The sequence below is a fragment of the Hermetia illucens genome, chromosome 3 (genome assembly GCF_905115235.1).
Source record: "Hermetia illucens chromosome 3, iHerIll2.2.curated.20191125, whole genome shotgun sequence".
In the NCBI taxonomy this organism is placed as follows: Eukaryota; Metazoa; Arthropoda; class Insecta; order Diptera; family Stratiomyidae; genus Hermetia; species Hermetia illucens.
Genome location: NC_051851.1, coordinates 19,687,872 through 19,926,563, shown reverse-complemented (window position 1 = coordinate 19,926,563; position 238,692 = coordinate 19,687,872). Strand labels below are relative to the sequence as shown.

General features: G+C 43.2%; 5 protein-coding genes across 6 annotated transcripts; 2 read left to right on the top strand and 3 right to left on the bottom strand.

Moving 5' to 3' along the window:
• Nucleotides 1-3,707: 3,707 nt before the first annotated feature.
• LOC119652577 (protein lin-52 homolog) lies at nt 3,708-4,573 on the bottom strand. Of its 2 annotated transcripts, none has more exons than XM_038056792.1 (4): nt 4,438-4,573; nt 4,296-4,382; nt 4,020-4,118; nt 3,708-3,947 (listed from the first exon to the last, which is right to left on the bottom strand). In XM_038056792.1, exons 1-4 carry the CDS (start codon nt 4,445-4,447, stop codon nt 3,805-3,807), a joined length of 339 nt encoding a protein of 112 aa, XP_037912720.1. In that variant the 5' UTR covers nt 4,448-4,573; the 3' UTR covers nt 3,708-3,804. The 2 variants fall into 2 exon arrangements, with proteins under 2 accessions (XP_037912720.1, XP_037912719.1); XM_038056791.1 differs by having other exon boundaries at nt 4,020-4,124; nt 4,438-4,572.
• A 182-nt stretch (nt 4,574-4,755) lies between these two features.
• LOC119652576 (N-acylneuraminate-9-phosphatase) lies at nt 4,756-38,034 on the top strand. Its single transcript, XM_038056790.1, has 3 exons — nt 4,756-5,082; nt 28,637-29,119; nt 36,310-38,034. The coding sequence occupies exons 1-3, from the start codon at nt 4,948-4,950 to the stop codon at nt 36,664-36,666; spliced, it is 975 nt and encodes a 324-aa protein (XP_037912718.1). The 5' UTR covers nt 4,756-4,947; the 3' UTR covers nt 36,667-38,034.
• Nucleotides 18,240-21,281, top strand: LOC119652575 (neurochondrin homolog). Its single transcript, XM_038056789.1, has one exon. It carries the CDS (start codon nt 18,886-18,888, stop codon nt 21,061-21,063), a length of 2,178 nt encoding a protein of 725 aa, XP_037912717.1. The 5' UTR covers nt 18,240-18,885; the 3' UTR covers nt 21,064-21,281.
• Nucleotides 38,035-43,307: 5,273 nt separating the features above from the next.
• Nucleotides 43,308-213,629, bottom strand: LOC119651087 (unc-112-related protein). The gene is made up of 7 exons (XM_038054437.1): nt 213,089-213,629; nt 65,304-65,452; nt 56,273-56,641; nt 55,836-56,210; nt 45,670-45,866; nt 44,908-45,601; nt 43,308-44,838 (listed from the first exon to the last, which is right to left on the bottom strand). The coding sequence occupies exons 1-7, from the start codon at nt 213,213-213,215 to the stop codon at nt 44,638-44,640; spliced, it is 2,112 nt and encodes a 703-aa protein (XP_037910365.1). The 5' UTR covers nt 213,216-213,629; the 3' UTR covers nt 43,308-44,637.
• An 8,373-nt stretch (nt 213,630-222,002) lies between these two features.
• Nucleotides 222,003-222,807, bottom strand: LOC119651614. Its single transcript, XM_038055268.1, has 2 exons — nt 222,504-222,807; nt 222,003-222,446 (listed from the first exon to the last, which is right to left on the bottom strand). Exons 1-2 carry the CDS (start codon nt 222,712-222,714, stop codon nt 222,085-222,087), a joined length of 573 nt encoding a protein of 190 aa, XP_037911196.1. The 5' UTR covers nt 222,715-222,807; the 3' UTR covers nt 222,003-222,084.
• Between the last annotated feature and the right edge of the window lie 15,885 nt (nt 222,808-238,692).

Sequence of the window (238,692 nt, the reverse complement as noted above, 5' to 3'; positions counted from 1 at the left end):
GACCGATTATGAAATACATGGAATATAGCAGTTCAGTTAAAGAGATGTAAGGTTTCAACGGCTCCACTCCAACTTGTACTATTTGCTCCCTTGTGAGAGAAGTGTTGATTATATTATATATTTGTCAAAAAAAAAAAAAAAAACGAGGAACCGAACTAGGAACATGATCAGCAAATTGGTCTACGCAATCCTCGGGGCGCCCAGGGTGGTAAGCGATTTATTAACCATAGTAATTGCTTTGAAATAATGATACCCAAATGTCTTCATCATAAGTCGTTCGTTGATAACAGGTTGGCCGAATGGAAAATTTGGAAAAATATGAACCGTACCTGATGGGCTGAAGTATTAAATCCATATGATTTTTAGTTAACCCTTACCTTCAAAGGACAAGTTTATAAATTTAACAGACGTCGGACCATTGATTTGTGGGAGAGAGCATTCTGAGTAAAGCTACTTTTGTTAGTTTGAAGAAAATGGATAAAAAGGAATTTTGTGTTAACAAAGCATTGCTTTTTGTCAGAAAAATACTATTTTAAGCCAAAGCTTGGCTTGATAAACATTATCCGGACTTTGCACTGGGAAAATTGACCGTTGAGAACTAGCTTGCTAAGTTTAAATGAGGTAAAATGACGCATTGGACTAGAGGCTATTACCGACGAAAACATTAAAAAAGCCCACAAAATAATTTTGGATGTTCGCAAAGTTAGTTAATCGAGATAGCTGAGACTCTAAAGATGTCAAACGAACGTGTTGGACATATAGTGAATGAATGTTTGGGTGTGCGAAAGTTCTATTCAAAGTGATTCTGAGCAATGTTTGAAACTCTTCCGCCATAAGAAAACTCGAATTTATGCGTCAAAATGTGCCAATGGATAAAACATGGCTTCATTATTTCACATCAGAATCAAAACTATCGTCATGTGCGTGGACTGCACGTGGAGATCCGACTCCAAGCACGTAAAGACGCAACAGTAGACTGGCAAGACTATGGCATCAGTATTTTGGGATGCACATGGTATCATATTCATCGACTGTCTTGAGAAGGAAAAAACCATCAACAGCGACTATTACATAGCGTTATTGAAGGGTGAAATCGCGGAAAAACGGTCCCATTTGAAGAAAAAGAAACTGTTTTTTAATTAAGACAATGCACCGTATCACAAATCAATGAAGACGATGACAAAGTTACATGAACTGAGCTTCGAATTGCTTCCACATCCACAATATTCTCCAAATCTGGACTCTGCAACTTTTTCCTGTTTTTATATCTCAACAGAATGCTCACGAGCCGACCCCGCTTGTGAACGGGACAAAGGCTGAAGGAAAAGAAGAAGAACAGAATGCTCACTGGAAAGAAATTTAGCATCGATGAAGAGGTAATCGCCGAAACTGAGGCCTATTTTGAGGCTAAATTTGGTGTCGAAAAATTGTATGACCGCTATAATCATTGTATTGCCCTCAAGGGTCACCATATTAAATAAGAAAATCAAATTTTATCAAGAAAAAAAATGTTCTATGTTAGCCTACGAATTTTTGAGATCACCTGGTAAAGCCAAGAAAATGGTGTCGGTTATCCGATCAGATCATTACAAAGATCTTTACTATAAACTGGACCTTCGAGAGAAATTGAAGGAATCGGGCAAATCAACAGGACCTGACGATATAGCAACTGAGCTCTGGAAAACGAGGAGTTGAACCTTAACAGTCTTGGTCAGTGTAATCTACAATCGCGTCAATGGGGACGATAGAACACTATCTGATGCACCCTCCTTCCCAAGAATTCAAGTCATTGTTCATAATCGGCCAGCCATATTTGCTGGAGACTTGTTGGTTCGTCGTCCGGATGTGCAAGATGGTACACGAAGCGAAACACTTCCTTCCAGAAAGCGACTAAATTTTTTGACCTAGCTCCCTTTTCCGAGATCTCGCAGCAGACAGAGGAGGGTGACACGAAAAAGGGGAACTCACTAAACTTGCATGTACGATGCGACTGCAGGCTCTCAAGAACTGCGTTACCCTTCTGGATCACAAAGATTGCAAATGCGGCTAGGATGTCGATCTCGGAGATCCGAAAAAAAAGCACCAGGAACTAGGTTATTTTTCCCGAACAAATGTTGAATGTTCGATGTAAACTGGCTGATGCACGCTAAATGTCGAAGTTAGCCAAGGGATGCTTTGTCGGGCTTCTGCCTTAAGGCAAAAGTTAGAGAGATTATGATACGTAAACACGGTGAATGGACTGCATTCAAAGAAGAAACAGGAGTACTTGATGCTTAGGTATGTTGATAGTAGTTTACAATCGTAGCGCTATGACTCCGTTGAACGGAATCCAACTGTTTTGAGAAGAAACCTATTGGCTACTAGGATGTCTGCGGCATTGACAAACACGGCTAGAGGTGCATCCTGCTGAGGGAATGCCAAAAGTGCAGCGTCTACCAGCTATTGCCTGGTTGTTTCAAACACTAGAACGGCTTCTAAACAACAGACAACCTCCTAGTATTCTTTGGTTTTAGGACCAAACAAGCGTGAGCGGCTTTGGGCAGGAAACGATATTCTCGCTTCGGTTGTTATTCCATAACATGAAGATTATTGAATTCATTTTTGGCAACCATATTAGCACATCATTCAAGAGCTATAGGGTGAAAATTATGTAAAAAAACAGCCCGGGGTGAAAATTAGATGGGTGTGGAATGAGAATTATGGGGGCCATCTAATTCTTTTCTTCTTTTCCATTGAAATTTCTATTTCTGGCCACCGAGATAACTCTGACCCGGAGAATACCACATTTTCCATCGCCCTCTTGTCAGGCCTGGTGACAGCCTAATCCAATTCATAACGGAAGCATCCCCTCGCAATTTGTTTTTGTTTTTGTCACGGACCCGGTCATATGCGACATCCAACGTTGAACGCCCAAAAACTGTTCTATGCAGATGACATTTTCTTCTTCAAATCTCACTGGAGACAGTGGAATTTGTATCGTGACTTGACGTCGGATATTAGTCGATTCAGCTGTGAATGAGTACCTGAGTCAAATCAGGGTAATAATCTCGGGCGAGCGCAATGCTGACCACATTGGCTCTTACTTATGAAGTGTTCTAACACACTTCAAGGCCCTGATGCAACATGAATTGTTGTGCCAACGATTATTATTATTAAAAGAAAGTTTATGTCGACCGATCCCAATGAAGCAGGCACTATTACTGTTAGTGATAGCGATATGCAATTTAATATCTGAGAACAATGCACTTTGCCAATGAAATTTTTTTCCACATTAGTGCAACTTGGATGAAGTGGCGGACTGTACCTAGCGTCCTTGCCCATCGACATGTCTCAAACCCAAAATTCACCGCATTATTCTTCCAAAAAGCACTGTTCGTTGGTAACGTTTGCGTTATGTGTTCATTGAAATGGCTTCTCGAGGGCCATCGTGAACCATATCAATGTTAGTGCTATTAGTTCGCTAGGGCAACCAAATAAATAATCAATACAATTATTTTATATTCAAGACTTTCAGTTAGCTCAGTAAAGCATGTCCTATCACCTTGATTCCTTCTTACGAGACTCATTCATAACTAATGATGATTTTATTGCTTTATTCGGTAACAGAAGCTTTTACTTCCAATTTGACACGAACCCAACAACAATTCACAGGTCCTGCAAAGATCTAAAGCGAAGGGGAAAGGTTCGGTTACCAAACTCCGTTTGAATTAAAAATCTAAAATTTCATTCAAAATAATAAATCGTTTATCACTGATCTAAATTGAAAACCCTTAGTTACAAAAAGCTTATATATAAATACAAAAGCTATTTCCGTTTTGCATTAGCAAATATCGCCAAGTACTTTCCTCTAGTCATTTCTTTAGCTTCCATCAAACCAAACTGATAAGCTTGGTCATACAATTTACGAATTTCTGCGATCAGTCCATTTGTAGATAGTACCCCCAATTCTACAAGAAAAGGTATCATAAAATCTAATATGTTCAGCTAATTCAAATATTCAAATCGGTCTGGTTACTTACGATGCATGGAATTAAGATCTTCCTGGGATAGTCCTCGGGTCCATGCTGGTGGTGAAGAATTTATAGGCGTGTTACTCATATTCACGAAGTTCGATACACCTGGAACTGAAAGTAATGATTTTCGTTGCCAGGAAAATTTATGAATTGCGATAAGCGTTAGGTGTAACGACTAATTGAGATCAGATCTAGCGTCTATAGTCAACATGAAGCACTACGGGAATGCTACGAAATGAAACGAAAGAGGAACAGGTGGAGGAATGAGATTGATATACATACTTTTCTCAGGCCATAAATCCGGTGATGATCGATCCAATTTCTCCATTGATAGGAGAGAGTCAACAGACGATATTTCTCTTTTCGGTGCTGGAATATAAGGTGAAATTAATATAATATTTTTAGTGGAAATGAATATTATTACTTCTGTCCATTGTCGCAAATACAGGTCTCTACAATCTGTCACTTATGTTTACATTAGAAAGATAGTGGAATAAATTCGTTCAATGCAAGTGTATCAACAGTTTTAGAAACACTGTCCGTATAATTTCTATCTTCAAATATATCGATGTTTTTTTAAAAATGCCGATATTTAGGACCGTAAACTAATTTTAGATGTTTTTCTAAATCATTAAATACCCTCAATTACTTTCCTAGCCAGCAGTTCTCGAACCAATTCTTTGAAAATTTTGTATGCCACCGTCCTTCCTCTTGCATGACCTCGACCGCTGACGAGCCAGACAAACTTATTTTGGCTCATCTGTCACTTTACGCGCATTGGCACCAGCACGAGTATTCATTTGTACGCAACGAGTTGACGGGCGTGCAGTTTTCCGATTCCTACTGCCTACTTAACTTATACTTAGTGAAAACACTCATTGTTAGTTTGCAATTTCATTCCAAGAGAGAAACCCAAAAGTTGATAAAATATAAAATGTCGTCGATTGCGAAAGGTTCTAGTAAATTTGCACAGAAAGCAGGTTGCCTGAAAAACTTGGCAGCAATTTTCTTCGATTTGGATAATACTTTGATTCCGACACGGAAAGGTGATTCGAAGGCCTGCAGAAAGGTAAGAAATGTGAATTGTATAGAATCGTGCGAGGTGTAAGTGGGAAGAGAATGAATGCAAGCGCGCTAAAGGTCATCGGGCGGGATATGCAACAGCGAATGCACTGCCTGCATGATTGTGCTCATTTGCGGGTGATTTTACTGTGAGAAGTGCGCCTGAAAGTGAGTAATGTTGGGGATACTTGATAAGATAGCAATGCCGTGTACTCAAGGTGATTATTATGTTATTTCATCAACAAAAATCCTTAGATTGAGTACTTTCAATGGAACAAACATATAAAGAGGAATGACATAACAAAATAGGATTAGTTGCATCGCATTTGAAATTAAAACCTGCTCTGATAACTGCGTAAACATTCTCTAGTTTTATGCAACAGTTAAGCTTGTTTAAACCCCACAAAACATCCAACAACTGCAGAAATAGAGAAGCGATAAAATCTCATTTCCATTCTGAACTCGATCTATGAAAAGTTCATTCTTCGATTTCAAATACTTTCGAAAACATTGTTAAACAATGAATTAAACAAAGTTCAACTGTTTGCCGCGTATGTAAATATTTGAAGCACCATCGATCACGCGCCGTTTGTGAAAATCAAGCGAAAGAAATTAGACTCAATCAAAATTTCTGTAGAATGATAAACAACAGATCTCGGAGGAATAACAATTTTTTTGAATGCTTAGAGGAGCAATATTAATAAAACAAAGATCACGCGTTCGGTATTTGACGCAATGGTTAAGATAACTTGAAGAAAATATATTGACGTTCTGCATGCGTAACTTATGCATAAGAATTTGGGGGTGTGATGCGAAATTTTATTTTTTGTCAATGAAGAATGGTCTTTCATCGTATTCTAAATTAATGCAAATGTGGAGTTTATTGGATAAGGTACTATTACCGTCTAGATCGACAAAAACGCACTGTTTTAAAAGTTTATCTCTTGGTCACTGCATGAAATTTTCACCAGAAATTGTTGAAAAATTGCATGATGATCCTTTTTATTTTTTGGGGCCCTAAACCCCTTTATGGGGCAAAGAGGGTCAACCTCCCCCATGAATTTCTGAATTCCTGAATTCTTCTTCCATGTTCTGACGAAGCTGACGACGAAGCTCTAGATTCAGATAGTGGGTTCCATTGCCCGCTATAATCCGCGATGGACTCACTTCCGCTTCTGATCTACCCGTGCAATGGCCTCATGTCCGTACACCAGCTCTTCATTTGTAATTTCCCAAGGTCACAGTACCTCGAAGGCGAAGTACAGCACAAAAAGTGAATTGACGCGGAAAAACCTCAACTTGATGTTTGTGTTGAGACAGTTGTATTTCCAAATTTTGGAAAAAATAATAATAATAATAATCGTTGGCGCAACAATCCATATTGGATCAGAGCCTTGAAGTGTGTTAGAGCACTTCATTCAAGACCGTAACGGTACACTACAGTATATTGTAGGAGACAATGTGGTCAGCGTTGCGCTCGCCCGAGATTATTACCCTGAATTGACTCAGGTACTCATTCACAGCTGAGTCGACTGGTATCCGACGTCTAATCGCGATACAAATCCCACTGCCACCAGCGAGATTTGAACCGCGACCTTCCGTACGACAGCCTTGTGCTCTTTGGAAAAAATAGCGAAGGCTAATTTAGCGTTGTTGATACTTCGATCGACATCAAATTCAATGTCACCATCGATAGAGATCCAGATGTACAATCCAAACTGTTCGAAGAATTCGATGTTGGGCCCATTAAAGCCCGTAGAAAGATTGCCCTGATCTGTTTGATTGAGAAACTTGATCTTACTTGGCTTACTGAACATAACATTTTCGTTAGCATTACTCTATTGATATTTATTTTCATCCCCCACATATTTTTAAATCGGTCTACCGCAAGGAAGTTGCCTTACCTCGACTGTGGTCCAACTTTATACCACCTAATCGCAGAAACACTATCGAAACAGTTAAAGGAATAATCAACATTAAAACAATTAGCACAATACGGAACAGAATACGTAGACTACGGAAAAATTCGTTAGCAGAAAATGGTTACTCGGTAAACTTCAACAAATTCCATTCTATCCTTAATAATTTGACGCAAGACACTCCCATAAAGAGTGTTCATAATCGAATCGTGATCGGAATGGAGCATATATGAGCAGCTGGATCTGGTCTTAGCCATCCCACACAAAGGACACTGTAAGTGACCTAGTTCACCTGTAGCTAAATCTAAGATCAGTGGGATCAAACTAGACAGACCCCCGTCGTCCGAGTCACTGAAGTATATTTCCAAAATTTAAGACCAGACTGGGAGGGGGAATGCAAATTATCTGTCGAAAAAGTACCCAGAATTTTTAATTAAAAAACAAACTATCAAATTATTCCACAATATCCTCCAAAGTAGGTTCCATCGGATGCACGAAAGTCTACGTCTTGTTTTTTAAGGTTTTGTGTAAAACAAAACCTTATTAAAATTATCCACTGTCTGCCTTTCTGTCACACGTACTTTTCTCCAAAACGGTTAAACCAGATGGGAACTATGAAATCCCACGCCCACAGTGAGTGATATAAATTTAGGTAGAGTTTAAAGGGGGGCTCCCCATACATGCAAAGGGGGGATTTAACAATTTTTTTCACCGAATATAGTTGTGTAGGGTATCAAATGAAAGGTCTCGATCAGAACTTTCCGAATTGATTAATATTAGGTTTGGCGTGAATTTCAAAGTGTTTGAGTAAGGAGTCAAAATGTACGAACCTAAAGTGAGACAGGACTAATTTTCGGAAACTACCCAACCCAAAAATCCGAAAAAAATCAGGAAAGTGCATTTTGTTGAAATCTAGGCCTCAAAATATGTCCCATTCCGATATCTTCTCAAATAAACTTACTAATAGTATGTCACCAACTATTATAAATTTACTGAAAAACCCTCCTCAAATTCATCCTAGGACCATCAGCATAGAGGACAACATTTCATATTCACATGCCAAATTTTATGGAAATCTGGCCATTAAAGCCAAAGTTGTAGCAGTTCAAACTTAACAATTTCGCGCGAATTTACTGCTTCTAAAGCCATGCAAGTAAGATGCTGACGAATCTATGTCTATCTAGCCCTTTTTAAGATTGTGTGTAAAACACTTATGTGAAATTTAAGCCTCGAAAGGTGCGCCATTCCGATATCTCCTCAAATAAACTTACTAATAGTATATTACCAGCTTTTAGAAATTGACTGAAAAACCCCCTTAACTTCATCCTAGGAGTACTAAATTGCCCGGCATAGAGGACAGCCTCGTGCGTACATATGCCAAGTTTTATGGAAATCAGATTATTAGGGTCAAAGTAATAGCAGTTGAAATTTATCCATTTCGTGGGAATTTACCGCATCCTAAGCCATACATATAAGATGCTGAAGTCATAATTGACGGGAAATATTGACATTCGAATGAAATATTAATATTCCATTCATAAAGAATCTATTTCTCCCCAGCCCTTTTTTGTATCTGTTGTAGGTTAAATTCTTCGCATTTGCTAATAATATTAAACTTAGAGTGTGAAGCGTATGAGGTTGGTCAAAACGTGTCATGCCACTAGTCCAAAGCAACATCTTCGTCTCCATTACCGCAAGACGCCGTTCATTGTCTTTTATATTCGGCCAACACCCAGAACTATAGAGAGCGGTAGACGGGCGACATTGCGGTAAATTTTCGATTTGAGACGTTCACTGATACGTCGATCACAAAGAACACCAGTTGTGGAATGCCACTTCATCCAGGTTGCGTTAATGCGTGAAGCAATTTCATTACGCATTTCTCCATTTGTTGATAGCATTGACCCGGGATATTTAAATCGGTCAGTTCTGGACAGGTTACTGCCATTGACAAAGGGTAGTGAATTGTCAAGCGATCTTGCATATTAAAGCCCATTTTGAACTTTCTGTTTCAGACTTGACGTAGAGTTACTTTTTGCAATATCAACTTTGGCACCCTCCACATATTAGCATAATAATGAAAATTAACCAACAAAATATTTTTTTGTACTCCCAAAGGATAGATGAAGAGTAAGCGAAAGTTGCATCGTAAAATTGAATAAGAGCTGAGAAAAAAAATTCATAAAAATTGGCTTTTTGGCCCCCTTAAGTAGACTATTATCTTAAAGTTTTGATGCGATTTATACATTGAATATTTTGTGGAAGGTCGAGCTCGCCATCAAAATACGTCCTTTAAGAATAAGAAGAAGCGATAGGGCAACCGAACATTTCCATAGTGTTCATATGTTCTTCCTTACATTAATAATGGTTATCCTTCGTGCAAGGGTCCAACTCAATCCAAGCTTTGAAGTATGTTAGAGCACTTTATTCAAGACATTAAGTAAAAGGCAATGTGGTCAGTATTGCGCTTTTTTATATCAAGATATGGTGGCACGTCATCGATCTAAATATAATTGTAATATCCTATCCTGTAATTTCCTTCTCATATTTCTTTTGCCGCATCTAAAATTGTCGAAATGTCTCTGAATTGCTAAATCATTTTGATTATTCATCACTGGTTCCATTAAATGTGCGTTTTAGCGACAACGGTGGCAAATCTTCGGTTTTCCTTTCTTCAGTGCTGCTTTTCTTTTATTTCGTTTCTTAGTCAGCAATTTTTTCATGCTTTTGAGATGACGGAAGTGTTTCCCAACGTTTGGATTCCAAAAGATTTAATAAATTCTTTGAACCTCCGTCGACGATGTAATTGGTCACATGGAATTTCACTGAGTTTTGAAAGTTTCTATAATTCCCTGAATTTCAATGCCCCGGCTGGTTACTTGTATATCATATATCAAACTCGGCGTGATCGAATTTTTTTTTCCTAACTTCACAAGTTTAGCATACTATTGAAGAGACGAAACAATCTAAAACTTCACTTATATTTTTTTCTATGGTGGTACAGACGCGACCAGCAAACTAAAGTCATGTTTATACCAAATACCGTCCCTCAAAACCGTTAACTAATTCTCTGGCGTATTATATTCTCTAGTTATTTCCTTTTCGTCAGCTTTTTGCGCGTTTGCCATATGTTGTTTCACTAAAGCCTGTTGGTAAATTCTTTAAAGGGTCATCCAATGAGACATTTTTTTCGCTGTTTATTTTTTTGGAAATTGTGAATTATTCATCACGTAATGTCTGCAATGTCTTGAGTACACTTTACACTTTTTAAAGCCCAACATCGTCGCTCATTGCTGAAGTACGGGGCAATGCCTCCATCCATCTTCAAAAAAAAGTTCTTCAGGTGTCACCCCAATGGCTTCTGTTAATTTAAAACAAACGAATTGAACGGCATTTCAAGCTGTGATTATAAGCTACTCCTTGTAGGATTGTTAAAAAATGGAAAGATAACTTTCTGGCCTTTTGTAAATATTTTTTGCGTCAATTATGCTGTTTTTCACATTTTCTCAACGTATAAAATACGTCTCGATTAGATACAATTATGTTAGATTATGAACCGTAGGCAAGTGTTTTGAATAAGTTATTAAATTTTCAAAAGAATTCGTTGGATAGATTTTGAAATACCACGATAGCCGATTTTCAACATATAATTTTGAGGAAAACCACTACTAAAGGCTGCGTAGAGTGCGGCCACTGTGGGTTGTTTTGTATTTCCCATTGACTTCATTTCTTCCTTCCTTTATTTTTTGATGTTTTTTATTCAGAATTAGAATAGAATTATAGATTAGAATAGACCTAATAAAATAATACTATCCAAGCAAGGGAACACTTTCAAAATTCTAAATTGAGCCAGAACTATATCTCCCATATTACTGTTGGTTTTCGATTCAAAGGGTCGAATATTCATATGGGTATGATCATCAATCAAGAATTCATTAACCTCTGTGCTCACTTATCAATATACCTCCATATTGGGACCAGTTTAACCACAGTGAACAGGTTCTGAACATCTCAAGGAAAAAAAACCCTCACTCCCTGAACAAATCTTTCCTTCACATCATGTGGAATACATATGTTGCTCTCTTGTATGTTTAGGAAATGACAATGCGAGTGGTGTAGCCCTTCTTGAATTGTACTTATTACTACCTGCAATGGCAGGTAGCCAGCTGGAACTCAAACAGTTCAGTGCGCGCAATATATGAGGATTTACCTGATTTTTTTAGTGGACATGATTTAAAGGATCCGGCCGTCCTTACTGAAGTAAATGGGAAGTGAAATTGTGTATTTCTAGAAGGACGGCTTAGAGGGCGAAACGATAGTATTGTTGGATCATGGTGAAACGTATGTATGAAATGTTTCAAATTTTTGTTGCCAGCGTAATTATTTGTTTCATCATCCATTTTGATAATATTCTCATCAATCACCGTTAGAAATGTGATGCTATGGAAATGGATCGCTTCACACATCAGCACTCAATTTTGTTAGCAGTTGCAATATCAGAGATTATCGGTGATCTTATTATTCATAGTTCAAGTACCCATAAAGGAATCTTGAATTTGCTGAAATGGATGGTTAGTATGAACGGAAGAAAATACTCATTTAACATAATGAGGGCAATATGCAGTTCTAATCGCCGAGAACATTTCTTCCGCGGTAATTATAAAGTATAACAAAAGAACGAATATCAGCAAATTGATAGAAACTCGACTGACACCGAAGTAATATAAGTTAAAAGGACATTGCAATCAAATGTTACACGAAAGTTCTTGTGTGAGATAATCGGAACACTTATTCCAGCGAGTGCGAATACAGGTGAATTCGCACGTATTAGCATTTGTTTATATTGAGTCCCAATTTGTTCATAAGATGTAAAGATATAAAGAGAGTTCGCCAAGAAAAGTCGTCTGCATGTAGGAGACAGGAACACGATAATAAGTAATGAAACTAATTGATTAAAAAAAGCAAGAGTGGATCAAGGATGAAGCCTTACGGAACTCCTAAAAAGGGAAAAGAGGATCCTGAAAGGCAATCATTGAAAGACACTAGAATTACTTTGTTAAATAAATAAGATTTAAACCAGGAGAGGGGGCAGACATAGAAAAACCAAATAAATGAAGTTTGAATATGAGAAGTAGCGATGATATTAAATACTTTGGAGAAATCTATGTACATCATATGGATACCCTTTTTTACGTTGACGAACTCCGTAACTAAATTTGTGAGCTCCAGGAATTCTGGTACTGAAACCCGTCCTAGTCTTTCAAAATGCAATGTTCAAAATAAACTGAAAGACAGGAAACAAATGAGGTCGGTTGGTGACATACCTTTTTGCCTAAAGGAATAAGTACAATTTTCTTAACATATCTAGAAAAATATTCTGAAATAAACTTATTGAATGCTTATTTCAAAGTTCATCGGAACCGCAAACGACGTTAATATGAATGTTGTTAATCAGAAAGAGACTCTCCGTTTTAAGAAATAACTACGTGTCCTTTTAGTTAATTGATTAATATCTTTTTTTTTCAATTAGTTATGTTTCGTGCATAGATCTAATAATCTTTAGAATAAAGTCGATAAATAACAGCACATTATTTGTGTTATTTGGTACTTTTTTGCAAAATAAGCAAACTCAAATTGGCCGAGGACATTCTATTATTCGTTTCGTATTTTTAGTATATTTACTTTTCAAGGAATCGAAACTAGGTATTCGTTTGAGGTTAGTAATACTTGATGGTTGCTGTAAATCCCTATCTAGGGAATAGCTTCCATACAATCAATTTACGCATTTACTGAAATCCACCTTATGTTAAGTAGTTGCTAGCCCACTATAAAACATAGGACACGACATCCTTTTTTTCGTGCATTACTTTTATGTCATTTCTGATAAGATTATTCTTTAGCTTTATTATCGTTTATAATGAATAACCTGCATATGATAAATCTGTAATCCCGCGACAAACTTATCGACGTGTATCAACACCCACGATCACAAAAGATTCGAAATCAAACCACGGTCTCAATGGTGTTTGCTTTCGTGGTTTTACCTAGTCTAATAACGAATATTACGACTCTTTCGGTCATAATATATCTATTTCTCCCATAATACGACTATCGATAAAATCAATCCAATTGGGATGGGAAATTGGAAATACTTTCCTTCATCATTAATCTGCAATATTTATGAAAAGTGATGTCGCTTATCAGGTAATATGAATACTTTTTTGCTTAACAACAAACATATCGGTAGTGTATGGCCTGATTAGAAATTTCTCAATCAGTATTGAATAATTACATGATAAGCGTGTTATAATGAATTGCATTCTGAAATTCGTGAAACTAATGAGCAGATAACACAGTGCCCTTTTTTCGTTTCGTAAATGACTCAACAATTCTAATTTATTTATTGCATTTAATTTTCTGAGCTCAAACATTCAGTTCAGATTATAATAATCACGTGGAGAAACTGAACTGAAAACATTTCACTTTTTACTCTATTTTATAACTTTTAATATAATTGGATGAATATGTTGATTAGAATAACATTTTTTAAAATTGAATATTTTGGGCAACTATTTTTTATATCGGACACAATGGTCTTTATTGGACTATGCTATATTTCCAAAAACACTTTGACTACGCCGATAATATTTGCTTGTTGTTATACGGAGTCATGGGTCTTGGTTGAGTGGCTTTGGATTTGGGGAAGGAGGCAAGTAGGGTCAAATTGAAAATAATAAAGATGATAATCGATGATATGACAATCCAATTTGGATTTAGATCTGAAGTGTGTTAGAACACTCCATTCAACGTGGTTAGCACTTCGTCTGCACAGGGCTATTATCCTGCTTTGACTCAGGTACTCTTCGTACTGGTATCCGAAATCCAGTCGTAATACAAATTTCTCTGCTACCAGTGATATTTGAGTGAGGATCTTCCTAGTGCTGCTCTAATCCTTAAGCAATCCAGACATTATTTTAATAATGAAGGATAAATACTAACGAAAGCAAATTTGTCAGTCTGACGACCACTGGGCAGAATACGATGTTATCAATTAATTTGTATACCTACGCAGTGTTTTTCTTTTGACGGCGACCCCAAACGGAGGTGGTCAGTGCATTAAAAACGGTAGATCCATTTGTCATTTGGGTTTGTCCAAAAGCCTGGAAATACTTCTCTGAAGTTATTCCACACTGTTGTCTTTCTGTGCTGTAATATGTGAGCAGCACATAGACCACTGTTACTCGGAAGCAACGAAAAACTGAATCGGCGTACGTGTCAGATATCGGTCGACGTGTTGATCAGAATGTGGAAGTGGCAAGGAGTATATTAAGAGAAGGCGACAGCTTCATTGTTAGCAATGCAATGTAACCAGGATGGTCAATGAGTGGCTCGCCGTAGAGTTACGTGGTGCTGATGAACAGAGGAGGAATGCCAGCCCATATACGCATTCGTCTGAACTTATACTTAATTTTTACATCAGAATTACTCTTATTGAAAATTCTATTGATTAGGTTTTATCTCTCGTTCTTGTCGTTAATGTCGAGACAATCTTATGAAATTATGAAAACTTATAAAATAAAAGAAAGACAAAGTAAAAAGGAACATTTTCAGATTTTTTTTTCTAATTTTCCATAATTTAGTCGACGTAGGACAGGTTAGCTGAGAAAATCGATCGTCACAATAAGCTTATTATACTACATCCTAGTGTATCTGTTTAGACAGTACCCTACCTGCGCCGCGCCCAGCACAATGTATAGACATTTATTGAAAGGAAAGACTATGCAGATTCTTCTTCAAAACGGGATCTTCCAATGTATCTTCGTCTTAAGTCGCGTATGCAATTCTGGCAATCCCCTCCCGTTTCTAAGTTGATTATGGACAGTCGGACCTGCTACTCCTACCTTTTCAAGTCCTTCTTCTTGAGGCACAGTAAGAATGTAAATTTTCGCGGGTGGTCATTTGTTCAAATTACCTCCCTACTATATTCTGTCACGTGAATCTTTTGCGACTTGGCCCCTCAGAAGAGTCTTGACAGTATTCGGCATGGTGCCAATGCTTGCTCTCACCATTGTGGCATCTAAGTGTAAGCCCGCCGTGTTTCTACCGATTAAATTAATTGAAATAATTAACATTGCAAATACCTAACTTTCGGAAACAACTGATTCCCTTCATTAGTGCTGCAAGTGCTACTTCTCGAAATATCGGTATTACAAATAATTCTTGCGAACGGCAATAGCAAGTCTTAATTATTTCAAATTGTGGCATCCTTGGCCAAACTCTCAGCCTTTGCCATCGCCAATGTTTTTCAGTTCGCTGGTATCCATATCAGAATACTTTTTTACAGTCGGCTGAGTTCAAACATGCGCTTTTTAAAGGGTGAACATTTCGTTCTTTGCTCATTACATGCGCCCTGTGCGTTGGGGCTTAAGAATACATTCAAAGCCTTCCCTGCTTGTCGTAAAAGGCGACCAAAAGGGATAGAAATTTGTATGCTAGTAACCTGCTTTCTCCAACTTGAGCGATATAAGCTGGAAATTTGGGCCTAAGCGAAGTAAGATGGTGGGACTCTGCAGAGTACTCCTCTCCCTCTTGCGGCAATGTACTTTTGTACTCTGGGAGTCAAGTAGTAGTAGACGCGAATGCGGTGTCGGGTTGCTTTTGACGGGGGAGCCGGTTTCTGACAGACTTCTATGCTTTCTATGAGGAATTAAACGCGGTTCAGGGAAAGCTTCCTAAAGGTGACATTGTGATCGTCATGGGTGATCTGAATGCCAAGGTGGAATCTGACAACACCTTGTTCGGAGATGTGATGGGGAAGCACGGTCTTAGAAACTCGCCTCGTGATTGGTGGCACACTGTTTGAGCCCAGAGCCTGCTATAAGGTCAGATGCGTTTCGACTGACCGACGCCATACGAACAATCAAATTGACCACTTCGCGATCAGCAGTAAATTTAGGAATTGTCTTCTGGATGTGCGTAGCAAAAGAGGCGCTGGCATCGGCCTCGAAAGGGATCACCATCTGATGGTCGCTTACGTTCGCTTGCGTGTTGAGACCGTCACTTCTCGTGGGGTTGGGGAACTGCGACCCCCTAAGCTCAACATTGACCGTTTGTACTATCCAGCTGTCAGTTGACAGTTGAGCTGTCTTGCTGATCGAGTGCCAGATCTACTGAGTAACGCTCCTGGGGATATCGATCGTCGCCATCAAAAATGCTCTTTTGTTCAGTGTTGCACAGGTCGTCGGCTACGTTCCGAAAGAAAGAATAAGATCCTGGCTGATTGCGAAGTCGTGGAAGCTGATCGATGAAGGGAAGGGGTTGACCGGCTCTGCTGACCGCTGTGAGTGATGGAGGGCGTGATTCGCTCGAACCGCGATACCGGGCGAAATCCCGAGAAGTTCAGTGTAGTGTAGGCCGTGACAAAAGAGAATTTGCTATTGCGCTGGTCAGCGACGCGGAAGCTGACGCAGATTGCAATGATTTCAAAACTGTGTACTGCATCACGAAAGAGCGTGCATGTGGTCGCCATTCGTTCGATGATCCTGTGAAGGACGTTAATGGTCAACTTCTCATCCACGATGATGAACCACTGAAGAGGTGGGAAGAACACTTCACCAGGGTCCTTAACCGTATTACATCCGGTGAGATACCTTCTCTCGTGGATGAAATGGCTAGTCACCGTAACATGTGAATACGCACTGCTCCTCCAAGCAGAAGAGAAATCATTTCAAAAAAGGCATCTGTTTTGAGTTTGATAATTGGATGGGTATTTGCGTGCTTCTTGCCGTCGCAAAGATAATAGCAAAAATAATCCTGGAACTCATCAAAGAACGCTGATGCGCATTTCGGAAATTTCTTGAAGACTTGGTTGAAGTGATTCTACTTACTAGGTCCAGGGCAATAAATCAGGTTTCGTATTGCCGGCAATTACTTTATAATAATAATAGTAATAATCGTTGGCGCAACAATCCATGTTGGATCAGGGCCTTGAAGTGTGTTAGAGCACTGATCGTTCTTTTAATCGGTGAAATATAGTAGTATCGGAGGAAAAAGCGCTTAGTGATGTAATGTTGAAAAATTGATGATAGACCGACTGCGAATATGCGTAGGAGTCTATGATAATTATCGAAACCTGCAATAGCAGTCTTTGTCCCTCTTTTCATTTTTGAACTTTGGATGTTAAACCAAAAAGAGGAGTCCGTGGACCATAAAGAGTGGGAGCAAGTTGCTCTTCATTTGGTCCGGTCCGACATTAAATGGATGCGGACTTAGGACTCCTCAATCTCTAAAAAGAAAGTGTCTGGCTCCAGCCAAGCTTTGGTCCGAACTATGGACCTATTTTACGCTGAATATAATTCGTACCCTTCTTGTGTTTTACGAATTATAAAAGGGACCGTACAACACTTGCGAGTCGCCTCGGTCACGAGGCTACCTGGGCAGAGGTGAGGCAGCGTAGTCGGCTTCGCCCTTCTTTTCATTTTTGAACTTTGGAACCCAAAAAGAAGAGTCCGTGGACCATAAAGAGTGGGAACAAGTTGCTCTCCATTTGTTCCGGTCCGACATTAAATGGATGCCGACTTAGGACTCCTCAATCCTTAAAAAGGAACTGCAATAGCAGTATATTAAGTATTTGAATATTTTGAATATTCTTTTTGTTTAATGTGCTCCAGATAAACTGTTAAGATTGTTGCATGTGTTCCAATAAAATCATTGAAAACAGGTAGAACGGAGGGTTTGAAAAGCATGTATCAGTTTGTTATGGTTGTTAGGGAGGTATCATAGTTAGGGAAACTACTTTGGATTTGCGGCTTTGACCGGTAGCATAGATAAATCATCAGGTGTTAAGCCTTCGTGTTGGCCATTTCCACACCTGCAGTATACTAACTTTCGTATAAACAATCTCAAGTTAAATTTGTTGAGAGCGCAGTAATATTAAAATGTACAAACTTCCCCGCATTAAAATTTAAATTCAAAGCCTCTCCTAATTGGTTTAATTCCACAATATTCTTCTGAAAATATACTATTTTCTTTTTTTCGCAAAGCTTAGATTATTGTTTGGAATTTTATTATTAATTCTTCCGACCGATTTTTTTCTTTTTCAAATTTTGTTGTGAGAATGTTTCTCAGTCTTGATAGTTTTAGCACTACTGGCTTGCGGTTCGAGAATCGCTGTATATCTTATCGCAAACAAACGTTGCAGCTACGCCACTGTGTTTCACTTGACATTTCTCTGACAAGTGTCGTTGTTTAGCAGTACTGAATTGTGCTTGCGCTTTATATTATAATCTTATTAATCCATAGATTGGCACTTTTAGACGGAATTGCCGACTCATTAATAAGCCTCTATGCACCCATCAGTTAATTAAGTGTAATCATAATATTTGAACATTAAAAACAACTTGCTTCGATCCGTAACCTCAAAATGGTGAGACTGCCGAGCTAGCGCAAACGTTCTAAATATATCAACACAGTCTCTCACAGATTCGTTTTGAAGAAACAAAAATCGGAATACATAGTCGAAAAGTTTCATGGTACATCAGCCTGGAGATATATCGCGCGCGTCCCAATTCCAGATTTAGACGCGGGAAAGATGTGCGGCCGATCGTCATCGTTGCTTCCGTCGTCTCGTCCATACTCACCGAAATTCTTAAAATAAATCTTAAATTTTACGACGAACATTTAAGAATGTACGTTCTGAAGACGGAAACATTCCCTCATTCGTGATTTTCGTACCGTCGAACGCACGACGGAAAATTGGAAAGGAATCGTCAGTCCATTTTGTAACGTTCGCCGGAAGAAGTCGGAGTAGGAATTGACTTTTATTTAAACGCAAATTTATCTTTAATTGTGCCGTAGTTAGTAGTAGCAGGACTTGAATTGATTTGAAAGTCATGGCGGACGTACCAGACTCAGTTAAAAAGTGCGCGGCAATGCTCAGCGGGTCGCGTAGTGATACGGAAAAATTCGCGGCACTTTTCATGGTGACGAAGCTGGTGAAAGGGAAAGATTGCACCCCGGCCGCAAAGAAGGTGTTGTTCGAGGCCATCGGTTTCAATTTCCTAAAGAAGCTGCTACTGTCCAAGGATCTACCTGATGACTGCCCGCCGTTAGTCTACAAAAGTGTTGCCCTTTCGATCCTCACTTGCTTCTGTGAGGACGAGGCACTCGCTACTCACAAGGACATGATTGAGAACATACCAATTTTCTTGGATATCGTACAGACAGCCGACGATGACGACTATGAGGATAATCTGATCGTAGTAAGCGAGTCGTACAGTTGCTTGCAAAGCATCGCCAAGTATGAGCCTGGCCAGAAAGCCCTACTCCAAATTGGAGCGATTCCCAAGATGTCTCAGATCTACTCTCAGCAAAGCTTCCAAACGGATGAAGCGCTGCACTTGCTCGTGATGTTAACAAGTAAATTTGGAACAGCATCGTGGGACGAAGATCCAAAACCGTTTCATGCCCTCGTTCAGCGCATTGCGCTCGACATGGAGACCGACCACACGGAGCGAAAGTTCGAGCTATGCGGAATTCTTTCGTCGATTCTGTTGAGCTGTAGAAAGGAAATTATTGCAGACACACTGGTCGGCGAGATTTGGCCTGAAAGTATTTTCAAGTCGCTCAATGATATCTTGCAAAGTAAAATTGGACCAAAACAGCGGGACCCTGCGTTGAAGCTATCTGCGGCTGTGTTGGATGTCTTAGGCATTGAGTTCACTTTTATGGATGTAGATAAACCCAAGCAATTCTTCTTACTGCTCCTGCAATTGGCTGCCATTGAGGTCCGCATGCAGATGGATGAGAAGAATTTCAAAGGGACATTTGCCAAATCTGATTTGATAACATGTTGTTTCATTATCCTGGAGAAATCCATCAATTATATGACAACAGATCAGCTTGATCTTGAACAAAAGGAAAAACAATCTATCTACACAGCCCTGAAGGGAGCCTTTAACGCTGTTCTGAATGTGATCACCCGCCTGTCTAACGACAAATTGAGAGAAAACTTATCTCCCAATGATAAGGCATTTGCATGCGCTATCGTTCGCATCCTTTCAGCTTGGTTGGCCCAGGATACAACAGCTTTACGACCAGCGGTTTATAAAGTACTTCCCTACATGTTCGAGTTGGCGAACGAATCCTTCCGCGAAGCTCATCATTTCCGCTTGGAGAAACGCGAAGGAGACCCTCCAGCTGATATCCTACGACTGATGTTACCTGCACTTTGTCATTTAACAGTAGAAGACCCTGCTCGCAAGATCATTTTGGACACACATCAAGATGCCGTATTATTCGAGGCAATGCAATCGCATTTCTCCGTTGCACACTACAAGAAACCCCCAGTGCCACGTGCGGAACGTCTGAAACGCATGAATGAGCCGGATCCCGTTCCCACACCTAAACAGAAAGAAGAGATGAAGGATGCGCGGTCAGCGATCGTGAGCCTTTGCAATATCTTCATGAACATCACAGTCCTGGAACCGAGGATGGTTGAGGATAGTGCCTTGTTCGGTAACATCCTTAAATTTGTATTCGAGAATTTGCCCGAGTTGAAGGAAACTCATGAGAACTTGGTTATGCATGGTCACCTGGCAGTTCTTGGTTTGTTGCTACTCAAACAAAAATCAAAGAAAGTAAACAAGAATGATTTCACTATTTGTCGTTACATCCAAGCGACTATTCGTTTCCTTTGGGACGCTTACACCATCGATGAGTCCAACGATCCAACGGCACTAGTAGTATCCATGAATTATAAAGAATCCTGGATGGAAATTTCTGAGTTATGGTTCTTAGGCATGCAAACTATGTGCGGCGTATTACCATTAGTTCCTTGGATCTCTGATTTTGCTATCGAGAGTGGCTGGGCTGAAGGAATTGTCCAGACTTTGCGCAAAGTAAAGATTGGTACGTTGCCGGCTAACGTAAAATCCGCCTATGAGGACTTCCTTGGTCAACTGGTCGATGCTAATCCGGAAGTCATACCTGTGTTGAAAAAGGCAGACGCCCTTCGTGTATGCCGCAACCATCGGTTGATGGAATTGGGAAAGAAATTGTTCGGCGACTAAGCTTATGGCTGCAGCTCTCATTTTCGATAACAATTCTATTTCATATGTAAACACTTACGTTGACTAACAACTCGAAAGTTACTTTTCATATTTTGTAAGCTTGACTTAAAACGATTATATAATTTATGAAATTCAGTTCTTTTTGTATAAGAGTATAACGAAGATTTTTCTTTTGATTAAACAACTTGAATAAGAACAAAAATAGGAAAAGTCGATGTTTTATTTTTAGAAGCGTGATCTGGTCGAGCAAGAATATCCACGACTTTGTTTTTTGTGTTTTTAGGAGAATTTCGAGGTGCGGTTGTCGTGCATTTGCCTCCATCTCGGTATCCGGCACGATCTGAGGAGCGGAGTTTCTCTTGACGTTTTTTTGAAATTGTTGAAACATTTGGATAATACCCATGAACATTTGTCCTCTGTATCTTTTTGAAATCGAGCTTGCTTTCGAGAGAAGCCGAGGGATGGATCTGATTCGAATCTGAATAAAACGCCCAGAATAGATGTGGATTTTCACGCTTTTAGGAATTCAAATTATTAGAATGAACAAATGATTCACTTGTGGTGTGCCAATAACACCAATGCTCACTTAGTAATGTTGCAGTTGCTTTGGTAATTGCGCTGTTCTCATGTTAGCAGAGTGTATTCACCTTTTATTTATATTTAGTGTGTGGCGTTTTGGCACTGGGCTCAATTTAATGACATTCATTTTACATGGCGATTTGAGGGTCACGGATACGTGATGTCTGCTAAATGTACCATCATCAATTGGTTGGCATTCTGCATTAGTGAGAGTAGGATATTGAAGGGGAAAGTTGTTTCGAAGAGAGTTCTATATTTATATTTCACGCTAAGCGTGAAGAAGTTGATCTGGATTGTTAATTTGCTAGTATTTTTCCTGAAAATATTTTTTCAATGTAGCTATCGAATTATGTCTGAAAATTTGTAATGCTTGGAATGCATTTGGATTCGACATCTAGAGAAGGATTTTCCATCTCATAAACTTCGTAGAAAAGTACATATATGACGTTAACTGGTTGGGTGATTAGTGAATTAGTCACTTGATTCGGTAAACAATCGTATTATATTTGCATTGTTGGTACAGCTGTTGCCTTTTCATCATTTTTAAGGTATTGTTCGGTGCAAAGTGATGATTTCTTTCTCAACCGAAAAATCTGGAAAAAATCATGAAGCTGCTTCTATACGGTGCCCAGGCCTCAAAATACTCTCCATATCGATACCTGTTCAAATTAAGTTAATAATAGTATATTACCATATTTTTGCGAAAATTGAGTAGAACCCCCCTTAAGTTTATCTCTGAGTTAGTTGGTAGTTGGTAGTAGTATAAAATATAATATGAAGCATATTATCTCCAATTTCGATCAAAATCATAACATTAGTAACAAAGTTACAGTAGCTCAAAGTTGTCTTTACCGTGTAAATTTACGACCCGAAGTACTAAATCTGATATGCATATTCTTAACGGGCTACGAACAAATGGAATAGTTTTACACTCAAATATACTCACAGAAGAAGCAAACAAAACCTTTCATACCTGAAGCGCCCAGCTTCCGGTTTCCCGATTTGTTTCAATTGTCAGGGCGCTGACAGTCAAACTGAAAAATGATCGAAATTAACAGAGCCTCTAAATAGAACTTTTGTCACTTGACAGAGTGAGGGCAATAGGAGAAGGCATAGTCAGAAGTTGCGAAATAGTTATGCACAAGATGTATCATCTAAAATTTGTTGCAATTGAGCAACTCATGCTTTTTTCCAGTTATGCAATTGGAGATGGCATTATCGATGAGTTGGTTGAACATCAGCTTTTCCTTTCGGTAGCTCCGAATTGGAATCCTGTTGGTCATAGATGTTTGTCTCCCGCTGCTGGAAGCTTATCACTTGCACAGTGCGATGATAATGAATCTGAAACAGACTTAATTTAAAAAGGGGAAAGATAACAACATCGATGAAACCGTGTGGAAACCCCTGAGGTATACAATTGCTTGCCAAGTTAGAGCCTTCTCTACCATAAGTTTATTAATGCAAAGAGAAGGTCTTCAATACACTCTTTTGCATTCACACACCTACACCTTAACCGCTTCGAATGTTATAGATAAAATACAAACGGAATATGAACGGTAAAATTGTGTATTTACAAACTATGTGACCTAAGTTTTGCCTATCAGTTATTTACACCTTGACAAAGGCTTTTTCAGGAATTTTTTCGCTGTTATTTAACATTTAATGTTCATACTTGTCGATGGGCTCCTAACGATCCAACGAGATGTGGGGCTTTCCACTTGCTGGGTGCATAAAACGGTGACGATTTTGTGGTAAGAAAGAAGAAATGATCAGGGGGATAATTTCTTCTTTCTTCTCACGCGATTATCAACCATTGCGAATATGGAAAGATCAGGGACCAAAGTTAAAGACACGATCCACAAAGCGGTCTATGCAAACCTCGCGACCACCAAGCCAGGTAAGCGGTTCATCAACCGAGGCAATGGGCTTTGGAATGACGATGTTGAAATATAGATCCATGAAAAAAATGCATCTACCACAAGTTTCTCAAGGAACCTCTCGATTCCCAAAAAAAAATCTAACTTCATATGTATTTCGTACAACGGTGTCCGGATTTTGCTGACTGTATGTGTCCTATGCTCACTGGGCATATAACGTTTATAAGATGTTTGGCAGATTGTATTCCGCAACAACATTGTGATGATAAACTGTCGAAACGTAGCGAATCAATATTCAAGTGGCAAATTTCTGACTGAAAATTCTTGAAGAATTTTTTTTACAAAATAAAACATTTAATTTTTCATGGGAAAAACAAAAATGCCAAATTGCATTGCACAATTCCATAACAAGGGTTTTGCACTAATTTTCGGTTTTTCCGAATTCTATTTCTTTAAATCGAAGTGCTCGAATAAAAAATAAGTCGGGAAACCGGAAGCTGGACGCTTCAGGAATGAAAGGATTTGTGTATTTTTTTTTATAAAAACATTTGAGTGTACATTTGTGCCATTGGTTTAGCACTTAACATATGCATATATTATGTGAAAATTGACATTTAAAGTCTTGAATTTACACAGAAGCGACGACTTTGTTCTATTATAACTTTGTTAATAATAGTGCGATTTCCACCAAACTTGGTGCTCTATATTATAGCTTACATTGTTGCATTCATGATTCTAGGATGAACTTAAGGGGGGTTTTACAGTCAATTGTATCTTCCGCTTTTTGCAGAACTAACAAAATGTAATGGAATTTTATTGACTAAAGAAAAGATAAATTCCTCCCTGGCGTTTGGAATTTCTGATAACGGTTCAAGTTTTTCTAAATAAAATTCCAGGGATTTGGATACATTTTCAGGGGTTTTGTGAGAGCTAAGGATCGCCGTGTCGTTCCCGAATGTAGATATAATTAGATTATCGTCAACTGACAGATCGGACACATATATCAGATATATTAAAAGTCCTAGTACGCTTCCCTGGGGGACAACTGCTTTGATAGGATGATCTTTGGAAGTGAAGCTTTTGTATCTTAATCGGAACGACCGACCTTTTATATAGGACTTCAAGATATTCATATTTACCGATAGCATTTTTCTGATCTCGTACAATAGCCCTTTGTGCCAAATTCTGTCGAAAGCGTAGGCAATTTCGAAAAAGACGGCAGAACGATATTTCTTTTGGTTGAAAGCTTGTCTTATTGCCGAAAAGATAAGGTGAACCTGTTCTGTTGTACAATCAGATGCGTGATAGCATGGAGAAGGAGCTCTTTGACCATTCATTTTGCCTATAGTTTTGTCGTGGCCACATGCTTTTTTAGGATCGAGTTCTCTGATGATGGGAGCAGTATTTTTAACTCTGAAGCGGAAGTGCGTTTTGGAAGATGAAGGTGAGCATTGCGGAAGTTGAATTTTGTTTTTCACTGGGTTGGGTGTAAAAAACGGTTTCGAAATGAGTTGCCAGTGCAGCACTTTTTTCAGCATACTCTGCTGGCTTTATCGTGCAAAGCTTTTCGTAGGCCTTTTGTTGCCTAGATGAAAATGTATTTCTTTGTGCCGCTCAGAACATTCGTAAGCTCCGTACCTTTTGGGATGATTAGTCTGGAGCTCCAGTGAGTATGTTTCGCGTTGTAATCTCCCGCAGCTATGAATCTATTGCCCAGAGTTGAAAAAAAGTCCCGGTATTGTTTGGAGCTAATTTTGAATTTTGGAGGGCAATAGATTGATGTCGCTTGCAGGTAATTATAATAGTACAATAGCTTTCAAGGACATAATGCTTGAGACGTGATTTTATAAGAATAGCAGTACCACCATGAGTCTTACCTTCAGGGTGTTTCGTATCGTAGAATGTGAACCTTTTGATGCTGAAATTGTGTTTATCCGTTAGGTGTGTTTTAGAGATGAGCATTATATCTATTTCGTTGTTATTGAGAAAGCACTCCAATGGCAGATTTTAAGGGTGCTCATTCAGTCAATTACTAAAAATTATTGTAATATACTATTATTAACTTTATTTGGACAGATAGAGGTATGGAGGGTATTTGGGAGCCTAGGTATCAAATAGTGGCAGCTTTTTCGGTTTGGTAGTTTCTGAGAAAGGGGCCGTGAAAGAAATAATCATTTTCAATCCGCCGCAATCCCCACCTTCCCATCAAATGTAAAATTTAAGTCCGGCTTCGGACCAGTAGTGGTGGAATTTCGTTGAAAACGAATAAAATTTATTGATATGTTACAAACGGTAAACAAATACGATGATCATGACAAAGACGACTAACGGCTTCGTCTAGGGGAGAGGCAACTCACCAGACGCTACTTCATCCGTGTCCTGGGAGCAGCACAACCGAAAATGACAACAGAAACAAACTCACTTCACATTAATATTATAATTTTTAGTGAATTAACGAAAATACGAGCAGTCTATACAATTCTTAGAAGAGGGTAGAATTTAAGAGTTTAAATTGTGAAATTTAATTGTTTCGAGAAATTTCTGTTCATTTACCCCTTAACACCTTCATCTGAAGATGGGAGTACAATGGCAGGAAAATTAACATGCCATTTACTTAGATGTTAATATGATTTTTGGTTTGGATTAATTTAAGTTGTTGGCCTATGGTGATGCATTGACTTTGAAGTCCTTAGGCGGCAGACAACGACAACATGTCGCAGGAACATTCGGAATCGTCCTGGAGAGTAAGGCCGGGCGCGAATTGTTCATGGATTGCTTTATGATAGTTATATTCTTCATTATAAATTTCGTTCTTAACGATAAATTTCCCGTTATATATATTATATATTTTTTTTAATAAATGCTTTTCCAAAAAATGATAGGGAATATTGTTGCATTTTTTTTGGGTATTTGAAATCAGATTTCGAGCTTAAAACCAATCATGATTATGTATATAAGCAGGTATCCCGAGCATTTTTCTACACAGTGGCGATAAAACGACGCCCCAATTTTCGCTCTAGCTGGCCACAGACTATTTCAGCTCCTGCTTTTCTGCATCACACTGCATCTCAGCTTGCGCCCGGCCTTACAGAATGGATGGCATCCCCCTTGAGTTAGGGATGAATTTCGAATTTGGTACAACAAAGCGTAGTGCCAAAAATGCAGCTGTTTGTTGGCAGCTACATTTTGATGCGTTTGACAAAAGTGTATTGCTGATCGTTTTTCTTTCCCGGTTTCTTTCTGTAAACTTCGTTGATATCCCGATTGGTTCAAATTCTGTGAGTACATTGAATCGAGTAATAATCTTCTTAATTGCTTCGACGTCGTTGAGAATCTTAAGGTAGCAAAGGGACATTCTTACGTCGGTTTTCTTTAAGTTGAAAGAAAAACCGTTGCGCTCGAAACGCACGAATCATTACATTACATTAAGAGCCGAGATGGACAATATCACGCAGTCTTCATTTGAAAAAGGAAACTATGCTCATGGTTTTCATCGATTACAACCGCCTTATGCATCATGAACTTTTCCCAAAAGAAAGTTGTGAAAACTGAAAGGATTTATGGGCAAATAAGTCGTGAATTTTGCACCCCGCAAATTTTTGACCAAACAAACGAGTCGTTTGCAATTGCCACTAGTCATAAAAACTAACAAATACATTTTTTGCAAGGAGACTATACACAGGAGGTGAAGTTCGAAAGAAAAATATCGCCAACTTCTATGATTGATTGAGCTCCAAGCAGGAAAATTTCTATAACAAATGCAGTCATGTGCACTAACATCATACAAATGGAAACCAGTTCCGTGAAGAGGATAGAGCGCAATTATGAACTGAACTGAAAAAACTTTGCCTACAGAATGTCCCCTTTTCTTATCTGTGAAAATCTAAGGCTTGCCTAGGCAGTTTCACCTCTTGTGTATAGTCTTCCTGATTTTCGGGTATAAAATTGGCAGATTGGCAACCGGGGATAGCACAACCGTCCGAACACTTTAGCAGCCATGGAATTAGAGGCTTCTACTAGTGTACGGATGAATGTCACTCGCAGTTTCAACTAGTATAATATTTGCCACATAGTTTAATTCTAATAAATAAATAAGTTGGTAAGTTGACAGATCCATTCGCTAAGATCGCTTGTAGAAATCTAGATAGACAACATCAAGTAAGACAACATTGGTGAAGTTATCTCTGTTGATAGTTGAAACTGTGCGAATGAAACAAGATGCTCATACACAAAAAAATCGATGGAAAGTTTCAGTTAACTTAAATTGAGTATCAATGGGTATTGCCTGTCAACGCATGTGAACACATTTCAATCTAAGAAAACTTGGCGCTGTTCCCTCATAGTTGATTTCTTTTCAGTGTAATTGGGGGTACGATTGGAAGTGCTGGCAGAGAGTTGTTTCTTTAATTTGGATGAATGATCGTCCCACGGTTGTATTTCCGTTGAGGTCGCTTATTCATGACTGCGTGAAATTCCATATGTTCACTTGCTTACCACTGATCGTAAATATAAAAATCACGATGTGACACTAGTTTTTCTTCACTTGGAAATGAAATTCTGCGCTAGTTGTTTTCATTCAAAAAAACAAAAAAAAACTCTAGAGAATTCGGAGCTTTTGAAACGTTTGTTGCTACAATATTATTTCCATTGATGATTTCAGTGAGAAAAAATAACAAAAAAGAAAATATTTCTCGCATAATTTCGCTGTTGTTTACATTATACAACATATCGGTCATTATTCCAAAAGAACAGAGTGTGAAAATGTTGGAGGATTTCTGTATCTATATAAGAGATTATTTGGACCATTGCCAGCTAAATTATATTTTTAAGATATAAAACATTTTAATCTGTTTATTTCATAATGAATCTGGTACAACTGTGTGAGAAAGGATTATCGAACATCTCTCTCCTTGCTTGATTTGCTGACATAATTATCGATTGTGACCTTATGCGAATTGTTCAAAACATCCGGTGAAATGAACCGTGTAAAAGGTCTTATTCATCTATTCAGTTGAAAACACTGAACACCCCCAAGGAAATGTGGAAAATTATTGTAATTTAAGAAAACTGTTTTGATGTTCCAATTTTCTGATTGTGCTCTTTTATTCTCTTTTCAGCTGGTCGAAATTCTCGAAAAGCAACATGGAATACCACGAGAAGAGGGCGAACAAATAACAGATAAATTTCTACAATCGTTTCGTTCGTGCCCGGATAATGCACAAACAACGTTGGACTCATGGAGGTCTTATTTGTGGTGCCAAGCATTACCTGCCAATTATCAACACTTAAGCGATGTAATTTACAAAAATTGGTTACAATTACGTTATCGCTATTTAGCATTAACAACAGAATATGAAAATATGCTTAAGAAACTTAGTAAATTTTATCTTTTGGCATTGATCACAAACGGACCATCAAATGGCCAATGGGAAAAGATCAATAAATTGAATATAAGTCAATATTTCGATTGCATCTTGGTATCATCTGATTTACCATGGGAGAAACCAAATCCAAATATATTTCTAGCTGCATGTAACATATTGAATGTGAAGCCGCAACAATGTTTAATGATTGGCGATAAAATTCAAACGGACATCCAGGTATGTTGCTTCATTTATCTAAAACATTTGCAACATCGTAACGCATATGCATTTGACTATATTTAACAATGATAATAACTTCAACGAAGCATTAAAAGTGACAAAACGTATTCAAAGTGATACAGATACCATTGAAAAGCGTGATTGTTGTGTTTTTGCTGAGTTTTCATTTTTCTAGAAACGAGCAAATCTTGAACAAAATGTAAAAAAAAAATAGAGAACATTAAAATGTACAGATGCGCTCATTTTCCATTTGGCGATTTCCAGGGCGACTTGTTCACAAAATAGACGTGCGTGCTTGTTCGCTTACTCTCCACCCAGAATAGTTGGGTAAATTCACACTTTAAATTGTCATTTTTTAATCAGCAGAAAAAGTATTTAGAATACATAAAAATTAAGCTTTTATATATTTCTTATCGAATATGGTTTTGAAAGGTGTACGAATTTTGTGTATTTGAAGGCTGAGGTTGTGAATGTTGAGTGTCTTTTGTGTGTATGATCGAAAGAATGTTAAACGGACGATCTTTAATCAGAGGTGTAGGGTCGTATTTTAAATGATTCTCTCAATACATCCAGTGCTAAATAAAACCAAACGTGGTCGTTAGAGTATCACTTTGTATTTAATTTTTTTGGCATGATTTTGATAATTTTCAAGTTGATTACTTGCCAAAACTATTTGGGGGTTTGGGGAGTGCCTGAAATACGACCATAAATAATTTTTTTAATCCATAGTTTTTGAACTTGAAATGAAAAAATATATTTTTAATATATTATTTACCTATTGGATGCGATGTTTCCTAAATTGATTAAGCCAATTCAAGGAAAAATTCAGGGTTATTTTTAACTGAATACTAATAATGCGAGAAGCTTGAAATGAATGAAGACGTAGTAAGTAATTCATTGCTATATTTCCAATCTGTTGCCCTTAATTTAACCATAAAATTTCGATAATGAATATTCTCAGCAAATTATAAAGCTATTTGAGTTGAAAGAGGAGAAAAAGTTAATTTATAATTCTAATAAAGCTAATCATAGAGAAATCTATTCCGCCGAACATTTCTGTGTGAATTCATTGGCTATTTAGCCGATTATTTTTCGTTTTATCAATTCTTAAAGCAATTTAACAAGCTTAGATGAATCGATAGCCCTCTTTCGGTGGCCGATTTGGTTCTAAAATTTGAAACGGCCGTAAAGCTTACAAAAATTTATTTAATTAATCAAAATAAGTGCCAATCGATTCAAAACACTTCTCCCAGCGAGATACAAGAGCATGTATGCCAGTTTCGGTTAGCAAAAGGTCCGGCGAATATGGTGGATGAGGCAGTCTCATACTGCAATTCGTTCAGCTTTTGAACCGTTGTTCTGGATACATGAGGTCGTGCATTGTCGTGAAGGAGTATCACACCATTTCTGTTGATTAATCTCGGCCGTTTAATACTCAATTTTTGGTGCATTTGCTCGAGTTGGGCACAGTATTTCTGTGCATTTATCGTTTCTCCAGATGCCAAAAAAAATAGTGCCTAACTTCAGCTATAGACCACCAAACAGCCACCTTTACCTTCTTCGGATGGAGGCTCAGTTTCGGCATATGTTTCGGTGGCTCATCAGCACCTAGCCATTGTCTTGATCGGTGACGATTGTCGTATAATATCCACTTTTCATCACATGTCACTATTCTGTGCGAAAAGGGATCGCTTCTGTTGCGGGAGAGTAAAGAACTGCAAATTTCCATTCGAAGCGCTATGTTTTGCTCCATAAGGGCATGCGGAACCTATTTGTCGAGCTTTTTCACCTTTCCAAATTGTTGCAGGTGCAGGGAAACTGTCGAATAGTGTTCGCCCAGTTTCTCTGCAATGTCTCTCACAGACTGACGTATGTCGGATTCCTGGATATCCACGTGGCTCATTTTGAAGGTTTACGTCGCCTGATCGGAATTTTTCGAACCACCACCGTGTGGTTTGTTCGCTTACCGTATCAGCTCTAAATGCGCTGTTAATGTGCCTGGTCGCCTCCGCTGCTTTATGACTTTAGCCAGATCAGTTCCGGAGGCAGCTTCGTGCTCACCTACTACGTTGTCTACTTATGTTTTGAGTCTTGTTTCAATAATTTTTATCTGTACTTTATAAGACGTGAACAATAAGCATATCCATCTGCAGTTTTCACATCTCAGACGATCGCCTTTTTGGTAGATCGGACATAATATGCTCTTTTACCAATCGTCCGGTAATTTCTATTCCGTCCATATCTTTACTATTAATTTATGGATTTGTTTGATAAGTTCAGTCCCATTAATTTTTAAAAGTTTTGAGGAAATCTCGTCGCTTTCACGTGGTTTGCTTGTTAGTAAAAAAATATCACGTTATTTTGTTATCCCTCCGGGTGTTCCGGAATTTAAAGGTTTTTCGCCTTTGACCTTGTCCAATTTCAGCACATCCCGGAAGTATTAAACTTAATTCCTTTAATGTGGGTAGTATTACCTATAATATTCTCATTTTGACCTTTACCGAGAGTTGTTCGTTGCTTACATTCAGGATGTGATATTTTGTTGTTGCATTTTTTTCTCTTGCTCGTGTGGACATATCGTATATACTTGGCCGATAAGCTTCATTCTTGTTCCGTCTTGTTTTCGTGACCCTTATAACCTATCATGTTAACTGATTTTACCTGGATGCCTTGATATTTTACTGCATTTGCTTTCTATTGGCTCAGGCTCAGCTGATGCGGTGGTTAGAAATTATCGGAGTTATCGAAGTCAATCCAGATGGCACAGCTATCCAAAAATCCCTAAAAAAAGTAGCGAAATAGATCTTGGAAATCCGCCAACAAATGCTGTAGCTGGGCACGCCTCTGTGACACGCCAGGCTCGGGAATGTTGGGGGTAAGATTCTTTTAGACACTTCAGTCACTCACGTGTCATTAACCAAAATTCTACGCGCCCTTTACTCTATGCGTAAAATCCAAATGCTAAATAGGATATTGCGAAAAGTTAAAAACGAAACGAAAAAATACCAGCTCGAACGCGCGAGTTCCACAATCGAAAGCCAAGATCCATGACGGATTACATTCTCAATCGATGTTTCCCCTGTCTCAGATATTCAGGAGGCACGGCCTTTGGGGTTCCTTGACATACTCAGGCAATAAAAATGGAGAATGTCCAAATTTGATGTGAGATCCTTGAGTTAGCTCAGAGTGGAAAAAGAGGTCCCTAAAATCAACCACTTATTCGGACTTGTTGACATTGATAAAAATCACAGGAATGAAAATAGATATATGAACGACAAAAACATGAAAAGCGATAAATTTAAAGAAAAAGGATGATTTTTTTTTATTCCAAAGCATGCATTTAAAGTCTATTCAATTACTTTGCGTATTAGCTATTCGCAGCATCACCGAAAATGGCAATTTATGCGATATCTTAGAGTATCTTCTTCGAACGCCTTCTCACTGAACGTGTAAAATTTATATTTTACGAATAGATGCATTCTTTTTTGGACATTACGTTATACTTTCTTTGAATCACAGCTTTTGTATCAATAACGGAAGCTATCTCAAAGAATAGTGAAATACACGGTTATAATTTGGATCTATTTCAAATGGTCTTACATGGAGGTGAAAACAGAAATTGGTAAAATCAATGTCAACTCAGTCTTTTGTAAATGTTTTGATGGAATATTGTAGAATGACCACTGCTCGTACACATAAAACTGCACCTTCAAAATATTTGAGAATTTCTTTATTAGAAACCAATTATATTTAAATAGGTTTTTAGGTTTTGATAATGTAATATGGTGTACAAGCAAATGATTCGTTTCGTCACCTCGTTACAGGACAAAGCCGAAATGATTCAAATGCTGCGAAGTCACGTATATTACAGTTTCCCGTCAAAGTGCGTCTTATAAGCTGCAATGTACGCATTATGCGTTGCCGATATGTAGTTTTCATAAATTGTGTTTCGGAGTCCTGCAGCAAAAGCTGCTATTGTTATTCAGCAAAAATTGACACATTGTGTGTTTGTCGCTTCCTCAATAATTAGTATTCTGTGATATATCAACGTTTTTACATTTTTTTGCATACCCATTGAGACAATTGTGATCTTCACCTCGTCAGATTAAATCCACCTTATTCTTCTTTCCTAGTTGGTCTTGAGATTGGCTACAGTAGTATTTATAGGCTTCGTGTAACTTGCTGTAGTAATAAGTAATCAAAAATTACAAATAACTCGAAACGGGGCACGAGGAAAAAAGGAGTTTTTGACGAACTGAGAGATTTAAATACATACCTCGGATTGGTTCAACCTGGTTGAAGTAAATATCCACAACTGGGTTCTAAAAATCGACGTCTCAATTCCTAAATTTGTCGCTACGTTGTTCATACTGTTGGCATCTATGAGCTCAATGGACGCAGCCTCGCTATCATGGAGATGAAGATGTTACGTTGTATCAGTGCAAAACTCGTAACCATCGCGTTTCAAATGACGGCGTTCATGATTAATATGGCATCATACTTATCACGTCTTCGATCGTATGGTCATATCATTTGCGTTGATAATCCTCCGCTGATCAAGATTGGCCATAATATCCAAACCTGACCTCAACAGCGATGGCTTCATACGCTAGATATTGGTTCATGAACCTTTCGGCTCCACCCACATCAAGCTTACGACTGAGAAAATTGGTAATTCCGATGTAAACGAGCTGACTTCACTACCAAAAGGACATAAAATTGAAGGAAAGAAAAACGGAAGGGATAAGGTGACGTAGTGTCCACTGTTAAGTATGGAATTGCTAATAGGCCAGTGGCGTCGCTAAAATGTTCGTTTGTGAAGGCAGAATGAACAGTGAAAAGTATATTAATGTTTTGGAAGTTGCTTGTTCGCCTCCATTAACACTTTGTAAGGGAGACTGATTATATTGAAAGAATGACTTTTTTTGATTATTGTTAGCTTTTATTGGAGACCTATTTAAAAGAACATCGTGACATTGATTGGAAAAGGTGGTAATCAGATAGGGCAATGTCAGGAGAATACAACGGGTGGGTAGAGCTTCCCATTTTAGCGTGTTGTTTTCACCAGTCGTGCCCTCAATTTTAGCAACTAGTAATAACCAAAGCATAACCTTGGGGCAGTGAATATTGGACCTGGCTGCCACCGTTCTTGCAGCGTTGAAACCATTCACGACACGTTCTTTCACTAATAGCTGCCTCGCCATATGTATCCGAGTGTGGTTATGCCGGAACTAGCGTAGTGTCTCATCTGGGGTTTTACTCCATACGTAAATTTATTATGTTGCTCGACCAGGTAGAAAAGAGGATCAACGAAAATCCATAATTGCGGACAAAAAGTAATATAGGAGATTCATTCGGTTTTTACGTTGGGTTGCCCGGGGATAGTACTTGTTTGATTATTTACATAGCAAAAGTATCTGAATCTCTCGATGGGGACTTCCCATATCTTGACACCTACGTCCATGTAGTCCGCACTATTGTACGCGACGCCCTGCAGGAAGCGCAGAAATTTGCGCATTTTCGGACGAAGTCAGCTTTTCTTTGAATTCAGCCCATGACCCCTGTTGATTTTTCCTTGACCAGGTTATTTTATGTTGTCCCGATTTGCTGTTGCGTTCAATAATTTACATTCGCTAATATTTTTTCAACAATCTTATAATTGTCGAATGAGATTGTACGTGCAATATCCGAATGTCTCGCATTTCAGTTTTGGAAATTTACAAAATTCAAGTGTTTTTTCTAAATTAATGAAGGATTCGATTTACACTAGGTAGCTATTGCTAATTGCAGTGCAACAATATACCAAGGCACCCGGAATTTATTTTTTACAAGAAGACAATTTTGTTACTTTTATTTGTTATTTATTATCTTATGGAGATCGTTATACAAGGGACTCTAATAGGGATGGAGAACTTGAATAAACTTGAGTTAAGCGACAGACAGACAGGCAGTTAGGAACAATAGCATTGTTTTGTTAAATTGGCTAGTCAAGTCCACGATTTTGAACTCCATTAAACGTCGTTGGAGTATTCGGAAAGCAAAAAATCGGAACTTTTAAAACGTTCTAATCCGAAAATTGAACGTAATAGGCGCGGAGCAAACACAACATATGTGGCAAAGAATAGCCACGATAGTAAAAGTCAAGGGTGGATCAAGAAAATATAAATAAAAATAAGAAACTTTTATGGCGCTTAATACTTTTTTCCAAGGCGGAAGCGTGGGCTATAGGGGATCTATAGTGAGGCATGCGTCTGATGAGTTGCCTCTGCCCTAGACGAAACCGTCAATCAATTTTTTCGATCGTTTTTGAAAACTTGGGCGTTTAATCCAAAGAAGAGAAGTCCATGGACTACAAAAGAGGAAGTAAGTGGTGAGGTTCGTCACCAAGTGGGTGCGGAATCAGGACTCCCAGCATCCTCAACAAAAAATCTACACGTGTTTTTCGCATTGCTATTTTTTTTCTATTTAATTCTCAATGAGACTATACTTTACTTTCTTTCTCATCACATCTAATCCTGTGCAAGTAATAAGTCTACAGCAATAAAAAAAGCGGAATAGTCATAACTATTTGTCAGGATTTGAAGGCACAACGAGATCACGAGACTGACGCTCAACCAACTCCTCTATCGTACATTTATTCTCATTTTTAATGATTATCATAACTGATATGCATTCACAATTACTGGGGGAAATACATACCGCTGCTTTTGGCTCTTCAGGATGTTGTTATTATTGTCTCATGGGATCACTTGTTTTCCAAATGTTTCGCTTTTCTTAAAATTAGGACGAATGATCAGTTTGAGTGCGAAGGAAACTTAGGATAACGTTATGATTGGAATCATTGAATGGAAGCGCAAGGGAATTCGGAGAAATTTTGGTTTGCTTGAATGGTCGAATGTTTGGATGAATGTATTATGAATGGCAACTTTGCATTATCACACAAAGGTCAGATAAAATGGATGAACTGTTAGGAATGTGGAGTGGTCGACAACGATTGGAATATTTTTTTTATTTAAAATACAATATTACATTATATAATCGCATTTTATGAACAATAATTATTGAAATATTTTCCAAATTCACTTATTGTCTATGAAAGATTTTTTGGTTTTTAAATAGAATTTTTTACTCTTGGTGTTGTCACGCCACGTGACTCTCCAATCATCATATTCTCAATATAAATATAGGGTGGTAAGGAAGCAAATTTGGGTGGAACAGTATGGATACCAATCACAAATGACTACGATGCCAATAGCATAACGCCTAGACCGGATGTGATCGTTAAGAATTTGCTAGAGATCTACAACTTTCTGCCGACTACCAATGTTTCTGCACTTCGCAATAATTCCGAACGAGCTGCTCATGGAATGGATGATAGTGACGACGACGATGCAGCCCATTGCAGCTCACGTCCGCAACGAAGTCAAAGCCAGTCGACGATAACATCAGGCGCTTCTTCGTCCCGGAGGGTATCCCAACAGTATCGACGCCAAGTATCTTTTTCAGCAGTCGATTTCAATGATAGTAGCTGCGACTGCAGCTGAGACTATCTGGACAATTATAACGATGATGACAGTGTATGGTGACGTAAAATGTGTGGAGATTACATTTGAGTAAGGAATCATATTACATTTTTTGAGAGGTTTGAACAAAGTGCCATACACTTACTTACATTTTATTGAATGGCTATTTAAAGTAGACAAGAATTTAGAATTATCCTTGCATACAAAATAGAGGCTCATATTAAACAAAAAAAGAATAAAATAATCGACACAGTTCTGATGATGGTATTTTTACGTAGGATAGTTTTGTAGCTTCTATAGATCCAAATTAGCTGTTAGAGTTCATTCAGTTTTTTCTATCGGGTTCAATTCGGCACACTACAAAGTGCTCAAAACATGTTTATTTATAATCTTAACGCGAACGGTAAATCCAGCGAACTTAGTCTCGATCTCTCACTAATTAGATTAAGAACTTTTCTGGTGCTCACATGAAACTACTTTTTCAAGTAAAATTTCTAAAAACTTCATCTTTCTGGATGATTTTAAATATATTTGACTAAACAGAGTATGTAGCGCATAAACAGTACATACTATCGAAAACTACCACAGTACAAGAAAATATACATATGTCTTATGAGTGATTGCTTCCACTCAAATTAGATACTGAGCAAGCATCATTTGTTTATTTTTCTAAGAATGAAAGAAAGAAACTGAGAGAATTTAGCCATAAGAACTATATTTTTATAAAACGTTTGAATCTCTGGAATGTGACTGTAATTGAAAACAAAAAAAAATATGTAAATAAACACTTCCATTTGTTTTTACTCACACGCGATACGCGCTGGACGCATTTAATCGGAATCTCGTGAGTATTTTCGCATTCATCAAAACCAAATCTCCTGATTATTTGTATGTTTAGCACTTGAGGAACTCCGTTCAAACATCTTTGTCATTTTGAGAGAACTGCTGTCGTTTAGTTGAAACTCGAATTGGTTCAAAGGCAAATGCTTCTTTATTGGGGAGCTTGCATCTATTATCGGTCATAAAGTTCGAATTGTTGTTCTCGAGCTCTATACCATTGTCAAAAAAATTAACTGATAGAAGTAAGTTTGAGTTTTTGTTAAAATGGAATTATGAATGATTTGTTTGGTATATATTTGTGCTATGCGAGTGAGGATAGCTTTTATTTCCTTTTTTGTAATGTTTGTTACTTGAAGTTTAGCTTAGATTAGTTTAGTTTTGTTTTGGTATTATGGATCAAAAGTACTGGTTACCTAATGATAGTGAAAGATGTACCTATTTCAATTGATAATGAAATATTTTTCTAATATTGAATAAATAAAGGGAATAAGAATTGATAAAAATGAGTTCATAAGATTAGTGAAGCAAAATAAAGAATATTTTAGGATGCACCGAGTCTTTAATTTGATTGTGAAAAATCTAAATCGATTTTCGGTATAATGGTTACACTCTGCGACATCTATTTTTCCATTTTCGGATAACGCTAAGGTTCCAGGTAGCTGCTCTGAAAAGCCTGAAAGTATGGCTTTTTGCACGTTTTTTCCTACACTACCAGTAACGAATAAAACAGAAGTTGCACTTGGAAGAGGGCCAATTAAAGGTACCATTAAAGCATAGTATGGCGCAGCGGGGTTAACTACTAATGTTGTTAATTCGATTGACAGTGGGCTCATTTCTCCACACCATACAGCCCGACATCGTAGGCCCTTTGCGAGACTCGCACAGTTACAAGTTTTGCCTCACGATCAACGACAGGTTTACGCGGTGGCCTGAGGCAACACCTCTGAAGGACATTACGGCGCAATCTTGTGCCGAAGTCCTCTGTCGAGGGTGGATCCCTCGCTTTGGCGTCCCTGCAGTGATCATCACGGACCAGGGAATGCAATTTGAGTCCACCGTCTTCTCGGAGTTAGGCAAACTCCTGGGATTCAAACGCCAGCGAACTACGGCTTACCACCGCTGAAGCCGGCATTATGGCTCGCGATGATCCGTCCTGGACTCAGGTCTTGCCTCTCGTCCTACTCGGCCTACGAACAACCCGTCGAGAGGAATTTGCTGCCAGCCCCGCGGATCTGGTATACGGGGAGAACTCAAGGCTCCCAAGTGATCCGGTTTTCGACAGGAGATCGGGTCTCACAGATTCGGAATTGCTGTGCCTGCTGAGAGAGTTATCTTCGTCGCATTAAAGCAACACCTCCCACACGACACTCGTCCGCACCTGCCTGCGCGCCCAAGAAGTTGGACACGTGTACGCACGTCCTGGTCAGGACGGATGCTGTCCGGAAGCTGCTGCAGACTCCATACGAAGGCCCGTACCGTGTTCTCGAGCGGGGAAAGCATTTCTTCCAGCTCGAGATCGGGGGACAGAAAAAGGCTGTCTCCTTATCCAGGCTGAAGCCCGTTGGCGCCTCAAATCAACGTCGCGTTCGCTTCGCCGTGTGATGGGGAACGCAGTTCCGAGTTCAGTCGCTGGAACCCCTAGGTTCCATCTGGGGGCGGAGTGATATGGCGCAGCGGGGTTAACAACATTCGAAATTTATTGGGGTGGTTGCAATGCAACATTGAACGAAAATACGTGGAGAAGAAGGTGAATTATGAGCCACTGGTTCGGGAAATCAAGAAAATTTGGCGTTTCGAACGTTTGGTTGTAGTTCTCACAATATTGTCACCTATAGGTATTGTACCTAAATCCCTCACGGCTTCCCTTAATGTGCTGGGACTCTCACACAGTCTAGTTCAAACCATGCAAACATATACCATTCTGCATACGTGCTCCATGTTACGGGGAGTCCTCGACGGATTCTCCCATTGACCTACCACCGGCCACCACTACCAGCGCCCCTTTATCTTTTAAGTAGGTAGGATTAGGGCTAATTTTAGGTAAAACCCGGCATCTGCTGAAATTGCGACAACTCGGAAATAATAATAACAATAATCGTTGGCGCGATAATCCAATTAGATCAAGGCCTTGAAGCGTGTTAGAGCACTTCATTCAAGACCATAACGGTACAGTATACTGTAGGAGGCAATGTGGTCAGCATTGTGCTCGCCCGTGATAATTACCCAGATTTGACTCAGGTTTTCATTCACAGCTGAGTCGACTGGTACATAACTTCCATTCACGATGCGAATCCCTCTGCTACCGCGACATTCCGCTAGGAAGATATAAAACCTTTTTTTCTTAATTTTTTCCATACACTTCTTATTGAAAACAATGATGTTCAGGGCTAATCCGACTTTTATCAACATTTGCCAATTCTATTCAATGATGACTCCAAAACAGGTCATTTTCTTCTGTCAACAATTCCACAAAAGCTCCCATCAGGCGCGTCACTTCGTGCGAATAAGGGCACGCTCGGTGGATGCTTTATGGGCATGTACGTGCCCGCTTCAGGAGATGTGGGTGCATGGACATGTATATGCGTAGGCTGGGTAGGTTGGAAGTAATTGACTATGAGAAATCAAACCGAATATGGAGGACGAGAAAGGTAGTTTTGAAGTGTAGGGTTTCGAAAACCCAGTACGGGCAGTTTTTGGCAGTGGGCAAACGGACTCCCGGCCGTCGATATCCAGCGACCGCATTACCTTATTAGTGGAAAACTACTTTGACATCTAATGCGACATCGATCTTAGTGGAGTGGAAATGAGATCTACGCCGGATCGCAAAAGCTCGGAGCTTGGAATGTCACCTTTGAGGGCAACATTACCCCTAGGCAGTCAAGATTCGTCGCAGGACTCGGAAAGGAACTCTCAACTCACAGAGTTGATTAGGGAAAATCGGCACCAAAATATCAAAGCATTAATACGTGGCATTAAATTGTCCTATATTAGGGCCGTGGAGGAGAAAAACACCCAAGCATCATGTGGCAAAGTCACGGATGGAAGCGAATGACACCTCCTCAACATAAGGTGGGTGAGAACGCGTGCAAACAGAGTAGGGATGGAATAAGTGAATCCCTTGGTGTCCAACAAGTAGCCAAGAAGAAAAAAGCTGAGCCGGCGAAAGTTCCGGGTAGTTCTTCAATTATGGTCCCAACTTCGGTGAAAGGGGAAGAGCTTACAGCTCGTAAACCCGAAGAATGAACAAAGGCGGGTAAAAAAAAAAGCAGCAGATGGAAAGAAAAAAGATTCGTCTGGAAATAATTATTATTTCCGAGAAAGATATTTCCTACGCCGATATCCTTCGGAAAGTCAAAGCCGATTCGGAATTGACAGATCTGGGTGGCAGTGTGAGTCGTATCAGGCGTACGCAAAAGAGGGATCTGATGCTGCAGCTAAACAAATCTAGCTAGAAGACAGTGAATATTTTTCACAGTCAGGTGGAAAAGCTTGAAACCTTCGCGGAGCTGGACATCGTACTAATCAACGTTGGATGTGTGACCATCTTCCGAGGCAGAGGGCTAGGCTCAATCGTCGATCTGCCTTACCTCAGTACCCCGTTGGCAAGAGGGATGGTCTGGCGGTTGAGTGAACAGTACACCCACAATGACTATCATCAAGAAATCTCGCTGTTGAGAGCATCGTGTCTGGCGAGCGAGAAGGCTTTGGCAAAGGACCAGAGCGAAGCCAGAACATCGGCAGTCGGCGAAGGAATACCGCGATTTTCGAAGTAATTTTAAGAAGGCTATACGGTGTAGTAGAAGTAGAAGGCTGTAATGTCGAAGATTCGTGGACAAAAATCACTCCAAGTGACGTGGTCGCAACTCTTGTTCAAAATGATCACAATTCTTTTCCCACAACAGGAAGAGAGGGTGGTATACAACACGGGCGGGTGGTCTATCGGAACGGTAGTATAAGTTTCGCCAAGCGTTGTCCACGGTCGATGCCGTTGCAACGGTCGTAGACCTGGCCCGGGAGGCATCAGCCGCCGGTGGGCGGTGATGACGCTGGATGTCAGGAATGCCTTTAACTCGGCCAACTGGGGTTGGATTAAAGGCACCCTGGCTAAACTGGGTGTCTCTGGTTACTTAGCTCGGGTAATCGACAGTTACCCCTCGGAGAGACTTTTTTTGGTTCGAGACGGACGACATGCCGAAGGAATATGTTGTGATAGTAGGCCCAAGGCTTCATTGGGGAGCCCTGCTCTAGAACATAATGTATGAAGAAGTCCTCGGCTTTCGTGAGCCAAAGGAGGCGACATTGATTAGTTTTTCAGAAAACCTGGCGGTGGTAGTAGTTGCGAAACACCACCAGGACGTGGAACTGTATGCAAGTGAGCCCATTCATGTCATCAAAGCATGAAGAAGATAAGACGGAGGCGATTTTCCTGCGATTGGAAAAATAACACTGTCAAAATCCGGGCTGGTAATCACGAAGTCGTTTCAAAATCGATCATTAGATACTATTAGATAGAACTCCAGGCATCCCGGTTTTGCGCCGAGGTCCATTAATTGGATATCCCTAAAAGCTGTCTAGAAACCGAGAAAGAAAATCGGATCTGTTGCTGATTTGCCTAGAGTGAAGCCTCTTTTGTATGGGCTAATGATGTTCTGGGAGTATGGGGCTATCCGGACTAGCAAGATAGCGGAGAATATCTTATAGATGGTATTCAGCAACGTGATACCTCTATATTTCCTGCACTGCGTGATATCCCTCTTTTTATGTATGGGACAGATAATGGCCCGTTGCCAGTCGTTAGGCATTGATTTTATCCCACACTTTGAACACCAGTGGTATAGTTATCCATATTTAATTGATTCGGCTGTAATTCCACCGGCTCCTGGCGACTTTTTTAAGCCGGTGGATTGCACGGACTGTTTCTTCTATGCTTGGTGGTGGCAGCATTTCTTCGCCAGCTTCAGTTGGCGGGACCAAACTTCCCTCTTTTTTTCAGCAAGATGAGTATCGAGGTGTATAAGGGTTCATCCTGCTGACTTGTTGGTAAAACTTCCGCGTCTGGTGCGGTTGCTCTCTGTACTTTTCGAGTTCATACACTTGTTGGTTCTCCCAAGTTTCATTTTTCCGTCTGTGAAGTCGCTTCTCGGCTCGACGGAGTTCGTGATAAGACTCCGCGCGTGCTCGCGTTCTATGAGAATGCAGCATTACTCGGTATGCATCATTCTTCCGTTCCTTTGCTAATTTAAATTCATCGTCGAACCAGCCGTTCCGACTTTTCTTGCTGCTGGGGCCAAGTGTGTTTGGCTGAGGGTATGCAGTGCATATAGGATGGTATCAGGTGAGGCAAAGTGTTTCATCGCGGGGGCTTCTAGCGAATGAGGCACACTGCCTCTACCGGAGAAGGAGGGTGAATCCGGCCGAAGTGATTGCGAGCTTCCGAAAGGCCACTAGGAAGAAGCTGTACAGGAGATGACAGCAACGATGGCACAATTTCGAAGAAGGTTGCTATACCTACACACTGACGCCGTGTATTGAGAGACGGGTCGAGGGGATACAGGAAGTATTTGCACCGCTTCGGATTGGATGAGTCCACAGACTGTCCCGAATGCGCCGTTACACCCGAGGACCCAGAGCATGTTATGTTCCATTGTCCAAGATTCGCAAATGAAAGAGGGAGGTCCTCAGCGAGGTTATCGGACCCCATAATTTCGTGGAAGAAATGCTGAGGGCCGGTGCAAATTGAAGTGCGATAAATGCAACATTAACTGCGATACACGGAAAGTGCAGGAACTCAATCTCTCATGGGCCATGAAAATAAAACCAAATTATATTTTAGTATTACTAGTTTTTAATATAATTTTATTTTTCTGTTTGAACTTATTTACAAGAAACAAAAAAAAAATACAATTTTAGTACAATACATGATTTGTTTGCTATTTTCTCCTTTTATTTCGACTATTACAATTCCATTTATCTATTTCCACGAAGATTTTTAAAGAAAAATTTGTTTTACAAAATTACGATGATGTTCCCTTGCATTATCTCCATTCATTGGTGAAATTCTTCATCATCAAATAACATTCAAAAGTCAATAGAAAAATTAGTTTTGACAAAGGCACTGAAAATTTGTTATCAGCAATGTATCACTCAGGCGTAAGTGTGCATGTTAAATTGTAACGGATTTCGGTTCAAGTTGAATCCTTTCCACATTGTGGACCACACCCAGGTGGTCAGATTGTGCGTTTAATGATTGAATTTTTTAGTAAACAAATGCAGTTTTGTCCGATACTCTCGAGGAACCAAAATTTAAAATAAAAAAATGTGTAAATTGGAGGTCTAAACAGTTATCATGCAACAGTTGGTCCTAAAAAACATTAGGATTCGTTTGAAACTATTAGTCTATTCTTTCATGCAGATTTTTGTAGTATTTTTTCATCCCTTCTGTTTTTTATGTTACTTTTTAACCAGCAAACGATCTATTAAGTTTTAGAATAAGCTACGTTGCAAAACTGACATAAAAGACACTTTAAAAATACGCTTCTAACATTAAAATTAAATATACATAACACAACATTAAAATAGATTTGTTTGTATTAATTTTTAGTTCTGTTGGTTCTTGTAAGTATTCATGTTTGTGTTTAGAAAAGTTATTTCATCCTTCGTACGTGAAAAATTGTGCAACATTGTCATTGATATAGTTTAGTGTTGTTTCAAGCCCTGCTTCATTCAGTATGTTTGCAAAAGTATTGGTTAAGGCAACATTTGGCTTTGCTACTGGAAGCACCTTTCCCTGTCGTCCGACAGAAAAATCATTCCTTGAAAAGATCCCCACCCAAGTCAGACGCCTGTGACTCTATTAAGTATAAAAATATCTACTTGCTTGCCATATAATCTCCTAACATATTTTACTACAGAAATAGATCCTTTAAGTTAATTTAGAGGGAGTTTACCGAGCTATTTGGCCATTCATTGTGTTTCTTTATACATTCGAACTGAAAAGTGCTTTTAACGAATCTGTGAACTTCCCTCGACCCCTCCGACGTCTCTTGAAATAACAACAGATTTTAGCTTTACTGTAAAACTTAAATATGTACAATTGAAAAGTTAAATAAACGTAAATACATATAAAATTCGAAATCTGCTCGCTGTGGAGGATCAGACCCAGCCGCCTGTCAATTTGTGGAACAGTTCCTCGTTTAGTGTTTGGTTGGTCTCCTTGGATCGCATCGACATGAAGATGTAGCCGCCGATGAACTCGTGGACGACCTTGCAGTCGGCGGACAGGCAGGAGAACATGATGTTGCCGTCCTGGAATTGAATCATCATGCATTTGATCCCCCAGTTCACGTTCCAGGCCTGCAATTCACCGAGTCACGGGTTAAATAAAGAGATAATCCCTGCTTCATACAATTCAAAAGAACATACCTTCATGGTGTTGTACCTCCACGTCTTCAAGTGATCCCCTGAGCTCAGCTCCATTCGCATAATACGATTGTGCGCGACACCCAACAGTTCCTCCTTCTTGTGTCCATCGAATTTGATTACGAACAATGTGACTCCAAAGTCGGGTAAACTTTGCCACGCCTGAATGTATTTCATCTTCGCTTCCATCAGTGTCAAGTTTTGAACATTGGCATGTGCCTCCAACATCCGTTGTGCTCCCTTCGATCGCAGCTTTTTGAAATGGCGTGACGACAAATAGTCAGCTGGTTCAATTGATCCAGGATTAATCCTCACTGCTGGCTCTTGTGCTGGCTTTTGCATGTTCAAGAGTTGTTTAACGTTTGATACTTCCACATCGTATGAGCTGTCGGCCAAAGAACGTCCTTTCGAGGCGAGGCGGCATGCTGCTATCCATTTCGCGTATTGATTCTCGTCGTCACATTTTATCCACATTTCATTGTACGGCTCATTCGAATCAGTTTCCGGTGGTACTTCCAATTTTATGGAGAACTTTCCGCTGGCGATATTCACCTCAGGGGTAACTTCGCAGCCACGGAGATTGATAGCGATCGCGGGGGGTCGTCGAACGTCGTCGTGGGTCTTGAATAAGTACAGATGCAGATCGCGATATGTGAAGAAATATCGTTTGTAGCCTTTGAGGGTGAATCGTTTGGGCCTGTGGGAAAGGAAAGTGAGAGCAGTTTTAGAAACAAACGGCCTCCAAAGGGGAACATCTATACATACTTCAAGAAATACATGTAATCTGTAAGCTCCGGAATTTTCGTTATATCGTGGGCTTGGCTTTGTGCATTCGGTCCTTCCAAGGTTATTTGTAGTTCGCTTAGGGCTGCATCGATGTCATCATCCGTTCCATTTTCCGTCCTGGATGCGTCGATTCCTGAGTCGGGCTGTTGAACTTCACTTTGTCGATTGATTTGGAACTGGAAAGAAGGATGAGATTGAAAATGAAGTTTTGAAAATTGGGATAAGAAAATGGCGCTTTGCCTATCAAAGAGTCGAAAGTGTAGAAGAGAAATAAAAGCGGAGCACAACCAGCTGTTTTGCTGCCACAGCTACCAGCACCGTTGTAAAGGAAAAGGAGTAAAATCTGGTGGTTTCTGAATCTTAGTTTCACCTCGCGAATTTCAGGAGGGATAACAACCCACCCCCACACTCCTAGAGTTAGAAACTTCTTTAAAATTCGGAAATCGCTAAACATGTAAATGAGGGCTTTTTTCAGCGCAACTTTGGCAATACGCATTAGAGGGTAGGTCGAATCTTGCGGCACGGCCCGTTAATGACCACAGCCCCGTGCAGATCGCTGTGATTTCGTAAACATTTCCCGTGTCTGGATTTTATTGTAGGAGGCTCAATTTTTCCTCGATTTCGCAGAAGCAGTGAGTTCGCTCGTTCAACTTTATACTCTTGTAGCTTCGAGCAAACCGCCCACACTCTAATGCTCTAATGACGGCTTGACTTCCGACCAAAATAGCTATATTTCGTTTAGGATCACGCCTCATTCGCCGACAAGTCTCCTGCTACTATCTCTGCCTGAAAGACGCTGCCATGGATGGATTTATATAGGATTACCATCAAGAAGACTACATACAGAAGGAGCAAATCAAGTGTCTTGGGGCGCGGAGTTTTATTGTGTGTACGTGGGTTAGAGACGAAGTAGCTTATTGGCCTCTGACTCTTGTGGTTCATTTATTGATGTGTCGATGGCACCTAGATGGTTTTCTTGTGTGGCTTTCCCCATCTTATGTGGCAAACCATAAACAGTTGTGGTTGCAACCACGTGGCCGTACACCAATGCACTGCATCACAATGGGCAATATGCACACCTATGCCAAAAACGGGCGAACATGTGCAATGATTTTTATTCATCACACAGTTTCTAACAATGCATCGAGAGACGAATTTCCTGCGTCTAGTCTTCTTGATTACCAGATTGTTTGTCTGTCGAAATATTCAGTAAGTTTTGCCACTTCACCATGAATCGCTTCACACTTGCGGAACGTCTGGAAATTATTAAAAAATATTATCGAAATTCTTGGACCGGCTAGTTCAGATTGCATAGAATTTCGTTCATTATAAGAATATGCTCACGCAAGAATTGAAGCTGCACAAATATAAAAAACGGTGGGAGTTCGATAATTAGATACGGAAGATGTTGGCTGGAGATTCGAATGTTGACCAAAAAATCATCCCGGCCGAGGCTCATTTTTGGCTCAGTGGCTATCTCAAGAAAATTGCCGTCATTGGAACATTCACTATCCATAAGTACTCGACCAAGAACCACTGCACCCACAAAAATTGACAATTTGGTGCGGTTTGAGGTATAGCGTAATCACCGGACTGGATACCTTTCGAAATGAGGAAGGCGAGAGCGTTACACTAAATGGTTCTCGGTATAGAGCGATACTAATCGAATTTCTGTGTGGCTCCATGCATGCAACATCCCAACGCTTGAAACTATGATGAAAAAAATTGGCGATCGGGTCATCTCACACAGAATATTCCAGCCATTTGAATGATCCTTATATAATGATAGGGATGTCGCTTCAATTAAGATCCACAATCAATTCCATATCCCACTTCTTTGTCCCCAATATGGGGCATAGCGCGTCGATCACACCTATGTGCCCTTGCCGTCAGTATTTGGTAATATGCTTCAACTAGTTCCACAATTTCCCGAGAAGCTTTTCATTATTTGGCCACTATACCGTGGTATATAGTTATAGGGCACTCCACCAACTTATTGGCACTTCGGAAGATAGTGTTCGCTAGGGCCATGCAATATAAGAAGAGCCAAGAAAATGTAGAAAATGAAAGTCTTCCGAATGACAACATATCTTTTGTTTGAGACCTTCTCAAAGGTGGTAACCGGATAACTATTCAAGAAATCGGGTTAGGAGGGGCTCATACCATTAAAAAATGAAAGTCCCCGAATGAGAACTTTTCAAAGGTGGTCGCCGGGGAACTATTAAAGAAAGTGGGTTAGAAAGGGCCCATACCATTATCATAAACATTCTATATTAATCCTGTCCACTTCTTTGTGGAACATAGAGTATGCACACAGTCTCAGGTTTCAATGAGACTATGCTTCAGTTTTATTATCATTACAATTAATGCTATGCAAGCCTAAACCTACAGCAGCGGGACAGCACAAAGATAAAGACATCTAAAACGACCGGGATTCGAACCCGGGATTACGAGATCGACGGACTCATGTGCAACTTTCTTGATCAGAAAAGAAAATATTAAGTCTGCCCAGTGAAAATTAAAGCTCGTCTTTCGGCCTTGTTCTACGCCTTGTTCAGTAGAGCTCATCACAAAACCATAACCAGGGATGAGGATCAGACGAGTTACAGCTAGTAAGAGTTCTGTACGGTGCTCCCGTTCGTTCGTTCCGTTTTGTAGTCGCGTGCGTAGTTAAATATTAGTAAAGATCATGAGAAGAAGCCGTACCGTAGCTAAGTACTGATAGACATGTTGATTAGAGTTCATTTCAGATGGATCAGACCTTAAGAAACTACTAGTGGTCCGCCCTAGAACTACGTGGCACATAACAGTAGAGGGGGAGTGTAGGTTTCTCAAAAAGTCGTGGGGAGACAACGGTGGCGCATAGGTGTGTTTGACGCGCCACACTCCGTTTAGGGGATAATTGCAATCAAACAAGCAGCATCTAGTGAATGAGGCTAAAATTTGCTAATAGCAGGAAGGCTTGGTCGCCCAAACATTATTGGAACAATAAGAACTATGTTAATCTACCCCCTTCCTTCTCAAAGCCATCGATTAATTGTGCAATTTCGGGGGTTAGGTGCGTTCCATTCAGTCATGTGCCTATTTGAAAATCCCCGAGCATACATCAGATGGTTTTGATGCCTACATATGATATGATTTCGTGATTGTCTTGAAGAAGGCATACTTTGCGATGATCACTAGTCACCTTTTGGGATTGCGGACATAATCTTTATTGGCGGGTCAGTCGTGAAAGGGAAAAAATCTGAATATGAAAATGGTCCAGCTTCTCGAAGAAACAACCATATTTTAGGCGGATATGTACGCCATATTATTAGGGCACCATTCGAATCTTTTCCAACAATTCGACAGGGTTGTCGGCGAAAAATAGAAACACCACATAAAGCCTGCGTGTGCCCCTGTGTGCCAGTTGCCATCATTAAACCTGGTCTGATTGGAAAACTTCTGGTGTGGTCACTAACACATCTGAACATTGTTAGTAACAGGAAAGCTGGCAGATTAGCTCGCCGAGGGTTTCACTCTACAATGGCGGCGGATGGTTTTTGACTTCAAGCCATTCACTGTAAACTCTATTCTAAAGGACGAAATCGCAGAGGCTCATGCAGCCGAATGAAAGAATTTGAACTTATGTCAGATGGCAAAAATCTATACCTCTAGATCGATGTTTTCATTATCCTTTGAGGAGGTTATGGAAAAATTATTAGAGTTTTTAGTAGAGAACTGCTCCCTAAACTGCGGCATAGACAAACTCAGAGTGATGGTCTCCAATGTGAGGAAGAGAAGGGGTAAGGCCTGCTGTTCATAAGCAGACGCTCCATTTCCTGAGAAGAAGACAGCTTCATGGGGTCTCCCTTGATGAGAGACTTTTGCACTCTATTCCATTGGGTATGTTCTTAGATTCACAAAAGCGAGCGTCACAGGCAGGCCATTTGAGCAGATTTAAGGGGGCAGTTTAATGGGACTATTACGAGGAGTCTGAGTGCCTCCGCTTTTTTAATTTAACCTGTCTCCGCAATTGTTGTGATCCGGCATTACATGGATGCGAATTCAGGAATCCTCCCAATCCCGACATGACTGCCCGTCCTCCTGCGTTTTTTAATCAGTGCTAAATATGATACCCAGTTCTAATTGGCGTTACAATCCCTATTTTGGGCATAGCACATCAGAATCGTCGCTCCCTCCCCCCAAACTTATTCCTCCTCCAGTACTCTACGATAAGCAGTTTTACGGTGATCAACTCATCGCGCATTTCGGTCACCTCATTGTGAGAGAACAGCATGGTTTCGTGAAACATCGATCTACTGCTTCAAACCTCTTGGTCTTTACCACACTTCACCACTATGCACCTTGAGAACTCTTTTCCAAAATGCAGCAGTACATTTAAAATATTGCTAGCTTCTCTAGCTTACATATATTGTTGTATGAGTATGACCCCAGTTCGATCCGGTTTGTTTTCTGTAAGCTGCGGTTGCTATTAGACCAAAAAAATAAGAACCTTGCTTAGAAGATAGTTCTTTATTAATCTTTTCTATTATGTACAAATAAAACCTACGATTACATATAAATTTGTACAAGCGGCAGTTTCGGGTCAAAATCGAATTATGCAATGTCCTAGAATCTCCGGACGAAAGCATATTAACTACCCTCGGTAAGAATCGACTTGAAGCCAACTAGTGACCCCCCTATCTAGTGTAGGAACTAAGAGAGGCCCTTTCCCTATCCTGGACGCGCCTTTTATTTTAATTTTGTGCTTTTTAGAATTGATAAAAACCCACAATGGCCGATTCTGCAATTGAGTACGAATAGACTTCATTAGTCTTCAATCTTATGCATGAAGTGCATAAAAATGTATACATAAAAAAACGCAATTACTTGAAGCATATGGTGAGCATTGGTGGGCGTGCGAATACTCGGAGGGAAGCAGTATGGGAAATTTATTCGCTTTCTATGTTGGCTTGCTTCGGGATAGTACTTTTCTACTCCTATGTACCAAAAGTGTTTAAGGCTTTTGGCGTGGACTTTTCATAAAATAACGGCCTTAATTCAGGACAGGAGGTACACGCTATTTGTACCGAATTCAGAACTGGGTATGAACTGTGAAACAGTCAGACAAATTTTAACAGACGATGTCGGGATGAAAACGTTGTGCGCGAAGATGCTTCCAAAAAGACTGTTTGGAACAAGTGGAAAACAATCCCACGCTGCTTGATCGAGTTATTACAGGCGATGGGAAAACTGGTTTTTCTAATACGACCTGGAAACCAAACGTCAAAGCTCACAATAGTTGTCTCTGCACGCCTTCGCCCGAAAAAAAACTCGCATGAGCAAGTCGAAGGTGAAAACGATGGTTATAACCTTTTTTGATAGCGGTGGAATCGTCCACAAAGAATTTGTTCCACCGAGCCAAACCGTAAATCAAGTCTACTATCAAAAAATGTGAGGCGATGGCGGCTTTACGATTTCTTACCAGGCAGAGGCAAATCGTCAGACGCTACCTCATCTCTGCCCTGGGAGCAGCGTGACCGAAGCGGCTCCAGCATTAAGTTGATGCGGACTTGGGACCCCATCATTCTCAAAAAAAAAGTCTACTATCGCCAAGTACTCGACAGATTGCGAAAACGAATCAACAGGGTGCGCCCAGACATCGCTCGTAACTGGATCCTTCATCACGACAACGCGCCGTGCCATACCGCCCTCAGCGTGTTCCAGTATTTAGCCTCTAAAGGGATCGCCGTGTTGCAACAGCCGCCTTATTCGCTCGATATGTCACTCTGTGACTTTTTTTTTGTTTCCTAGACCAAAATCAGTGGTCAAAGAAACCCATTTTAAGTCAATTATGGACATCCAAGCGGGCGTGACGAGGGTACACGTACATCCCACTGGAAGCTTTCCAGAAATGTTACAAAGAGTGGAAACCGCGCTGGAATCGCTGTATAGCTGCCCAAGGGGACTACTTTGAAGGGGATGGCAGAGTAGTAGAATGATTTTTAAATGTCTCTTTACTTAATTGTCTGACCTCGTAAGTGAACCATTGTGTATAAGGGAGGAGATAGTTGATTCCTGGTGGTCAAAGGGTAGTATAGGTCCCGGGGCGAAACGTGGATTGGTACCCACGATGGAGCATAAAACCTGGGAAATGCCTGCTGAACCAACACCAACAGCTCTACTACCAAACCCTATCTCCACCTCCACGTGGTGACCACTGGGAGCTCTTTCTTGACGAAAAGCTGCAGACGGAGAAGGATGAAGGCGAGTCTCCCGCGCCTAAAAACGGGACAAATTGTACCAACTGGTCCTCCAGGTTGGGGGTTGGGTAGGGCTGACAACCCTACACGGAAAACAACATGTTACGAAGCCACAACAGGAGCCTCGGATAGGACGGATTTCAAAACGACGGACCCGGCAACGACAAAGGAACAACGATTTGCGCATTTTCTCATGGAACGTGCGCTCCCTGTACAGAGATGAAGCTGATAAGCAGCTAGCCGATACCCTGTCCCAATATAGGGCTGATGTAACAGCGTTGCAAGAGATGCGATGGACAGGGACCGGTTTCCTGGAGAAGAGCCACTACACCATATATTATAGCGGCCATCCAGTAAACCATGTGCTCGGAGTAGGTTTCTTAGTCAGCCAAAAAATGAAACCTGCTGTTATCGGCTTTGAAAGTATAAGCGAACGGCTATGCACTCTGCGCTTGCGAGGCAAGTTTAGAAATATAAGCCTCATAAACGTTCACGCCCCTACAGAGGAGACTGCAGAGTCGGAGAAGGATACCTTCTACGAGGCAGTAGAAAGAACCCTCGAAGCCTGTCCCAGATATGATATCAAAATCATACTTGGGGATTTTAACAGCCAAGTAGGGAAGGAGCCCGTATTCAGGCGATACGTTGGCTCCCATAGCTTACACGAAAAAACAAATGATAACGGACTGCGGACTATTCAATTAGCAGGGTCACACGAAATGGTTGTTGGAAGTACCTGGTTTGCGCGGAAAGCGGTCCACAAACATACGTGGGCCTCTCCAGACGGGACCACTTTCAACCAAATTGACCACGTGTTGATCGAACGCCGCCACCTCTCAGCCTTGATGAATGTCAGAACATATAGGGGGGCCAATATAGACTCGGATCACTATCTCGTTGGCATGGTGCTCCGAGCTCGAATAACAATACCACCTAGAATCCCCTCTGACAATCAGGTGAGAGTGAACACTGAAGCCATCCACAACACAACCCTCCGCGACACCTATAAGAGGGAAACGGATGCCGCAATAACCGCAGTCAATAGAGGACCTGGAGATGAAGCATCAACTAATGATCTTCACAACCACCTGAAGAACGTTATCATGGATACGGCCACAAATATACTTGGCCCCAGCCGCAAAAGGAGTCGGAACGGCTGGTTTGACGATGAATGTAAGCTAGCAACGGAACGGAAGAATGCCGCATACCGAGTAATGTTGCATTCTCAAAGAACGCGGGCACGCGCGGAGACTTATCACGAACTCCGTCGAGCGGAGAAGCGACTTCACAGACGGAAAAAGGAAGCCTGGGAGAACCAACAAGTCTGTGAACTAGAAAAGTACAGGGAGCAACCGCACCAGGCGCGGAAGTTTTACCAACAAGTCAGCAGGATGAAGCCTTATACACCTCGATGCTCATCCTGCCGAGACAAAGAGGGAAATCTGATTTCCGACAGAATGGGCATATTAGAGCGATGGGTTGAGTACTTTGATGAGCTACTGAACAACCAGAACATCGGCGAGTTGGAGGTCCCGCCAACTGAAGACGACGGACAAATACTGCCACCACCAAGTTTAGGAGAAACAGTCCGTGCAATTCATCGGCTAAAAAATCATAAGTCGCCAGGAGCCGATGGAATTACAGCCGAATTGGTTAAATATGGAGGCGACCAGTTACACCAAGTGGTTCATCAACTTGTGCTCAAGGTATGGGACAGCGAATCAATGCCTGACGATTGGCAGCGAGGCATAATCTGTCTCATACATAAAAAGGGAGATATCACACAGTGCAGCAATTATAGAGGTATCACGTTGCTGAGTACCATCTATAAGATATTCTCCACTATCTTGCTAGGCCGGATAGCCCCATACGCCCAGAACATCATTGGCCCATACCAAAGAGGCTTCACTCCAGGCAAATCAGCAACAGATCAGATTTTCTCTCTGCGGCAGGCGATGGAAAAACTGTTGGAATATGGACAACAGTTGCACCATCTGTTCATCGACTTTAAAGCCGCCTATGATAGCATAGCCAGGGTAAAACTGTACACGGCCATGAGAGAATTCGGTATCCCGACGAAATTAATAAGACTGACTAGGCTGACCCTGACCAATGTGCAAGGCCAGATAAAAGCAGCAGGATCACTCTCAAGACCATTCGACATCAACAACGGTCTACGACAAGGGGATGCGCTATCATGCGTCCTCTTTAACCTGGCCCTCGAGAAGGTGATCCGTGATGCTGAGGTGAATGCAAGAGGTACGATTCTCTTCAAGTCCACCCAACTACTGGCCTATGCTGACGATATCGACATCATGGGAAGAACCACCCGAGACGTCCAAACTGCCTTCATCCAGATCGAGCAGGCGGCGCGAGATCTTGGGCTGCACATCAATGAAGGCAAGACAAAATACATGGTGGCAACGTCAGCACCGAAGACGAATCAACCAACAACATCAAACCGCACTGGTCAAACACAAGCACGAACAAGAATAAGGATAGGGGAATACAACTTTGAGACCGTTGACAATTTCTCCTATCTAGGGTCGAAAATCACAACCGATAACAACTACGATGATGAAATCCGCGCACGGTTGTTGTCAGCCAACAGAGCCTACTTCAGCTTACAAAGACTGTTCCGCTCGAAACGTCTCACCATAGGGTCAAAGCTCTTACTGTACAAGACTATGATCTTGCCAGTCCTCATGTATTCCTCGGAAACTTGGGTTCTTAGCAAGAAAAATTGCGAACTCTTGGCCGCGTTCGAGAGAAGAATCCTCCGAAGAATTTTTTGGCCCCCTACATGAGGATGGACGATTCCGTAGCCTACACAATGACGAAATCTATGAGCGATACCATGACCGTCCGGTTGTGGATAAAATCCGGCTCAATAGGTTACGGTGGGCGGGTCACTTAATCCGTATGGATGAGGATGATCCCACCCGGAAAGTCTATAAGGGCAATATCTATGGTAGGAAAAGAAGACGAGGCAGACCCTGCCTAAGATGGAGCGATGGCGTGGGCCAGGACGCCAGACAGCTTTTAGGGATATCGAATTGGTGGACCTCGGCGCAAAACCGGGATGTCTGGAGTTCCTTATTAAGGCAGGCCTAGACCGGATACCGGTTGTTGCGCCGTTGATGATGATGATGATAGTTGATTCCTAAAATACCGCCCCTATACGCAATCCCTTACGGTTCTCTGAAATACGTTTCAACTCCCCCTCAGGACTTCCCGAGACGCCGGCACTCCTCCTATACTGCTCTGCGCTAAGTGCTCTTTGGGCGACCCACTCGTCGACCATCATGGGACAATGGGTTTCACTGCAGAGCGTAGCTAGCAATGGAATTGTTGCCCTGCTTAATGTATGACCTGCCCACTGCCATTTGCACCTTCCGATCATTTCCCTCACGAGTAACTCATCTGTAGCCTGACAAAGTTTAAAATTTAGTCGTGAACTATCTGGTTATCTATCTCTTTTTGGCTTTTGACTGACTAACAAATTTCGCCCAAACTTGAACAATAACGGAGATCTCAGTTTCGCATATTGTGTAACTTCGCTCGCCGTTCATATGGTCAAAATTACTCAGAGACAAACAGCCGCCCCTTACTTGTACGACAATGATTTCAGTATGCCAAGGCTTTAAAATAAGTGGGAAGTAAATAATTAAGGTTCTCTTCCTAAGTCCTAAGTTTATGGGTGACATCTTAACCAGTGGATCATAGGCCAAGAAGCGTTTCCTTGATAATAAGCTGAAAACTTTGTAATTTTCAGTTATAGTTATAACGATTACAGCTACAACAGAGAGAGATGAGATTATAAATAAACAAAATTGAAACCCCGAAAGGAGCACAGACGAAACTGTTCCACCTTGTTAAGGTTATACAAAAACATTTTACCTGTAGAGCAGCAAACATCAACGCCTCTTCCTCTGTGCAATCGATTTCCTCATTCAACAGTGCCCATTTCGCCTGCTCGTACAGTTGATTGATTCGTACTTGATCATATTTCGGATTCAAATCGAAGAACGTGTAATATTTGAATCGTAAGCAAAGCGTATCGAAATCACGGATACCCTGCTCCATAATGGAGAGCGATGAATCGAGCCAGCCGATATTCATCCGAGCCCTCTCCAAAAGTGATTTTGGTCGTACAAGTCTTGCACGCACATCTGGACTAGGATGTGGACTAGTTGCAAGATTCTCAGTGAAGTCACCAAGACTAGATGATGAATCGTTGAAGGTTGCGTAGCCATTTGAACTGTGCTTCCATGTCTGAAATGAAGGACGAAAAAGTTTAGAAGAAGTTTCAATTAGAATACGAAAATTATACTTACTCCTGTCGGCGAGCTGATAGGTGTGCTCTGTTGTGCTGGCTTGCGTGGTGTATGAACCGGGGCACAGGAGAATGTCCCGTTCTGTGGCTTATCTAAACTTCCACAACTGCCGTTGAAGGAGTTTATCGGTATGAAGGAATTTGTGTCAGGTGCTGGTTCTAGGTATGAGTGACCGTTTTGTTCTGCAATCGGGATCGCTCTTTTCGGAAACTCCGAGTAATTTTTCTTTAAATGTTCGCTTTCTAGTGGTTTGCAAAGCGATAATTCTTCTGGATGGCGAATGCCTAAATCTTTGCATAGATTCACGACGGCTCCGAATGTTTTGATGGAGAAGTCAACGCGGCAATCCAAATATCGTAAATCGGGGAGCTGAAAAAAGAAGGCGATTATTAACAACTTTCAACAAGAGAGTCTAAAAAATTAACTTGAAATGGGTTATTTTCTGTTTTTCTTGGTCTGGACAACCGAGGAACATTTGCACATTGCCCTGGCTTAAAACTAATGTGGTTTGTAACAATTTAGTTATGCAAACATCAGCGAATTGCTTGCAGACATTACATCGAATTCCGGCTACCGCGACGTAACCATTGAAAATTTCGCTGACACATTTGAAACAGCGACCATGCCGATGTTTTTGAATACACGAGGAATGCAAGCGTTATCGCATAACAACAAGAATCATAAACATTACAAGAAGCTTGAAGACATTAAACTTGCCGAACAACTCCAAACATTCCACGAACTTTAATCTGGATTTTGGTATTCAAAGCATGACTTATGGAGACCACATTATGGACGATACAGAAAAATATGTAGGCATAATGTGGAGCGAGCTTGTTTTCATGCCCAGCGGTGCCTAAATTGTCTGTTGTCCACCTTGTTTGGAGCTGAATCGCCCTAGGAGCGTCGTCTAGTTTATTTGCGCTGGTTTCTCTTTTTTTTTTGTTGATGACTGGTGCACACTTTGTACTCATATCCATACAATATGAGTCCGAACCACACAGATCTGGATTTGTGGGTAATTAGCAGAACGTACATGGTGGACAATCTAATTTAATAGTCCATTTGTTCTCCTGGCACTTAGTTTACCTGGGCGCACATATATAGTTACATGAGACGCTTACATGCATTAAAAGGCGTTTCACCTGTCTTTTACTTGTCGTAAAAGCTATTAGATTGTCGTTAGGCGTTGGGTTGAATCATTGTGTTGCCGGAGCTATGCTGTGAAGGCCTTTGTTTGGGATTTATGCGTGATCAGCTTTGGAGCTCAATTCATTTCTGCCTTATTTGTAGTTTGTCTAGAATATATCTCGATTATTCAGCGCCATCGGCTTTTCATAGACAGATTTAATATTTAAGAAGAATTAATGACTCCAAGCCTCAATTAGGAACAGCTCCTGTTGATGCGATCATTGTTAAGCAATGGTTACTTAGAGGATTTTGCATTACAGATATTGTCTGGGCTTTTTTGGATCACGTATATTTTCATGCGGAAGTATTTCGCAAGACCGCCGAGATGAGACATATGGTTGCTCTCACTTCCAATATGGCCAATCTGACAGCGGCTCTGAATGCTGTGCGTTCGAGAGAGCGGTCTAAAATGGATACAACGTGACGCCGTATAACCCGACCCAGACAAAGTAGAAACAATCGCGTGCTTTCTACTGCATAAGACGATAAAAGACCTGAGAAAGTTCTTGGCCTGGGTAAACTACTACCAAAGTTTCCAGGCCAAAGCCGTTGACCATAAAGCCCTACTTAATGGCTTCCTGTCTGGTCCTAAAATTAAGGAATCCAAGCGTCTGACACCATCAAGCAGCAGGTGATCGACGCTACACTTTTGACAGTCTCTCAACAGGATGCATTTCTAGCCTTGTTTGTCGATGCCTCACATATCGTAGTAGGCGCTGCTCTTCACCAGAAAGTGAACCAATGTTGACAGCTATTGAGTTTTTTTTTCGAAGCAGTTGAATCCCGCTCAACGAAACTACAACACTTACTATCGCGAACTATTATCCACTTCCGTTTTTCCATTGAGGACAGGCCGTTCACCTTGCTCACGGACCATAAGCCTCTCACTTTCCCTTACGGTAAAAACCCGGCAAAACGTCGACAACTTAACTCCACGGAACTTAACGTTTATTAGGCAGTTCACTTCGAACATTCATCAGGTGTCTGCTAAAGACAGCTTAGTTACGGACGCTTTGTCCCGAATCTAAAAAATCAACATCCCGGCTGCAGTGGAGTTTTTGGTAATCACTACAGCCCGCAAGGATGACGCAGATATTCAGAGCTTGTGGTCGGACTCCAAATACAAGTTCGAATTCCCTATCTTCGACTCACCTTCCTCTACCTGTTGCGAGATCTCCGAAAAGGGGCCTAGGCCATACATTCTGCCCACTTTCCGTAAGGAAGTATTTCGCTCAGTGCACGATCTAGCAAGTGTTTTTGGCCATCCGTAAACAAGGACGTCAGTTAAGTGTATCACACACATTACGAATTGAGTAGGAGTACTCCCTTGGTCGACAAAGCACTCACACACCATCATGTACTGAAGTCTTCTGTCGAAAATGGATTCCGCGCTTTGGTGTCCGAGCAAACCAGTTCGAGTTTGCTCTCTTCTCGAAGCTCGTAAAGTTCCTCGGTTTCAAACATCAGCGGGCAACTGCATACCATCCGCAGTCCAGTGGGATGCTGCAATGTTGGCATCGGACGCGGAAGGCCGCAATTATGCTGCACAACACTCTGACCTGGTTGCAGGTATGACCTTTTGCTTTGCTTGGTTTTCGTGCAGTTACTCATGAAGTTTGCTGCCAGCCCTGCTGCGAAGTTGTACGAGGAGAACCTATGACTCCCCGACGACCTGGTCCTCGCATAGAAAGGCTGTCTTGGGAAGACAGAATTATTGCGCCTGCTACAGGAGGCCGTCACAAAGCTGACATCGACTCCGCCATCTCGTCACGCGCAGTCAGTGATTAGCATCCCTAGAGAACTCGAGGTCTGCCGTCACGTTCTGGAGTGAAATAATGCCACCCGGAAATCGTTGCAGCCGTTGAAGAGTATTCGTTCGATCTCCTTAGACAGCGAAAACCTTTCTTCCAAGAAGCAAATATCACTGGAAGAAAGAGTATCCGTCGTGTCTGTTTCAACATTCGTCAGTCAGTCTTTGCACCTGATTACACTGAGCAATAAGCGCCTCCATGGACACACCGACTGATGCCAGCGGGCACGCTGGTAACCGATAAAGAACGCGAGCGACCATGAAGTCGGCGAGGAAGCGGGCCTCCGCCAAATCTGTTGTCTAGCCTCCGTGGAGTAAGTGGTTACGTAAAAGGGAAAGTTGAAATTATCACTTAACTAAATAATAAAATTGTAAACAGAATTGTTGGGTGATAGTTGAAAACCTTATAGTTGTGAGCCGATCCCGCTTGTGAACGGGACAAAGGCTGAAGAAAAAGAAGAAGTTGAAAAACTTACAGTTGATAATTTCCTTTCTCACCAGAAGGGTTCTTCTAAAGAAGGAAGGAGATTAATTCTTAAGCGCTAAGGCGACGTGCGTCGGAGTCGACCTAGTGAGGCCTAGGTATTTTCTCTGCAAAACGACCGTGAACGACTCCATCCTTTGCTCAAGGTATTTTGGCATAGTTAACGAAGAAGAAACATAATCACAGATGGATTTTATAAATCCCTGGACAGTTTATATGCTTCCCGCGAATAAAGTCCTCAGTTGGGCCCAGTCGCAAAGTTAACAACCTTCGCAGCTTTCTTGGCTTTATTCGTGATAGAGTTAATCGAAATAGTCAGACTGTATTCTCAAGAAGGCATTGGTGTTTGATTTGTATAGATTGAGAAGATTCTTCCACATTTTTTTATGAAAAAAGTGGATTGCTGACCAATTAACTTCTGGATCTCTTCCTTGGTGTCTCACGCTACCACTATGAGGAAATCACCCGTACATTGACAGATTTAAAATTTATCCGAAATGTTAACGTGTAGCGACGTTGTTGAAAGGGACAGGACTCTGCACTTAGCTCTGGGGCATTCTGACTGGGCTGAGCTTTTTCCGGTAGATTTAAAGGTTGAAAGAGCAATTTGATTCTTAATGATGTTTTTGACACCAAGGCAGAGGATAATGGTGCCTAGTTGGTATCTGAAGAGAGTGTGTTTGACTAGCTTTCGGGTGTGTAATTTTCAGGATTTCATCACTTCAGATGGACAATCCCTGCAATCTTGACATCTGGGAAGGCATCTTTGAGAATATCTTCCTCAGTTAATTATAAGGGATTCTTTTTGATTATTCCGTAGTGGAACATGCGGACTAAATGGTTTCAGATGGAGAGCTTTTTGTCTGAGGTTTCAAACAAAATTGTCCACTGCGTACCCGACCCCATTTTTTATCGAAAACCGTATTTGATAGCGAAAGTTCGAATAAAACGAGCCGTTAGCTGAAGGTTTCAAAACAACTGAAGAGTAAGAATAGCGCGGTGGATCGTCAACACCTGGAGAAAGCTAGGAGGAAGCGGTGCTAGAAAAGGTACCAAGATATAGTGCAAAGAGCGTTTGTAGCGACTTGGACCACGGAGTCTTGTTTATAACCTCCACAAATCAGCGGAATAAAGATTGGTTTCAGCCAATGATAATGCTCATCACCACGTGGGCCATCCCCTGTGACGATAAGCCTTTATACTAGTTCACCATCATCAATGGCGCAACAACCGGTATCCGGTCTAGGCCTGCCTTAATAAGGAACTCCAGACATCCCGGTTTTGTGCCGAGGTCCACCAATTCAATATCCCTAAAAGCTGTCTGGCGTCCTGACCTACGCCATCACTCCATCTCAGGCAAGGTCTACCTCTTCTTCTTTTTCTACCATAGATATTGCCCTTATAGACTTTCCAGGCTGGATCATCCTCATCCATACGGATTAAGTGACGCCCCCCGTAACCTATTGAGTCGGATTTTATCCACAACCTGACGGTCATGGTATCGCTCATAGATTTCGTCGTTATGTAGGCTATGGAATCGTTCATCCTCATGTAGGGGGCCAACAATTCTTCTCTCGAACGCGGCCAAGAGTTCGCAATTTTTCTTGCTAAGAACCCAAGTCTCCGAGAAATACATAAGGCTGCCAACAACCATGCACGGATTTCATCGTCATAGCTGTTATCGGTTGTGATTTTCGACCCTAGATAGGAGAAATTATCAACGGTCTCAAAGTTGTTGTCTCCTATCTTTATTCTTCCCGTTTGACCAGTGCAGTTTGATGTTGTTGGTTGGTTGATTTTTGGTGCTGACGTTGCCACCACATATTTTGTCTTGCCTTCATTGATGTGCAGTCCAAGATCTAGTGCCAATGGCCGCCTGCTTGATCTGGATGAAGGCAGTTTGTACGTCTCGGGTCGTTTTTCCCATGATGTTGATATCGTCAGCATAGGCCAGTAGTTGGATGGACTTGGAGAGGATCGTACCCCTTGCATTTACCTCAGCATCACGGATCGCTTTCTCCAGGGCCAGGTTAGAGAGGACGCATGATAGGGCATCCCTTGTCGTAGACCGTTGTTGATGTTGAATAGTCTTGAGAGTGATCCTGCTGCTTTTATCTGGCCTCACACATTGGTCAGAGTCAGCTCAGTCAGTCTTATCAATTTCGCCCGGATACCGAATTCTCTCATGGCCGTGTATAATTTTACCCTGGCTATGCTATCATAGGGGGCTTTAGAGTCGATGAATAGATGGTGCAATTGATGTCCATATTCCAACAGTTTTTCCATCGCTTACGGCAGAGAGAAAATCTGATCTGTTGCTGATTTGCCTGGAGTGAAGCCTCTTTGGTATGGGCCAATGATGTTCTGAGCGTATGGGGCTATCCGGCCTAGCAATATAGTGGAGGAGAATATCTTGTAGATGGTACTCAGCAACGTGATACCTCGCCCTATACACTGCTTTATGCAGAAGATGTTTTCCTAGCATCTAATAGCAAAAATGATCGCGAGCAACTTGTCCAAAAATGGAATGATCGCTTCATAGAACATGGTCTCAGATTGAATTTAAACAAAACTGATTTTTTGGCGACCGATCCCCATGAAACAGGCACAACCACTGTTAGCGGCAGTGATCTACCCGGAACTGAGCGATTTAAATACCTCGGGTAAACGCTATCAGCCAATGCAAAACTGCGTTTTGAAATTGTTTCACGCATTAACGCAACCTGGATGAAGTGGCGTTCCACAACTGGTGTTCTTTGTGATCGACGTATCAACGAGCGTCTCAAATCGAAAATTAACCGCAATGTCGTCCGCCCTATCGCTCTCTATGGTTCTGAGTGTTCGCCGACTATAAAAGACAATGAACCGCGTGTTGCGGTAATGTAGACGAAAATGTTGCGTTGGACTAGTAGCGTGACACGTTTTGATAATATCCGCGATCGATATGGAGTTGCACAGATCATGGAAAAAGTGCGAGAGAGGCGTTTTCGATGGTATGGTTACGTAATTCGCGCTAACGAGAATTCACTTGCCAAGATTAGTCTGAACATCGAAATCGATGGTAAATGACCAAAAGGCTGGATGGAGATTTAAAAGCCTCGAGATTACATGTAAATGAGGCATTTGATAGGGCCAAATCGCGAAACCGATCACGACGAGCCGACCCCGCTTGTGAACGGGACAAAGGCTGAAGAAAAAGAAGAAGAGTTAGGCGGCATGAAAAGCCATCGCATCAGCATACTCTTCATCGATTAAGCTTTTGAACTGTTCCTTAATACATTCTAAGTTTATTTTACCTTTCCGCTTAAGCCCGTTAATTCTACTCTTGACATATTTGGAGGAGTAGTCCGTATCTATATGTTACGGTGTCTAGTTCTGTTATTCACGAATGGTGGAACTGAAATTCAGTATCGTGGTGAATGCAATTCAGAATTGTGGTTAAATCCTCCTCCCACTTCATGAGCTGCTCATCATAGTAAATGAGAAGCGTCCTTCGAAATCATTGCTTTTTGTAGCAGGTCCTGCTTCCTGACCAGCGTAATAATAATTTACTTTTGTCACGGCGGATTTCACGGAAAATCGAAGTATCGGAGCTCGAATCCATCATTGCCAACATCACGCGCAGCCCATAGTAAATTATCATGTTCCACTGCCTGAACGGAATGCTTCAAATCCCGTGGGAGGATTGGTTTGTCAAATTTCATATATCTGTTTTTTTTTAACCGGCCAATAATTTCATCACGGCTGCTTTCATTATTCTTTTTCGAGCAGTAGAAAAATTCCTTTTACTAAATTTGCTACTAAAAATTGGATACTTTTAAAGCTTCTTTCCGATTTTCGAAAGGCGAATCTAATAAATGAGGTCTGATAATGATAATCAGGCATTGATTCGCTGTCCCACACCTTCAGCACAATTCGATGAACCACTTGGTGTAATTTGCCGCTTCCATATTTAAGCAATTCGGCTGTATGACTTATGATTTTTAAGCCGATGAATTGCATGGACTGTTTCTTCTATACTTGGTGGTGGCAGTGTTTGTCCGTCGTCTTCAGTTGACGGGACCTGCAATTCGCCGATGTTCTGGTTGTTCAGTAGTTCATCAAAGTACTCAACTCATCGCTTCAATATGCATTTTGTCGGAAATCAGATTTCCCTCTTTGTCTCGGCAGGATGAGCATCGAGGTGTATAAGGCTTCATCCTGCTGACTTGTTGGTAAAACTTCCGCGCCTGGTGCGGTTGCTCCCTGTACTTTTCTAGTTCACAGACTTGTTGGTTCTCCCAGGCTTCCTTTTTCCGTCCGCGGAGTCGCTTCTCCGTGCGACGGAGTTCGTGATAAGTCTCCGCGCGTGCCCGCGTCTTTGAGAATGCAACATTACTCGGTATGCAGCATTCTTCCGTTCGGTTGCTAGCTTACATTCATCCTCAAATCAGCCGTTCTGACTCCTTTTGCGCCTGGGGACAAGTATGTTTGTGGCCGTATTTATGATAACGTTCTACGGGTGGTTGTGAAGGTCATTTGTTGATACTTTATCTCTAGGATCTCTGATGACTGCAGTTATTGCGGCATTCATTTCCCTCTTATAGGTGTTGCAGAAGGCGTGTTGTGGATGGCTTTAGTGTTAACTCTCACCTGATTGTCAGAGGGATGATTTTATTCGAGCTTGGAGCACCATGCCAATGAGATAGTGATCCGAGTCTATATTGACCCCCCTATATGTTCCGACATTCATCAAGGCTGAGAGGTGGCGGCGTTCGATCAGCACGTGGTCAATTTGGTTGAAAGTGGTCTCGTCTGGAGAGACCCACGTATGTTTGTAGACCGCTTTCCGTGCAAACCAGGTACTTCCAACAACCATTTCGTGTGACACTGCTAATTGGATAATCCGCAGTCCGTTATCATTTGTATTTTGATGTAAGCTATGGGAGCCAACGTAACGGCTCCGTCCCTACTTGGCTGTTAAAATACCCAAGTATGATTTTGATATCATATCTGGGACAGGCTTCCAGGGTTCGTTCTACTGCCTCGTAGGAGGTATCCTTGAAATGACAATATTTTTTCAATCCTGCGAGTAGCCGCAGTCTTAATAGGCAAATGTAGGTAAGCGACTGTCAATGAATGATCCCTTTTGAGACCGATATCTGCCCTTTCTTGTTACATTTATCTAGTAGACAACTTCGACTCCCTGCGAGGGCTACTTTGCAGCTGACCTTATGGCAGGCTTTGTGCTGCCCACAAACGACGATAGCCAAAGAAATCCTCTCCTGGATTGCATTTAATTGCTAAGAGCCCTCTTCTCCAATGTTTAGCCTATTTTAGGTTTCTCTGACTTCAGAAATTCTTTAATTCTTAACATTCGATTTGCTATTCCACACAGAGAACAGCATTCAATGAATTAATTGCGGGTTGGCTCACTATTCTGCACCACTCAGGAAAGCCTTGTGGCTTGATTGATATGCAATTGCGTTCTTAACCCATTTTTAAGTAGCAGCTCATCGAGCTCTCTGGAATTTTAAATTATCTGATCAATTTGCGGAGATACTTACTTGTACCCGTAGGACTTTGTGCATTGGCGTAAAATGTAACAAGCAATCGGCGTGCACTCCAACTTGATCAAGCGTTGACCTGGTTCGTGTGAGCCATATATTTTTGGCAGGCCACCAGAGAGCGTGGTCAGACCAATCCTTCGGGTTCTCTGCAAGCGGAAGAAAAACAGGTAAATTAGTGCAAAATCAAGACCTGCTGCATCTTAATGAATTAGATTTTAATATGCATGACGACATGGCACCGAAAAGATGGAGTTGAATAAAATGGATAGATGGACTGACCATATATCATCGGTTATGAATATTCAATTCTGGGTGGAAAGTGGAGAGGGGTGGAGGAAGGAGAGGGGGTTGGACAATTTCCGAATTATTTATGATATATATGTACGCAGATGAGCTGGTTCGTGCCCATGTTTCCACTCGTAGATTGCTTTTGATGGCCTTCAATCAATCCGTAATTTATATTCCGCTGGCGCAAGTGCAACGTTTCAGACTTGAGTAAAATTATCAATTGAAAACTGAAAATTGCTTTTCATTTCGTATTTTGTATTATTATTTATAGTGCCGGCTGGCAGCTGCCAACAAATGAGTTCGTTCTTTCTTTTTAGTACTCGGACGCCTTTTCAGTTCGTCTTAGTTTCTTTCTTTTTTCTCTCTTTGATGTCTTGTCGAGTTGTTTGCTCCTATGACGAACAGATGAACAAGTCCAAGATAATAGGTGAGTATTTTTACTTATTGGGCTCTTCCTCGTCCATTTCTTTCTTTTAACTCGTAAGTGTGCAAACAGACGGCGCCTCAAATCTAAATACAGATGGCTGAAATGGCTAAATGACTGTAAAAACGGAAACGACCTCTGAGTCGTTTCTTTCTGATGGTTCGCCTTTGACGATGGTTTAATTTTAAATTTGCATTATATTTGTGTATTTTGATTATTTGCTTTGTCAGAGCGATTACAACTGCAAATAAGTTATTAATAGAGGCGGGATCAGCGCCTCATCAAGCCTCAGCGGGTGTAGGACATCGGACTTTGCATGAGTAATCATTGTTTTTTTTCAACGTCCTCCCAATGGATTCTCCTTGTGAATCCATCAATTGAGAAAGAATTTTTAGTTCAGGAGGTTATCTGAGATACTCTCACTGCGAAAGTGTTAGTTGAATATCTGTAATGAATCCAAGGTTATAGAAGCTTGGAATGTTCTTTAGTGGAACATGAGAGTAGAGCGTGTTCTTACTTTCGATACCCTCAGTCAGTTAACAATCTAAGATCTTAGCGATGGTTGGTCCCAGAGTTCTGAATCTTGGCCGATCTATGTAGACATACTTGCATCCAAGTTTGTCAAACATTTTGACTGCATTGATATATCGATTTGATCCAAATTCTCGAGCAGGCCCAAGTTACGAACCTTCATTGTTAAAGGGTTACTGGAGCAATGGCAAATCGCCAGATGTTTGAGGCAGTTTGAACCCTTAATTTTTATGTAAGAAGTAGTGTACGAGTCGTATGTATAGCGTTAAAAACAAATACGGACAGATAATTATAAGGAATAACAAGATTACATTTTACCGGCGGCTGAAATTAAACCGTCCCTTCTTCGTTGGGTCCGGCAATGCCGGCCAATCTTTCGTGACAATACCCTATTGTCGCCAAACCAGGAAGGGAACTTCGGGTAGATTCGTTTAGAATATACATGGTATAGCCATAACTTCTGTCAGTCAAACAAATATTTATTTCTCACCAATGAATACACCAAATCAATCGAAAAGTACACCATTAGAAAAAGGAATTAGAACTTTCAAACGAAAAAAAATTATTCAAAATGGCCGCCACCAGCCACCAGTTATACAGGCCCGAAGTGTGTGAGGCAATGCATTGAGCGATCAATGCATGCACGCACGGCATGTAGCAGTATTTCTCGAGTTGCACGTACGCTGCTAGCTTTCAAACTCTCCAAATCGAAGTAAGTTCGATCGCAGGCGGTCTCCTCTAACTTAGTCCAAAGGCTGTAAGTCCAGAGGATTCAAATCTGGGCTACCTGAGGCCCATTCATCCGCGGTTATGAAGTCAGGAACATGCACCGCTAACCACTGCTGAATTATCTTGGCTTTGTGAACGGGGTCCGAGCCTTGCTGGAAACACCACGGCGACAGGCTCGACTACATCCTCTAACATCTTTTCGTACACGCTCGCATTGGTTTTGACGCCGGCCTCGCAGAAATAAATATCAGTTACTCCGTGATATGAGACGCCCCACCATACCATGACAGAAGTCGGATGGTGATGACGTTGGACTCGCGGAGCATTTTCTTTGGCTTCATAACAATTGTGAGCATATACTCGATCATTTTGTCGGTTGAATTTTCCTGGTAAACATTTTTTCATTAGAAAATAGAATTTTGTGATATTTTTTTACCGGAAAATCGTTGCAGAAGAACAGCACACTAAGGTCGCCGTATTTCCTTCAGTTTTGGCGTTAAGATATCGCTAATGCACTGAGACCGAGATCTTGTTGTAAAATCCGACTTATACTTCGAGTTGAAACACCCATTTCCGCCGAGATTGGTTTCTGCTTGCGGAGAGGATTGCGACGAACACGCTCACGCATAGCATGCACGATATTCGGGCGACGTACGAAGCACTGGCGTCCCTCCCGCGGCCTGTTAACCACATCAGCTGTTTTGCTGTATCGAGCTAATGCCCTAAAGACGAATCGTTCGTTTACCTGCAGATTTTTTAACAAACTATGAATCTTTTTCGGCGTATTCCCACATTGGTGTAACGCAATAATTGCGATTCTTTTTTGGTAATTCCCGTTCGTGTTGTCATTCACGCGCTACTGACCTTCGGAACCTGAAAGTCTGACAGAAGTGGGATATGGTTGGGTACTCTCCGTGCGCAGCGTTACCAGTTTCCGTGGCCTAACATTTCTCGCTATACGCATCAACTGACAGAACTTCTGGCTATACTATGTACATATACTTTTCAAGGTTTGGCTAATGAGTTGTCAAGCTCTAAAAGAAGATAATGATGAAGAGATAATAGAGGGATTTTACTGTATTCTATAGAAAATATACAATTCCGTCAAAAATAAGGACTAACGGTTTCGAAAAGAGAGACAATTAATTAGAGGCTGCCTCACTTCTGCCTTGGAAGCAGCGTGACCACAAGGAGTTCCCAGGTGTCATCCACTTTCCTCTAGGTATTCATAAAAATTGCATGAGTGTGAATCACAACAAAGACAAAAATCGTTCAGTTCAGGGCTAAGCCGGGCGAGCTTATGTTTTGTTCAGAATACGAGGTCCATGACCAAAAAAAGGGACACTTGCTTCCCAAGTGGTTCGTTTCGTCATAAAGTGACGGATTCAGGACTTTCTCAATCCTAAAACAAAAATATGATTCATTACCCTGAAATTACATTAGGAGCGGCGAAGATTAAAAAGAAAAAAATCATAAAGGAAAAACAAACAGGAGGACCCAAACTCCACAAAAAATGGTTGTCAAACGACATGTCAGCAGATAATCAAACATTTAATCAAATACAGTAGGCCTTCTCCCAATTGAAAAATTCGCTGTTCTCAATATTTAGACGTCAGGTCTTACCGAGGAACCAATCGAGATTGAATACACTATCTGATAAGACCGAAATACCGCTGTCGCATCACCCCCAGAGGTCCTCATTGACAATGTTCTGGTTGGTTCAGAGAGTTGAGGAATTGTAGACACATAAAAGGAATGGAATCAAAACAATCGATCATAACACAAGAATGAAGCAATGAAGCCTTTAAAAATAAATCGAGGGATAAATCCGAGTGAAAGAAGAAAAATTCGGCGAACTTAGACGGTTGGTATTCACCAAAACGTGTAGAAAATAATAAACAAGTGGGAATGGAATGGAACTATGGAAAAAGGGTGGAAAGCATTTAATATATTTTCAACATAAACTACTCCCTTAAAGTGATCAGAGAAACAACTAGCCCAGAATCTTATTAGTGTACGTTCTAAAAAAATCTGACAAAAATGATCGAAACAAGATTGGAGCCATATAAGGAGAAAATTATGGGCGTATGCCAAGGGAAACTTAGACCGGAAGCATCCACAAAGGATCAAATATTATCAGTTAAACAGGTGCCGGAAAAGAGAGGTTTTCTCGGTTTTCCCACTATGAAATCAAGAAAGATAAAGGAAACACCAATTTCCCAAAGACAAAAAAGTGACAATAAAGACTGCATTATTTTTTGATGCGAAAACTGTACTGGAAAATAGAATGTACACTTTTGAGAGTTAAATACTTCGTCATATACTTGGACCCGTTCCAGATGTACCAGGTTGGGAGATCCGGTACAAGCATGAGCTGAACAACTATGGCCGCCCAGCTTCAGTTATCATAACTAAACTGGTTAAATTGCAATAAGCTGTCCATAGGAAGTGCATGAATGGTGCGAGAATTCTCAAGAGTGCATACTGAAAGCAAAAGTTCAAGGAAGACAGTCAAGACGGAAATCACGAAAACATTGAGAGGACTTAATTGACGTGAACGGTACATCAGTTCTGAGATTTGGCAACTGGCCGACGCGATCATTGGATCAAGACGGTTGGATGCAATGTATCCTGGAGGCCAAGGTCTCATTTAAGACAGAGCGATACTGAAGGAAAATCGAAAAGACAATGCTGAGTGAAATACAATCCTTAATTGACAATGAAGCTTGCAAAGCACCCATCAAATCTACACAACACTTTGTAAATAACACACCTTGACTGAAGTAAAAACCTGCGGAAAGACGTCTTCTTCGGCAATAGAGAACTGTGACATTAAAAGAGATCCGCTAGGGTTTTACCAATTGTTAATTCGACAACGTCCGTCTCCCCTCCTGCAGCCACTGCGGATGAAGTTAAAGAAACAGCAATGGACTGTATACCAAAAAGGCACCTGATCAAGGTGACATTATAGCCCATCCATTGAGTGCTAGTGACTTAACTAAATAGTCTGTCTCGTCAACTTTTGGAAAAAACTGCTGAAAAGCACTGAACACCAACCAAAATTTCAGAATAGTACAATTTGGGGAGAAAAAATAGTTCAGAGTTATGCACCAATTGTTCATTCTCCAAAGCATCATTCCAAATCAGACAGGACTCTTCAGAGTAGCACTTGAGAAATATGAGTGTCCTTGGTGTCTTATTTTTTGCCGAAGTCTCCCTATTTTTCGATAAGAAGATCAATTGCGAATAATTCAGCTACCTATACAAAGCTCGTCTTAGTTGTTACGGCTTGGAAGGACATGTCAAAAAGACTAGGTAGTCGAGATGGTTGAGCGCCAGCCTCTTGATTTTTTCCCTGGGTTTGAATCCCAATTGCCATGGATGTTTGTGTTTCGTCTGCTGCAGGATTATCAGCTGTACAGCTTTAAGTATGATATCAATCTAATTGAAAACAGTATATTCCACAAAGGGATGAATGGGAGAGACATAAATACTTCCACCGGATCTACGAGAAAACACGAATGACGCGAGTAATGCCGACTTCCAAAGTGTTGATTGAAGCTAACTTATTATTGAAGACCAGAGGCTGCACATAACCGCAAAGAAAATGGTCCAAAGTAGTGATTTCGCGCGATCTAGGCGACTGACTTATCAAGCCAAAACTTGAAATCAAGCGTTAACCAAAATGATTTCCCAATAAGTTCGTCGCTTCTCATTCTGTATGGCAAGTAGTGTAAAGACGTTGAAGCCCAAACTTACTGAGATGCCAGGCTTCAATTTCAGATAGCAAGCAATCATGGTTCAAAAGTGGTCATCATTGACAGATACGTTTTGTTCAATCTGATTTTTAAAGGAATATGGACCGATGATCCCACCTGCCGTATCGCCTCTTCGATGGTTTCCCCCGAAAGCGAGTGAATTGAAAACATGTTCAACGCGTTGCATGCTGGGCAGGTATGAGTTTAGACGAGAGGACCACGCTGAACAAAACTAGCCAAGAGTAAACTTCGTTGAGTGGAGTGTGTTTCCCCGTCTGGTGATATGTGGATGATTGTTCCATCATTGCCGTATTGATTTCAAATCTCATAATTAATTTTAGGACTTTCTTATGTGGCAGCAGACTGATTATGCATTTGTTGGTTGTGCCGTCGAGAGGTCCCATGTTAAATCTTTGGACACCTCCTTCCTATTATGTTGAATAAGGTTGGTGAGGGTTTTACTAGTGGACCAGAGCTTATTGATGTCAGATATGAGGTTAGAACTGCTTGGGTGCACATCCTTCGTCACGTCTATAGCTCTTGAATTTAGGTTTTGCTATTGAGCACAATCTACACTGTGATTTCACAACATGCGGTTTACCACCTTCCCGATGGAATCCATTGTGAAGCAGTTTATCACAGTTCTAAATGTTTCTACCGTTTTGCTGAAATAAAGGATAATGGGCTGCCGAATAGTCAGGAATAAGCAAATTCTATGAGGTCTGTCGGTTGATTCCGATTTCCAAGTTGATGCTCCCGTAACAATATCGAAGCTATTTAAGGGTTGCACATCATTTTCTCCAAATCTGTCTGAAAAATGATTCCCAAGGTGAGCCTTTAACCTCAACTAGTCTGTGATGCGGTCGGACCGCCAATGCTAATCGGGGCCTTTTCTGGCAGGAGGTATGTGGTGCTAACATATTATATAATAATAATCGTTGACGCAACAATCCATATTGGATCAGGGCCTTGAAGTGTGTTAGAACACTTCATTCAAGACCGTAACGGTACACTACAGTACACTGTAGGAGGAAATGTGGTCAGCATTGCGCTCTCCCGAGATTATTACCCTGATTTGACTCAGGTACTCATTCACAGCTGAGTCGACTGGTATCCGACGTCAAATCACGATGTAAATTCCACTGCCACCAATGAGATTTGAACCACGACCTTCCATATGACAGCCTAGTGCTCTAACCACTGAGCTATCCGGACATATTAGTTTTCGAAAATGGTGGAACAAGTGAGCGACCAAGTGGAATGGAGTTTTAGGGCATTTCAAGAATCAATGGTTTAAAACTTTTAGCATGAGTAAAGCCGTATGAACAGTTACCAAAATGGAGAACAGTAAGCCCGTAGAACCTAGTTTTCTTGAAGGGAGGAAAACTGTCCTTGGCTAACTCGTCGTTTTAAGTGATTATGCGCTAGTAGAATCACCTATGACAGAGGAAACCCTAATATAATGAGGGAATTCCGAACGATTGGGGTTAATCACTTGTGAGGTAGGTGAGACAGATCGGAAAATTTTTCGAAGAAAGTATCACAAAATTCTTACAAAGTGTATGATGCAATGACAAGTAGGATAAACACCTGCTAGTTTGCTCTAATGGCAAGCTCTAGGAATCAGCGTATCTTGGTATTGCTTGACAGACGGGCAGATTTGGCCTTCCCATGTTAAAGGATGTAACTAACAACAACAACACAACTGTTTGTCGAAATTAGAATGCTTTCGCGGAAATTCTCTCGTCCTAAAGGGAGCTTATCTAACCTCTTGGTTACAGGGGTAATTTCAAATCAAAAAGTGTAATTCCATGCATTCAGTTCATCTTTTTTTATTTCTCCTCTAGTATAGGTCGTCAAAGGTATCTTGAGGACACGCAACACGAGAATGTGTGGTCTAGGACGAACCGTATTTAGGATACATATCGGTCGATATGGAGGTAGCTATCCCAATCTCCTATTAGGCACTTATTGGTAGGATCAGTCTCTGCATTCCTTATGGCGCCAGATCTATTAGTTTAACCACGCGTGCTTCGAAGGTTTTGGTGAATTAAGTGCCTTACAGATAACGCCGCTTAAGCTCGGTGTTCTTTCTTCATCACTATCCTCCTCTCAGGGGTTTATGTCCGCTCCTTAACATAGTTGCTTAAAGTACTCTCGCAAACATGCCAATAGATATTCTATCGTGGTACTCATATGCCCTACGTATATATGTACGAACTAAAATCTGGATTCCGATGTGACTTAGCTCTCATGAATCCTACTTCTGAAGCTGTACTTCTTGTAGGCCATACATAATTAATGATAAGCCAGAATGCCGTCATGCCTGTTACATCCTTGAACCGTTCCAAGAAATTTGGCTAGTCCATTTCCTTTCAAATGTGAAAATATTCAAAGAGATAAAAGAAGATACCTCCTTACGACTCCTCCCCAATAATCGAATTAAAAGATGCAACAAATGTTTTAGCCTCCTTAAAAAATTTGAAGCAAAAAAAGACAAAGCAGATACCTATTGTTGGGACTAAATAATGTGAAGTGGCTGGAAGAGAGCGCAACTTTCACTCAAAGCAAATTGCTCAAACTTCAAGATCTCCTATAAAATTTGCAAAAACAAAAGGACCCCACTCCCTCCTGAAGATATCACCGTGGAAATCTAAGACTTCCTTGCATATATCGTAACATCCACCTAGCAAGAGATTCATTCACCGAATCTTTCTTTCCTACTATCTTTCTTTCTGGGTGACGCTGTACAAACTATCTTTCAGATTTAAAGTATATTTTGACTCATTTCAAATATATTTTTTTGTCTGAACAAACAAAAATATATTAAAACAATGGCAATGACAGAAATTGCGATAGAAACGATTTCATTGCAATGTTTGTTTGTATTGATTGAATGATCTTTGATCTTGTTTGTAATTCGATCGGTGGCACGGATGAGTATGAATAATGCAACAAAGTTGTGGCTTAAGTAGCAACTCGTGGTTTACTTGGAAAAATCCATTGCAAGTAATAATTTCAATAGGAATTGTGAAACTGATATGCACTGCGAGAAAGTTGAATACACTCTCGTATTGGGAGTGCAGTTAGAGATTGTCCTAAATGCATAAATAAGATTCATTTCAAATCTTTGTATCTAATTCGAAATAAGCGAGCTATGGAGTGATTATAATGTAACGATTTGAAAAGGAGCTTACGTCTTTAAGAACAATTACTCTCAACTTGCCATGGTAGGGTAGGTAGGTATCAGTGGCCGCTCCGAGGAGCCCAATTAGCGCTTTGGTGCGCCGTTTTGATGCCACAAACTCCTAAGACCGTGACTGTTGTTATAGGAACAGGGAAGCAGAGTCCAGCTGGCTCGGATCTTCAGAACCAGCCCGTAGCATTCAAGAAGGAGAGCAGCTCTCCGACCCTGCAGCTAGAAATCTCTCTGAGGTTCCCAAAGAATGGTTTACCCAGTGTCCGCAGCCTGACTTGAGCCAGAGCTGGGCAATCACAGAGAAAGTGCATGAGGGTTTCCGTTCCTTCTCCGCAGCTTCGGCAATGCGAGTTGTAGGGTATGCCGAGCCTAGCGGCATGATCCCCTATGGGCCAGTGCCCCGTGCAGACCGCCATAATCTTGAATGCATTTGCACGCGTCTGGCACAGGAGCTCTCGTGATCGGGCCAAAATCCCCTTGATTTGGCACAGCTTGTAAGCCTTCGCCATCTCAGGCCCGCGGCTGCTAGGTAGTGCGAGTAGACTCGACCCCCGACAGTCGCCAGCGGAACACCGACTGTATTCCCAGAGGGACTGCCAAGAGCAAAGCCTTGCCTGGCCAATCCGTCAGTCCGGTCATTCCCCTCTATGTTCCTATCTCCGGGAACCCAGAGGAGAGTGATCTTGAGCGTGCCGCCCAGATGGTTAAGCGCGTCTCTGCACTGCCCCACCAACCGGAAAGATGTCGTGGTTGAGTACAAGGCCTTCATAGCCGCTTGGCTGTCTGTTAGAATGGCTATGTTGCGCTTGGGGCTCGAATCACGCTTCAGCCATCGACAGACTTCCAATATCGCCAGTACTTCCGCCTGGAATACACTGGTGAAACCTGGGAGACCATACGACTTGGATACACCGTGTGTATTCGAGAAAACCCCCGCGCCGACTCCATAGGCCATCTTTGATCCGTCCGTAAAGAATACCGTGTCATAGTCTTGCAACACGCTGCCGGTCTTCCACTTTGCCCTGGTTGGAAGGTCCACAGCAAAGTTTCTCGTGAAGTTCAGCTTGCGTGTGACACAGTCCGTGGGGGATGCCCAGATTTCTCGAGGTATTTCATCTAGGATGTTGCTCAACTTGCCATATTCAACAAATTTTGCATTCAAAAGGGGCGATCCATGCAATCTTCATCTTCTCTTAGTCCTCTTAGCTCTTATCCTCCTGCACTTCTACACCTTCTTATTCGTCAAATTTATTATACAAACGTGATTATTAGTGATATAAATGTGTCAATTGCAACTGGAAAACCTTGATGATTGCGCAGGGATAAATAATATAGGGCACTTTGAGACCACCTTCTGCTCGCTCCTTTTTAGAGTATAGAGTGTCCAGATTATTTCTTTTTTATTATTTTCTTCCTATCTGATTTTCATTGAGACGCAACAGCAGGCCAAGCATAAAAATGAATACGAACTAAGATTCAACCACGCAGCAATGAGATCAAGGGGCTGATACTCAACTTACTCGACCACCGCACTGCTGCTAATTTTGACCCACGTGTCATTTATATGAAGATGATAATGAAATAGTGAGTATCCTACGCGTTGTGTCGATTGTATGACGTTTTGACAAGAAAGTCTCCTGCTCTCTGCTCACCAGAGTCATACAGAGAACATCCGGGCTCTGGTTGGAAATTGTGGGGTCAAACGGGGCTTGGGGTGGAAATTATGTGAACCCCGGAGAAACTCTAGGCGCGGCAGAAATCCTTCCATTTCCACCTCGCTCTCGTCATATCTGGGGCTTTCACACAGTATCTTTCTTCTTTCTAGTATCCCCCCCCCCTACAGTCTTGAATTTGCAAAGAAGCGATAACTTTGACCTATTATAACTTTGTTGGTAATAGTACGATTTTCATCAAATTTTTTTGGTTCTGCCTCCAATTACTGAAAATTATAGTAATATACTATTATTAACTTTATTTGAAGGGATATCGATATGGAGGGTATTTCGGTCTCGGCACCATATAGTGACAGCCCCCTGACTTTTTTCAGATTTTCCACTTGGGTAGTTTCCGAGAATAGCTCCGTTAGAGAGATGATCAATTTCGACCCCCCGCACTACCCACCTTTCCAATAAATGTCAAAACTAACACCGGTTTCAGAAAGTACTAGGCAGGACTTTTCATTTGATACCGCACATGACTACATCTGGTGAAAAAAATGTACACTCCCCTTTTGCATGTATGGGGACTCCCCCCCTTAAATTCGACGTAAAAGGAGGTAACTCACTGTATGCACAGGCGTTTTCAGTCCCCACCTTTCCACCAAACTATAACCATATCCGGGAAAAATGCGTGTGACGGACAGACAGATTAAATGGAGCAAGTTATTTGAGTACCTAATCAACTTAGGCGTGGCGAAGTACCTGGTGCATATCGTTGTCGATTTCCTAATCGTTCTGTGCTGTGAATCAGATTAAGGAATGCAATTATACCAAACGACATGCGGAGTTCTACTAGGGTCCGTCCTAGGGCCACTCTTTTGGATTATTATGTATAACGGTGTGCTGACGCTGGTCCTTCCTATTGGTGTGGCCTCCATTGGTTTCGCGGACGATATTGGTGTGACGGCTATTGTACGCTTTCTCGAAGAAGTCGAGCTTTATACAAATAAAGCCCATTTGATATTCGATAAACAAAGTGTCCACTTTCTCCTCCCCCCTTAAACTCAATAACTCAATATAATCATTTTCTTCGAGATATTGTTTTTAAAGAAGACAACATTTAAGTTCAAGCTGACGATAAAGACGGAAGCCTTGGTAAGGTTTGATTATTGGATACCTAATTTAAGGTTGAAGATCGAAATTGTGTATCTTATCCCCCTGCCTGGTCGAGATTAATTGGAAAGGAGAAATGTTTCTTGACATTGATTGAAAAAAGATGTGTGCCAATGACGCAATACACGCTGTGCGGTTACTCATGGAGAAACACCATGAGAAGCATTGCCCTCTTTACATTGCATTTCAAGATCTAGAGAAAGCGTTTGACCGTGTGCCATACGAGCTCATCTAGTATGCTCTACGACAACACGTAGTGTCATAAGAACTCTTGCGCTTGGGTCAATTGCTCTATCACGATCCGAAAAGTAAAGTTCGAAGCGTGGTGGGTGTATTAAAACCGCTTCGTGTCTCTGTTGGTGTTCATCAAGGAAGCGCCCTCTCACCACTCCTCTTTGTTCTTAGTATAGACACTGTCACACGGGACATCCAACGTTTAGCGCCCTACAGACTGCTTTATGCAGATGATGATCTCAAGCAACTTGTCCAAAAATGGAATGATCGCCTCACGCAACACGGTCTAAAATTGAATCTAAACAAAACTGAATTTTTGACAACCGATCCCCAGGCACGTTATGAAATTGCTTCACGCATTAACGCAACCTGGATGAAATGGCGTTCCACAACTGGTGTTCTTTGTGATCGACGTATCAACGAACGTCTTAAATCTACAATTTATCGCAATGTCATCCGTCCTTTCGCCCTATACGGTTCTGAGTGTTGGCTGACTATAAAAGACAATGAACCGCGTCTTGCTGTAATGGGAACAAATATGTTGCGTTGGACTAGTTGCGTGACACGTTTTGATCACATCCGAGTGAGGATATCCGCGATCGTTATGGGGTTGTACCGATCGTGGAAAAATTGCGAGAATTTGTGCTAACGAGAATTCACTTGCCAAGATTGGTCTGAACATCGAAGTCGATGGTAAACGACCAAAAGAATTGATTTTCACGGGATGACCTCAGTGGCAATGAAGCCCCGTATGACTGCATATTGGCAACCATCATTCGACAGTCACAAATCCAGCAAAAAACTAGGATGCCATTTTCGATACCTTTCAAGATATAGCTCATTGCTTAGTCAAACTAAGGAAATGTAGTTCATTCAATGAGGTTGTGCTGTGAAAAATGATTTACGCCAATTTCTCCTTCTCTATCAAACTTAATCGTGTATTTTAGATTTATATCAGCAACAAATCAAATGCTAGGACGTCTGCAATATTGTTGTAACGAACGTCTTGTGTCATAATGACATCATTAAAAAAGAAATGAAGGGAAAACTTTTTAATTAGATCCGGTCTAATTCACTCATCAACGTAACATTGACCTAATTTGCTTTTGATCGTCTTCCATGAGATACTTAATTGCAGCTATCTGGATATCTACCGCCAGACATGGATGCTCAAGGCAAATACCCGAGCTTGAATGAAGCAATAATTTTTTATTTGCTATTGATAAAAGCATTTAATTACTGGTAAGTTTACGTAGGTATCGATTCCAATTTAAACAAAAATCCCCAGCTATTTGTCTCAGATACTGCTAATTAGCCATTCTATTCTATGAAGTTCACATAAACTTTATTTTACGATTAAACGACTAAATTTAGGTGGGACTATCTTATCGGATGGATTGCGTGAATTCATATGCAAACTGAGGCACATATGCATGTCGAAAATCTTCTTATGATAAGGGCTGGAAGCGAATGAAATGTGTTTGAGGTAAGCTGGGGATGAGATGAATAGATAAGTACGCCCACTAAATATGTTTGCAATAGTAGTAAACATAATTTTTTATAGAAAATTGAATAAAAATTTATTATAGGATTTTGTGGTCTATCATTCCTTTATTTATGAAGCTTTTTTTAAGGAAGTAATTTGTAACTATGCAAGGACTAACAAAAGTTACAAAGGTAGCACTATCTCGTAAAATATGGATTGAAATATAAATATGACGATTATGTGTGCTATGAAAGCCGAAAAAGGGAAGGAGGTGTGGTCAAAGGATATTTACGGGTTGACCTTTGTCAACCATAATGGTCGTTCAGGTCCGTTTGAATCTAAGTGCAACTCTGCAGAAGTGTTCATTGACAGCTGCTTACATGGAAATTTGCCATTTAGTTCGCAATTATGGTCGAGAACTTTGGTAGTTCTGAACTTCCACGGTCATATTTAGCAAAAAATTAAAAAAGAAACGGATATTGTCAACGCTTGTATTTTCTTTAATGCCTCAACTTGCTAGAAATAGTGGGATGTAAATGACGGTCACTTTGATACAAAAAACCATCTGGTTCCCCATCTAAGTACTAACTATTCCTAAAAACGCTTAACTATGGTAGACCTGTCGGAATCGGCTAACTAGAGTAGATGGTTGATGATTTTGAGGTTGCGAAATAAATGATTTTTATTATAGCGAAGCTTTAAATGATTATATAATAATCCATAGTTAGTCATAACACTTTCATCATGTAACAATATTAAGGCTTTAATTATGTTAGAGCTTTCACTTTAAGTTTGTGGCGCAATAAGATTAACAATATTCGAAATTTATGAATTTACGACGATTTTGAGAGTAAACAATTCGAGTGCAGAATCAACTTGCAACCTGTGGAAAAAAGCAATTTTCGGCTTGTCTGAGTGTACGACAGCCATTTGTTCGTGATTGCTAATCAACTTTGTGGGTGTGTTCTGCCTATCTATCCGCCTTGGTTGGTCGAAAAGGATAAAGGCAAAAAAGGACTGCTGACGGGAGAAAGTTGATTGGCAGGCGAGGAAGACGGAGTCGTGTTTACGGCCTTACAAGCATACCTAGATGTGGGTCAACCGGAGTTTGTCGCAGCACAATTTGAAACTGGTCCGATCATTGGTGACCCTGACAATTCAAAAATTTTCATTGTGAAATTTTGTAGTTTAATAATAATTATAGAACCGCAAGAGACGGCGATGACATTTTTTAAATTCACCGTTGGAATTCCGTTCTCGTGGTCGCATTTTTATTTTTGGTCTGTGCTTCAAGAGTCCGCTCCGGAGTGCATCGGTGGTCGCAGTTTCTCTCGTTTTGCTGAAGTGGGGTTTTTCTTTCGTATGGGTATTTGGGCGTGCGGTCTACCGTCGTCAAGTTAGGAAATTAGGGTCTGTTCAAATTCGATACAGCTGCGTCCTCCACTCATCTTGCATCGTTTTAACTTAGCTATTGTCATGCCTCTGGAGAACAAAGATGCGGCAATGGATCCTCAAGTGACCGCCTTCTCTGTGCGTGTCCCCCCTTTTTGGCGAAGGAAACCGAAGCTGTGGTTCGGCTATCTGGAGGCACAATTCCAGATGTCCGGAATCACAGCGGACGCCACCAAGTTCAGCCACGCCATTGTAGGCCTGGATGAGGAGACCATCCTCCTGGAGCTAACCAAGCGCCTGTCGGTAAGTGAGTCAGCTAAGTTGGATCACTAGGTCCGCGGGGTATCTTGGCAACGACCACCCAGAACGCAGCGCCACGTCGCCTAACAATTTATGAACCTCTCAACAGACGCAGTTATCTTGTTGATACCGGTGCGGAGGTTTCGGTTCTTCCAGTACCCCGGCACCATCGGCTATTCCCACGACCTGCGTAATACCCGAAAAAGACAATTTTTGATGGCTGTCCAATGCTCATCGATATTCTGAACAACAACAAGGTAGTTTACCCATTGTCAATATTGAACTTGGGGAGTTGCAGCTCTCCAACCCTAAGGGAAGTGGCACACGCAACACGTAAGCAAACATAAGCGATCATCAGACGTGATCCATTCGAGGCAGCTGTTAGCGTTTCTCTTGTTACTCATATCCAGGAGACAACTCCTAAATTTACTGCTGATTGTAAAATGGTCAATCTGATTGCTGAAGGATATGGCAGGGTCGGTGCTCGAAAAATATACTACCAATGACGAGGCGGTGAAAGCTGCAGAAATCCACAAACCTACCACCATTATTGTTTCGGTCGGAAGATCGCGCTTTTCCATTATATATTGAGCAACGTGTTATCAGAGCCGACCCATCAGGATGACAATGTCACTTTAAGGAAGCTTCTCCGAAACTGCGTGTAATTGTTCGTAGAAAGTATTCTTCTCCACTATATCGGAACTCTCCGTTGGTGCACAGCGCTGTTCAATTGTGATGCTCCTAAACCGGGACCGGAATCTTGCAGTCAGAAGTCTGTCAAAAACCGGCTCTCAGTTCAAGAGAGCACAAAGTTAGAGAAAGGGAGCATTCCAGGGACCCTTGCTATCTTTATCAAGGAGCGTACGCTCATTTCAGAAACCAATTGATAGTCAAAGATCGTAGTGGTGAGGTAAACCCTTATCCAAGGCGGTAGATTGGTGGCAGTAAAGTTTCAAAATTTGCAGGTTGCCAGCCCAAAATTTCTATCCCTTTTAGTCACCTTTTAAACAAGCACGGAATACTTTGTGTGTATTCTTAAGCCTCAATTCACAAGACAGAGAAAATAAAAGGATGCGATGTAATGCTCTGTGTGTTCTCTAGGACACAACACCCTATCACAGGTAACTAAAAACTTTTGAACACAAATGTCACATAGTACATGGTTCAACACTGACCAACCGATGAAACAAAGGAAACAATTTAGGAATGGATAGACAATGACTGGAATTTTTAGGGAGAGAAGGTGGCGGATGGCTGTATAAATATGTCTGGGAAGGGATCGAACGTTTCTGAATTAGGGGAGCTACTTTCTGGCAGGGTGAGAAGTGCTCTTCAGTTAGGTTCTGAGAACATTTTTTGACATGAAAATTAAATGATCCTAAATTATTTAAAGCAAGGCATAGGCTACTATAGTGCAACTAAGCAAAACAATCTTTTGTCGGATCTCCATAGACAAACAAGTTTTCTCTTCTCACGATCCTTACACGAATGAAGTGCTGAAGACCACTAATTCTTTCGGATGATTCCAATAGATCTGGTATTTCGGTATTTCTGTCCATCTATAAAAATTCAATCAAAGCCATATCTTGCTCTGAACCGCAACCGTTCTATTACCAAAATAGAAACCTCATTAGAGCCCCTTCTGATCTCCAAAGACCAACTCGTCTCACAAATAAACCTCTAACAAATATGACTTTATTATTGCATTACCAGGTTAAGTGACATCGATTATGCATGCAATGCCCGTGAGAGAGTGATTGACGATAGAAAATCCATTGTTGTTGCCTGGGCCAACTTCTTGCTTCTACACAAAGTGACTCCCGGTATTCTCAAGTACCACAAATGGGCATTCCACTGTCAGTTCTCCCAATCGCAGCAGGTCAAGAAAATTAAGACTTTAGCCACTATTCATCATCTTGTAAAGTATTCATATATTATGCGTAAGTGTTAGATTCCCATTCCCCATTCAGAAGCAGAAAACCCGAGAGCCCGTTTATGGGTGTGAAAAGAAATAACATCTGATGAGCATACCAATTTTGAACCTATGCGCTTCGTGCATACCCTGCGGCATTGCAGCTGGCTGACGTGGTAGCCCTCTCGATTCAATAGAAATTTCGACTCCAGTGGAACTGATTGATATTCGTTGATTGATCAATTGATTGAATGAATTTATTTATGGTCAAGAATTTTATGCGAAGACAAATGGTTAGTCGCTTTATTCCATGGGACCATATCAATTTTGAAAGAAATACCTCTGATGTGTTGTGACATTGGATGCCACTTGAAGTAAGTGGACAATTATATCAATTATTGGAGGAAGGCGGCATATGGCATAGGTGAGCCTTACGACATCACAGCTGCTTCAAGACCCTCTTTATGGTTTCTCAATTGTTTTGAAATGTTATGCAATTAAGTCTTGAGTCGACCCCAAGAAAACTCGCTCCTGAATCAAGAGTTCCTCTAATACTGTCAACACTTACTCAGATACTTGCAGTTGGAAAAAATTAATCACATGTTTTCGTGGGTCCAAGATATGTTTCATGACAATTATCCCAACCAGCATGGCTTCCAGCTGTACCCACCTGGTTTTCTGTTGAGATATCTCATTTTCACTTCATTTACTAAATTAGCATATGTAAACTAGAAAATCTAACAATCTGCTAGTAGCGCTCCAATACGGATTCCAGCATGTACGTATATGAAATTTCTGAGCGAATACCTACGTGAAATAGTCTTTGATTTGTGGAGGTTCAAAATTTGTCGAGAACGGGTTTATCAGCCTTCGCACAGTTTGCTAAAGGTGCTTTGAAAAATTCCGACTTTAATCTTTGGCAAACCAGAATCTGTCTGGAGATACCAATTTTGTAATATTTGCGTACAATGGCGATATGGGCGCTTGTATAGTGTTCATCAGGACAAGGTTTCGGTTAATTTTGCCACACTTTTATGGCCCAGTTGGTGGGAATTGCCAGGGATGAATGGTGTAAATTATCTTATCTTTGTCCGTGTTTATTCAATCGAACAATATCTTTTTTCGCTGGCGCAGAAAGCTAATATCATATTATCTTTTCGCTGGAAGTACGAGTATTACAGCTATCCGTTGAGTGGCGTTTTTACCTGAAGCTTGTCAACATTGATATGTATATAATACTATGTAATATTGTTCTGGAACTTTTACTGCGTAAATGATTTTTTTGGGGAATGCGAGTAGTCATAAAATGTATTTACGGTGAACGATAAAATCTTATTGCCGAAAGGAAAACATCCGGCCTAGTAACTGAACCATCTGGAACTCAAAAGCCAGGGATTTTAAATGTTTTACCAACTCCATGTTGACAAGGCGAACACGAAGATGCAACCAATGGAAAATTGGTAAAACCCGAGCCCTTGTCAGATGATGATAATAGTGGAGAATCCTGAGGGATCGATTAAATGTCAACAATCTCAAATATTTGAACAGTACACCACGATAGGAGGGGGAGCTACCGAATTACCTGGCTGATGGTCCTGAGACCTTTGAAGGTCCTTTGAGAAGGGGAAATTCAGCCGTTTGGAAGAAAATCGTGGATCAAGAAATTAACTTACCAAAAGAAAATCAAACCTGGAATTAGACAGATCGTTCATCAGGTGCAAAAGCAACTCCATATAAACGGGTATTTCGACTTAAAAAAAATCCATTGGCAAAAAAGGGAAGACTGTCGTCAAAAGAGTGGTGCAGAATTTATGACAGCAAAGCCTTTACCCCCGCAATGAAGGTGAAGGATTCAATCAATTTTCCGGATTCTATTAATCGAAATGATAAAGCTGACCGTGCTCGATGTGTTATATGAAAAGCTTGAAGAAACTGATGTCATAAAGCAGCTTCAAGGATATGAAGGTATAACCAGCAATGTCTCGTATTTTAAAAAAAATATTAATGAACTAAAAAATATCCAAATGGAGAAGTAAACGCTCTGGAACATTTCTTCAATAACATTCATTCAAATCCAGCGGAGCTGATTCATGTTTCTATATTCGAGAAAGGGACTCCAAAGCTGATATACATGGTGGTAACAGCCAAAAGAGTCTTCTAAGATATAGTAAGGATATTAGAATAGAATCAGATTTCTCGGATCCCTGCAGTGTCACAGTCACACCATTGTAAATCAGTGATGAACCTGACAACGACGGCGTGTGAGGCTTCCATGCCCCGGCGGAGCCCCAGCCGCGACAAGCCTTCTATTTACTGGTGGACGATAGAAATTGTCGACCTACGGAGGGAGTGTCATAAGCTCCGCCGTTTGGCACAACGTTTGCACGCCAACGAGGAGGCACGCGCAATAAAGGCACAGTATAGATCAGTAAAAAGCCTGTGTGGAGTTGCCAAATCTCCCATCAGGCGCGTCCCTTCGTGCGGATAAGGGAATGCTCGGCGAATGTGTCATGGCCATGCACATGCACGCATCCGGAGATGTGCGTGTATGGGCATGTTTATGCGCAGGCCGGGTAGGTGGGAAGTAAACGTTCACCCGTGGATAAAAATTGGCTATAGGAAGGATACCCAGAAATAAAACCAAACATGGAGGAGCAGAAGAAGAATGAAGTTACGGTGCAGGGCTTCGGAAACCCAGTACCGGCGGTTTTTGGGAGTGAGCCGTCGATATCCAACGACCGCAGTGCCTCAGTAGTGGGAACCTTGGCTACTGTGGTTGAGGTTGATACAAATCAACCTCAACCACTGCGAGGCGGCGCAAAATCTACTCGCGCAAACCATCCGCGAGAAAAATATCGATGTGGCCATACTAAGTGAACCATACCGAAACCGCGGTGGTAGCGTTTGGGTCAAAGATCAAACGGGCCAAGCAGCGCTGTGGACTTGTGGAGAACAAGCCTTCCAGGAAATAATGGAGCACTCGGAGGAGGGCTTCATCAGAGCGAAGGTGAAGGGCATCCACATCTACAGCTGCTATGCTCCACCCAGCGCTACACTCGTCGAGTATGAGCGGATGCTTGCTGCTCTTGTTTTGGATGCAGGAGGACGTTGGCCGATCATAATAGGAGGCGATTTCAATGCGTGGGCTCTTGAATGGGGCAGCCGGATAACTAATGTCAGGGGACGTGTTCTCCTCGAAGCATTCGCGGAGCTGGACGTGATACTGGCGAATGTTGGGTCTTCGTACACTTTCCGGGGAAGGGGAAGGGGTCTATAGTGGACCTGACATACGTGAGTGCCAGTTTAGCCAGTAGAATCGCTTCGCATGTCAGTGAGGACTATACTCACAGCAACCACCAGGCAATCTGCATAGAGATCAAGGGCGGATCGAGCTCGAAAAAGAGTTTTCGCAGAATGCCGGGTGGTATGCTTGGCTGGACAGTGAAAGCTTTCGAGGGGGACACGTTTTCCGCGGTGCTCAAATCCGACATATCCCTGAGTGGTACGGCTGGAGAGAAAGTCACCCAGATCACTCGATGGGTGACGGAAGCATGCGATGCTACTATGCCCAGAAGGCGATTGCTCCCCAGTAGGCAACCCAATTGCTGGTGGAACAACGAAATCGCAAGTTTGCGAGCCGCATGTTTTCGGGCAAGGAGGCTTTGCCAGAGGCTTAGGGGAAAATCCGGTGGCGACGGTCGAGAGGAGGCACACAAGCAATTGCGTGGCCGCCTAAAGGAAGCCATTCGGAGGAGCAAAAAGAACTGCTTCAAACAGCTGTGCGACCATGTCGACATAAACACTTGGGGCGAGGCTTACAGAGTGGTAATGAAAAGGCTGCGGAAATCACCCCAGGTGACCTGTCCGCGCCTCCTGAAACACATTGTTACCACTCTGTTCCCTCACCACGAAAATAGGGGAAGGCAAATTTTTGTCCAGCTAAATGACGGCATAATACCGCCCGGAACTGTGGAGGATCTGCGAGAAATATGTGGTAGGTTCGGTGACAACAAGGCCCCAGGTTTGGATGGCATCCCCAACCGAGCTTTGAAACTGGCAGTGAAGACTAGGCCCGAACTTTTCGCCAACACCTTCGAGGCGTGCCTAAAAGAAGGAATATTCCCTGCCCAGTGGAAAAAGCAAAAGTTGGTGTTGCTTCCGAAGCCTGGCAAGCCACCTGGAAACCCAGCGTCGTATCATCCTATCTGCCTGTTGGATACAATGGGGAAGATAATGGAGAGAGAGTCATCTACAACAGACTCCTGCCCATCGTCGAAGCCAGCAATGGTTTGTCGGAACGCCAGTTTGGTTTCCGACGCGCCCACTCTACGGTGGACGCAATTGGCATGGTGGTAAACCTGGCAAAAGGTGCACTGATTTCTGGCGGCTGCTGTGACGTGGTGGCGTTGGATGTCAAAAACGCATTCAACTCGGCCAACTGGAATAGAATTAAACGGGCGTTGGCTGACATAGGTGTCCCCGGAGACTTAGCGAATTTGGTGGAAAACTACCTCTCAGAGAGGACTCTCTGGTACGGGACGGATGAGAGCCCCAAAGAGTACATTGTCACAGTCGGGGTACCACAGGGATCGGTACTTGGTCCCCTGTTGTGGAATATCATGTATAATGAAGCGGTCTTAATAACGAAACGCAGGAAAAATAACACTGTAAAAGTGGAGGTCGGTGGACATACGGTCGTATCAAAGCCGGCTATCAAATACCTGGGGGTAATAATTGACACCAAATTGAGTTTTAGGGAATACCTAGAGTATGCATGCCAAAAGGCAGCCAGTGCCACCACGGCACTTGCAAAAATGTTGCCAAATATTGGTGGGCCGAAACATTGCCGGAGGTTGGTGCTAGCCTGAGTGGTGCGCTCCATCCTGCTCTACTCGTCGCCTGTGTGGGCAGAGGCGCTTGCAAACTCTCAGAGACGGAAGCAGGTGAACTCGGTTTACCGGAGGATGGCTTTGAGGGTTTGCAGTGCTTTTAGAACCACATCAGATGAGGTAGTATTGGTGGTGGCAGACATGATCCCGGTTGACATTCTGGCCAAAGAAATGAGTGTCCTGTACAATGCAAGACATGTGGAGGGGCATGCACAGCGTAGAAATGCGGCAAGGTCAGAGTCGCTTGATCTCTGGCATCGCAGATGGGACGAGTCTACGAAAGGTCGGTGGACGCACAGGCTCATTCCCAACATTGGGGTGTGGCTTGAGCGAAAACATGGGGAGACCAACTACCACATTACCCAGTTCCTCGCGGGGCACGGTGGTTGCTACAAGCAGTATCTGCACCGCTTTGGGTTGGATGATTCTCCGAACTGTCCCAGATGCGATGGCATACCGGAGGATCCAGAGCATGTGATGTTTCACTGCCCACGATTTGCGATGGAGAGAAGGAGCTTAAACCAGGTGCTGGGCAGGAGCGGGACCCCGGAGAGCTTGGTTACTGAGATGCTGGAGTCCGAGGAGAAGTGGCTTGCGGTTGGCTCCGCAATCCAAATGCAGGAGGAGTTGCTGAAGGAACAAAGAAGGAGGAAAGCTGCAAATAGGAGAAGGTTGAGTGCCTAAGAGCAAACCTACCCCGCGAAGTAATACCTCAATGGTGGTCCCGCGGGGCTGGGGCTGGAGAGACCGGGGGTGGTTTTTAGTGGGTGTGATCAGTAAAAAGGAGACTATTAACAGTGCTGCGGCTATAAATAAAAACAAAGCTCGCGGCTGCCAGAACCTTGTCAGCGAGGTAAATGAGGACCCGTGAGGACTTGGCTATAAGCTTATCATCCGGAAAGTCGGGTTCTGTGGAGGTCCTGCATACTAAGTACCGACCAAATGGACCGCATTGTTCCCCAGATACCTTGTACAGACTGATGTCAATAGCGCGGAAACCATCGAGGATTGCCTCCTTTTCACAATGCGAGAGCTAGAAGAAGCGGTTCTATAATATCTATGAAAAACAGGAAGGCGCCAGGTCCTGATGGCATCCCGGCGGAAGTTTCCAAACTAGTGTTCCGCATACGGCCAGAATTGCTGCTTGATGTGTTCAACGCTTGCTTGAAGAAGAGACCGCTGTGTATGCTCGACACAGCCGGGAAAGTCCTCGAGAAGCTCATCAGGAGTAGACTCGCTGAAGAAATCCGCGCTGCCGGAGACTTACCCCCAAGGCAGTTCGGCTTTGGAACAGGAAGATCCACAGTAGTTGCTATTATGGAGGTCCTAGATGCGGTTCATCCAGCGGTTCACACAGCCACCGATCTCGACGGATTGTGCTCCTCATAACGCTTGAAGTCAGAAATGCCTTGAATTCCGTAAGATGGACAGATATGCTAGGCCCACTAGATAAGTCATGTCACGTGCCATGCTATCTCTTGCGGATATTGACGAATTATCTGAAAGACCGCTCTCTGCTCAATGATACGCTAGAGGGCCAAAGGAGGATGGAAATTACGTCGGGAGTAGCACAGGGATCCATCCCAGGGCCGGATCTCTGGAACACTTCCTACGATGGTCTGCTGAGACTCGATATGCCCGATGAGTCAGGCCTGGTCGGTTATGCAGACGACGTTCCGGCACTTGTTGCCGAACGCACTGTTGAACAGGCACAAAGCAGACTTGGCATATTGATGCGACAGGTAAGCAGATGGATGACTGCTCACGGTTTCAGCCTTGCGCTGGAAAAAAACCGAAGTAAAAAAGGCAGGAGAACACCCTAGCATTTTGGGAACGGACGAGAAAAACCAGTCGAGAAGCTGAAAAAACAAGAGGGAGCTGTACATGTCAATTTTAGAGTCAATGCAGAAAAAGAAAACCTTACAAAAGGGAGAGGAAAATCATATAAAACAAAACGCAAAAGATAATAAAGTTTAGGAATAAAGAATGGACTTTTGTTTAAAAATTGAGGGATCCTCAGTTGGAATCCACTTAATGTCGGACGGGACCAAATGGAGAGGAACCCGCTTTAACTTTTTTGGCGCTCCGATTCCGTTTTTGGAGTTAGCAACCAAATAAAGAGATACCAAGGCAGAGGCAACTCATCAAACGGTCCGACATCAAATGGATACGGATTTAGGATCCTTCGATCTTTAATTAGCACTAGTTTTGCGTATTATATAAACGAGTGTACACTACCTGCGAGCCACTTCATTCAGCGTCTAATGAGTTGCCTCTGACCAAGTACGAAAACGCTGTCCTCGGGTTTTAATAGAGGTTGCGCCTACTAAAACCACTCGGAGAATCACCACGAAATATTACTTCTCAGGGGCGAGTTCTTGTCTATATCATTATGTTCCTTCCTGAAGCTTCTTTTGTATCGTGGCAATTATTGATTTTGGCGTGCTCCAATCTGCTCAAAAGTCTCTCTCTTCTCAAGGAGATTATGGTGTGCAATGAGGACGTCGCACAACTTACCTCTTTCATCAACGAATCTCCGGCAATGAAACATAATTTGCTCCAGGTCCTCGAGTGTAGTGGCGCATTCAGATCAGTACTTCTTCAATTAACGTGTTTCTGAAGGAACCACGTCAGATCAATTAATTTTCCATGTTTTCGGTCTATCCATCTCTCAAGACACGCAATCAATGTATGAGCTTAGCGGCCTTTTCCACCGTTGTTACCACCTCATGTGCAGTTCAAAGTTGATGTTCACTTCGGAGGGATTAGCCCTTCTTCTTTGGCAGAAAGAGTACGCCCCATTCGCTAGATAATCCGATGGTAATTGTCATCCCGCGATGACAAATACTGTATCACCTCATGCTGTCTTATATGCATTATACACTCTCAGCGACGAACTCACTCAACACACACTCTTCCAGTTTACAGTGTTGTCAAATGCTCAATCCACTATTGGGCATCATCCTTGCTAACATTGAATTAGCGCATAATGCAAGCGTCAAGTGCCCTTTTTAGCTCAACTTGGCATATAGGCCCCCATCAACTCAGATGTTGACAGTATTGTTTTTCTTCCGACTGGTTATAAGAGCCACCTCCGTCTTTCGGTCTGCCAGGTCCAGTTTGACCATTCGTATTTGAGATTTGTTAGTGTGAATGATTTCACTTTCATAAAGTGCCATATCCTCGAAATGCTCTGCAACCACGACCAGTGCCAAGTCGTTTGCAAAAAAACAAATCAACGTTGCCTTCTCTGACACGTGAAGGCTAAGCACTCCATGCATCATATTTCACAGCAGGGGTTCCAATATGGAACCTTGGAGAACATCTGCTGTCACAATGTAGTCTTTCGGCTTGATTCTCGATTAATCGAGGTAAATAGCCAGGGATACCCAGTTCTGCCTAGGTGCTCTTAATTCAACCCCCGTCTGCAAAGGTGCCTATAATTCAACCCCTATTTGAATCAATGGGAACGAACTAACGATATTCTTAACAGCTAACATTACCACCGCGGAGTACCTTCCAAGGCCCAACTTCCATTTCTATTATGTCGGCTATAGAGTAGACTGGCCGAAGCCTTATACTGTCGCTGCGATAGACCACTAGCTAGCTGGATGAACGGAAGTAGCATGTTGTCTATCACAGCATTTAATATCTTCCTTATAGTGGCAAATAGGACGATATGCAGAGGATACGACGGTTGCGTTTTGGGGTTTCAATAGCAGAGTCAACTTCCGCTGTTTTCATTGAGCGGGAAACATTTCTTCCACGAAATATGACTTGACTGTGATTACGATCTATTTGTTCGTAATTTTTGCAGCCAACTTGATGGCTTTCTTTGGAATTGCGCACAATTCTGCAGTCTCGTTACTCCCAATACGCCCCCAGACCCCTTGTAGCTCCTGTTTGACAGTCCTACGGATTTGGAAGATGTCCTTTTGAACTCTTTGCTTCTTGTTGCAGAAAAGGAGTTAGCCAAGCAACACAGGCATGCCTCTTAGGGTGACTTTTTCCCACGTATCTTGCTAATTTAAATTCTTGTAGGCAGAATCCTATGGGTTCATATTAGTCTGAAGAGACGGATACTGGTATTCCGGCTTCGTAGACAGACTTATCTTAACATCGAGATTTCCTCGTTGCACTGCTAGCTTTGTTTCCTGTGATATACCGTCTATATACATCTTCGCGTGATATGTCACAATTCCACGATGACACAGTTGGTAAGACTTCGGTAAACCGCGTGTGTAATCTACTGACATAAGGTAACTTTAAGGTCAAGGACTACGTAGAAAGTTGTGGAATGTGCAAAACGTCCAAACCAAACGCTTTGGCCCCCATTGAGAAAAGCATTAACCTCAGAGTGTTCCAGTGTCTGTATATTTGGTGATTGGCCATTTGTGACGCAAATGGATTGATCGACCGCAGTGCTTTCTACAACCGGCTGTTTTGCTATCTCCGATATTTTCATTTCAGTGGCCACATCTATTAATTCCTTATTTGCAGAAATGATACATTTTTCCAACGCCTTTACGACTTACTGATCGGTCAAGTTTCACTGATTTTCCCTTCACATATGCTTTGGGGTATTCTCAAGTCGCCTATTCGTATTACGAGTATTGTCCTTTGCCCTTGCTTCCGGCAATCTTTTCAGGACATTGTTTCTCTTTTTTCGTTTGAGGGATCCTAAGTTCACACCCAGTCGATGTTAGACCGGATTAAATGGAGAGCGATTTACTTTGGTGTAAATATGGCGGATTTACATTCGATATAATCATTCATGCTGTTCCCAGGGCAGAGGTGAGATAGCGTCTGATGAGTTTCTTTTGCCATGCATGATACCATCTTTTCCATGTTTAAAATTTAAGTTGTACACCGTCACCCGCTGTGAAAAAATCGCAATCGAGGAAATTAGCACAACCTGCAGTTATCACCAATTATAACTTCTGACGAGAATCACGTTGTTACCAGCTAGACTGAATGAAAGCTTTGCCTCACGTGAGTGTCAATAAATTTACTTGTCTATCTTTTTTCTACTTTCCACAGCGTAAGCCTTATCTTTTCAATCGTAAAACTACACTCAAACACATACTCTAACATCTATGATTAATAGTGTAACTCTCTTAATAAACGGAAAAATAGATAATGAATTGAAAACCTTTGAAGTACTCTCTTCATGGCATTTTATGTGGCGCATTTGTCGTTATCACCAACAAATTTGTAAGTTAATAGTTCAACTTAAGTGGGTCCAATACAGCATAGCTATTTTTATTACCTATTTGCAAATAAGCGCTGATATGGAATTATGGTAGCGATAAGGGGTTGTTTCTGGGAGTCGAGATTCTGTCACTGTGAAATTATGCAACCGTTCTCTATTTAGTCATCAGGGCCAGTCATTTTTCCCTGAATAATTATCAGCGGTCTTCTTCTTCTTTTTCTTCAGCCTTTTTCCCGTTCATAAGTGGGGTTGGTTCGACGTGATCAGTTTCACCATTTGGCTCTATCGAATGCCTGATCTGGGTGCAATCTTGAGGCTTTTAAATCCCCATCCAGCGTATCAAGCCACCGTTGTTTTCGGCCTGCCTTTTGATCGTTTACCATCGACTTCGATGTTCAGACCAATCTTGGCAAGTGAATTCTCGTTAGTGCGAATTGCATGACCATACCATCGAAGACGTCTCTTTCGCAACTTTTCCACGATCGGTGCAACCCTATAACGATCGCGTGATCAAAACGTGTCACGGCACTAGTCCAACGTAACATCTTTGCCTCTATTACCGCAAGACGTCGTTCATTGTCTTTTATAGTTGGCCAACACTCAGAACCACTAGTTGTATTTTATGTTTTCCACTGGGAATTAACTCGTTAACAGTTTAATAGCTCATTTGACCATAAGATTGTCCTTTCAAATGGGAGGTTGTTTCGAGGACCACAACAAAATAATAATAATACATCCTCTGACAAATAAGAGATAACGCAAAGCCACCTTCAAAAACAACTCCATCATGTCAGGCAAATAAAACGGAGTCGACTATTAATAAATTTCATTTTGTCAGATGAATTTAAACTGTGAAAAGTTCCCTCAACATGAAACCACAAAAGACAAGTTGTCGACGCTATGAATGTACATTTTGATGTACACATTTTATCGTTATTTCTCTTCAAAACCACGGTAGATGCACTTTATCAACTTTTCACCATGTAAACATCTTGAATCTGATCTTACATCTCAGGTAGATCGCTACCGTTGCAAATATCTGTGTGAGAACTTGTTGCGAGTGTTGGATAGTAATGAAGTTTTCTAAGGGTCAATGCATGGGAAACCATTGGCAAAGTTAAGTGTGAAGCGAAGGACTAGTGACAAAGAAGTAGAGAACTCTTGCGATTAAGTGGGATTTCATGGATCATAGAGAATTAATCAAGCAAGCCGCGAGGTGATAAATTCTTACCACAAATAGCAACTCAAAGCCTTAGTTAGTGGGAAGAGTAGTGGCCCAGAATGGAACCTTGGGGTACACTACGCAAAATACTTGGAAGAGTCAAACCTTACAATCATAAGCAAGTTCAGAACCTCCTTCACATCAGAGCCTACTTCAATAAATCTGAAATATTCCAAATTAACGATACAATATCACTTGATTCGTTATACATGACTCTATCAGCGTCCTTTGACCCCACCATCATCGCTCACCAACTCATCAATAATCAGAAAACATTCACCAAACCCAATGGAAAAACAGATCCGTAGGTGTTGTTAACTATGCAAGCTCAGGAGAAAACACATCTTCGTCACATTCAGATACTCCTATTAAAAGCCAACAACCGTTCTACCGTCCATATAAAGTTCGATCAATGATCACCCACGTAACGAATTCAGCTGTTGATTTCAATATCTATAAATGGTCAATGAATTCGCAAAGTGGTTGCAGTACTAACTGTTCGTGGAAAACAACAACAGCCAATACCCAACTTTGTAGGACAACATCTAAATAATACCACATCGAGGAAAACCGCCAAATGACGTAATGGCATAAAATATTAAATTGATTCCATGACGGCGTGGCGTATCGCAATGCAATGGAACGCGGTGGTGTTCAGATATTGTGGTAACGTGGGCCCTCTCCGGCTCTGATCGAAAAGATAGATAGACTGTGGGAAGCTCCGATACTATAGCTGTTTTAGATAGTGAGGCTTGGATGCTTGAAGTATGTATTTATTTGCATACATTAGTAGCGAAGAGTATCGATGTTTCGCGTGTTAGATAGTGTTCTTGGTTCTAGCCCTAGGCCAGGTATTACCTTCTTGAAGGGAGCTGACAAGAACAGGTACCTGAAGTGATTTTTTAAATGCAAATGAAGTGAATACTCGTAATTTTCCTATGTACATCTGTAAGACTGTGAAGTTGGTACACAATGATTAGTTGAGCTCCAAAGACATCAATCAGGGGACGGCAACCTTCAAAGATTTTATGAGTGACGCAAGATAGATAGATCTTTCAAATTCTAAACGAACAATTTGACTAGATTGGAAAATAATGAGAATGATTTACCATATTTTTCACATATCAAGATCTATGAATTAATGCCGAGAAAAGGCACAGGAACTGGTTCGGGAAAAACAGTACAACTCGCTCGAAAGGGGCAGAGCGACTCGCTTCAGATGTATAGAAAATTCAGTCCCATATGCGATAATTCGTCTTTTTACGCAGCAGTTCATCAATAAGTTCATGTATCTATACCTCTATTATAAACACTTTATTTCGGAAACCAGTTGGACCCATCAATACGAGAACCTGAAAACTGATCCCCGAAATATGGTATTTGTAAACTAAATCAACGCTTTTTAATTTTGAAACTTAATATTGCTTTTAGCGAAGACGTTGGGAAGTACCGTCCCTACGTACCCGCGGAGGCAATAGACTCATAAAAAGTGGTTCTTTCCACGGAGTCTCACCAGAAATCATCTGGTACTATGGGAACTGGGATAGTCACATGCTTCAGAAGAATTGTTTGAGGATGCATTCTAGGATATCTGTGGGATATGGATATTTGCGATTGACCTCCTTGTGGGGATTGTTATTACACCCGTATCGTGGCCAGAGTTCCTTGTGAGATTATCGCCTGGAAGTGTATTTTACAACTTCACGAACATACCTCTTTATAGCTGCAGAGGTGTTAGATAGATCTCGCATCCACTGATGTGAATTGCTGAGCTTACACCCAATATGAACAAGTACCGCTATGTTAATCACGACTCTGATTGTGATCCTCAGTCCATGTCCATAGAGGACCTTGGGCTTTCATTATTTTTAGCGGAAAATAGTAAAGACGAGATTTCAAAGGAGATACTTGTCATAGTACGAGAAGTAAAAGATCTATGAAGCATGGTTGTGTGAAGCCCTAGACGTCTCATTCATTTTGAATTCTTAACAATGAATAATCTGTCAGGGGAAATTTCCAAGAAATTTGCCAAACACATTAATTATCTTGAGTTTCAACCCTTCATCGCAACTATCAAATTGAGGATTGAGGAAACCAGGCATCAGCATCCATTTGATGATAGATTGGACCAGCCGGGAAAAAACTTTCCCAGTTTTTTATCCTTGGACCTCCTTTTGGGCTAAACATATGATTTTTTTTAAAAACAAGACCCAATGAAGGTTTCATCCAAGATAGAGGATCACCAACGCTGCCTCACCTTTGTCCTAAGAGTAGCGTGACCGAAAATGATTGCAGGTGTTGATCGCACCCTTATATACATTTGCAGACATGACATGGATGCAAGCCCAAAATTAGGCCTAAACAAGTTGGTTTTCACCCTGGTTATAATTCACAACCATATCGTGTTTGCGAATAGATTAAAGGGAGCAGTAAATTCTTGTAACCACTTTCAGAAACTCTGTTTCCAGGGCAATTTCTGATTAGTTGCCTCTGCCCATGGATGTGCTCGAAGAACTTCAGTTTGGCGATGATATGGACCTTAAAAGAATGATAGATCCCCTGACTATGTCTTTAGCAATGGAATCATAGGTGACGCCGATTACTCCTTTTTACTTGTGGGAAAGTGGGATGGGATTCATTAGCAGCTATATGCAAACACATGAGAGCTCTCTCCGGACAACCGCCTCAGTGAGGTGTCGAGATGAGCTGACATATGGAATTGTGATGCATATTACGTCAGGATTCTTTTTCTTGCGAAGCACACTGAACATCGGTCGATTTCAAGAAAGAAAAGAATTTCATGACTTGAAGGCTCCTTCAAGCGGAAGAGCGGAAGAACTAGCTCGAAATAATAAACGGTTCCACGCTAGTTCTCTGATGCCGGGAAAGTACTTACTTGGTGGTCCGATGGCATACCGTTTCGGGCGTCGAACAAAAACACCGTGACAGAAGAAAGTTTACCATCACGATGATTTTCGAACCAAACACCGCATCACGTGTGACTTTCGACAGTCCGGTCAATTCATCATCCAAGATTGCAGGCAATTTGAGAGGAGGAACAAGCACTTCATCGCGGTTCTCAAACATCCGGGGAAATTTTTCCTCTTGTGAATGAAATAGCTAATGGGCTGTTCCTCCAAATGAACGTGAAATCATCTTAGCTATCAGCTCATTCAAACGGACTAAAAACGCCTGTTTTGACGGCCATGCAATTCCGGCAAAGCTGCTATTTCCACTCATCTGAAAATTCTCGGAATCTGAGATTTTTCCAAGGGAGTTGAAGAAGAGGAGGATTATTAAGATTCCCAAGAAGGGAAGGATAACGACTAAAATAATCCTGGAACGTACTAAGGAACACTTGAAGGCTTAATTCACAGAGGGCAGACTGGTTTCTGCTCTGGATTTCCCAGCGCTAACCACGTTAACACCCTTTTTGGGTTGTTACAGTCCAGTGTGCATAGTTCAAATTTCTGCGTCTTCTAATTCCCATTAGCTTCGTGAAGATTTTGATATCATTTTGAGTGCTCTACGCAGGAGGAGCATCATCCAAATGTTTCTGTTTTTGCAGATGGAGGTAGAACATTCTGACCAAAAATATGCATCAACTGAAACAAGGTTCTCAATGAGAAGACATCGATCAATATGTATATCTGGACAGCGTTGTTTCTGTCGATGAAGACATTGGACTTGATTTAGATCGATGTTGAACTTGCGTAACGCAAATGTTTTCTTTTTGCTGTTAAGCTTTCGTCAACACTTGTGTTCGTCGCCTCAAATGAGGAATAGTGTCGGTGTGCGGGTTTGTTAATGAAAAAGCGGAAGTGGATAGGTCACATGAAGAATGGGTCGTCCTAGAGGTACATGATTCAGAATAGTAGAAAAAAGGGTATATTGCCGGAAGCGATGGCGCGTAGTTTAGGGACCAACGGGACATATATATATATAACTGAAGAACGCAACGCTCCCTACCGGCTTCTGTCAACGCAGTAAACCAACTGAAAGGTAAAGATGGAAATTTTCTTCGGCTTTTTGTTTTCTGTTCACTAATTTGTGGAATATAGGACATCCACACAGTATATCCTTAGTGATTGCTTTTTTCTTACTTTTTATTTTCAATGGGATTGTGCTTCACTGTCATTATCGGTACATCTGATACTATGAAAGTGACAAAGTTTACACCGCTTACGGGTGACATACTAACTAGCCAGTTTGTGTTTCTCTTGTTGTTGACTTATTCTATTAATTACTAGTAGGCGAAGAAGGTAGCCGCAGTTGTTTTATCGAAGTTGATTTTCCCATTTCAGAACGCCTGAAATTGTGACAACTGATTAAAACTTCCAACGAAGAAGTGTTCAAAGCCCGAATGTGAGGACGAGACGTCAACGTCAATGTCGATCGTCCAAAATTGGTATTTATAGCGAAAGACGACATCTTAAGCACTGGGAATCTATCAAGTACACGTTGTTGTGAATTAGTGATCAACACCCACTTCTGCACACAGTAATCTTATGTTAACATAACATAGATCCACTTAATTAAAGTTTCATCGATACCATGCTCTCTGGCGGCATGACAGAGTCAAAGGCCCGTTTAATGTCCAGAGTTGCGTTTTCTATCTTCGAAACCAACGACTGAAGAGCAAATTCACAGACCCACACTGGGATGCGTGTTAATTTTCATTTAGTGGGTACGACCTTAGCGTCTTCTAGCGAATGTGACGCTCAACTAGCTGATTTGTCTGAAGTTCTTTGGATTTAAATAGTCATCTTCCCCAGGCTTAGATACGAAGACTACCCCAAATTTCTGCCAAGAGGTGGGTATGTAGCCCAGGGCAAGACATCCTCGAAAAATATTTCTTAGAAGTAGCCTTAAGTGCTCTACATTTTCCTTTAGCATCGCTAGTTAGGTGCCATCCATGTCAGGCGCTTTGAAGTATCCAAAGGACAATATAGCAGTTCTTGGCTTTTCTTTTATTCAAATCAGTTTACTGTCTGTCTGTCTGTTACATAATTCTATGTCGAATTTAAGGGGAGTCCCCATACATGCAAAAGGGATTTGTAAACTTTTTTTTTAATCAAATGTGTGGGGTATCAAGTGAAAGTTCACGATTAGCACTTTTCGAAGCCGGTCTTAGTTTTAGAATTTGTTGGAAAGGTGTTAAATGTGTTTATAAAAGAAATATATAAAATTGTCCATGCCTGAAGTGTCCAGTTTTCCGACTTGTTCATTGGTGACCACCAGTGATCCAATTCCCACTGCAACAATTTCGTGTTGAAAAGTTTGCAATAACCATCAAATTTCTTCTTACCAATTCTGCTACCTGTTCTCCCGAATGGTGTACTACCAAGAGAGTTTGTGCAGACTCAACGGGGAAAATCCACTCAAGTTTCTAAAAGAATTCAACTTACCCGGCTCATGCCTTTTAAGGATCCTACATGGCCTCGAGGTCTCTTTTCGCCTTCCGGCCCTTCACAGTCAATTACTAAAAATTATAGTATAATAATAATATCATATTATTAACTTTATTTGAACAGATATAGGTATGGAGGGTTTTTCGGAGCCTAGGCAGCCTCTTGATTTTTTTTACAGATTTTTCGGTTTGATAGTTTCTGAGAATGGGTCCGTTAAAGAAATGATCACTTTCGACCCCCCGCATTCTCACCTTTTCAGCAAATGTCAAAACTGTGACCCCCCTTAAATACTACGTAAAAGAATGAAACTTACTGTATGCGTGAGCGTTCACACCTTTCCATCAAACTTGGTGTCAATCGCTATAGCCATCTCAGAGAAAAATGCGTGTGACGGACAGACAGACACTATTTTATACGCAGCACCAGTCTGGGCGCCGGCGATAAAAATCGGAGAAAATCGCAGAAAGCTTCAAGCTGCATATCGATTAAGCGCTCTTCGAACATATTGCGGCTGCCGAACAACATCTTATGAGGCGGCATGCGTGATTGCGGGGATGATCTAACCGATGAGGCAAGTCGTCTGTACGAAAATCAGGAAGCGAGCCTAAACAAGTAAAGTGAGCGTACGTGGTCATTGGCTGCATGGCAAACAGCATGGGACCAGGCGAAGAATGGCCGGTAGACACACAGGTTTATCCCAGATATAAGCATGTGGACTATGCGGCACCACGGTGAGACGAGTTACGATCTGATTCAGTTCTTAACCGGACGCGGTGTATACAGAAGTTACCTATATAGGTTCGGTCTAGATAGATCGCCCGAAAGCCCCGCGTGTGAAGGTGCAGCCGAAAATACAGAAAACGTTTTTTTCGCCTGCCCAAAGCTCAAGGAGAAAGCTTAAAACAGAGCTAGATATTCGTTTAACGGTGGAAAATCTGATAAGGTACATGGTGCAATCAAATACAGTATGGGAAGCGGTCATTGCAATGGTGAAACGGATCCACCAGCAGCTAAAAGCAGTAGAAGTACAGCAGAGACATAGAAAGGAAGCTACTGCAATTAATGCCACGCAAAGCCGGTTAGCAGCTTATTTAAAGTGAACAGCCCCGCGAAACAATACCGGAACGGTGGTCTCGCGGGGAGAGTGTGGAGAAAATATGGGAGGTTTTAGTCGGTAAGAGTCCGGCATGCGTGTCCTAGATTCCAGATACGTATCCATGATGGATTTCCCCCAGCCAAGAAAAAGACAGACAGACAGCAAACCCATTTTAAAAAGGTTTTGTTTTACACAAAATCTTAAAAACCAAGTCTTAATTATTTCAAATACTCTAAAAGTGCGCAATTCCGATTGATTGTGTATCGTCAAAGTAGTCCTTGGCTGCTCAGGGAACTGTACTTTATTGCCAAAAAGTTCATTGAACTTTATCCAATCCGTTTTCCTAAGATTACGTCTTTGTATTAGAGTCTGTTTGCTTGCAATAGTCGGCCTAAATTCCAAGTAACGATGATCTGAGAGTGCGACTTCATCTAGCACCCACCAGTCTTTCACCAACTTTAGCAACTTCGAAGTGCAGATTATTAGATCAATTATGCACTCTACGTTCGCGGTCATTAGACTAGATGAACTGATAAAATCAAACAGCTGTTCTCCTCTATAATTCCATTTGCTACTGCCCAAAATAATATGTGGAATGTTTGTATCACGACCTGTTGAGAGTTCAAGGTTGCTTGATTCTGCACGCCCTAACAAATCCCTTGGTTCTTGCTTCGGCGAAGAATACAAAGAATCATAGGGTAAGTGAGCAGAGGCAACTATGTGGTTTTTTCCCTTGCCATTGACCTGGTATTGTAAGATGGCCGCGACTAGGCCATGGGAGCAGAATTGTCTCAGCATGGTTCTCTCATCGAAGAAGATCCCTGTTCCTTTATTGATTCAATATCGCAGATTTTTTTAAATCAAACCCATGCCACTTGTACCAGAAATTTATAAGAGCAGTCCTGCAACTTTGCGAGCTTTGCTGCCAGTATATAGAGAGAGGCTTTAGTATGCTGGAAAATCGGCGGTGCGATGGTTAAGGGGATAGGGCGTCAGCTTCCCAATCACGCTGCTCTGGGTTCGAACCCCAGTCATCATGGGTGCCTATGTTCGTCTTGTGTTTGTCTCGCTGCTATGAGGTTGTCTCTTACACAGCATTAAGTGTGATGATAGTGAAACTGAACTACAAACTATCTGTGTGGATGGTCTACACTCAACCAAGGAGTGAACAGGAGACATTAACTTTTACGTTTGTAAACATAAGCGTAGTCTAATGTGAAAATTGCCGCGAATTGAAGAGTCTGCTGCATCTAATTTGGGTCTTACTAGGATTACCAACGCTTCTTTGCGTAGGATTTTTCTAGATATTACCACACTGTATAGATCCGTTTCCACACATCGGTACTAGACCAGTTGCATTCACATCTTCAGCATCCTTTCTCCCGCTTATCCTGATAGAGGCGAAAGGGAAGGTCCTGACGGCCAACATTTACCCTGCAGTACCTTCTCCTCTCCTGTTTTCTGCAAGAATTAGATAACAGTGCCACCAAGAGATCGGCCGTAGTCAGGTTTCCAGTCCCTCTTATGGAAGCTGTTGTACTCTCCTTTCTGGCTGACCGTGCCGTAGATATTGTGTCCAGGTTTTCACTGAAGTGAAGAGCATGTCATCCACAGATTTCTCCGTGGTAGGGCATGAATCTGGTGAGACCTTCAATATCTGTGCTTCGGCCGCGGCTTGATTGCTCCATTTTGCCATTGGATTCGAAGTCTGTGTCTACTTTCTCGGAGAGTTAAAATCCATTGCTTCATGAGTTTTGGACACCCTTAGTGTAGTAGTGAACTACTAAGGTTACCTTGCCACAAGGTAATATCCGGGGGGAATCAGAGGAAGGCACTTCAGGGAGAGTGATGTGGCGGCGCTATTATCGACAACTGGTTCAAATGATTAATAACAACGGCGATACGGCGCTGTCGGCGTTCGGAGGAGAACCGAGATAAGCCGACCAGCGGTCAGTCGAACATGAGCAAGGAAACGTATATGTGTATCTTTTGTTAGCAAATGAAGGACCCATAATTATCACGTATATGGGAGTATTTATTTCATAAATAGTTACCCAGGACTGACCCTGTTTCTGGGATATACTCTTGGGATTTCCCTGAAGATTTGTCAATAGTGACGCCATTCACATGTCACTCCTACGAATCCATTGAATCACTCTTTGCTGTGTAAATTTAACTTCCTGTCAAATTTCATCTCATAAACCTAACAAATTGGAACGTCTAAATCTATAAATATCTTTTTCGATTTTTCATTTTTTACATCTTCACGGATTTATTTGCCATTTCCCACTCAACGCGATTTCACTTTAATCCCACCTTTGCCAAATTGAAATTTTACACGAAGAACACAAAGGCATTGCGCTATTTATGAAGGCTTTTGAACACCTTCCAAATTTTCAGAAAAGATCGCTAAATTTAAACTCATAACTCATCATGTTATGATACAACTTTCATGTTGTTGTCGTTTCGTTTTTCAAAATTATTCTTATTGTAGTCGTTGTGAATCACGTTGTGAACGTAACGTGCGTGGTGTTTTGTGTATCTTGGAGCAACGTATCTATGGCAGTTTTAGATACCAAAACCATGCAGAATTAGATCAACAAGAGGAAGTTTCTACTTTCAATTTCCCCCAATATACAATCGGAGAACATAACCAGAATATTTCCATTTATTTGTTGAATTTCACTGATTTCAATATCCGCCAGTGAATTCTTTATTTAATTGAGCTTCAAGTGCACTCGAATCAAAAGCATGATCTCATCCAACTGTTGCTAATTTAATCGCAAGCGTTAAGTAATAAATTGAGTATGGTCCGCGGAATTGCGTCTTGGCCTCTTTTGGAATGTTGGGGGATGTGTTGCTCTTCATTCGATTTCAGAACGTATCTTTTTACTGATTTCCATCTTATAAATTTTCAGCTAAATTGGCTCCAGGATGATGCCATATAGGCGGGTCTGAGAAATATTATTAGTTATCATTTCAATGATTGGGGAAGATTCTCAATGAAATAAAAAAAACTAATGTTATTTGCGGTTGAGGTCTCAGCAGAGAAGAATGTGCCCCGAGGAGCTCAGGGTGTCTCATACGTACTTCAACTTTGATAATTTCTAAATTCACTGCATAATAAAATGGAGCCCACACCAAGTCATATATTTGCACAATTTCGGGAATTTTTACGATCCAGTTGAAGTTTGTGCTGATATTGGGTATGAACAACAAGTTTTTACTCAAACAACTTGGGGGACGAAAATAGAACGGGACAAGGTCATTTTGAATGGAATGAATGGCGTGTTGACAAGCTTTAATTAAAATGGAGATATTATGGGGGAATGTTTCTCGTTTTATTGCAATAAAGCAAAGTGACATAGCCATAAGATAGTGATATAATTCTAAACGGTTCATCGTTGCCCCGGGAAAATTTCAGTAAATATCAACATCTAAGATGGGCCTACAAAGATATTACAATTACATTAGGATCTTTCTGTATATTTGCATTTTTTGTGACAAACGGACGCGACATCTTTTATTGCCTCTTAATTGGGAAAAAATAAAAGATTCCCTGATACCTTGGGTTGTGTTGGGTAGTTCCTGAAAATGGGTCCGTTAAAGACATGATTACTTTCGACCCACCGCACTCCCCACGTCTTTAACAAATGCTTTAGAAAATACTAACCGAGAACTTTCATTTGATACCCCACATGACTATATTTAATGAAAAAAAAATTAACATCCCCCTTTTGCATGTATGGGAACCCCCTCTCTTAAATTCCATGTAGAACTATGTAACTCGTTGCATCCCCGAGCGTTCACAGTTCCCACCTTTCCACTAAATTTGATGTGAATCGTTACAACCGCCTCCGATAAAAATGCGTGTGATGGACAGACAGACAGACACCTTTGAACTAAGGACGGACCTCCAAGGCAGGAGATCCGCACCCCGCAAGCTGAAATCCAAAAGAATACCAGGATGGTCTGTAAAAGCGATGGATGAGCAAACATTCATGCAGGTGCGACTAGACCTGCCTATCAAAGCAGGCACCTCCACACACAAAGCATTTCTAAAGCATGTGACGCGTCGATACCTAGCAGATGCTCATTCCCCACTAGAAGACCCAGTTATTGGTGGAATAGTGAACTTGCCAGCCTTCGATCGACTTGCCACAGAGCCCGACGAGCGTCTCAGAGGGCAACAGGTAGGATCCATCAAGGGGAATGCCTATAATGAAGCTCGCAACGACTTCAAGCTCGGCATCCAGCGAAGAGTAAGAGGAATGTTTTAAAAACAGAGCTCCGTTTGGAAGCGAACATAAATCCGTGGAGTAGCGCCTAAAAAATTGTGACAGGACGATTCAGAGGCCGATCATCTCCGCAGATCACGTGCCCTATCCTTTTATTGAAAATAATCCAGGGGTTATTTCCCCAGCAAGAGGCGGATACTGACACCTTCCAGCGTTCCCTGAATGTGACGCCGATTCGGCCAGTCAATAGGGACGAGCTGCTGGAGATCTGCAGTCGAATAGGCAGCCCCGGGTCTGGAGGGGATACCGAATATATATAATTGCCGTCAAATGGAGACCGGATATGTTCGCGGAGCTGTTCGAAACGTGCTCTAGAAGAACTGTCTTCCTATGGACCCATATGTCTTCTAGGCATTATGGTGAAAATGTTGGAGCGGGTGATTTATAATAGATTATTCCCAGTCATCGAGAGCTAAGGGGGCCTTTCAAATAGGCACTATGGGTTCCGTAAAGCCAGATCAACCATTGATGCCATCAAAATTGTTACTGGCTTGGCCGAAAATCTAATTCACGGAAGGGGTTGTACCAGCAAATATTGTATGGTGGTGACCCTGGATGTGAGGAATGTATTCAACTCAGCCAGTTGGAATATTATACGGAAGTCTCTGGTGACGATTGGTGTTCCCACCTACCTCGCCGCTATTATCGATACCTACTTGCAAGAGCAGACACTCTGGTATAATACCGATTATGGATCCAAGGGGGACATTATCTCCGTGGGTGTTCCACAGGGCTCTGTACTGGGCCCACTACCGTTGAACATCTTGTATAACAATGTAGTTAACCTTCCGGTTCTGGAGGAGTCCACGATAGTGGGTTACGCTGATGATATAGCACTGATTGTGGTCGCAAAGCATCTCGAGGATGCTGAGTTATATTCAAGCGAAACAATCAGTGTTGTTAAGGCTTGATTAGAAAGTGCTGGACTGGCACTCGCGGAGGAAAAGAAGGACGCGCCACAAGAGAAATTACGCCTGCATTAGACAGTAAACTGATTTTAATAAGGTTTTGTTTTACACAAAATCTTTAAAAAAATATACAGCTCAGGTTTACGTGCTCGAGTGCCATGACCAATGTCAGGTTTGTGCCTCCGATGTGCCGGCGCTCTGCCTCCAGCTGAAACCGCGCGGGTTTAGCGAAACAAACCGACCATGCGATACTCCAATAAGGTCATTCAATCTGACACTTTGCAGGCGCTCTTTTGAAGCGATCGCCGGCCCGTCGAAGGCTTTCAGTCTCGACAAGCAGATCCACTTGGGACCGCCTTGGACGTCGAGCTGAGTCGACTGCTGACCGCTGAAGCGAATAGATGCTTCGCAACAGTTAAAGCAGTGTTCAGTGAGAATCTGACAGAACGGCGATCGAATAAAGGCGCATTACAACGTAGGAAGCGAGAAGAACGGCACCCAGTCCACAATGAAAGTGCACGATGTCGAAGAGGGAGGGGGGATCATCCTCTAAGCTGAGGGATCCAGACCTCGAAAGGCTACATCAAATCCAGAAAGAACAACCATCAGAAAAAGCGGAAGCCACGAAAAACAAGGAACGCGACCACGACGGATCCTCGCAAGTCATTAAGGTGGCCTTCAGCGTCCGGTGCCAACGTTCCAGTATACCATTAGACTGTGGATGGTAAGCAATAGTCCTATGCCTTTTAAAGACAAGGAACTTTCTTAACTCTGCGAAAAGAGTAGACTCAAAATGCATTCCCTTGTCCGTGATGATTACGGCCTGTACACCAAAACGCGGAATCTACTCTCCACAAAGGGCCACGGCACATGATTGTTAGATGTTAGTCAGAGGTATTGCCTGAGGCCACCGATGATTGTGCGGCAATACTTGAATCCGTGCGACTCTCGCAAAGGGCTGATGATGCCGAGATGGATGGCGTGGAAGCGCTTGGTTGACCTAGGGAATACGCCTACTTCCTTTCGTACGTACTTATCGATATTGCACTTTTGGCACGCGATGCACTGTCTGATCCAAGATTTTAAGTCCTTGTTCATGGACGGCGACAAATATTTTGCCTGGGTGCACAAGATCGTGTATTGCGTGAAATACTTCGAATACTTGCGAAATTCGGCCGGAATGAATAGCCTGAGCCCCTTATCTGACGCCTCGCAGAGTAAATAAGAGTTTGAGCCGAAAGTAGGAAACTCCTTGAACTTGTGTTTGTCTTCAGGCTTTGAAGCTCGTCGTCGTCTTTCTGTGACCTCCGAGATTCAAGACAAAGCGTCTGCAACAACATTGTCTTTTTCAGACACGTGTTGGATATCAAAAGTAAACTGGCCAATATAACTTTAGTGCCGCTGTTAGCGGGAGCCTTTGGTTTTGGGCTCAGTCGAGTAGGCGTTAAGGATCGCTTGACGCTGTGCGGCCTTGGGCAAAAAATGGCGATAGAAGCTTAACATACCCAAAAACCTTTGTAGATCCTTTACCGTGCTTGGTAGATGAAAGCTCTTAATCGCCTCAACCTTGTTTGGGCAGGTTGGATACCGTCAGGGGTTATTAAGTGGCCGAGAAATTTGACCTGCTTCTGTAGAAATCTACATTTTTCAACGTTTAGGACAAGTCCGGCTTCAAGGAGATGTTGAAAAATGCACTCGAGATGGTCCAAGTGCTAATTCTTCTGCTGATGGCGACGGTGTTGATTTCCACTTGCCTTATAATGCGCGAAATTTCTTCATAATCTTGCACGCTCCTACAAAACAAACTTTACATGTATTGCCATTTATTTTCCCATAAAATTCCATAAGTAAAGTGAGAAAAAGGAGCAAGTATAAGATGACGTGATCAATCCAACTGCTTGATGTGTTGACATTTAAGTGACAGCATAGCGAGCGGACCAAAATATTGGTGCCATCGACGAATAGGAGTCATCAGCGAGAACAAGCATTTTTGGTCATAGAACTTGCTCCATTTTGGGACAATTGACGGCGAATTATTCTCAGCCCAAAACAAGAAGCTCGAACCAGCAGCTCCTCCTTCAAAGCTAGGTGGACTACTCCTCAGTCAAGGGATTTCTCATACAAAACAAGGCAAAATTCGTCATTTATATGAATCTAAGTTACACCTGCTCCTCAGATACTGATCAACAAACTCGTCCTGCATCTCTGCCAGATGCTGAGTGATGTTGAATGGTAGGATCATTGAATTGAACTTCAACTGTTTAGTCGATCGGGCTCCTAGTTAAAAATGTGAGTTGTGCTTCGATAAACACTACCCACACATATTGCCTGTATAAGACTAGGTTGGACTTTCGTAATGAGCCCTCATTTTCTAACATGAATCTTTCTAACCCGACCGACTCTAATGTCAATATCCCATGCCAGAGGTAAGTTCTAGTTTTCTACAGGTTCTTTACTACAGAATTCTTTCTACTCGGTTTGGCTTCGTAAATCGCCTCCATCTATTTGTCTAAATACGCCTTGAACCGAATAATCATGATCATCAAATGCTTTTGCGCGGACCAACCTTTCCCAATTAGCAAAACGTGGTCACGGTGCCTGGTACCAGTGGTACTTTAGTTAAGCCAACTGGCAGTTCAGTAGCCAACCATCCAACTAGCCAACTAGCCAACTCCTACACATTTAATTGCTTTAAAATCGACGTGTATCGAATAGTACCAAGGACAGCACGCTTCGTCACAACACTGAAGCACCCTCAGTTGCGGAAATCTTATCTCCCTCCATCCTCCAAGACATTTCCCGCAAACTTTCTGCAGTATCCCTATCTGGTGGACGAGATACACTACTGCGATATTTCTGTTTGTGAAGAAATCCACACTCGGTGTACAGCTCATCTCAATAACCACCTGGCGAACCTAGAATCGGACCGCAACACATACGGGGAAATCCGCAAAATCACCCTGCGGCTTGGCAAAGCTACCAGTCGTAGCATTATTCTACCCCATAATACGCCTCCTCTCGAAAAGCAAATGTCTTCTCGAAATACCTCCTCAAAGCCCGCCATGTTTCATCAAAGCTTTGAAGCCCAATTCACCGCGAGTTGGAATTCTGCTCAAGTAAAACCTGTACCTCTACAAACTAATATTTAACTTTTTAGATGGTAGAAAATCTCAAATGAAAATTCAACAATAACTCTTCTCTTCATATGGAAGTCCTGATGGAATCCCACAAGGTTCCGCAGTTCCCATTTCATTCTTCATAGCGGACAGCTTGCCCGCAATCACAGTCCCATCGAGGCCCTCTGAAATGCTGATAACCTCATCGCCTCATTGGATGAATTTTACCGATAGTTCATCAAATGGAACCTCGCCCTGTTAGTCACTCGTCTTTCGTGGAAACCAGATGAATGTGACTGCGAAAATGACTTTTGAACAATATTACTTACTACATTTGTAGGCAACCACATTTCCATCCTTCTCAGCAAATTTTGTGCTAACTGGCATAACCGATTCTGACAAAAGTGTAAACTAGGAGAAAACACCTGAGTTAGTCCAGCTAACTTGGGCGACGTGCACAGAAAACTAGGTACTCCTGAATCCTTACAGAATTTTCGGCGATTGTCCGTTGTTTCGAAGGTAGGAAGTCCAGAAAGGGAAAAGGATGGAGCACAGGGCTTACGAGAGGCGAAAAGTTGGCGATTGTCATGGCTGTGACTTGGAAACGGACGCCTGAAATTGGGGTAACAGGTGAGAATCGAATTTTCAGCAAAAAAGGATATTGATAGTCCTCTGAATGATTATCTGACCATAAAGCACTCAGTGTGGAAAACTACTTGATCGACGGCTTTAACCGATGCACAAGCCTCAATTGACTTGAACGCATGATCTATACAGTAGGAAAGCAAAATTTCAAATAACAATGGACTGACATCGCTGGTATTTCTTTCGCTGGACCTTGTTGTTTACACAGAGAACGGCGAGATGCAAAGCTTGCTAGAGATAATTGCGGAAGCCAATCTGTGCGAACAAAGGAAATTTCTTTTAAGGTCGGCATTAACCCGTGGGGATAAGCCATGGAGCGGTAATGGCTAAACTGAAAGAAAGCAGGGTCACTGAGTTGCTGTTTTCACAACAAGGAAAAAGCACTATAGCAAAAAGTTAGGCGTTAACAAACCAACTATGGAGGACAGAATAATAAAAGTGGCTTTGAAGGCATCGATAAAAGCAAGAGCGAAGTGGTTAACTTCCATTTTTAGAAGAGGGCATCTTCCCGAAACAATTGAAAAAGCAGATGCTGTTGCTGCTTCTAAATCACCTGATGAGCTGCCATCGTATCGATCCATTTGTTTATTAGAAGTTGCTGGATCGTGTTATATTCAACAGGCTACTCTCAATTCTACAGAAAGCAGAATATATGCCTATACAACAGTGCGGTTTTTGCGTTGCCCGATTAACAGAGGATATCTTAAACGTAGTGGCAAATTTGGCAGAGGCAGCCATTGCTGGTATAAGGTAGTAGTGCAAAAAGTACTGTACTATCATCACCTTCGATGTTTCGATGTAATGAATGGTTTCAGCTCTCCGCAATGACAGCACTAATAAGATCCCTGAGGCTGGATCCTCAAGGAACACTGGACCTTCACGGACGAGAAAGCGGGGAAAATTGTAGCTACGGTAACTGGCAAGATGCCCAATATTGAAGGAGCTTAATCAGCCAGCAAGCTGTTGTTTACAAGTGAAAACGATCGTTCCACAACCGCGCGAATTCCAAGAAGCAGTAATGCAGTTAGCGACGCTTTAAGCTATATCCGGCAGGAGTTTCAAAGGGTAGAGTACCTACGCAAAGGCGACAAGAGAAAACATTTATCACCACAGGAGCAGTCCGATAGGGCTTTAACCTGTCCTCTATATGACACATATGGATACCTCCGTGAAGCGTAGCTGATGAGAAAAGCTGATTTCAGTAGATTAAATATCCAAAAACAAACCAGGCCGACAGACAAATCGACGAGTATGGTTCTGGTAAGAACGTTAACGAATGTGTGAGGACCAGAATATATTTGCTGACTACTTATTGCCAGGAATGTGAACTCGATTATGCTTTTTGCGGCCTAATTAAGGAAAGGACAGGGCTAAGGGTATTCTGCCTTCAGAAACGTCTCAGATAAGGCTCCACTCGTCGTCTCTGATATGGTGCCGACTGGTAAATTGGTAGATGAGATGACGAGCATATAGAATAAAGTCGCTCGACAAAGACAAAAGGGCCAGCAGCGGTAATTCAAGGTGCAATAATACCTAAATACATAAATGTCACGCGATTGCCTGAAACGATCCGCTAGACAAAAATGCGTACAATGATAATTTTCGATATTTATTATTATTATTAAAATTGAATAATGTTTAGAGAGTCCCGATAGTTAAGTTGTTAGAGCACAAGGCTGTCGTACGGAAGGTCGCGGTTCAAATCTCACTGGTGGCAGTGGAATTTGTATCGTGATTTGATGTCGGATACCAGTCAACTCAGCTGTGAATGAGTACCTGAGTCAAATCAGGGTAATAATCTCGAGCGAGCGCTATGGTGACCACATTGCCTTCTATAGGGTACCGTTACGGTCTTGAATGAAGTGCTCTAACACACTTCAAGACCCTAATCCAATATGGATTGTTGCGCCTACGATTATTATTATTATTAATGTTTTGTGATTAACGTTTGAAAAAAGAATTAAAATGATTATTTATTAACGAGTGTATAAAATACGTTGATGTTTTTGTATAATATGAAGTTAAGATGGAATTTTGGTATTTGAAAGAAAGATAATGGTGCTACTAAAGGATGCTGAATAGCCGGAAAATAATACTGCATACCAGCAAACGTATCTTCTCAATAGTGTGGAAAAGGCGAAGCCAAATAATCTGCGCCCCGCGAAACCACGGATACTACAACTTTCTTAAAAGTGGAGAAAGAAGGTGGTGACCGTTCTGCTGTCATTGATATTGATTGATTAATCGAACGTGACGGATCATTGGGCCTATGGTATGAATATTTCGCGAGAGCATGTATTCAATTCAGAAGTTGTGGGAATGAAGGCTCATGAATCAGTGTTGTACGGGTGCAGTTGGCTTACGCTATGTGATCTTCTCCGCCTAATTGAGAACCATATCATTTACGGATTCCATACAAGGAAATTTGAATTTTTGTGGTTCATTTCTGGATTAGGTTATGCTGATGGAGATTATTTTCAAGAAGTAGAGAGGAGGGAAATTCCACAAGCTTATGAACACATAATTTTGTTTATCCTTCTCGCTTATTAAGGTTAATTAATGGGTGGATTGGATTTTTCACAAACTCACATATCGACAGATATTCGCAGTGAACATTACAGGGTAACTTCGGAGAAAGGATATAGCACTGACACGCATAGGCTGGCTGCAATTTGAGTCTTGTCGGGCCGAGATGGGGCGAGTTGGTAAATGATTCCGGGTATCCCCAGACAACGGGCACATTTTCTCAGTTTGCTGATACTCACTCGCGCAAGAAAAGGCCTTTTTCTGTAACATTCGAGTGTCCTTCGAGGCTAGGCTTACATATGCCACGAATGAGCCTGTCGATGAAAGAAGTTCTAGACGGAGAACAGCATTAGTTTACAATGAGGAATCCGCCTATGATGGATTGACTTGTTTCGTTATGATCAGCAACGCGCTCCCTAGTTTGTTTACTTCTCGCAGAGGTACCAACATCTCATATTCTTTGGTAGTGCGTCGGAAACCTTACCCACTCGACTTTGCAAGAGAACTTTAACGTCTTATTGGCATTCGTTGATATGTTATTTGCGGCTGATTAGTACTGAGAGTATCGTCACCCCAATTCGCATGGGTGAATTTTCAGGATGTTTGGCATCAGAGATCAGTGCGGGGATTGATTTTTATCGGGCATATATTTCTATCACCATCATCCACAGTCGAACTCAATAGGATCGTGAGTCTACTATTATTATCGTGACGTCCATAAAGTAACGAAACTGATGAAAGTAAACTGTTGAGCTAACATTTTTGACAGCAGAGTCAATTGCAGTCTCCAACAGAAGTACCAAACTGGACTAGAATTCGTCGTAAAGACATAACCTTGGCGTGGCTAACCAATATGCAATGCTGCGATTACTGGGAGATGAGGTATAGTTACGAGCAAGGGATTTGAGATGGAAACGTCTTCTGTTCCGGATGTTGCACCTTTAGAACTTTCACAGCACAATGCGAACAATGTTCTAATCCAAAAGTTACCTGATTAGGAAGCATTAAAGTGGTAGGAGAAAACCGTTTTGTCTTTCATTCCTACCTCCAACATTACCGTCAATATAGACCTGCCGGTTCGACTATTGAGTCGTTCCGCCCCATCTAATATAATAATAATAATAATCGTTGGCGCAACAATCCATATTGGATCAGGGCCTTGAAGTGTGTTAGAGCACTTCATTCAAGACCGTAACGGTACCCTATAGAAGGCAATGTGGTCAGCATTGCGCTCGCCCGAGATTATTACCCTGATTTGACTCAGGTACTCATTCACAGCTGAGTCGACTGGTGTCCGACGTCAAATCACGATACAAATTCCACTGCCACCAGTGAGATTTGAACCGCGACCTTCCGTACGACAGCCTAGTGCTCTAACCACTCAGCTATCCGGACACAGCTATCCCATCTAATATAGCCCTGAATAATGCAAACTTGAGACGACCACATCTTGTTTCCAGAAAGTTGACGCTTTCAGTGTCGAGGCGGTTCTTCCTAGCAATGCAGCAATATCGGACTGCAATCCTAACCAGTCGTCCCAAGATATTAATCTCAGTTTAGTTGACGGAACTACCCAATCTGCAGTAGAGAGAATGTTGAAATACCCTAGAATGATTTTGATATCAGGCAGGCCTCGAGGGTTCGTTCAGCTATTCGTAGAACTATAGTCTTCTCTATAGCAACATGAATGTTTATGAGCTTGACTTTCAAATTTGTCTCTTTAGTGCAGATTACATAGCCAGCATAGAGCAACTTTTGCTCACTAACTCGTTGAAAATCGTTTCCCCTACATCCTTGCAGAGCCCACCATTAAATTTCCAATTTAGTCCGAGGTTCCTTTCGTGGCTTTTCGTAGTTGGTCATCCTTATACAGATCTCCACCACAGAGAATAAGTTGGCACAGTTTTCCCGACTTTAAGCTCGGAAGACATGCCATCATCTTTCCAAGTCAGTAGTTTTCCGTTAAGAGCAGCATAAAGTGCGAGCATTTCCGATTCGAAATTTTTGACTTAGGGGGTTTTTTTAAGCTAGGAATATACCTTGGGAAACATATATCCAGTGTTAGGGACCAGCAAAAAATAGCTCCTTGAAAACTACCGCAAGTTTCGAGTAGATCGTGCCCGCGATTTGGCATCATATCAAGCATTTTCTAGTGAGACCACCCACTCATCAAGCGTCATATAATACCTGATCATCGCATCCCGTCAACCTTGGGTTTTCCCCATTTGTCACAGTAAATGAGCTTCTTTCCTGCATTCTTCTTGTTGCCACTTCTAAACAAAACAAAAAATAATTAACAAACATTATATCAGCATTAAGGTACTGGCATTATCATTCCAGGCACATAGTCTAATTTTCCATAGTGCCACCCAACAATGATAATACAAGTACACTTACAGGAAGCTGTTAATAGTTTGCCCGATAATCTCTTAACCTCGAACCAGAAACTCAAGAAATGCATAACATGCCAACAGTGTGTAGTGGAGTCTGTACGTGAGGTTGGGTGCAGTATGCAGTGCATTCTATGGCAGATACTGCACTCGTTTTCACTAAGCTATTCTACGATATTTATATATATTACGAGTCGTCCACATTTTTCTGTAGGACGATACTGGTGCTAGCATTTACAGATACTTGTATAGCGAATATAACAAGACTTTTATGCAGCACATTAGCTTCAAACTGATACGGATCAAAGATTTCTTTCTTTGCGCTACCTTATAATTATGGGCTAAATGGTGGAGCTAATTTGCATGGGAAGTATCTTTTGGATATGTTTGTTTAAGTTAGATTTTGCAAAAAGATACCAGAAATGCATAAATTATAGAAATATCAACGGATGTATTTATCTATTCAACTCGAAACTACAGTGAAATTTTCGACCTTGGTCTTTCAGTTTAGGCTTCCTATTTACTCCTTGGTGAAATCAATTTGCTTTGTCACAATTAGTGGAATAATTGGTTAGCTAATGTTTTATTATTTCCGTATTTCGGGAACCAGCTTTTTCCTTCTTCAGTTCCTGTGAATTAAGGTGAAGGTATCTATCTCGTTGAAGATACTTCCACTTCCCTTATAACCATCCTCAACATTGCTTCTGTCTTAGGTTTTTTAGATACAAATTGTCGTTGCTAAGGCGGTTTGACTGAATTCCATAACCGAGTTTTGAGGGAAACACCCTTTGACAGCCCGTAATAGCCGAAAGACTTCCCGACCCCTTTTCCATGGCTGTGCCGCTGAAGATTATTATGTGCGTAGTCCTAAAGGATCCCGAATACCTAGATCAGCTTTTCCAATGACTTCATTTTGTCTCGCGAGTAAACAAGTCGAAAACCGAAAATTCGGCACTTCCAAGTTTAAAAGGTTTTGTGTATTTCAAATGCAAGGGTCAGCAGGTATTGGCTCTGGATGATCTGGCACCTTGAAATGCCAAATTTTCTCTTTTCCTGCTAAAATTGTTTTATGGGGTTCAAGGATAATGTCCAACCGACGCCATCAGCTAGGGCTAGGCTGTATTCAGGTAGGCAATGGCATTCCCCAAGGATGCGTTTTAAGACCAATGCTTTTCGACAGCATCCCTTGACAATAAATGCTCTGATGACATTAAAATCTTCCGATACGCGTACGAAATGTCGGCAAATGCAGGTGAATGCTTTCGTCGCTGAAGCCCATAGGTTGGGTTACCGATTAATTTAACCAAATCCAAATGTATCTCCTTTAAAAGAAGCAGGATAATACCCCTGCTCGTTAAAATTAATGATGATACCCTTATCCATATTAAATCTATCACATTTTTAGGTAGGGAGATGATGAGGACGTGTTCGGTCAGAGGTCACTTGAATTCTATTATTCCTAAAATCCTCAAGGCTGGTAGGTTGATTAATTTTTCAACCAGTTTTCCATGGGTTTGTTCCACCTCAAAAGGCTATTAATCTTCAAAGATCGTTGCTAAAGCCAACCATAGAATATGGCGCCACTTCCACTATGAACCCTATAAAGTTCTTTGAAAACAAACTTAACTTAATACCTACTTGTATCCTGGGAAGATGCTTGAAGTTGACCAGACCCTTTTGGTTAAAGAGCCATCATTCCGTTTCAGAAGGCCTCTTCTGGCAGTCAAAGAGCTTCTTAAGTTAAAGGAATAGAATCCTAAAACCTATCAATTGGTGGTTTCAAACTCTGATGCTGACAATGGTCTGCCCTTGATCTATAAGTCTTTCCGAAGCTTGTTTGATACTGTAATTCCCAACGAGGTTGTGGGAATAATGATTCCCATAACCTCTAACAAGCTTCATGTTATCCTGTCGTATGACTTGTAAGTCGCGGGCAGTGCCTAGGTGGTCTTAAATCAGGGGGTTATCTAGCTCTTGAGTCGGTCGCTGCTTTCAGGAGGGATGAGTCTACCTGCGCTATAGTTGAACCTGAGGGGACGTATGTCTAACTTTTTTCTTTGGAAATGAGTACAGACCTGGCTGCTGAACTTTTCGCCGTTCTTCAGGCCATCAATGTGGCCTTCACAATGGGTGCGAAGAAAGTTGCTGTCATTACAGACTCTCTGCATACCTGTAAATTACTTGAATAACCTGTGTTATAACATCACCTACTGGGTAAAATATATACCCTTGCTTCTGACCCCCTTTTTAAACGAACTTGCCCATATTGAGGCTCGTAAGGCTCTAAGGTCTGGTCTTATCAGATTGGTCGAACGCTCCCCTGGGGATGTTCTTAAAGCAATTTAGGAACACTGCTATAGAGAATGGGGCAATGATTTTCTGGCAAAATCCCGGGGTAAAGGACCATTTTTCTCTAGCATTCACCCAACACCCAGCACGTACACTTACATCTTCCGAAAAAAAAAATACTGCATCCTCTTCAGACCAATCAGATATATAATAAAGTTTTTCTCAAGAGTTTTGGGACATAGATTCGGATAAATACAACACTTGCAAGGTTAGGGAAACCAACGAACACATAAGCTGAAGCTTTTTTGTTCGTGCATCAAGTTTCTGTCGGCTTTCCGGATTTGGTGTGATCCCCGTTTTGCATGTTGATACTGTATATGCGTTTAGTATGTTAGACCACTCTCATGTAATACTGAGTTTCTATATGCCATTAATTTGTACTTATTACAATTTTCTTAACATTGATAGGATTTTCATCAAACTTTTCGTGCTGAATGTTATGGTCTATATTGATGCAATTGTATTTCTAGGATGTACTAAAGGGGGGTGTTATACCTATGGACGTGTAAACGTGTGCCCATGCACTCTTCTTATACTGTGCATGCATATGTGTATACAGAACTCCGGTGCGTAGATCAAATTGACTGTGAGAAGGATACCCTCTACCCAAAACCAAAATGGAAGTCGCGACAATGAGAAAACGGTAAGCGGCGACTGCACAAGCGTGTTCCTGGTTTCTTTTGTGTCACTGTGCCAGCTAACGCTACAAGTGATTTATAGATCTTCAAACGAAGTACTACCTTGCCAAGAACACCAATAACTGGAAAGGAAGGATAAACTGGAAGGATGTTGCTGGTCCATAAAACCGTTCACAACGCCCTTCATGTTTGTCCAGGAGGAGGAGGAGGTAATGCAAGACCAGGAGATGAACCCAATCAGGAGAAGCTCGTCATCTGTGATCTGTCCCGAAGACTTCAAAAGATAATGTTCAAAGTAGCTTAGTGAATGCTCTGAAAGAAGAATAGCTAAGTTAAAAGACTAATTCGGCCAAGGCTTGTAGAAAATAGGCCCCTTATGTGAAGGAATTTCCCTTTACACAGCTTGGAGCAAAAATAATTGAGTTGTCTAAGTTTATCAAGGATAAGTCCAAAAAACCGATGACAGCCATTAGCGTCACTGACGACAAGTCGCAGGAGGAAAAGCCGAACTTTTAACCACATTATCGTCGAATACTGGACAAATAAAAGGGGTAAATGACCTACGTAGAAATGTCAGTACGTGCTCAAAACCACGAAATCTATGAATATGGAGTGCGAGGGTGTGGATTGACCTGGAGCTAGTGGAAAAATTCATATTGCTGTGAAGGAACAAGGGAGCATACTCTAGGAGACTGAGGCCAGAGGCCGACGTAAACCCCGGGACGGGGGGGCTATAGCATTGTTGTGGAACAACTCACAGATCATTTATCTCCACAGATAATTTGCTCCCTTCCCTTGGTGACAATTATCTCGAGGGTGTTTTCCCCGGCAAAAGGCGGCCACTGACGACTTCTAGAAACAACTGAAAGTGACGGCATTAGCCAGAAACGACTTGTTGGAAATTTTGAGAAGAAAAGTTTCAACAAAGCTTCAGGCTTGGACTGTATTCTGAAAAAAAACGCTTAAGCTCGCGATCAAATTTAGACCCGATATGCTCGGTGATCAGTTTGAAACGTACTTAAAGGATGGGATATTTCCTAAATCTCAGAAGCCACGGAATTTGCTACTGTTGCTTAAAGCTGGTAAACCTCCTGTAGAGTGACCACTTTATGCATTCATATGCTTTTTGGATAATATAGAGAAAATATTGGAGAAGGTAATCTATAAAACATGCTTTTGGTTGCTGGCCGTCAGCAGGAGGCCTTCGAAATAGATAATATGAGCTCCGTGAAGTCAGATCAATCATCGGCTCTTGGCTTAACGATAACGCAATTTTTGAAAGGGTAATATCAGTAAACATTCTGTGATGGTGAGCCTAGACTTGGCAGATGCAATTATTTCGGCGATTTAGAGTCTACTACAGAAGTCCCTAGTAACGATTGGTATTCCAGTTACTTCACTAATATTGTCGATAGCTATCTGCAACGATGAAGGCACTTCTGTGATACTAATGACGGACCCAAGGGATCCTTTTCTTCATGTGTATCCCATCCATACATAACTAAATACTTAATCATATAGTCCTAGAGGAGGGGACGATGACGGGTTACGTGGCTACGGTTGTAAGCCATCTTGAAAATGCTAAGTTTTATTCGTCTAAAGCAACCAGAGAAAACGAAATTATGCTTGTCGGCAGTCATCAAAAACTTGGAAGTAAGGATAAGGGCAAAGATCAATTTTGGGCAGCACGTGCACTATTTTTGGAATAACGTATCCCTCGCGAATATGGGTCTGGCAAGGATAATCCCGAACATTTCTACGAACGATTTTCAGGGCTCTAGATTGACCAGTATATGATCATATTTCATAGTCTATTCAACAAAAACTGAGAAAAACCGAAAAGACCAGAAAAGCGCTGTTACAAGTTTGATGAACAGAAAAGAGGGAGCCCAGCCAGAATAAGCTAGCTTCGATCTGTATTGCGATTCCATTGGAGGGTTGGATAGAATTGGGGATTGTTTGTTAAAAATACTATAGTGTCTGATGGGAGAGAAGTTGCTTGAAGTCATATTTCAAACTTCCACAGTTGCTTACTTTAAACATCATTTCAGGTACGTTTAGATGGAGAGATAGGGTCTGTGTGGTCAACTTTCGCTAGTTTTAGAACAGTGTCGTGAAATTTGCAAGGTTTTCTGAAATACAGAACTTGGGGAAACATTGTTGCTGGTTTCCTGATTAGTTTCCTGAGGAGAGCCGCAGCTCCGAGCACTCAGGCTATTGTCAAGCCCATTGTACAATGATTTCCTGATGCTTTACAAGTGGGAACGTAGCAAAAATTAAAGATGCCGCTGCATTAGCTTGTCAATCCCATGGCAGCGTGTGATACTGTTTACACTTTGGTAGGGTTGAACGTAGTTAATTGTTGATCTGAGTTCCGGTGGAGTGGGTGAAATAGTTGGTCACTGTAGAAGGGAAATTATCTCGACCATCAATGCATTCAAACAGGGTAATTCCTAACGCCTGATGTGTCCATAGGTGGGTCATTCACATAGGAAATGCTCCGTGGATCCCGCTTCCTCATTACAGGAGGGACATGTATCCTCTTGAATAATTCTTATTCTGAACATATGTGCAGCTAGTGAATTATAGTCGATCAGAATGCCCACAATACACCTGCAAGTCCTCCTGCTTTTCGACAGGATAAAATTTGCGGTACGTATGTTGGGTTCTGGCAGGAAAAGTTTGGTGTGTCGAGCAGCATTTAGGCTCTGCCACCTGTCATTATGGGAAACTTGTTCCCAGTTTTTGAAAACAGATTTAACCAATGCTACTGATACCCAATTACTGGCTCTGGTCCCGGCATAGGGGAGATTGACCCCTCTTTCCCTAAAGCATCCGAGATTTCATTTCCCTCTACGCCACAGTGACCAGGTACCCAGAGTAGTTCCACCGTATTGAATCTAAAGATAGAGTTCAAACGGTTTCTGCGTTCCTGAACGATTTTCGAGGTGATCAAAGAGCTGCTCAACGCCCTCAATGCAGATTGTGATGCGAATGCCCTTGAATCGCTCGTCAATCACCCTGTTTGCCGCCCTTAGGATCGCATAACCTTCGGCTTGTAAAACCGTTGCATATTGTCTCAAAAGAAAAGCCCACTTCCCGTTTGCTGAAACACATTTCGGCAAACAACAGTCATGACGCGTCGTTGTGGTTGACATTTAGGAAATATACGTGTGCTATATGAGTGCAAACCATTTGATTTGAGGATGGAAACCATAGGATAAGATAAACTAAAGATAAGAATGAAAAAGAATTCCATTCCACTTTTTTCCTAGTACGTTAAACACAACCAAACACAAACAACCTTTAACAGATTGGCTAGCAATTACATCTGTCAATTTTAAACCGAGGTGTGAGCCAATGCAGGGCTCTTTTGAGGATGGTATACCAATTTTTGATTGGGATATAAAACTTTGCCGTCATGGTTTGTAACCAACTTATGGGGTTCTTCGAGGCCTTTCCCTATTAAAAATAGCGCCCAATGTGGGCGCCAATTTTATCGTGAGTCAAAGTAACTTTTTCTGTAAGGGAAAACACTTCTGATTGCCCCGTCCATAGTAACCAACTCTTCTAGGTCTTTGAGGCCTCTGGTCATTGCAGATGGCGGCCAATCTAACCCTATCGATAGAAAATGTGACGCCCCTTTCCCTGGAGAAGAGATGTTTTATCTTTGAAGCTCAGCAGTTCAGCGCTCGATCGCTTTGTTTGGAATTAGAATAATAACGTAATAAAACGGACGAAACAAATACTATTAACCCAAACAATTTTATTAGCCTCTTTATTCCCATTTAAACTAGATCACCTTATAGCTGTTTGCATTTTCAACGTCAAAAACTACATTGGTATTTCCTGTTTTAACATTATTTTGCCAGTAATTTTCTACTTGTACCGGCCATCAATGCATCTCGACCGAACACTTGAACCGCATACCACTCGCATCTGTCTTCTTCGAAATAAATCACTATTCATTCAATAATATTCAATCATAAATCAGTCAACGCTTCAATGCACTTAAAACGATTTTTTCTGCTTCCTTTCCACACAAGCTCCGTCCTCACCTTGGGCATTCTCATAAAATCATACAAATTACCAAGTCTAAGATGAAAATAACTTTTCAGATAATCTGCACCAACAAGACGGAGATGCAAATGTTTAGGGGAGCGAAAACGATAAATATTCAACAGTCATTTGCAAATTTAAATTAATCAAAGAATTATGAAAATTGTCTTTTTCGCGATGTTAGGGAAGATCTTCTTTGGTTTAATTCAGTCCAAACGCCGTCAATCTTAATTTCGTATGTCAATTGGACTAAATTGGCGTGAAAGAGTTGAGTTTAAGGCTTGCTGTCAACATGGATGAGATTGGAGTGATTGTTACTATCCTGAGGGAGAATTATTCCTATGAAGCTGGAATTGCTTAAGTGCAACTTTGTATGTAATGATAGTGGAACTGGAGCATAGTCTGGACTATGGTCCAGTATCATTACAGACAATGATGATCGACAAAAGACTATGCTGATACCTTGTACTTCACAAAGGAGGAACAGAAGGTGCAATAAACTGCCAGTCCAGCCTAGAGCTTGATTAGATCAAGGAGTAACACTTGTTTCGCGAGGTCCATTCGGAATAGGATAAGATCGTCCCCAGTCGCTCCGAAATGAGCCCCCAGCTATTATGATGTCAATCAGTGTTAGGTATTAAAAGCAGAGGATCCCAATACTTTAAGTAATTGCCTTACAAGTAAATCTTTCCACTGAAGCTCTTCTCATGAAGAATGTCTCCATTATCCCAGCCCCAAAACAGCAAAGCAGAAACAGGTTTGGAGTCAACAATACCGAACCAGGGACTATCACGCTCCATCCAATGGAGCGACACTTATTACTTTAAATAGCGAACAATAAATAATAAAGAATAAAAACAAAAAATCAACCCGAACAGGTTGATTGTGACATCACCATCTCGAGTTTCCTTCAACCTCTGCCCAGACGAAACGTAGATACATTTAAAAGCCACAAAAGCCTACACAGTTCCCCCCAATGGGGGCTCAATTCACCGTGGAAATTCATCAATGAAACTGAATTTTATTCGCCTATTGAGCGAATTTCTTCTACTTGGCTCATGTGTGGGATGAAATCGTGTAGGTATTTTTACACACGTACCATATTTCTGACGGGTTGACTTCACATCACTGGAGGCTGTGCAGATCTAGTTAGAATTACACGCTAGGCTGACTTGAAACTATTGGGGCTAGAGTCATTAGGCAGCTTTGAAAATAGTTTTCCAATGGAGTCCGCAATGGATATTTTATAATTACAATTTGTATTTCTAATAACTAGAACGATTTCGGTTCGTTGTAAAGTCTCGGGTGCGTGGGTGGTGGCAACATGTTATTGGTATGCGATCGGATGGTGAACGGGCACGACCTCAATATAGTAGTGGATATTGTGAAAGAGGTTTTATGAAAGTACTAGACGAACTGGAGGTATCATAGAGTCGTACATTTTAACCTGTTTTCAAAATTTATGGATGGTATAGGTTCGATTGATAACTACACGAGGTAATTCGGTAGGAGTAGGCCGCATCACAGCCTCCGCTCAATCGGATAAATGGAAAGAACTTGTATTCCACACTATTTTCATCAATGCAACACTTCCGGGAGTTGCTCGGGGAAGAGGAAGCTGTTTTTTAATATGTATCAGTTCAAAATGTAATACAGAACTGCAAAGGTTAGAAAATGATCCATCAGGACATGAGCCTCATCAACAATGGCTCTCACAGTGGAGATATGCAGTAAAAATTCAGCTGCCAGATGATCTTCTGTCCAACCTTGTCAGACTTTCCGCTCCTCCTGAATTGTCTACATTTGTAAACTAAGATGGTCATTAACCTTTTTTTCGTAATTAGCGTGTCAATGCTATGCACTTTTATAGGTTAGTGGACAATTAAATGCATTTTTGCCTAATGCATCGGTGAGGATAATGTAGAGACACTTATGTATCTCCTGTTGTAGAACGCAAATACACGCTGAAATAAGTGCATTTCGGCGAGTGTAACCTGGGATTTTTGAGGTTACGCGTCGAAATTTTTGACCAATTGTTCAAGGGAAAGAACCGGAAATAAAATCATGCTAGGTATACATTTAGTTGGAAGGAACGAGATTCTGTTCTTTGCTTCTCGTAATCGGCGCTTCACCGGATAGATCGTGGCAGATCTCTCTGGAAGATAAGTTGGAGTCGTGTAGTTTTGGTGTTCTAAGCGGATCGAAATTTCTTGTGATACGCCTTCGGATAGGTTTTTAAAAATTATTTCTTTCCTAATCCTGAAGGTACGTTCCGTACATTGTGATTTTTTTTGCGTTAAAATTGCTCACCGATATCGCTTACATAGAAATTGTGGGCTGAAAATTTTTTTGGAAATTTCGTGAAGTTTCAGAGTGGGCAGTGGATCATAGGAAATTATTAGCCTTCAGAAATGATATATATATTTCAACCGTAGAGCGCAGTGTGCATAAGCTGATGCCATCGGGGACTCGTTTTGTGTTCTACCGTGCTAAACCACGCTTTCAAGTGTCATCTTGGTGGAAAACTTCAGGAACCTCAATTCGACACCCAAACGTAGGAAAACAGAATTTCTTCTCGAAATGAGTTTCACACAGATGATGCATTGGTTACGTGTCCTTTCGACTCCAATGTAAATAAGAATCTGGGAATCGCGGATCACCAGGACTGGGATGTTCCCGAAGTAAGCATTAGATAATACGGAGTATACCCATCAGTTGTGTCAGTAAATCGCGAAACGTCGTAGCGAGAAAACTGAGAAACGAAAACAGTGGCCACACTGTACACGTGTAATATAGGATCTCTTCTTACCAATCTTCTTCTTAATCAAAGAGATTCATAAAAGGCTTAAACCGCTAACTATAACTGAACGATTCCTGTATCGAACGTTACAACGGTACAGAGAAACAGATGACATCGAAGATTGACCGAGGTCTGTACGACAGCCGAATGCTGTGCAGGTTGTTCGTTCAAGAGTTTATCAGAACCCGCTTGGCAAACATAAGTATTTAGTGTGTGAAATGAACGTCTGCATGCGTACCATGAGTCGTATTTTACACGAAGATCTCCAGTTAGGGGCCTACAGACGCTGTGAAAGTCATTTGTGTGTGTGTGTGTGTGTGGTGAGAGAAGCAGCTGCTGAGGCACTCAGGCCGTGTTGGCCAATATATTTCGGATTCGTTAACGTATCGCAGGATTACCGTTAGTGGATGTGATGCTACCCGTCGCAGCTGGAAAAAATCTGCTCCGTGGATTCCGCTTCCTCATTACAAGAGGGACATGTATCATCTTGAATAATTCGTATTCTACACATAAGCTCAGCTAGTGAATTACGGCTTACAATACTCCTGCTTTTCAACAGGATAAACTTTGCGATACGCATGATCGGTGTGTGTGTGGCTCTGCCACCTGTCATTGTGGGAAGCTTGTTCCCAGTTTTTGAAGATAGACTTAGCCAATGCTACTGATACTCCAATTGCTGGTTCCGATCCCCGCATAGGGGAGATTGACCCCTCTTTCGCTAAAGCATCCGAGATTTCATTCCTCTCTACGCGACAGTGACTTGGCATCCAGAGTAGTTCCACCGCATTGAATCTAGCGATAGAATTCAAACGGGTTCTGCATTCCTGAACGATTTGCGAGGTTATCAAAGAATTACTCAACGAGAGATAGACTCCGGTTCCAGAACCCTGTTCTGTTTTTGAGCCACCGGTGTAGAAGACTTCCGTATATCCCGCCACGCGTTCTTCTGGGACTTCCCAGTTCTCTCTACGCTTCAGGGTGACTTCATATCTTCTACCAAACAGATGTATGGGGACACGAGAATCGGAAGACATTGTAAGAACTAGATTCAGTACTCCCAGCAACTCTTCCAATGCTCTCTGCTCCCCACATCCGTTGTTTTCCCATAGATCTAATCGAATAAGTCTATGAGCTGTTTTCATTGCAGTGCTTTGAATAAATATATCCAAGGGCTGCAAATTAAGTAGTGCATTCAGAGCTGCGCCGGATGTCATGGCACCAGTGATACTCAGACACAAAGTTCTTTGCAGTGTGGCTAGTTTATGGTGAAAATATTTTTGTCTCACCTTAACCCACCATACTACGGATGCATAAGCGAACATCGGCCTAATATCCACATTACCACATGAGGCCTGAGTCCGCATGTCGAGGCAAAGGTCCGTCTGCACAGCCCATAAGCTCTGAGAGCTCGTTTCATATTTACCTCTACATGTTTGTTCAAAAGAAGTTTTGATCTAGAGTCACTCCCAGATATTTCACTTCTTCGGAGAATTGAAGAATAGTACCCCTCATTTCAGGGAGCCAAAGTCCATACAGTTTTCTCCGTTTTGTGAATAATACCATTGTGGTTTTATTTGGATTAACTGAAAGGCACGTTGTATATTTCTACACACCGTTCCAAGATCCCGATCAACAGCAAGCACAGCCACGTCATCAGCATAAGCTTGAGCGTGTATTGACAAATTTTGCAGTTCGCATAGTAGTGAGCCGATCACTATACTCCACAGAAGTGGCGAAAGCACCTCCTTGGGGGCAGCCTTTCGTTGATTCTGCTGTCAGATAGCGATTGACACCCAGCTCAGCATATAACAATCTCTGCGTTAGCATAGCATGCGCTCTGGCGGCATCACAAAGTTTTTGAAAAGGTGCACAGTCAAAGGCCCCTTCAATGTCTATGAACACCCCCATCGCGTACCTATCATTCAAGGTTGCATCCCCTATCTTTGTGGCCAAAGAATGAAGAGCAGACTCACAGGACTTTCCTCGTTGGTAAGCATGTTGGTTTTCATTAAGCGGGTGCGATCTAAGTCCGCTTCTACGAATGTGATGATCCACCAGTCTCTACAAACCTTCCAGAAAGAATAAAGTCAAGCTGATCTGTCTGAAGTTCTTTGGATTAGAATAGTCATCTTTCCCAGGTTTCGGTATGAAGACTACCTTAACCTTTCAGCAGAATTCTGCGCCAGCCCACAAGGCCAAGAAAATTCAAAATTGGTTATCGGCGAACGTGCGAGATTTCATAGCGTCGGCTGACTAGCCTTCCAGAAGCCCAGACTTAAATCCATTGGATTATTCCCTCTGGAATAAGCTTGAAGAGTCCGCCTGTCGTCGTTGGCACTCCAATTTGGCAACTTTGAAGGCCAGTATAGTGAAAGCCGCGCCTGAAATACCGCCGGAAATAGTTCGTACAGCAATCGGTGAGTGGCCCAAATGTCTGAAGTTTTGTGTGAAAAGCCGTGGCGATCATTTCCAATAACCCGAAGGTATTGTGGCAAAACCTCACCTTTGTATCTACTTTAGTTTTGCTGTAATAAATCTGCAAAATACTGACAGACCTTAGAAGTTTAAAGATTTTGTCACGGAAGTTGGGTAGATAGAGTGCTTTGCTAAATGATGTTTGGCATCTTAGGCTAGATTTTTTTATGGTATAAATTGTGGGGAAGTGAACTTTTCAAAAAAGTATATGCCTACTCCGTTGACATGTAAAAACTGCCACATGATAGATGTCAAAATGTATAGGGAACCTTAACAGCCGCGGTTTATTGTATCTGAGGCAGAGGATGTGGCCCGCGTGGATATTACCTTTTTTGATCGCAGCACTCGTGTGGCGAGTTATCCAGCTCCACATCCGCGATACTACAGGATTTTTTTTTTTTAATTCAGCCTCGCGTGGGTTCTTGCGACTTCTGGCGATTTTCCCATTTCATATTCAAGTTCTGATGCGATGCCAACGCGGCTTATATAAGAGTCAAAAGACTAAACTGTTCAAAATGATCCCCTCCCAAGTTTGCGGGCAAGCGCTTGTCGATGGGATACTTCAGTGAAGCTGAACTTATATTAGTTATTACCTTTGGTCTTATATTTTCGATCTGGGAGAAGGAAATCCACGTCAGGTAATAAAAGAGTTTGAATTATTAGTTTTTCTGAATAGGGGACCTAGAGAAAGGATAATTCGAATTATTAGGAAGTTAATTTTAAGATAAATTTAGTACATCATGCCCTCGGAGGGGCCAAAACTACATTTAAAGTTTAAATATGTGTGTTTTGCAAGAGAAATCTTTCACCAAAACCGGTCACATTTACATTTACATATAGTCCCAATTCTTCCACTTGTATTTGCTAAATGAACAAATTTCTTTTCTCTTTAAAGTGACTGATGAGAAAGTTACCTGAAACAGAAGAAAATAAAGATAAATTAGTAAAAGTAACTACTCTATTTATTATTTTTATTTATGCAAGTCACTGACTATGATAAAAACAATGAAAGTAGAATATTCCACAGTTCCCCATCTAAGAACCAATTACTTCTTAGAACGCTTAACTTTCAATCATTGGGTTTAGATAACTAGAGCCTTTTTAGTAATTATTAATGCAATATAATCTTATGCCATGAGTATATGTAATTGACAACTTTGACATTCAATATTTCTCGACCCTCCTTCACAAAGGTATCGAAGGCTCCCAGAATGCTCGCTGACTCCACAGTGGACAAAAAGAATTCCGCGACATGGTAACCAAACGGACCAAGCAGCGCAAAAAAGGCAAAAATTCAGCAACAACGGCGTAAGTTGAACGGTGACGGGAAGGACAGACTTCATTATAAGAAAGTGGAGGTCAACTGTCACGACAACATCAGCGCCAAAAAAAGAGAAGAGACAAACCATGGTCATCAAGCCAAACCAAGAGAGATCCTTCGCAGACGTTTTGCAAAAAATTTACATCAATGCCAAACCAGAAGACAATGGAGTAGTTGCATACTCGAATCGGTGATATAGTTGTTGAACTTGGGTCAAAGACTGACAAGAAGGCTACGTCCACGAGACAGTCCAGAGAATTCTAAACACGAAAGCAGTGGCTTCTACCCTAGAACTCATGTGCACTGTGAAATACGGGATCTGGTTTGTTTCGCGGATACGGAAGAGGTGGAGGAAGCGATAAAAAGGGATTATCCAGATGTGAGCAGCCTCAAGGTGGGAGTTACATCTGTCAACTGCAGAGAACAAGAATTATGGGAGATATCAGTACATTTCCTTCGAAGTGAGAAACGATTCCTCTCAGTGTTCTGACGTCTGTCAGACATCTACCAGGTGGAAAATCAGGAAAATCGAAGTTCTCTGAAGAGGGGTAAATAAGGCGCAACACCCAGACGACCTATGGCTGAAATTGAATGTCTAGGAAGGACTTCGGCGGATTGCTCTTTGCGCAAGAGTCCAAGATGAGCTAACCCTTAGATCCGCAGAATACAAAAGAGCGGAAAAGAAACTCCGCCACGAAATCAGCAAGCAAAAAGCACTTTGCTGACAGGAGCTAATCAGCGGCGTTAACAGGGACCCATGAGACCTCGGGCATACATGTAAAAAAACTGGATGTTCATAAATGACCCTCTTCCATGAAAGAAGTGAAGATGAAACAAATCGTGCGGGCACTTTTTCCTGTTCACCATATCTGAGCTGACACTGTCAATAAGAAGGGAGTGCTGAAGAATGCTCACTCTTCACTGTTAAGGAACTGGAAGAGGCCAGTACCAAGATCGCAAGGTATTCCCAGCAGAGTGCTGAAACTTGTATCCAAATATAAGCCAACGCATGTTTGACATTGGGTATATTTCCCTTCCGCTGAAAGATTCCAAGGTTCGTGCTTATAAGCAAGGATAAAGGACACATCGGGAAAGTTAATTGGCAAGCTCATAAGCGAAAACTGACATGATGCGAGAGACTACTTACCAAAACAAATATGATTTTCGAGTCAGGCGATGCACAATTGATGCGATTGAGAAAGTGGTCCATGCGATTGGACGGGATTAGCTGAAGCATATAATTGCGACTATCGACAAGTGGTGCTCCTTGTGGCGCTGAACGTAAGAAAGGCGTTCAATTCTGCAATGTGGTCCACATGATTGAGACATTGGAAAATCGTTTCCATATTCCGGACAACCTATTACTATTTAAAGGACCGCGCCTTGGTTTACGAGACCACATCGGGGGCGGCTTAGAGATCTATCCTTAGTGGAGACCTTTGAAATGGCTTATATGATAGTCCGCTACAATTCGAAATGCCTGATGAATCGCATCTGTTCGGATACGCGGATGATGTTGCGGTAAAGGTTGCAACAAGCTCAGCGCACACTGGGAATGGTGATACGGTGAGTCAGCAGAAGGACAACTGAGCATGGATTCTCCCTAGCTCTGGAGAAACCCCAAGTGAAGGCTTGACTAACGCGAAAGTTTCCGTAGTCGTCTCTATTCAGATTGGTGACACAATGGTCTTGTCGAAGTCGACGTTGAAATATTTCGAGCATCATGTCAGATAGGAAGATGAGCTTCTTAGAGCAGATTCACAACACCGTAAACAAGACTGTAGGGAGAATGTTTGCGTTTAACTGACTGTTGTTCAGTGTCAGAGGTCCCTTATCCAGTAGACATCGTTTGCTGAGAGTGCGGTTCAACCTGTCGTTCGGGTTGTGCTCCTACACTGAATAGGCCTGGATTGAGGTAATGTGTCAGACGATTCCAGGTTAGTATTTGAGATGCAACAGGGGGTGTTTTAGCCTGTGGTCTATCTCAGATAGGAGTCTGGAACTTTGTCCGCCAATGCATTTCACTTCCCAACCCAAAAAACGAGTCACCGTTTATATTCTAGCAGCGCTTCTCCCAGCCCCAGCACCAAGGAGAAGTTGTCAAAAAAGGGATTCCGTTCTGCCGTTTTTCATGAACAGCCCTGGAGAAGGAATAGTACTGGGAACCACCAGCAACTAACAAGTGGCATTCACTTTGTGGATGTAAGCCGTTATTTAGTTTTCAAGAAATAGAACTGTTCTGAATAGTGTTTATAGCTTGGACGCACCATCGAATTCTATTGAAATGGGACCACACAAAATGGCTTACTCATAATAATCGAGCCCCTGAAAGTTTTGCATGTGGTTACATTGCACAATAAGATTGGAAGCTTTAGCAGATCATGTACTCATATGCCATTTTCAGAGAAGATGCTGCATTATCTAGAAATCGAATGAATCTTTTCTACGAAAAACAAAAAGATAACCTGAAAGCATTTTCACTTGAATTTTACAATTATTTAAACCTAACATTCTTCCTGTTGTTCCACATTGCAATAATTATATTTTCATGTTAAAAATAGCCACCCTTAGCCTCTCGCTGGCACTCCATAACGCGCAGTGCATCGTGTACTGAGGAAAATGCAGTGTGGAATTTGGAACTGCATAAAACTCTCATAACTTAGACGTGATACTGAACGAAGGAGCGAAAATCAGAACATATTCAAAAACATCTAGAATTGAATGTTTTCAATGCACACTCTCCCCCGAGTAGCCTATAAAATGGGAGTATCTTCAGTGGCATGTGCAGCAGGCAAAGTGAAATGAAACGGAAAGTCTAGAGAGAAAACACGTGCTGTAAAGTGCATTCATATGTTGTGAAGATTCGGAACACAGAGAATGCATCCGAGGTGAAGAATTGCCTTGAGGAGTTGGAAAGTCTTAGATCTGGGGCTGAGTTTCGATAGAACAATTGTAGTAGGGCCCATTACTTAGCCTTTTTATCTGACAGGATTTCATACCGACAGATAAATTTGAGCCCCTTATCTGCACCTTTGCCAAATCGTAAACTACCTTCCCGTGATTGTCTAATCTGGAAATTTTCAATTAATCCCATGGCATATGTGCCATCAGCAACGATACCCACATCCTCTTCCCCAACAGTCATGGTCGTTATGGTTTTGTACCCAGGTATGTGTGCATTCGTCTTTTCCGTGCGTCATTCGTAGTATGCAGTAAAATTCTAGCTTATACGCAGATGACACGTGCTTCCGCTTCATGCAACGCGTTTTATTTATTTGTCTGTTGTACATTTCCAATAGAGAGTCATCATCTTAAATTGCCGCTGAGTAATTAACGAGGCAGCAGAACGTGCCTAATGAATTTTTCTATGATCATATTGTTCGCCTTTATAACTGCGCATTCATAAAACTTCCCCCAGAGTTGGGGTTCACATTTTGGTACCAGCACTTGCAGGCAGGATATGCAGCTTAGCATGTAGTCCTTTATTTGGCTATATCTTACGTGCCCCTATTAATGTGAAAATTGACAAGTGCTTAATGGGCTTTTTATTGGTTTTCTTGCATGTTTGCTTAGTATGGATTTACAGATTAATTGCCTGATCTATGTGCATTTGGATGCAAGGATTAGAAATTGAAGGGTTGGTATAATTGCGTCAAAAGAAGGGAAAGTTGAGAGTTTGTATGAAGCAAAAGAAAAATAAGGGTGGATTACAGAACCATAAATATTCATTTTCACCGCAAAGCAAACCAAACGAAAAGCATCCTTCAGAGTTCCTTTTTAAACTGAAAATACCGATCTACGATGACTACCCAATTGAGATAGTGATGATTCCTGTTGTATATAGGTACCGAGGACGCTGGACTGTTTTGCATTTTGAATTTTGCCTTAGTTATTTGAAATTGGCCGCATCTCCCAACCAGACTACCTGGCTCGATTTCGCATCACTTTGTCAAGCCTAAAACGGTCGCTAACTCCATTAAATGGAGCAAAACCAAGAAGTTGGCCGAACTTGACTAAACCATGATCCTGATGAAATGATCTGCAACTATTCCCTTCCTCTCGTCTATAATTAGACATTGTTTACTGAATTCCCACCACCTTACCGCGAAGTGGAAGCATGCTGAGATCAAACCCGTCTTGAAGAAAACTTTCTCGAAAGTTACAGGCCTATCGCCAAATCCAAAATCTTCGAACGGACTATCAGATCAATTATTGATGAGCTTTGTAATGGTAATAACAATTCCACCAAAGACTTTCAATTCACCAACCAAAGAGATGAATCGGTTGAACTCGTCCTTCTTATGACGATATTGACTCGTCTACATGCTGAAGAAAACAACTTTGTTGTCCGTCTGCACCCCTGTAAGATACTCCTAAGCTTCCCTTCGTTGAAGTGCACGTTCAACAACCAGAACAGTTACCGATCTCATAAAACAGTCCTGATGGAATTTCACAAGGCTGCCCTGCAGGGCAATCTTCCTCCCACAATTTACGTGGGGGCATCCTGAAGATTGCTCCTAATCGCGATCCAATTAAGATCCTCAATCATACCCATGATTTCATCGTTTACTGTTCGACGAAGTACATTTAAAAATTTAAATAAAATGATCCAGGCCAATGGGCCTGAAAGCGGAGGGTTTTCGAAGGAATGACTGAGTCAGTTGAAAACTTTTGGGGCCAAACTACTTAAGTGTGTATGTGTAAATTTCTTGCGAAAAAAAACGAAAGTCCTTTTCAAGAATCAGGACAAAAAAACAATCGATATTCTGAGCAAGACTGCAAAGAATAAGGGCGAGGATTAATTCATACTAGATTACCAAGCAAAGGTCGACCATGCAAGTGAAAGAAGTACTGTTTAAGATAATACTGAAATCTAGGAACTTCCGCAAAAAAAAACAAACAATGGCCATTCAATATGACAGGCTTGTGGAAACCCTCGCCCGAAATGAGGGGACACATACAAAAAGGGCTAGCACTGGTGAACGATGATTCCATTAGTGGCAAATTGTTACCAGAAGTGTGAACCAATCTGGAGTGTCTTAAGTCATCATCGAATGCCTCCTTGATAGTACATTAGACCAGGAAGACTATCCAGGTGAATCATGGGTACCATTTTTTTGTTCGTACGCGAAAATGGAAAATCTTAGAAAAACACGCCTGCTCTAGATCCGCAACCACTAAAACCACCTACGGTCTTTTCATTCCATTGGGCAATGAAACACCATATGCTCTGGATCCTCCAATATGCCACCGCATCTAGCACGATCCGGTGAATCATCTAACCCAAGACTACGCAGATACTGCCTGCAGCAATCACCGTGTTCCGTGAGGAACTTCCTAATGTGGGAGTTGGTCTTTCCATGTTTCCACTCAAGCCATATCCTTATGTTGAGAATGAGCTTGTGCGTCCACCGACCCTTCGTAGACTGATAATATCTTTCTCCTTCTTTTGCCAGAATGTCGACAGGGATCATGCCCGCCACTACCATTACTGTCTCATCTGATGTGTTTTTACATGCACTACGATCCTTCAAAGCGATCAGCCGACAAGCCAAATATGCCTGCTTCCGTCTTTGAGAGTTTGCAAGCTCCTCTGCCCACACTGATGATGAGTAAAGAAGAATGGATTGCACCACTCCAACTAGGAGTAACCTCCGACAGTGTGCTGGTCCGCCAATATTCGATAGCATTTTTGCAAGTACCGCGGTGGTATTAGCTTTATTCTGGTGGGCATACCCTAGGTGTTTCCTAAAGTTCAGTTTGGCATCTATCATCACCTGCAGGCATTTGACAGTTGGCTGTGAGACAACGAATATCCACCGACTTCCACTTTTACAGTGTTCTTCTTTCGTCCGCCAAGGTCTCTCTAGTTTTTTCTAGTTAGAATCCAGATAACCACCTCCGGTGATACGCTTTACTCTTTAGGGCGTTCATCCATGCCGTATCAGAGATCTTCGACCAAACTAGTAAAACACCCGGGAATACCTATGCCAGTCCACGCCCCTTTAATTTGGTCCTAGTTGGTCCAGTTGAATGCGTTTTTGACATCCAATGCCAACACGACACAACGCCGACAGAAACCAGTCTTTTGCCAAATTCACCACCGCGCCGAAAACTATGGTGGCGCTCTGATAAGACATTGCTGCTTTCGAAGATGGGCAATCTGTTGTAGATGACCCTGTACATTCTCTTCCTCATTATTGGCTTGTTGGGTTTGGGAAGCGACACTAATCACTGAACAGGGAATGTTCCTTCTTTTAGGCACACCTCGATGGTGTTAGAGAGTCTTCACTACCAACTTCAAAGCTCTGTAGGGATACCATTCAAACCTACCGCATATATCCATCAGCTCCTTCTTAGTTAGTGTGAAGTGGTGAAGAAACAGCGCGGTAAGAATGTCTTTCAGGAGGCGTTGGCAAGTTACCTGAAGCAACATTCGCAACCTTTTCATTACTATCCTGTAGGCCCCACCACAAGGATTTATGTCAGCATGGGTATCATCTTTCAGCATGCGAGGACCAATTCTCCTAATCGGCTAATGAGATTCCTAGGAGACTTGAAGGCCTTCATTAACAGAAACAAGGTCGCACAAAGTCTGTGGCTTCACAACACGATTCCAGTGGACAACTGAGTGGAGCGGCAGAATGAAGGGCTGCCAAAGATTCACTTATCCTGCTTGTTGCTTATAAATGTGTAGTCTCTGGATGCATTTGAAAAAGTGTTCCGAACCATTATAATGAAAGATGACTTAGACCCAGTCGACACCAATAACGAGATGTTAGAAGACATGATACCCTATTGAACAGGCGGTATACTTACAAGCAATACACTCGAGCTGCCTTTCTGGTTATAGATGCGTATTTAATAATGTGAACACTAAAGCCATCGAGTGTCTTTTGCAATGGATAGCATCTATACTAAGAAGCCTAACAACCCAATCATATCTGGGTGGAAGCCGTTTATCCAATAATGAATCATTCCTGAACTCTGGTCTTTGATGAATCTTAACGAAACTAGGCAAGATCAGAGAAGAATGAAAGTACTAGCATATGCAACAAAATGATACTGGCGTCAGGAATATTTCTTCCGTAATCAGTGAGATTTTAAACGATTTTTTCTGTATCCCCAGAAAATAACACCTTCAAAATGATTCATCAGAGTGAAATATGAGAGATTCCATTTCCTTTTTCCAAAGAGCATCCACTGCTTGCACCATTGAACTGCTGCATGAATCTTTTTTAGAAGAGCAGCATCTGAAAGGGACCCCATTGGTAGAGTAATGTAGATCAGCAAATGAATGGCTCAAACTTACTACACAGGCATATTGAAGCGTAGGGTATGACCCTAGCAGTTAGCCAAATTACTAATAAAGTGAAGTGATTTCGAGACCAGGGTGTGGATGCCTAGAAGGAGAAAAGTTAATGAAATATTTCAGTTAATTGAGTGACAATAATGAAGGTAGATCGAACAAGTTGTTTTTGCTTGTTTAATCCTCGTGTCGTAGATATATCATAAGATAGTTGCCTACAGGGGTTACCAAAAAAAAGTTACTTCTTACAACATCATAACGAGAAGTCGCGTACAATTTAAGAATTGACAAAAACGCACCTAGGGCCACAGCTCCGGATGGAACACAAAAAAAAAATAAGTCAAAAAACCGGAAGCTTCACGCTTCAGGTCCCACATTTTTTCCTTTGATTTATTTGGAAAAAAAATATTTCCTCTAATATATAATCGCCCTAGAAATGTAGGAGGCCCCTTTGTTAGGAATTCAATTATATTTCTTATCCGTTGAAATTGATTTGTCGTGCTTTTGCTATCATAGCGGTCAACTGAATGTACAGTTTATACATTGCAAGCAAAATTATTTTTCATATGCAGCCATAACTGATGAAAAATTCAGAGAGTTTAGTTTGTGTAAATTGGGGAACAGCTTTTAGGTCTCTCTGTAAGCAATCTCCGTAGACGACAAGTTAATGACATGATCGGTTTCATGTTGCGAAGTTGAATTTAAGATACGCGACTTTTGACAATGATCTGTGATGAAATCAAGTGCCGATGATAAGACGCTCTTAACTAGCGAGTGAAAAGCCAAATAAACGGATGGCGGCAGACAGTTGAAGTCGTATTTAGAGGCTGACAGAGCTGAGCGGACAAGTTCTGTACTTTTTCAGATTGATCTAGCCATGAGAAACATTATGAAAATATCTGACAGTATAGGAAAACAACCATTTCAGACTGTGACATTATCTCACAGATTGAGTAAGTTAGCAGGATCTAACGGAAACTGTCATCACCTCTGTCAACCTTACTTACAAGTATGCATTGTCTTTTTCAGCGGATATCCGCGCCATTTCAACAGCCTAAAAGTGTTCAACGTTTCTTTTGGAGTCCAAAAAAACTGAACATAAAACTCATAGAAAAACAAAAGTTCCATTTCATAACTACCTTGAAAACATTCATTCCACGATCAGTAAATATTTAAACATGTTCTCTGTTTCACCTCAATGAAAAATATCAGAAAAATATGCGATAAAATTCCACAATACTAAATGCAAATTGATAAGAATTATCTAAATAATTAAATTTACTGTGACGTCTACATCTCTAGGTCGTCTCGTGCAAATAAACTTGTACGTGAAGTTTACAGAGAGCAAGATCGCTATGATCGTTGCCTATAATTATTCACGGGTCTATCTCTTTATGTGGTATGCCAGGTGAAAAACATACACAAACATAACGCGTAATTTATGTAATCTAGTCTCCTTTCAACTAGTCCAGTAATTAACGTTCATTCTACTGGCGCACAGTAGATAAAAAGATTCCAGAAACATTCGATAAGGAAAAATATGGATCTTTTTTTTTTGAAGCCTTAGGCAATAGCGTTAAGAAAGTCATTTTGATAAGTATTCTGTTTTGATTAAAGCGATTCAATAATAATTATTTATAGATTGTTTCAATAGTAAAAAAAAATTTGGTTTGACGTTTATCGTGACCAGTAGATTTCTGGGTAGATTGAGTTTAATTATGGAAAGCTAGCTATAACGTCATTAGAACGAAGATACTCGAATGAAATGATGGTCAAATTTCGAACAACTGGTTGCATTTTTCAATGAAAAACTGTATTCGGAACATGCTATCTACCTGCCTCTGTCGACATGCAATTCCATGCATTTTGCCTAAGCGTTTTATTCCTCTAAAAAAATATCGACATATTTGTATGTCACATTGTGAGGCCGCGAATGTGTTTAGTGATGTTTGCAAAAGGCAACATAAACCGACAATTTTAAAAAAATGGAAAGAATTTGACGCTACAGAGAAAAATGGGGAAGTTTAGAAAGCGAAAAATTGAAAACCATCCAAAGTGAAGCGGATTATCTTCAGAATTATCCAAGAAATGTAGATCTTACGGCAGAGTTGTGACTAAGGATAAGTGAATTTTCCACTTCATTATCTGGAGGATTGGAGGATTCTATTAGATTCTGTTTCGACAGTAAAATTTCGAATATTTATTCGTTCAGCTTAAATATGTGAGTCTGTTTTTTTGAGATGAACAGACAATTCAATTTTACCGATCAGGTGCTGCTTATTTTCGGGAATTGTGTCGCGAGAGTGAAAGGAGTTCATTATAGGCGGAACAAGTTCCTCAATTTCAGAGTTGATACTCTTTGAAAATTTACTGATGGTAACTGTACCGGCTGGCCGTTTTTCCATTTCTTTTTTTCCCTGAATTCTGGTGCTCACAACTATTTGCCCTCAATGTAGTTCGTTGGTAATGGGATTCGTCTAATTGTTCATGATCTTCTGTTTTGAGAAAGAAAAAGACAAGAAGTGTTTTGCGTTGGTGCCTCATAGGAGAAGGAGAATGGCTCTGAAATTTGACCAGCTGTGATTGCCTATTTTCATTCCATGTGGAGCCCATGCAATCGAGAAAAAACGAATTAAAAATGGATTACGACGATAGGAACTTTTGGGAGGTGATCCTCCTGATGTGCTGGAGGTACGGACCGGTAGATTTGCGATTGATTGCTTGATGCAGGTTAAAGGTCTCCTACCCCCTCAAGCAGTTGTGAGGAATTTCCTTGCACAAAATGTGTGATTGCGGTGATTGCTGTTCTATATTGGACAACATGGTCTAGAAGTATATGGATCTTTGCCTTTTGGTACATGCATACCAATTCTTCCGTCTCCACTCTCATTCGGTTCCAGAGTCCGATTTTGTCTTTTTATTTTTGAAAATTTTAACTGCGCTTTGAAATAATTTCGCGCGATAAACCCTTTATTGTATTTCACTTTTTAAATGACGTGAGGGGGGCTGGGGTATCGAAAAGGACCCTCAAGGACTCCGAAACTGGCAAACACAGAGGCGTGCAAGCATGTATCGACGGGAAAGTTGAGACAAGTTGCAGTTATGTATTGACGAACCAGCATGGTCAAATTCGCCACCTCTATTTAGATTTTCGAAGTAGCTTCACCATTGTGATTGACCATGGTCTATTCGGAAGGTCATTGCGGTCATTTCAAATCTAGGATCACCAAGTTTTGGACACTGTTTCATATTTCCTAAGTAAGTAATGCATACTGTACTGTAATGATCTTAGATTTAGGAAATGACCGCAATGACCTTCCGAATAGACCATGGTCAATCACAATGGTGGAGCTACTTCGAAAATCTAAATGGTCAATCACAACGGCGGAGCTACCTTAAAAAACTAAATAGAGACGGCGAAGTTGATCATGTGGGACAGTTAGTTTGCCATTTTCACAAAAGTATGCATTACTTATTTCGAAAATATGAAACAGTATCCAGAACTTGTTTTACATTGTTGTAAAAAAATCGTGATCGTAGGTCACTCTACAACTCTACGAGAATGAATGCTTTTATTACGTTCTCTACTATTACTTCGTACATGAAACTGAAGAAAATCCTTACTCGAAAAGAGATAATCTGACAGATACCTGACAACCTAACCAATTTGAAGTATGCTTCAATAAGACCCAAAATAGGCCCCCCTTTGAAGAATGCAAGCTTTCAATTCTTACTCTGTCGAACAACAAATATGAAACACCATTCGGTAATGTACCTGCAAGAAAAAGAAAACAGGATTCAATTAATAAACTTATCATTGAAAATCAACGAATAAATCATATGCAAGCGATAAAACACTAAGACCTTTATCATTTTTTTCAGATATGTACGTAGAAGAGGGAAGGGAAGGGGAAGCGCTCAACTTGGAGCAGAATTTACGAAAATAAAATATGAGAACTTTCGAAATTTAGCTTTGATAAAATCTTCTAGTTTCGAGGCCGAACCATCTAAACGTCTTAATTTCCTGAAACTGGGGTTGCTGCTGGAGAGCATGGCAGCATCACACGTCATGCATTCAAATATACGTGGAAGAATTTATGAAGGAACCAAAGTGACAGTCAATGGATCAAGGACTAAGAGTGACACTTCTGCCACCCTTGCTTTTGAGGTATGGCTCTTCAGTCTGAGTGACACTGAACACAAAAACTAAAAAGAGTGAAATGTCCTAGGAAATACTTCGGGTTTTCTCAGTGCAAGACTAAAACCATGAGAAGTCATCCATCCGCTAACTCGTCACACCAATACACCAAGTCTGTTTTACGCATGTTCAACAATGCGTTCAGCAACATCATCCACATAATCGATCAAGCGCGACTCTCTGTCATATCGAGTCTTAGCAGACTATCATAGAAAGCATTCCAGAGCTCCGGCCCTAGGATGGATACCTGTGATACCGCCGACGTGATCTCCTTCCTTCTTTGGTCCTCTAGCGTCATAGAGAGTAGGGAGTGGTCTCTAAGATAATCTCTCAATGCCCGCAAGAGATAACCCGGCACATGGAATGAATATTATGTTTCTCCGTCTTGCGGACGAAATTTCTCAACTCAAGCGTTACGAGGTTGCTTCACCTCGATAACCCACTTCTATGACCTCCATAACTACGGTGGATTTCTTTGCTCTGAACCTGAACTGCCTAGTGGACTTGTCTGACAGCAAGGTTCACTTCAACGAATCTACTCCAGCCGCACCAAGCATACAAAGCTGTCGGTATACAGACAGCAGCTCAGGGTCTCCTTTTCCTTTGCTAATCAGCGTGATCCTTGTCACTTTCCTGCGACAAAGAAAAATACCCTCTTTTAGGCAAGCGTTGAATGTGGCGAGCAGCAAGTCTGGCTATTGGTGGAACAAAACTATACTACGTGCTGCGGAGTTAACTTTTAGCTAATTTTTACTCTGCCATTGGCGCACTCTTTACCCGGGCGTGCAAATGCTGTATCAAACTGCAGAGCTTATGACATTCCTTCCAGAGGTTGACAATTCCTGCCATTCAACAGCACATGGACGGCTTGTCTGGAGGCTGGAGACCCTCTAGGGCATGGAAACTTCACGGCCGTCGATATCAGATTCATCACTGAATTTACGACAGTGTCAGCTGCAACGACATCACCCCCCAAAATGCAGTACGACTTTGCCTGTTCCAAGAGCTTGGATGAATCTACCGATGCTTCTCCTTGTGACATTTCAAGTGGGGGGTGACCGCGGAATTGGTGCAGGCCGACAAATAGCGTCAACCAATTGGAACGGCATTTATTGATGGTCACTTGTCATCTTCCAGAACTCGCTATCCGTCCACCAACGCCGACAGTGATTCCAAAGCAAAGTTTACGTCAAGGATGGTTCCTTCACCGCCTGAGCGTCAAAAGGTTAGCATGGATTCAGTGTTTAGAGCTATGAGTCCAGTTCTTGCCGCATTTCCAAGTTTGGTTCCCCTGTGGGGTCTGGGTGAGGCATGCGACGTACAAGGGCCCTAGCATTGCAGTCACACCCTACTAAAATCCAGCCCTTCGTGCTCAAAACAGCGTCCTCCAGACAGGTCCGTTCAGAGAAAATACAGGCTTGGGGTGAAAATTATGCGAAAAAACGGGAATTAGGTTTCCCCCTTATTATCTTCTTTTTTCATTGAACTTTCTTATATTTCGTGCCTCAGAGAAAACTCCAGGCCCGGGCAATTCCCATTTCCACCTCCTTAACTTCAGGCTTGCCTCCAGAGAATCAAATCTACATTGAAAGTACAGCATCGTCTCATTCGCTGTTAGATAAATGCTAAAAAGCATTATCCCTAAACACCGAGTCCAGGCAAAGGCATCCTATTGCCTTTGGGCAAGAGCCACAAATTGGGTGCCATTACGAACCCATAAGGTAAGATGCAAAAGCTCACTGATTAGCACTACATCTACATTTGCTTTTGTAGCGAACTACGCTTGAAACTCGTGAGCAAGTGCACTCCGGTGCATGTTAATTTGTAGGATCATCACCATATGTATCATGCTAGCTGCGACGTAGTCATTTCTTTTTCCACCCTGAAGACTGGACACCGTCCCGAGCCCACAGTGTTTCCAACGCTCTCATCAGACCCGCCAGGATTCCCACAGATAATACAATTTTCTTTTCCGTCGCAAAAATGGCCACTGCTCGGAACCCACAGTGTCCATCGCTCTCACCATACTCGTCAGGATTCCCACGAGAACATAATTCTCTTTTTTGTTGCAAGTCTTCGCTTGGTATTCTGCCTGACCGCATTTACGACTGTCTTCCTGCTGGATCCGCGGCAAATTGTAGATGTGTGTCCATAGCCCAAGCACTTGTAACACTTGGTGGGGAGGGGCTATCCGAATTTCTACCCTACATACTACTCATCCAATTTTGATTTTTCCGCTGTTAAGGAGTTTTTACCCCTATAATTCACAGAAGTGATGCCTATTTGGGCATTGGTTACCTCCGGACTTTCACGGCTTCCACTTTAACTTTTTTTGCGAGACAGTCAAGATCTCGGATTTCAAGAGCGCCCATAGGTTTTAGACTAGCACCCAAAGCCTTCTTTCTCAGTAACCTCTACACCGCCCCGCAAGACGCACTCTAGTCTGTTGTTTTCTGGTCTAATTCAACGAGAACTCCGCCACCCTTCGTTCTCCGCATAGATCACTTCCACTCCAGTGTCCTCGTGCTCATCTTATATCCGATCTTACCACTATACTTCTGCAAATATCTTACTTTCCGTCGGTTTAATGAGCAGTGTCTCTTTTTCACGCGATCCATTTGACGCATGTCTTCCGCTGTTGTTGTTTGCCTGTAGAAGGAAATGCGGTCCAGGGGTTCTTTCGGTTCCCTAAGCCCGTTTTTAAGGTTTTGTTTTGCAAACAATCGGTTCAATGTCTATCTGTCTGTCACACGCACTTTTCTCAGAAGTGGCTATACCGATTGACACGAAATTTGGAGAGAAGATGGAAACTGAACGCCCAGACATGCAGTGGGTGATATCCTTCTACCTTGAGATTAAGGGGGTGTCCCCATACATGCTAAAGGGATATATAAGATTTTTTTTTCACCGAATATAGTCATGTTGAATATCAAAAGAAAGGTCTCGATTAGTACTTTTTGATGCCGGTCTTAGTTTTGGCATTTGTTAGAAAGGCGAGGAGTGGAAAAAGATGATTTCTTTAACGGGCCCATTCTCAGTAACTACCCAACCGAAAAATCTGAAAAAAAATCATGAAGCTGTCTCTATATGATGTCCAGGCCTCAAAATACTTTTCATATCGATATTTGCTCAAATTAATTCTAGTACATTACCATATTTTTGGGGAAATTGAGTAAACCCCCCCTTAAGTTGGGTTTTGAAGAACATTGATGACCGCATCGGCAGCTGCCTCATTTTGCAAGCCTTCATCTTTATATGAGTGTCCCGATGCCTCGCTGAGTGCTTCAGCCCTTGCTGCCTCTTTCACTGGGCGGTGCGTTGAGTGATGCATTTTCGTGCTGCGCCCAAACGCAGTCAACTCTTCTTTCTTCCCAGATATTTTGTCGATTTTATGAATTTTATTATTTCTGTTCTCGATGGACATGTTTTCAGCGCGACAAAGCCCAGTTCCTTGAGGTCTGACTTACCATTTAGTTAATCCCGGAACTTACGGACGTGTCAGCGCAGACTCGGGGCAACACACAACTACTCGACTAGGATCCAGAAGGGATTAGCTACACGCTACAGCTGCTACTTTGGCAGGGCTAGACTCACATCCCTCCATCGCCGTCAGCGGAGAGATGTCGACGGTTCCGAGAACTTCCAGTGTCTCCCGACGTATAGCGGTCACTCGCGTTCATTCATCACTGGAGGCTTTTTTTGACTCGTATCACACTATACGATTTGATTTGATTCGGTTCGTTTTCGGTTCTGTTTAGGTCACTGCTGACAAATTAAAGTAAAACGTAGTCATGTCGCGGGAGCATTCGGTGTTATACGGTTTCAATTAGGTACCGAATATACACCGATTAAAACGAAAACACCGTTTTATACTTGTCGGCAGCGACAGTGGCAGTGAAACGAGTCTTAAGGCTTCTATCTAGAACGCATGTATACTGCCAGCTAGGGGGTCAGAAATATTTACCCGGGCACCTCGAGGATGGTATTCTCCGTTCCGTGAGTGACCAGTTAAAGATCACAGACGACCCCTAAGTGCGGTGGAGGTTGTGGAACATACTGTATTCCATTGCCCGAGGTTTGTTGCTCACCGAAGAAGATTGAACGCTGCCAGGCCGACTTGAAATGAAGACGCTGCGGGCTAGTCACGAGAAACTTAGGAAATACAGTTCGTAACAAGGAAGAGAATTCTAATGCTAAGGACTGATCCAGCTCCGCAACACAATACTTTAGATTAGCCCCGCGTGATTTTAATGAGAAAGACAAATAGTTGCATAGCAGAAGCCAGCGGTAGATTTTGAAACTTCTAGATCAAAATTGCACCATGGTTTGGCTTTACTTTCTAGTTTACGAAAATGAGGAAGATGCATATGTATATTCACTACACTACAAGAATGAGTAGCCAAGGATGCTGAAGAAACAACTTTTTTCGAAATCTCCCTATAAGAAGGGAATGCGAAATCTTTAGTAGTTGAAGTGGAACCGTTCTCCAGCTAACCTAGTCTTGTGAAACATATAATCTGTTGCTGGGGTTAGGACCATTCATCTGAATGTTCCCATGCTCAACTGTAATAAACTTAGAATATTTATGAAGCAATACATCATTCACGACGGCCAACATAACCATCTTGAACTTTCTAGTCCCGAAACTTTACACCGTCATTTTCCACGTCTAAATTAAGAACATTACGCTCGACTCCGTTAATTCTGCAGAAAGTCTAATGTTTAAACAAATCCCCATTACGATAATCATTAAGTAGCACATGTGCAAGACGAGTGTTGTACGTTCGTATGTACATTTTCGTTTTGATGACTGTTAAACTAGCATAAATATTTACATAACGTAGGAGAAGACCATGTCGGCCAAGATTGCAAGAAACTCTCCCCGGAATACCTGAAGAATGAATATGTATGAACGGTCGAGAACATCTTGTTGGACCCGAATTGAGTAGAACATCTTCCCAGCAGGTTCGGAAGCCTTAAATAGCTCGAAGGTGGAACGCTAGAAATTTCCATTTCAATGAAAAGAAAACACATTTTCATGGTGGCTAGCGTTCAGTATGTGTGGTATAAGCAAGAGTTCATATGCTTCAAGATTGGAATTTTTTGAGTAAATAGAGCCTTGATCCATAAGTAATCACATATTGAATATGTTCGCTGTCCATTAAAATGTACTAATATTGAGACATATCGCGCGACTGATCTTATGGGTATGCTCTGCTTGGGGATTTGAAGGATTCTCTGAAATGCTGCTTTGTTGTTTCTGCACGAGGAAAGGAAAACAATCAAATTGTTCAATAGTTCTTCAATAGTTTCAAAGATCAATCAGGAAGTATGGTAGTAAGGTGCACTTCACGATAGACTGACGCGGAATATAGTCCCCTATATCTCTTTGAGGGTGAGCTACCTCTCCTCTAGGGTGATGTGTGGCTTTCCAAGGGCGAAGCCTCTCGTCTACCAAGACTGTTAGTGAGTGGTGATGACCACACCCTGTACGAGGTGACTACAATTAACAAAACGCTACTGATCTAGACTGGGGAGTCGAAAAACAGCTCTCCCATGCGAACCGTGCCCATTGGATAGTTTGCAGTCTGGGTTAACTGACTGTATGCGAACGGAGCCTCACTGATACCTGGACGCCTCAGTAAGTTAAACCTTACCATGCTACGGGGGGCTATGGCACGGCGGACCTCATAAACCCCATATTCGTAGGAATCAAATGAGTATTAGCAATAAAAATAAAAAAACTAAAACCAATAAAGCGGGATCCCGTACTGCACACAAACTCGTTAATCACGTGGAAGCACATTTCCGAAATACTGATAGCCGGGTGATTATACCCAAGAAGGGAGAAGTTGGGACGTCAAGCACTAAATCCAAGATCAACATGGGTACACTGCGAGGACAACAACCAACAAACACCACTGCTCAAAAAGCAGCGACAAGCAAAAGCACGTCTGAGATAAATACACCAGACGTCAGGAAAGAGACAGGTCTCAGTGGCGCAGGTGCTAAATGATACCTGCGTTATCTGAAGGAGAGCCTGAAACCCGAAAAGGCCCTTAAAAAGACTCGTGACAGACTTACGCCATCTTTATCGGAGCCAAGAAAGCGGTGAGCAGCAGAGATTAGCCCGCATAAAGGGAATGCTCCTATAAAATTGAAACCAGAACCCAAGAGGGGAGAAAACCCGGGCAGGTCAAGGATGAAGGCAGGAATCAAGGATCCCGCTATTAGTTAAGCTAGTGCGGTCAAGGGCATTCGACTGGCCATACCGCCAAAAAAGTTTCCCGAGCAAATACTCGTGAGGAGCAGGAAGGGAGGAACTACGAAACTTGTGTTCACTGGGATACATGTCCGACCAGGTCATATACTGATGGACTGCGTGACGGAAGACACTTCAGAGTGACTTAGGACCATAGTTTCTAAATTGCCAAGCTGGGAAAGAGCAGAACTGTGAACATGTGCTGGAAATGATATACCAGGAGCACACATGGTGACAGTGTTTCTTCCGAAAGCCGCAACAATAGAGACAGAAGAGCTCGTGGACATCCTAATCGCTTAGAATGAGGATCTCCATACGCGATTATGGAGAGTCTTCAGAAGCAAGGTGGGGGGGCAAGGGTAGACTCCTCACGATCGGTGTAGATGACCGAACCCTGGAGGCAATCAAAAGTCGGAATTGCTATGTCAACTATCGATTTGGCAACATACCTGTGCATGTGCGCAAGGAAAAGTTGGGGAAAGACACCTCGCAGGAGACATCGGGTGAAAAGCATACCGAGGTCCCCGAAGAACTCTTGAAAACCATGGAAACGAAAGGACTGGATCAGCGAGGGAAGTAGACGTGCTGCCCAGTGAAGAGCAGAAGCTGCACAACCTAGACCTAGAACTTCTAGGACTTAGGGTGGACAGCGGCGCGCAGGAAAGAGTCCGTTTGTAAATAATACTATTGCAGTTTTATTTGGATTTACTGAAAGTCCACGCCTGAGACACCAACTGTCAATCAAATCAACGGCATGTTGTATATTTCTACACACCATTCCGAGATCTCGACCAACAGCCAGTACAGCCACGTCATCCGCATAAACTTTAACGTGTATTGACTGATTTCGCAGTTCGTATAGTAGTGAGATCATCAGCATACTTCACAGAAGTGGCGATAGCACACCTCCTTGAGGGCAGCCTTTCGTCGCTTCCATTGTTAAGTAGCGATCAACACCCACAATAGCACACAACAATCTCTGCGTTAGCATAGCGTAGATCCACTTTGTAAGAGTTTCGTCAACACCATGCTCTCTGGTGGCATCACCAAGGTTTTGGAAGGGCGCACAGTCAAAAACCCCTTCAATGTCCACGAACACCCCCATCGCGTACTCACCCTTCAGAGTTGCATCCTCTATCTTTGAAACCAAAGAATGAAGAGCAGTCTCACAGGGCTTTCCACGTTGGTAAACATGTTGGTTTTCATTTAGGGGGTGCGACTTTAGCGCCCTCTCGCGAATGTGGACGCTCAACCAATCTCTCGAGACATTTCAGCGAAAATTATGTTAGGCTGATTTGCCTGAAGTTCTTTGGATTAGAATAGTCATCTTTCCCAGGTTTCGGCATGAAGACTACCTTCACCTTCTACTAAGAGGAAGACACGTAGCCCAGAGCAAGACATCCTCGAAAAATATTTCTTAGAAGCTGCTGTAAGTGCTCTATACCCTCCTTTAGCATCGCTGGGTAGATGCCATCCTTACCAGGTGCTTTGAAGTGTGCAAGTGATAGCATAGCAGCTCTCGCTTTTTCATTGGTAACAACCGCTCTCGCAGTGTCCCAATTCCGCTTGCAACACCTTCGTGTTAAAGGGTTTGTAGAAACCGCCAATTCTTTTCTTCCCACTTCTGAGACCTGTTCTCCGGGCTGGTGTACTTCCAAGTGAGTCTGTATAGACTCAACTCTGGAGTTCTTTCAAGTACCATCCGGTTTTCTAAGAGAGTCCAACTTGGCCAACTCATCCTTATTAAGGACTCTGCACAACCTGGGAGTCTCCCTTTCACCTTCCAGTTCCTCACAGTACGCTCTAAAAGAGTTTCGTTTCGAACGTTTTACGAGCCTCTTACGGTGTGAGTTTCGGAAGTTTAGCCAGCCTTCATCTTTATTGCTTTTGCAAGCACGATTTGGAAGTTGTCTGGTTGATTTCCTGAGTCTCTGCAGTTCTCGGTTCCACCATGGAACCGTTTTACCACATTGGCCTCGGGAAATAGGACAAACCTCTTCAAAGCACTCTAAAAGTATGCGATTTAGAGTTTTCAATTGATCTTCTATCGCCAAGAAGTTCATTGAACTTTGTCCAATTCGTTTTCCTTAGATTCCGTAGGCTGTTCGCCTGTAATAGTTAGACTAAATTCTAAATAACGGTGATTTGAGAGTGAGACTTCATTTAGTTCTAATCAACTGTAATAACTTTGAAGTGCAGATTGTAAGGTCAATTACTTCACTTCTTCTTGGCCCGTCAAACGTAGGGACGCACCCTACGTTCGCGGTCATCAGACCAGCTGAAGTGATAAAATCAAACAGCTTACCTCCTCTAGGATTGCATTCGCTACTGCCCCAACAAATATGCTGAGCGTTCGCATCACAACCTATTAAAAGTTCAAGGCCACTTAATTCTGCATACACTACCAGATCCTTTAGTACTTGCGTCGGTGGAGGGCCAAAGAATCATGGGTAAGTAGGCAGAGGCAACTATGACGTTTCTCCTCTTACCATTATCCTGGTATTGTAAGTTGACCGCAACAAGGTCCTGGAAACAGAATCGTCTCAGCATGATTGTCTCTAACAATTTTGACATCAGAACGCAGGCCCTCGGTCTCGAGGATCTTTCATCGAAGAAGATCCTGGTCCCCTTGATTGATCCAATACCACGGATTCTGTTAAAACGAACCTATGGTCATTGAACCAGAAATATATAAGGACAGTCATGCAACTTTGCCAGCTTTGCCGCCAGTAGATAGGAAGAAGCTTTGGCATGATGCAGGTTGATTTGACTAACTCTTATGTTTGTAGCCATAAGTGCAGTGTAAAATGAAAACCGCCGCTAACTGAAAAGTCTACTGCGGCCAGTGTGGATCTCACCGGGTTTACTGGCTTGTCCTCACCTTCCACCGAAAGTTTCTTGCGTCCGATTTCTCTGGATACATATTGCCACACTTGGTGGTATAGCAGCGTCCATGTCCTCATTCCCAAGAAACTTCCCGCCTTCCGTTGTCGTCGGTTAGAAGCCCTCCCAGGTTCATAGTGTCCGGACTGTATGGATTTGTTTCCACAGACTGGAATTAGACCAGTTGCGTCCACATCACCAGCTTTTCTTTTCCCGCTTTTGCTGGTAGAGGCGGACTGACAAACAAGCCTGTGGTCCTTTCTCCTTAGCGGCTAAAGTTTTCTTCTGCAGAGCCTTCCTCTCCCGTTTTTTGCAAGAGTTAGGCAACAGTGCCCCTTTTAATCGCGTGGTGCTCGATTTTTAGCCTTATAACATAACCTTCAATACACCCGATCATTTTGACGATTAAATTTTTCCTCAATAGAAAAGACTTTTTCATTTGTAAAAAGGATTTGTGATGTTCATTTTTTGCGAAGTGTTTTATCAGTTTTTGCATCGCTCAAGATAGATTTCTTTTAATTTAGGCGTAGGTAAATGGTTTTCACAGCGTCTGTAGGTACCTAATTGGAGATCGTCACGTAAAGTATGACTCATGGTACGCGTGGAGACGTTCATTTCACTTGCCGCTAACAGAAAAGTTTGCTGCGGTCAGTGTGGATCTCACCGTGGTTACCAGCTTGTTCTCACCTTCCACCGAAAGTTCCGCTTTCTTGCGTCCGATTTCTCTAGATATTGCCACACTTGATGGTGTAGCAACGTCCATGTCCTCATTCCCAAGAAACTTCGCCATCTTTCGCAGTGCCTTCCGTTGTCGTCAGCTAGAAGCCCTCCCAGGTTCACGGAGTCCGGGCTGCATGGATCTATTTTCACATTCCGGTGTTCATCAAGGAAGCGTCCTCTCACCACTCGTCTTTGTTCTTGTTATGGACACCGCCACACGGGATATCCAATGTCCAACGTCCCACACACTGCTTTATGCAAATTATGTTTTCTTAGAATCACATAGCAAAAATGATCTCGAGCAAATTGTCCAAAAATGGAATGATCGCCTCATGCAACACGGTCTCAGATTGAGTCTAAACAAAACTTAATTTTTGGCGACCGATCCCCATGAAGGCAGAATCACTGTCAGTGGCAGTGGTCTGGCCAGAACTGAACGATTTAAATACTTCGGGTCAACGTTATCAGTCAATGGAGAACTACGTTATGAAATTGTTTCATGCATTAACGCAACCTGGATGAAATGGCATTCCACAACTGGTATTCTTTGTGATCGACGTATCAACGAACGTCTCAAATCTAAAATTTACCGCAATGTCTTCCGTCCTGTCGCTCTTTATGGTTCTGAGTGTTGGGCAACTATAAAAGACAATGAACGGCTTCTTACGGTAATGGAGACGAAGATGTTACGTTGGACTAGTGACGTGACACGTTTTGATCATATCCGAAATGAGGATATCCGCGATCATTATGGGGTTGCACTGATCGTGGAAAAGTTGCGAGAGAGGCGTCTTCGATGGTATGGTTACGCAATTCGTGCTAACGAGAATTCACTTGCCAAGATTGGTCTGAACATCGAAGTCGATGGTAAACGACCAAAAGGCAGGCTTGATACGCTGGATGGGGATTTAAAAGCCTCCAGATTGCACCCAGATCACGCATTCGATAGAGCTAAATGGCGAAACCGATCACGACGAGCCAATCCCGCTTGTGAACGGGGATAAAGTTGAAGAAGAAGAAGATACCGGCGTTAGACCAGTTGCGTCCACATTACCAGCTTCGCTTTCTTCCGTTTTTCCGGGTACAGACTGAAGAGAAGGTTCTGACAGGCAAGCCTGTAGTCCCTTCTCCTTTGCGACTGAGATTTCCTTCTGCCGGGCCTTCCTCCTCCGTATTTTCGAAGAGTTAGGCAACAGTGTTACCGACAGGCCGCCTGTAGTCAGATTTCCAGTTCCTCTTATTAACGGAGTTGCTGCACTATCCTTTTTGGCTGGCCGCGCCGTAGACACTGGGTGTAGGTTTTCCACTGAAGTGGAGAAACTGTCTTTCACAGATTTCTCCGTGGGGGAACTTGAATTAGGTGAGGCCTCCAAAATCCGTGCCTCGGCCACGACCTATTTCTCAGAGCCGTGGGTGGATTCGAAGTCTGTGACTTCTTACCACTTGGAGAGTTACAATCCTTTGTTTCCATCTTCATATGTTTTTGGGCACTGTTAGTGTAGTATTAAGCAACCACAAGCTCCCTCACCACGACAAGGTGGTGTCCGAGGGGTGAAATGATTTCTCTTCTGCATCGGGGAACAGTCCGTGTTTGCTGTTGCAAGGCGTGGTCTTAAAGCGTTACCTTTTTGGGGATGGTTTGCTCGGTACCTACAATAATGAACGCACCACTATGAGAGCATGAAATAGTATTCTTGTGTTTTTTTTTTCAGAAAATGTAATGAAATCTGGGTTTGTTCATACTTCTTGGCAAATTCTAGAAACTGAAAATTGAGTTTCACTTATAATCAGATAAATTCAATGGAAATTTCCTTACTTTTATGTATGACTAAACCGAAATTAGCTCAAGATACTAAATTACGAAAACATGAATACAAATTTCCAGAAGTTATCAGCGGATTGGATGAATCACTTACAATTAAAAAATATGTTAAAAATCATGACACACAACTCCAGCCCACCACCCTTTATGGTTTTTATGCGACCACTGAAGTGAGTAATCCATCATGAGAGGTTCTGCATTTTTGTACGATTGTCGACTGTATCCATCCATATTTTCGCGTTTACCGCATCAACCAATTCATCACGTCCCCGTCAGTTACTGAACTTTTATCTTTTCTTTGTACAATCGCATAGCATAATCACCTTCTCATTACGAACGCGTAAGTAGACGTAGAGTACGTGCTGTAAACAGCGCGATCTGTGTTTACAATTTAACGGATGTTAACTTACTTTATGTCAACATCGCAAAGATAAAAAATGCCCAGCGAAGGTAGCCCCAACACAATTGGATACGGGGATATGCCCATCTCATCGCGAGCTCCCAATGGAGCGCTGTTCGGGGGTAGACCATGCAAAAAGGGTAATAAATTTCACAATTATTTAAGTGACAACAATGCCTTTAATGAAAATCTGATTCCTCGAAAACACCTTTAGGAATTTGTCATGAGAGGGATTCCATTCCACACGCAAATCAGCGTGGCCTGCTCCACTTTGTTGGGGCTTGAGAACGGCCATCAAAACAATGCCCAATGCCACCCCAAGATATTTTTATATTCAGTAAACATGGCTTATGGTCTTTCTTGGCTTTTTCTTGCAAATTGCTAAGATAATCGCGCGTCGTATCACGTCATTTACAAATCACCGAGATTTATTTATATTCCATTGTTGACAGAGCGTATAAGATTGCGTCATATCCATAGTGTGGATGTTGAAAGCCATTCAATGTCATCCGTTCATTCTGAAAATGGAATGGATACCGGCCGTATCGCGGTATTGGGCTTATATCACAATTTAACCTTTTTCCGCGGCTTCTGCTGGTGTTGATGCACGGCGGAATGGAATTGTTAGAGTTTACCTAATTTGTTTATAGGAAATATGTTTATGATGGGAGTTATACGTTTAGATATGTATCTGCGTACGGCAGATAGCACTACGGACTTTTAGGTGTGCAGATACCGAGTGAGTATCTTTTTTCGTAGAATTCATCAGACTAGATATCGTGGGGGGAAATATTAAACCGGAAATCCTAAGATAAGCCATCGATGGAAGCTTTATCGAAATTGGATGATTGGATTGGTTTCATGATTGATGGGAGAATAATAGCTTCATTTCGAGTAAGTTTTTGTCGACTTTATGTAGGGGATCGAATTACTAATCACGATTATTTCCCAAGGTAGGACGGTAGTTAGGAGTGGCTACTTGCTGCTCACAGATTCAGTTAGACGAGTTAGGTCTGATTGACATTGCTAGATCCTACGATTATCAATCTATAGGTCTGCGCTTCTTCAAGGTCCTGGGGGTGAATTTAATGGAAATCGTTTTTATACAGGATCAGACCACCTGACCTGCCTCTGATATCCTCCAAACTGCCTTGGAGTTGACCATTGATTGGGGAGGAAATTGAACCTGTTTGACATGTGGTTTCGTATTATCTAGTAGTACTATTATATAAGGATACTGCATGAATGGAGTGAGGTAGAATTTTCAAAGTGAGTAAAGAGGGCTAGGCTGTGTTTGCACACGTCGCACGTGGAGTAAACAAGTCGGAATACCGGAAGCTCGCGCTTCTCGCCTGGAGCCTGCTCGCAGACAGACGGGGGACTGAGGAAGACATACGGAGACACGCAAACGGCAACCATAAGCTTACCAGCTGAAGCAGCGTTCAAACTGCTGGCGGCTGGGAAAGTAAAAATAGGTTGGATCGTTTGTAGACTCAGGGAGTAGGTGTCCCTTAAGCGCTGCCTTAGATGCCTGGAATTCGGCCAGATAGCGGCGAAATGCACCGGTGACTGTGACAGGTCAAAAAGTTGCAGAAAATGTGGGGGAGAAGGCCATATGTTCAAGGAGTGCAAGGCTGAGCCTGAATGCATGCTCTGTAAGGAAAAAAAGGGCGTCGACTGTCGGCACGTTGCAGCAGCAGCAGATGCCCAGTGTTTAGGAGAGCCTTGAATGCAGTGAAAAAATGAGGTTGATACAAATCAACCTCAACCACTGCGAGGCAGCGCAAGATCTCCTCTCGCAGACCATCTATGAGAAGGGAATCGAAGCTGCTATAATCGGCGAGCCTTATTGCAACAATAAGAGCGGTGCTTGGACTGCAGATGTAACCGGCAAGGCGGCAATATGGGCGTGTGGAAATCAAACCATTCAAGAAGTGATGGAGTTTGCAGAAGTTGGATTCGTCAGGGCAAAAATAGCTGGTACTATATATATAGTTGCTATGCTCCACCAAGCGCGACGATAACAGAATTCGAAGGAATGTTAGGTATGCTAGTCTCGGATGCAAGAAGTCGAAACCCCAAGATCATAGCTGGTGATTTCAACGCGTGGGCCGTGGATTGGGGCAGTCGCACTACGAACACCAGGGGCCGTATCCTGCTCAAGGCTTTCACGAAGCTAGATTTGGTGCTTGCCAACACGGGAAACGTTTCCACTTTTCGTGGGGCAGGGTCGGGCTCAAAAGTCGATCTGACATATGTGAGTACCACATTGGCGACGAGAATGACATGACTTGTCAGTGAGCATTATACTCACAGCGACCACCAGGCGATTTTCCTACAGATCGAATATGGGCCATGTGTCGATGTGTGTTCCCGTGAGGCTGGAAACCGGGGCTGGTCCGTGAAAGGGCTTGAGGAGGATGCATTCATAGTGATGTTATTGGGAGGCCAAAGTCCCGGTGGTGCGGCTACGGAAAAGGTAAAGCAAATGATGGGACGCATAACGGGAGCATGCGACGCTGCTATGCCGAGGCGACGAGTTCTCGCAAAAAGGCGTTCAAACTATTGGTGAAATGAAGAGATCACGGTTTTCGTGCTAGAAGGATCTGCCAACGATCTAGAGCAAGACCAGACTTCGACGAGAAACGGCTAGCATATGTGAACCTTCGAGGTAGGCTTAAGCAGGCTATACGGACCAGCAAGCGAGAATGCTTCAAGGAACTTTTTACAGAGGCAGACCAAAGCGCCTGGGGAACAGCGTACAGGATAGTTCTGAAGAAGATGAGAGGGCGAACACAACACAATTGAACTGCCCGCATCTTCTGCTCGATATCGTGACGGCGCTCTTCCCCCCGGAGAAAGGAGAGCGTAAACAACACAAGCAAGCATTGGACGTCTACACCATACCTGCGGTAACTGAAGAGGAACTTGCGCAAATTTGCTGTTCCCAATAAAACTCGCTGTTAAGACCAGACCCGACTGGTTTATCAGCGTGTTTGAAACATGCATGATAGAAGGAGTTTTCCCCGACCGGTGGAAGAGGCAAAAATTACTTTTGCTCCCGAAGCCGAATAAGCACCCAGGACACCCATGATCATACCGACCGATTTGTCTTATCGACACGGCAGGAAAGATGCTCGAAAGGGTCATCTACAACAGACTGCTCCTTATCATCGAATATAAGGATGGACTATCGGAGCGACAATTTGGATTTCGTCAAGCCCACTCAACGATCGACGCTGTAGACGTTGTTTTGAAGCTGGCTCGAGACGCGATGTCGTCTAAAAAATGCTGTGCCGTGGTGATGTTGGACATCAAAAAATGCGTTCAATTCAAGCTGGGAATGGATAAAAAAACTCACTGGCTGGTGTCCCTAGTTATTTGACTAAGCTCCTCAACATTTACCTTTCGGAGAGGACACTTTGGTACGACACGGATGAGGGATCCAAGCAGTACACCATCACCGCAAGAGTACCACAGGGTTCAGTGTGGGGTCCTCTCCTGTGGAACGTCATGTACAATGGGGTCCTTGTCCTTCTCTTGCCAAAGGAGGCCACGATAATCGATTTTGCAGATGATCTAGCTGTGGTTGTCGTCGCGAAACAGCCTGAAGAAGTTGAAATGTACGCTAACGAAACCATTAGCGCCATAAAAGCGTGGCTGGAGATGGTTCAGCTTGACCTTGCGGAACAAAAGACGGAGGCGGTCTTCATTACCAATCGTAGGAAGAGCAATACGGTTAATATTCGTGTTGGTGGTCACATCATCACTTCGAAACCGATTATCAAATACCTAGGGGTGATAATTAACGTTAAAATCAATTTCAAGGGACATCTGGACTATGCCTGTGAGAAAGCGGCGAATACCAGTGTATCATTAGCGCGGATGATGCCTAACATTGGAGGTCCAAGGTACAGTCGCAGATTACTTGTGGCCGGAGTGGTTCGCTCCACACTATTATACGCGGCACCAGTTTGGGAGGAAGCACTAGCGTGTGAGAGTAATCGTAGGAGGGTGAATATGACTTACCGCTTAGTGGCGCCTTCAGAACAATATCAGGCGAGGCAGCGTGTGTTATTGCGGGAATGATCCTGATATACATTCTGGCAAGTGAGACACGCTGCCTGTACGAGACAAGGAAAATGAATCCTCTTGAAAAGGATGCAGAATACCGAAAGGCGGCAAGGCGAGAGTCGCTGGAAAAGTGACAGAAACGGTGGGACGACTCGCAGCGGGGTCGCTGAACCCACACTTTGATTCCCCATATTGAGGAGTGGATCCAGCGACGACACGGTGACATTAACTACCATCTGACGCAATTCCTGTCAGGACATGGACAGGTTCAACTGTCCACGATTTCTCTCAGAAAGGAGAAAACCAACCTAAGCCCGCAGAACATCGTCGGGGAAAGGTTGAAGTCGGAGGGAAACTGGTGTGCGGTGAACTCCGCAATCAAAAGAATACAAGAGGAACTTGGAAGAGCGGAGCGCGCAAGGAAGACGCGAAGAACGGAAAGCTTGTCGCTTAAAGCGCAGTACACCCCGCGAAGTAATACTTTGAGGCGGTCCCGCGGGGAAGGAATAAGGAGAAAGTGGGGGTGGTTTTATTGGGTGAGAATTCCACACGCTACTGCAGCCTGGCGCGGCAGTGTCTGTATAAGATTTCCACCTCCATCCATAAAAAAAACAAAAGACGGAAACCGTCTTGATTCTAATAAGGTTTTGTTTCACACAAAACACCTTGGCAAGGCTTCAATGAAGAAGCTGCACGCTCTCTGCCTCTGGGGAATGTTCTCAGATTCGCTAAAGCCTGCGAAAACCTTAGGCGGGAGGCCATTGATTATGCGATTTACGGTGATAGTACAATTGGCCTAACAATGGCCTGAGTGCTTCGAGCTGCTAACTAACCAGTAATTGAAGCCGAAAATCGGGTGCGACCTCCGAATTCTTTCAGTCAAGACCGTAAACGTAAATTCGTAATGTCTAAAAAAATTAAGATTTTTGAAGGTTAAATACACTCTAAACCAGTGTGTGAGGAGAAAAGACGTTATCGCGAGGATTCTATTGGCAAGTGTAGTGAAGTGAGTGACATAAACCTTCATTTTAAAAAAAAACCGACGCCGACTCTCGCAAACAATTCCCAAGGCAAGTAAAGTATCCCGCTTGGTCCGATATATTTTTTTATTAGTTAATGATAGAGGATTGCGATTTTCCAGACCGCCTCTCACCGGATGGCGCCTCAAAACAACACCCTTATTGCAGCCCCTCAATATATTAGAAAACAACAGATCCTCTACAAGATTGATGCCAAAAAGACAAAATAAATAAACCACAGAATTAACAGAAATAGTCCTCCCCTGCCCTCCAAAAAGTCTAAATCTCAATCAACCTATTCTTTAGAGACAAATCGCTTTGAGAATGTGTGCCCCTTTAAGCTCGAAGCCTTCATTTTTCTGAATAGCACCGCCAAAGTCGTTGTGTGTCCAAATGGATCAAGTGGTTAGAGCGTTAGGCTGTCGTAGCGGAAGGTTGCGGTTCAAATCTCATCGGTAGCGGTGAGATTTGAACCGCGACCTTCCGTACGACAGCCTCGTGCTCTAACCATTCAGCTATCCCGGCAACAACGGTTTACCTGATATGCAAAGAAAAACGACGTCAAGATATCACCTTATGCCTTGATAGGTATTTGCCTCTGAGATTCCTTCTCTTGATCTAGAGGTAGTCACATATGAGTATGTGACCACTCTCTCTATCAGTGACGGCCGATTTCAGGACCAGCTGAAGAACAATACTACTGTTTCGACTAACACCATGATATGCATTCTGGATAGACTTAGGGAGATTTTTCTAATTAATTTCTGAGGTAGCTTCAGAAAGCAGGCCTTTGTAGGTCGACGGATTTACTAGGACAAACTAGGCAAAAAATCAGGATAAATCAAAGCAAACAGATCTCTTTAAGTCCTTTCTTGAGGACTGCACTTTGTGCCCCGTCTTCTCTCCTCTGTTCTTTGTCCTCTGTATTCCGTCCTCTCCTTATCCTCTGTGATCTGTGCTCCACCCTCTAACCTCTGTGATCTGTGCTCCGTCCTCCCCCCTCTGCCTTCTGTATTCTGTCATCTGTCCCCTGTAATCTGTGCTCCGTCCTCCGCCCTCTGTGCACTGTGCTCTGTCCTCTGTAATCCGTGCTTTGCACTCTGTGCTCCGCCCTCTGTCTTCTGTCCTCTATCATCGGTCCTATGTGACCCGTGCTCTGCACTCTGTGCTCCGTCCTCTGTCCTAATTCACTAATTTTTATTTGTCTGTTGACATCTACAGAGGAAAATATTCTCCTGGATACACTTCAGTGTATTGCTCCCTTTGGAATTACGCTATAAAGGCTGTGAGTATCTCTAGATGATATGTGAGTAAGACATGTTCATAAGCAAGTATCCTTTGATATTTTCCTAGCAGTACAAAGTCTCCACAGCACACAAGATTTTCAATCAAAAATGAATGATCCTGATTTCCTCGTTTTGTTTTAAATCCAAACAAAACCGAGAAATTCTTCATCTCCCCATTTTTATTTTATGATACTATCTCAATGAATTCCTGTGGCAACCCATTCATCACATCCATCTGCATCTTTGTCGCAGAATCTCGATGCCTATTCATACTCTGGATAATCTGAAATTAGAATATGACGTCACGCAGAGTCATCTTAAAAAAACAGAATATGCCAAGCATCTTCAGCCTCCGAAGATTCCCTGTCGCATCCAAACGAATTCCTGGATTGCTTCTGTGCTAAAATGGATGTATCTTTTCGGTTTGTTTGCAGTCCTGCATGTTCGTCTGAAATGCATTTGTCTGAGAGATGTCATCAACGAAAATACTTGAATGTTGTTTTGTTCGGCCGCCTATTTGCATGTTTTTTGATGTTGCACATTTTTCGCATTGTATCGCGAAACTACTAGCGTGAAACGCATCTGCACAGATGCACATAGTGCCATAGTGCCTGATTGCAGATAGTGCGAGCCCATGTGCACATAGCGGGAAAACTATAATAGATCTTAGTCGTCATAACCGCTCAAGCTATCCGATATCTTGCAAATAGAACAATGGATAGTGTTCGAGGAAAGATATATGATGTGCAGTAGCTGCAGGCCAGCCATGATTTTATCGTGCGATGATACATGCTTATATCATTGCGATATTTATGAGGGCGTCCATAGGTGTCAGGGGATGCTAATATGCATGCTCTTTGTCATGGCTATTCATACGATTAGCCACTTCCTTCTTGGTTGCAACAAGACGACAGATATCGATGTCGCGTGTCGGGACGAGCTTGCAGGAGTGCGTTTTTTGCTTTCGCTACCATTTTCTAGCGTTAGAGTGCATTAGTCATTAGATGGCGACATTCGATACTTGTGATTTTGATATGAGGATGCAATGCGTCATGCATGCATGTGGTGTGGGCGTAAATCGATATTTGTCTTTTGTGTTTTTCATAGTCTCTTTCTGTTTTTTCTATCTGTAGCCAACACAGCTGATGACCTAATAGGTTCCATAGTGTTCTGTTTGCAGAAGTTTAATGAGGCGCAAATGGTTGTCGCGAATGTCCGAGAAAGTATCTGGTCATTACCATTTGAATGATCCGAAAATCAAGTAGATATCAAGGTGCAGAGTTTGAGAATGAGCACCCATAGGGAAACAACAATATGATTTCATTCTAGTAACAAAATCCTATGTGTTCTCCCTTTAGGAAGTCACCAGATCTTCCAGGCACAGAGTTGACTGAGCTTCTGAAAAACGAGTAGCCTTAATTTCTAGCTGCATAGGGTTCTCGTCTCAATGGTTTTACGGGGGTACCTGCACCGGGGGGAAGTCACGGATTGATTTTGTGACCACAATCAGAGCCCCGCTCTGACACGCTACAATGATACCAGTCTATACCGAGTGGATGGCTCTGAATTCATACTGGTGGATGCAAGACCTACCTAAATCTCTACTGAAGTACGGCTCCCGTGTTGAAGCGTAACACCACGTCGAGGTCCGAAGGACTCTGTTCGCTGGAACGTAACCACAACCGCCATGAAGCTCCCACTAGGGGACCAACCGCAACAACCGACCTGAACGCCCATACAACAGGAATTCTCCTGAAGCATCTGAATTCGGGGGGAATTCCAGGTTCTATTGATGCCAGTATACCCCTGGTAAGGTTTCGTTCCCTATCGCCACTCCAGATGAGTCTCTGTGCAGACTTGGGTCTGATCGCCCTAATTAGGCCTTTAAAGCATTTGCCAATTGCATCATGGCCGGGAACCCAATGTGATACAGCGTCTCCTTGGCCACTTGGTTTTGGTTCGGCCGACAGGATTGCCGCCCCGTCTTCCTCAACGCCACTTCTGAGCACCGGGGGATGGGGTAGAGGAATCTGACTTAGAAAGCGAGTAAGGCCAAGGCAATCAGGATCAAAGCAAAGGGGACCGCACAACAGCATACGCTCATCGAAGCCGTTTAAGGTGTTGTCCAAACTTCACCTAATTCTACTAGTGGCAACTATCGCCGGAGGTACGGGAAAGTGTGGAGGCCAAGCAGTCCAAGATGATTACCGAGTATATCCTTGAGAGTCCGCCGAACCGAGGAAACCTTCTCCTTCTCTCAGTTAATCTGTGACCATTACGTCGCAAAATTAACGACGCCTAGGAGAGGGTAAGAGTCTAGACATTTCGTAACAAAGTTGATAAAGTTGAACAACTTGGAGGCAGTAAATCTACGCTTAACAAAGCCGTGTTGCTCTTTCACTATGTGGTGCCCAAAGTGGGCAGAAAAGCAGTCGCTGACATATCTTTCCAGGATTTTGGAACAGGAGGAGAGGAGGGAAATGGGACGGTAATTCTCGGCAAGCGAACGATGGCTACTTTTGTGAATGGGGATGATGAGAGCCGATTTCCACAAGCTGGAAAAATGATTCGCTTCAAGGCTTTTGAAGAAATAGGGGAAGGGGGATGGACTGACTAATTTTAAGCAAAATCATCAAGTTTGCCAATGAGGTATTCAATCAAGTAGAAAGGACAGGGAACATAGACTGAGAAAATGTAGCAGCAAAGTAAATCACAAGAACGTTAGGCGAATAGCCAGAGCAGTGTGTTGTTGACGAAGTTTTCGTGGACTTCTGTGGTGAACTAGACAGGGTAAGAGCGTGCTTCACTCGTCAACCGCGGGAAGTGAAATGCCGGTATCCTTGTCTTTGTGAATAGCATTAGTTCTGTTTCGGTTGGATTCATGCCAAGTCCGCATCTTGCAGTTCCCATAGACACTTTTCCCAACGCATCCTGACATCAATATCACCCAATCGTCGTCATACGACGCCATCTCTACTCCGCTCCTCTTCAATATGCGTGAATTTCATCCATTAGATGAGAAAGATGGCGCCACTATGGGACGTACCTCTACTCACAGTTCTGGCAATGTGACTACCTCCCAGGTCAGACTGGACTATAATAGCTCTTACCATGGATATTATTCAATGCGTAAAATATTCCTCCAATTCTATGGTGGTCAAGGCTCCTTTGATGGCGTTGATACTAAATGGGACTGCATATCCTCCAGGCAATGCTCTGACTCACAGTTCTTTTCGCTGGCGAGAAGTGCTAAAAACTAGTAGCTTCATGGTCTCAGTTCTTGTATGACTGATAATATTTGTGCCTGTAGCAATTGGTGAAAACCTTCCTGGTCAGTTTCCGTATGTTGGTCAAATTTTCATTCCACCACGCTGGCAATTCCACCACAGGGCGTCAAGCTATGAAGGGGTTTCCAATGGTTTTCCGGAGTCCCGACCTTTGACTCCAGTTCGATAGTTGTGACAATATTACCGGTTTACTCACCTGAGAGTTTGTTTTTGATAACTTCACTAAACTTCCTCCAGTCGATCCTAGATCTAGACAAGTATCCAACTGTGATCTGAGAAGGATTTCTGGCCAGATAATCTCCAGTTCTCTACCTTAAAGGTCCCATTCTCGGTTAGTAGGGTGATATCAAGGACTTCCTTCCAACCGTTATAATTTTCCGAGCTGGGGAAATGGAAAGTCAATGTACTACCACTATTACACACCAATAGGTTTGTTTTAATAATAAAACCAACGAGAAATTCGCCTCTTTCATTGATTTCTGAGCGGCGTATGTCTTGCATAGGCGTCACAGCCTATCAAGAGGTTGATCTTTTTTGCTGCGATGGTGGACGTCAAATGTTCTGGTGGAGCTCATTGGTCGTGAACCATGTAAGCCGAGGATACCCGTTCTCTACTCCAGGTTAACCACGGTTAGGTGGGTGGAACTCAAATCCAAACAGAGAAAAGCGTGCAGGATCTTTCTGGCGAGGGTATTTGCTCGAGGTTCGCCTCGATCAGTGTCTCTTGTGCTGTGCAATAAATTTTAATATTTGCTCTGAAGACCTTTGATGATTCGGCCTTCTCCAATCCATAAGTCTTGTATTAGTGCGACGTTGATGTTTTTCTTTAGAAGGAAGACCAGAAACACAGAACATCTAATAGGCGGTATCCACACTGAATGATATGGAATACGGCGACTGTATTGGGGAAGCTAATCTGTACACATTATGGGCCCTAAACATCTATGATGGGCCCGGATAATATTCCCAATATATTTGCTATTCCGTACCATTTAGTATGGATACTGCCTATTAGATATTTTATGAGCAGCAGATTAGCTAAAACCCACTTCGGGTGATGCAGATTTATTTGCGCTAACATCAGCATAATATGATTGCCTAGGAGGTTCGTCAGTCCCCGTCGGACCATCGAACTTAATCTCCTCTAACATCTCGTTGGCGGGGTCGACTGGATCCAGCTTGTCGTCCGATTTCGTAGATGAAACGAACATTTTCGCCTTTGCATTCTTGACTTGGAACCGCACCTTATAATTTGTCATCCCCAGAGCCTTCAGGAACAATCCGGTTATGGAAAGCAGAAAAGGATTTTCACCTGTGGTTCTCCCTCCTTGATAACCATCCAGTCGTCCATTGGGTCCGGGGTTTTGAAGTCGCAAGGATTGGACGAGATTGTCCACATCCATATACATCTTTGGCAACGAGGTGCGCGCGACCGGTTTTCTGGGAATCTGAGCCTTACGTCCTCCCAAAATTTGCTGATCTTAGCGACATGCGAAACCGAGAAAGTCACTGGAGAATTGGTCATCGCATATTATGACACCCACGGACCGCCTGGGAGGAATCGAAGTAGGGGATCCATTTCCCTGTTTCCTTTTTCCGATAACCATCTTCGACAGTCTGGCCTAAACACTGGTCCAGACGTCAGGCGCCAGTTTGCCGCAAGCTGAATTACGATCTGTTAGTGTAACACGTAATTCCTAGCCACATCGCTGAAGGGTTTTGCAGTTCGTGTCTCGACGCCAGCTTTTGTTCTTTACTTGCTTGGCGTCCCATTGCACACCGCTCCCCATCTTGAGATCGATCCCGATTGAAGGTGGTGGGCTTCGCTGTCTGCTGGTTTTCAAGGCGTTAGTTGTTTTATTCTTCGACAATCACTTGGTCGGGTAGGTAGATAGGTATCAGTGGCCGCTCCGAGGAGCCCAATTAGCGCTGTAGTGCGCCATTTTGGTGCCACAAACTCCTAAGACCGTGACTGCTGTTATGGAAGCAGAGAGACAGATTCTAGCCGGTTCGGATCTTCAAAACCAGCTCGTAGCATTCACGAAGGAAAGCAGCTCTCACACCCTGCAGCTAGAAATCAAAAAATGGTTTACCCAGTGTCCCATCGCAGTGGGCAATGGCAGAGAAAGTGGATGAGCGTTTTCCTTTCTTCTCCGTAGCTTCGGTAATGCGAATTGTACGGTATGCCGAGTCTGGCGGCATGGTCTCCTATGGGCCAGTGCCCCGTGCAAAACGCCATAATTTTGAATGTATTTGCACGCGTCTGGCATAGGAGCTCTCGTGATCGGGCTATGTTATAAGCGGGCCAAATTCTCTATGACTTGGCACAGGTCGTAAGCCTTCGCCATCTTAGGCCCGCGGCTACTAGGTAGTGCGAGTAGACTCGACCCACGACAGCCGCCAGCGGAACACCGACTGTGTTCACTGAAGGGCTGCCAAGCCTCGCCTGGTCAATTCGTCAGCCCGCGCATTCCCCTCTATGTTCCTAGGTCGGGGAACCCAGAGGAGGGTGACCTTGAGCGTGCCGCCCAGACGGTTCAGCGCGTATCTGCACTGCCCCACCAGGCTGGAAGTTGTCGTCGCTGGGTACAAGGCCTTGATGGCCGCTTGGCTGTCGGTCAGAATGGCTATGTTACTGAGTCATAACCTTGCAACACGCCCCCGGTCTTCCACTTTGCCCTGGTTGGAAAGTCCACAACAAAGTTTCTCGTGCAGTTCAGCTTGCGTGTGGTATAGTCCGTGGGGAATGCCCAGAATTTCCGAGATACTTCGTGTAGGATGTTGCTGTGGCCGTAGGATTTGTTTAGCATCCGGACTCACGTAGTCTGACGGAACTGCACGCTGCAACGTATTTGATGTGGAGGTCTAGGGGGAGGAGAAGCAGGAGTACATTGAGAGCATCTACCGGGCAGGATTGCAGAGCCTCAGTAGCATCTGCACACGCGGTTCTTGGAATCCTATTAAGCTTCATCCTGTTGTATTTTTTTCTCAAAGCTTGCCACCATACAATAGAGCCTACCTTAGGATCGGACGCACTACAATGATGTACATCCAGAGAACCATCCTCGGCCGGAGACCCCATTTCTTTGCAAAGGTTCTCTTGCAGACATAGAAGGCTATACAGGCCTTCTTAACCCTCAGTTCAATCTCCAATTTAGCTTTGGATCCAGGATTACACCCAGATACTTTACATTAGAGGAAGTAACCAATCTTTGTTCATTCAGCCGTGGTAGATTTAATTCAGGTATCCTTGTCTTGGTCGTCTTGGTGGCGAATAGCATCAGTTGCGTTTTGGCTGGGTTTATGCACCTTGCGGCCCACAGGCACACCTTTCGCAAAGCTCCTTTCATGATAATCACTTGGTATTTAATGAGGTTCTTTTCATCCCGTTGGTCGACAGTACCGGCATCCTTATTCTTCGCTCAGAATTTGTAACGTCTTCTGGTAATGAGCAGGACTCCTTGCTAGTTTCTAGTGGCTGACATTCTCATTCATTCATTCAGGTCCTGCTTTTGGGGGATCTCTGATCTGAGGAAAATGGGAAGATAGTAGACGATTACAACGAATCAATGTTAGAACTAAGGGATTCGAGGGTCTCTCAGTTGGTCCAAATGGATTGAAGCAGTTTTCAGTCATGGATACTGCCGAGCTACGAAGAAGTAGAACTCAATATATCAGTTTCTTTCTCCTTCTACATTGATCATTGCTGTGAAACTTATTCTGCATGCTTATTTACTGTCTGATTGTTCTAAACTTCCGAATTCTTAGTGCTTTACAGCCACTAAATGTGATCATGATCGCCTCATTAACTTTTATGAAAACCCTTCGCTATTGCCCAGTTCCCACCCAACCATTTTCAGTTTATATGAAGCGTATCAAAAGCAGAACAATTAAGATATACTGGATAGTGAAATGCATCTTAAATAGAGGAAACTTGCGAGCAAGATCGCTCAACACTTCAGATTAGATACAAACAAAGCAAAAGAGAAGATACGCATCGTTTAACCAGAACTACTGTGGGTTAGACGTTGTGTCTATGTGTAGAGTCCAATTTGGGAAGTTATTTAAGAAGCCCAGTTCATTTTTAATCGCTTAAATCGTATTATTTCACCAGTTGGGGCACCAGATATTTGGAATGGTGCTTGCTTCCAATGAAATCGGCAGGGTTGCGAGTTGGTCTAATGTTTTAGTTAAAAGCTAATCAGATAATCTCTGAGTAAGCCTAAGATTCTTATCTAATTTGCTGTGACTTACTGGTTTTCACTAGGCTTGGTGCTTCATTGCCTGATATGGTATTTCGAAAGATTCTTACCTGAAAAAAGAAAGAAAAGATAAACATTGAAACACATTCTGGTAAAAAAGATAAAATATTCAACAAAAGAAGGCGTGTGAGACACAAAGCCATATAATTCAAGATCACATTCGAAACCTGAATGGAAATCCCGGGGCGACAAAACTCTTTCCAATGAAAGTGGTACACCTTGAGCGCTCCAACAAAGACCCTATCAAATGGCATTTTCCCAAATGCATGCCTCAAAAATGCACATATCTCATTTCTAATGTGTGTACACAGAAATTAATATACATGGAATGGGCATTAAAAAGAAAGCGTTGATGATCTTGGATTCATTTTTTCGAAAACATCATATTGGGTGGCAGAGATGCTGGCTGACGATGGTCGGCTGGATCGTGACCATTTCTTCGTCTGTGATGCCACAAAAGTTCCGGCTTTCATTCTTGCTATAACCCACTCCCAATATAGTTGTTTTCGTTTTTCTTTTATGACAAAGTAGGCAGGCGTCCAGAGAAGTGATTTACTGATCGGTGTGCTGATCGTTGATCTTCATTTAATACGTTACAGATGACTCTGGCAAGTGTGGACTTTGTTTTCGCCAGGTCCACCACAAAGAACACAGATACCGATCGCTGGAAAACAATCAATCACTTGGCTTTCACGAAGAGTGTGAATCCAACATGTGATAAATATAATAGGATCAAATCAATAATGGGATCACCAGCGAGCGACCCTTTGATTGGCAGACGCTGCTCAGTCGTTGCTTCTGGCAGATGTTGATTCAAGCCCCGATATGAGGAACTAAACGGTTACTAGATCGATAGTATCTAATATCAGATGAAATATAATGACTCCTAGCGTATGCCTGTAGTACCTCCAGCCGTGCACAGGCAACACCAGACAACGCATCTTTTAACGCCATCATAGATCGCCAATCGATTGATCATGCAGACAAACGATATTGTGTCTTGCAAAGTATCTTTTCTTTTCCCTTCCATCTATGTAATTGCTATTTATGCCGCGGCGAACAAACTCTTGTAGTGCTTCAGCGTAACTCTAGCGCTATGTCGTCGTATCTAAGTACAGTATTAGTTTTCTATTTTACGGAATTTATCTTCAACTGGTTTCAGTTGCACAGCCTTCGATACACCTTTAAAGGAGACGCACAGACCTAAGACACGGGTCATTAAACGGCCTTGTATCTGCTAGATCTAGTCAAGACTGAATGGATGACGGAGAAAATATAAATTATCTGAGACTTTTCAAATGACATGTGTTTAATAATTACAAATATTATTGAAAGATTTTCAATTAATAGTGGACTCACGTGAAAATTGAAATATGGCTGTCATGCTATGTCCAAAAATAGAATTGACAGTCGAAACCCAACTAGGGACAAACGTCTGCATTTGAAATATTACACGCTTTTTAGAAGTCCTCGAAGCGCGGATGTGTGTGTGGGGGGGAAGCTACAGCTTCTGAGCACTCAGGCCGTGTTGACCCATAGTACTCGCCTCCCCCGTCTAACGGAATATTCCGGATTCATTAACGTATCGCAGGATTTCCGTTAGTGAATGTGATGCTACCCGTCGCAATTGGAGAACATCGGCACCAAAGATCTGATGCCTGATGCGTCCCTAGGCTGGGCATTCACATAGGAAATGCTCCGTGGATTCCGCTTCCTCATTACAGGAGGGACCGGTATCATCTTCGGTAATTCCTAATCTGAATATATGCCCAGCTAGTGAATTATGGCCTGTCAGAATGCCCACAATACACCTGCAAGTCCTCCTGCTTTTCGAAGGATAAATTTTGCGGTACGCATGTTCGGTTCTGGCAGGAAAAGTTTGGTGTGTCGAGCAGCATTTAGGCTCTGTTCCCAGTTTTTGAAAACAGACTTAGTCAATGCTACTGATAATCCAATTGCTGGCTCCCGTCCCGGCATAGGAGAGATATACCCCGCTATCGCTAAAGCGTCCGAGATTTCATTTTCCCCTACGCCACAGTGACCAGGTACACAGATTAGTTGGACCGTATTGAATCTAGATATAGAGTTCAAACGATTTCTGCATTCCTGAACGATTTTCGAGATGATCAAAGGACTGTTCAATGCCCTCAATGCAGCTGTCACTGCAGATTGCGATGCGCCTGCCGCTCGTCAATCGCCCAGTGTGCCACCCTTAGGATCGCATATACTTCAGCTTGAAAAACCGTGGCATATTGTCCCAAAGGAAAAGCCCACTTCTCGTTTTTATTCGAGAGGTAGACTCCGGCTCCAGAACCCGCTTCTGTTTTTGAGCCATCGGTGTAGAAGACTTCCGTATATCCCGCCATGCATTCCTCTGAGTCTTCCCAGTCCTCTCTACGCTTCAGGATAACTTCATATATTCTACCAAACAGATGTATGGGGACACGAGAATCGGAAGGCATTGTAAGAACTGGATTCAGTCCTCCCAGTCACTCTTCCAATTCTGTGTGCCCCCCACATCCATTGTTTTCCCATAGATCTAATCGAATTAGACTATGAGCTGCTCTCATTGCAGTGCTTTGAATAAATATATCCAGGGGCTGCAAATTGAGTAGTGCATTCAAAGCTGCGCCGGATGTCGTGCCCATGGCACCAGTGATATCCAGACACACAGTTCTTTGCAGTGCGGCTAGTTTACGGTGAAAACCTTTTTGTCTCACCTTCACCCACCACACTACGGATACATATACGAAGATCGGCCTAATGACGGCAACGTATATCCACATTACCACATGGGGCCTGAGTCCCCATGTCGAGGCAAAGGTCCGTCTGCACAGGCCATAAGCTGTAAGAGCTCGTTTCATCTTTACCTCTACATATTTGTTCCAAAGAAGTTTTTTATCTAGAGTGACTCCCAGATATTTCACTTCTTCAGAGAGTTGAAGGGTAGTACCCCTCATCTCAGGCAGGGAAAGTCCATCCAGTTTTCTCCTTTTTGTGACTAAAACCATTGTGGTATTATTTGGATTAACTGACAGACCATGTCTGAGGCACCAACTGTCTATCAAATCAACGGCACGTTGTATATTCCTACACACCGTTCCAAGATCCCGATCAACAGCAAGTACAGTCACGTCATCAGCATAAGCTTGAGCGTGTATTGGCAAATTTTGCAGTTCGCATAGTAGTGAGTCCATCAGTATACTCCACAGAAGTGGCGAAAGCACACCTCCTTGGGGGCAGCCCTTCGTTGCTTCACAGCAATTTCTGCGTTAGCATAGCATGGATCCACTTAATTAAAGCATCATCAACACCATGCGTTCTGACGGCATCACAAAGTTTTTGAAAAGGGGCACAGTCAAAAGCCCCTTCAATGTCCACGAACACCCCCATCGCGTACTCACCATTCAAAGTTGCATCCTCTATCTTTGTGACCAAAGAATGAAGAGTAGACTCACAGGACTTTCCACGTTGGTTTTCACTAAGTGGGTGTGACCTAAGTGCGTTTCCACGAATGTGACGCTCCACCAGTCTCCCTAAACCTTTCAGCAAGAATGAAGTCAAGCTGATCTGTCTGAAGTTCTTTGAATTAGAATAGTCATCTTTCCCAGGTTTCGGTATGAAGACTACCTTAACCTGTTGCCAAGAAGAAGGCACGTAGCCCAGAGCAAGATATCCTCGAAAAATGTTTCTTAGAGGTTGCTCTAAGTGTTCCATACCCTCCTTCTGCATTGCCGGATAGATGCCATCCATGACAGGTGCTTTGAAATGTTCAAAGGACAGTATGGCAGCTCTCACCTTTTTATGGGTAACAACCGCTTTCGCAGTGTTCCAGTTCCCCTTCCAGCATTTGCATGTTGAAAGGGTTACAAAAACCGTAAACTCTTCCCTGCCATTTCTCTCACCCGTTCTCCCGGGTGATGTACTTCGAGGAGGGTCTGTACTGAATCCAGTCTGGAGCTTGTGATAATACCGTCGGGTTCTCTAAGAGAATCCAACTTGGCCGACTCATCCCTTTTGAGGACTCTGCACAGCCTTGAAGTCTCCCTTTCGCCTTCCAGTTCCTCACAGTACGCTCTAAAGGAGTCTCGTTTCGAACATCTAACGAGCCTCTTATATTCACACTGTGGGTTCCTCAAATTAACCCAGTCTTCGTTCTTGTTACTTTTGCAAGCACGGTTTAGATGTCGCCTGGTTGATTTCCTGAGTTTTTGCAGTTCTCGGTTCCACCAAGGAGCCGTTTTAGCGATTTGGCCTCGGGAAATAGAACAAGCCTCTTCATAGCACTCTAGAAGTGTGCAGTTCAGAGTTTTCAATTCATCTTCCAGCGCCAAAGAAGTCCTAGTCACCTAGGGAACTGTGCTTTATTGCCAAGAAGTTCATTGAACTTTGCCCAATCCGTTTTCCTAGGGTTCCGTCTTTTGTACTGCAGACTGGTCGCCCACAATAGTCAGATTGAATTCTAGATATCGGTGATCTGACAGTGAGACCTCGTCTAGCACCCGCCAGTGTGTAATCAACTCTAACAATTTTGAGGTACAGATTGTTAGGTCGTAGGGGCGCACCCTACGTTTGCATTCATAAGACCAGCTGAAGTGATGAAATCAAATAGCTTCTCCCCTCTTGGATTGCATTCGCTACTGCCCCAACAAATATGTTGAGCGTTCGCATCGCAACCTGTTAAGAGCTCGAGACCACTTGATTCTGCATACGCCACCAGATCCCTAAGCTCTTGCGTCGGTGGAGGATACAAAGAATCATAGGGTGAATAAGCGGAGGCAACTATGATGTTTTTCCTCTCGCCATTTATCTGGTATTGTATGATGACCGTAGCCAAGTCCTGGGAACAATATTGTCTCAGCATAGTTGCCTCTAGCCGTCTTGACATCAGGACGCAAGCTCTCGGTCTTATGGTTGAAGATCCTAGCCCCCTTTAGTGGTCCAATGCCACAGATTCTGTTAAATCGAACCCACGGTTCTTGCATCAGAAAGATATAGGGGAAATCCTGCAGCTTTGTCATTCTCGCTGCCAACAGGTAGGAGGGAGTTTTGGCTGGCTTGCCAATCTTAATATTTTTCGACATAAACTTAGTCTATTGTCTTATGGAAAGCAGTTAGAAGCGCATGCACGGATGGTTTCAATTTTCTTTCCACTGAAAAACGCAGATATTTCTATTGGTTTCAAGTGGGGTTACCAAAGCCTCTTGAGAATTTTCAGCATAAGTCCAGCGTAGAGTGAGTACCAAGTAAAGCATTTTGAAAAAGCTCGAGATCTACATAATCTGGAACACTCTTGAAAGTGACTGGATCTATCCAAACAACATTCCGCAATATTTGCAGAACAGATCATGGCCCACATTGAAGCATAGAATCCTCTCATATTTACTTTCTTGGATATCTAACTCAAGAGGTTCCTCCAGCCATTCTAAGAACGATTCATCTATTTACCTTGCTCTAATCCCTCTAAAAATAATCCGACGACGGCCAATAAAAGCCAACTGAACAAATCTTCAATATTTTGATAAATCATCCAAGGTAAATTTCGAAATACTGATTTTACCGAAAGAGAAACACCATCATGATGTCATCGCTAAAATGCCAAAAATAAAACCAGCCAAGCTGCTGCGCGAAAAAGATACAACGAACATTTTTGCTGGCGTATAAAAAGGGGGGTCTGGCGTCTGCCTTGAGTGGTTACGGAAGGTCATCGAGTATATAGTAATGATGGGGAGATGTTTCTTTTATGACAACCACAAAGACATTGATGGCGAATCAAGAAGCAAAATGACAACGAAATGATATCGCCGAGGCTTTGTGCTGGACAGCAAATTCTGCAGATACAGATGCCGAGGAAGCATCTCTTCTCAAACGACTTTATGTGCAGCAATTGGTTAGGTTTCCGATCAACAAAGATCTTGGGGCTTTTGTTGTTATTTATCGTGATTGAGTTCGATATCGAAATCGATGTGGAAGCAGAGAAACGAATGAAAAGATCTGCTTGGAACGCAATGCCCATCAAATGATCGTGTGCTGGATCTTGTTCCCTTCATCTTATGTTTAAGATTTTCATCTTTAGCTTGAAGTGGTACGGGAGAAGTAGGTGGAAAAGACAATAATTGCGATTGCTGAAGATTGGATTTATTTAAAAAGAGCTTTGTGTAATATGAATGGCATTTCTGAGATTATTGAGACATCAGTCTCGTGCCCTGGGTTCAAATCCCCACCGCAAGCATGGGTGTTTGTGGTTATCTAGAAAGGATAAATTAGTACGATGGACTGAGTGTTGGAATCACGGTTTCCCTCCCAATTTAAAATAAAAGAAAACGGGAAGCCGGAACTTTGGGGTATAAAAGGGTCTATTTGTTTCAGTTGTTAGTAATAGCATTTCCACTAAACTTTCCATTATCATGCATAAAAATTACTCCTTAGATAGACTCCCCTGACGATTACCTACCTTGTCGTGGTGAGGGAGCTCAGTTAGGAAGATCTTCTAGGAAAGGAGAGGACACCTGAAGTTAATCGATAATAAATTCCCAAGCCCCAACGTGACTACCGTACCAAGGGCTGAATGCTCACAGGGTTAAAATGAGGCCGTGAACTATATACTCTGGGTACCAGGCTACTTCATTTTCAACTAGCCTTTTCTCGACAAAAAAGGGGTCCACTGAGATCAACTTACTTTCCCCGATAAAACAAAAACCATGCCAGCTAACTATGGAAAAACTAAAAGAACAAATCAACAAGTCGGGAAACCAGAAGGTGAACGCCTCAAGTATACAAGGTTTTGTGTACCTAGGTACCTAACTTGTAAAGTTTTAGGCAGGCCAGGGTGGTCAGAAGGTAGTATAGGTCCCAGGGTGAAACGTGGATTGGTACCCAGGATGGAACACAAAACCTGGGAAACGCATGTTGAACCAACACCAACAGCTCTCTTATCAAACCCTACCTCTACCTCCACGTGGTGACCGCTAAGAACTCTTTCTTATCAAAAGCTACAGAATCAGAAGGATGAAGGCGAATCTCCCGCGCCTAAAAACGGGGCAAATTGTACCAACTGGTCCTCAAGATTGAGGGTTGGGTAGGGCTGACAACCCTACATGGAAAATCAAAGTTACGAAATCACAGAAGGAGCCTCGGACAGGATTGACTATAGAACGACAAACCCGGCAACGACAACGGAATAACGATTTGCGCATTTTCTCATGGAACGTGCGCTTCCTGTACAGAGATGGAGATGGCAAGCAAATAGCCGATACCCTGTCCTAATATAGGGCTGATGTAACAGCGTTGCAAGAGATGCGTTGGACATGAACCGGTTTCCTGGAGAAGAGTCACTACAGCATATATTAAAGTGGCCATCCAGTGAACCATGTGCTCGGAGCAAGTTTCTTAGTCAGCCAAATGAAACCTGCTGTTATTGCCTTTGAAAAAATAAGTGAAAGGTTATACACAATGCGCTTGCGAGGCAAATTTAGAAATATAAGCCTCATAAACGTTCACGCCTCTACAGAGGCTGAGTCTGAGGCTGAGGCTCTACAGACTGCAGAGTCGGAGAAGGAAACCTTCTACGAGGCAGTAGAATGAACCCTCGAAGCCTGTCCCAAGTATGGTATCAAAATCATACTTGGAGATTTCAACAGTCAAGTAGGGACGGACCGCGTATTCAGACGATACGTCGGCTCCCATAGCTTACATAAGGACCAATGATAACGAGCTGCGGATTATTCAGTTAGCAGTATCGCACGAAATGGTTGTTGGAAGTACCTGTTTTGCGCGGAAAGCGGTCCATAAACATACGTGGGCCTCTCCAGACAGGACCACTTTCAACCAAATTGACCACGTGCTGATTGAATGCCGCCACCCCTAAGCCTTGATGAATGTGAGAACATATAGGGGGGCTAATATAGACTCGAATCACTATCTCGTTGGCATGGTGCTCCGGGCTCGAATTACAACACCAAAAAGAATCCACTGTGACAATCAGGTGAGAGTTAACATTGAAGCCATCCACAACACAGCCCTCCGCGACACCTATAAGAGGGAAATGTATGCCGCAATAACCGCAGTCAATAAAGATCCTGGAGACGAAGCGTCAACAAATGGTCTTCACAATCACCCGAAGAACGTTATCATAATTACGGCCGCAAACCTACTTGGCCCCAGCCGCAAAAATCCGCAACGGCTGGTTTGACGATGAATGTAAGCTAGCAACTAGCAACCGCACGAGGCGCGGAAGTTTTACCAACAAGTCAGCAGGATTTAGCCTTACGACCAATTACACCATCATCAACTTGTGCTCAAGGTGTGGGACAGCGAATCAATGCCTGGCGACTGACAAAGAGGCATCATCTGTCTCATACATAAAAAGGGAGATATCACACAATGCGGCAATTAAAGAAGATATCACGTTGCTGAGTACCATTTATAAGGTATTATCCGCTATCTTGCTAGGCCGGATAGCCCCATACGCCCACAACATAATTGGTCCATACCAAAGAGGCTTCACTTCAGGCAAATCAGTAACAGATCAGATTTTCTCTCTGCGGCAAGCGATGGAAAAACTGTTGGAATATGGACATCAGTTGCACCATCTTTTCAGCGACTTTAAAGCCGCCTATGATAGTTAGCCAGGGTAAAACTGTACACGGCCATGAGAGAATTTGGTATGCCGACGAAATTCGTAACACTGACTAGGCTGACCCTCACCAATGTGCGAGGCCAGATAAAAGCAGCAGGATCACTCTCAAGACCATTCGACATCAACAACGATCTACGACAAGGGGATGCCCTATCATGCGTCCTCTTTAATCTGGCCCTGGAGAAAGTGATCCGTGATGCTGAGGTAAATGCGAGGGGTACGATCCTCTTTAAGTCCACCCAACTACTGGCCTGTGCTGACGATATCGACATCATGGGAAGAACGACCCGAGACATACAAACTGCCTTCATTCAGATCGAGCAGGCGGCTATCGGAGCGAGATCCTGGGCTGCACATTAATGAAGGCAAGATAAAGTACATGGTGACAACGTCCACCAAAAACCAACCAACCAACAACATCAAACCGCACTGGTCAAACGGCGAGAATAAAGATAGGAGAATACAACTTTGAGATCGTTGATAATTTCTCCTATCTAAGGTCGAAAATCACAACCGATAACAGCTACGATGATGAAATCGGCGCACGGTTGTTGACAGCCAGCAGAGCCTATTTCAACTTACAAAAACTGTTCCGCCAGAAACGTCTCACCATAGGATCAAAGCGCTTACTGTACAAGACTATGATCTTGCCAGTCCTTATGTATTCCTCGGAAACTTGGGTTCTTAGCAAGAAAAATTGCGAACTCTTGGCCGCGTTCGAGAGAAGACTCCTCCTCCTCCCCTACATGATGATGGACGATTCCGTAGCCTACATAACGACGAGATCTATGAGCGATACCATAACCGTCTGGTAGTAGATAAAATCCGACTCAATAGGTTACCGTGGGCGGGTCACTTAATCTGTATGGATGAGGATGATCCAGTCCGGAAAGTCTGTAAGGGCCTTATCTATGGTAGAAAAAGAAAACGAGGCAGACCCTGCCTGAGATGGAGCGATGGCGTAGGTCAGGATGCCAGACAGTTTTTAGAGATATCGAATTGGTGGACTTCAGCGCAAAACCGGGGTGTCTGGAGTTCCTTATTAAGGCAGGCCTAGACCGGATACCGGCTGTTGCGCCGTTGATGATGATGATGATTAGAAAGAGATAAATAATATCCCAAATAAGGCCTAATCTTTGGAATTCCGGGTTCAAGCTTTATGACAATAAGCTAAACCTAAAGATAGGGTTCCATTCTTCTCCTTATCGAGACGAAGAAGAAAAGTTTCCTCGATGAGAACGTCCCAATAATACCAGGCCGATAAATGACGTTGCAGCTTTTGAGCAGATGAAAGCATTTTGAATCTTGTGGTCGATTCGGGACAGATACAAACTGAGCTGAGGCCCTCTCCCTGTTCAAAGCTTAATAAAACTAGCTATCGCTGATCCGGGAAAGGTTTTCTCATCTGATGACATGGCTAGCGGTAACTCCACCAGTGAATTGAGTAAGTTCCTCCATAAGGTGCAGCTGTATTACCGAGAAAATTTCTTTAAAATTTTTGGACACTTCAGGACAGGTCGCTTATGTTAAGTCAGATGTTATAACGAGGGGATATTTGGTCTATTAGATGCTGATTCGGGTGACCATTTGGGTAACCTCCTTCCAAATACGACTTGGTGAGCAGGTTGTTGTAGCTTATTGGTAATGGTGGCGGTCTTGTGATGACACCAGGGCATACCTAGTCGCTGTACGAACAATGATATTCCGACATGTTTGAATGCCTGTCGAATTGGTATCACTTAAGTTAGGGAGATTTGGGTATCCTTCCTCTTCTCGCAAGAATCTGTAACTAAAACTTTGAGAAGGGATTTTAGGGTGGTTAGTTGTAGAAATGGGTTGATTGACTATTTCCCTTAGATGGTTGCAGGATTCTCTTGACTATACAGCGATTCCAAGAATCTAGATTAAGTTCAAAGCCGCCGGAAATGAGGAGAATCGGGATCAGTTACGCCGGAACAAGAAAATTGATAAGAAAACACACATATTTGCCCTTCTTGTATTGAAGAGGAATTGTAAGCTCTTGTTTCTTGTAGAACGGGTCACTCTGGTGTGAAGAATAAAAGTTGACTATAAAAACCTTCAAAGTTGATCGAAGGAAGCTAGTTTTCCAGATTTTAAAATTGTTGCTTCTCGTTCCAACAGCGATATTAAACCATATTCGTCGATCTGGTGATCCAGACATCCGGGTGAGGCCTCAAAGACGGTTTTGCGGGTGGTGAGGCGAAAACCAAATTGTCGAAAATGGTTGAAAACGGTACGAATAGGTTGGCAGTATTCCTCAAGTATTGCTGATGCTATCAGGACAACAGCGCAAAATCGGGATGTCTGGAGTTCCTTATTAAGGCAGGCCTAGATCGGATACCAGTTGTTGCGCCGTTGATGATGATCAGGACATCGTTTATCTCCGCGAAGCAAAACTGGTTTCTAAATATAATAATCGTTGGGATGACAGTCGAATTGGATCAGGGCCTTGAAGTGGCACCAGTGAGATTTGAACCTCGAATTTCTGCTGCGGCAGCCTAGCGCTTTAACCACTGAGGACACTCAGAGTGCTCTAAAGGACGTTATAGATGTACCAAAGAAAAGTCTGCGCCCCATTATATAGACCCAAAGTCATAACTTGAAATTCTGAAAAGTCAAATGGAGTGATAATGGTTGCTTATGGAGCATCCTTTGAGGCAATTGGAATCTGATAATATCGCTTCGTGAGATCTGAGGTTATAGAAATGTCGCGCCTTTTAATTGGACGATAATCACCGCATGGCCATTAAGCCTAGTTTTTCTTGGGTGCAACATGAAAATGACTAGTCCGTTGACTGCAGGACCTGTCGAGATCGGTGTCTACCAAAAACCGTAGGTACACATGGGGCTTTCAAGACGGTTGTACTAATCATAGAGTCTACCCAGTTTCTCAGTTTTTAGAGGTATGTAGTGAGATGGTTTGACTTTGTAAAAAGCGTCTCAACCGAGATCCCTCTGATTCTTCTAAGGCAATGGTAATGTCTCACATAAATTTGCCAAGAGGTCCAACGTGCTAGCCATGGGTCATGACGTTGATGTTAAAGGTGACCTCAACTTCAGTGTTGCTTAGTTTGGTGGAATTAACAGCACATATTTTCCATATGGCAGGATTGAAGTAGGTCAAATATTTCTCCGCCTCTCTATCTATGGTGAAAATATTGAGAGGATGAGTAGATATGAACATGGTTGTATCTTTGAGCAGCTCCGGGAAAGTAATCACCTGCAACAACCATTCAACCAAAGCCTAGCCAACACGAGTAGGAGGAGTATGGAGATGCATTTTACGAAAGTACCCAGAAGAGACCAGTAACAATTTTCACAAGCAAAACACCAACACTTGTAAGATCCCACCCATCTCTCCTGTAAAATACGATGGATTCGATGTTATGCTTGCCCAGTTGAAAATAAAGTCATTCCAAAAATAACATGATCAAGTGTTGCTGCTGTTGTTGCCGTCGAATGGGATCTATATCGTTCCGCAGTTCCCAATTGACTTCAATACCAGGAGATCTCTATGACGACAGCGAAACCCAGGCAGATGGTCTTTTTAGCATTTTACACATTCGATTTGCTTTTTGGCTACCCATGAAGCATATTGAATGGCGGTCGACGGAACACATCGAGACATCAGTGTCGATATAGCGCGTGCGTACTTTCCTTTTTTTCACATGAATCAGTTGGGAACCCATACAGCCACACGCCTACAAAATGGATGTAGACGGAAAATCGAATACATAATGGCATGGTGGACCTTGTTTCCTTTTCAATTTCCATTTTAGAGGTGTTTTCCTCAAGTCGTGTATTTTTAAAGTGCAGGGTTCTTTTGACATTTGTTTCCGGCCCTGAGGCACATTTTGGGTGGAGATCAGAGAAATTTTCAAATGATTCAGAGAAAACATTAGCAAGCACCGAAATCAAATATTTGGAACCCGTTCAACAGGAAGCAGTTAAACGGGTGATGGAGAATCTGAGAAGTTCTCTTGTTGGGAATGTAACTTTATATGTGCAATTGATAGCACTCAGTCTGCAACCCTTCAGGGTATCAAATATCAAAGAAAAAAATTCCTGGGGATATTTGATCTTCCCGAAATAATCGTTAATTTGCTCAAGGATGAATTTCGGGAGATTCACGAGAATATCTAAAATTCCCATTACAAGGTTTGGTCCTGGTTTAAATCCACACCTCAGCAGCACAAAGGCTAACAATTAACAGAAAGTCATAAATCCTTTCTACTTCAGATTCCATACAAACTAAAGATGTCGATTTTTATCTCCGCAACCATATCCCTCTTCAAATTGCTTCCTTTTGAGATTTTCCAATTTAAACGTAAACAAAGACGATGGTCTCTGCGCAAACCGCAATGAAGTCAATTGGGTCCCTTTATTGAAAAGAGTGATTTATGACACCACGCTTTCTATAAACACTCGCTCATTTTAAAGTGTCCCCGACGACAGTGGACCCGCATTCTTCGGAAAATTAGTTGTATTGAATATGACCATTATCTTGATTGTGCTTCAACCCCACAAATAATTCAAGTCCTTGAGGAATTGCTTCGGTATTTTCATCGGCTTTAGAGGGTTTTTCTTTTGCCAGTATCCGAGGGTCGGAGTCAATCTTGCACGCATGTTGCGTGAAAAGAATTCTTTCCCTTGAGGGTAGATCTGAGGAGTTATTAGAGTGTTTGCACGTAGATCTACAATAAACAGAAGTTAAGTAGCTTCAAGAGATTTTCAACAACTCTGTAACGGATTCAATTCGCATAGTTTTGCGGAAACCCTAGGTTTCAGCGAAAAGAATTCCATCCCAAAATAAATAATTTATTTGAATTATTCTCATTGTAACGGATACGGCCTTTATTTCCTATACTAAAAACCGGGCCAAGAAAAATTCAAGGAGGGAAAATAATTACTTTACAATTAGTTCAAAAACTATCTTTTATCTGGCATAGGCTCACAAATGCGACCACATGACTTATGTTGAAAAGATAAAAATTCGATGCTTATGTGATTATGTTATCACATACTGAAAGCTTCTTCAGGGAGACAAACGTCTTAAGGTTTTTGACTCTGAATAGAAAATGACTAATGAGTTTTTGGGCACTTTTCAGGTGTCACGAGTTGTTTGTTCGTTTCTTGATAACAGCCCGAGGTAATGAGGATGCGGAAAGACAAGTTGAACAAACTACAGAAAAGTTTTCGAGGTTTTTGACCTTAAAGAATTGTTTTAAAGTTATCCACATTTTGTGTGTGGTGCATTGAATCCTCTAATTCACTGATTACTTTTAAAATGTCGAATTCGGCACAAATATATTTTCGATGGCAAAATTATTACTGAAACGCTAAAAAATTAAAGCAAAGCGCTGAAGATAGTTGCTAGGTATCAGTGGCCACTCCGAGGAGGCCAATTAGCGTTGTAGTGTGACCTTTCAATGTCACAAGCTCATAAGACCATGCCCGCTGTGAAAAGACCAAGGGTAACAGAGTCCAGCCGGCTCAGATTTTCAGAGCCAACCCATGGCATTCACGAAGAACAGCAGCTCTCCTACCCTGTAACTGGAGACCCCTTTCAGGTCATCAAAGAATGGTTTCCATAGTGTCTGCGGACGTGCTCTAGCCAGTTGTTGAGCAATGTAAACTGTAGGGTGTGGGGAGCCTGGAGGAATGCTTCCCTATAGGCCAGTCCTTCGCGCAAACTGCCGAAATCTTGTACGCATTTGCATGCGTCTGGCTCGAAAGCTCTTACGACTTGGTCTTGTTATAGGCTGGTCAAATCGTCATTGTCTCGGAGCAGATGGTGAGCCTTTGCCATCTGAAGTAAATAGCGCGAATTCCGATCAGAAGCCTTCTCACCTTTTGAGAAAAGATGAGCTTCTTCGTTCCTTGCTCAGAATCTTACTGAATCCCAAATGTTCTGACAATAGGCCAACCAGGGCCGCTTCCTGGCCGACTTGCATCTTTTCAGGAAGTCCAGAATACTTTTTTCAAACTTTGATTTCAGTTCGTCTGAACTCCGCCATGCTATTAACATAGAATGCTGGTCCCAAGCCCAGGCAAAGGAGGAGCGTTTGAGGCAACGTACTTTGTACTATCCTCAGTAAAACGAAAATAATATGCTGCGATCAGGAAAAGAGATAAATAGAGTATAGTTGGAATTATTCCACTATGTTAAATCCTACCTGATCTCTCTTGGTGACAGGTCCCGCGACAGGCCGACCAAGAAAATGCATACAATGTCGTTACAAACAAGATGATTGGATTGAGTCGGGGCATTGATATCTGGGCTCAGCAAAAAACCCGATGGTCTGGTGCCAAAACCTGCTACATTGAACGCGAATGCGGTAAAAATGGCTACAAACTTCTCTATTTTGGTAACCCACACACTCAATATGGTGTTGGCATTGCCATTTCAGAGTGTTTCCGTGATGCCATTAACGAAGTCGAACGATTTGATGATCGGCTGATGAAGCTCACCATTATATCAGTTGATCTCACTACTCACTTCTTAACCGCGTACGCACCTGATGCCGAGAAAGATGCCTTCTGGCAGCTTCTTGATGAAAAGAGTTGTCACGTGCCTGCTGACGACTATATCATCATTACCGGCGACCTTAATGGTCATATGGGTGAAATAATAATAATAATCGTTGGCGCAACAATCCACGTTGGATCAGGGCCTTGAAGTGTGTTAGAGCACTTCATTCAAGACCGTAACGGTACACTAGGGGGCTATGTGGTCAGCATTGCGCTGGGTGAAATGACAGACGGTAACAGGTGCCATGGGGAGAAGGTGTTCGAAGCGCGCAATGAAGGCGGCGAGCGTATAATTTTTGTCCGATTTTGCGGACACCCATGACTTTGTACTTATGAATACATGGTTCATCAAATGATTGGTTCATCTTCCTACATTTTATAGTGGCAACAGTAAAACGCAAATCGACTATATTCTCGTAAGACGCCGACATTTTACCACTGTCACTGATTGCAAAGCTGTTCCCTATGAGACCATCGCACCTCAACATCAGCCGTTGATTGAGCTACCGATAAAATAGCGTGAGGCACGCACTAGCCTGCCGCGGCGGTGGCGATTTCGTGAGAAGATGGAAGAAGAAAAAAACCGTGGAACCAAATGAAAGACACGACACACAAAGCAGCCTCTGCAACCCTCGGAGTCACCAAGCCGAGTAAGCGGCACATCAACTGATGACGCTCGTCAAAGTGTGAGATATTAAACGCAAATTCGACACAAAATACTATTCTATTCTCAATTTCTGATCTATTTGGTAAGCCGCCTTCCCCGGTAACTCTGCGCTTCAGAAATGTCAAATGCAATGTCGCTTCTGCGAGCCTTTCATTAATTACCCCAAAAGGATTCCAAACAAAGCACTCGATCAAGCCATCCGCGAAAACACGTCAGCTGAAAACGAGAGATCAGACTCATCTGGACCCTGCATGCGGACCGTCAGGGAAACGGCCGCTGCAGTTTCACAACACGCCGCGCTCCTTTGTAGGAGAATCGAGAATCTTGGTGAAAAGAATTTCACGGAATACAACGCGCATCTTATTTTAATTGTATCGGAAAATGGCCACATTACAGAATTACCCAAAGATGCCACGATTACCCATTCCGCTCATAGAAACACTCGGAAGACTGTAGGAGTCAGTAACGCCAGGCCGATGCCATCTCGCTGAGCGACAATTCTTACCGCTTTGCATCGCTACCACTCCTTGAGAATTCCGAAAAAGTTCCAGTCGCCAGTCCTCGGTTTCTAAATCCGTTTTCAGCAATATTTGTCAACGCACTTCTACAAAATCCAAACACAAATTTTCATTTAGACGCTTCACCAACCACACTCAAAACTTTTAAACAGGAACTTTGTCTTTCCCGCATTCAAAAATCGTATCCCCTCTGGCTACTTCGCTCCTCGAGAATATTTTAGCAAGCGAAAGTTGCCGTTCTTAATTATGAGCTCATCGGCCGTTATTTGGTAAACCGGTCTCGGTCCCGCTAAATCGGGCCTTGAACTTCGAAGTTCATGCCGGCTCCGCGTTGACAGCAACGTATACAGTTGCGTTGACGAATGCGGCCGATCATTCCCCTCAGTCACAACCAATTTGCCTGACTGCATTCAATAATGTGGGTGGATTTTTTTTTTAAAAAAAAAAAGGATATTTAAAGGAAGGACAAGATGGGAGTTGTATAGAAAAAAAGGATAAATGGGGACAACTAAAGGGGTGGAGAAAAACGTCAGGCTAAAGGAATTATTACACATGATCGAATTCATTTTTTGATCAAACTGACCTCGAAAAAAGCGAATGAAATCCCGCTCTCGTCGCTGAGCCGCGGCCACTACAAATTCATACCATCATAAACAGGACACTCTGTATAATGCAACGATATGTTTGACATAGAGTTGACATGACACGTCCATACCAACAAATGCCAACACAAGGTTACCTCTTTCAACTACATGATCAGATATTAACCCATATCGTTGGAGGGCTTGATAGAAGAAAGCAAACATTTTGTTTGAGAATTAAGGGATCCTAAGTCCGCAACCACTTTATGTCGGACGTTGCAGCTCTGGCTCAAAGTATTAACGGATTTATGCTCAATATAATTCGTAATCATGTCGTGTTCTATGAATTAAATATTGAAGCGTCTAACATCTGCGAACCGCTTCGGTCACGTTGCTCCCAGGGCAGAGGTGAGCAACCGTCTGACGAGTTGCCTTTATCCTGGTACAAAACTGTAAAGCCGTCTACGCTTTTTTATTATTTTTTGAAAGCAAACTTACTTTGGAGGCCACCAGATTGAAAAATTACACCGGACGGACTATAAGTAGTTTAATCGCCAAAAGGAAGAGGACTCTTCAACGACAAGCACTCTCTTAGGTTACTCTAGATCAATATTCAAAAAGAAGAATAACAATGAATTTCCACCAAATGTCCCTTACTCTGATGCAAAAGCTTCTGGGATCAACTAGGGACCCACTGAATATACAAGGTTTCCAGCATCCATTCCTACAAAGTCTACATCTGACAAACTAGAAAAAATATTGAAACACGCCTGAGTGAGCATTTGGAGGAATCGAAGTTGGCGGAAGAGAAAGAATCGTCAGACTTCAGATCAAGACTGGCCAAGTACACTGGCTTGACCAATCATACTATTTCCAAGCAGGATGTAAAGTTAGTCAAATACTTAAGGAATATAGGGAAAATATAAAAAATATATACCTAAGACACTTTGGTGGTTGGAATTGGTAGACCTCGGCGCAAAATCGGGATGTCTGGAGCCTAGACCGTTGTTGCGCCGTTGATGATGATAAAGACACCAATTGCATCTACCCCAGCCAACACAATCTAAAACTTATACATTTAAAATTCAGCATTCTTAAAAAAATGAGATCAAAAAATGATCTACACTTTAGCTTAAAGTTGCCTACCCTTCCCTTGCATATGGAAGAATCTTCTCCCAATTTCACTCCACCAATCCAGAGCTCCCAATGAGTTTCAGAAAACCTTACCAGAGTGGCTTCGTTTGAGGCCGGCCAGCTGCATAAAAAGTACAGGTCGTCTCCTCTTCCATCTCACATTGGCTGCACACATCTGAAACCAACACCTCAATATTTCCATATGGTAGTTTAAGCAGCAATGTTTCGTTAGAAGCCCTACTAGGGTTTTCATGTCCCACTTCTTAAGACACAACAAAAATGCCGCACTGGTGACCCCAGGTTCCTCCACTCGGCTTCGTGAATCCTAGCAAATTTTACCCTTCAGAGTAGAGTTGACAGTGCATTCCAAAAGCTCACATCAGGGATGTTTCGTTCATTCGGCCAAGTTTCAGCAGTATCTGGTGACAACTCCACACAAACTGGCTTGTTGTTGCTGTTTAGTGGTGGTAATGCCGCCCGACTGTCAAAACAAATCCGAATGGTGCCACATTCTTCTGCTGCCAATGAAATGCATATATCTCCGCCTGGAATATGGTCGTGATCGTCATATTTCCGAGGGGTCGGTGATTGATTGTTAAGTCTGTAATGTTGAAAGACTAATGGCTATTTATCGACAATTCTTCTCTTTCGGTGATTGTGACAGTGTATGTCTTTTCAAAGACGAATCTGAAAACCATATGATCGGCCGGCATCAGGGCTACCGGATGTTTGTCAACCAATTTCCAGATAGAAACATAACCGTATGATTGGCCGCCGTTTCACCTCCAAGTGAATCAGGGGTAGATTTAGGATAGCTTCAAATGCCGCAGTCGACGTAGTACTCATTGCTCCAGTAATACTTAGGCAACCGAGCCTCTGAATCTGCGTTAGCAGCTTCCTGCTGTTAGCAAAGTTCAGTCTCGGCCACCAGACGATGCATGCATACATCCAAATGGATTTTATTATGGATGTATACATACAATCCAATGTTGGTGATAGTCCCCAGGTTTTACCCCTTCCTAAGCTACCGGTGCCGACAGTCCTCTTTGCTGTCTTTTGTGTGGAAGAATTGGGATCGTCCGAGGACCGCTGCCGCTTCGGTTTCCCCTTAGCCGCACGTGCCCCGAACTATCCTTTACACTCAACCTTGGCACAGCCCGTGGGTTGTGATTTGCCCGAAGGCAGTTTGCTGTCCGTGGATAGGTGCTTACCCATGGGCAAGACTTTAGCCTCAGCATGTAGCGCCGATTGGAGCCTGGAGTCAGGAGTGCTGACAGAAGGGGCTTGGTTCGGCTCGTCCGTTAACGACTGGCCCACAATTAGATTGGTTCCCACTTGTGTAAGTGGAGAATCTGAGTCTACACTCAAGTTGTCTATCGATGAGCTTAGGGTTGCCCCTTCAGTTTTATCGGGGAAAGTAAGTCGATCTCGGCAGAGTCCCTTTTGGCCGAGACAAGGCTAATTTAAACTGGGGGTTTCCTGGTACCCAGAGTTCACCGTTTACGACTGAGTTACGCTGTATGTATCCCAAAAAATCTTCACAGACCAGATCCGCGAATATTGTGACATAATCTCGCAGCACGTTGCGGGTAATCCATTTTGCCCTGGTTGTAAAGTCAAAATTATTCGTAAAGCTCGGCTTGCATATGGCGTAGTTCGTTGGGAATTCCCAGGGTCCCCAGGGTACTTCTTTAGGGTAGGGTAACGTTTCGCTGTGCAATATCCGGGCTCACATAGCTTGACGGAATTGCACACTACGGCGTATTTTATGTGAAGGTCCAGGGCAAAACCGCAGAGTCTCAGTAGCGTTCTGGTCAACACCTCTCGCCACAGAATATAACCAGACGTTAGGATCGAACGAACCAGAGCTATGTATATCCAAAGAATCGCTCTCCTTGATTTCACTCATAACCGAGAGAAACGGACAAACAAACAATAGGGAGCACCAACGTCACCAAGTTGTCGTTCACCCTCCACTATCAACCAGAACATTGAAGAGATGGCGCACACCAAGGGACGTTCCACTGCTCACGGATCTCATCAGGTGACTGCTTTCCAGATGATTGGATACTAGGCATTGCGTAAGACGGAGAAGTTGTTTATAGATCAATTGATTTTTTCTATAGTAATCACCAATTTGACAATCTCACACGACTTGGACTGCAGCACTGGAGGGCACCAGGCAACGTTCTGAATTACACTCTTTTTTGCTGGCGGGAAAATGCGAATGGAATAGTAGTTCCAGGGTTTCGCCATGAGATTCCGATCAGAGGCCTTCTCACCTTTTGAGAGCCAATGATAAGCTTCTTCGTTCCTTGCTTGGAATCTTACTGAGTCCCGAAGACACACTGGTGTTTTCAATGTCCTGACAATAGGCCAATCAGGGCAGCTTCCTGGCAGTCTTGTACCTTTTTATCAAGTCCCGAATGTTTTTTCCAAACTTTGACTTCAGCTCGCCTGTCACGACAATGTTGCCAATTCACGTACCGAAGAGTTTGTTCTTTATTACTTGACCCAAGGCTGGTCTCCTGGGAATCTCGTCGTATGGAATGACCTTGAGTTTTATCCCTTAACAACGCACGAATTGAGAAAGTCCCTGGAGAATTGGTCTTCGCTAGATATGACATAGAACCCACGGATCACATATGACGAATCAAAGCACTGGATGCATCCCCTGGTTCGTTGGTCCACACCTCCGGTGCCAGTTTGTCGTTAGCGAAATTATCTTTTGCCAGTGCCACTTGGCTGAAGGGCCACGCTATTCGTGCCTCCTCGGCCGACTGTTGTTGTTCCACTGTTTTTAGATGTTGGCGTCCAAGGCCTTGCGCACTCTACTCTTTGTTTTACTGTTCGATTTCATTTTGAGATCAATCGCGGTTGAATGCGGTAAATTTGGTCAGGCTCGTAGTTTACACTTAAAACTGAAGTGCGAAAAGGACTCCAGGGGAACAAGTTGTAGTGCATTATCACTCCGGCATAGTTTCTGGATCGGGGAATGGAAATAGACTTCGAGCGCCGCGAAGGGCACATCGAAAATGTCAGCGTTACGCGTGTTGTATGACGTGTTACGAAGAACGATATCAGCAGAGGCGGAGCAGTCCATTTGGATGGTAGAGAATTTGAAGAGGGTGCAAGGATCGAAGAAGATTCTACTCTGTTAAAGGTAAGGAAGACGAAAGGTACGGAGGCGGGCGGGATAGTCAACACGGGGTGCTTTATCTTGAAGAAGAGCGAGTGGTTGAATTTACGCTGTATCTTTTCTAGGACAAGACAATAACAATTACAGAAGGGGAATCAAATCACGGAAAAATACCCAAGGGTATTTTCCACGAGGGAGTTAAAAAGCAAGGGACTTCGCATTTGCATTTGCTGACATTAACAGCCAACTTATTAACTGTGCACCAATGGACAAAAGTATCCAGATTTGCCTGCAGGGAAGCACAATCCATTGGGGATGAAACAGAAGAAAACAGCTTGAGATCATCGGCGTATAACAAGCAAGGACAAGTGAGGATAGAGATGAGGTCGTTAATAAAGGATAAAAGTAAAAGAGATCCTAGAATGGATTCTTGTGGCACACCAGGGGAGGATGAGTCTTTTTTCCCATGCAACCATCAAAGGAAACGGAGAGCCATGTAATAAGTGATAGAAGAATCTTGAGGGAAGCGAGTTTGGACAATAGTATCATGTGGTGAACAGAGTCGAAGGCCTTAAAAAAATCCGTGTAAATGACGTGGACTTCCTACCGAGAGTTGACACATCTGGTCACAAAGTTGGTGAAGTCCAGAAGATTGGTAGCAGTGGATCGGGGTTTTATGACACCGTGCTGCTCCTGCTATAAAGTGACCGAAGTGGGTTGCGAACCAGTCATTGACGTACCTCTCGAGGATCTTGGAGCAGGATGAGAAGAGCGAAATAGGGTGGTAATTCTCAGCAAGAGTAAGGTCACCGCCTTTGTGTATGGGAAAAATAAGGGCTTCTTTCCCAGGCTGGGAAAATGACACTCTTTGAGGATCTTATTCAAAATAATGTAGAGAGGAAGTGAAATGAACTTAGAGGTTTTAATCAGGAATAGATTGGGAAGACCATCGGGGCCGGGTCCCACATTGGCATCAAGGTTATCAATGAGGTACTCCACCGAAGAGGGCGTAAGGAGGGGAATGGCAGGAGATTCGGAGGAAGATGCACTCAGAAAGGCGGAGAGGAAGAGGAGTTATCACAGGATAACTGAATTGAAGTAGCAGTGGAGCCAGAGAATTTGATGAGCGTTACGGATGTGAGACCAGAAAGGCTTCAAGTTACCACGCACAAGTTCAACTTTAACACTGTCTAAATAATTCTTCCTAGAAGGATCGCAGAGCGCTGAAATGATCAAAGTCAACTTGCTTTAGAGGAAGATCTTTATGAATTTCAGTAGTGAACTATAATTGGTAGAAGCTCGGGGATTTGGGGGAGGAAGGAACGTAACTAAAAAGGAGGTCAGACAGAATGGCCCTCGAAATTGCGCTTTCGAAAGTTGAGCTTGGAGGTCGTGCGCATAGTATGGGAGTTGAGGCGTGGCAGTTGTACCTCGAACTCAAGAGCAGGATGATGGGCATAAGGAGCAACATAGGGAAGAGCAAGGAAAGATTAAGAAAGGAGCCATTCTCGTAAATTGCGAACTCTTGACCGCGTTCGAGAGAAGAATCCTACGAAGAATTTTTGGCCCCCTACATGAGGATGGATGATTCCGTAGCCTACATAACGACGAAATCTATGAGCGATATCATGAGCATCAAGTTGTGGATAAAATCCGGCTCAATACGTTACGGTGGGCGGGTCACTTAATCCGTATGGATGAGGATGATTCAGCCCGGAAAGTCTATAAGGGTAATATCTATGGTAGAAAAAGAAGACGAGGCAGACCCTGCCTGAGATGGAGCGATGGCGTAGGTCAGGACGCTAGACAGCTTTTAGGGATATCGAATTGGTGGACCTCGGCGCAAAACCGAGATGTCTGGAGTTCTTTATTAAGGCAGGCCTAGACCGCTTACTGGTTGTAGCGTCGTTGATGATGATGAAGACACCAATTGCATCTACCCCACCCACCACAATCTAAAACTTACACATTTAAAATTCAGTGTTCTAAAAAAAATGAGGACAAAAAATTATCTAGTTTCGTACCCTTCCCTTGCATGTGGAAGAATCCTCTTCAAATTGAGTGCCACTATTTCACTCTACCAATCTAGAGTTCCCAATTGAGTTTCAGAGTCTTGAAAGCGAACGGGTACGCATTGAAGTGTTTCATAATCCACGACAAAGCACTTAAACGTGAAAGTATCTTTTTCTGCTCTGTTTGCGCCAACAAAAAGTTCATTAGCTAAAGACACAAAGTGGATGACTACAACCTGGATATGTCGATAAACCACAACGATATGAGCTATAAAATTCGCTTTTACAGAAAACCAATAACTCGCAAGTCTACAGCTCTATCATAAACTTATAATTAATTGCAAAACGAGCGTGGGTAACAATAGATACGGTCAAGGAAGTTGCCCAGAGAACAACGGCTTGTAAACACAATTAAATCCCAAGACTATTAACGATCGACCCTTCCCCTCTCTACCAATCTTTCAAGGTATTTCCTTCCAATCTGCCATAAAAAATTGTGTAAAGCCTCACAATAAACACATCAACGTGTTTTCAAATTGATTTCAAAATCCCATCATCCCATCATCTGCCTGCAAGAAAAACATCCTCCGACAGTTGGTTGCACAGAAGCCAGGTCCAGGATAATAATAATCGCATGACTTTACAGCCAATAATAAAATAGTGTTTATGGGAATCGAATGGATATTTGTAGGCAAAATGGTGTTGGTTGCATTGAATGCGACAAATTTCAATAAAATGGCGATCTTGAGAGGTTGGAGAGTGGGTTTTATGGGGTGACAAGCATTGGGTCCTCAAGAGGAGATATAATATTGATATTACCATAAAAAATATTATTAGATTGCAGGAGTGGTGTCGAGGTAACATTCGGGGAGGGAAGAAAAGATTGCCGGAGTGGTGTCGAGGTAACATTCGGTGAGGGAAGATAAGGGGACATTTTCGAGAAATTATCATCAGGATTCTACGTTCTTTCTAGGAAGACCGGCAGAGAGGGTAACTATCTTCTTAAATGATAGCCTCAAGATCAGGAACGGCTTCCTAAAATTAACATAGTGGTCCTGAACGGTGATCTGAATGTCACTTTGCCATCAACAGCTTACTTGAAAATGTGACAGAGAGGCATGGTCTTGGTGACATTAAAGTTCTGGGTGTTTAACGTGGGTACCTGTCATGTAGACACAATTTCACGATCCTCTTCGGACAAGGATTGGTTTGAAGATCACGATCAGAGCCCCGCCATGACTAGCACAGCGGTACTGCTTTATACTGTGTGCAAACTCAAGGTGCATATCTAGCACCTCTGCCACAACTATTATAAAAGCTACGGCGCCCGAGTTGTACAGCGCAACTCTACGCTTGACTACATAAGGGCGCCAAACGCAAATAGCCGAGCCGAGAGTACATCCTCCAGGAACTGTCCTAGAACAAATGCTCTCAGAGGATCATCCCGGTGTCCATGATAGCAGATAACCTCCCGTCAAGCTTCGTGACAAGAGCCAATTCAGATGAGTCCCACTGCAGACTCGGATCTGATCGTCCTCCCCGAGTAGACGGGGAAGACACTCTCCAACGGCTGGCCCTGGTAAAAAACGATGAAGGATTTGTAGACTTCTGCAACTTTTATCAGCACTTCTTTGGTGCCATATGGAATTAACACCGAGCCTGTCGTAGGATCAGTTGGACTGCTTCAACCCACCGGCTTTCTGGATTTGAGTAAGAAAGACAATAATTTACTCGTCACTTACCTTCACGATAACTAGAAAGGTATTTGCTTGCCCGCTGGTGTCACAGGTAGCCAAAATAATCCCAAAAGGTACAGAGTAGCTAGTTTACCCTATTGATCTTCCTGTCAAAGATACTATAGTATTTTTTCTTACTGTCGAGTTATGATTTTAGCCAAATGGTTCTAGGTTCCGAGAAGTAGCAAGAAAAGTCAGCCTTAAGGGCGATATTAACAAAACCACGAGAATTAGGGTTGTTCCGCCGACACGGGGATACTGAGCTCGATGTGCAAAACCTGCAATGCGGTTATCTCAGCTTTAAGTTGAAACTCCATGATTGGTCGATTGGAAAGGGGAAGCTGAAGTGCACAGGTTGCACAATATGGAAAGGCGACAATTCTACTATTTCAGGCCAATTTGTGGGCCATCCAAGAACTATGTGGCTCAGAATAGTAAAGTGCAAACTTCTTGGAAAAGGTAGGGGGAACTGAAAACAATTGCCAGGGAGGCGCAGATGGGGTTGGCACACCAAGCCATATAGCAACAACGTACCTCTGGGAGGTAAAACTTCCCAGCGGATTGTGGTCGTTTACAAACAAACCGGAGTACGTCAAGGATACAAAAAGACCTCTTGTTTCGCACCTTGTATTGTTGTATTTGTTTTGAAAGGGACCGGAGTGATTTTGGAGATGAAAAGCAAATCTAAATTATTTTTTTTGAAAACTGAAAGGAAAAACGCACAATTATGGTAGACTTGCAAATCAAATGTACTCCCGCAGGTGGAATTAGCAATATAGAGCCGTACTGTTATGGAAGCATTCCCTCCGCACGAACTATTTTGTCTTTTTCAAACCAACCACGCGCGGAGAGGCAATTTACAGGTCTTACGGCAGATAAGGAGGTTTAGGTAGGTATTTAAGTTCCAACAGATGTATCGTAGTGTCGAGTATCGGGGACCTTGTGTGTCAGACCTTCGTACTATACTCCATCGAATGCCTATGCCTAAAAACAGCACAGAATATTACTTTCTCCTCCCTAATGCTTGGTTGCGGTAGGCCTATATGAACTCGCTAATGTAAGATCCTTGGCAGGCTTGGGGATCTTGATGGCTAGTGATGCTTTCTAATTTCGGAGGAAGATTGCAGTTGATAGTAACTCTATGACTATTCTGCCTGTATTATTGTCAATCCCAGGAGCTTCTTCGGGTTCGTTTTCTGCGAAAACAGATTACTAACCTAGCTGGAGCTGATCTAGATAAAAATGGATCATCCTCGTCATAATTTGATAGCAAAACATTCTGTAGATATACCGCAAATACATTTTTTGGTTCGGCTTCAGTTTCCGAATGTTAATGGCGGCTCATTCTGCATAGGTCATTGGTTAATTTCTCCGTGGCCCTCTTTAAAGAGAGGCCACAACTGTGAGAAGGACGGAGACTGTTCATGGATTGTTGGAAGTCGCTTCATTTTGCCACTATGAAAGCATTCCGCAGGTTCTTGCTGACCTTTGAATTTCGCTTACTCCTTATCAGCTGCTGGATTTCAACCAACAATGTTTTCTCTAAATCCTCCACTACTACGGGGTAGGTCGAAGAAAGCAATGCATTGGATTTGATTGATTGAATAGCTTAAAAGCAGGACTGACGTCGGGACAAGTTTTCAATGGAGGTAGGCGTTGATGGTATTCTTGCACGTTAGCTGACAGCACTGAACAACATGTCAGTGAGGCATTGAATAGGTGATTTCGTCACTAAATTGTTCAATTCAAATTTTTGATACACTAGACAGATTGGTTCCTGGGCAACGGATGACCAGAATGTTTGTTTTCTCCAACTTGACCTTAAATTCAGTGATATAAGCTGGACATTTTGGGCCTAAGTAAAGTGAAATGATGGAACTATGGAGGATACTCGTCTTCTTCTTGCGGCACTATTGCTTCAGGCAGCAAGTCTCTGGTGCGCTTCAAGTTGTCAATCACATCCAAAAAGAACTTTACCAGAACTAACTGACCGCGGGAATATGAAGGCGGACCGAAGAATGTAAAGAACTGACAGTCCTACTGATGGTTGTGATTGAATTAGGCGCGGCTCTCTAGAGTTCCGTTACCGTGAAAAAGTACAATAAGTGCAGTGTGGTGTCTGCCTTAATAAAAAGGATTCCACTATTACGTTAGTGAGGGAACCAGAAGTTGTGCAACAGCAAATAGCAAACCTGCCGTATCAACAAAGAGCTTACTTTTGATGCCGTAGTTTGATAATCATTTGATCTACGATGACGAGCAGCTAAAGAAGTGGAATTAGCACTTCACCACGATTCTCAATCGTATAACATTCAGTGAAATTCCGCTTCTGGTGGATGATATGGCAAGCCACCGTAACGCAAGCCGCGACGAGAAAACTTTTCCGTCTAACACTTACAGTCTCTGCAGAGTTGCTTCTTCCGCTCATTCGGCACTCGACTGCGCCATCTGGAGGGACATTTGGGTCCTTCGTGCTATCACGAAGATATTAGGTAAAACGATTCTGGAACGAATTAAGGAACATCCCAGAAGCTTGATCGATAGAGCAATTACTTCATCTACTTTTCAACGATTTCGAATGCTCGACACAAGAGAAGGATAATGGCTATTACTACTGCGCAAAATATTAGAGAAAGTTTTAATATAAAACGGAGTTCGCCAGGGCTCCATTTTATGACAGTGGATAGGTCACACACTGGGAAAGGGCGAAACCCGAAATGCAGTTGTACTACGCAATGAAATCCACTACCTCAGGTTGGCTGGCAAGTGGGTCGTCCTAGAAGTATGTGACGTAGAACAGTAGAGAAAAAGTCCAATCTTCTCGGAAAATCGTGAGTTTATTTGAATCACAATGCCAGGTACTGACAGTGATGATGCGTAGGTGTATTTGATGCTTTAAGTGCATCAGAGACACTGGTGGACGGGTGGCGAGTTCTGGAGGACTTCTTGGCAAGCGACCATCAATACATTGTGTTCGAAGTGGTGGGCACAAACTCTCGGTGTGCGCCACCACGGCGCTCTTTCTGTGCATGGAACGTAACGAAAGTGAACACCGGAAGATTTGTCAAACTCTTGGCAGGAGGTATGTATCACAATGACGGAATACAGATCAGCCAAAAGGAGACTCCGCAGCGCAATAAACAGGAGCGAAGCTCGCTGGTGGCAGAATCTGAAAGATCGACGAGGTGAATGGGGACTCGTGGGGACTTGGTTACAAACTGGTAACCCGAAAAATCGGGCCTCTGCGGAAACCCTGTTCACTTAAGGCCAAGCAGCTGGACCGCATTACGGGGACTATTCTCAGCGAACCCCGTACAGGATGATGACGAGGACTGTTCACTTTTCTCTAAACAAGAATTGGAACAGGGAATCCCCTCTATGAAAAGCAAGAAGGCGCCAGTACCCGATGGTATTCCAGCGGAGATATACAAAGTGGTATTCTAACACCGGCCAAACCTACTTGTGGCGCTTGCCTGAAAGAGAGCATTTTCCCTGATCATTGGAAAGTGGCGAGGTTTGCACTGATCAGCAAAGGGAAAGGCGAACCCGAGTTGCCGTCTTCATATCGCCCACTTTGTATGCTTGACACTGCTGGAAAAGTGCCGGAAAAGTTCATCAGAAGTAGACTCGCTGAAGTGATATGCGCTGTCGGAGGCTTATCTCCACGCAGTTCGATTTTAGAACAGGGAGATCCGCAGCTGATGCTGTCATGCAAGTCGTGGATGCTGTTCGTCGAGCGGAGGCATTAGACGCCGAACTCGTCGAGTCGTGCTCCTCGTATCGCTTGACGTCAGAAACGCTTTTAATTCCGAAAAATGGGACCATATTCTTGACACACTAGACAATATTTTCCACATGCCTAACTATCTCTTACGGATATTGAGGGACTATCGGAGGAACCGCTCGCTGCTCTATGAAACGCTAGAGGATCAGAGGAGGATAGAGATCACGTCGGTGGTAGTACGGAGATCCATCCTAGGGCCGGACCTCTGGAACGCTACCTAGGATAGTCTACTTAAACTCGACATGCCAGAAGAGTCGCGCCTGGTCGATTATGCAGATGATGTAGCGGCGCTTGTTGCTGGAGGCATTATGGAACAGGCGCAAAGCATACTCGGCATATTGATGCGACCGGTAAGCGGATGGATGGTATCAACCTTGCACTGGAAAAAAACCGAAGTAGTCATCCTGACTAAAAACAGAATTCCGACCCTGCTTCCCATATCGTTCGGCGAGTCGATAATCGAGTCGAAACGAGTGGTAAATTATTGGGTTGGGGAAAAAGAAAATGTTGTATTTGTGATCGAAATTTGACGCTTTATTTAGCATACTTAGAATTATTCGATTTAAATCAAATATGCGCCGTTTTGTTCGCAAATATGTTGCCATTTAGAAGGCAACTTCATTATCCCCCCCCCTTATTTGCAAAAAACCCAGACAGCCAGTTTTCGCAAACCTCTTTTGAGGCCAACTTAGTAGCATCAAGAGCGTCTTGCATGGAGCGGAAGAGATGGTGATCACTTGGTGCCAAGCCTGGACTATACAGTGGGTGCGATAGGACATCCCGTCCGAGCTCCCGTAGCTTCTGGGGGTCATCAAAGATGTGTGAGGCCGAGCGTTGTCCTCGTCGAACACAACACCATTCTTATTGACCAATTCTGCTGCTTCTGGTCAATCGCCTGCTTCAGACGGTCGAGTTGCTCATAGTAGAGGACCGAATTGAGGATCTGGCCATAGTTGAGCAGCTCATAGTGGATGACTCTGTCCCAATCCCACCAAACACACAGCAAAACCTTCCTGGCCCTTAATCCGGGCTTGGCGATCGTTTGGGCCGGCTCGCCGCATTTCAACCACGATCTTTTTCGCTTGAGGTTATCGTACGTGATCCACTTTTCATCACCAGTCACCATCTGCATCGAAAATGGGTCCACTTCGTTCCGTTTCAGGAGTGCATCGCAGGCGTTGATTCGGTCCAAGAAATTTTTTTCCGTCAACTCTTGTCACACCCAAACATCCAGCTTTTTTTTCGAATTCAATCTGCTTCAAATGGTTCCAAACGGTTTTATGGTCTATACCCAGTTCCTGTCAATCGAGCGAGTGCTCACATGCCGGTCTACTTGGATGATTTCGACGATTTTATCGGTTTCTACGACAATTGGCCTACCAGTACGGGGTGTATCTTCGACATCTACTGCACCAGAACGAAATCGATCGAACCAACGCTGTGCTGTGCGAATCGTTACAGTATCGAGCACAAAAACTTCACAAATTTTTTCGGCCGCCCTCGTTGCATTAGTAAAAACGTAAAATATGACGAATTTCTTGCTTGGTGGACTCCATCCTTGATGCGCTATAACTTGAGACTAAAACGTACGATCATAAAACTGTCAAAGAGACACCTGTAGCCCAGATTGTCGTCTTCAAATCGTTGTATAGTATGACCCGATGCGATAAGTACAACACAAGATATGTTTAAGTGTCGCCATCTACTGACGAAATACGAAATTTCCTTTTCCCCAACCCAATACCTAGGGCTGGCTCTTGACTCAAAGATGCAAGAGCTGCAGCTGGAGTTTCGCTGGTAAGTTGGCTGATGTCAAATATTGGGGGTCCTAGGTCTAGTAAGCGACATCTCCTTATGAATTCAACGCAGTTTGTCCTGCAGAGTTACGGGCTGACGCTCTTGGCAAGGGGGTATATCGTAAGCGTCTCGCGGAAGTACAGAGACCTGAAGCTTTGCGGGTGGGGTCTCCGTACCGTACTATCTCTGAATGGGGCGTCATGCTGATCGCGGGAGTGATCACCGTTGCCCTACTTGTTAAGGAGCGTCAAGTCATATATAAGCGCAAGGGAAATGGTTGCTCGTGAAGAACGATAACGCACTCTAGGCGAGAAACAACTCTCTTAGCAAAATGAAACTAGAGACAGATGGACTGCGCGGCTCTCAACTTAGGTACGTGGCTGAATCGGAAGCATGGCGAGACTGACTATTTCTTTACCCAGTTCTTAAGTGGGTATGGAGGTTTTCAGTCTCATCTGCACAAGATTGGAAAGGCACGATCTCTGAATTGTGTGTTTTGCATTGGAGTTGTGGACGACGTCCATCACAATTTGGGATGGGATTTGTCAGCAGCTCTATTTAAACATTGGGGATCTCTCTAGGTGACATTGCCGAAAAGATGCTGAGGAGTGTTGACAGATGGAACCATGTTGCCCTTTACTTTCGGGTCCTTCTCGTTGCAAAGAAGATAGAGCCCAGTGGAAGAGGTTTTTTGAACTGACAGTTGCCTTCCTTCACTCCCCTCCCGTTGGTGAAAGGGATTCCCTGATTTGAAGGCTCCACAAGGCAGGAGAATTCCGGGACTAGCCCGAAGTAATCTGACAAGCGGTTTCAGGCTAATTCTTTGACGATGGGGAGGTGTTTAGTCTAACATCCCGGCTCCCCCAAAAAACCGGAGAATTTTACGCCAAAAGATTCGTCGGAAGAGGCCAGAATTGTGAGCAACAGGCGAGTAGTTTTTCCATCGCGACAGCGCGCCTTGCCACACGAGGTTTTTGTCTAAAACTCGATGACAACCCTTACCCGTCTCCTGACATGGCTCTGTGTGACTTCTGGCTGTTCCCAAACTCAAGTACCCAATGAAAGGACAGCGACTTCAAACGATAAAGGAGATTAAGGACCAAACGCTGGAACAATTGACCAGGATCCGTGAAACAGAGTTTTCCGGATGCATGGAACAGTAGAAACACCGGTGACAGAAGTTTATTCGCTCCCAAAATGGGTTTTTGAAGAGGGTAAATTAGAACAATTGTAAATCTTTGTAAGAGTCATTGAGAAAGTTCTGGAAACGACACCCAGAAAAGTATGACTTAATTTAGATCGTAAGTCTCTGAGACATTCTATATTTAACCAACATTCCAAGGTTGAATTCCGATGATCCTATATAGCTTATACTTCCAACGTTACCTACAAACTCAACCCTGAGCCCAATGTCCCATCACAAATACTTCGCTAAAAATTTTCCAAATGGCACAATGCATCTGTCCAAATTCTATTCATCTTCCGGATTATGCCGTAAATTGAAATGCCACCGGCTGACCCTCTTGACCGCTACTACCAATTACACGCCCCAGAACAATGTAGCCGATAAATCCATCTGCTTTTCGACCATGACCCTGGACAATCGGTAAATAGGTTTCAAATTTCACTACACTGTAATGTCCTGTGCGCTCCTACCCGACATTCCTTACTACGGAAGGAAGGGAATGGTACGTGCCGGTGGTTATACGCCCGCAGTCACGCAATTAAGTCATCTATCAACAGTCATTTCCACATATAGGGGTGGCTGGGCTCATCATTGTTCGGATTTCGTGAAAAAAACTCCCTCTCATAGTTGATTTCAAGCCGGGCACGGAGGAAAAGGACGAACAGATGGAGACAGACAAGTTTAGACGATAAAGATCTTTCCACGGAAAATAAACTCCTTGGATTTAGATAATGTGCGGAGACCAGTTATGGCACCAATACCCTTAATTGATGTTGGATCATTAAGCGATGCTCCTAATGGGATTGCTATGGGGTCAGACAAGGTGGGTCTTGGCTTTCTTGATTAGTCTGCACGAAAGCCAAGTCTTGAGCTCCCCAGCCTTTCTAATATTAATCACGTCATCCATCAATCATCTGGAGATATCTATTCCATCTACATATGGTTCACGTATCACCACATTCCCCATGCAAATTCTCCTTGACGCAATTAGCAAATCATTAGAATTTTTAATTAATCAAACAAAAGACCAGCGTCGTCATTCTGGTATGCACGTTTCAAAATGGTATTATGATGTTAATTCAAGTGGCAGACACAAGCCCAGTATCGCTGGATGACGAGGGGAATGGGTTTAACTTTGCTGAACGAATAAAGCCTAGGGCAAGCCCATTTTTATGGCGTCCACTAATGGAGCAAGGTTAGTGTGTTGGCCGCGTGCGAAAGAATTCACATTCCCGCTCGGTTCAATCATTTCGTCGGGAAGTTTCTTCCTAATTAAAATGGACAGCGAACGCTAGATAGGTAACGTGTGATGCCAAAGTGTGATTTGATGTATTAAGTTTTTTCGTAACACGCATGCAAATTGGGTGTTTTTTTAATCTGACCTTTGGGTTGCTCTTGGTGTTTAGTTAGGGGAGCCTCAATCCCTTTGGAACTGCCTTGATTTTGGAAGTTTGAAGACACAATCATACACTTGACAGGGCCCTGAAAAAGTCCCAACAGCTCCTCTATACCAGAGCCTCACTAGCGCTTCCCCAAGAAAGTTCAATGGCATCCGTCATTGACTTCTATCTCGATTCCTCCAGTCACGCTAGAAATATTTGAAATTTTGCAACTGCAACAACGAGATACAGAGTCAGCACAAACTTCAAAACATTTCAAACGTTCACATCTCCAGCCTGTGCACTTCACGGGGCCGCTAAGACAAAACCAAGAAAGTCCAGACAAAAAACGCAGATTCCTTACTTAATCATCATCTTCTTATCAACTTGGAATGTTTCTTACATGACGTTGCACTCCAAGACACCCAGTCAATCCAGCCCCGGTTGCTTATGAATGCACTTGCTCTGATAAACGTATTCCATTCCCCACTTGTCGAGTATCGCAACGACGCACAGCCCAGCTAATACTCCATGTACTCGCCTATTATGCTATTGCGTCCCAGCTTGTTTCTGGTCTTATCATGGTCGCTGTCGAGTACATCTCGCGACAATCTGTATATCTGGCAATAAAGCACTTAATATTGTACTTGGACTGGAAAACTAACGCGAGCCATTTCATGATAAAAAGGTATTTGGGAGAAGTGGATTATTACAAAATGTCGTGGTTGGGCAATTGGTGTGGGCTTATGATGCCTGAAATTGACCCATTTTGCCCTGTCGTGTTAGAAGCGCAGAATAATGTCATCGTGTATAGGCTAGGTTGCGGGAAATCCTATCCAACAATGGACATTTCCACCAGAAGATAATTTTTGGAAAAAATTCGGGAAAACCGCGTGATTTTCTTCTGATATGGAGTAGCCCCTGAAAGAAATCCAGAGTTCAGACTCTATACACAATTCTTAGGGAATTCCAATGTTTCTACTACAGTCTCTCCCTCCCCGCGATTACCTACCTTCTCGTGGTGAGGGAACTCCGTAAGGACGATCCTCCAGGAAACGAGAGGTGACACCTGAAGCCAAGTGGTAATCAAAACTCCAAGCCAAACTGTGACTACCGTGCCGAGGGCTGAATGGTCACAGGGGATAAGATGTGGCCGTAAACGGTGAACTCTCGGTACCAGCCCACCCCCAGTTTCAACTAGTCGAGGGAAGGGGCAACCCTAAACTCATCGATAGAGAACCTGAGTCTAGATTCAAATTCTCCGCTTGCTTAAGTGGGAACCAATCTAACTGGGACCCAGTCCTTAATGGACGATCCGAGGTAGACCCCTTCTGTCTGATCCCAGGCTCCAATTGGCGAGACCTCTTAAGGCTGAAGTCTTGCCTATTGATAAGCACCTGTCCACGGTAGCAAACAACCAAGCAAGCCATTTCCGAGAAAACATCACAACTCACGGGCTGTGCCAAGATTGAGGGGAAATTATCGTTTCGGGCACCTACAACTAAGGGGAAAGCGAAGCGACAGCGGTTCTCGGACAATGTCTACTCTTCGACACAAAAGACAGCAAAGAGGGCTTGACCGGCAACGGCTAGGCCTTCGTTTGCAGCCAAGGCTATCGAAGCTGATGGATGGGTCTTGTATAACGACTCTAATCCATCGGGTTGCGATACTGAGCAATGCGAACAGCTTAGGAGAAAACTCCTCCTGCTGTAAGGACTACATCTTCGCAAGGCATTAAACTTTGCTTTGAGTCGGATGGTGTATACCGTAAAATGTTACGGCTAAACTTTTCCGACGAACCCACGAAGGAGTAGCTCAGGCAGTACTGCTGCTCCCTCAACGATGTGTGGGAGGGTGCGCGACTAACCCTGAAAAGGGTCTCTGAGCTGCCATTGTTCAAAAAGTGCTTCCTTTGGCTCCCAGAAGAAGAGCGTAATTGTGCTAAGGTTCTGGAACAACTTGGTGTCCATAATAATCTTAACAATTCCACCTGGATGCTACTAGGCAGCGAAACAGGAGAGAGAGCCGATAGGTCGGGAACTTTCCTTACTATCGGCGTTCCCTAACCCGATGTTAAGAAGGTTCGGGAAAAACTGGGCTGCCGGCTCTACTAAGGGCTAGGGACCGTCACGTTACAAGTGTCGGCTCGTAAAACCATTGAAGGGGACGTGCAGTCCTTAGCATCTTCATCTGAAGCATAGATGAGATGCCATATTTCCCAAATAAATTTGCAGCATTGTAAAGCGGTGACTGCATTTATCAGTCGTGGGATCAATAGCTGCAAGACATTTATATACCTCATACGAGAACCATAGGTTGTTGGTGGAGTAGTCAGGGGCCTAAACTTCCAACATGCTGACCTGTTGTATGCCAATGGAAGTGATCGATCCCGTTCCTGCATGGTAGCCTCAAAAGACTTCCAGGCTAATTTGGTTAACGACCTATATGATGGCGACACCAAATCCGCTAAACTTACCATAAAAAGTCAACAAGGAGATACTATGGTGCTTTGCGGCCAAAGGGTAGTATAGGTCCCAGGGCGAAACGTGGATTGGTACCCACGAAGGAGCATAAAACCTGGGAAACGCCTGCTCAACTAACACCAACAGCTCTACTATCAAACCCTATCTCCACATCCACGTGGTGATCGCTGCGAGTTCTTTCTTTATGAAAAACTGCAGACGGAGAAGGATGAAGGAGAGTTTCCCGCGCCTAAAAACGGGACAAAATGTACCAGCTGATCCTCCAGGTTGGGGGTTGGATAGGGCTGACAACCCTACACGGAAAACTGATGTTACGAAGCTACGAAAGGAGCCTCGGACAGGATGGATCTTACAACGAAGAACCTGGCAACGGATTAACGATTTGCGCATTTTCTCATGGAACGTGCGCTCCTTGTACAGACCCAATGCTGCTGAGCAGCTAGCCGATACCTTGTCCCAATATAAGGCTGATGTAACAGCGTTGCAAGAGATGCGATGGACAGGGACCGGTTTCTTGGATAAGAGCCGCTACACTATATATTATAGCGGCCATCCAGTAAACCATGTGCTCGGAGTAGGTTTCTTAGTCAGCCAAAAAATGAAAGCTGCTGTTATCGGCTTTGAAAATATAAGCGAAAGACTATGCACTCTGTGTTTGCGAGGCAAGTTTAGAAATATAAGCCTCATAAACGTTCACGCCCCTACAGAGGAGATTGCAGAGTCGGAGAAGGATACCTTCTACGAGGCAGTTGAGCGGACCCTCGAAGCCTGTCCCAAGTATGATATCAAAATCATACTTAGAGATTTCAACAGTCAAGTAGGGAAGGAGCCCGTATTCAGGCGATACGTCGGCTCCCATAGCTTACATAGGGATACCAATGATAACAGATTGCGAATTATCCAGTTAGCAGGAAATGGTTGTTAGAAGTACCTGGTTTGCGCGGAAAGCGGTTCACAAACATACGTAGGCCTCTCCAGACGGGACCACTTTCAACTAAATTGACCACGTGCTGATTGAACGCCGCCACCTCTCAGCCTTGATGAATGTCAGAATATATAGGGTAGACCAATATAGACTCGGACCACTATCTCGTTGGCATGGTGCTCCGAGCTCGAATTACGACACCACCTACAATCCCCTCTGACAATCAGGTGATAGTGAATACTGAAGCCATCCACAACACAGCCCTCCGCGACACCTATTACACGGAAATGGATGCCTGGAGTCAACAGAGATCCTGGAGATGAAGCATCAACAAATGACCTTCACAACCACCTGGAGAACGTTATCATTGATACGGCCACAAGCATACGTGGCCCCAGCCGCAAGAAAAGTCGGAACGGCTGGTTTGACAGTGAATGTAAGCTAGCAACGGAATGGAAGAATGCCGCATACCGAGTAATGTTGCATTCTCAACGAACGTGGGCACGCGCAGAGACTTATCATGAACTCTGACGAACGAAGAAGCGACTTCACAGACGACAAAAGGAAGCCTGGGAGAACCAACAAGTATGTGAAGTACAGGGAGCAACCGCACCAGGCGCGGAAATTTTACCAACAAGTCAGCAGGATGAAGCCTTATACACCTCGATTTTCTCTCCACGCCAAACGATGAAAAAACTGTTGGAATATGCACCATCTATTCATCGATTTTAAAGCCGCCTATGATAGCATAGCCAGGGTAAAACTGTAGTCAGCAGGATGAAGCCTTGTACACCTCGATGCTTATCCTGCCGAGACAGAGAGGGAAATCTGATTTCCGACAGAATGGGTACATTGAAGCGATAGGTTGAGTATTTTGATGAACTGCTCAACCACGAAAATATCGGCGAGTAGGAGGTCCCGCCAACTGAAGACGACGGACAAATGCTGCCACCACCAAACATAGAAGGCACAGTCCGTGCAATTCATGGGCTCAAAAATTATAAGTCGCCAGGAGCTGATGGAATTACAGCCGTATTGGTTAAATATGGAGGTGACCAATTACACCAAGTGGTTCATCAACTTATGCTCAAGGTGTAGGACAGCGAATCAATGCCAAAAGACTGGCAACGAGGCATTATCTGTCTTATACATGAAAAGGGAGATACCACCCAGTCCAGCAATTATAGAGGTATCACGTTGCTGAGTACGATTTATAAGATATTCTCCGCCATCTTGCTAGGTCGGATAGCCCAACACGCTCAGAACGTCATTGGCCGATACCAAAGAGGCTTCATTCCAGGCAAATCAATAACAGATCAGATTTTCTCTCTGCGGCAAACGATGGAAAAACTGTTGGGATATGAACTTCAGTTGCGCCATCTTTTCATCGATTTTAAATCCGCCTATGACAGCATAGCCAGAGTAAAACTGTACACGGCCATGAGAGAATTCGGTATCCCGACCAAATTGATAACCAATGTGCGAAACCAGATAAAAGCAGCCGGATCACCCTCGAGATGTCAATAAAGGTCTATGTCAAGGGGATTTCCTATCATGCGTCTTCTCTAACTTGGCCTTGGAGACAGTGATTCGCGATACAGAGGTAAATGCGAGAGGCACTATCCTCTTCAAGTCCAGCCAGATCACCAACCCTAATTTGCTGCGGGATATCAGTAGCACTCTCTTCTCACAAGTTTCAAGTAAATCGAACCTACCCACTGTCCAGATAGATCCCGGGGAAATTCCCGAGGTAACCACTGAAGAAGTCCTGGAATCCGCGAAGAAGATTGCCGAAAATAAAGCTCCAGGTTTAGACGGCATTCCGAATAAAGCTGTGACAGTGGCCGTCGAAAGAGTTCCTAGGTGGTTCGCTGAGTTTTGAAGTTGCAACTACCCAAAGGAGTGACAATCATTGGCTTCGACGATATCGGAGTGACTATCGTGGCACAAGATATTGATGAGATCGAAGTACTCATAAACGAGACAATTTTTGAAATCAGGTCTTGGCTAGAGGAAGCTGATCTGACACTCGATAAAGATCAGGGTTGGTGAACACATCGTAGAGTCGCAGCCAAGACTTAAATACCTAGGAGTCATGGTTGACCAAAGACTGAAATTCGACTCCCATCTTGAAAATTTGACCAAAGCTTCCGGAGTGGCTACATTGTTAGTAGGAATGTTACCAGATATAGGTGGTCCTAAGCAAAGCTGTCGGCTCCTGACCTCGAGAGTTGTCAGCTCCATCCTGCTTTATGCAGCTCCAGTCTGGTCACCGTCTTTGAAGTTGAACGCAGATAGAAGAAAAATCGCAGCCCCAAACCGATCGAGTGCATTGCGAGCGCCGTGCGCTTACCGTACAACTTCAGACGACTCAGTTTGTGTGATAGCAGGCATGATCCTCATCGATATCTTTATGACATCGTTTATGACCCATCATATGCAATCGGCAAGTCCTATACCCATCTTCGGCAATTGGCGCGAAGTGAATCTATTTTGGAATGGTCATAAAGACGGGATGATTCGCCTAAACGATGCTGGATACACAGGATTATCCTAGATGTTTCTAAATGGATCAAACGAAGGCATGGTGAGGTTAGTTGCCAAATCAATTCCAAAGCGGACACGGAGGGTACCATGCATACCTTTATCGTTTCGGGCGTGACGACTCTCCGTATTGCCCGACATGCGTGATGATTCCGCAGAATGCGGAGCATGTTGTTTCTAACTGCCCGCGGTTCGCCGCACACAGAGCGGATGCGGAAATTGACGCCGGGGCACGGTTGATACCCGAGAATATCGTGGACCACATGCTAGCCTCTGAAACATCTTAGAGGGCGATGGAAAAATTAATGAAGGCGATCCACAATCTGCTTCGGAGGGAGGAGTTTCGGAGGAAAGTTACAAATAACGACAGGAGCCGCAGTTCATAACTGATCCTACCCCGCGACCTAATACCGAAATGGCAGTCCCGCGGGGGTAAGCGAAGCAGAGGAAGGGAGTTTTAGTGTGTAAAAGGCTCATATAACCGTATGACAGGAGCCAGCGGTAGGTTTTGAACCTTTCCACCTTTCAACGTATAAGAAAACCAAAAAAAAGACAGACAAACAGTAAACCGATTTTATTAAGGTTTTGTTTTACGTAAAACCTTAAAAACGTCAGAAGGCGGTTGTCAGTCGCCCCCGTTTGAAGGCTGAAGGACACAGATACTTGAAATCCAAACAGAACGCTATAATTTCTAGATTTTGTTTATTGTTCTATTCTAACCCTTTGAAAACGCTATAAAGTATCTTTTTCAAATTCGACTCTAACCAAACTGATCAGGTTTACGCCCTCTGGATGCTAGATCACTTGAGGTGCAATATAACTCACTATAAGGACTCTCAAATAATCCTTTACTAATTGGCACTAAAGGCAAACACAACCTGCCAGCAGGCCATTGTGTCATAAATAGCAATCTCTCGTCGCTCCAGAAAGCCATAAGACAGACATTTTACAACTATCTGGCGACTGCCGCAAATCTAAAGATTTTCTCCTGAAAAAAAAGATCAGTTCCGGTCAGAATCCCAGAGGATACACAAACAAACAACCCTTCCTTCTTCAGGTGTGGTAGGCACATAAAATCAACGAGAAAGCAACAAAAAAAGGCAAACAAGAAATGGTTCCAAACATCGGGTACATGTGTAGCCATAAAATCTTAGCACGATGGATTGCTGTTCGATATCTCAGGGGCTGAGTTGCTGAGTTTCTTGGGCGAGCGTCTTGAAGGCGCACAGAGCTCGCGGCGGATTTGATGTCTGCCGTTGAAGATAGTTTTCTTGTGAGCGACTTTGAACGCAGATAGATAAAGCGTAATCGAAACCAGTGAGGTTCTGGCCACACTGAGTCGTTATGCGGGTAAAGTTGAGGAGCTAAAAAGATAGGAGAGTCCGGCGTCGTTGAGGTGGTGTGTGTCTGCGCGAAATGAATAATATAAATCTCACGCACAGTCATGCATACACCTCGGGATTGCGACTTAAAGGCGTCGATGAATCGTTCATTTTATGCCAATATGGAGTTGATTCGATATGGAGTGGATGAAGTTAGTGTCCCCTAACTGGGAGTTAGCGGAAAAGGTTTGAAGTTTGGCTTGGTCCATAAGTTTTTTGAAAATTCTGTCAATGGACTGCGGATTAGAAATATAAAAATTCAGTCTCAAGTACTGTTGGTGTCCATACATTTGGCAATACCAATTGCGTCAAACTGACGTGCGTTTGACAGATGACATTCCAGGCTATATTTTTAATCCAGACAGTTCTGCAATTCGCCGCTTGTGCAAAAAGTTATATTGATTTAAAAATTAATGAGATATGTTATCTGAAGAAACAGGCGTTATGAGGGAATGCCGGGCCCAGGAGTGGTTTATTCAATTCCGCTCCGGAAATTTGAATGTCAAAGATGGCTCTCGCTTTGGTCGACCAGTCACTGGAAGAGTCGGTGAAATGATACAAATGGTCGACCATAAACCGGCATGCAAGCTGTCAACAGATAGCGAGGGCACTAAAAGTCAAGCGCATGACATGCAATCATCTCAAAAAAGCAAGCTACTCAAAGAAGCTTGATGTTTGGGTGCCACATGAATTAAGAGAAAGAAACTTGATTGCAAAGTTATCATCAGTGAGGTGGATGAGGCAGCGTTTGACGAGTTGCCCTCGATGAAACCGCAAGTTATATACTTTTTGCAACTTGGGTGCTTGTCCAAGAATGAGGATTCCGTGGACACAAATGTTGCTTTCAAATTGGTACGGTCCGCCATTAAGTGGATGGCGGACTTAGGAATCCCTCGATTCTCAAACAAAATTCTAGTTAAGCCTCAGCGAGCTTAACTGCACGTCGGGACACACTGGGAGTTCCCGGAGCCAGAGTTAGTAGACTGCGTTGCCCCGAGCGAGCGCTGACCCGTCCGTGAGTTCCGTGATCAGCTAAGCGTAGGTCAGGCCTCAGGGAACTGGGGTAGCGGCTATGTCCCCGAGGGCACACCCGTTCCTGACTATTGCGGCCGGTTTCCTTGTACACGATGCGCTGATGAATTTTCCATGGAGAATAAATCTAACCAAATAAATAAAAAAAATCGACGAAATAGCAGAGAAGGAGGAAGAGCTGAGTGGGCTTGGATGCAGTACAAAATGCGTCGTTCACTGCAACGATCAGCGAAAGAGGCAGCGAGGGCTGAGATACCCGATGTGATTCCGGAATACCCAAATAAAGAGGAAGCCTTGCCAAGTGACGCGACTGACGATTCGGGGGCATAAACTACAATACCCTGTAGTGCCCCTGTTTCGAAAAAAAGCCCAGTCAGAATCGCTAGTCCTGAACAAGTGGATTCTGACACAAACTGAAGAGAAGTGCAGTCGGCCGTCCTAGCTAGAGTCGAAGAGGAAAGGCTCATCAGGTAATGCGCGGCATGCGCATGCGACCGCCTATGCGGTCGGGAACGTTCCTCCAGAGAAATATCAGCAAGGGCATCAACATCATCATGCGACCGTGGAGAGCAGTGGAAGACAATTGTAGAAACAGCACAGTTCCGGCTGAAAACCCTACTAGCACCAAACGGATAGCCCCCTTGCAAAGCGAACTGGGGAAAAAGAGGAAAGATGATATCATGCCTAAAAGAGACTTTACCAAGTAGTTTCCAGGGAACAAAAAAAGGCGAAGAAAAATAAAAGGAAACAACTGGCCAAAGACAAGGAGGCTGTAAACCAAAAGCCAGTAGCAGAAAAGACGAGGAAACGTAGAAGGAGTAGACCGTCAGCTGTGCTCATTAAGTCAACGGAAGGCAAAACATGAGACCCGAAAACAACGGAGCAGAAGTGTCTTCCATACGAAAAACGAAGGGTGGCAGAGCTCTCATCGAACTAGGCTCCAAAACGACTAGCAAGAGTATGTTCTGCGAAGCGATTAAAGGGTTATTGGAGGAGAAGGATCTTGTTTCTAGTCTAGGGCCTATGTGCTCTCTAGAGATCTTGGCTGCCTTACAGAAAAGGTCGAAGTGGAGGAGATCATGAAGTGTGAATGTTCAGAGGTAACCAATGCCCGGATGGGTATCACCTCTGTAAATGCCCGAGGCCAAAAACTCGCCGCATTGATGGTATCCCAGCGGAAGTTTACAAACTGGTGTTCCGTCAACGACCAGACTCACTGCTAGGGACATTCAATGCTTGTTTGAAGGAGAGCATTTTCTTTGCCGCTGGTGGCCCGACTCGCGCTGATCAGCAAGGGAAAAGGAGACACGGAGCTGCCAACTGCATACCGACTGCTGTGTATGCTTGACACGGTCGGGAAAGTGGTCGAAAAACTCATCAGCAATAGACTCGATGAAGCGATCCGCGCTGCCTTGGGCTTATCCCCAAGGCAATTCAGATTCAGAACAGGGAGATCCACTGTGGATACTGTTATGGAGGTCGTGGGTGTGGTTCAACGGGCCGAGGTACAGAGCCGCCGATCTCGACGGATAGTGCTCCTTATAATGCTTGATGTTAGAAATGTATTCAATTCCGTAAGATGGATGAATGGCCACTCATGCTTTCAGCCTTGCGCTGGAAAAAACCGAAAAAGAATCCTGACCTTGCGTCTCATATCGATCGACGAGCAGACTATATAGTTAAAATCTTACGGGAGCAAGGCAGTCGGTTCTGCTCTATGGCGCGGAGGTATGGGCTGACGCCTTTGGAGGTGCATCGTAAACGCCCTGCTCAAGTGCACAGACGGGGAGCTTTGCGAGTGGCATCTGCTTACCGTACTGTTTCAGAACTGGCCATGATGGTGATCGTAGGACTGATCCCCGTTGCCCTCCTTGCCAAGGACCGTAAAGCTATCTGCCGCCGTAAGGGCGAAAACTTAAGAGAGGTGGTTGTCCGTGAAAAACGTCAATGCACCGTGGTGAACATTGCATCGGGAACTTTGTGTGCTCAGGTATACTAGGTACTGTGCAAGATAGTTTCCTGATACTTCGACAAGACAGTATCCTGATCCTGTGAAACGGATTCAAAAGAAACCACAGAATCAGATGCAGGAATCCTCATCTCTCACCACTGGTCTGGCTGATTCTCCTCCAAATTCACTTTCCATTTCACTGGTTTCTTCACTCATGATAATCATTTTCTTCTTCAGCCTTTGTCCTGTTCAGAAGCGTGGTCGGCTCTTTTCGACCGTTTGCCCCATTTTGCTCGGCCAAGGCCTGATCTGGATGAATTCGCGAGACCATCTTTGTATTGGCTGGTTTTTTGGTCGTTTCCCATCGACTTTGATGTTTAGACCAACCTTGGCAAGTGGATTCTCGCTAGCGAGAATGACATAACGATGCCATAGAAGATGCCTCACTTGCAATTTTTTCACGATTGGGGCAACCACGATCGATCGCGTAAATCAATTCTGTAGTAGTAGCCTCGGGAAAGTTTCTTGATGAAAAGCGAACTGCTCATGACCGATACATGCCGGGACACACTGGGAGTCTCCGGAGCCGTCGACAGCTTCATCGATGGGATGATGTGAGCCTAGCTCTGCCAAGGTGGTAGTTGTGGCATGCAGAGAGAGAGAGAGAGGAGCCAGCCCCTTCGGGACCCTGGTCGGGCAGTGTGCATTGAACCGATATTAATTCCGGGATCAGCTAATCGTAGGTCAGACTTCAGGGAACTGAGGTAGGGGCTTTGTTCGCTCCCTTGCACACGATGCGTTGGTAAAAAAACTTAAATGGCGAACAAAAACAAACCGAACCCAGCGTAAGTAAGGGCTGAAATACGCAACGAGACATCTCGGGATGGGCAGAGGGAAAGAAAGACTCGCGGCACCTGCAACGGAAACGGGAACCCAGACAGTACCACGCAGTGCTATAATTGCGGAAAGAGACACAGTGGAAACTGCCGAAACTAACCAATGGTTCCGAATATAAGCCGAACAAGAGGGCCGTCTGGCGCAAGCTGAAGAGAAAAGGCTTATTAAGAAATGCACGGCAGTTGTGAAGCACATGCACGGGCTGATGGAGCTCCTGGACAGAATTTCATATTATGAATATAATATAATAATATATTATTATATTATATTCATATTTCATGGATATGGTGAGTATGAGAAAATTTGCAGGAAGCAGGAACAACCTCGCCCCCCGATGAGAACCCTACGATTTCCAAATGCAAAGTGAAAACGAAAGGAGGAAGGGGCATCTGAAGGAGACTTCACCCAGATATTCTTCAGGGTTCAAAAGAAGAAGGCGAGGAGAGACAAGAGACAACAACACGCCGCATCATCAGAAAAATCTCTGCTTAAAATTAAGGCGGACACGAAGGACGGAGCACCAAAAGAAAAGGTGGAGAGATGAAGGAGGAATAGATCGGCAGCTCTGCTTATTAACCCGACGGAAGGCAAGACTTTTGCGGAAGTCCTCAATGAAATTCGTTACAAGATCAAACCCAAAGACAACGGAGCAGACGTGTCTTGCATTCGTAAAACGACGGGGGGTTGAGTCCTAGTCGAACTAGCCCCGAGGACAACCAATAAAGTTACGTTCTGTGAAGCAATCAAAGGGTTTCTAGGAGAGAAAACTTTGGATTCCAACTTGAAATCCACGTGTTCTCTGGAAATTCGAGATCTTGACTGCCTCACAGAAAAGAACGAGGTAGAAGAGGCCATCAAACCGCGATTGTCCGGAGGTAACCAATGTTCGGATTGATGTCGCCTCTGTGAACTCCCGAGGCTAAAAAATTACCCAAAATTGAGGGGACGGCTTTGTCTGGATTCAGTGTTCAGGGATGACGTTTTCCAGTGTCTATCTTACGTCGAATGAGACGATGTCGGATTTTCGACGCAGGCTTGATGCTTTGAACGAAACTATCTTAGGCACGGATAGGCGGATCTTGGTCGGGGGTGACTTCAATGGGGCATGCCCCGCTTAGACTCCAGAGGGAAACGAATTCTCGAAATGGCGGCGAGAACAGGACTGGTATTTCTAAACAACGGATCACCCCAACATTTCCCAAGCCCAAGCTGCGAGGGAAGCATTCCGAACGTAACCTTCGCGTCGAAGTCACTGTTGTAGTTGGTAAACGGTTGGCGAGTTCTGGAAGACCTCGGCAAGCGACCATCAATATATTGTCTTCGAAATGGTGGACATAAACTCTCGTTGCGAAATGTGAAAACCGGGAGGATTGTCGAAACTCTTGGAACAGGTGGGGCCGCGCTGGAGGGTACTTCTGGGGGTGGTGGCGCCGCAGCTGATACGGTCGTAAATTCAGTTATGAACCTGATAACGACGGCCTGCGGAGCCTCAATGCACAGGAGGGCATCGAGACGTGGCAAACCTTCTATATATTGGTAGACGATGGAAATTGCAGAGCTGCGGAAGGAGGGTCACAGACTCCGCCGCTTAGCACAACGTCTAAGCGACCGGGGGAGGCATGTACCATAATGATGGAGTACAAATCAGCCAAAAAAAGACTTCGCAGTGCAATAAACAGGAGCAAAGCTCGCTGGTGTCAGGATCTGGTCGACGGGGTGAATGGGGACTCGGTTATAAACTGGTAACTCGAAAAGTCGGGGCTCTGCGGAAACCCTGTTCACTTAAGGCCGAACAGATGGACCGCATTGTAAGGGCACTATTCCCTGTCCATACGAGACGATGACGCCGGCGCGGAGAGCGCCGAGGACTTCCACTTTTCTCTATAAAAGAGTTCGAGCAGGCAGTCCTATCTATGAAAAGCAAAAAGGCGCCAGAACCCGATGGTATTTCAGCAGAGATATGCAAACTGGTATTCCAACACCGGCCAGACCTACTGCTCGGCGCATTCAACGCTTGCCTGAAAGAGGGCATTGGGGGCACTTGGCACTAGGGGACCAACCGCGACAACCGAGCTAAACGAACATGAACCAGAAATTCGCCAGGGACATGCGAATTTAGGGGCGTTCCCGGCGCCCATGACACCAGTACACCTCTGGTAAGGTTTCGTGACCCAAAGCCACTTCAGATGAATCCCCAAGCAGACTCCGATTTGATGGCCCTTATTTAGCGTTGGGAGCATTCGCCTACTGCATCACGGCCAGCAAACCATAGTGAGTACAGCGTTTTCCGGTGCTACCACATGGAGGTTCTCCTCGACTCCTCGGTTTTGGTCTTGCCGTCAGAGTTGAAAATTTGTCCATCCTCGGTGAGGAAGACGGGGCTCTCCCGTTGAAATTTGCTCGAAATATTCTCGTAAGCTTTCTGTTGGGACTCGTTGATCGGTAAAAGTAACGCGGTGTCGGCTTTTGACAAGTATATACGGATCTGTCTCACCATCCCGAGTGTCCAGTTTATTGTAAAGATTCTCGAAATGGACCGCTCGGGTAACAGCGATTCCTTTCTTTGCTTCCCGGTTGGCATTTTTGTAAGTTTGCCAATTGGCCAGCGTTTTATTGTCGAGAAACTTATGGCGGATTCGTTTCGTTTCCACGGACCTGCACTTGGACATCGTCATACCAAAGTCCAGGATCTCGATTGATGAACCGCTTACCAGTCTTGGTGACCCGGAGGGTTGCGATCGATCGTCGATCGTGTTTTTAACTTGGGTCCATCGTGCAAGTGAGGTCATTTCTTCTTTTCTCTCACGAAATCGCCACCATTTGATTCGGGGCGGGCTAGTGAGTTCCTAATGCCGTCTTATGGGTGGCTTGATTCGCAAGATCGCGATCAATGGGCGATATTGAGATACGATAAAAGTAGGGTGTGTGAACTAGAATTAAGTTAAAAATAAAAAAAAGCTGCGCATCCCAAAATGTCGATCCTAACACTTTCCCCTGACAAGCAACCAAAACGGCTCGATCGCAAGCGAAGTTTCGCGCCTCTGCCTCAGCCGCACTGAAGATCTCGCCTTCGAGTCGTGGCTCCGCGCATCGCTTGAGCTGCTTCGCGCCGTGGACTTGCTGCGCTTGCTTTCTTCCCGTTTGCCTTTTGCGTTTGACATTCGCGTCTGTCGCGATTTTTTCCCGTTCGCTGTCTCCGCGGAACGAGATCTTGGCAAGTTGACAAGTCCAAGTTGGCCGAGCCGCGCCGCCGTTTGCGGGCACGTCCGCCTTTCTTTCGTGTGCAGGCACACATGCGTGATCAACTGTTGCTTGTCCTGCCGCCACGGGCCCGAGAGTGTCCGCTTCCGACCGAGCAGGCGGCCGCCGGGGTGGAAAACGTCCGCAGCGCGTCTTACCTACTTAAGTTGCGCGGTCCGACCTTCGGAGGAATCCCAAGGACTCGCGGCCGCGACTTCGAGGGGGTGCCGGACTGGCCACTCACCTGGGTCGACGAGCTTCAGCATGACGCCGCCGATGTGCATGTCGCCCTTCACGCGAAGGGTCTTCTCCACCTGCAGGTCGGTGATGTAGACCCGCAGGTTCCAGGTATTGTCTCCGACGTGAATCATGGCTCGGCCGCTTCCGCTTCTTGGACTCTGCAAAACAACAACACGCGAACGACACGAACTGAGGATGGGCCAGACGGGCTAGGACTCTCCGTGAAAATCTCGGGACGGGCACTGGGCACTTGATGATTCACACACACAGAATTCGCCACTTCTTTCTTCGCGTGCACGCAATTTCCCTAGAACTCGTCGATTGGTTTCGGTGTCCGTTTATCGCCTCGCGTCGCTGTCACTGCACATTGTAACGCACTGAAAACACTGCGAGCGTGGCCAACTTGGATTCTTCACTTGGCACCGCGAAACTTCGATCGGAAAATCACTTGTGGACTCTTCGGAAGGATATAAACAGCCGAATTTGTAACTCGTTTTCACCGGTGATGGGCGCGTGACCCCACGTCAACTCACGATGACTTTACTCAGCAGACTGACGGCGATGACTTTTTGACGTTTTCTCGCGTTCTCCCAATTTGACTTCTATCCTTCTCTTTCAAATGGATTGTGCAGTTAATCTCTTTCTAGCATTCGCAAATTCAGCACAATTTCAGAGAATTCGATTCGCTCTCACTTTTAAGAGCTTTGGAACATTCAAGAGAGCGATATCACTTGTATGCAATCTCGCTTCTCTTCCCATAATACTCTGCTCACAAACCATAGAATTTACCCAATAATTATAAATATGAAATGGTTGAGATCGGGGGATTCCCCTTGAGGGCTATTATCTATGATAAGCGAATATTTGAACCAATTCAAACTTTTTATGAATATTTTTGGTGGAAATCTCAAATTTCGCGTACTTACAAACTGGTTTTGTGTAAGGCAAAACATTAAAATCGGTTGTGGGGATTGCGGTTTTCGTGGTTCCGCGATTTGATGATGGATTCTGATACAATGGCTTGAAATAAGACTAGAACAAGTCGGGAAACCGGAAGCTTGACGCTTCAGGTATAAAAGGTTTTGTGTTTCCCTATGTGAGGAGCATATCCACCTCTCAACACCTTCAAATCCATTGAAATCTCACTGATCTCCTTCGAATCCCAATCAACCTCGGTCTTCGTTGCCTCTGTATACTGCCCCAACCAATCCCTCGACACCCACGACTTTCTCCGCATCAAGTCCTTCTGCGCGTCCCTACACTGCTCTCCCGGTAAACAATTTTCCCTGATCATAGGTGGAGACCTCAATGCCAAACACCGGTCCTGGTTCGATGCACGGTCGAACCACAACGGGGATCAGCTCCACCTGTTCCTCACAACCTCAAATCCCAACATCAACCTAGCCCATTTTAGTTCAGCACTTCTGACCTTCAACAGACCACACTACTATTCCTACCTAGACCACTTCCTGATCAGCAGTAACCTGACTGTCATTCCCAACCCTAACACCTCCCCCTTCCTCGAAACGGTCCCCGGCATCAGCGATCACGACGCCGTAATCCTAAGACTAAAACTTCCGGACAGAGTCATTCGGTCCACCCCACCCTAAGTTCCCGACGTTCAGCATACAAACTGGAAACATATCAACCTGGCCCTCAAAACCAAACTTCAACCTCTCCTACTCTCATCCAACCGTACAGTCCCTAATGAAGCCATCGACCTGGCAGTTCGTCAATACACCGAAGCAGTTCGGCAAGTATGCGACGAACTGATCCCTTCCCGTCCCTTAAATTACCGCAACCTAATCACCCTTCCCGACGATATCCTATTCGACATCCAATTCAAAAAGACCCTCAGGCGGAGACTATTTAGGAATAGATACTCTCCGTAATCCTCCCACCTCCTCACCGAAATCCGCGAACTGGACAAGTCCATTTGCGAACGAATCCTCACCCTATATTCCCAATATCTCCACAACCGTCTCGCCAACACCGAACTGAACCCTGGTACATACAGGGAACTCAGAAAAACCTGCCCGCGTTTGGGCAAATCAGTCCAACAAAACGCGATCCTTCTCCAAAACATCCCACCCACAGAAAAAGTAAAAGTCCTCGCAGACCACTTCCTGCAAGCTCACCACTGCACCCTCCACTTCCGTGAACCAAGTTTCGATAACGAGGTAAACGGACAGATCTCCCAACTTCTAACCCACCCTTTCTACCTCATTCCCCAACCCGTACAAAATCCCTTCACCCATGCCCTCGCCGACCCAAGTCAGCGAGAGAATATCCTCCCCATCCACTTTGTCAGCCCAGACTCCGTCAGGGCGGCCATCGCCGCCTCTAAAAACAAGAAATCGGTTGGGCTTGCCAAAATCCCCTCCATTGTCCTTAAGAAATGCGCCCCAAGCATTGCCCCCATTATGCCCTCCATCATCAACCACTGCCTTATCAACGCCCACTTCCCAACAGATTGGAAGAGTGCTCGAATTGTTCCTATTCCCAAAAAAAACCAAAACCCACTAAATCCCGATAGCTACAGGCCTATCTCAATCCTCTCATCCTCCGCCTAGATTTTCGAGCGGATCATCAAAGTCATTACCGACGAGCACTGTGACTCTAATCATTCAATCCCACAATTCCAATTCGCCAATCGCCCCAAACACTCAGTCGAGCATGCACTACTCGTACTCAAATCGGACGTCCTCCTCGGCCTCAACCGGAACGCTCCGACCATAGCTTGTCTCCTCGACATAAAGAGGGCTTGCGACTCCGTATGGCAATACGGACTCGCATACAAGCTTTCTGAAGTCCTCCAGTTCCATCCGCACCTCTGCAAGCTAATTCTTAGCTTTCTTGATGGGCGAAAATCCCAAATCCAACTCCGTGAACACCTCTCCTCCTCATATTCTAGCCCGGCTGGCATCCCTCAGGGGTCAGTCCTCTCCGCACCCTCTTTTCCCTGTTTACCGCAGACCTTCCTAAACCAACTCCACACCCAAATCCAATCCGAATCCTTCAATACGCGGATCATCTCATCCTCTACATCTCCACCAGAAACATCCCTGCCGGTGAAGCCCGCCTGAATTTCTATTTGGACGAGCTCTACCGGTATTTCACCCGCTGGAAACTGTCCCTAAATCTACAAAAATGCGAAACCATCGTATTCCGTGGTACCGCTAAGATGACGCCGAAAATGAGGAACGACATTTCAACCCTATCCCTGAAGATCCCAACCGTCAAAGAAGTCACCTACCTTGGGGTGACAATCAATTCCCGCCTATCCCACGTCCCACATATCATGAAGGCACAGAACCGTGTAACAGGGGCCTTCAAATCCCTCTACCCAATCCTAAAATACACTAGCCCAACACCTCAGAAAGTCAAGCTGTTTTGCTACAAACAGCTTATCCGTCCCCTCTTCGTTTTCGGCTTCATCTTCTGGTCCGACGCTTCCCCCCACCCAATCGAACGACTCCGCTGCAAAGAGCGCAGAATCCTCCGCCACTGCAATAAATCATTTGATGATTGCTAATAGTCAACCTCATACGCTTCACACTCTGAGTTTAATATTATTAGCAAATGCGTGGATTTTATCCGACACCAGATATGAAAAACGGCTGGGGAGAAATAGATTCTTCATGAATGGAATTTTAATATTTCACTCGAATGTCAATTATTCCCGTTAATTATGACGTCAGCATCTTATTTGCCTGGCTTTGGAAGCAAGTGGTTCACGCGGAATTGCTAGTTTAGTTTAGTTAATTGAGGGGAGTCGCAGCTCCGAGCACTCAGGCCATTATTAGGCCCATTATACTATCCCCGTAAGTTGCCTTTTTTTTTTTTTTGATGGATGGAGGTGGAAATCTTAGAAAGACGCTGCTGCCCCAGGTTGCAGCAGTGTGTGGGATTCACACCCACTAAAACCACCCCCACTCTTCTGCCGCTCCCCGCGGGACCACCGTGAAGTATTACTTCGCGGGGGAGGCTCTGGTTCGCTATACCAGCTCGTCCATGTCACGTCTCCGTCGCGCCGCCTTCCGAGCTCGATCCAACTCCAGGAGTTTTGTCTGCACCACGGCTACTGCCTCATTTACCGCCATCCAGTTTTCCTCCGACTTCAACATCTCTTCCACCAGGTTGGAGGGCTCGATGTCCGCCCCTAAGATGCTGTTCAACCTCCTTTTCTGCTCCAGAAATCTGGGACAATGGAACATAACGTGCTCCGGGTCCTCGAGTGTAGCACCGCATTCAGAACAGTTGGGAGACTCGTCCAACTCGAAGCGATGCAAGTACTTCCTATAGCCACCGTGTCCCGTAAGGAACTGTGTCAGGTGGTAATTCAATTCTCCGTGCTTTCGGTTGACCCATTTCTCGATACACGGGATCAATGTATGGGTCCACCTGCCCTTGTCGGAGTTATCCCACCGTTGTTGCCACTTACCACACAACTCTCTCCTGATGGCTTTTCGGAAATCCGCATTCACCTCGGCTGGATTTGCCTTCTGTTTTTCGTAGAGCCAGTGTGCCTCGCTCGCTAGAAGATCTATAGGGATCATTCCTGCGATAACACACACTGCCTCCGTCGACGCCGTCCTAAATGCGCTACACACCCTTAGCGCAATTGGCCGGTATGCCGAACATATTTTCCTCCGGTTGACAGTGTGGTTCAACGCTCCCGCCCAGACAGGGGCCGCGTATAGCAGGATCGACCTCACCACCCCCGCGATGAGTAGCCTGCGACTATACTTCGGCCCTCCCACGTTAGGCATCATCCTTGCAAGGGATGAGCTGGCATTTGCTGCCTTCTCTCGCGCATAATCCAAGTGTCCCTTGAAACTCAGCTTGGCATCGATCATCACCCCCAGGTATTTGACAACCGATTTTGAGACGACCTCACGATTACCAACCTGAATGGTAACCGTGTTGTTCTTCCTACTGTTGGTAATGAGGACCGCCTCCGTCTTTTCGTCCGCCAGGTCCAGCTTGACCATTCGTAACCATGACTTAATGGTATGAATGGCTTCATTTGCATAAAGCTCCACGTCCTCGGGATGCTTTGCAATTGCAACTACCGCCAAGTCGTCCGCAAAACCAATCAGCGTTGTCTTCTCCGGCACGCGAAGGCCAAGCACTCCGTCGTACATTATGTTCCACAGCAGCGGTCCTAATACAGAACCTTGAGGCACACCTGCTGTCACAATGTACTCCTTCGGCCCGTCGTCCGTCTCGTACCAGAGAAGTCTGTCCGAAAGGTAACTCTCGATGAGCCGAGCCAAGTAGCTAGGAACACCCAGTTTGGCGAAAGCGCCCTTAATCCAGCCCCAGTTGGCTGAGTTAAAAGCATTTTTGACGTCCAGCGTCACCAGAGCACAGCATTTGCCCATGGCCATTGCATTTCGAGCCAATTCCACGACCTTTGCTACTGCATCGACCGTAGAACGGGCTCGCCGAAACCCATATTGCCGCTCTGAAAGACCACCCGCAAGCTCGATGAACGGGAGCAGCCGGTTGTATATCACCCTCTCCAACATCTTCCCCATGGTGTCTAAGGGCGATATGAAGAGGGCACGCCGGGTGGTTTTCGGGGCTTCTGCCTCTTCCACTGGGCGGGAAACACTCCTTCCGCCATGCACGATTCGAATGTGCTTGCGAACCACCTTGGTATGGCCTTGACCGCCACCTTCAGAGCCCTGTTCGGAATTCCGTCCAATCCCGGAGCCTTGCTGTCCCCAATACGTCTGCAGATTTCCCAAAGTTCCTCTTCGGTAACATCAGGGATCGAGAAGACTTCCTGCTGAGCTGCCAGTTGGGGCTCTCTTTCGTCCTGCTCCTGCTGCGGGAAAAGAGTTGTAATTATTTGCAACAAGAGCCGTGGGCATGTCACCTGAGGTGATTTTCGCCCGCGGATCTTCTTCATTACAACTTGGTAGGCGGTACCCCACGGATTCGTATTAGCCTCCATGCAGAGCTTCTGGTAGCATTCCCGCTTGCTTCTCCGAATGGCCTTCTTAAGGTTGCTTCGCAGATCCCTGTATTCCTCCTCACGCTCCTGGTGCTCCGGCCTTCCCCTTGTCCTGTGGGAAAGTCTCCTCGCTCGGAGACAAGAGGATCTCAAGGCAGCGATCTCCGTGTTCCACCAGTAGTTTGGCCTCTTGCCGTGGTGCAAACGTCGTCGTGGCATCGTAGCGTCGCATGCTTCGGTTACACGCTGAGACAGCTGTGTGACCCTTTCCACCGCTGTTCCATCCGGATCATGGGTTCCCTCCAATGCGGCCAGGAATGTCTCCTCGTCGAAAGCTCCGACAGACCAGCCAACCGCCATTGTGAGAGTATCCACTTTCGGGTGATATTGATATTCATAGTCTTCAATTTTCATAGAAGCAACAACTTTGACATATTATAACTTTGTTAGTAATAGTGCGATCATCACTGCAAGATTTCGCGGTGCTAGGATGAATTTAAGGGGGATTTCCAGTCAATTACAAAAAATTATAATAATATACTATTATTAATTTTATTTGAACAGATATCGGTATGGAAGGTATTTCCCAGGCACCATATAGTGGCAGCGTCCTGATCTTTTTCAGAGGTTGGGTAGTTTCTGAGAATGATCCCCTTAAAGAAATGATCACTTTCAGCCCCCCGCACTCCCCACCTTTCCAACAAATGCCAATACTAAGACCGGCTTTGAAAAGTTCTAATCGGAACCTTTAATTTGATACCCCACATGACTATATTTGATGACACCCCCCCTTAAATTCAACGTAAAAGGATGTAACTCACTGTATGTGTGAGCGTTCCGTCTCCGAGAAAAATGCGTGTGACGGACATACAGACAGACAGTAAACCGATTTTAATAAGGTTTTGTGTTTACACCCTTGTTACCGTTGTCCGGTTAACCTATTATCCAAGATATTGCCTGCAAAATTCCTCCAAGATTCAAGCTTCGAGTCTTAGCAAAGAGCGGATATTTTTATTTCTACCTAGGAAAGCGCAAATAGGAAAATTGTGCTCCAATAGTTTCTTACAAGCAAAAAACAACAAAACCTTAATCTAATTACTGACTAATTTTACTTTATTTTGTTTCGTTGGGAAACATTAGCATAAATTGCATTTCCCACATTATCTGTTTCATACCAAAGAGGCTTCACTCCAGACAAATCAGCAACAGATCAGATTTTCTCTCTGCGGCAAGCGATGGAAAAACTGTTGAAATATGGACACCAATTGCATCATCTATTCATCGACTCTAAAACCGCCTATGATAGCATAGCCAGGGTAAATCTGTACGCGGCCATGAAATAATTCGGTATCGCGACAAAATTGATAAGACTGACTAGGCTGACCCTGGCCAATGTGCGAGGCAGATGAAAGCAGCAGGATCACTCTCAAGACCATTCGACATCAACAACGGTCCACGACAAGGGGATGCCCTATTATGCGTCCTCTTCAACCTGGCCCTGAAGAAAGTGATCCGTGATGCTGAGGTAAATGCAAGAGGTACGATTCTCATTAAGTGCACCCAACTACTGGCCTATGCTGACGACGTCGACATCATGGGGAGAACCAGCCGAGACGTACAAACTGCCTTCATCCAGATCGAGCAGGCGGAGACTTGGGTTCTTAGCAAGAAAAATTGCGAACTCTTGGCCGCGTTCGAGAGAAGAATCCTCCGAAGAATTGTTGGCCCCCTACATGAGGATGGACGATTCCGTAGCCTACACAATGACGAAATCTATTAGCGATACCATAACCGTCCGGTTGTGGATAAAATCCGGCTCAATAGGTTACGGTGGGATATTCACTTAATCCGTATGGATGAGGATGATCCCACCCGGAAAGTCTATAAGGGCAATATCTATGGTAGAAAAAGAAGACGAGACAGACCCTGCCTAAGATGGAGCGATGGCGTAGGCCAGGACGCCAGACAGCTTTTAGGGATATCGAATTAGTGGACCTCGGCGCAAAACCGGGATGTCTGGAGTTCTTTATTAAGGGAGGTCTAGACCGGATACCGGTTATTGCGCCGTTGATGATGATGATATATGAATATGTACAGTATACGGAAATAAGCAGTTTGTTTGTTTAGGGTAAGGACGATATCTATGACATATATATCTAATATATAACATAAACGTGATTGATTGATTTTATTATCAATGAATTCTGCGAACTTTTCTTTGAATTTCTGAAAGTTAGGTGTTCCTTGTTCGTAATTGAATGCAACATTCGATTTACTAACAATCAATCATGACTTTATTTTTGGTCGCAGTATTAACAAATCTGTGATCATCTTACCAAACTCGAATTTTAAAATCAAATATCTCTTAGATTTTTCTGCCGATTTTCATAGATATGGACTTTGTTCATAGATAGAGATATTAGCTACAAATCTTAATTCATAACTTTCCTTTAGTTCCAGAGATACAAGGTGTTTATTAATTTTCACCACTCATTGTATCGGTCCAAGCGACGTCATCATCAATTTGACGTTTCGTATTGGTATTACCTTGTCTAGTCTGTGTATACTGGGCGTTACATAACTTTTGTTTCTTATGCCACTCTCTACATCGACCTCAAATTGCATGTCAATCGGTCTTGACTGGATGAATTCGTAGGTTGAAAGCTTTAATGACTGGACTAGAAATAATCTACAAAAGACTTCATATCTGCTAGCCTATTATCGAAGATATTACCAGTTAAAATCATCTAAGATTCAAGCTTATTGACGGCAAACTGCTAGCATTATCCGTAAACGGTGGTGGGCAGTAGTTCAAAAACAGAGCGAGACTCGGGGGTTCCATAAGGAACGCAGATAGAGTTGGTATATTTCGATTTTTACCTATGAGAGCTCAAATGAGAAAATTGGGCTCCGATAGTTTTTTACATAAGAAAAGAACAAAACCTGAATCTAATTACTGGCTTAGCTTACTTTATTTTGTTTCGTTGAAGAAGGGGAAGGATAAAAGCGGAGAAATAGAGAAATATTTCCCATTTCTATTTTCGTTTTGCACTCTCAAATATCATTGCTACCCCCAACAAGTAAAGGACTATTGAAGTCACTGCGAATAATATTCCAATTAGAGTCCGATTTTGATATGGGAGCTGATGATCAAAGGTTAGGGCGAAATCATCCCTTTTAGGTAAACTGGTGTCTTTGTTAGGTGCCTCTTCAAGTTTCAGTTTGTTGGGCTGTAAATGTTCACGAATCGCTTTCTTGTCTGCTTCGTCCTCGCGATAATCGAGAGGCTGCTCCACGCATTCACCACGTCTGCAATCTTTGTCACAGAATTTCCCACCATAATTTCTATTGCAGTCACATAGCTTCACAGTAGGATTCCATTTTCCATTTTCACAAACTGAAACACATTTGGGCAACCCAAACATAGGTGTAATTTCCTTGTAACCGTCACAACATTTTCTAATTGTAAACCTGGAAGTAAGATTCACGTAGACAGTCTCCTCCTTTCTTATCGGCTTGAAGTTTTGTTTGAAGGTAATCCAGGAGGGTGGTATGTGCTTCTGTCCATAAACTGGCACCTTTTTGTCGGCTATCTTCTCAAAGAAATGAGAAGTTCGACAATAGTGATCATCGATACTTGTGGCTAACAACACAGGCACTGCCATTAAGACAACCAAGCTTTTGAACGACTGTCCGTTTATATGATAAAATCCATATTTTTCGCTATGTTGTTTACAAAACAACTGAGCAAAACAAAAATTGAATGACAAATGGAATTGGCTGAAGGTGAGATTGCGTTTTATATGGGAGATAAGAGAGATAAGCCCCAATCCCTGATTATAACCTAACCCAGATGTAAGCTAAAATATTTGTCAACAACTACTTAAGGGGGGAAGACGAATACATTCAAAATATACATGCAAAATTCGGACTTAGAAGTCCGTTTCCGCCGCTAGACATTTTCCAGATCGTTCTTCGTCCACGCCAATATTCTGAGTGCATAACTCAGTGAAGGAATAGCAAATGTCTTCAGTGCATTTATTTTATTCTTCCCCGAGAGATGTGATTTCAGCACCAGCTTCACACGTATACTACAGGTATTTGTAGAAGTTTGCTTCGGTCATAGCTTCGATGTGGAGATCACTAATGCTATGTCCGGCATGTGGCTCTCGATGACCTTTGCGGATCACTTTAATTCAACACTTGTCTAATCGAAATTCCATCTGAATATAACCGTTAAACACGCCTACTATTCGCAACAGGCTTCTAAGATGGTCATCAGTACCAACATACAGCTTAATGTCATCTAGTACATCAAGTATGCGTGCTCTAGCATCATTCAGTAGCCATGAAGGGGGTGTGCCATATAAAACCAAAGAAGACTCAATAGATTGCCCTGGAAAATGTCTCTGCGTATCCGGATGGGCTGTAAGGTGTTGGTACCCTAAAATGAGCTCACTGACAAGGTGCTATCGCTATGTCATCCTTCCATGACTGTCACCAAAAACTTATTAGTTTCGGATCAATGCGATACCGACGTAGAATATCGATTAACTACGATTCGGGACGCTGTCAAAAGCCTTGGTGTAATTATTATTATTGTTTTTACTTGCATTGAAATTCATTGAATCTCAATTAATTCTTTCTACTAGAAAAATTCCAAAAATTACGTAAAAATAAGCCTTAAAATTTGGTTTCACCCTTAAGCAACACGTTTCTGTTTATCACATAATTTATTTGATGTCAGTGATATGTACTATCTACGATTTATGAAATATACTACGCAGGAAAAACAATTCGCGGTAAAGCGGGATACGAAGAAGATGCGTGCGTATTGCGCACGAGGGGAGCTCCGATCCGCACGCAGTTTCAATGTACAATCAAGATTTCAGCTTGGTAAAGTTCGCCATACGTCGGCAAGGTTCGTTCTGATGACAGATTACGCTGTTTTTCGTTTTCGGCTGTGACTTTTGAATGCGGTGGTCAAAGGATAGTATAGGTCCCAGGGCGAAACGTCGATTGGTATCCACGATGGAGCATAAAACCTGAGAAACGCCTGCTGAATCAACACCAATAGCTCTACTACCAAACCCTATCTCCACTTCTACGTGGTGATCGCTGGGACTTTTTCTTAACGAAAAGCTGCACACGGTGAAGGATGAAGGCGGGAGACTCACCTCGTCTTAAAACGAGACAAATTGTACTAGCTGGTCCTCCAGGTTGGGGGTTGGGTAGGGCTGACAACCCTACACAGAAAACAACTTGTCACGAAGCCACAAAAGAAGCCTTGGACTGGACTGACAACACAACGACGAACCAGGCAACGGGACGGAGCCCGTATTCAGGCGATACGTTGGCTTCATAGCATACATCAAAATACAAAATCAGTGTCACACGAAACAGTTGTTGGAAGTACCTGGTTTGCGCGGAAAGCAGTCCATAAACATACGTAGGGCTCTCCAAACGGGACCACTTTCAACCAAATTGTTGATTGAACGCCGCCACCTCTCAGTCTTCATGAATGTCAGAACATATAGGGGGGCCAATATAGATTCGGATCACTACCTCGTTGGCATGACGTTCCGAGCTCGAATAACAGGTGAGAGTTAACACTGAAGCCATCCACAACACAGCCCTCCGCAACACCTATAAGAGGCAAATGGATGCCGCAATAACCGCAGTCAATAGAGATCCTGGAGACGAAGCATCAACAAATGGTCTTCACAATCACTTGAAGAACGTTATCATGGATACGGCCACAAACATACTTGGCCCCAACCGCAAAAGGAGTCGGAACGACTGGTTTGACGATGAATGTAAGCTAGCAACAGAACGGAAGAATGCTGCATACCGAGTAACGTTGCATTCTCAAAGAACACGGGCACGCGCTGAGACTTATCACGAACTTCGGCGAGCGGGCAAGCGACTTTACAGACGGAAAAAAGAAGCTTGGGAGAAACAGCAGGTCTGTGAACTCGAAAAGTACAGGGAGCAACCGCATCAGGCGCGGAAGTTTTACGAACATGTCAGCAGGGTGAAGTCATATACACCTCAATGCTCATTCTGCCTAGATAAAGAGGGAAATCTGATTTCCGACAAAATGGGCATGTTGGAGTGATGAGTTGAGTATTTTGATGAACTGCTAAACAACCAGAACATCGGCGAGTTGGAGGTCCCGCCGATTGAAGACAACTGCCACCACCAAGTATAGAAGAAAGAGTCCGTGCAATTCATCGGCTTAAAAATCATTAGTCAGTTACAGCCGTATTGATTAAATATGGAGGCGACCAATTACACCAAGTGGTTCATCAACTGATGCTCAAGGTGTGGGACAGCGAATCAATGCCTGACGGGTGGCAACGCGGCATTATCTGTCTCATACACAGAAAGGGGGATATCACGCAGTGCAGCAATTATAGAGGTATCACGTTGCTGAGTACCATCTATGAGATATTCTCCTCTATCTTGCTAGGCCGGATAGCCCCGTACGCCCAGAATATCATTGGCCCATACCAAGAGGGGTTCACTCCAGGTAAATTAGCAACAGACCAGATTTTGTCTCTCTGGCAAGCGATGGAAAAACTGTTGGAATATGACCATCATTTGCAGCATCTTGTCATCGACTTTGAAGCCGCCAAGCATAGTCAGGATAAAACTGTACACGGCCATGAGAGAACTCGGTATCCCGACGAGGGTGATAAAACTGACTGAGCTGACCCTGACCGATGTGCGAGGCCAGATAAAAGCAGCAGGATCACTCTCGAGGCTATTCAACATCAACAACGGTCTAAGAAAAGGGGATGCCCTAGCATGCGAGATGCAGACGTAAATGCGAGAAGCACAATCCTCTTCAGGTCCACCTAATTATTGGCCAACGCTGACAATATTGACATTATGGGAAGAACAACCCGAGATGTACAGTCTACTTTCATCCAAATCGAGCAGGCGGTGCGAGATCTTGAGCTGCACATCAACGAAGGCAAGACGAAGTACATGGTGATAACGTCAGTGTCAAAAACCGAAGAACGAACAACATCGAATCACACTGGTCAAATGAAAACAGTAAAGATTGGAGACTACAATTTTGATACCGTTTAAAATTGTTCTATCTAGGTTCGAAAATTACAACCGATAACAGCTACGATGATGAATTCCCCGCACAATTGTTGGCAGCCAACAGAGCCTATTTCAGCTTACAAAAATTGTTTTGAAAAGATTGCCAAGTTGGGAAGGAGAGAGATGGGTCTGTAGTTTTGTGGTTCGTGAGAGCCGCATTTTTTCTTAATGGCGATTACCTTCGCTACTTTCCAAGTAGTGGGAAAGTAACCATTATTGGTGCAGTTGTTGAAGACTGCAAGAAGAAAGTTCATTGATGTCCTGGGGAGGTTTTTGATGCCAATATTTGCTATGTCATCTGATTCGGTTGATTTTTTGACGTTAAGGCTTTTTGTGATGGCTGTGGGCTTTGATAAGCTCAAAAAGGTTTTTGGGTCATTTGGTTTGCAGGATGGCTTAGAGGTGGAGAAAGTAGTTAATTTGAGTGAATGCTCATGAAGAAAGTCTTTGACTGTCGTGTCCACAGTTAGATACTAGACAGTTACCTCTCTCCCCCTTGCCCCTTAAGGGTAGAAATCAGTACGAGTACACACGATTTCAAATTGTTTTGCCCTTGAGCATGAGCGAGATGTACCGAAAATCCGATCAGCTGTGTTTGACATACCGCCCGGACTTGCCAATGTATTGGTGAGATCGGCAAGTTTTTGCTTATGTATAAGTGAATACGTGCAACAACTTTTTGCTATATGGGTGAGCACGCCGTAGTACAGGGTGCGGCAGCATAACTTCCTTTTTTCAAAACTCAATAAAAACTATTGTATGCATCGGAAAATATTTATTTATTTTTTAAAATGTAGGTACATGTCTAAAGTTTTTATTTACATTGTTTTGAAGATCAAATCTGTTAGGTGACGTCCCCCATTCTTCATACATTGCGTAAACCGATTTCTGGCGTTTGTCATGACTCTTGTTAGCATAGCAGGTGTTATGTTGGCAATTTCTTCTTGGATGTTGGTCTTCAAATCTTGTAGGGTTCTTGGACGGTTCACATAAACACGGGATTTCAAAAAAGCCCATAGAAAAAAATCACAAGGGGACAGGTCGGGAGAGCGTGCCGGCCATTCCAAATCGCCTCTAATTGAGATAAGGCGCTCTGGAAAGTGTTCCCTCAAAACAGCCATCGATGCTCTTGAAGTGTGTGCTGTTTTACCGTCTTATTGGAACCAAGTGTCCCCAAAATCCAAATTTTCTAGCCGTGGGAAAAAAAAATTCTGTAGCATGTTTACATACCGGTCCAAATTCACTGTCACTGTAACCTCATTTTCCTCAAAAAACCAGGGACCAATAATTCCAGCTGAGGAAATTGCACACCACACTGTGACTTTGGGTGAATGCAAAGGCTTTGATGCAATTCTCGAGGGTTGGTGTCAGCCCAGTAGTGCATGTTTTGTTTGTTAACCGACCCACACAAACGAAAATGGGCTTCATCGCTAAAAAAAAACAATAGCACCCTCGGGAACGACATCAAGAAGAAGCTCACACGCGTTCATCCTAGAATCGAAGTCACGTTCTGAAAGTTCCTGCACTATCGCCATCTTATAGGGATGAAAATGAGGATCATCACGAAGAATTCTTCTCACAGAACGATCGGATAGTCCAAGGGCAGATGCGTGTTTGCGCGCAGAACGCCGTGGCGATCGCAACATTGATGCTCTCACTGCTTCAATGTTCTCAGGTGATATAACGGGCCGTTTCACATTTGCAGGCTTGCGGGTGAGTTCCTTGTTACGGAATTGTTCCACCATTTGACGGATTTATGTGCTAAGGCAGCTAATCGGAGAAATTAACACTGTATGTTCGGTGTTAACTCTATTGCCATTTTTATGGAATACTCTAGGAAGAGTATTCCTAGCTGCTTGAGCGTACGAAACGCCCGGTTGGGCCAAGGTTTATGACATCTGAGTCATCGCCTGTTTGGCTCTCTGGCCTCAGCATTTTTGTACCCTGCCAGCTTCCTTTCTGGCAACCATGTCCTTCTATGCCGGGCATCCGCGGTAGTTGGCGGGATGTCCGGTCTGGCCGCAATTGCAGCAACTTGTTGTGCCTGCCGTGGGACTTGGGCATTCCCCTCGCACATGAGTTTCAGTGCACCTCACGCACCTGTGCATGATGGAGCAATTGAGGGCGATGTGCCCGAAGTTTTGGTAGTTGTAGCACTGCCCATCTTGAATGGGCTTGACTTTCTCAAGCGAAATTTTTTGGTGGAGAATATATTTCACCTTAAATGCTGCATTGAGCTCTTACTCTGGCTCGAAAGTAGCCATGAACAGCCCTGATTGCGACTTTAATGGAAACGCTGGGCTCTGGCTATGCAGAAGCTTGTCGGTTCGCGTGACTAGATTCGACACGCTTTTCACCTTTAGGTGCAGATACTTTGAGTTCTCGCATTATGTCCGCCGGGTCTGTCTTTCTGTGGACACCGCGGATTACTAGGAACTGAGTCTTTAAATTGGTGGAGTACTGGTTGTGGAATGTAGCCCCTTTTCTTTGATAAGATTGAAGATCGCCGCATGATCTTCAAGGCTTTGAGCGAAAATAAGGGTCCTATTGGCCCTTGTATTCTTTAGGGTTACTTTCAACCCTTTGTGCTTTAGGATTCTCAAGAATTGAGGAACATTGATTTTATACCCAGTGATGGGCGGAATTTTTGCCCTTTTTTGGGCGGGTAGCTGGGGGGGGGGGGTGCCTGAGGGTTTGTTGGAAGCGCACTAACTCTACTAACACTAATCGAACTTGAATTTGTCGCCTTCCTCTTCTTGGATAGCGATTTCGAAGCACATCTCTTCTCCATCTTAGTGATGTTGGCCTTGTTGTTGCTTCTTTTGTTGTTGTTGTTGTTGTTGCTCACGTTGTTGTTGTTCTTGATGTTGTCGTTGTTCACGATGATGTTATTGATATTGCCGATGTTCACGTTCACGTTGTTCACGTAGCTGATGTTGCCGTTGCGACTGCTCCGGCGTTGCGATTGGCATCCTCCCTTCGAGGGATGCCAAGCGTTCCTCTAGCTGCTTAATAATACTTTGTTGACAGTCCAGTTGCTGGACCATGGCGGCCTTCCCCTATTTAGGCTCCTCGAATTTTTCGAGGAGGGTCGCGTTCAATACCTGCAGCTCTGAAGAGCTGCCTTCCTCTTCAGACGACATCTTCTCGGGGTGTATCATTTTACAGCTGGGAGAGGTGCTAATGATGATTAGGTTTAAAAAATTGGGAGTCGGAGAAATTGCCTGTGTAGAAGACTACTCTACCTAGGGGATCGAAAAGACGGTCCTGGGACTGGAGGGCTAAGAGGATCTGGGGAAACAGATGAGTCCGAAGAAGGTTATCCTCAACGATCTCCATCTCCATGGCTTTGGAGACAAGAGGATTGGGATGGGATTGACACTTAACAAGGAAGTTGAGGGCATGACGGGCAAGGAAGGCATCGATACGTGGGGTTTGGCAGGATTCGTAGAGGATCTGGTTGGAAAAGTACTTGGAGCGGTCTTCGTTTTTGAAGATGTTAGCGCAGTGGCGAAAAATCCTGCGCTCCTTGAGGCGGAGTCGTTCCATTTGGGATGGGGAGCAATCAGACCAGAAAATAAAGCCGAAAATAAGGAGTGGGCGGATAAGCTGCTTATAACAAAATAGCTTAACCTTTTTTGAAGTCGGGATATTGTATTTAAGGATAGGATACAAGGACCTGAAGGCACCAGTTGCACGGCCTAGAGCCTTCGTTATATGAGAGACGTGGGAGAGGCGGTAGGGATGGGCGCATCGTTGATTGTAAGTGACAAGGATCTAATGTCACACCACATTTTCGGTGTCATTCTCATGTTTTCATGGAAGACAATGGTTTCGCACTTGTCGGGATTTAAGGAGAGTTTCCAACGGATGAAATAGTGGTAAAGTTCGTCTAAATAAGCATTCAGATGCGCTTCACCACGGGAGATGTCTTTAGTGGCAGTATATAGGATTAGGTCATCCGCGTATTGGAGGATCCGGATGGGACAAGGGTGTGCAGGTGGTTTGGGGATGTCTGCGGTGAACAGAGAGAAAAGGGTTGCAGACAGGACTGAACCCTGAGGAATGCCGGCGGGGCAAGTATAGGACGAGGAAAGGTGCTTCTGGATGCTCACTAAGGATTTCCGCCCATCTAGAAAGCTAAGAATTAGCTTACAGAGGTACGGATGGAAATTGAGGATTTCGGAAAGCTTGTACGTGAGTCCGTATTGCCATACGGAGTCGAAAGCTTTCCTTAGGTCGAGGAGACAGGCTATGGTGGGTGTCCTCCGATTGATACCTAGGAGGATATCAGTCTTGAGGACAAGCAGAGCGTGCTCAACCGAGTGTTTAGTTCGGTTGGCGAATTGGAACTCGGGGAGAGTGTTGTTGGAAGTACAGTACTCGTCTACGAAGGATTCGATGACCCGCTCGAAAATTTTGGTGGAGGAAGATAGGATGGAGATAAGCCTGTAGGGTTCTTTTTTGAAATGGGAACTATGCGAGCGCTTTTCCAATCGGTGGGGAAGTGAGCATTGAGGAGGCAGTGGTTAATGATAGGGGACAGTGTGGTGGAAATGTTGGGATCGCACTTGTTCAGAACTATGGAAGGGATTTTGTCGAGACCCACTGATTTTTTGTTCTTGGAGGCTGCGATTACAGCTTCCACTGAACTTGGGTTGACAAAGTGGATGGGAGAAACATCATCATGTTGATCGGGATGTATGAGGCGTTGAACGAAAAGGTTTAGGTTGGGACTGGGCTGGTAAAAAGTTAGTGCGGATTGGAGTTGTTCTATTGTTTCGCTCACACCACTTTCGACGTGTTGATCACGAATGTGGAGGGTGACGGATGATGCTGAACGACGAGCATACAAGTTTATATACAAGAGAAAAGCAGCCGTGCCATCCGTGCGAACACTAAATAAATGGGCTGCAAAGATAAAATTAAATCCAGGAATTGTGGATTCTGTGCTACAACTACTATCAAAATCAAAGTACGACATTAAGGAACCATTGTATGTTCTATCTTTTGACCAGATGAAGATCAAAAGTACTTTTGAGTATAATAAGACCAACGACTGGCACCTAAATTATTTGTTTCCACAACCGGTTACTAAAGAAAGAAAAATTATTAAGACTTTTTATTAATTTTATATGCTCATGTTACGTTTATGTTCTTTTATCGAACATAAACGTGATTGATTGATTTTATTATCAATGAATTTTGCAAACTTTTCTTTGAATTTCTGAAAGTTAGATGTTCCTTGTTCGTAATTGAATGCAGCATTCCATTTATTAACAATAAACTTCAGAGTAGCTCTCTACTGATGAAGGGAGTAAGTTTCTCCCGAAACATATATACATAATAAAATAAAATTGTAGTTTGGAGTAAGCTACTGGTCTATCAATTCTAGACTTAACTACAAACAGAAGGGAATATCTAACATTTTAGAAATGGTACCCAACCAGAAGTCTGAATTCAACAAATTGTTGAGGCTGAAGAAAATAATTGCGAGAAACAACGAGAATATCCGATTTTGAAAGAAATGCATCAAATCCCGCGTAATACCGAAGTCCCACCGCATTAAGTTGAGATCGGGTCGCGATAATAAGCAATTAGTCCTGAGGTTAGAACTGCAACACGTTACGGCAACTCTTAATTCTTTGTACGGAAAACAGAAACAGCACACACCTCAAAATGGCCGCAGAATCGGTCTGCCAATTGAGCAACTAACCGCGAAACTACACTGGGCTTTTGAGTGTGAAATTATAAAGAGACGCCGCGTTCTAAATAAAAAATTCGCCACCCTAAAAAGTCAATCGAGTCCGCAGGTAAATACTAATAATGTCGCGCATATTGATAACTTTGTAACAAATAAAACGAATATTGAACTGACTGATAACGAAATTAAATTATTAAACAACGGTCTTGCGTTCGCGGTACCACCAACCAAGGTTGTCGACGAAACCGTGGTTAATATCGAGGCGGGTATAAAATTCTTGGATAACGAAACCAAGGATGAAATTCGTTCGGGTCTAACTAAAATCATTCGGAATAACGCGGCGTTAAAGATTTGTAAACGCGATTTAAAAACAATACGTGAACTTCGTGTTAAACCGCTATACTTTCTCAAGGCGGACAAGGGGAACAACGTCATCGTCATGGAAAAAACTAAGTATGACCAGGCTGTTTTTCGAAAATTGGAGAGTGGAAACTTCTTCGAACTGAGGAACAACCCACTGCCCGAATCCATCGAAAGGGTCGATCGAGCGCTGAAGGAAGCTAGTGTGGTATTCCCGAATATTGGGCGACTCCGAATGCCTAATCCTGCGCTTCCAAGAATCAGATGTCAACCGAAGATCCACAAGGAAGGAGATGAGATACGAGAAATCATTGCGGACTCGAACTCACTGACATACAACATAGCCAAGTGGTTGATTAATGAGTGCCGTTAGTCACTGAAAGGTTCATGTCATCAATCGAAGAAGAAATTGAATCGAGGGGAATAATGCCTAAAGTATGGTTGGGCTTACGGTCTGCCACACGAAAAGAGCGTTCGGGTAGCAGATCGTCAAGACAGCCTGCGGACAAAGGTATTTGCTGGTACCATCATAACTTCGGAGACAAAGCGACAAGATGTACGCTACCTTGTAAATTCGCGCCTACCGCAAAAAACTAGATCCGCGGGGGGTCTTGGCGACGGCCACCCAGAACGCAGCGCCACGTCATCATCATCAACGGCGCAACAACCGGTATCCGGTCTAGGCCTGCCTTAATAAGGAACTCCAGACATCCCGGTTTTGCGCCGAGGTCCACCAATTCGATATCCCTAAAAGCTGTCTGGCGTCCTGGCCCACGCCATCGCTCCATCTTAGGCAGGGTCTGCCTCGTCTTCTTTTCCTACCATAGATATTGCCCTTATAGACTTTCCGGGTGGGATCATCTTCATCCATACGGATTAAGTGACCCGCCCACCGTAACCTATTGAGCCGGATTTTATCCACAACCGGACGGTCATGGTATCGCTCATAGATTTCGTCATTGTGTAGGCTACGGAATCGTCCATCCTCATGTAGGGGGCCAAAAATTCTTCGGAGGATTCTTCTCTCGAACGCGGCCAAGAGTTCGCAATTTTTCTTGCTAAGAACCCAAGTTTCCGAGGAATACATGAGGACTGGCAAGATCATAGTCTTGTACAGTAAGAGCTTTGACCCTATGGTGAGACGTTTCGAGCGGAACAGTCTTTGTAAGCTGAAGTAGGCTCTGTTGGCTGACAACAACCGTGCGCGGATTTCATCATCGTAGTTGTTATCGGTTGTGATTTTTGACCCTAGATAGGAGAAAATGTCAACGGTCTCAAAGTTGTATTCCCCTATCCTTATTCTTGTTCGTGTTTGTGTTTGACCAGTGCGGTTTGATGTTGTTGGTTGATTCGTCTTCGGTGCTGACGTTGCCACCATGTATTTTGTCTTGCCTTCATTGATGTGCAGCCCAAGATCTCGCGCCGCCTGCTCGATCTGGATGGAGGCAGTTTGAACGTCTCGGGTGGTTCTTCCCATGATGTCGATATCGTCAGCATAGGCCAGTAGTTGGGTGGACTTGAAGAGGATCGTACCTCTTGCATTCACCTCAGCATCACGGATCACCTTCTCGAGGGCCAGGTTAAAGAGGACGCATGATAGCGCATCCCCTTGTCGTAGACCGTTGTTGATGTCGAATGGTCTTGAGAGTGATCCTGCTGCTTTTATCTGGCCTCGCACATTGGTCAGGGTCAGCCTAGTCAGTCTTATTAATTTCGTCGGGATACCGAATTCCCTCATGGCCGTGTACAGTTTTACCCTGGCTATGCTATCATAGGCGGCTTTAAAGTCGATGAACAGATGGTGCAACTGTTGTCCATATTCCAACAGTTTTTCCATCGCCTGCCGCAGAGAGAAAATCTGATCTGTTGCTGATTTGCCTGGAGTGAAGCCTCTTTGGTATGGGCCAATGATGTTCTGGGCGTATGGGGCTATCCGGCCTAGCAAGATAGTGGAGAATATCTTATAGATGGTACTCAGCAACGTGATACCTCTATAATTGCTGCACTGTGTGATATCTCCCTTTTTATGTATGAGACAGATTATGCCTCGCTGCCAATCGTCAGGCATTGATTCGCTGTCCCATACCTTGAGCACAAGTTGATGAACCACTTGGTGTAACTGGTCGCCTCCATATTTAACCAATTCGGCTGTAATTCCATCGGCTCCTGGCGACTTATGATTTTTTAGCCGATGAATTGCACGGACTGTTTCTCCTAAACTTGGTGGTGGCAGTATTTGTCCGTCGTCTTCAGTTGGCGGGACCTCCAACTCGCCGATGTTCTGGTTGTTCAGTAGCTCATCAAAGTACTCAACCCATCGCTCTAATATGCCCATTCTGTCGGAAATCAGATTTCCCTCTTTGTCTCGGCAGGATGAGCATCGAGGTGTATAAGGCTTCATCCTGCTGACTTGTTGGTAAAACTTCCGCGCCTGGTGCGGTTGCTCCCTGTACTTTTCTAGTTCACAGACTTGTTGGTTCTCCCAGGCTTCCTTTTTCCGTCTGTGAAGTCGCTTCTCCGCTCGACGGAGTTCGTGATAAGTCTCTGCGCGTGCCCGCGTTCTTTGAGAATGCAACATTACTCGGTATGCGGCATTCTTCCGTTCCGTTGCTAGCTTACATTCATCGTCAAACCAGCCGTTCCGACTCCTTTTGCGGCTGGGGCCAAGTATATTTGTGGCCGTATCCATGATAACGTTCTTCAGGTGGTTGTGAAGATCATTAGTTGATGCTTCATCTCCAGGTCCTCTATTGACTGCGGTTATTGCGGCATCCATTTCCCTCTTATAGGTGTCGCGGAGGGTTGTGTTGTGGATGGCTTCAGTGTTCACTCTCACCTGATTGTCAGAGGGGATTCTAGATGGTATTGCTATTCGAGCTCGGAGCACCATGCCAACGAGATAGTGATCCGAGTCTATATTGGCCCCCCTATATGTTCTGACATTCATCAAGGCTGAGAGGTGGCGGCGTTCGATCAACACGTGGTCAATTTGGTTGAAAGTGGTCCCGTCTGGAGAGGCCCACGTATGTTTGTGGACCGCTTTCCGCGCAAACCAGGTACTTCCAACAACCATTTCGTGTGACCCTGCTAATTGAATAGTCCGCAGTCCGTTATCATTTGTTTTTTCGTGTAAGCTATGGGAGCCAACGTATCGCCTGAATACGGGCTCCTTCCCTACTTGGCTGTTAAAATCCCCAAGTATGATTTTGATATCATATCTGGGACAGGCTTCGAGGGTTCTTTCTACTGCCTCGTAGAAGGTATCCTTCTCCGACTCTGCAGTCTCCTCTGTAGGGGCGTGAACGTTTATGAGGCTTATATTTCTAAACTTGCCTCGCAAGCGCAGAGTGCATAGCCGTTCGCTTATACTTTCAAAGCCGATAACAGCAGGTTTCATTTTTTGGCTGACTAAGAAACCTACTCCGAGCACATGGTTTACTGGATGGCCGCTATAATATATGGTGTAGTGGCTCTTCTCCAGGAAACCGGTCCCTGTCCATCGCATCTCTTGCAACGCAGTTACATCAGCCCTATATTGGGACAGGGTATCGGCTAGCTGCTTATCAGCTTCATCTCTGTACAGGGAGCGCACGTTCCATGAGAAAATGCGCAAATCGTTGTTCCTTTGTCGTTGCCGGGTCCGTCGTTTTAATATCCGTCCTATCCGAGGCTCCTGTTGTGGCTTCGTAACGGTTGTTTTCCGTGTAGGGTTGTCAGCCCTACCCAACCCCCAACCTGGAGGACCAGTTGGTACAATTTGTCCCGTTTTTAGGCGCGGGAGACTCGCCTTCATCCTTCTCCGTCTGCAGCTTTTCGTCAAGAAAGAGCTCCCAGCGGTCACCACGTGGAGGTGGAGATAGGGTTTGGTAGTAGAGCTGTTGGTGTTGGTTCAGCAGGCATTTCCCAGGTTTTATGCTCCATCGTGGGTACCAATCCACGTTTCGCCCCGGGACCTATACTACCCTTTGACCACCCGCCACGTCGCCTAACCATTTTCGACCCCCTCAGCAGGCGCAACTACCTCGTCGACACGGGTGCGGAGGTTTCGGTTCTTCCCGTACCCCGGCATCATCGACTTTATCCACAGCCCCTCAAACTGGCGGCAGCAAATTCCTCTCGCATCAACACATACGGGTACAGGCAAGTGGACGTGAGTCTTGGAATGCTGCGGATCCTGCCGCGCCACAACATCACACATTTTCCCAGAAAATTACTGCCTATAATTGCATGATTAACCGACTGATCACATACCCTCTTTCAGAATACGGTTTCAATAAGGAACGACAGTACATTATTGACACCGCTATTAAGAATGGGTATAATTCTCAGGCCATTGAGAAATTGATTGGAAGGAAAGTCAGGCAACACAATAGGCATGCCTATACAACGCTATTTTCGCAGCAGAAGGAGGTAACCACCAGAGGAGTAAGTATCCCATATTCCTACCTATTTAACAACATCAGGATTTGGGTAAAAAAGTACCAACTGGAAATCATAGGTTCGAGTCGATCGTCCACCTTGAACTCTTGCGGCATACAAACCGAACGACAACCTTGGAACCTTCGGAAAGTCTAGAAATTCTGAGAGAAGACGCGACGCGGTTATTAAATACAGATTCCGGTAATTGCCCCTCAAAATTAATAAGGCTTGCCGGGGTAATTAATAGATAATTAGTTTAATAATTTAATGCTTTCTTTTTTTGTTAAAAAGTAATTTAGGTAATTAGTGTTGTTAGTATAAATAGAACCGTAGAATCGCAATTGTTTTCAGTAGCTTTGTACTGATGAAGGGAGTAAGTTGCTCCCGAAATATATATACATAATAAAATAAAATTGTAGTTTGGAGTAAGCTACTGGTCTATCAATTTTAATAAACTTCAGTCATGATTTTATTTTTGGTCGCAGTATTAACAAATCTGTGATCATCTTACCAAACTGGAATTTTAAAATCGAATATCTCTTAGATTTTTCTGCCGATTTTCATAGATATGGACATTATTCATAGATAGAGATATTACCTACAAATCAAAAATTTTCCTTCAGTTCCAGAGATATAATATGTTTAATAAATTTCACTACTCAATGTATCGATCCAAGTGGCGTCATCATCAATTTCACGGTTTGTATTAGTATTAGTATTACTTTGTCTGTGAGTGGGCTGACGGATTGGCCAGGCTCTGCTCTTGGCAGCCCTTCGGTGAATACAGTCGGTGTTTCGCTGGCGGCTGTCGGGGGCCGAGTCTATTCCCTCTACCTAGCAGCCGCAGGCCTGAGATGGCCAAGGCTTTGTTTCTTATACCACTCTCTACCCCCACCTAAAATTTGATGGCAATCGGTCTTGACTAAAAGAATTTATAGGTTATAAGCTTTAATGACTGGACTAGAAATAATCTGTAAAAGCTTTCATGCCTGCTAGCCTATTATCGAAAAAATCATCCAAGATTCAACTTTATCGACGGGTGCACACCAAACCTGAGTTCTGTTTGGGAGTTCACACCGCTCACGAGCTTTGCGGCAAACTACGAGCATTATGCGTAAACGGAGGTGGCTAGTAGTTCAAAAATAGGGCAAGGTTTGCGGGCGCTATAAGGAACACAGCTAGGCATATTTCGATTTTTAGCTATAAGAGCTCAAATGAGAAAATTGGGCTCCGATAGTTTTTTTCATAAGAAAACAACAAAACCTGAATCTAATTACTGGATTAGTTTGCTTTATTTTGTTTCGTTGACGAAGATTAGGATAAAAGCGGAGAAATAGAGAAGTATTTCCCATTACTATTTTCGTATATTATTGTTCTCTATTTTTGTTTTCCGCACTCTTAAATAACATTGCTACCCCCAACAAGTAAAGGACTATTGAAGTCACTGCGAATAATATTCCAATTAGAGTCCGATTTTGATATGGAAGCTGATGATCAAAGGTTAGGGCGAAATCATCCCTTTTAGGTAAACTGGTGTCTTTGTTAGGTGCCTCTTCAAGTTTCAGTTTGTTGGGCTGTAAATGTTCACGAATCGCTTTCTTGTCTGCTTCGTCCTCGCGATAATCGAGAGGCTGCTCCACGCATTCACCACGTCTGCAATCTTTGTCACAGAATTTCCCACCATAATTTCTATTGCAGTCACATAGCTTCACAGTAGGATTCCATTTTCCATTTTCACAAACTGGAACACATTTGGGCAACCCAAAGAAAGGTGTAATTTCGTTGTAACCTTCACAACATTTTCTAATTGTAAGCCTGGATGGATTCACATAGACAGTCTCCTCCTTTCTTATCGGCTTGAAGTTTTGTTTGAAGGTAATCCAGGAGGGTGGTATGCGCTCCTGTCCATAAACTGGCACCTTTTTGTCGGCTAGCTTCTCAAAGAAATGAGAAGTTCGACAATAGTGATCATCGACACTTATGGCTAACAACACAGGCACTGCCATTAAGGCAACCAAGCCTTTAAACAACTGTCCGTTTATAA

Bases quoted from the DNA above. Each gene is read 5' to 3' on its own strand.
- LOC119652577 (XM_038056791.1), bottom strand. The intron at 4,125-4,295 runs GTATGTATATCA...CATTACTTTCAG, and splicing joins GGATTTATGGCCTGAGAAAA to TTCCAGGTGTATCGAACTTC. The intron at 3,948-4,019 runs GTAAGTAACCAG...CTTTTCTTGTAG, and splicing joins AGATCTTAATTCCATGCATC to AATTGGGGGTACTATCTACA.
- LOC119651614 (XM_038055268.1), bottom strand. From the start codon at position 222,714: ATGGCAGTGCCTGTGTTGTTAGCCACAAGTATCGATGATCACTATTGT. The intron at 222,447-222,503 runs GTTGTGACGGTT...AATGTGTTTCAG, and splicing joins CAGGTTTACAATTAGAAAAT to TTTGTGAAAATGGAAAATGG.
- LOC119652576 (XM_038056790.1), top strand. From the start codon at position 4,948: ATGTCGTCGATTGCGAAAGGTTCTAGTAAATTTGCACAGAAAGCAGGT. The intron at 5,083-28,636 runs GTAAGAAATGTG...TTCTCTTTTCAG, and splicing joins ATTCGAAGGCCTGCAGAAAG to CTGGTCGAAATTCTCGAAAA. The intron at 29,120-36,309 runs GTATGTTGCTTC...ATATAAATATAG, and splicing joins AAATTCAAACGGACATCCAG to GGTGGTAAGGAAGCAAATTT.
- LOC119652575 (XM_038056789.1), top strand. From the start codon at position 18,886: ATGGCGGACGTACCAGACTCAGTTAAAAAGTGCGCGGCAATGCTCAGC.
- LOC119651087 (XM_038054437.1), bottom strand. From the start codon at position 213,215: ATGATTCACGTCGGAGACAATACCTGGAACCTGCGGGTCTACATCACC. The intron at 65,453-213,088 runs GTGAGTGGCCAG...TTCCGCTTGCAG, and splicing joins GCTGAAGCTCGTCGACCCAG to AGAACCCGAAGGATTGGTCT. The intron at 56,642-65,303 runs GTAAGTATCTCC...TTCTTTTTTCAG, and splicing joins ACAAAGTCCTACGGGTACAA to CTCCCCGATTTACGATATTT.